Below are 274,291 nucleotides of genomic sequence, written 5' to 3'. Positions count from 1 at the left end.
GTTTTTCATGGCCCTCTCTCAGTTTATGGACTTTCTTAAACTTTTTTAGACTATTTTCGATCGTGTCTTTTTAAGGCCACCCTCAAAAAAAGCCAGGTTTCCTCTGATTGGTAAGCTTTGTTGAAGCCTATGCTTGCGAGCAGCTCCTTGTCCTCACGGATGGTGAAAATTGTGAACCGTTAAAAAGTAATATGACAGAAAATTCAACTCCTTAAATCTATCGGTATGCATTTTAGCCCAAATCTAACAACAAGACATCGCTTATGGCAAAGAATTATGCATTTTTCTAGATTAGAGAGTGATAGAAAAATAAATGATTTTTGTGACCCCCTATTAATTGGTGTACTTGTGGGGAATGCTGTAGCTGATTAAAAAGAAAAAGAAAAAAAGAAAAGCCAGACAAAAGATCTCCTATTTTCCTATCCCATACTGCACTCGACTTTCATCTGATTACCCAGCATGGTCTCATGATTTCTACAAGCCTCACGGTAAATCCAAAAGCTTTCCGGCAATCTTCTGCTAAGTAGGATTCACTTTGTGAGAGGTGTATTTTATTTTTTTTTTTACCTGGCATTCTGCTGTGGAAATGAATGTTCATTGAGCTGAAGAAACAGAAAGGCTGTAAGTCTGTTTTATCCCTGCAGTGCACTCCTCGGGTCCCCACAGCCTACTACCTGCTGCCTCCACAACACTGCTCGTGGATATCTACCCACATACATTAACTACTATTTTAGAAAAGACATGATACAGATTGTAGTGGTGCATATAGACGGTGGCAGGCAGTGCAGCGGCAGCTCTACTAAAGATGCCTCAGCGTTTTATGAAAGAGTTATTGATCAGACATGGAATACCTGCTGATGATTTAATAAACTACTGGTTAGAAGATGAGTACAAGGGAATGAATGTTGCCTGATAATGCACTCCAGATACACATTGCACACATACACACCATTTACCTTCTTAAATATCCATAGTGATATGGCAGTCTTGAGTGTTTGCAGATAAATGGCACCCTCCTTCTGTTTGTCTTCAAATAAAAGGATTCAGGATTAAACCAATGCTTCATTAGAGAACGGGAGTGAAAAGAAGAGTAATGGAATGTGCGATAATGTGATATAAAGTGCCAAAGGAAAAGAAAGTGGAAATGGGAATTGATTGGCGCTGTTGGTGCGTAAGGAGACACTTAACTTTGACAGGAGTGTATTTTTGTAGTTGTGTCGGTGCGGGCATGTACGACTGTTATCCTACAGTCAATGCAGTGTCTCTTACATCATCTTTTTTGTCTCTACATGAGCGATCGTTATTCATGCCTTTGTCGATGTTGAGGGATTTTTGACACTTCTGCTTTCACGCACACCTTTCCTAATTTTCTAGTTCTTCCTACACTGCAAACAGACGAAAAAGAATGGACACAAATATCGCTGCGGGAACCCTACTGTTAGTTTTGTCGTCTTGTGTTAGCAAAAGCTAGCGATGGCTCCTTGGGGGATCCTCTGTGACATTTGGAGAAAGCGAAAGAGCAAGTCTCCTTTCGATTGATCTGCTCTGCTGGGCCACTGCAAATAAACAGACATTTCTTCTTTTTAGGCCAAGACATTATACTAATATTGCTCCTCTGGAGTGAGTGCCTTTGGGAAAAGTATTGATGAAATAATTATAGAGATAATTGGATGTACACACAGCTACTGAAAAAAAAACACACATCACTGTTGCCACAGACAAAAAGGTGGCAGTGAGAGTCATAGCCCAAACTTTTTTGTTAACACCAGCATAGCCTTTGAAGGATTTGTAACATTTGTCTTTATGAAACATCCTCTGAGGATTAACATCCTGCTGTCAATCAAACCCTGTCCTCTACCCTCTTTTCCATTTTCTTTAATTTCTCTTCCTCAGAACCAAGAGCCCTTTAAAACTAAACCAAATGGACTTCAGCTCTCAGTTGCGATCAAGCCATCTAAATAATGCTAATCTGAAACAATTTAACAGGGTTAGCCTAGATGCTGCTGGCACTCCACTTAAAAACTGAGTCAAGTAACAATTCAAGAGACAGATGCCAGGGTACGCAAAAAAGCGTGACTTAGATGTTTTCATATTGCTTTCTTAAAGTACCTTATTACTACTATACTGGCATTTTTTCACGTCATGGATTACTGTGTCCAATAAATTCTGTTTAATAGAAAATGACCTAATTAAAGCCAAGGGTGAAATTACATAGTTACTGTATAATAATGAATGATTGTTTATTTAAAGCAATACAATGTAACTTCTCAAAAAGCCCATTATGGAGCTCCCCCTACAGGCTTGGAGGTAATGTACGGTTACACTGTCGTAAATACAACACCCTTTCGGTTTCACATTTCACGTTTGTTGACGAACTGGCGAGGAGTCAGAAGGTGCAAGCTATGTCGACCGAGAAGGTAAGAGTAATCAAATGTACCTGGGAGCGTGAGAGGGGTCTATTTGTTTTTGCGGTAGGTGTGCCAGAAAGCAAGTCGAAGTACTTCCTCTCAGATCCCGGGCCGCTCCAGCAAAGTTACATAGCGCAGTTTTTCCAACTCAGACCCCCGAAGGGCATAGGAGACAGGCCAATCGTAATATTAAAACTCATTCTAGCCGCACAATTTTTTTCAAGCTGTTATTTTAAGGTAGAAATGTTACATAGTATTACTTTAAGTGGAATAAATAAAAAGAACAAGAACAGCTATCATGGAATGTTAGTTAGAATCATTGTTTAAGGCTACTGCCGTGGGCAGGAATGATGTCCTGTGCTGGTTCTTGTTGCATTGAAGCTGAAGAGGCCTCTGACTGAAGACACTGTTAAATCTCTGCTTTGTAGAGGGTGTCCAATGTTAACTATGATGCTAAGCAGCTTGTGCAACATTCTTCTTTGCACAATCTTTGCAGAGATTGAGGAGGAGGCCCCATCAGAGAGATTGTGTGGATGCTAATGGGTAAGATAAAAAGGGATATAAAATAACAACTTTTTCCTTAATGATTGTCAAACACATCCCTCATTGTAGCGATACAGCCAGATGTAGGGATGCGGGAAATAGTGGATGACTTCAGAGTGTGTAGAAGGTGGAGAACTTCTTGTCTATAGGTTCTATCTTTATCAGAAAGTTGGTGTATTGATTACCTTTTTGTAGCAATGTAACTTCTAAAATCTTAGCCTGTTTGAAATAGACCCACACTATAGAATTAATACCAGTTTAAAGGTATGTCTATTTTTTTTTTTTTTGTTAAAGCTGCAGTCGGCAGGTTTTCAAAATTCCGAGTCTAAAGTCGGAAAGTTCGAACTGATACAACTTTCAGGTCCCTCCCCCAACCTCTAACAAGCTCTGAATCGCCCCCCAAACCCCTCCCCCTCTGTGGACGAGGTTGTGCACGTGAGTTCACACCAGTGTGAGCGCACACAAGCTGGGGCAGACTCACGCTCAGCAGCGTGTGCACAAGCTGTGATTGACAGGTAGGATTCCTCCACCCTAACTTGATTGGTTAAAAACAGCCGGGAGCGCTCGGTTTTTGCAAGCATGATTACAGGCTTCAGAGGGAGCTACAGATTTCGTTATTTTTCCTAAACAGCCTATTTAATATTCTACTTCCAGAATCCCATGACAGTTCAAGCTAATATGACTAAAAAAAAGTTGCCGACCGCAGCTTTAAGCTGTGGAAAGTTCTTCAGAGTAATCGGTGTTGTGTTTTATGTGCAGTAAACAGCATTCAGCACGTTCTCAGTTTGGAGAAGCAGGGAGAAATTCTGACAAAGAGCTAATCTCCACCATCCAAAACACCTCAAACCAAGTAGACAATAAGACCAAAATTCTTCTTCAAACTTGGGGCATGCAGAGTGAACACAAATGATCCGTTTCGACTTATACTCTACTCATTTATGGTAAATAACAACTATAGCCAGCACCTAGTTAGCTAAGAGAAGTGTGAAACGGTCAAAATGGCTTGACTATGACTAATTTGTCAGCACATGATAAAGCTGTCTAAAAATGACAATTCATTGTTTCACAGGGTTGATTTATGGGGCAACTTCCTGGCCCAGTCTCCAATGGTTTCCTGGCAATCAGTCCTTGCAAGAAACATTGAGCTACAGGGACTAGGGGGAGCATTTAATATCTTGGACAGAGCCTATAACCCCAGTTTCCACTCTGAGCTACCAACCACTGGCTCTTACTGATACACAGCGAACACTTCATTTTTTTACAGGCTTATGTATGTTATTTTCTTACCTTAAACTAGCCCCTTGCAGAGGGCTGAGGGGAAAATGGACTGACAATATTTCCTTCCGTCATGCAAGACGGAAGGATGTTTGGGCCACAGGAGAATTAGCACACATGCACACATACACACTTCCAAATAACAGCTTGATGTTACAGTTATCTTCGTCTATTGTAAGACATTAATGGCTATTAGCCAACCGCTGGTATTTACTCAGCACCCATTACAGCTGATTGTTAGCCTATGTGGCTAATTAGCATTCCCCAGCTGGCTCCCACAGGCTGTTATTAGGGCTCGCTTATCTACCCTCCACAATGCCAGCAAATGTATCTGTAATGGTCATCTAACCTAGCTGACTTCCATGTTTAGCTCCATGGATCTTAGCAGCATCCCTAATGATGTTTTGCACAAGGCTGGAGACTCTGCAATTTCATGGCTGTTTTTAATTAATCCTGATCTCAGGCCAAACATTTCACATGGAACAAAACAGTCTCTTTGTATTTGACACTGGCTTTAAATGTATCACGCGAAAGAGCCAAAACGAAAAGCATTTAATGCAGGTGTTCTACATGACCAAACCAGATCTGATGGTGGTCAGAGCTATTTTTAGCCACGAAAGCAGATGTCTCACATTGTGAAACAGATCAAACCCATGCAAATCCAACAGGTGGTAGACAATTTAGATAATAACACCCAAGCAGGAAATAGATGTGACAAAATGTGGTAAAAATCTAAATCAGTCTATGTATAAAAGACATGAAACGAGAATTTCAGAAGCCGCCAGAGGGACTTTGAAGCAAGATGCAGACTTCTGATATTAGCATATTAAAAATGTATCATAGACTTGGTGAATAAACGAGTCGTATGATCTGATGTCCTTTCATCTTGTATATTCAAAAGTACCATTTTGACTATTAAAATAAAATATAAAAATAGGGACTATTTGCAGAGAAATTATCCAGAGATCTGCTACACTATAACTTTCTTCCTCTTTGTCTCAGTACCCTTTTGCTGGCCTTTTTGTTCCTTTGTGAAAGAAACACTGTTTGTGACGTCTGCACCTTTGAGAGCATCGGCCACTTCACACAGTTCAGCCGAGGCGCCCTCGATAGCCGACTACACCTCATGGTTCCAATGCCTTTTTACTCATCAGCCTAACCTCCTCTCTGTCTGATATCTATAGTGTGTCAGACACCAGACATAAAAGTCCCTCTGCTCTCTTATATTGCACAACCTTATATTCTCAGGGCATGTGATGTAGAAATTGTCTGCAAATATCTACAGCTCACTGAATTTGATATGTTCAAATTGAGACGGCACCAAACAAAGTGCCAGGGTTGTCGTTTTTTTGAGTGACACCTGGTGTTTGCCCCACTCCACTCCATATGCCTAAGCCTCTTTCTGCCATCCTTAAACAAGGCTGTTTTGAGGTTCCCTGCTTGTTTGTTTGCTATTATTTGGATTTCCTCCATTGCCGTTTCTTTCCTTGGCTTTCTTGCTTCATCTTTCTTTCCATCTGCTTCTTTTTTCCTCATGTGCTTACTGGTGTTCCCTCATTATGGAGGCTTGGAGACGGCTACTTCCCACTGCATTTCTCTGAGGGCTGCACATGGATTAGATATGTGTGTGTGTGTGTGTATGTGACACTCTAATTGGGTGTGTTGCTGAGTAGGCAGAAAAAAGAGAAATCATATCTGACATTTTTCTCCCATAAGTACATGCACTTAAAAGAGATCTGTCCTTACTGAAGACTCTTTTACTGACTAGGAGAAATACAAAAACTTCAGTGGGGAGCATATAACCCATCTTATTTTAACCCGTATTATTAAATTCTACCCTTTGAAAGGCTTCCCAATTAAATTAAGAAAGAAAATGGCCAATCAAAGCTCTCAGTGCTGCTCACACGCCATTGGTCAAATGTCCAATTTTCAGACACATGATATTCCTGCTGCATCTCTGCATGAGTGTGTTTGTGTAATCATAGCCATATGTGAACGCATTCCTGTACTGTACATAACATCAACACACTCAAAGCTCATGATGCCCAAACAGAGCAATGCCGACTTCATTGCCATAGAAACCGGACCCTAGCCAGTAAGAATGAGCTGCCTTTTTTGGGAGTGTAAACATTTTTTGTTGTTGTCATGGAGAACATGAACAGTGTTTGCATGCCATGTATTGGTTCGGATTTTTATACAGCCTTTTGCTGTGTTTGCGTGTATAACCCTAGCTGTGTTGCCTGGGGGTGCGTGAGAGAGAGAGCGGGAGAGTGTCTGTGGGCTTCGTAATAGTAACGTGTTTCTTAGGTGGAGAAAAATCTAGCCGACGCCACATGTTTTGAGCCGTAGTGGTTGGGGTTTGGAGCACGTCAGATAATAGCTTTGTATTTGTGCGTAGGTCTGGGTGGAGAGGTTATTTAGGGTTTCTGTTCAATAACTGTTTGTGCTCACTTTGCTTTTGCTGCACGCTTGAACTTTACGACAAAGACATTACCGCTACAGTAGGGCAAATAAAGTCAAAAGGAACTCAGAAGCTAGAGGATTTAAATTTGCAGTTGTTGCATTTGCAAACCCTTCTTGGAGATTGCTTTCTTTTGTTCCTCCTTTTCTTTCTCTCCCTCTCTGATGTTGGCAGGGGCCAATAACAACACAGACCAGGGATTTTTATATAGCTACAGCAAAAGTTTTGAGTCATCCAACACCTAATATCCACAAGGCATTCTTTGAGGTTGGCAAAGCTTTTAGTCACTGAGGTTTATGGGCTCTTTCTCTCTCTCTCTCTCTCTCTCTCTCTCTCTCTCTCTCTCTCTCTCTCTCTCTCTCTCTCTCTCTCTCTCTCTCTCTCTCTCTCGCGCACACCCTTTGCCTACCACGTGCTCCCTTTCTGAGAAGCCACTGGAGCCTATAGCCATGGCTTATTTACTTTGTATAATGGGCTGCACAGTGCCAGAGGATTGGCTTGGCTAGAAGGAGAGACCAGAGGAGAAGAGAAAGTGGAATCAGGGGAAGCAAGGCAAAGCAGTTTTTCTCCATGAGGACTGCTGTTATGCTCCTACAGTTTCCCAGGTCTCTGTGTGCATGTGTTTGCATGAGGAGGGGGTCTCAAGCCGCAGCCAAGCGGAGATTGCGGGATAGTTTGAGTGCGCTGAGAACCAGACAGATCTCAGAGCACACCAGACATTACACCACCTTCACTGCCCCACTTATTATAAACTACTGGTTGAGCGTGAATATACTTTTGTTGTTCACATTGTCGTATTTTCACAAAATGAGGTTATGGGGAGACTAAACCTGGTCACCACAAGGCAAACTAGGTCTGTACAATAAAGGAGAATTCTGTCTTGGACAGAATTCTTTTAGTTTTATCTACAATAATCTGTGCAAGGAAAAAAAAACAATTTCACCAGATTACTTGAATTCTATGAGAAAAGTATATAGAATGCATTTATATAGAATGCGTCCCCACCAGAAACTGCAGCGGTTAGCTTAGATGCTGCTAGTTTGAGCAGCAAGGCTATCACTTCATTTCTCTCAGTCTGACAGAGGCTGACTTGGTATAAACCTCTGCTACTATTTCCATTGTATAGATAATTAAATCACCTCTCCATTACACTGTATTTCTTTTTTGCAACCAAATTGGCTTTTTAGTTTATTTTCATGTTTGCTTCCATTTAAAACCGTGCACATGTGTTTTTTTTTAAAAGGTGTATAGTTGTTATAGTTAAGGTTGGGGTAAGCCTCTATGGAATAAGTCACTTCAAAGTCTTCTTTAATGACAAAAACAAGGTACTGTGAGTGTGGAATTAGTACTCTGATTATTGTGGTGATTACTGTGTTGTATTGTAGCAGATGTTTTCTCTGAGTCTCATCCATATTGTGACTGATGACGTGGCAACTGCAGCTGTATGTCCCTAATTCCTTTAAGAATGTTGCACAGAGAACAGTAGCAAATTGATTAGGCTGTTTATTGACAATTAACTGGCAGTTTTGACAGTTGAATTAAGGTCGGGATTATAATGGATTGAATATCCTTGATTCCCCAAATGTCTTTATCAATACAACAAGCAGTAATGTGACCAATGTCGTCTGTAAGTGAGTGCTTGCTGAAAAATGTGAAAAAAATAATAAAAGTTTGAGGATTATCTAGTCGATGTAACATCACAATCAGGTTTGAGTAGAATTCCTTTTCTACCAACTTGAGATGAACTTTTTTGTGGTCCCCTTAAAATTCAAATTGAACAACTTGACAACTTTGATGATGATGACATCTATCTATAGGCATATGTGTGGCAGCAAACCTAAAACCCCCAGAACTACATTTAATATCTCTCTCAACATTTGCAATGTATTTCAGTACCAGTAATAAAATCAAACGTCTCTGGTATAACCCGCCAGTGGCTGCTGTCTGAGAAATGTCTCCTCATGATTCATCAGCCAATCAGCCACTACCTCACAGGCACATCTCTGCCAGTGAAGACAGGAAGATATGCTACTCTCTGTGATTGAGGACGGAACATTCAAATACGCTTTAATTTTTTTCCCTCTTCAAAACACGACAAGCGAAGAGAGGGAGAACAGGCTGTTCCTTCCTTCAAAAGTTTTCAAACAAGGAAAACAGTACAAACAGTGAACACTGTTTCTGGTTTTAAAGTCATGAAAATGACTTCAAGCTTGTCATAAAACCCCCTATTCTTTTAATAGATCAGAGTCACAGTCTTTGTCAAGTTTATTGCAACAAGTTGAGGAGACTAGCATCCAAAGTAAAACATACATCAAGATGGCATCGTTTGAAAGGCCAAATTTTGTAATGACACACTTGAAGTATTTGAGTTTGACAAAAAAATCTGTGCTCAAGGTCCATTGACTAGCCTTTTCAAGGGCTTTATGACATTTATGACAGCTGCTCTTGCGTGATGTTATTGAAATCAGTAACAAGTTGTTGTTTGGTCTAGGTGCGACATTGTAAACGTGATGTAAATTGGACCTTATAAGAACTTTATTGGTCCAGAGGATTACACTTCTTCTTTTCCTCATGTAGGGGAACATCAGGACTTTTCTGAGCTTCGTAAGACTCATATTTTGTGGTTGTAATTGTGTTTTCACATGTACACCAAGGAAATCATTCATAGTAATTGCAATGTAATGTAATGATTTCTCAGTAGATGTGGCGAAATATTTTTGACACAAGTATTCTTATACACAATTGCCTGCAAAATGATAAGAGCCTGCCGCCCAGATCACACTGCACCTGACCTGGAATATTCTCCCCGAGAGTGGTGGGCCCACATGGAGGTTGTTTCTGAACCTTTCTGAACCTTGTTTCTGGCTGAATCTTCTTCAATCTTCAGCTGAATCTGAATCTTCAGCCCCAGAAGGCTCTGTGCCCCGATTTCCCTTTTCCGGGCGAAATGACTGTTGTTGTCTGATGCTGTTCCATCGAGGTCTTTGATCTTAAAGTATGGTCAGTGTTGCAGTATAACTTATGGCGCTCTTCCACTAGCTCGCTTCGGCTCGGCTCGGCGCGCTATTGCGTGTTTCCACTCGCACGCAGTACCTGCAACCGGGTAGATTTTCCATATCACCTCAGCCCTGGTTCCAAGCGAGCCAAAGCGTTACTAAAACGTGACGTCAGCCGACTGCCTTCCACGGATTAGCCGATGAGTGTCGTCACTTTTCAATAGTGTTTTGTCTGGCGGCCAGGAGTCTTCTCTGGCTCTCTTCTCTTGCCTTCTGTGCGACAAAAAGCCACAGGGTGAGCAGCAACACGAGCGCCTCGATGTCCTCCATGCTATCCTCCCCGTATGTTGTTGTTGTTGTTCTGGTCGCGCAGCCGTGTTACGACGACCCCGCCCACGTCTAGGAGGCACGAAGTGATACTCAGTTGTAATGGAAACACAACCAAACCGAGCCGTGCCGAGCGAGTGGAAAAGCGCCATTAGTGAGTTGCACATTTAACCCATTGGCGCCTAAAACACCTGCAAAAAAGGCTGCTCAATGCCTAAGCCAGTTTTTAGAAAAGGTCCCCAATGCCTGAGGTTTTTTTTTAAACTAAAAACAATTAATTGAAAACACCTAAGAAAAATTAAAGAATTTTTCGCTGGCTGGATTGTATTACTTTTTTTTAATCAATGTTGGACATTTGGTTCATGTAGTTTTGCTTTATGATTCAGGATAAAACCCAATGCTGTTATTTATTATACTACTATTACTATACTATAACTAAATCATAATCATAATATCAGCAATAATAATGAATGATAAAAAAAAACCTGCAATATATCTTGCATTGTGCATTTATACTGTATACTTCAGTGACACGACTTCTAAAAGATCATAGTTGTCATACTGCAGTAATTCGCACTGGGCTCTCTTTTTTTTTGACATAAGGGCAACGCCACTCAAATAAGAATGAGAAGTCGTCAGAATGCAGCGCAAGAATAAATAATTACATCATGTCAAAACGATCTCGTGCCATCACTAGGGCGACATTTGTCTGATACAGCCACTTGCTCTGCCTCCAGTAATCCCGGCGAATTGATAGTTTGATTATTCCAAAAGTTAGGCAGAGACCGATGAAAGATTTCATCTCCTGCTTTGACACGGGGCTCCACTTCGAGTTGAATGGTGTGTGGCCGCGCGCCTGATCCGCATATAAATTTGTCTGTGTCACCAACATATCCCAAACTTCATCAGTGAAAATATGCGAGAACACAGGACTGCAAGTCTAAAGGACTTGCATCTTCAGATATTGGCACCTTCAGCCCCGGTGTTCGAGTAAACTTTTGTTGACGTCGGGTGCGAAATCCAGCGGACTGCCTCTCTTCCTCTAATAAATTCTGTTGATCATTCCCTTCCAACTCCACACTTCCATCGCTGTCACAGTATGTCTCGTTAACCGCAGCCATTGTAGCCGAGCTGTAAAATTAGCTACAAACGCACTATTGCAGAACAGGCTAGTCGAAAACACCTACCTCATGTGTATTTGAACCAATTATTGTGCATTACATGCTGCATGCGTCTTGAAAATAATGATAAATGAACAATGTTGCGCTACGCAACAACCGGCGTTAGGGACAATGTTGAGCTACGCAACAACCGGCGCGAGGGGCAATGTTGCGCTACGCAACATCCGGCGTCAATGGGTTAACTGAGTACTGTATGGGAGTACTGTGTGCAATTCTCACTTAGGAGCTTTCTGCGGTTTGGCTAAAGATTAACCTGTTACCTCTTCAATTTTGAATGTGCCGCAAATGACCCGAATACCTGTAACGAAAAACAAACCCTACAAACACAAAAGGACCTTTTCATGGTTGTTCTAGGAACCTTTTATTTGTTTGCAATTATCTCACATGCCTGAATAAAATGTATTTGAAATACCTATGTGAAATATAGATGCAGAAAAAACGTTTGAAAAGATTGGGCCCCCGCCCTCTGATTTTCCACAACACACAAAAACTCTCGATACTGCTTACTGTGCAGTGTTTGCAGAGTCTTACTTACAACTCTAAGGAATAAGATTTGGTGTCAGATTTATTGAAGTTTTACAGACTCTAAAAGACTGAACTTTGGAAAAATGCTTAGCACTGCATGTCATTTGTAGTTACTTATATAGGCTACTTTGAATGTAAAATTCTCACAAGTTTTATCAGCAGTTCAGGAAAATGAATGAAACAAATTGCTCTTGATCTCATTTGATGAGTCTAGAGTTACAAAATAAGGTCTACTTCTACATAACTGTCATGCCTGTGTATAAAAATGACCAAAAAATTTACTATATATGCGTGCCAGGCATGACGTACAATGAGACATTACTTCCTGTGCCACCCCAGTCAGAGTTATGGTCTCATTCAACCCTTTTAAAAAAGCTTGGCACTGTCACTGGTAATTGGACCTTTTGAATTGATTTGAGATGTTGAACATGCCGTTCCGAAAGTAAAAAAAAAACGTTTTTTTTAAAAGAACTCGCTGATTAAATTTGAAATGTAGGAAAAATAACAAAGTTGGCCCCAAGATGAATGAATAAGGCATAATCAATCATCCTTTAACCATGTTGGGTTTTTAGTCATGGAGTGTTCCCGTATAATTTTTTTAAGCTTTTCCTTGTGCGAAGTTTCAAAATGTTTTCCAACTGTTAGCACTGATTGCTAATTAGCTTTTCCCCATGCTTTAAATATTTGGACTGTATCTCCACACATCAACATCCTGTTTATTAGTGGTTATGTTTTTCTAATCTGTGTGCGTGTTTTAATGTGTGTTCATACAGATTACAGTAGCGTGCCTCCGCTACCTTCCCCACTATTTAGCCTGTGTTCCTTTCCGGGGACAGATTAGCTGAACCGATTAAGCTGACCTCTTTTTAATCATGCTGATTCTGGCGCTGCGCCTCATTTTTTCCCCTCACATCTCAATTTCCCTTAATTTGCCTGTTTTCGGTGGAGCTTTTAACTTCCACTCCTACAATTTTCTCAAAATTTATGTTCTCTCCTTTTCATGCTAGCTGACCTCTTGCTAACCCATCAAAGCTAATCTAGGTGTGTTTTGCTCTTTCTCTGCCTGACAGATTTCAGGGCCAATTGCTTAGCTCTGGCAATTGGATGGAGTTTTAAAAAAAAAAATGTAATGTACATGTTTGTGCATTCAGTGCCAGTTCTACTGAATGGAACGAGGGCTCTAAATAGCTCTGATTTTGAATGAAATTACAGCAATGGCAGCCTCATGAGCTTTTGTGGGAGATAGAGAGAACAAGGGAGTGATTGAGTCACTGTTTAATTAATGAGAAGCTACAAGGAATCGAAACACTGCCTGACCTCTGCCCTTGCTTAACATACTCTCTCTTTCATCCATCACTCACACTTTCCAGCAGCCGACCAGCTGTGACTTAAAATCTAATCGAATGTGTGAGTTTCAGCCTACAGCAAACCTCTCAGCTTTCCTGTGGCGATGTCCTGCTTTCTGCATTTATGTTTGAGTTTGTTAGTGTGAATGGTAAAAATCTCCTGGCTGAGGCGTAAGCCTTCACATGCTCCTCAGATCAAATATTCTTCCTTCATTTTCATTCCCTTCCCTCATTTTTTGCCTGTTTAATTTGCTTTCCTCTCACCTTTCTATTGCTGCTGTTTTCATTGCAAAACTTTTTTTTTTTTACTTGACTTCAAGAACTGGACATGAGATATAACGAGTCTGTACGTGTGCTGTACGTGTGCTCAAAAACCCCACACACACTTTGAAATAATCAGTTGGAGGTCATCCTCTCCTCACACACTAAAAATATTATTTTTCTGCATGTGCTTTCTGTTCCCCTGGGCTGACAGAGCTCTCATTCACACTCTGAGGGACAAATTATCTATGAAAGCACCTGTACACACCAACAAACACACACACACACCTGTACTTCTCTGTCAATTAGCATGACAGATTTGGTGCTGTATCCTTGCTGACAGACACACATTCTGCTAATTCAGAGTCCCAAGAGTATTTCCTGGCCGCAGGTGTTTCCATTTGTGTGTGTATGTGTTTCTAGGTGTGTCTTTGTCTGCTTGCAAGTTAAATACACATTTCTGTGTGGTTTTAGATGTATTGGAAGTCTTGACTTTAACACAGAAGAATGCATTTTGTTCTCTCATTAGATTGGTCTAAATTAAGTGTCCAGAATTGTATTGAATAAACTTAACACTTTCATCATCAACATAGAATTTTATTAAAATACATACAAGACTACAATGTGGTGGGTTTTAAAACATTCCCAAATGTATTAAATAACACCTTTTAAAATGAACATTTTTGAATTCTTACATTTTTGTTTTTGACAAATAGCTGAAATCCTGCTTCATAAAATAAATGGATGGATGACTTACAATTCTAAGAATACCATAGATGTAACAGTCCAAGTGCAGAGAAGAGAACATAGAGCCTCAGACAGCTGTTGGGAAAGATTAATCGGTTGACTAACATTTTGGTCCCCAAATAGACCTGCAGGCATCGGAGAGCCTTGAAGGAAAATTATTTTGTAAAAATGCAGCAATTTTCTTGACCAGTTCCAGCTTCTGATTTTAAAGTCTGATTGTAAGGAGTTTATTGATGATTTTGGTGAGTTTGGTGAGTACTCCAGGATACACTGCAATATATCTCACTTCATCTTACACGAAAGCTACCAGAGGTATCGCTGCTCATATTCATATGCACATAAACCCAATTCCACCACACGTCCAGGTCCTCACCAGCCTTGAATTTTTGGCCACTAGAACCTTTCAGAGGGAGATTGGAGACAGATCGGGTACCCGATCGGGTGTCCCAGTCCTCTGTGAATCGTGCGCTCCTCTTGGTCATCAAAGCTCTCATCAGTTTATCACCTATGGTACATCAAATTCCCATACACCGCTGTCTAACAAGTACAAATTAAGAGGGACTTTCATATCATGGCTGGACTGCCAAACTTAATCGCAGCAATAGACTGCACACATAAACGCATCAAAGCACCCGTGCAGTTGTGGAGCGCAATATTGGTGAGCTGAAGGCCAGGTGGATGGCTGTGTCTCGATACAGTGGGGGGCAAACCGCTCTATAGCACCTAGAAGGCATGCCGGATTATTCTGGTATGCTGCGTTTTGCACAATATTTCCATGAATGAGGGTCTCCCACTACCTGAACCACCCAGCAGACAACATTCCAGAAGAACCCCCCCAAAGTGCCATCATGATGATTACGAACTACAGGTGACACGAAATTAACAGAACTCGTAATTGCTTCCCATTTTGTCGTGTTAGCAGGTCCCATAATTCCACTGCTGACACTGCTAAAAATGACAGATTTTCCTTTTTGGTTTTCTGAAAGCAGAACTTCAATCTCAGAGCCCGTAAAGTTGTTCTTTTTGCACCTTAATGCCATTTTCATGACTCAACACTCAACACGTCCTGGCACAGGAGATAGGAAGCGTAGCCTTGTATGGTATTATTTTGGGCGTATGCAAATTTACTATCCTCATGCACGTGCACTTAAATATGTGGCATTCATCATGTTTACGCAGGTTGTTTACACACTTTTCCGCACATAATAGCGTTTGTTGAATCTGACGTGGCGTGTTCGTACGAGACCTTCATATTCTAAATTTCTCTCACTTTTTTTGTAAGAATACGAAAATGTTCTTGCATTAGCCCCAATGTCCCTAAAAAGAAGAAAAAAGACTCGGGAAGGGCGGCGCTCTCTCTTGACCAGTTGGAGGTGGACATGAACAAACAAACACTGGTTGCAGGAACGCAGAAAAAGAGAAACATAAATTGAATAATAACAAAATCAGCATATATATGTATACACATACATGGAGAGGAAAGAGAGCTAAATGAGAGCCTGGGCTGAAAGTAGGATAGCTATGAAATGCTTGAGGGTCACCAGAGAAATCCTTAAGCCTTATCTAAAAGGAAAGTTTTAAGCCTAATCTTAAAGGTATAGAGGGTCTCTGCTTCCTGAACCCAACTATCAAGAGAGTGGGCCTGATAACTTAAGGCTCTGCCTCCAATTCTACTTTTAGAAACTCTAGGAACCACAAGTAGACCTGCAGTCTGAAAAATAAGCCCTCTGTTGGGATAATATGGAACTAGGAAGTCTTTCAGATAGGATGGAGCTTGGTCATTAGGAGCTTTATATGTGAGGAGCAGAATTTTACAGTCTGTTCTGGATTTAACAACTCACTGGCTTTCACCTTGTATTCACTCACAGTGGTGAGCACAGTAACACAATCCCCCACCATCAGCTTCCAAGCGTGAACAGTAAAATAGTGTAATTATCACTGAGGATAGCCACTACAATGGGTAACAGAGGTTGTAACGTTCTAACACATGAGGCATGCAAGAGGTTATGCCTCCAGGAAGCTGCTGAATTTGAGAGCCTTAGACAAGTGCAAAGGAGCATTTGACTGAGCAAATAATGTACATCAGAAAACTCCACTGCAAAAATTTGCATATTCGAAGCTTGAGCAAGAGCTTGTTGTACCAGCCTGAGATGCACTGTTCTACAGTATAGTCCTCCCTTCTGCCATCCCACTGACTGGAGCGATATTTCCTAAAATTGCGTCATCAAGATAGGTCCTGCAGTAGTGTGAAATCTCTCCTCCACACCCTTTTTTTCTTCTCTTTCTTTCTTTTCTCTATTCACATGTTGGCCTGCTGGCATTTAAGAGGATAGCAGAGCAATATTTTCTGCTCCCAGCACGCTACATCAGAGCCTTATAACCTCCTACAGGTATAAGATCAACTCTGGTCATGCATGGCTTTTCTCGTCTGATTTACACCCACGACCTCAGGCCTGTTTGAAATCCATGTGGTGTGTGAGCGAAAGTCTGTAAATAAGCTAAGATGATGAAGCAGGAGTGCGGTCATAGGAGCTGGGAGAGGATAAAAACGGTGAGAAGTCATGTCCTGGACGGTTTCTGTGCTGGAGGAGGTTGCCAAATGAAAAACGTCAGACTCATCCCAGACTTTCAAAGTTGTGCTGTGTGGATGCGACTCAGCTTCATCACCTCAGCTACAGATAACACAGCAATAGAAATGTGACTTCACAATACTTCCCAATGAAAGCCTGCGTTGCTAAGCAACTCACAGTCCGCAGTGGCAAGATACAGGGGTGTTTCCTGGCTGATGAGGGAGATGTGTGTGTTTTATGTGTGCGTGTGTGGAGGAGCTGTTGCTGCATTGAGCTCATTAGGAAGTGATGCGTACATTACATATGTAAAACTCACGTGGAGCAGTTCCACGGCCACATGAGGACATCTTGGACGATAATGAAGAAACCAGATCGCAAAGTCGGCCCTTCGTTTCGCCACTCTCGCATAAAAATTGATCTCTCCATATAATTCCTCCTTAGAGACCCCATTGTGTCAGTGCAGAAATTGGTGTATTGTACTGTATGCATCCATATTCATGAGCAGGGGAGCCTGAAACAAAGTTGCAGTCTTTTTTAGAAGGATAGCATCTTAAGACTGGGGATGAATTTATCAATAATGTAAGCTGGTAAAAGTTTAATGGTATTTGCTGTCGCCTCTGTTCCCCCGTGGGAAATTGTCAGGCCAGTTATCCGACCCTCCCAAACAAACACACACTTGCACACAATAGTGGAGCGACTAAATTGTGGAGAACTGTTCAGCCTTATCTATCTTGCTTGCTCCTTTGTCTTGGCTCATCTTTCACTTTTTACATTTTTTTTCCAGCACCTTCTCCCCGCTTGTCATGTCCCATACTGTCCCAAATGATCCATCTTATTCCTCTCTTTCGATCTTACTCCTCCCTCTCCACCTCCTATGCTCCTTCCTTTTCTCATCCTCCCTACTCCTCTTGTTTTTCAGCCCCCGCCTTCTCATATGGTAGGCACTGATACAGCCGCGTAAAAATATGCCACTACTTTCCCCAACCTCCTAACTCCCTGGCTCCTGACTCAGGCTACTGATAAGCCGTGTCAGCAGGCGGTTGGGATATGCAGTGTTACACTAGCAGGATTTTCCACACAGCGAGTCGAGATGCAGCGGTCTTAGAGCAAAGAGTCGTGCCTCTCGGCATGCCGCAGCATCAACATATTTACAAGCTCAAATCCCATTTTGACTGATATAATTTTGATGAAACTCTATATTACATATTAACAACTGCAGCATGGCAAAAATTGTCCAGTATTTCTCTCTGGCCTTTCTACCTTCTGGGTTTTAGGGACTTTGTAACAGTTCAACATTCTGTAGAGTAAATTAGATTTAAGCAAACCTAATTTCTGTTTGAATTACATTCATTAATGTTGACAGAGCTCTGTCTCATCAGCTCCACAGTAATGCAGTTACTGCATTGAGTTTGTTCATCAACTTTCTCTATCTGCATTTTTTTTAGTTGGGCTTTATTCAAACAAGCATCTTAAAGATCATGAGTGGGTTTTTCCCATGCTGTGTATTATGTGGACTGTTTCCACCATAAAAAGTGCAGCTTTGTCTGTTTGTACAGTAACATCCCTAAAATCATCCAAAATCATGTTTCATCTGTCAAGTGACATGTCGTAGTGTTTCCAGAGGAGCCATCATTAGCCCTATTAGTGACTGAAGTAGACTAAAACATTGTGAAACAGATGACACACCACAGACTTTGAACACTTATGTTCAATTTCATGTTCCCATGTGAAGGTGTGTTTAACATTTTTAGATCATCCTTAATGAATAGCTTCTGACCAGTATCTGCTCATTTGTGGTGGGGCTGCTGACATACAGTTCCGTGCAAAAGTCTTGTGTCAATCCTTTCTTTATATTTTTTCAGGAAAAGAAGAAATAGACATGACAATTTATCGGAACATGCTAACATTCATGGCAACACGGTATATAAGGGAAAAAAAACAGTGTTTGTACAATTCTGTGACAACGAGCTTGCCAACCTGCTCCTTTTTATTTCAAAACAATCCCACAGTGCTTCAGTGATGTTAAATTCCAAGCTCTGGGGAGGATTCATCATCTATTTTATTGTGTATTATCAAGTCTAAATATGAGGTTTTACAAACTTTCACAAACTTTTATTGCCTAACACTTAATAAAGCCCTTTGGAGGAGGAAAAGCTGGCTTTGTAAGAGATTTGAATTTGATCACCTAGATGATCAAAGGAAAGAGCTTAACAGCAGGAAATATGAAGCAGAGGAGGAGAGGTAGTGCACTGTAAAAAGGACTTAACCAAGTCCTTATATAACCTAACCTTTACCAAGCATGATTATTAAGGAACAAATCAGTCGTAGGGAGAAGGAAATCAAAATGAAAAATGCTAAAAAAAAAGTAACGGAAGGTTGGTCTCTAATACAAGTCCTATGCTGAGGAGTATTATCCCGCTCCTCTCCCGCCTTATGCAGTCTGTGTGAGGATGAGACTATACTTGCTTTTTAACCTTGCACTCACATAGGCATCTGCCTCAGTTGTTGCCAACATTGTGTCATCCTCGCCTGTAAACTAAGTGTGTTACCACAGGGTTCCACTAGGGGGCACACCAGCAAACTCACACAGTACAGAACTTCTTGATTTGCATTTGAATTTAAGACAATAAAGGAGGTTTATATTTGATGGATGTTGAGATCTCTACAGAAAAAGTGACAGCTGTGTTGTTGCAAATGGTATTTGATATTGGGTCTGATTCCATTTCAGCTATAACGCCTTTACTGGTCACCTACATCTTGCTTCTTGCATATGTTCATTTATGAGAATCTCCTCAAATGACGTTCCAAATAAACTCTACATGAGGCAAGCCTCAAACATGCAAATGCGTCATGAAAGCACATATATCTCTGTTGAAAGGATGGTACATTAATGTTCACACGTTTGACTGGAAGCAGTGACACAACCAGAGAGCTGAGAACTATTTTCGTGATTAAAAGCCTTTTCTTCATGAGAGATCCGGCAAACAAAGACATATACATGTACACATGTAAATGCACGCTAATGCATGGACACATGTCCGCACATCCATGTTGCTGTAGATGACAGTGATGGATAGCGCATTCCAAAAGGCTGTAGCAGTCACCCTCGATATTTCATGAACATCCCTCCTCCTGCAGATATCTTGCCTTTTTAAAAAAATATATATTCTAGCATGTTCATCTCACTTCCTCTAAAAAAAGGGGTTTTATTTTTGTCAGTCTTCTCTAAGAGAATAGAAAAGTCAGAGCAGGCAGAAAAGGGAAAGGCACCAGAAAACGCAGTGATCAGAGAAGGGGGGGGGGCTTTGAAGGGTTTGGAAAAAGGAGGGATTGACGGGAGATGAGCCGCACAGGTGAAGCAGCAGCAGTTTCCTCTGACTGAGATAAACTTCACTTTTCACCCCGAGCTGCCTTCCTTCCTGTTTTGCTCACCCTCACATGTGGTGGTTTTTCTTTCCGGCTTTGTAAAGTTTGCTCCGAGGGAAACAAATCCTCCATTGCACTTTTGAGGAAACAAAGAAAAAGTAATGCGGTTGTCATGGGTGGAAAACAGATATGATTCAACTTTAGACAAAACAGACCACAAGAGTGAGAAGGAGAACTAAGAAAAGGGAGGGGTTTTTATTTTTCCCTACATTTCTGTTTAATTTAAGATTTAATTCTGTCTGAGATCTTCTATTTTCGGATATAACCTTTAAATTTCTGTTACTCTCAACTTCTGGTCGGATCCAAAGCTTTTGAGCAAATGCCCAGGTTGTTCTCCATCTGCATCATTGTCACCAGATGCCCAGAGACACAGCATGCATTTATATAAGCGATTTATATGAGTGGGTTGAAGCAAAAGAGAAAATATATTTCGATGTTGTTAATGAGCTGCAATGGATTGCAGTGGTGGATTGATAGGTTAACTAAAGTAAATTTCTCATTTGAGCATGGGAATGGTTTCTTTTAACAGCAACAAACCTCTAATCTTGTTAGGGAATTTTTGTGCCCTAAACCTGAAGTCTGTGATTTCAGAAGGGCTTTGAATTTACCAACAAAATAACATCTAATGTATTGCATTGTTCAAATAGGGGCTGCAAACCAGAAAATGCTGATATGAGTCTATCCACCAAAGACCAACCTTACAGCCAAATCCCCGCTTCAACAAGCGTGTCAATTACTGTCGAACATCTGCTACTGTATCTAAATCTGGTGGGTTGTTGTCATAATGAGCCTTTATATTGTGCATATATTACCAGTCTTGGCTCCATGCATAACTGCTTGAAAAAACAAAGCTGTTGAATTGAAAGAGGGGCAACTTTCAAAGTTCCTCTGGATTTGGGGTCCTGGGAAATTTGACTACTGTGCCTACTTACTGCTTTGCCGTTTGGTTATCACTGTACATGTAGGTCATGCATTCCTCTGGGACATAATTTGGCTGTATTTAGTGATAATACTGCTCATTTCATTTGACTCCAGGTCTTGACAACCCTCTTAGATCAGATTTTATCCTCTCATGGCCTCACTTACCTGTCACAACAACGTTTAACTTGTCATAGTTTGAATGGGAGAAACACACAAAAGTCCAGTCCACACTTTACTAGTTTTCAGGACTACCCTCTACCTTCTGCTGACTTCCTTTCATTCCTCACCCTTATTCAACCAAGATTCACCTGAAGACATGTAAAAGGTACATTTGTCTACATGTTCAAATCATAGAAGGGTCACAATCAGTTGTTAAGAATTCTTGCATGGCAAGTTTGTTGCATGGCTGTTGTTTTACACAGGTCGGCGTCAACATCAAACCTAACCATGACCATTACTTCTCTAACTGTGCATTTGAAACTTCTAAACAGAAAAGTAAGGAAGCAGGCGAGGTAGGGGACATAGAAATGTTGTGCCACAACATTGTGAGTCTGAAACACGGATATCTTTGACCAAAGTACTTCTCCTGCTCAGGAATGGCTTTGATTTCTTTTCCTGCCATCTAATCCCAACCAAAACCAAGCCATTGTCATGCTGAAACCGAAATAAATCCATTCTTTTATTAGCGATTCAGGATGGTCTGTGGTTCAAAGGTTTCCACTATCCCCTCTTTCACTTTATAAGGTGATTTTGGTGAAATCAACAGTTTAGAGCTTTAACATAATTTGAGGTGACATCATCACGTAACGAGACAAAAGCTGTACCTCGGTAGGGAGACACTAAAAATAGGGAAACACTATATCTCCCACATTTCAAAACACTGTTCCCTTTTCCCTCAACCAATCCCATTCTCTTTGGTTAACCCTGCTTCTCATTTCAACCTACTTGATCTGCTTCTGCTCTGCACCACTTGTCCCTGCTGTTCCAGTCCAGCCCTCCTTTTCTTTCACATCTTAACTGATAGCTGAATGTGACTGTAAGTTTTAATCAAGGCAATGCACCTCTGCACAACTCCTGTAAGAATTCTCAGTACTTTGATCAGAGCTGTGGAGTCGAAATTTCACCGGGTTGCATCAAACAGATGGTGTTAGTTGCATACATCCTTACAAAGTTAGCAATATTCAATAAGTTTTGAAAGGAACTGCGATGTGCAGTCATGAAAAAGAAAGTACATCCTCTTTCAATTGTAATGTTTTACATATCATTACAAAATAAAGAATCATCTTACCACAACATAAAATTAGGTAACTGCAACCTAAGAGTAACAACAACACGTGACATATTACATCCTGCCGTTGTTTAACAAAAATTACGCCAAAATCCAGAAGCAGCGTGTGAAAAATTAAACAAAGATATGCACGTTTTAGAACCTCTTAACTTGAGGTAATCATTTTCTCTCACATTGTTGTGGAGGAATGTTGGTCCACTCTTCTTTACAACATTGTTTCAGTTCATTGAGGTTTGTGGGAACTCTCTTTGTGTAGCTCTCTTAAGGTCACACCACAGCATTTCAATCAGGTTGGAGTCTTTGGACTCTGACTGGACCATTGCAACACCTCGATTCTTTCCTTTTTCAGACATTCTGTTGTAGATTTGCTGCTGTGTTTGGGATTGTTGTCCTGTTGATGACCCAGTTTCTGCCAAGCATTGGCTGTGAGAGATGGCCTCACATTTGACTCAAGAATACTTTGGTATACAGAGGAGCTCATGGTGGACTCAATGACTGCAAGGTGCCCAGGTCCTGCGGCTGCAAAACAAGCCCAAATCATCAGCCCTCCACCACCGTGCTCGACAGCTGGTATGATGTGCTGATATGCTGTGTTTGGTTTTCTCCACACCTGCTGCTGTGCATTATGACCAAACATCTCCACTTTGGTCTCATCTGACCAGAGGACACTGTTCCAGAAGTCTTGTGGTTTGTTCAGATGTAACTTTACAAACCTAAGCTGTGCTGCCATGTCCTTTTTTAGAGAAAAGAGTCTTTCTTCTGCAACCCTTCCAAACCAGCCATACTTTTTCGAATTGTACTCTTATGAACTTTGACATTTACCATGCTAACTAACAGTAGAGTCCGCCATGTCTTTTTTTTAGTCTGACCATGGGGTGAACTTGCTGGGACGTCCACATCTGGGAGTTCAACTGTCTTGATGTTTTAGAATTTCTCACTGTGTAATCAGTAGCGGCTCGTGGTCTGGAAAATAGGCGGGGCAGATGATCTGCTTTATCAAAATGCAAGCTTTTATGGAGCATACGCAATAGGCCAATTGTCTATGCAACCATACGCAGGGGGGGATGTGCGCACTCGCATAAAAGTCTGCCATACAACAAACACAAAAGAACCATGAAAATGAGCGAAGAGATGCGCCTTACTGGACTCGTGTTTTTTTGCCTTTTCCGAAAAATGCTTCATGTCACACACACCGACAGTGCTCCACATATCCCCTTGTCTCCCCGTGCCAGGCGATTGGAAGAGCAAGCATGGGAAACAGAACATTTTATTCCTATTGGAACAACCAGAGAGCCAGGGCTTTTTGTCATACCACACACAGGAAAACATCCGATTGAAAGACCTACCCTTATCCATTGTTTGCTGAACTATATTAATATCAGGCTTATGGGGGCCGAGGTTTTTAATAGCCAATTTTGTTCCCAAATCTAGTCTTTCAAATGAGTTCTCCAAGAGAAACTCAACGCTATTGACTACAGGTTCGATGCTAGCAGCCTTGGTTAAAACTTCACTGGCGGATTACTGCTTTCACTCACTGTAGCCTCAGACTGACTCGCTCCTGAGGTGCAGAGTAATATAGCAGTAGGCGGGACAGTGTGTAGCAAAGATTCTCGGATGAGATCCTTACAACGTTTTTAGCTAGTCTTGGGGAAACCTAAGCTAGCAGACTAGTAACCTACTGTAGCCTACATGTAGGAAGCTGTCAACACATTGTTTACTGTCTCAACATTGCTTTGCTCATCAAGCTAAGATATTTCATTAAATCACTCCCAGTTTCCCATTTTGCAAAGACTTCGTTCACAATCACTTAAACTTTGTAAGATAGCAAGTAAAATCTTTACCTACCACAAACGTGAATTAAACAGCCAATATCCTTCATCAAATCCGACATAGTTATCCGTTTTATCCAACAAGTTTGTAGGAGAATTTGGCGGCTCTGAAGTTCCCACTGGCTAGATGGGCGGAATAATATATTTCTTAAACCCTTTGAGTCCTTTCCATGTCCAGGGCAGATCATACACCTGCCCCAAAAGCATCTATACAGGCTCGCTAAATGTTACATGATATTATGCTACGTAGGGGCCTACAGTGATTCTGATTGGTAGAATGTGCTCGAGAGTTCTAACAAGGGGCGGCGGGGCCGGGCTTAGCTGAGAGCAGACCAGGCATCTGCCCTGGCCAGTGGCCATAGATCTAACGTTAAGCAGCCACACTGGAGGTAGGCTATATTTCAGCGAAAATAAAAACAGATTCCACTCGCAAAGTCCGTCAAAAGCCACAATATGGTGTAATACGATTCCCACTGTGATTGAAGTTGAAATAAATATTTTATTTTTTATTTTTTTTATTTTATTTATTTCGGAAAGGTTGGGGGTGTGGCAGGCGGGGCTCTGCCCATCCTGCCCAAATACAGCGGCCGCGGCTGTGTGTAATGATGGACCACAAATGCTTCACTAAGGTCATTGCTTATGCATAGAGGTTGTCACACTTACTGATGATCAATAAATCAAGTCATGATCAATCTATCAATTCATAATTTGGCCTAGTTTTTGTAAAACAAATAACACAATCTAATACGCTTCGTGGTTCATCTGAGGTTTTATTTGCCTAACTTTAAGATCTGATAAGATTATCGTTTTTTTTTATTTTTTATGTCCTGATAAGTAAAACCATAGAATTGGAAGGTGGTGTGTTCCCTCTGACTGTAGAACCATCAAACTTGTATTTGGAAATTTCTGGCTCAAGAGCATATTTCTTGTGTACGATTTTTGCCCTCTTATGGAGAGCTAGCCTGTCAAAGCAATGAACTTCCTCCTCAAGAACATCACATATGGTGTGCAAAATCAGCAGAAGCAAATGTGTTTGTTTCCAAGCACTGTGTTATTAAAAGCTACGGATTGAGCATTACAAGATGAAATGGGTAGCACTCGTTTTCCAATCTAGGCCCGTGAAACCACTGAAGAAGAAAAGTATGCAATGATCAATGATTTAAAATAAAAAAAAAGAAGAGCACCAGCCAAACCTCAAACCAAGAAGCGGATGCAGAAAATAGGATGGAAAATAAGACTAGTGTTTATATCATGAACTGATTTGATGAAGGTCCCCTTATTGGTGACCTGGGCACATCCATTTTTTTTGCGTTTTTTTAAGCCTGAAAAAACATATACAATTATCTCAATGCATTGCAATGATATTGTTATACTTAAAGGAAGTGTTCAATAACCATCCTTTACTATAATACTTTTAAGAGTGTCAGGTGATATAACGAGATAATTTGTTATCTGGCATGGAAGAAGTGATGCCTCGTACATCCACAACCGCTCTTAGAATAACTTTCCCATCACAAAATCTTCAGTGAGAGATACAGATTGCGAGCAAAATGTTCATAGAGCCAAGGCTGTGTGGTATGAGTGGAGACGGGCAGAACGGAGACGCATTCAGAATCATGCCCTGTGAGAGTTATAGTAAACACAGCGAATAATAACTATTCAGAGAGGCTCGCCCATATCGATCGCCCTCAGACTTTGTGTACCTCGTCTCCTTCTGCTGAGGATTCATTTCCCTTCCCTCATGAAAGAAATGAGAGCTGAAGAGAACTTGATGATAGGAGTTGAAAGTTTCTTTTTTTACACCAAACTTTTCTGTTACCTTATTTCTCCTCTTTTAGAGCTACGCACTCGCATACATTCACGCACTCTGGTGCTATTTTTTTTGCTGTTGTTTGTGTCCTTGTGTGAGATCATTAGTGGACAAATTCAGAGTGAATAAGCAGTGTGATACGAGGAGGTGGAGCAAAAAAATATGGTTTGCATACTGTTTTCCCCCTTCATTAACCAAGAAGAAAGGGACTCTAAATACATGCATGTCTTGTTTCTGTGACAGAGAAGAATGCGAGGAAGGGGAAAGGCTGAGGAGGACCCAAGAGAGCAGACAGCAGAATGCGTTTTGAGGTGTTGATGAGTTTGATCGCATTGCCTCTGTGATGAAAGCTTCTCTGTGTATTTGCGTGTGTGTGTGCGCCTGTGGTGTCGCACAGGCAAGCTTCTTGTTCTCAGATTTTGACAGAGCATATCCTAGTGCATCTTCTCTCTAATTGAACCCATCCCTCGGGGCGTCACCGCTTGTTTATATGCCAACACCGTGAAGGTGTGTGAGCATGTGTGTTCACTGTTCACAAAGAAGGCAGAACACATGCAAACACCCTGTACTTTTGTTTAATTATAGCCCACCAGCTGGAAAGGGAGAGGAAGAGAAGAAGGGCAGGAAAGGAAGACTTATTGATTGAATTAGTCAGATTATTTATTATTAATGTTTTGCTTTGTCTCCATCTCTACAATGTAGCCAAGCTTAGCTCCTATCTGCCTATTTCTAGATGCCTGTTAATAAATCCACTTTTATTGTTGGACCACCCAGTAAACAATATATTTTAGAAATTTCATCAGTGGACATGATCTCAAGGACACTCTTCAAACTACTTTTCATTTGTGTGTCCAAGGATCACAATAATTAAATCATTTGCCTTTAAAATAAGTTTCTTTGCCTTGACAGTTGCACAGCAATAAGACATTAAAGTATTACTTTGGAGATGTGGGTTAGGTTTAGTATCTGTTAAGTACCAACTTCACATTCGCTTGATAGATCTTGACTTCAGGTCACTAATGACATTAAACAACATTCTGTGACTTTGTAGGTGTATCCTGCTCGTTAGCATTAGCATTAGCCAATAAAGAAACAGAAATCAGTCACTGCGACTCGCTTGACTTCTAAAATAAAAATTTAAAAACAGAGCTTACTAAACATTTCATTCATGTATTTTAAAATCAATTATTGTTATCATTACTTTTGTGACTTAAGAGGTTAAGTTGCCTCCTGTAGCCTTTATTGAGTGACTCACTAATCACTAATGATTTTCAGCATCAGTATTTACAGTAGGCTATTTAGACAGCTCACTGTGAAGACCAGTCGTATCATGGCACGGCATACAAAGTGCTAAAACACTCATCCAGCAGTTTGATTGTAAAGAGAGTCTAGCTTTCAATTTCTCTTTCTTTCTCTTCATACCCTACTTCTGGTGTAAGTTTTTTGACAGCAGGTCTTGTTTTTTTTTACCTTGGGCCTACATAAGCACCTCTCAAACTGTAATCTCTTCATCCTTTCAGCACGTTTTTCCATCTTCTTTTGTGCAACTATAATGTTCAAGAGGAATTGTATTATCATGTGGATGATAGGTTTCTCTCTCGTATCTCTGTCTCACCTTAGAATGCCACAATTGAATATGGCTTACAAGGACGAATAAATAATTGGCCTGCTAGCATACTGTTCAATTTGAAAGACCCTCATACTGTGGCAGTTAGAGTCACTGATGAGATAATCTTCTCCATTACCGGAACCACAACAATATAGGATGCTGAGGCCAGGGTCGGGGAAAGCCTTCATGCAAATGACCATCAGGGATACACTGTGCAGTGAATCCCCACTGACCCACTTCTCTTTGCACAGAGAACCCTGGATGCAGCTCTGGGAAGTCTTGTCATGAGCATAGTCGTATACAAATTTCAGTTGTGCAAATGTCCCATCATTTCTCTTATTTTTGGTTTTGTTTCTGTAATAAACCAGTTCAGAAGCACTATTTTTGTATAGACACAGGATTGTTTTGGCTGGGGCCTGAGCTCTACTTAACTGCAAAGAATTGAACTGTTCTGCTGCTCTGGTTGAGGCTTATGATCAGTAGCTTACACAGACAACCCATGAAGCCCATTATTTTTAATGAGCCCCACCTCCCCGTCCTTCACTCCAAACATTTACCAGAGCGACCACTGTGTGTCAACAGCACTCTCACTCCCTAAAACTTTAAGCGGCGTCTTTCTTAAACTAGAGGCCCATGTGAGTTTTTGTTTCCTGTTTAATGATCCTTCTCTCTTCTTAATTGAGTCCCTTTGGACTCACGGAACTTTCTGTGCATCCTCCGGTGTGTGAAATAATCAAGCTCTACCCTGCAGATGCTGCCATCATTATCCAGCTGGTACTATAGAGGTTCCCTCTGGTCACAGACTCAAATATCTCTCCAGCCTACATCTAATATTCAATACTCATAATAAATGAAGCATTGCAGCTGCCATCAAGTACAATGCCTGGTTAAAGTATTCAACTCCTTTAACAATTTTCCTACTTTGTTGCCTTAGGGTTAGGGTTGACAAGAATTTAAATGGAATTTTGGAGTTTTGTATAAATTCCATTAACACAATATATCTACCATTTTAGGGGATTTCTTCTTTTGTCTTAGTTTCAAAATTTAAAATATTTTGCACCTTCAAAGTTTTTCATTTATAAAGCCCTTATTTGCACAGCGGCAAACCTCTCGGGATTGTACTTCCCTAAATTCAGATTATCTAACCTCTGAGATTTGAGCTCAATCCTCAAGACATAACTGTTGCAAATCTTTCAACTGATAGATTCCACTAGTGAACAGCAAACTTTAAAGGCCAACTTTCGCTGGAAACCACTTTTGTGTCACTCATTTTAAAATGTGGTAGGTCAAAAAAAGGCATATGAGTATGCGCCGCGCCAAAGTGTAATTCGATCTAATTGGGCTGCACTGGTCATTGAAGGGTCAACCCACTTAGAGACACAGACAAATTTTGAGAAGGCGAAACTTTGATTCGTCACTCGGTTGTAAGCCTCGGGCTAGCCCGCGGGCTGGGTGGGGTCTGGCCATTATTTTCTTAGAATCCAAGGGTTGCGGTTGGGTCGGGTCAGATCACAGACAGTTATCATAATCACACCGTTAAAATCACACCTACGCACATCCGAGACAGCAGAATGCCAATTGACAGCGTCTGCACTTGTGTGCTTGCTCTCTCTCCCCATGCGCACGGCACCAATGCTGAAGACCGCAGAATGCAAGCAAACAGCCATAATCGTCAGATGGATGTGCTGCGGTCAAGACTTTAGAGTAGCAACTGTATTGATCCAAGGGAAATTAAGGGTGAATGCACGCAGCTTTTGGCAGCCTATGACATTACGCACCCCCTTGCGCGGCCGCAGACAGTTCATTTGTGTTTAATAGGCCTACATAAATAAATACTTATTCATTTAATTTTTTTTTTTAAGCAGGTCGGGTGGGGTTGGGTTAAAAATCATTGTGTAATCTTTTGAGTCGGGCGGGCTGGGTTGGCTGCGTGATGGGTCGGGTTGGGGCGGGCCGTAAAAATCATCGGCCCGCGGAACACTAGTGGACACATATTTAGCTGAATGTTAACCCTATGAATTCGCAATATAATGCTAATTCAGCAATCTGACAGCAATCTGCCAGACTACAGTGACTAACAGCATAAAGATAGGATCATTGCTAATATCTTTGTCAACGTTAATTGCAATTTCATGCACGATAATGATGGAGAGTTTAGGGAGAGATCAATTAATTACCATTGGGATACGGTCATTGACAAACGAGGAGACATTTGTTGTTGTTGTTGCTCATCGTCTTCTTCGTCCTCGTCCGATTCAGGGTCGTAAATGTAGGGTTGTATCAACGAAGACATGATTTTATCCTCCAACTTTCACAAATTCACAGCAATGATTGCCAATCGTTGCAGTGCAGCAAGAAACTCCGGGCACAGTTCAAACAGCGCGCTGCGGGCTGGCAGTGGCACAGCTCAGCTGGGGTCTAGGGGGTGTGCCCCGTGCCGTTTTTCTTTTTAGAAACCAATCAGAGGTGCCTTATTGTCACGTCGCGGATATTCATGAGGAAAACCGGAAAAGCCAGTCGTTTGCCACACAGGCCAATTCTAGCTCACATAAATCAGCTTGAAACAAGGAGACGATATTTTTGACAGAAACGATGCACAATGCATTCAATCATGGTGGTGACCACAGTAATATGTATATTTGTAAATGAAATAACGATGCAAGTGGATCTTTAAGTCATACCACATATTCTCAATTGGATTCGGGTCTGGGCTTTTACGAGAACATTTTAATGTATCCCCTTAAACATCCCGAAGATGCCAGTTGTAGATGCCCAAATGTGTTTTCTTGTATTTTCCATTAAGCAATGTCTACTTTCGTCTTCTCCTCACTCTGGACAGACTCTCATGTCTCTGCAGTGGAGCTTTGGAGCTCCATCAGCGTTACTTTCTGTCTCTTTGTTACCAGTCTGATTAATGCTGTCCTTGCTTGATCTGCGAGTTTTGGTGATCTGCATTTTCTTAGCATTTCTTTAGAGGTGCCATGTTCTTCGAATTTTCCTTTCAACATTTTCAGTACTACACCGCAGCAATATCCTTGACCTTTTTGGAGACCTCCTTGGGCTTCATTGTGCCGCTCCTAGGTGATGTCCATTGGTTAGAGGTGTTCCAAATCCTGGAACCTCCAACAACTAGTGTGCATATATATTGTCCTTAGGAGTGTGGTTGTTTGTCTTGTTTGTCTCTGTGTAGCCCTGTGATGGACTGGCGGCCTGTCCAGGGTGTACCCCGCCTCTTGCCCGATAACCGCTGGAAAAGGCTCCAGCCCAACCGACGGATTTTGCGGGTATAGAAAATGGATGGATGGATGGATAATCGGTAGACTAGATCTGAATTAAGTTTTCATATAAAAAGAAAAAACATTTGTAATGTGCTGTGCACAGTTCACATCCAAAAAGCAATGTTTGTATACCTGCAGAGAGTCTTGAGATATACTGTGATGTGCTTCATGTACAGTTGAGTTGTGATTAATGTGAAACAAGTATAGTATGTAAACAGCAGTCTGCAACAACCACTCACCAGGGAGCACTTCAGGTTAAATCCTTTCATATGAGCCATCTGTTCATATGTAATGACGAGCTGCAAACCACAGCAAAGTGGAATGAGGTAACACTGATACTATGATAGCATTTCAAGTATCTGTCACCGTAAAGGTAGGGCCTGTCAGGACGGTTTACAATGGTTTCATTGGTGTGAATTTAAGTGTCAAAACTTACCAAAGTTGCACTAAATAACTCCAGCTTCCAGCTCATTTACTCTGTCACAGTTGATGAATCATCTGATCTGAGTGACTTCAGGCTCTCAGCTTTGTGTCAGTATTTTTAGAATAGATAAATACTCTTTCACATTTTACCTCGCTAATACTTTCCAGAGTGCCTCTTTGCACTCAAAATGACATCAGTTCTTGGTGTCATGTTTTCCAAAAGATGATTGATATATTATAGATTCGGCTTCATGTTGATGGGATTACATCACTTTGTCACATCCGATTTGTCAGCTGTTGCTTTCATGCTGTGAATCTACTATTCTGTCACATCCCAAAGTAGCTCAATTGGATTCCGATCAGGTGACAGGATGGTAGTGATTGAGCTTACCATTGGCAGATGGCAAACTACAGTCCATAAAGGGACACAAACTTTCAGCAACAATACTCAGACAGGCTGCAGTATTAACTGTTTGCGAAAAGTGCTTACAGATCTGACAGATAGTTTGCTGGAGAAGGTACTTGGGTCAAATGATACACAAACTGAACTTTTTAGCCATCGCGGGATGGGCTGAGTGGAATACAAACGCAACACCTCTCATCACCCGAGAACACATCCACATAGTGAAACATGCCAGTCCATGAATGTGTTATTTACATCAAATTCTGACCCGTTGTAGATTAATATTGTACATGAGGGATTGTAACAAGGTAATGATAAAAAACGAATTAGAAAATAGTGTTGCACACCTATTCCATATGCATTTCACTTGATTGACATTTCAGCCACCAGGGGTCCGTTTCACGTAGCAGGTTCAACCAACTCTGAGTCTATTCCTGATCTCTGAGTTAATCTACTCTGAGATAGAAAACCCTGGGTTTTCGGTTCCACAAACGCTGATTTGAGTGAGGTTAATCAACTCTGAGTAAGTTCACCTTGAGTTTAGCGCGTGCACCACAACTTTAAAAAGCCAGCATCAATGGAGCCCCGATTCGACGAGTCACCTTGGCAACGGGGAAGAGGAGGGGCTACGTTTTTCACCAACCTCGAATTGGAAATCTTAATGCGCTCATACGGCGAGTTTCAATACGTTTTTAGAAATAAGTGCAACACCGTTGCAGCAGCAAAAGTGTAAGTTTAAATGTAGTCCTTTGCAATCACAATAATATTACAGGGAAACTGCTTGAATGGTAGCCCATTCATTTATTTCATTTAGGTGCAATCCCGCAGGGGAGAAGCGCTCTTGGCAGCAGTTTAAGATGAAATATAAAAACATTGTTCAAACAGGAGAGCCCCCGGCATGGAGGTACCTCATTTTGATCACGTTTTACACTGTAAAATAAATATTAAGTGGCTATTTGACTGTGCAGTTATTTTATTCCCAACATAATGCTGTTTTCACACACATAAACTATGTCTTCTCATCTATACCATCCATTATCTATACACCGCTGAATCCGTCAGTCGGGTCGCGGGGGGGCTGGAGCCTATCCCAGCGGTCAATGGGCAAGAGGCGGGGTACACCCTGGACAGGCCGCCAGTCCATCACAGGGCCACATAGAGACAAACAACCATGCACACTCACAGTCACTCCGAAGGACAATTTAGAGTCATCATCTATATCATGTTCTGTTAAAAAATTAAGCCTATTTAAACTAACACAGACTTCTACTGAGCCAACAGAAAGAAGGCAGATGCCCGTAAAACGGGTGGTGGCCACCACCTCTAATGGGAGGCCAGTGGCTGAGGGAATCCCCAGAGGGAGTCCACCCCCACGACACGAGTGCCTTTATAAAATATAATAGGCCTATATATGTCTTTTTTAAGATTATAGATACAAATATTTATTTGTCTTTTATGTCTTTTTTTTCTTTTGTCCCAACACATTCTGATGGTGCCGCTCAAAAAGATAATTGTCTGTAAATGCAAAAATCTATGCGCGGTCTGATAACCATCTCCGACGAATATTTATTTCTCTTAGCAATAATGCTGCACCTTCATCCACGGGATCGTTGTCAAAAGGACATGTTCGTGAAAAAAGTCATCTCCTACTGTGCCTAATGGACTTCTAGAAGTAGAAGAACTCGCTCTGCTGACTGAATGAATGAGGAAATCAAATGGCGTGTGTGGCTGAAAGAGGGCGGAGACAGAAAGAAACTCAAGGTTTCTTGAATAAAACCTGGTCCTGACCAGGTTAGGTTCAGAGAGTCTGTTACTCCGGTAACTGACCGTGAGGTTAAGTTACCTCTCTTTATGAAACAGGCTAGAGTTACCCCTCTTTCTCTGGTTTGTGTTACCTCCCTTTGTGAAACGGAAAACTCAGGGTTTCCCTCATTTCAGGGTTAACCAACTCAGAGTTTTCACTAAACCTGCTACGTGAAACGGACCTCAGGCCTTCAAGATCAGCACTCAGGAACCTTCTCTCATGGTGACATGACAACACTCTGCCACTAGGGTGAAGCAAACAACTCATACAGTTATAAGAACGGTAGCCAATCAGATTACCTCAAAGTGACTGACAAAAAAAACACGCAACAGATCAAAATGTTCATTTTCACCTACGATGTTGTAGTCAAATTCCCTTGTACATTTAAAAAATATATGACTAAGAATAGGTTTCTAACAGACATGCAGAAAACCGCATGTCTAAATGAATGATAATAAACAACATTATCTGAAAAATCCAATTAACGGAGGTACAGGTGTTCTTGTAAAGTGCTCTCTGAGTGTATATATCTTTGAATACAATCATACTTCTATCATTAATCCCCTTTGACTAACACTCAAAGTCAGGCTGTATTGCTTGTATGCCCATATATTTGTCATCCTTGAGAGGATGATAATACATTTAGAAAAACTTGAATCTAACCCAATGCAGATTTGCATCATTGGTGAGTTGACTGGACCAGTGCGTAGAATGAAAGTTGAAAAAACAATTCTGTTTTTCCTGCTCTTGCTTTTTTCAGTGCTGACCTGGCTTCATTATGGGTCAGCAAGACGAATGAGCATGTGGCAGATAATGCGATAAAAGACGGACAGGTCGTTTGTCCTCGCAGCCTGCGCCTTGCACACTCACATTCACACTCACACTCACAATCTCTCATGCGTGGGGACAGTACTTTTCCATGAAGAAAACACATCGCACAGTCAAACAATCACAAGGATGACAAACCGTCTATTCTGTCTAACCTTGTTAACCAGGCTGACTGCAGGGTGCCGATTCTAGCTGCAGTAGGAATCTATAATGTATGGGAGTGAAGAGAGGGGAGTGTTCGTGCATGCAGTCCCCAGTATGTGTGCAGCATCAGCATCATACTGTATGTGTTTAGTCTCACCATCGATTGGTGTCACATTGGTCAGGCTGGTGCTTAGCCTAACCGCATCAGGATTGTCTACTTTGACCCAATAACCAATCAAATTCATGGGCTTTCAAGATGTCTTCACATTCACTAACTCCCCTCTTTGTCCTACTCCATTGTCTTCTGCTTTGCCTCACACAATCTTTTCATAGTGCATATTCAGCTCCCTCACCGGCAATCTGCTCATTTACCTGCATGCCTTGCTAACAGATCTTTGCTTAAAAGTGTGAAATGGGAGCGATGACAGCCACAGGTCGGCTTCCCTATTTCATGTTTACCTGCACGGCTCATTTTATTCTGGAATATAACTTTTGTGGATGTTGAATTGAACTCAAAGAGATAACCATGCATCATTTTGTCAGATGAGGTTGGGATAATGGGGTCATTAGAGGAAATGCACATTTCTATTTCTGATAGTTGTCACTGCTAGCTGTTACCATGTGCTGTATTCCTTAACTCCTATCCTGTACATGGTTCGAACGAGCATCCATGTTGGTGATCCTGCTGAACTGTGTGACGCTGGGCATGTATCATCCCTGTGAAGACATCAACTGTGACTCAGAGAGGTGCAAGATTCTACAAGTAAGTCTCCCATTTTGCTTTCTTTAAAACAAATTCCATTACATTCCACATGTGACATTGCAAATGCCTTTGAGAAGAACCTGTGTTCAAGTCTTGAGCCAACACTCATTGCTTCAAATTTAGCTTCCAAGCAGCCAGGCATTATCGAGGTCTTTCAGAGTTTTTCTTTGACCATTGGCTGCTTTTTCACTTTTTTTCAGTCCAGTCCTCCTATCTGAACATTTTCAGAGGACTGTGTTGTTTTGTTTAAGCCACTTAACACCAGTGTTGCCATAGTTACTTTGAAACAGTAATCCGACTACTGACTACTGATTACTTCTTTAAAAAGTAACTTAGTTAAGTTACTGACTACTTGCTTTCAAAAGTAACTAAGTTAGATTACTTTTAGTTACTTTCAGCCGAGGCTGATCCCCCTCCCCTATAACATGAAAATGACTACCAGTTCTGCCAATACTCACTTTATTGACATGTATTTTAACCGGAACATCAAAAATGACACTGGCATTTGCAAACTTTTTCTTGAAATAGGCTTACATGTTTTTTAAATAAAAAAAAATAAGACAGTCTTTCTTGACTTTACTTAAAATATAAAAAAACCTCTTACGTAAAAAAGTAATACATATTGAACATCCCTTGAACCTGTAGTTGTCTAACATTAGAGCAGCAAGAAGTGGTTTTATGAAACAAAAACAGTATAAAAAAATCAAAATACTCTTTCTTCACTTCATTTAACTGAAATACTTATTACAAATTAAATGCTTTTTTGACTTCATTAAATCTAACTTAAATACTTCTTATAAAAAATAAAGTAGCGTTTCTTGACTCAATTTAACATAAACACTTCTTTTAAAAAAAAAAATACAATAGACATTCTTGACTCCATGCATTTAACTCTGATTGCATCTATTTATGAATTACGGTAACACTTAAGTTATATTGAACATGTAGTTGTCCCGCATTAGAGCAGCAAGGAGTGGTTTTACAAAACAAATCAGAACAAAACCCGTATCTGTATTTATGACTTGGCTTTTAGTTGCATTTATGCGAGAAACTGTGGAGTAACCAGTGATTCAGTGACCATCAGTCATTCACTCGCAGCGATGCAGACAAACGGACGGTCGTAACCTGCTGATAATTATTGGCCCAAGCCAGTATGACAGTCAAGTTTTTGACCGAAAAATGTCACATTTATCCACTCGTTGACCAATAAAAGTTTAAACAAACCTGATTGATCGTCAGACCCGTCGCTTTGCAGAAATGTTTGTATGCTAGTCGCCTACAACTGCAGCTGTTACTGGATTACCCAAAGCTACACCTGACGAAGTATACATAGATAAACACCCGTACACTCATTCAGATATCATAGAAGATGTAATACAGTACAAAGACGTTAACAAGTCATCTTTGAGTCATCAATTAATTTGCGACCAGGTAAGATAAACAGCTAGCTAGCCCTCTCCATAGCACTGCCTGAAACGTATATGTTATAAAGTTAGCACGAATAGCTAAACCTATCAACTATCGTCTGTGACAGGCACTGATAAAAACTGTGGTTTAGATTGGTGTATTTATTTAAAATGATTAGGGAAAGTGAGTAAAATGTAACAAATGATATCGCTGGTGTTTAACATTTTAGTGGAACAGATAGGTTTTACTGGGTAGGTAGATGTAAAACAACGAGTGACTTCAGGCGAACCCCGCTCCCGTCGCGGACACTGATATAACTCATAAGAAAACGAAATTATCCCAAATTATTTCAATACAAATGTATGGTTGTAATAATCGTGAATATATGTTGACAAAAGCCAAATATATGTTCCCCTGAAATGCAGAAATAATAACGCACGATGTTTTAGATAAGTAACTTCAATCTGACTACTATTTTTGAAATAGTAGTTGCGTTAGACTACTCGTTACTGTAAAAAGTAGTCCGACTACAGTAACACGTTACTAATTAACGCGTTACCGGCATCACTGCTTAACACTGACTTGTAAATTATCTTAGCATAAAAAAGGCACCTAACTCAAGGGATGAATCAGTGTTAGAACTCATTTTAAACTATCTTTTGGCACTTTGTCATATGAAGCCTGTTGCAAAGTCTAGTCATTTGTCCCCATTTCGTTTGTTGCGTTTATGAAAATACTCAAGAAATCATAGTTTGACAGACACAAAAAAGTAATTTTGCACCAACAAGGTGACTCCCAAAGAGCTGTTAGCAGAAAACATGGCTCATCTCAGCATGGTGTGCTGTGTGTCCTAAAAGAAGAAGTGGCAGGTATAAAAGAAAAAACCAAAAAACTATCTGCGGCAGATGAACAGTATCTGAAAATGATGTCCTTAGGAAGTAGACCATACATCCAGCAAAGACCTGACACAGGAACCGATAGATGCATCTGGACCTTCTGCTCTTCACTGAAGCCTCATCAGAAATGGTCTCCATGGAAGGGTGGCTGTCAAGAAGCCATTCTTAAGGAAGGGAAATAGGAAGAAAAGGCTGCTGAGGTATGCCAAATAACACAAGAAGTGGACTGAAAATCAGTGGCAACAGGTCGTCTGGAGGAATGAATCCTCCCCAGAGCCCGGACCTCAACATTATTGAAGCAGTGTGGGATCATCCTGACAGAGAATAGAACAAAAGGCAGCCAACATCCAAAGAAGAGCTTTGGGATGTCCTTCAAGACGCCTGGAGAACTATTCCTGAAGACTCCTTAAAGAAATGACAGAAAGCTTGTCTAAGAGGGTTCAGGCTGTGCTGAAAAATACAGGTGCTCATACCAAATATGGACTTTCAAGACTATTAGAATTGTACAAACTCTGTTTTTACCTATATACCATTTTCTATACATCTATACATTTCAATAAATTGCTGCATCCATTTCCTGTTTTGCACACTAGTCTAAATAACGTCAGCCTTCCCACTCTGAACCTCTCAGCTGCTTGTTCAACCCTGTGATAGACACTCTTTATTTCTAATATAGCGGCGAAAATTACCTCTTTTCAAGGCTGACCCAACATTTTCTACAATGGTGTTCATTTACAGCTTTTGTGAGCTTTTTGCTGCCAGGCAAATGCTTTCATCCTTTGAGCCTCACACCACTAGTTTGTCAGGCAGGCTTTTACTCATAAATTGAGGTTATTCGTGTGATGGGCGTTATTTGATTAGGTACTTCGAGAAGTGTGTACAGTAAGACCAAACGCTGTACAGCTATTATCTTTGATTGATTAGCAATCTTTGTGAGCAATAAATTGACTTTGATATAAAGAATAACTGGAGTGCCACTTTAAAGTCCACAAATAACTCAAGAGGTGTTAGCTGCCTGGAGTTCATTGCTGTTCGCACTGGAAACTGTGATCTGTCCATTGATTGAAAACTAATTTGCTGGCAAAGGGAACAACATGATAGCATTATTCACCAACACTCATTTATCTTGCTTGATCTTTATTTGATCAGACTAGTGGTGAAAGGCCTTCCACTGGAATGAGCATGGAGGAGACAAATTGACACAAACTACAGAGACGACATTGCCACACTTCAGCTCTCAAATGCTGAACGACATCAGACGTGTGCTCTGCACACTCCCTCTTTGCTTTGCAGATCACCAGCCTGGACCGGCATTATAAACAAAAGCAAAACAGGTGACAGAGAGCAGGAACACTGAAACACTGAAGTCAGTTCTGAACATTTCAATCTACAAAGCATTTATCGGCATATCTCGCCTTTGCAGCTCCCTCGGTTTGCATTAGCTGAGATGAAAAACAAACAACAGTGCCGTGTGGAGGCGTTGGCCTTAATTCACGGACGTCCTTTAACCCAACAAATACTAATGGAAGAGGATTGCCGTTCTTGTTGTAAAACACACAGGAGAGAAAACACATATTTTCTGTGTGTGACTGGGGAATGAAGCAGCGAGGCGCAGTAGAGGAGATCTGTGCTATCTGACACAGTTCATCTTGTGCAGTGAGGGGATAATGTGCTTGCAAAGTGGTCTCAAATAGATTGTACTAAGTCGTCCTATTTTCTTGTCCACTGAGTCAGTGGAATCAGCAGTTTCGTTCCAAAGTGAGACATCTATCATTTTAAAAAGCAGTGGTCATATTCCTTATATACTTACTGGGATCAGAATAAATTTACAGACCTGTAAATTTATTCTAAAACCCAGTAAGTATATATCTTTAAAAGGTCTAATTTAGACCTTTTAAAGAAAATAATTATCTAAAGTTTCCTGGAAAATGGATGGCTACTTTTCCTATTCTTTTATACAATTATAAACTATCCTTTCAGAGGAAAATGAAGGGAACGGTGAAAAAAATAGAAGAGTAGGAATAAAGAGAAGAAATGGACGGTAAAAAAAAGATGAAAGGAAAGAAGGGAAAAAGGGTCAAATATGGAAATGAAGGGGAAACCAAGTGAAAAAAAACAAAATTATAGGAAAGAATTGGGGAAGGAAGTAAAGGAAACAGGAAAAGAGCGAAAGAGCAGAAAGAAGAAACGAAAAGAAATTACAAAAGATATGAGCAACAGAGGAAACATTAGTGGACGCCTCAAGGCAATGTAATGGAAAGGAGGGAAGGAAAGGCAAAATGAGGAAAGGAAAGACGATGGGATGGGAACAGATGGGAAAGGAACCTGAAAATGAAAATATAGGTGAGGGACGAGAAAAGCAAAAGGCAGGTAACAGGAAAAGGAAAGGAAAGCAATTATAAGAGAAAGAAAATAAATCAGTAAAACGACAGATAAAAAGGGAAAGTAGGGGAGAAAAAGAGGAGAATAGAGGACAGAACAGGAGAAAATAAAAAATAAAAATGACAAAGAAAAAGGAAGCTGATAAATGTGATAGAAAAGGGGAAAATGTGACAGGAGAATATTGAGAACGTTATGTGTCGAGATAAGAAAAAAAGAAACATGAGGAACACAGAGGTAGAGGTTTGGAGCACTGTTGCTAGGGAAGCCCGGGCCCATCAACTCCTTCTATCTTCCCTTTCTCGAGGATACGAGACGTGATTTAATTCAGTGGGTCTCCTCTGTGGAGCGCAGAGGAACGTGCAGCCTCGAGGTTAAATGCATTGTTATTAATTCCTTCCTCTTTCCATTTCAGTCTCCTTGTCATCTTAAGAGATCTTCAAGGCACGTGACCTTCAAGCTAATATGTTCAGCTTTGTTTTTGATCTGTCTCACTGTCCATATCTATCTCTTTTCCTCTGTGTCTTTTACCTCCACATTTTCACTGTTCACTGTAGTGCCTCCTCACTTGTCATTGTTAGTTTATTGAAGGCTTGAGCTGACTTTAAAACCACCTGGAGCTCAATATTGACAAGCATAAGCTTTTAATGTGTGGCTAAATGATATTGCTGACTCAAAGTTGTCCAACATAGTTTAAGAGTGGTTTTAGTGCTAGCATGTTCAGTAACTAGTAGGTTACTGGGGGCTTCTCAGCTGTAAATGGGTGTATTACTCAGTGCCTTGACAGTTAAAAAAATTGAATTGCATTAGTTTAGTGTTATTTGCGGCACAAATAAAAATACATTATTTTTCTAAGAATATGGTAGAGGTTGTATGTTAAGCAGGCACCATCTCCCCTTACATAGTGACAAAGTGAAATAATTCCTAATAAACATTTTCAGGTAAGCAAAATAAAAAAACTGAAATCTCCCATTTAGAAAAAATTAAAGATCTATAATCCAATGTCTCCTGCCCTTTGGCAACCATTGGAATTTTCTATTTGGTCACTCTACAGTCTTTGCACACATGGATTTGAGCACTTTATCCCATTCTTCCAGCAGATCCTCTTTAGCGCTGTCAGATTGGAGAGGAAACGTCTGTGCCACCTTCTCCAAGCTTCTCTACACATGTACTGCAAGACTTTAGCCTATGATTTGGCCAGGCCATTTATGGACAGTCAGAGACTTCTCATGAAGCCACCCTAGTGTTGTCCAGATGTAGGCTTCAGGACATTGCGGTAATGCTCCAGATTCTGGAGAACTCTGGTGTTCTTTCAGGACGTCACTGTGTCCGGCTGTATTCATATTTCCCTCAGTTCTAGTAAGACTCTGTGTATACTGCTTATAAACATCCACAATGATGCTGCCACCACCGGGCTTCACTGTGAGGATTGAATTCATCAGGTGACGAGAGTTCCTCCCAGCTTTTTTTTAACCCATTAGGTGTCTTTTATTGAAGCCCAATCCCAATTCCTCCCCTTAGCCCCACCACTTTGCCTTACCCATTCATTTTGCATGGGTAAGGTGCTCTCAGGGATAAAGGAATAGTTGTCCCCAAGCCCTTCAGTTGGAACGTTGGTCACCATTTGATATGTGGTTGGCCACTGTTATTTGATCCTAGAAAGAAAGGGGCCAGCTTATCTTTAAGAAATACATCCAAAATCCTCATTTTAGCACAAATTGATTACAAACAAGGTCTTAAATATGTATGAAGGGAAATTTAGAAGAATAGGATTCACCTGAAAGCAGTTGAGAGCCACCAAGAAAGGTCTCAGTGGTATTTTCACCATATTATTTTTGGCAAAGATTTATTGGAGATTTTATTGTAAATTATAATTTAATTACGTACCTGACTGATCCATTAATGTTTGTATACATTCATATTTTATGCAAACACTAATGCAACTCTGATCCACAGTGGTGGTGCCTGAGCTCACGGATCACTGGCTGTGCTTAACACAGCCATCTGGGCTAATGAGGGAGCTAAAGCCTGGCATTTCCACGAGCTCCCATCTCCAGACACAGCTAATGTCTACTGTAACGATCACAGATCTCTGGAGAATGGAGGATGGAGAAACATGACCGCTGCTCGTTATGTTGGTGCTGTTGAAAGATGCTTCGTTTACAGTTTGTTTTAATGAAGCTTCAAGATCACTTTAAATACACTTAATATCAGCTGCATTAAAGCATGGTTAGATGATATGATACTTTATTACACCTCTTCTTCCTTTCCAAAGAGGAACCGCTACTCAAGTCAAGTCAGCATTTATATATCCCGATATAGCAAAATACTTAATGAGCTGTACAATATGCAGTATATTGTATCCTCTTTCCTAAAACCCAAGTTAGTTTAATAAAAAGGGTCTGATGACCACAGCCCTGTCATGTGACCTTCCTCCAACACAACTGATTAAAAAAAATGGGTTAGCTTCTCAGCTCTACAAGCTCTTCCCAAGATTGAAGACCCATTCATCTGAATCGGGTCTGCTGAAGCAGGAAAACATGGAAAACTCGACCCTGCGTGTTTCCCATGTTTTAGGTTCCTTGAAGACCAGAGCTGGAAAACACTGGCCTAACCAAATCCATAGACTTCAACTGTGAACCTACCCTTAGTGTAGTGCCATTAACTGGTCAAAGTGTTAATGGAAATGCAAGTAAACAACTATCAATGAAATAATTGATTTGTTGACCGTTTACAGTCAAGCCAGCGGGATCTGTTTGCAGAGAAACTGTAACACATCCTCTGAATAATACAATTCCGTCAGACAACCGTGTACCTAGCAATTTTTTTTAGATGTGCAAACTTGTCTGCTGATGTGATTTGGTCTTTCTGCGAATGCTAAATTGTTGACATGAGCAGAGCATAGTCCTGCAAATGGGAATTATAATTACAACCACAGGTCCATGGTGTTTGCAGCTGCAGACTAAAGAATGACTCCACAGAATGTTTGAAATAAAAATAAGTAACAGAATATTCAACAATTTAAAATAATTTCATATATCTATAATGGAGGCCAATAATGTCTGAACCTGTTTTAGTTTACTTTGATGTAATTCCATAGAGATTTGATTTGAATGTTTATCTTGAGACAATAAGCTCGTTTTCTTGCGCAGCCTGTTCTCATTCCCACCCTGTTGCATACTGATTCTTGGTCAGGAGACTGTGTGTTAGTTTTTTAACAAAGAGAATACCCCCAATGAGTCATCTTTGGATGCTCAGGGTATCCCGCTGTGTGTGTAACCGTTGCAGGATGTATTGCCATAGAGATGTGGAAAATGCAAGGGAAGCTTTCCTCAGTAAGCATTTTACCGTGTATTTTAATTTTAATGCTGAACCAATATGTCTTCCTTACTTTAATACATACTTTTAATGCACAACAAACAGCAAGGGCTATCTCCTTAACCAATATTTTATTCACAATAGAACACAAAACACATAAAATGTGGAATGTGAAACATTCTATTTCATCAAATATATTAGCTCATCTTGAATTTGATTGCAGCAACAGATCTCAAAAGTTGGGACAAGGATAATGGGCTTGAAATGGAAATTATTTAGCAGCATTAAGAATCAAAACAGTCATTAGTCATTGTAAAAATAAAAAATCAAACTCTGACTGAACGTACTACAGAGTTTGAATCACTATGTTATGTCGAGGGTGAGCAGCATCGTCTATTATGTTGAGCAGTTTTTGCAACATTTTTCTATGCATGATCAGTTCCAGGCACTCCAGAGCAGTCCCCAGCACAGCCCCCGCCTTCTTTATCAGTTTGGTTGTTTTTTTGGGGGTCACTGGCTCTGTTAATGTTGCCCCAACAGATGGCTGCAAGTAAAGGCGGTAGCATGGTTGCCGCGTCTGTCACGGCGGTGGTGGACCGTGACGTCAAAATGACGTTTCAGGCCTGGCGCTTCCCTTGAAAAGACGGCGCAGCGCGTTGTCGTGCACCAGTCGATTTTTGTAACTTGGCGGCGCCGAGCACAACGAACCGGATGGACCGATGTGAGACCAGGCTCAGTGAAGATACGTGAAGGCAAAGAAGAGGGCAGAGACTCTGTTGATGCCGGGGGCTTCAAACCTTCACCTCTTTTAACTGAATTAAAAAATTAAAATGATCCGAAAACTGCAGCAGTATCATTAATTACAGTATTCTTGCTCTTGACAGCGGCATTGTTTTCTTCTCCACTTTCGTGGTTGTAGAGTAGAGGTAACCTTCACGTAGCAGCGCCACCTCTGTGACAGAGAAAATTGCAACTACTGGCGCGCAACGACTTGCGCCACTATATAGGGTCCTATGGCGGGCACGAACTTGTGACGTCATCAACACCGCTCGCGCGAGCAGACGCGGCAACCATGCTAGAGCCTTTAGACTGTCATCACCAGCACAGGCTTGTAGAATATATTGAACATTTTGCTTCAAACATTAAAGGATCTAAGCTTCCTCAAGAAGTAGAACCTGCTCCTTTTCTTCTTGTAAACAGCCTGAGGGATGCATTTCCAGTTTAGTCTGTTGCCCTGGTGAACAACCAGGTATCTTTAGACCTCCAGCATCTTTATCTCCTAGGATGGAAATTGTGATTGCCTCTGCATGGTCCACCTTAAATCCTCAATCTTCTCATTTCACTCACAAACAGTTCCCTTTTTGTCAAGTAGACAAATTCCCATTTGCATATTAAGGCGGAACTAAAAATAAATGGCTAGAGACATCTCTGTGTGGAGGGGACACAGCCAAAAATCAATGTTGGATGCTTGTGATCCAAGAGAGGAGGCTATACAGAGGTCATTGAATTCAAAATGAGCAAATATTGTCATGACATAGTAAAAGGTCTCAGCTCCATAATTTGATATGTTTTCTACACTCTGTTGCGAATAAAATCTTTGTTGATGAGATTTACAAATCATTGCATTCTTTTTTGTTACATTCTATACAGTGTCCCAACTGGAAATGGGGTTGTGAATGTCCCAATACTGGCATCTCTGCCATTTAAAGGAGCCAGAAATGGAACCATCAACACGACACTTGGCAGACAAGCTCCTCTATCAAAGCCTCTTTAACCTTTATGTATAATTCCGTTGCCAAACAGAAAATAGATCACTGCTTTGTTTTTTAGTGCCCCTCTAACAATTTATCCCTTTTGGAAGACAAACCTTGGGGGAAGTTTGTGATACAGGAGACGGCACATCCGAGAGTACTTCATCTCAAGGAAAAAGTAGATGATTTGTTCGATAAAGTAGTTTCAAAGCAGTGCCAAACTCCTTCTCTCTCAGTAGCAGCTTTCATGTTAAGGATTGTCTCCTTTTTTTTTCAAAGGAACATTTTCTTGTCTGTACAGTACAGCGCACTCTCCAACCCCCCCACCTACACCCAAGGCAGTTACAGTACTATATGATGTCTGTCTATGGGAAGCGAATAATTTTGTTGCCATTACAATTAAAACAGTGGATTTTGAGTCAGTGTGCCTCTGTTACATGGTACAAATGCAGGAGCTCGCAGGCCTTCGTAGAAAAATACACACACCAGCACCATCAGGGTGAGGAAAACGCCAGACTGTGTGCATCCATGTTTGGGCGCTCGGCTGATGTGAATGGTGGTGATTGTGCTCACAATATTATCTCCCTCCACCTGTGAGGAGAGAGTCTCAGCTGAATGGCAGATTGCAGTTAGCCTGCTCCATTGTCCTCGCCACATGAGGCATGAGCTGCCTTCACCAGTATGTATGGCTGTTCGCCTGCCTACCTGTCTGTCTGTCTGTGTGCATTTGCATGTGTGTGCGCATGTGATGAAAGCAACTGACCCCGATGATAATGGCATTCAGGACTTGTGACAGGCAAAATAAGCATACATAGTGGCTGAGATTTATTTTTGGGAAAGGGTGCAAGGAAATGTTTTGACAGAAGTGATGGCGTCTGTTTCAGCCAAAGAAAAAAACAACAGAGTATGCACACCTTGTAGACTGTCTGTTCACATTTGCTCTAATAACAGTCATCAGCAGAGGTAGAATTAATTTAGATTGCACTCAGGCTCCATCAGTTTGCTCTGAGAGATGTTTCAAAAGTTAGCTTCAAAGAAAAACTATCTTTTTTTTTAATGGTGATCAATCCAACTCTAAAGGCTAGGAAGAAATGGGGTTCAGGGAGGTAAAAGTGTTGGAATCCTTCTACCTTTGCTGTTGTTTTAGAGGTCTGGCCTGCAAGAAATCCTCCCCTAGGGAGCAAGTGATGAGCTCACATTGCTGGCAGCTGCGAGTGAAGCATAAATCTTAAATTTGTTGCAAGCTCTAGCCATGAAAGGCGAAGTTGAACAGACAAAGGAGACAATATCCAAACAAAAAACGTCAAGTTCTGCAGCAGATCCAAAGAAGAAGATGCACACTGCGTGACTGAACCCTGGGATCCAAAAACATAATGCCATGTTCAGGCTGACAAAAGCTGGAAAGTTGTAGGAATTCAAGCTAAACTTCTGGAGTGTCATCCACTGTCACAAGGAAATGGGATATTTTTAGCAATACCAGTTGATTGCTAATAAGTATTGCATATAATAAGTATTGCAATATAATTATAATAAGTAATTAAAGCCTTTTTGGAATAAATTCCAAACCCCAAATCTGATAATCTTAGGTGATTTTAACTTGACATTCTCTTCTTTAATGTAACTTTTGTGGCTCAATCTTTCATGCCCTCAGCCTTTGTTGTAGAGTACATTTTTTGACTCTGAACATAATCACAGAAATTAGCAACATGGAACAATCATTTTGCTAACTACATAAAAGGCGTCACCATTCTGAGGGCACTTGCAGTCTGATCATTTTTTCATGCTGCTTTAAGATTTGTGAGGGTAACTTCCTTGGAACTCAACAGCAGCAGAATTCCCTGCAGGCCATTGTAAGGACACTGGGAAGTATTTTCAATTTGACGCTTAGCCGTATTTATTCAAGTATGCAGACAACATCAACTCATAGTTTCTGTAACTTGTGATTAAGTTTAAGGCTCTCTGCCATTGTGTCCTAAATATTCATAAAAAAAATTTTCTTTGACGAGTTAGATTCATACTTATGCTAATTTCAAGTTTCATCTACTGTATGCTATGTAGAAGAAAAACATGGTAAAACAGTTAAAACCTTATGCTAACCTTATGCTAACGCTACCAAGCTAATACTGAAGGTTAATATTGCACAATGGATGCATCGGTTCTGTCTTGTTGACAGCTGAGGTTATTGAAATGGACACTTGGGCCTGCACCCATCCAAGTTTACAGGGATTTTTTTAATCGAACTTGCAGATTCTTTTTATTTCAAAGCTACTGTAACATAAACTGTACAATCATAACCCAACCGATAAGCCCTGAAATAAATTAGTGACTGAGTTTTATTTATATTCAAATATCTGATATCTTCTGGAACTCCTCCCAATGAGTAATGCAAGCATGTGTCTCATTCTACTCATCCGACGGGACCCAGGGTAACCTTTCCAACCAACTCTAGAGGAATGTCCCATATAATTTTGCAAATAATCTGCAATTTTCTTTTTTTCTCCCTTAGAATTCAGCCAAGCCTTTAAAGCCAAATACACGCGATGTCGTGACAGATCATAAAATGCCTATATCGGTCTAAAGACAAGTTTCTACAAATTTTACAATTAAGGCTTAAAAATTTTACAGTTAGCTACATTTTCCCCAATCGCTTCTCTACTATGACATGCTTCCCATCTTGTTACTGATGCCACTTCCTCTCCACTCCTCTCATGACATGATTATGTTAATGATTAATGTCAGTTGCCACCCTTGACCACCTGACACCACTCTTGACATTCTGACCTTCAAATGACAGATCACTACCATTTTGCACAATCTCTTCCACAGTCTTTTCGCTTTCTCATCTAACTTTTCTACTTTGGTCCAAAACTGTTGTGATTTTCAAAACTAGATGGTTATATTTAGAAAGCTATACATTGTCACAGACTATTCATCACATCACATGATACAACGCTACCCAACACAAAACAACAAAATCGTCATCTCTCATTTTTAAGCTTTCCTGATGTTTATGTACCTAAAATTCATGAAGCAAAGACCGAAAGCATATAAAAGTCCGGATCCCAGTCACAACTCTTGAGACAGTTTATTTGGGCTTTATCATGGTCTCCAATAAGCTTTTTACCTCTTCAATTTACAACATTAGGTACACATTTTTCTTGTGAACCTGCGGATCAGGATTGCAAAGACAAGTTACAGGTGGGATTTAACAATCCATGAACATGTCAAATAGAACTAAACTTAATTGAAAAACATTTGGAGCAAACCCTAAATGTCAGGGTACTGTACAATTTCACGTGCAGAATAAATTGTTATTGTTTCTCTAAGGTTGCCAGGACTAGCTAACATCTAAACCTCCAAAATTTCAAATTCAGAGCAAAAGGGGTGTTACTACTCATGTTTTTTTAATCAAATACAAACATTTTGACGCAGTTATATTGTCTATAAAGGGGGATAACAAAAAGCTTATCATGTCTATGGTTTGTCATAACATTGTGAATTAAAATCATACACAGAAATCTAACATATGTATACACTGCAAACCCATATTTCCAGTTGTCTCTGTGAACAACAGCAATCCTTTTGGATCGCTCCTCTTAACCTCTTAGAATATCACAGATCTTCTCGACATCTTTCTGAATCTGTTGGTGCAGGCAATTGCACAACAGCTGGAGTATTTTTGTGGTCAAACAGTCTGCAGCCATTGAATCATCTGTCATTTTGCCTCTCAGTGGCTAAAACTGGGCATAAACCGAGTACAGTCACATTTCAAATGACATCACGTGCATTCCCAAAAGAAAAACTATACTTGAAGGTAATTTTTGTACATTTTAGCTTTTAAGGAGTTTTGTCCAGCCTCCTAAAAGAAAATCAAAAGAAGTTAAAAAAAAAAAAAAAAAAGTCCATACTGAAACCACTGCACTGCATCAATGAAGTGTTCAGGTTAGTGGTCAAGGTGAGCAGCCGCACTTCCTGGTTAGCCGTTGTTGTTTTGCTCTTCATCTTGGGGGATAGTCGCAGTTCTGTTAATCTTTTACCTTCAGTGGTCTCTGCTCTGATGCAAAAACACATGCTGGCATGCCGATCATTTGCAGGAATGCTTCTGATCGCCATTGCTCGTCAGGAACTGCTGCACTGCGAGGTGTCACGTTGTATTTGATAACTGCTGCTGAGGGTTTGTGTGTAAAGCCGGATTTACAGTTGACGTGTCTGTCACGGCGGTGGCGGACCGTGACGTCAAAATGACGTTTCAGGCATGGCGCTTCCCTTGAAAAGACGGCGCAGCGCGTTGTTGTGCGCCAGTCGATTTTTGTAACTTGGCTGCGCCGAAAATGACAAACCGGATGGACCAATGTGAGACCAGGCTCAGTCAGGAGGTGCGTTTGTACAGGCAGCTGTACGAAACTGCAGTGAAACAGCACAGGGAGCACGTAAACTCCCAAAACTGGTGCACAGAGATTGGCAGAACTTTGGGGAAAGAGGGAGAGTTCTGTAAGAATGTGTGGAAGAAGCTACGAGAAAGATACATGAAGGCAAAGAAGAGGGCAGAGACTCTGTTGATGCCGGGGGCTTCAAACTTTCACCTCTATTAACTGAAATAAAAAATTAAAATTATCCGAATACTGCAGCAGTATCATTAATGACAGTATTCCTGCTCTTGACAGTGGCATTGTTTTCTTCTCCACTTTCGTCGTTGTAGAATAGCGGTAACCTTCACGTAGCAGCGCCACCTCTGTGACGGAGAAAATTGCAACTACTGGCGCGCATCGGCTTATATATTGCGGGCACGAAATCGTGACGTCATCAACACCGCTTGCGCTAGCAGACGCGGCAACCATGCTAGAGCCTTAACCGATGATGTGTCATTAGGGAGCGTTTTAAGTGCACTCAGCATTAGTGATTAAGTGCACTTAGAAACATAAAAGCTGTGGTGATGAGAAGGTGTGTGATGTTGACACTCGCTCCGATGACAGGACACACGGCAAACATTAACATGCTGTATGGGCCTGGCTAACGTGTGTTTACCCATGTTCTCTGGCAATGTGACTAGTAACGTGGGCGTTCTGCTGAGTTGGAATGTGTTATCAAGAAGGGAAAAAGAGACGATGTGTGATTGTTTAAAATCTCTCCATACATTGATGCTGGGTGTGAGTCCATAGAAGGCACATAAAAAATTATGCTTTCAGCACACACGCACATGCACACACCCAAATGGACTGGACGATTATCCACTCTCACTCTGCTGCGTGCACACAGCGAGATACGGATGGAGACATAATCACAGTAATAGGGGAGCGATAGGACTTCCCCCGTGAGAAAGCAGGAGGCAGTGCGAGAAAAAGAAGAGAGGGAGGCAAAGATGAGATGGATGGATGTCGGTGGAGACGGCAGCAGCAGCAGGAGGAGGGCATGCACTGCAGCAGGAATCTCATCCAGATTTAGTTTAGTGAGGGAAGACGAGAATAAAAGAGCGGATAAAAAAGACTCTAAGGCTAAAAGATTAGGTTTTACTGCAAGATTACTTGTACTAAGACGATGAAACAAAATTTAACAGTACAGTTTATCTTCAGTTTCTTTCTGTGAGCAGTGGAGTCCTGTTGTCAAGTGATACTGCTCATTAAATTCACAATAAAATACCATAAATGTACCATTCTTCTCTTGCCCGGCTGTCAAATAAAAAACAAAGCCTGCGTTATGGGATTCATTTAAAAAAAAAAAGCCGTGGCCAGGCTACAGACACCACTGTCACACTCACTGAACATAATGTCCACATTTGGATACGTTTTGTTCATTTATTTTTTACTTCATAGCGAAAATAATCCCATGCACATGGTTGGTTTTATGAAGCTTTTACCATGGTTGATATAAGCAGTCTGTGTCTGGTAAGTTTTTACAGAACCCGTCTGGTGCACAGGAAGCGAAAGCTTTTCCAAATCTGGCAGGAGCGACGTTGGCTTGTTTGGAACAAAAATAAGAGGAGTGTTACCTGCCACCTACACAGATTAAAACGAGACTGTACACCATAGCCAAAACTCTGTCACTGACAGACGATCTCTTGCAAATGCTCACCAAACTACAGCGATTAAGTCTGTAAGCAACAGCAACACATTGACAAGCTGATTGAAAAGCTTGCTTCTTTAAGCTATGAAATACCCATTTAATAGCTTCAGTTATCCAAAGAATCCAAAGAATATTGTTTAACCATTCATTACACTATCTGATTCATAGCTTTCTTTTGCTTCAGCAGTATTTTTGCAGATTCACCCGCAACTGTTTCAGAGGATTAGGGTTAATCATCACTACCCTTCCTATTGTCATTTGTAATTTCACACTTTGGTGACAGACACGCAAAGTTTAAAGTACAACTTGCAGGTTAACGATCCAAGTTACTTAATGTGTGGGGACATAAAGCAAGAGCAAGATTGTGGTAACAGATTTTGTACATTTAAAAAAAACAAAAAAAACAGCACAGAATGAGGGAGAGAGCGGTCAAGCAAGGATGAGTTTTAACAATAAGAAATACGTATCAACACGTTTTAATGCTGAATCGATACAAAATGCAAACTAACAAGCAGGCTAATAGGTGTTAGAGAGACCAGGATAGGACAAGGATTTGGAAAAGGTAGTTCATTTGTGGTGCGATAACCAGTGGAGAACTCATCTTGTGTGCTAGTGAGTTAGCAACATTAGCTAACAAGTGGTAAGTTTTTCATAATACTGCAGAGTTTGCCATAACATGTGGAAGACTTTTAGTTATATATTACAGACTTTATAATTAAGCGCAACTATGTTTTACAGTACAGAGTTCCCTTCCTTGTATCAAAGCACTCCATCAGTGTTTGTTCCTCATCCTTGTAAACTAGTGTTCGAGCAACCTGATGCAGATGGAGAATAACAATTTCAGCGGCTGCATGGAGTTACAATAACAGCTCTAAGTTATTACTGTCACATGAATCTGGCCTCTGCATCCAATCTGGAACTCCTTAAAATCCCTGGTTACATGATCCTTCTATCTAAAATCAGTGCCACACAGCTTCATCAGGGAAGTCTTGTCTTTTCACCTGCACAAACTGCATCCAGCCAGGAACATTAGCCTCTTTGAATAAAGAAAAAAAAACGTGGACCCCGTGTCCTTTTTGGAACCTGCACTAATGAGGTCAAGAAAAACCAACCGACTTTATCAGAACTACAAAAAAAAATCAGTTTTGCAAAGCTTGTCTGAACGGTGATTAAGCCTGATTGACTTTTTAATTTTGGTTTCTTACAATGCGTCTTTGTAAATATATCAAAGTTTTCACAAAACTCATTCTCTAAATCTACACTGCATTCTGAAGCTGTGGATGGTAAAAATTTGGGATTGTTGTGAGCAGTGAGCTGTTCAGAACAGGTCACTAGTGTCAGCTCCCTCAGAGACGAGCATGTGTGTTAGGCTCCTCTGATCTCCCACAGGGACAAACAACCAGCGAACCATTGAGACCAGACAAACAAAGAGTGACACAAAGTTTCATTTGAGTACATACTCAGCCCAAAGGGAAACCCTAAGTGGCTTCCACCTTAGCCTGTGATTGATGATGTTGCGTCCACACAGCTGCTGCTGTAAGTTGGGACATCGAAATGGATCTGTGTTCCGCTGGGTTGTGTGACATGTTTCACGCTCTGATGATGTCTGATACGACTTTCTGAGAATCAATATCCCGATCACAGAGCCCGTGTTACCATGTGCTGCTCCACCAGTGGGATCGCCTCAGGCCTGGTCCTGTTGACTTGGATGAATTCAAAGTCCCAGCTGTGTGCAGGGAAAGAGCGTGTCTGTGTGCTCATTTGGAGCAATTGCACAGAGAAAGGTTGAGCTGGTTGACATCAGCTCAATATCAGTTTAGAGCCTCTGAAGGCTTAGCCCCATATGTTACTGCATAAATGAGCTCTATACTGTATGCATAATTGTGTGTGTACTCTTGTCTTCATGCATGTGCATGTATGTGTTGGAGGTTTTGTGTGTTTGAAAGAATAAAGAAAATGTCCCCATCATCCGAAATGCCTTATGCCATTTTCTCATATCATAGGCTCTGCAGGCTTAAGATAATGCAAAATAGATGAGTAGCTACTGCTCAACAGAGGCAAGAGAATTAGGTCCTTCATGAAAGAAAATAGAAAATAGATTGAAAGATGGAAAATTAGAGGAGAAACACTGCAATCATTTAGGGCTCAGCATGGTGGAAGAGCTTCTCTATTTTACACAACACTCACTTTCTCTGCATCTTGAGTTGTAACATCTGTCAGTTGATGGACTTGGATATTTTTAACAGGCTTTTGCTGCTCTGGAATCCATCATGAATGCTACAGTTTGCAAAGCAGTTGTTGAGGAGCTGACAACTAACAAGAACAGTGTTTTTTGTTGTTTTTTTCCAACTCTTCTATGTGCAGACAAATCAGATGTGATATATACTTTGGTCCAGTTTTAAAATCTGTCTTTTGGGTATATCAACACATGGTAGAAATGTATCAATTGATTGGAATGATACGTTTTATAGGAGTCCTTAATGAAAATGAAAAAACTACTAAGCCAAATTTTAAGAATCTTGATGGAGAGATGGAACATGAGCAAAGGAAGAATCCAATACATTTTGGGTCAAGCACGGACTGGAGAGGGCGCGCACGTTTCACAGGCGCGCATGATCTGGAGACCTGGCGACGCGCACCTAAACATGACGTTCACATGCATATAGGGAAGTGGGTGGTGTTTTTTGAATTTGTTTGAAGCCCTGATGAAGGCCATTGCAGGCCGAAACATGTTGGCAATTTTATCTGTTCTACTATGAACTAGCTCAGTTTAATTAAAAGCTTTTTAACAAAGAAGAAGAGTGCCTTGGATATCTTCATACCTTTGTGACTAATAAGTCTAACCAAAGAGCACCTTTGCACAACTGAATTGAACGCCGAAGCCCTCTGACCTACCCTCTTTGTCTGAGACATTTTGGGTCAGATCAGGAAGAATTTCATTAGAATTGTCAAATCTTCCCTCATATATTCATCCTTGGACACAAACCTTTGGAAAGCAAGGTGAGACTGGGTCTCTACAGCGGTGCAGTGCATTTGTTTATCAGTGAAGAAACACACAACAATAAAGACAACTTTATTTACAGCAAAACATGGTGGAGGTTCTATCATGCTGTGGGGCTGCTTTGCTATCACTGGAACTCTAAGCTTTTAATTCATTAAAAGAGGTTTTGAGAAGTTTTAACAAGGTGTTTCATATCAACGCAAACGTAAAATCTATCTTGCCTGATAACTGATATGAAGGGGAATGTATCAGGTCTTTATGCAGGACTTTCAGTATGTTTACATACACTGTTTAGTTTAGCTACCATTAGTTTGACCTGGCTATTTAATTGGATCGCAGTTTTTGTCCCCGTAAACATGCACAAGAGGGGAATCAAGTTGTTGACATAAGTATGTTGGATTGCACCACCCATTCCGACATACAAACATCCCGCCATTCCAAAAAGCAAACGTCCCACCATTCCGACAAGGCTTTCCATATAAGGAATTATTCAGCACTTATTTAGCAACTTTTTGGATATGATAAATAAATGCACTTGTTTTCATGCTTTCTGCTCCGCTCTTCCAAATGGGATTGGTTATGTGACAATAAAGCTATTAAGAACCTTGTGACAAGCCACAAAATGCATGTTCTTTATGTAGGCTAAATTAAAAAACTGTTCTATATTATTGGGGAGTAAGATTAATCTACTCCCAGGTGTGACCAGTTAGGTCCTTAAGACCTCTCCCACTCTCTGCCTGTTATTCTTCAAAGCTTGTGATGTTTGCACTACCGGACACTTTGATGCGTGAAGGCTCGACCATGCATAGACATAATATACTTGTATACTATATACTGTATATATACACGTATATTCTGTCTATGAGCCAAGACACTTGGCAATTCACCACTGAGTGCTCTAAGTTTTTTATGCATCTTGATGTGAAGTCATCTTTAAACTATTAAAGCATAAGTTCCGTTTTTTTTCAACCTGGACCTTATTTCTAGCATTAGATAGATTAATTTATTCACCCATATCATTTTGGTGTATTGCCATAATGGGATTTAATGTTTACTTGCACTGTTATTTATCCTGACAGAATTTCCTCCATACGTACAGTAAAGCTTGTGCATCAGTATCACATATGTTAATATTAAAGTTTTCTCCGAGACACAATTGCACCAATAATCCAAATAATACTGTCATGTGGCATGTTTTGGCTGAACAGGTTCGCAGATAGAGAACTTGTTTCCAGCATTCCGACAAGTCAGAATCAATTTAGATCAAACACTGAACAGTATTTTTTATTTCTTTATGGAGTCTTACTTCACTGAACAATGTGCTCCTCTGTCTCCATGGAGTAAATAAGTTGTGTGTAAATCACTTGGAGGGATGTATGGTCAGTATTAGGGACTTAACATTAGGCTAATGCTCCCAACTGTCTGACAGGTTTTAGGCTCTGGTAACAGCATTACATCCCCATGAGTTGAGTCTTTTGGGTTTTTTAAGTGGGCCTTATGAATTATCTCCAAGGCTAGGACAAGTTGAGGATTTTGTTGTTGTAAACACGCTGTTGCAGGCGAACAATACTGTGTGAACCTCCACATTTAACTTAAAGTGAACTTTAGAGCAGTGAGAGGATGGCTTCTCCTTGAGCTAAAAGGATTTGATATATTTATACATCTGTGTTCATGTTAGCATGACTCATCTATCAGTGGGTGTCCTGTGCCTTAATCTCGTTCCAGAATTTTTATTTTATTTTGGTTTTTACTTTGAGCTTTATTCCTCCTCCCATCAATTCCCATTCCTCCACCTCTGCTTTTTTTCGTTCATTATTGATTTTCATATTTCAAGAATAAAGCTTTTACTCTTTTCATCCAGCTCCTGTTCTCAGGCTTGCCCTTGTTTTTGCTGGTAGTCTAGTCTGATAATGATTTAAGAGGGGCTGAGGCTCCACCAGACAGTCAAACAGACCGTAATGAGGGAAGGAATACTGATTAGTGCTATGAGGGGTTTGCCTCAGGTTATTACAATTTATACTCTAGACTGCAAGCCTTTTGTAGCTTGAGTGTCTGTTAAGATGGGAAGGCACAAAAAAAAACATCGATAGGCCTGAGACCACTTATGGGCACTGCGCATCTGGCTTTCTGAAGTCTCTTTTGTCTTCCCCCATTCGCAGGGAGCCTGACCTCATAACGACAGGACAAAGGGGAAAAAAAAGGATTCCTCTGCAGAAATTAATAGAATATCACATTGCTGTCAAAGGCTCTCAGTGGGATATTCATTATACATCAAATGCATGTCTGGTGTGGATGTTGGGCAGTGAAATAACAAGGGGCTGCTGTAAAGAAATGCAAATGAAATTCCTCAGCAAGTTTTCTAGCACCATCAACTGGTTAGAGCTCAGATTTGCAAACAGTGAATGTAAAAGTTAGCATTGTTTTTCTAAATTAGGATGCTGGGCGCTTCGGGTTGCCAACCCTTTTAACTCTCCTGTTGTCTTGCGGGTCAAAAGTGACCCACTACCATGTTTAGCTGTAGAAAAAATACCGTAAACTATCTTTTTCCAACTTGAAATTTTATGACTTTCCCTAAAGGGACCCCATCATAAGAAAAAGTCATACTTTAATTTTGTTTATGTTTACATGTGGGCTGTACACTAGGGTACAAAGATTGTCTTATGGGTCATTTTTGACCCGTGAATTATAAAAACATTTAACCAGAAAAAAGTTCACCCTTTTTTTCCATTTCATTATAATTGATTCAGAAGTAATTACTTCACATTTATATAATAGCAATAATAAACCTTTATTATGTAAAAGAAAACTGAGAAAACAAGAAAACTGTTGGTCCAACTGACAGTTAGTTTGTGGTAAAAAAAAAAAAAAGTGTAATCCTGAAAACTGGTGATTGTCTTTTTGTATTGTGTAACAATAGGGGGGGTAAGTTATGAAAGCCATGGAGCAGATCAAGGAAAACCCAATGACCTTAACCATTTACATAAGCATATACAGGTCTATGTGTTAAGTCACACTAAATACCAAACACAGATTTGAACAAATATGTTGGGAATACGTGTGAGACTTATTATTATAAAAATGATTTTAATTTACCCATGCATTCAAAAAAGCTTCTTGATACGAAATTTCAAAATTCAGTGACGACCAGCTTATTTTTTAGGAGTACAACCGAACATTTGTTCCACATGTCTATTCATTTATTTTTCATTGAAGGGAATACCGTCTCTACACGCCCCAGTCAAAAATGGGCTACAGAGCAAAAAAGGCAATAAATATATCAAGCATCTGTTTATCATCTGTACTGATTGTTGCAGTTTAAAAAAAACACAAGTTTAATTTAAGAAGATTTAAGAAGTTAACTGTTGTTTTATCTTGTCGGTTAAATTTATTTAAAATTATTTTTACATGTACAATATAGATAAATTATAGATAAAAGTAGCTGAAAAAAGGGATGAAGTTTGAGCTACTTTTATCTGGGTAGCTTAAACATATTATTGGTAGTTTTCCCCAACACTAATAAGATGAAGTTTACCTTAAGATAAAGTGCATTCTTAATTCATTCAATAAAGAGCACATCTTTTAGGTTTAGATTATGTGCCGATTTTGTATTTAAAGGGATTGTTAGCCATATTGGCTATATTGGTGTACATGTTTTATACATTTCCATAAATTATTATATATGAACCCTAAAATATATCTATTTTTCTCCAGTTAAGTGTCATAGGCATGTTAGCTTTGTGAACACTTTGCCATGCTAATGTTAGCATTTAACACTACTTTACTATTAGGGTTGTTTTACCTCAACTATGTATTGTAGACAAGAAAGGGATGTTGCCAAAATCGTATCAACCAATTAACGTAACCTTTGACACTTAACTGGACAAAAATAGATATAATTTAGGCTTAATATATAATTATGGAAATGTATAAAGCATGTACACCAATACAATGATCTGAAGGAGGGATCTTAGCTAATGACATCCTAATAACTTGTAGGAAAATAGTCGACTCCTTATTTCTTGAGAAGTTAATGCATTTTAAATGGAATCTAATAGAACGATAGATGCTTTGAAGCTAGTACCTAGTGGGCATCAGTGGTATTGTATTTGATAGCACTGATAACTGGCTTCATACCTGACACTGGGTTACTTCTTTTATAGTTGATAAGTTCGGCTGTATTTAGTTTAAATATTTAAAGTTTCTCCAGGAGAATCCTGTGTGTGGCTTTGTGTATGTATGTTTTATTTTTAACGTGTTTTATTACAGATTGTTAAAAACAGCCTTGCAGAGTAACACTCTGTTTTTTTTCTTCTTCTGTGTTTCTTTGCAGCGCTTCGATGACTTCATCTTTGCATTCTTTGCCATTGAGATGGTGATCAAAATGGTGGCCCTAGGGATTTTTGGCAAGAAGTGTTACCTTGGAGACACATGGAACCGCTTGGACTTCTTCATAGTATTGGCTGGGTGAGTTACACAGTAACAGACAGGAACACACAGGTGGCCAAGCATAACAGTGCATAAACAGACTGGAAGATTGCACTGGCTTCAGCTTGTAATCGATCTGCGCTGTACAGTAAATCTGGATTTTGGAAGGTAGTGGCAGGTTCACAAACAAGGACAGAAATTCCAAAGTGCAATGGATGTTTTCGAAACAAAAAGGCAGAAGATCAAACACGGGAAGGGAAGCATGAATACCTGCCTTCAATGTAACACCAGCCTTCTTCCCTGTGGATTGCCAGTGACTTTGGTTTTGATATTGGTAGCAAGCACCCTCTTAAATACTTAAAAGCTCAGAATCTGTCAAAACTGATGTAGAGTGAGATCAGATTCTCAGGAGAGGGCTCATACTTTTTTTTAAATCTAAAACTTACAGATCTCATCTTTTACCTTTTCAAAGATTTAATCTGTTTCCAGATTGAATAATAAGCAAGTATTTCAAGGATAGACTGTACATTCAGACAGAAAGTACATTGATTATACACATTCTTAGTGGTACACAAATACTTTGACACATAATACGCACGCACTTATTACAGATATATATATGAAAACACAGGACATATAAAGTCACAGACACACAACACTGTACTTACCCATGAAGTCATTTCATTAAACATGTCAGAGAACTTAGCCTGCTGGTTGCAGTCTGACATTTTCATCACACTACATCCCCCGCTGATTTTTAATACCATCCTTCTGCCACAGCTTCTGTTGTCCATCAGTGGGAACAGGACACATTTCCTTCTGTGCCCATTTGTGTGTACAAGTGTCCTTCATCAGCAGAGATGGGCAGACATTTCACATACTTTCTTCTTGGTTTGTCTGCTGTAACGGTTGCTGCAATTTCTGTTAAAATGTTTAATCTGTACATTTGTCCAAAAACATAGTCGTGTTCACAGTGAAGGCGCAGAAATTGCAAGATTGCTGCATTTTATATTGCCTGTTGTTGTGTATAAGGAAGTGTTCAGGTGACGCGATGTGAACCTGTATTTTTCTTATCTATTGATATCTCAGCCTAACTTTTTATTCCTTATCCAAACAGTATTTCCATTCATATTGAGCCCTTGAAACCTAAATGACTTCTCATTCCCCACTGCCGTCTTATCACTTACTAGCCCCTGCTTATCAATGGCCAGATGACCTGACTTTGGAAAGGATGAAACCTCTTCCAGCTTTCCAGTAGTTGTATTTTTTTTCCCTTTTCCTGCACTATGCGATAAATCATATGTAGTGCTCCACCACACCACCCTCTGAAAAACACAACGAAACATGCTCGTGTTGATTAGGGCTCGTGTCACCATGATTAAAGATCCCGCTCTTGACATGTACGGTGGCATCCAACTGTGATGTCTCGGTTTGAAATGGAGGCAGAAGTTGACAAAAAACACGACACAAAACCAATTTATGAAAATGGCTGGCATCGGTAGATTGTGTGTGTGTATCAGAGCGTGGACAATATGGAGGATAGCAGAACACAGGCGCAAGAAATTAAACCTGTTTCTATGTCTGTTTCTACTGGAGTCTGCATGTATGTTGGCTTACATCAGCAAGTGTAAGTGTTGATATGTTTTGGTGTTTTCATGGCTTGTACTATTTCTGGACAACCTGAAAATAATCTCATCTGTACGGAGAGCCTCCAGACATATGGAGACCGGGGTCGCCTAGGTAACGGCTGGCTGTCGAATATTTTATACATCCTGGCAACAGTTGTTAAGTCTGCAGAGGAAGGCTCTGATGAACTGTTTGTTTCTCTCTTAGAGGATAATTACAGCTAAGCTGCTTTTTCATCAGGTCTGAACTCTCTCCTCCTAATCACCTCTCTGTCAGGAGGGAACAATGGAGGGATGGCTGCACAGAGCAGGTGGAGTATCAAGAAGGAGAGAGATGCTAAGGGAAAAAGCAGAGTTTTCTGTATCTTGAAAAGAAGAGGGAGAACAGGGTGGCTTTAGGGGTCCTGCGTTACCACTTTGAAGTTGTTGAGAATCCTTACGTGATGTGAACAAAACAAAGTTTTTGAGACCATCCTTTCTATACAAGTTATTTTTGTGTGAGCCTTCACTTGGGAAGATGGACCTTAAAGAGAGAAATTAAATCATGTTGCCAAGGAGCAATAAAAACAACACAGGCTGAATCATGCTACCAAGGAACAAAATAAACAGAGGCCATGCTCACAATACCAGCCATGCTATTCTAATTCAGAGCAGATTAGATTTGACAGTTCACAATCATAACTAGTGTGTAACATCTGACTCTGATTTAAACGTGTCTCTCCACTGAAACAACGTACATGCACATTGGATATATTTTTGCTGTGTCATCTGGATCAACAACAGAAAAAGTCATACTTGTGAGCCTCTTAGTAAACTGAGTTACACGCACAATTCTGGAATGGAAGCTGTTGCAGTAAATTTGAAGTTTAACATTTGCCTGTAGAAGAAATTAAACATATGCTCAACTGTAAATTAAAAAGACAAGACAAGCTGGATTGCTAGCTTCTGCTGTTTTAGAGGCTATTGTTAGCAGCAGTGTAGAAGTGCTGCAGATTTGTAATGAAAATGCCCAACACGTGCATATGGGCAGAAAAAAAAATGTGTCCCCACTCATGCTGCAAACTCACATGTTGGGTATCCAATCTAACATCTATCCAGTCTGATAAAATCAGACAAAATGTCTGGTTTGAGTCACTTCAGCCCAGTACTGTCAACATAGTGACAGATTCATACACTGGACTGCATCGCTCACCCTCATGCATTATTTCCGCTCGATAATTGCACAATAAAACTTCTTTTACACTTCTTTTGAGGTAATACACCTTTAAGGTTTTAGATGTTATAATTTCAGGGAAGTTATTAACCAGTTTTGCAGTGGCTTTGCTAAATAAAAAGCCAGGGATGGGCTCAAATTTGATTCTCGACAACATCCAACCCCATTTGTTGTCTCAATGAATAATATAAACCAATCATAGCACTTTCAAATACAATCGGTGAGTTCTATTGAATCAATGTTTTAAGTCACGATATTAAGATTATGATTTGCTAACATTTTTTTACTTGCTTCCAGTGAACAGATATGTTTATGTTATGTCGAGTAAAAATGGACCGAGACATCTCGTCAAAACATGGTCCTGAAGGTTAGTATGCATACAAAAGACAGCCTCGTTGGTTGCGAGATTATTACAATACAGTGCATAACCAAACCAATTGACTCCCGTCAGAAATACAATTTTAGTGACCAAGTAGATATCTGATATGTGGACACATTATTATATATATATATAAAAATATTATGATATTTTCAAATATGAGTCTTAAGGGACAAAAAAATATTAGTTTACAAGTGATCCAACCCTGTTGTATGGGCAACTGTGAAATGTGTTTTTAGGGGCAGGGGTTATTTTGGCACCACTGGCCTAGATTTAAAAGTTTTGAGACATGAGAGTAGGCACAGACAAAGAGGGATGCCATGCAGGAAAGGGCTGCAGGTCTGGTTTCTGGGCTGGCTGGGAGGAGGACTTTAAGCCTCTGTCTGTAGGCCCACACAGGTGCCCAACAAGGTAGTTTTTTATGGCTAGAACTTACGAGTTACTTTGTTATACCTAAACATAGCTATGGAATTTTTAACCTTTAAAACTGAATGATCAGTGAATAAAGTGGGACATAAGGAGAAAGGCGAGATCCTTATATACATGCAAAAAACCTGATTATAACTGCACATAGACAAACTTAACAGGCTCACCTGTACATTAAAAGACCTGAAAATTTTTATTCATGCTTCTTTTTATCGATTAGGGCAGTGGCGCCCCAATCGATCACTTTGAGAGTTTAACTAGCAGAGTGCAGTGGCTGACTTTTGGCTGCAATTGCCCACAAAGAGAGACAAGGACCATGGTGGAGTAAGGAGGGAGGGGGTGGGGGGTAATTGTGACAAAGAAAGGAAGAGGAACAATGGAAGAGAAGAAGAGAATGTTGACTGCTTCAAAATTTAATATGATATGCTTGAGCAGAGCAGATGAAAATAATGTTATAGACTGTGTGGGTCAGTGTGGATAAATAAAATGATTGAGAAATTTGTTATTTAATAAGCCACAAAACTGCGATTCAATATTTTGTTTGGTACTGTTGTATTCCAAATGAAACTGATTCCATGAAAGCATTTTTCTTTATGACTTATCATATAAAAACCTTTAATCATCTGCTGCAGGACACTGCCGTAATTGTTGCCAATATACCATATGCAAGATCATAATGGTTGTAATGCATGTAATGACTGCCTTTATCCAGTAATCCATCATTTTTCACCACAGCACTACAGCAATGATTGCAACCACAAATACCTTCTGTTTTCTGTCAGCTCAGTGGTTCTCCTGTAATCTTAATCTTTTCCAGAGCAACGTCCTTGTGTTTCATAGTAGATTTCTGGATTTTTTTTCCCTGAGCACATTTGCTTGTGTCTGCCTACATTTTATAATTTGTTTGAGTTGTGAAATTGGACTTTTTTGTAAAAGAGGATGAAACAAAGGTATCATTACCATGCAAGTGCACTAAAAAACGTTGTGGTAAGCATTGCAGTGGCAAAGTGAAAAATATCTGGTTTACCTACTTAAATGTACTGTATTTCAACACCTAATCATATAACCTTAACCATGTGAGCTACGTTTAATCCTTTAACCAAGTACTTTTGAGTCATACAAATTCTTTTAATGCTTAAACTTTGCTATTTTCTGAAGCCTAAACATAGCCAAGTCCCTTACATTGCATTAGCTTCACTGGCTAGCATTAAGCTAGAGCTTTTAATATTTAATTAAGTTATAATTGAGCAAAAATAAATAAATAAATAAACAATGATGATGTTCATCTCAAACATGTCACATGCTCTATCCCCTGCCTGATGAGCAAGAAATATAGAATGCCATTTCCTGTCAGTACAAAGTAATTCCACTTCCATTGGTCACAGCTGCAGAAGAATAGCTACCAATATGCAACTTAGGAGCAGTTCCCTGTGCATCAGAAAAAGATGTTTAAGGTACCTTCTGTGTTTAAAGATTCTGCAAATGTGTTTGGTCTTTAGCAGGTATCAAACCAAAGTACTGAACTAATTTTAAATGGGATAGGAATCTGTGTGCAGTTTTCATGTTATAATTGTAATAACAATTGCAATAATTGTCCATGTGGGGAAACATTTCACTGGTCAACAAAAGCAGCCACCTCTGGAGCTGGGGCTTTCCAAGAACCATGCCAGTGTTACTGATGTGCTGAGATGTTTCACAATGCATGAAGATTTTGGGTCATTTTCATTTCATTTAATTTCATATTGTTCTGCTGACAGCAGAACATACAGGAACTGGGAGGTAAGACTGTAATCATTTGAATAAACCAAAGGACTCAACTATAGCAAACAGGAAATCAGAAAAGAACAACAATATTTTTAACACCATTTACATTGTCAGTCTAAAGTGATCTCTGAGTCACACTGAAGGAGTTGAGAAAGAAGCCTGAACCTTAATCCCAAGTGTCGTCTCCTTTTTGCTCGCCATGATTTATTGATGACACTTTGGATCAGCTCCAGTGTAGTGTGGGAGACGGTGGATGGAAGAAAGACTGCGAGGATGGGGGAGAAAAGATGAAGGAGACAGAGAAACGGAGATGTCTGAAAAGGAGAAAAGTGAGAGGCTGAAGGAGGGCCAGAAGTTGGCGTTGACAAAAAAAAACATCTGGGAAAAAAAGAAGAGACAGAAGGAAATACTTTAAGAGAGGAAGGTGGTGGTTAAACCTAATATATGTATATATTTTTACCTTAAAATATTTATTTTGAGTTAACCATTTTAGCTATGCTTGTTTGCTTTTCTGAGGAAAAGAGACAACAAAAACCCAGTTTATAAATCTCATGCTTCTGTGCTAAATGCAGAGCTGCTGGCTAAATAAAGTGTTACACTCTGCGACAGTGTTTTGATTACAATACAGTTCTTCACATTGGAGGTGGACCTGCTGAGCAGAGGCGGGCAGATTGACTGGCAGCTAGCCGCCGGCCTGAATATTAACCAGCAACTGTGACTATCTGAGTTACAGCACCCATTACTGCTGTACTACTACAAGTGTTGTTCCTGTTAAATGCTCAGAAATGCCTTTTATGGCATTGTGCGCAGCCAGCCAATTGCTTTTCCTGCATCGAATGTTTATGCATTTAAAATTTGTAACGTGGTTTGGTTAAAAATTATATTTGAAGAGTTATTGTGTTAAAACTTATAAGTAGCAAGTGTGTTACCTACAGCAGAAAGCAGTCATAGCGCTCTAAATTCACTCAAAGCAAAAGCATGTGTAGAAAAGAAAAGGTTAAAAAAGTAACAGGAACACATGACAAATATTAAAGAAAAATACTAAACAGTGACTTAAAACAGAATGAAGTCTGAAAATAAAACAAAGCTAGATCTGAAAATAATAGAACAAATGTAAGGTACCAGACAGGGAAATTAATTTCCTTGGGGAAAGTCCTGTGTTTAGGGGCATCTTTGCCAGCGGGTCTAGTAACAGCAAGAATGAGGAGCATTAAGCTAAGGTACAGAGTTGTAGATGAGTATGGCTAACAGTTCTATATGACTTTTGTAGGCAAGCTGTATAAAACAGTGTAAACAGCATATACATTATCAGGGGAGTACAGAAAGGAGCTTTCCAGATTTTTTTTACATGAATCAAACATTTAATTTCAAGTTGGACTAAAGTTAACACTGAAATGAGAAATTTATGTGATCACTAAAAAAGAGGAAGAATGCCCTACTTATGATGTTGACCTCACTAATTAGTGTGATGAATGTATGATGTTGACACAGTAAAATATATATATATATATTTTTATCAATCAAGTTCAAAGAATACAAACACACCTTGCAGTGTTCAGTAAGTGTGCCACATAGTGTTCCACTCCTTCCCTGGTGCAAATAAGAAGGAAATGAAGAAAAAAAATTGTGAATCAAATGTAGCAAAAACATCTCACAATCTTGTTGTTGGTGTTGACTTTACATTTAAAGTTACCCTGAGCAGGAACAGGAGGCAGCTGGGTGGCGGTTAGTTTATAGCTTAGCATAAATTCCATAAGCTGGAGGAAATCCCTACCTTGGGTCTGTACAGAAAAACAATACAAATCAAATTAGAACTGCACTGAGGTTACAACACAACTTGGCAACCACAGTGACACACCTGTACAGAGTTTAAACCAAGTCATTCATGTCTGCCAAGGGAGAATATAAATGTAGATGATACAAAAAATATATGTATTTGACTGTTTCCCCTAAAAAGTCACAAATCAACATTTATACGTATATTTTTTTGATATGGGGATAAATGGACAAACCCAGACATATAGACATTAAATAACAGGTTTTAACAGACAAAGCAGGCTACAGTAGCTTTCTCCCCGGTCCTAAGTCTATATGAGAAGCCATGGAAAATGTGTCCTGACAGGTGTAAAACTGGTATCACTCTTCTCATGTCACAAATAAGGTTATTTGAATGTTAAACGGTGCCTTCCATTCAAAACCAGTGACACAGACAAAGAAATTAATGTGGACAAGTGATGGAAGGACATAGACAAGGATACAGTGTCCACAAACAAGCTGTCCACTGTCAGGGGTCCAACAGTGAGACTTCTACTCTCCTTCCCTCTTCCCTCATCCCTCCTCTACCTCTCCTTAGTTTGCACTTGACAATACCAGTATTGTACTGCTGGCTTTTCTTGTCCTAAGAGTCCTTATCCACCTGGGGTTTTCCTCCATTAGCTTGATTATGTCCCTACTATGTTGGTTAAGTGGGTCAGCAGATCAGCCATAAATTGTGATTCAGAAGGCGTGAGGTATGATGCATTGGAATGAAAGAAGGGATGTTGGAAGAGAAAGATGAAACTGAAAAGGGATGAGCTGAAATGTATTGAAGCATCGCTGGGATTACTTTGCATGTCAGATGGAGCCTTCATTATCAACCAAAATATTGGTAAAGTAAAGAGTAAAGGTGTCCGCACTTTATTGATTCACCCCATCCTTCCATCCATTTTCTATACCTGCATAATCCTATTTAGGGTCACGGGGGGCTGGAGCCTATCCAAGCTGCCATTAAGCGAGAGGCAGGGTACACCCTGGACTGGTTGCTAGTCCATCGCATGGCTACACAGATACAAATGACAACCATGCACATTCGCTCTCACCCCTATGGTCAATCAGAATCACAAATAAACCCAACATGCATGCTTTTGGATGGTGGGGGGAAGTACCTGGAGATAACCCACATATGCATGGAAAGAACATGCAAACTCCACACGGAAAGGCACCATTTTAACTAGGAACCCTCTTACTGTGAGGGGACAGTGCTAACCACCACACAACCACGCAGCCCAATATTACTAGTTTTTGCAAATATCATGTCAAAATCTAGGCAGTTTGTAGCCATTCAAAAGGTTCTCTGCTAACTTGATGTGCATGGAATTTTAAATATATAATGCAAATTTTGTTGCACATGTATTGAATCCACACACTTAACACATTCAAGCTGAATTACAGATAAACTAGAACTTTCTTTATGTTTTTGGAAGTGTGTTTGTTAACCACATATATCATAGCATATGAAAAAAAAGCTGTTTTATTCTTATTAGGTCCTATAACAATGCCCTACCTTGTCAGGGAAGGTCAGAGTTGGTCAATTAGCTCTTAAAGTCTGTTCTGTCCTGTGAATAACTGCTGTACAATACGTGTTTTTGAACAGGTTACAGTCATTCAATATAAATTTCCAACCATTTTACATAATGCAAAACATAGTTATGGTACAATTTTCAAAGGTAGATGTAGGTGTGCAGCAGTTAGACCAGTGGAGACCAGACAGTTAAGTCGCTTTCTACATTTTTACTTTTTTATAAAACTGCTTCAATTTGCGCTGTGTACATAACTTAACCAACCTCTTACACAAGTTAGAGCGAGACTGCATTGAAAAGGGGGAAATCCCTTAGACCACAGGATGTAGTAGTGCTCATATCAATTACACCGCATCATAGGTGCACATACAGACACCACAATCAGAACCTATCCCCTGACACATATACACACTCATAGAGCTGTCCTTCACTCATAATTAATTTGCTGAGGGACATCCAGTGTTGCAGGTTGCTTGTCACTGGTGTGGAGGCTCATAGTAAGCAAACAATGTGTGACTAAAGGAAAATCAGAATAAAGGAGGCCTACAGATGACTGGTTAGTTCATAATATGTAAAAAATGACTGGAATTAAATGATGGAGGAACAGTATAATTCGATAATCTGATACCAAAGTAATTACCTCATGTTGTAATCAATGTGAGGTTAAACAGAGCAAACATTCTTCTGTGGCTCACTCAGTACATTGTGTACATTGTGACAACCTCAGCCTCAAAATTGAACTTTCCGAGTGCATGCATTTATGAATTTCCTAATATATCTAAGAAATTACTGCATTTAACCCAGGAAGTTAGGGCTTTGTACACAAGTGTTTATTAGGGTGGAATAGAATTTCAAACCTCACAATTGCTTTTTCTTATAAGTCGTCACCAACTTCTAAAGGTACAGTCTGACTCTTGAGCTGCTTAAAAGCCAAATGTTTTGAGCACATAAGACTAAATGCTTGTCCTAGATGTCAATTTTATGTTGTGAAAACTATAGTTAAAGTGTTTGTTGGTTTGGGATATAGTTTCGGATTAAGGCTACACCCAGTCTCCCCACAACCCTTAGACTACTTTTAAGATGAATTGAATAGTGTTAACTTTAAGGCAAAGGGTAAGATTCACAAACATTTTGGCTCTTCTAAGTTGACATCGCTAATGGGTTGGCAAACTGCTAAACGTCCATCAAACATGTTGAGCATTAGCATTCATTTTTACGTTGTTTTAGGCAACCTGCCAAATGTAAGTCTAATATTAATTTTTTTTTAGTTCTATTTCAATCTCCACCAACTCTTGAGGGACATATCCGTCTCCTCTGAAGCCAACTTCTCAACAGTTAGCTACTTGCTTACTTTGTTTTTGTAGTTGTTTGGCAGCTAGCGTACAGTTTCTCCCACATGAAAAGCTGCAGCTGGGAAAGTGATTGATGAAGTAAAGGCAAGGCAAGTTTATTTGTATAGAACAATTCAACAACAAGTGCTTTACAGATACATTAAAACAGTAGAAATAAAAAGCATGATTTAAATTTTAAACAAAAAAGAAAGAAATAAGAACTATAGATAAAATCAGTTGTAAAAATGTGATTAAGTATTGAAACTCAAGCTTCAGATTTTGAGCTTTATTCAAACGCAGCTGAAAATAGGTGTGTCTTCAACCTGGACTGTTTCAGCTGATCCCAGCTGAGGTTTTCTGGGAGTTTGTTCCAGACATGTGGAGCATAGAAGCTGAACGCAGCTTCTCCATGTCTGGTTCTGACTCTGGGAACTGATAAAAGACCGGATCCAGATGACCTGAGGGGTCTGGAAGGTTCATACTGGGTCAGGAGGTCACTGATGTATTTTGGTCCGAGACCATTCAGAGCTTTATAGACCACCATCAGAACTTTAAAGTCTATCCTCCGATGGACAGGCAGCCAGTGTAAAGACCTCAGAGCTGGACTAATGTGGTCCACTTTTTTGGCCTTAGTGAGGACTCGAGCAGCAGAGCTCTGAATAAGCTGCAGTTGTCTAACTGACTTTTTAGGTAGACCTGTAAAGATGCTGTTACAATAATCAAGCCTACTAAAGATGAATGCATGGACTAGTTTTTCCAGGTCCTTCTGAGACATCAGATCTTTTAACCTTGATATATTCTTAAGGTGATAGTTGGCTGACTTTGTTATTGCCTTAATGTGTTTTTCCAAATTTAGGTCTGAGTCCATCACTACAACCAGATTTCTGGCCTGGTTGGTAGTTTCTAGGTGTATTGATTGAAGCTCTGTGGTGACCTGTAATCGTTTCTCTTTGGCTCCAAAGACAATTACCTCAGTTTTGTTTTTGTTTAGCTGGAGAAGGTTGTGGCACATCCATCATTAATCTCCTCAATGCATTTACCAAGAGCCTGTACAGGGCCTCGGTCTCCTGGTGACATTGTAATGTATATCTGCATGTCATCTGCATAGCTACTGTAGTTTATTTTGTTGTTTTTTATAATCTGTGCCAGTGGGAGCATGTAGATGTTAAACAAAAGAAGTCCCAGGATTGAACCTTGGGGAACTCCACATTTGATTGTTGTCTACTCAGATGTAAAGTTACCTATTGACACAAAGTACTTCCTGTTCTCTAAGTATGTTTTGAACCAGTTTAGTACAGTTCCAGAGAGACCTGCCCAGTTCTCCAGTCGTTTCAGTAATATATTGTGGTCAACTGTATCAAATGCAGCACTGAGATCTAGTAAAACTAAGACTGACATTTTTCACCATCTGTATTCAGACATATGTCATTAAACACTTTGGTCAGAGCAGCCTCAGTGCTCTGGTGCTGTCTAAACCCTGACTGGAAGGTGTCATAGCAGGATGTCTAAACAGCAAGAGGAGGAGTTCAGCTGACGTAAGATATCCTCCAAAGATAAAGCCAAATATTGAGAGCCAAATGAAAACTGGAGTGAAATAAGCTAAACATTTTCAGAGAGAGAAAATTGAATTGTAGCCTGTTACTGAAGGTCTGGTAATAAAGCAACACTGATTAAATGGATGTTGGTAGGAAAAGAGCAATCACATCACAGTTGCATCTTGAATGTCAGCTCTTTCTGAAAGCTCCAATGTTTACAACAGGGTGCTAACAAGTAAAGAAGTAAATCATGCCTCATATCAGCCAGAATTACTTATTTCTTTCAATTCTGAAATTTAATAGGCTACAGTATTAAATGGAAGGAAACTGCTTACGTCTTAATCCTTAAGTTATTTAAACGCATTAGTTAAGTGTATTGGTATTTTATTGATCATTTATCACACCAGACACAAATCAAGCCAGAATCCTGATGAGACTTCATCAAAATTTGTCAATTCCATTTATTTTTTCTTCAATCCATCATGATTAGCATAAAAACAGAAACAGAAACCCAGCCACAGGAAATGATGAAACAGCATTCAGTGGTCAGGTTCCCTTTATTGCCGTCTCTTCAAGAATTTTACCCTGATTTGGCTATTTTGTCTACTTACATTCATCTACTGCTCCTTAATCATCTGTCAAAAATGGGACCGTAGGCTACTTAACATTATCACAGCGGCTGCACTGACAGAGATGGACAGAAGACGGGACAAACACTTAGATACAGGTAGAGAGGCAGACAGATAAAGGTTAGGTGAGGACAGGCTGGGTTAAACATTCCGCACATTCTCAAGCTGCCTCACGTGCTTTTCCTATTTTAGGCCTTTCTGGTTGGCATTATGTCCAGTATGCATTTGTGCAAGAGTGTGTGCCTAGTTCCAAGCTACAGTTGCCTTTGTTTTGTGCATAGCTGGAAAGCTGTATGTGTACCATCCTTCATGTCCTTGGCTCTATTGGGACAAACACAATACATTCTGTTGGATAAGAGAGGACACACTGATGAATTAGTTGTCCACATGCTCAGAGGTGTGTACATTTATACACAACCTATGTCTAGCACGATTTTATTGCATGAATTACAAAAATCTCATTACTTTCTTCCACGAGTTTGTCCTTGCGGGGATCTCCCCATATCAAGACGTAAACAAGTATCACATCAGAGTGTGGGTTAGAAAATGTAAAAGTGTTTTTCGCCCTCAACCCCCCTCCCCACCACACACACACACATAGCTCTGCTTTAGTTTGGGAACTCTCCTCACGCAAACTCCCTCCAAGGTTGGGCCTTCCCCATCGTCTCCTGCTTCTCATTTCTGCGTCCACCTCCCGCTGCCCTTTCCTGGATCAACATGATCAACACTGGCACGAACTCTGACGAAAACAGTGCACGACTTCCTGCTGTTTCCATCATTTGTTTGATACACTTCATTTCTCCTCAGCTGTTTCTTCATTCCAGATGAGGGGAGATGGGTCAGTTTTCACTGAGTGCACCAAACGTCATCTGGCTCCCATGAAGGGCTGCAAGTGTTTTTGCATAGAGTATTTTTCAACAGACATCATTCATCATATACTTTAAAGTTTATTTATTTAACTTTGTCTGATGAAGAATTACCTTTATATTTGTAATTTATTGCTCTGGGGATTTGTAGCTTGTCTGTGGCACTCAACATAAGTTTTCCCATTGGTATCATGATAATGCTGCTATAAATTACCTTGGCACTTCTGTCAAATTCTAATTACATTATTTTGCTATTTTGCTGTCACTTCACTGTTCAGGCTGACATTTTGTTCAAATTAGACAATTTTTGGTTTGGATCAGTTTGACCTACAGTAACTAAGGATAGTGACTATAATAATGAAGATACTAAAAGTAAAAAAAATGAGGATGCTATGAATCTTGATTAATTAGTTACCAAAAGGCAAGTCTGATGTCTGGCAGATGAAAATTTCCAACCATGGTTGCGCTACATTCCAGCTGTGGTGGAGTTTATCACGGCCACTCCAGACGAGCATGTCTGGCTGTGACCCGTGGTTGGATCATCCAATTTTGCTCTCATCCAATTCTGCTCAAAACTGCTATGGTTGATGAGGGCTAGGGGACAGAATTAGGGGTTTGTTGGCAAGGCTTCCAAAAGTAAAATGATAAACAACTTGGAGGTGGGTGGAGTTGAATGGTCTAGCTCCAACTTTTTGCAAGTTGCAGTGAGAAGAAACTCTACACGATGCTTATGATTACCCAAGTGGTCCCAGAGATTTTCACTTCTGCCGCATGCCCCCTCCCCTCTGTAAAAATTGTGTATTCCTCTCAAGGTGCTAACTGTCTCCATTGTATTGTGAACAGCCACTCCACCCCCACTGAGGTTGCTGGCTAAATTACAATAAGACTGAGTTATTAAATCCATGTATACATCTTAATCTGACAAGAAATTGGATCGGATCAGGTTACTCGCGATCTGATAAAGACCCCAAGATAACTCGGTTGAAGTCACACTAAACGTGCTTGTAAACGGTGAAGCATGTGGTGAATTGGACTTTGCGTTTTGCATACCGTAAGTCAAAGGAGACGATATTACTGTTGTTGTCGCCGCCGTCGGAGAGAAACAAACAACGCAATGGAGAATGCGCTGTTGTGCATCGCGTTTTTGCAATAACCATACTCATCACAAATGAAATGTAGAGGGACGTAGCTTCATCTTGCCCTTCGTTCGGCATCTTTCTGGAATGCCTGAGTTTGTTGTTGTTGTTGTTGTTGTTGTTGTTGGTGGTGAAGTAGCTCTATTAGCAATAGTTGAAGCGGGTACAGCGCCACCTATCGTAACGGAGTATGACATGCTTTGTGCCTATGATTCGATTAATTCACTGCCATATATCCAAGGATAATTACCCTTGCTCAAATAAGCAGCATAACCCAAATATAGCTATAATCGAATTAATCTCATCATGTAGATCCACTGACTGTGTGTGTGTTTCTATTCTTTACAAGCTGCCCCTGCAACATCATTCATTTTGCAGCCAAAGACAGAGAGGTAAAGAAATTGTCCATAGTTACAGTCCTTCCCAGGTCCGTAAATGGTTCTGTTAACCCAATTCTTTCATTGGAAGCCCAAGAACAAGCTGGAGAAATCTTAAGTTAAACAAAGTATTTATGCATGGTCACATGTGAAGTATGCCAGTGCTGGACTCAGAGTGACAGAGCTCCCGCAGGAAATCCGTCAGTCCGAGCCCCAATATCTGGAAACATTTCATATTTATGTTAACCTTTATTTCACAGAGGTTGTACTTACACTCGACAGAGTATAATTGGCCAGTTTTTTAGTGACATGAGCAGGCCAACCACCGTCCTTGTCATGTTCTTTGGATGTGATAAACAACGTGTGTGTGTGAGTGTAGTTTTAGGCTTGTGTCTAATGTACCAGACCTATCCGACATAATAAAGACACTTTATCTGACCCAGTTATTTTTTCCGAGGACATACATTGCATTGTATGAGCAGAGTGGAAAAGTACAAGCTGGGAACATAGGTTATTTAGTAAAATACAGAATATGGATACATAATGTCTAAGAACAAAGCCAATTATAACAGTTCCATCAATTTCAAAACAACATTCTCTGACAGCCTCTCTCCCGTCGGACAAGTGGGATCTTTTCCCAAGTAAGGGATGGCATTACACACGTATTTTGTGTCCAGATCTGCTGCAATCCAAAACTTGATTCCAAACTAGTTTACTGGTGCAAGAGCAATCGCATCCTAATCACTTGACGAATCTCTGACAATGTTTCCATTCTGAAATGCGAGGTCCATATCTCCACCATCAGATTCACAGTCCGACATGCTCTGTAGAATTGCTAAAGCCTCCTTAGCACTGATCCTTTTTGGTTGCCTTGGTTGTGACATTGTGAAGTCTGGGTCTGCGTGCCAGGCATTCCTTATTTATGGTTGTTTCTCGCCCACAACATTCACACGTTGTACGACACTCCCTTCTCCCTTCCTTCCTTCATCGAATCTATATTGTATGATACCAATTGCGTCTTACAAAAGATCATATCAGCTATAATCAAACTCACGTAGTTAACTTGAAAGAGGCTATTTCTCAGGTAACACAATTTGTCTTATGCCCTTGTCAAATGCCAGCACAGTTTTTGTTACAAATGTTATAGTGGAAAAATGGCAAATATTTTGGTTATGTGCCTTTGGCGCTTTTCCACTAGCTCATCACGGCTTGGCACGGCTCGGTTTGGTTGTGTTTCCATTACAACCGAGTATACTTCGTGCGTCCTCGATGTGGGCGGGGTCGTCGTAACACGGCTGCGCGACCAGAACAACAACAACAACAACAACATACGAGGAGGATAGCATGGAGAACATCGAGGCGCTCGTGTTGCTGCTCACCCTGTGGCTTTTTGTCGTACAGAAGGCAAGAGAAAAGAGCCAGAGAAGACTCCTGGCCGCCAGACAAAACAGTATTGAAAAGTGACGACACTCATCGGCCAATCAGTGGAAGGCAGTCGGCTGACGTCACGTTTTAGTAACGCTTCGGCCCGCTTGGAACCAGGGCTGAGGTGTTACGGAAAATCTACTTGGTTGCAGGTACTGCGTGATAGTGGAAACACGCAATAGCGCACCGAGCCGAAGCGAGCTAGTGGAAAAGCGCCATTTGGTATGTGCCTTTTATGGCCAGTGATTCTTACAGAAGGTCACATAAGAGTTGCGGTCCTGCAGAATATCCTGTGCAAAACCAGCCTCACCCAGGGACGGTACACTTGGCGCCACAACCAAGTTTTGAAGAGCCTTGCTTCCACACTGGAGGGAAAACGAGCCAGCATCAATTCCCTACCGCTGCCAACATCTAAAACCTTATGGGGAATTGCCTTTGTCCGTGAAGGGGCAACAGCTGCCAGAAGTAACTCTAAACTATCAGAGAGGAGCCAGCTGTGCCCAGCACAAGACTGGAAGATGCTGGCAGATGTTGGCAAACAGCTGGTTTTCCAACAGAGATCGCCACTACCACCTTGAGGCCTGATCTGGAGCTCTGGTCACCCTCCCTAAAGAAGGTATACATGGTCGAGCTCACTGTACCCTGGGAGGACTCCATAGAGGAGGCATACGAGCGGAAACACCTGCGGTATTCCGAGTTGGCCGCAGAAGCTCGACATCAAGGCTGGAAAACTGAAGTCCACCCAGTGGAGGTTGGGTACAGAGGCTTTGTGGGAAAATCTGCCACAAAACTTCTGAGGGACATGGGACTTAGGGGCCAGAGCCTGCGCACAGCCGTCAAAGACGCATCAGAGGCAGCCGAAAGGAGCAGCCAGCGGCTTTGGCTGAAGAGGAACAACCCCAGTTGGGCCCCCAAGTAGTGCAGCAGGAGGTATGCGGTCAGCCAGCCTAGGCCTGACTCAGGGAACTGGACGCCCCTGCCATGCATAGTCCCCTGAGATGTCTAATTGGGCTTGGGACGCAAGCTCAGGACTGATCACCCTGCAGCTGGCCACCTCTGGAGAGGGTGTATAGTGTTGAAGGCCGAAACACCCCATGACCCAGGGGTACACTATTGACGATGCGTACCCGCAAATTCCTTCTCCCTCAAGTTCACCCACCTCCACCAACAAAGCCTCCTCCTCAACTGCCTCGTACAAAGTATCATGTCTCCTTCAAGTCCACCATCCGCCATGCACCTATTGTCAACTTAGCGTATGTGTTCGCAAAAGAATATTTACACCTCATTCTGTGTATTTTGGAAATTGTGTACAGATTATCCTGTGTTTGGGGGTGGGGTGCTGCCAGGGACACAGCTCAATAATTAGGCTTCTTTACACAACAATGGGAGGCAGTTAGTGGTATGTTAGACTTATTCACACATTTGGGGGGGATTTCATTGCAGACTAAAGCCTTGTTTCCACTATGCAGTCCGGTACAGGTCGGTTTCAGAACGGTTCGCTTATTTCAGTGTTTCCACTACCACGAAAGTGTACCGGTCCCATGGAACCCGTTACCATTTTTGTAACCCTTCTGCTTGGGGTACCTAGCACACAGGACCGGTTCCAGGCTCTGCTCTCCGTTGTTGGTGAGGAGGCTGTGCAGCGGGAGCTCGATGGCGCTGTGCGAAACGAAAAAGTTTTCCAGCTGATTGCCTCAAAAATGGTAGAGAGGGGTTTCAACCGGACCGTGAGCCAGTGTCGCATTAAGCTGAAGAAGCTTGGCGGTGGTTCGAAATTATGGATGTTATTTGCTGTTATTTGCTATTTACGCTTCAGCACGCGCTCCGCCCACCCCTGAGGGTCCCCTTTGTACAGTGGGAATGCAAGCTGACCCCAAAGCGACCAAACCCGTACCGTACCGTTCTGAACCGACCTGACTGCAGAGTGGAAACGAGGCTTTAAAGTCTGCACTTGGAGCCTTCTAGTGTTACATTTGGCAAAACAATCTCACAATTTTGAAGATAGGATTGTGAAACTACAATATATCAGACATGTGGACATACATTTATATCCTACAATTTCCGGAGAGACTGGGCTGTTGTATAAAACCTAGATCCTATACTTCCCACACTGCAGATTAAAAGTTGCCAAGCACAAACTGTGATAATTTGAGAGTAATCCCCAGCCCCCCTCCCAACCCACTTGACAAAGCTCGCTTAAAGTTATAAGAAATTAAACCATATCTAATTCTCTCCGTGACTTCTAAATTGCCTTTGACATGTGATGTTGCTGGAGTGCTCCTTTAATGTAGTTTTTACCTCCAGTGTTACTCTATATGATTTCACCCATGACATTCATATTAGAGTATTTTGCTGAAGTACCCTTATGAAATTCAATTTTATCTTCCCAGAGTGTCTTTTTTTTTCACTTAGTGAAAGCTAGTGGCAGTTGATTCCTTTTAACCTGAATGTCCACAGTCGCCATTGCAGAACGTTACACAACAGCTGATGTAAGGTGCCTGTTTCCAGGGACTGGCTGATAACATTACGTCTCTGCTGGTGTTGGGAGGGCACCTTTTGTTTACTTTTTACCCATTTACCTTCTCTCTATGGCCTGTAAACCATCTGTCAGCTATTTCTCTGCTTCCACATACTTGTTTGTGAGTGTGTGTGTGTCTAAGAGAGAGTGCGTCTTCTTGTTTTAGCAGTGTTTCGTTGTAACGAGCCTGATGTCTCATACTGGGACACCGTAATGTGTTAAAAGAGAACACACAGTCATAGGTTCATTAAGGGAGTTTCTTGCACTCCAGGTGACACAAACACACTCACATCCACTCACACACACATATACTGTCCAACATGTGTTGTGAATTTGTCAGACAGACAGAGTTGGAGTCTGTGCGAGGAGGGAATTCCTTCATCTGCACGCTTCTTCTTGCTGCACATGTGCTCAGCAGCTGCGCCATACACAGATGCACACACACAAAAGTGGAGAGAACCAGTGTGAAAAGGATGACGATAAACACTGATCAAGAAACAAGTAAACGTTTTCTCAGGCATCCTACAATCTCACTGCCTCAGTTCCATCCTTCTGGCCTTAAAGAGCCTCTGAAATGTACGAGCCGTCGGAGAGCCTTCAGAGTGCGTTGGCCGTCTCAGGGTTACGAGGCGGCCTGATCTGATGCTGCTTTTTTATGCGCGGTGGACGCCGTTCAACGATGACCCATTCACCCGTTCTTGATGTCCCAAAGGGGAAGCGCATATGTTAGTCGCTCCTTTGAAGGTTGATTGTGCGAGGATGCACGCAAGTACATGCGTGTTTGTTGGGCACACAAACATTGCATGTATGCTGCGCTCCATGTGCAAGACTAAACAGACGCAGCACAATGTGTGTGTGAGTGTGTTTGTGGTGTTTTTCAAAGTTTCTGGTTTTGTAGTCCAATGAGCGCTGGAATGAAAGCAGATTATTTGGCAGAACACATGAATCACAGCCTTCTCTAAAGGCACAAATGTAAATGTGGTCAGGAATATCAGAAGATTAATTACCACTTGCCCATTGAGAGTGGGGGAGCTTGTAATACATGCAACATATAATTGACTGCATAATATTGCCCTTTCATTTTCTGTGTTTTTTTAATTTCCCAGATGATCAAGGACAGTCTGCTGTAAATGCTGCAGAAAGCATTTGGCTTGTAGCTGCTGTGTTTTAAACATATTCTTGTTCTTTTTATTCATGTGTTTCAGAATGTTGGAGTACTCGCTCAACCTGCAGAATGTCAGTTTTTCAGCGGTGAGGACGGTTCGCGTGCTGAGACCACTGAGGGCCATCAACCGAGTGCCAAGTGAGTGCAGACTTACTGTACTCTCACTTTTCTCTGACTCTGGACCTCTGGAACATTCAGTCCTCCAATAACAAAGCAATGTTGGCTTCAACTGCAGACAAATGTCGTTACAAGATAAGACACTGTATCAATTTTAGTCTGGCATTGTTTTTTTGGGCTATTGGGAGTCGAGATACTGTTTTGTTAAGAAATAGATGATAAGCGCAAGCTGATAACTATGTACTCCAGATAACCACTGCATTAGCTCAACAGCATTCAATATCTAAAATGTGTTCATCACAATACAGCACTTCTTCTTGAGCTTCACAGGCATGTACATCTAATGACTTGCAGTTAGCTCCAAAGTAGCTAATTAAGTCGATAGGCTCAAAGATGGAGGGTTTCTGGTACTTTTTTCAGCAATACTGATCAATAACTATAGAACACTCATTTTCCACAACACTTCAAAGATTGTCATACATAAGTAGCAGAATAATGGTCTTAGAGCCAACACAGGTGCGTCAAGCCACAATTATGCTCTCTATTGTCCATCTATCCATCTGTTTTCCATATCTGCTTATCCTGTTCAAGGTTCTTGGGGCTGGAGCCTATTTCAGTTGGGGAACAACCTAGACAGGTCGCTAATCGATCACAGGGCCAACAAATAGACAAACGAGAGAAACAACCATGCAACCATAACGTAAGCTAGTTTAATTGGCGATGTCAAATGAAGGTGTGTTTTTGGACTGAAAGCCAGAGTATCCAAAGTATCCCATGTATGCACAGGGAAAACATAAAAAACTTCCCAAAGAAAGACCCAAGCCAAGATTTAAACCAGGAACCTTCTTGCTGTAAGGCAATAGATCTAACCACCACATCACCATGTAGCACACATTCATCATTGTGCGAGTGAATTCCGACGTTGACACAGCGCCATACTAGCTCTTGAGATGTGCCACACTCTCTACAGTCTTAACCCTAACCCAAACAGGAGGTGCTGCTTCTGAGAAAAGGACACCACTACACACCCAGAGATAACTAGAAAAAGAGCTACAGGATGTACATAGTCTTTAACCTTCTCTGTTTGACTTTTAAGCATTTATCCAAAAATTACAGTAATTGTGCCCGCTAAGGTTTTGATGGTCTTACCGATGTCTGTAGGAACTGAACAATTTACAATTGCAGCTCTTTGTTTTTCAAGCATGCCACCTGGGCAGCGTGCAACAGGCAAAACACCAAAGTGCCCGTGTGGACAGGTGAATTAATGAGGCTGCATTCCAATTTAGGCACGTGTGCATGCTGGTAAGTTGTTGGACCTGCACAAAAGTAGAACTTTCTCTACGTGGAATGCAGCCCTCATTAATACTTGTCGAGTTATTTTAGGTAAAAACGTTTTTCATCAAAAGGTCTACCAAATCCAATGGGAATCCTTGCAAGCACATCAAATCTTCTCTGTCCACATTGTTTCCTATTTTGGAAGAAACCTGCTTCAGTTTATTTGCCATCCCACTCTTGTCAACATGTAGACAGGGGACACATCTGTTTTGTCACTCTGGTCATAGACATCATATACATCATACATCAAGTAATTTTCAGTCACACTCAGTGCACAGATGTCACAGGTATTAAAATTCAAAAAGCTTTCGGAAAACATTTACGGATTTTGAATAATAATATCTTGCTTCTCATGATTAATCTGGCTTGGTCGTTGAAAACATTACCCTTATTTTATATTGGATTTCCTGCTCCCTGTGATGGCATTTTCTATCACTGGTGATCGTACAGGTGGATTGAATATTAACCCAGCTGTGGAATGTAGGTCAGAAATGAGGCAATCCATACTTAGAATTCCTCCTCAACTGTGTCTCTTTGTTTGGTTTCCCCCAGCTCAGTCTGATTTATATGCAATTTTCCAATTCACCGGCTTTTATTAAAAGACTGAAGTTCATAGCAACACTCACATGTATGAACACACAAATCACTTGCATCCTCTGTTCTCCCTCCCTTTCTTTTCTAACGCACTCATATTTTTCCTCATATCAGTCTCCATTACAGTTCAATCAGCCCAGACTGAGTTTCCAGTGCACACTAATGTTTAAATAAATCAAACATTCCATACCAACCCAGTAGTCCACTCATTCGTTCCTTACCTTGATACCACCAGCTGCAATGCTTTCAGAATTTAAATACAGGTTCTTATTTTGTCTTTAGCTTAAATCCGAGTGATGAGCAACTGAGTTATGATCCTCCAGTTAAAGTGTGCTTCTGTATGTGCATACCTGCAGGTGTTTACACTGTGTAGACGCATGAATGGAACATAAAACCCCTACTTGTCTCCTCCATTCTGCTAGAGATTGTGTAATCACACCCTCTTGTCAGTCAAGGCCACTGTAGGGGTCCACAGTCACTCATTAGTCCAAACACACAAAAAAAAAACCTCAGAAAGCACACAGCCATGCACATTGACTGGCTCATTAGGTGCCAACCATCCCACGTCCCAATCGTAGGACTAATAGCAATATTAATGTGTGGATGCTTTGGTGTGGCTGTGGCTCTGTGGGGGAAATGTCAGTGGGTAGAGTGGTGGCTCCTGTGCCTTTGGTGTTTGCGATGTATGTTCTCTGTCTGAGCAGCCTCATCACATCCTGCAGCTTGCAGTGTTCATCATGGTTCTGGGTGGTAACTGATTTTTGACGATGCAGGTGCTTCATTTTCTGTTTCTGTGGTCTTGTTTTTTTCTTGTTCCTTTAAGCCAAGTTGGGGGGGTGCGTGGTAATGGTGGGTGGCTAAAATGGGAATAAAACTTAACATACTTCCACCTGAACACGTGCTTGTTAGTATTACGTAATTTATGTCATGTTTTTTATTCAGGCCTCATAATCACTGACTCATTCACAGCTGTGCACATAAACCCTCTCTGATTTGTTGCCGCTAATCATATTTGTTCAGGTTCACTGACTGAGGCTATTCACAATAATTTCACTGATTTGATTATGCCAACATTATTATATTATGCCACCACCACAAGCTCCTCTGTGTAAGCTCAGTTTTTGCTGATATTTCTTGATAGGACTGAAATACAAAAAAAGCGCAGAATCATTTGTTCCTCTAGATGTAACCAAGGAGCTGCTTGAATAAGTCAGTTCTTCGAGTTCTTCTGACTGAGGTAGTGTTGTGTTTAATTCTGCTGGAAAGTTCATAATCATTTTTATCAACTACCATGCTAGCCTGCTAATATATTAATATGTATTATATTACCATGATTATATTAATTTGAATATATCACTTCCTTCCAAAAGGAATATCCTTCTGAAATTTGCTGAGGATCACTCAGGCAAGACAGAAAGCTGGTAGAAAAAAATATTTACAGCTCGATGAGAACAAAATAGATACTTTGTTTTATTGAGAAAGTTAATATTTTGGGATAGAAAAATGCTCCATTCAGAGCCTTTTCCCAAATGTGAAACATAGGGGTGGTAGTATTATGGTTTGGGCTTCTTCTTTTTTTTTTTTGACATATGGATTTGGACATTTTCCATCAATTGATTCTGAATTCTTCCGGTCAATTCTGAATCTAATCGTAAGGATATTTCAAGTGAATTCTGTCAGTTTTTCAATTGGGTCATGCATCGAGAACCTTATGCAAAAGAATGGTTGAGTATTACAGAAAATCTTTAGTTGCAGTATTTGCTGCAATATTTGCTGCAAGTATTCACATACTTTTGCCACATACAGACATTATATCGACACAAACATTCACATCCTTTGGCAGTTTTACTATTTCGTTGCAATATAACCTGTAATTACAATAACTTACATTTTTTGCTTATTCTTGAAGCCAAAACCGCCCCCAAGCTTCTCAATGAGACTGAGGGTATTTAAATATTTCTCCTTAAACCTAATGGGTCATTATCATTCTGAGAGAAAAAACTGTAATAGAAGACTCCGGAAGAATTTGCTTGTATTTATCATCATCACAGCATGATGCTGCCACCACCGTCTTTCACTGTTCTTTGTGTTTGGGTGTGTGCCCATTTTGTGAGTTTCAGGTTCAGGTTCAAAGTTCAGGTTTGGTTTCAGTCCTTCTTGCCATGGGTTTTGGTGGTCTACCATTTCTTGGTATAGTTGTTGTGGTGCCATATCTACTTTTAAAATATTTTTCATGAACTTTGTCCCTGACCTGTTTGGAAAGGTTCTTTAGTGCTGCTTGCTCAGTGGAGTTGCAGACTGGAGCCTTTCACAACAGATGTGTATATACTAGTGGTGGGCATAGATTAATTTTTTTAATCTAGATTAATCTCACTGAAATCTTGAAATTAATCTAGATTAATCTAGATTAAAATGGCTCATTCAGAATATGCGGGCTACCCAAGTAATGACTAAAAATCAGTCTTTGAGATAGGGTTTCTTAATACAGGGGGTGCATTAAACCAGGGGCTCATTTCCTGTTTCCAAAACCCATCAATGATTGCTTGAGAAAGCTGTTCTACTTTGATATTTGGTGAAGAAAAAAAAACATGCTCAATAAAATGTACTTGTGTTAAACGGGTTATTCAGTTAAACATGGAAATTAGTACGGTAAGCCTACAAAGTTTACATCAGTAGCTTTTTGTTAATCAGTCCAAGCGCTACTTTTCCTTCTTCTACCAGTCACTAACCCAGCTTATTCACATGCATGGCTCCAGCAGTTTCTCTAGCTTCGCCAACTTCTCATATTCAGCACTTGTTGGGAGGGCCAGATGGTGCTGCTGTTGAGATAGCGTTGTGTGCAGTGCGTCTCTGTTGCGCCTCACGCGCTTGATCATCTCGAGGGTGGAATTCCACCGTGTTGGAACATCTTGCACGAGCGGCTCCTGAACTTGCCCAAGGGAGGTTTGCTGGACTTTCAGCTCGTCTGCGTTGGCCGGACTGTGTTTGAAATGTCCCACCATTTTACGACACTTGAACTATCCCCGACCTCCATAAACTGCCTAGCACAGGCTTCTGCAAAGTGGCGTTCTTCTGTTTTCATAACGGCAGACAAAGTACATCGGCCTACACCCGAGCTAAAATATCAAGGTAAAAGTCATCACAGTTTGCTTACCTATTTTGACCCAGTTCCCAACCCAATTTTGAGAATAGATTAACAGCGATATTTTTTATATCGCCCGATAAGACTCTCAAATTATCGCAGCACGTTAACGCCGATAACGGCCTACCACTAGTACATACTGAGATCATGTGGCATTTGCACTGCACACAACTTGACATGATGGAATTAATTATGTAAGCTATGGGATACCAGATCATATTTCAATGCATCAAAGCAAAGGGGCTGAATATATTTGAGCACAATACTTTTAAGTTTAGAATTTTTGAAACCGGTTTCCCGTTTCATTTCATTTCACCAATTTAGACAACATTGGTTTGGTCCAGCTTCAGTAGCTGAGGATCAGACCGCCAAGGTCTCCGCCTTCGGCTGCCACCCAGCTCACACTGCACCCGACCCCCATGGCCCCTCCCACAGGTGGTGAGCCCGTCAGAAGGGGACCCGTGTAATGTCTTCGGGCTGTGCCCGACCGAGCCCCACGGGCACAGACCCGGCCACCAGGCGCTCGCCGGCGGGCCCCACCCCTAGGCCTGGCTCCAGGGGGAGGCCCCGGTGACCCGCGTCCGGGCAAGGGTACACGGTGTTCAATATGGGTGGAAAGGGTGTAATTCCTTCTCCGGGTCGGGAATGAGATCCTTCCCCAAGTGGAGGAGTTCAAGTATCTCGGGGTATTGTTCAGGAGATTGACAGGCGGATCGGTGCGGGGTCTGCAGTGATGCGGGCTCTGCACCGGCCCGTCGTGGTGAAGAAGGAGCTGAGCCAGAAGGCGAAGCTCTCGATTTACCGGTCAATCTATGTTCCTACCCTCACCTATGGTCACGAGCTGTGGGTAGTGACCGAAATAACGAGATCGCGAATACAAGCGGCCGAAATGAGTTTCCTCCGTAGGGTGTCTGGGCTCTCCCTTAGAGATAGGGTGAGAAGCTCGGTCATCCGGGAGGGGCTCGGAGTAGAACCGCTGCTCCTCCGCATCGAGAGGAATCAGATGAGGTGGCTCGGGCATCTGGTTAGGATGCCTCCTGGACGTCTCCCTGGTGAGGTGTTCCGGGCCCGTCCCACTGGGAGGAGGCCCCGGGGAAGACCCAGGACACGTTGGAGAGACTATGTTTCTCGGCTGGCATGGGAACGCTTTGGGGTCCCCCCAGAATAGCTGGAGGAAGTGGCCGGGGACAGGGACGTCTGGGTTTCTCTGCTCAAGCTGCTGCCCCCGCGACCCGATCCCCGGACAAGCGGAAGATAATGGATGGTTTGGTCCATTACATAAAATCCCAAGATTTTGAATTACAGGTGATGCAACAGAACATCACCAAGGGGGTGAATACTTTCTCAAGACTCTTTATGTAACACAGGCTCACTGACCAAGAATTATTGTTTTTTTAAGTTCTTCTAAATTCCATAATCTCCATAATCTACTTCTGATACAGGGCTGCACCTCACAGCAAGAGGTTCGTTTCCCAGCTGGGGCCTTTTTGTGTGGAGTTGGCATGTTCTCCCTGTGTATGTGTTGCTTCTCCTTTTACTCCGGCTTCCCCCCATCGTTTAAAAACATACATGTTTGGTTTATTGGTGACTTTAAATTGTCCCTAGGAGTGAGTGTGAGCGTGCATGGTTGTTTGTCTCTGTGTGGCCCTGTGATGGACTGGCGACCTGTCCAGGGTGTACGCTGCCTCTCGCCCAATGGGATAGGCTCCCCCGTGAGCCTACATTTTTTTTAGGTTTAAGAGCTGCATATTTATCATATGAATGCTAATAGCTCATATTGATCAGACAGCATTCAATGCTCAGGTGTAAAGTAGCCGAATACTCTACAGGCTGAGTGCCAATTGGCATATTAACAATAATTCCTTTAATGCACTGAGCAGGCAAGCAACAGTGTGTGATACAGCTGCTGTCTCAAGGAAAACATCTTTGATACTGCGGTCCAACTAGAAAGCACAATTGCAGTAAACAGGCTGTCATGACTCATCATGATAAGTAGATCACCACTCCAGAGGGGATCTATTGTTTACTTGAGTGAATTGGGAACTGTCAGTTTAAAGCATCAGAAACCCAATGTGAGTAATCACCCCTGCTTTCGGGGAACAGGAGAAATAGATTATCATTCTTATCTTGGACATTTTGCTGATATCAATTGACATAGAAAAAGAACCAGGGCTGATATGTCCCTGCTAATGATTCAGAAAGTGTTTCAACTCTCAGATGATGGTTATTCTTTATTTGATGGGTCATGTTGTGTGTCTACATGTTAGCAGGTGTCATTACTGTAAGTTAATTTATTTGAATTTCTTGCAGCAATTTTATCACTATACTGGAGAAACCTTGACTTATTACAGTGGACAGTTCAAGATTGGTGGTTTAATCCTGAGCACCTCGATCTGCTTAGGGATTTGAAATACTCTGAACCCCTGGATGCTCCTTATGGCTGGTGACCATGGCAGCTGTTTGTGTGTTTCTGAATGAGAAACCCATTTGAAAGGGCTGTACTTAAACTAAAGAAGGTGAAGTGCGTGCCCCGTAAAAATTGTAATGTAAGCTATCTCAACCTGTATCAGCAGATATATAAACTGTTGGTGCTCACATCCATCGCCTTTGTTATCAGAGGCCCCACATACCTCTTTTCTAACCCCTTCTGACTCTATATTGTGTTAGAAGGCTGGAGCTCATGATCTCTCACACTATGGACAACCACAGTGTTTCTGGGCCTGTGTGCATGTCCTGCACTTGGCTGATGATTGATGCGGTAACATGGCAGTCCTGCCTTTGGAAGTGACAGATAAGTCGTCCACCAGCTGCCAACAAAACCAAAAATCCCACGCCGTGTCACCATCACATCACGACACGCAGTCTGCCACCTGACTGGCCATTACAACCAGCATGGGCCTGCAGGGACCTTGTACCAGGCCTGTCAATGGCCACGAAGGCCTACATGAAAACCTGTGACATGCTTCTGTGTGAGTCTTTATATTCAAAGGGAGCAGCTGTCAAGAATACAGTTTATTCTCCTGGGTGAAAGGGAGAATCATCCTCTGTGAGAGGAAATAATCATCCATTTGCCTTAGTGCTCATGTCACAGTTTGAGAATGTATTATGATAGAATGTACTAGAAGAACCAAAACAGATAGAATAGCTACCTTTGGGTTTTCTAATAGATGATAAAAACTGCACATAAACATTTATGATATATTGTCAGCAAAGAATCCCCTAAATTTATATATAGTAGCTGTGGAATAAAGGTTATAAGTAAAGAGCTGCTTTAATTGGTTTTAGTTTCACTCCGCAGGGCACTGAGACCTAGACTGCTAACTTTAGAATGCTGAAATGTCGTTTTCTGTCTTGCCTTTGTCAGAGTAAAGGTACCTTGTTATACACAGGGAAGCAATGTGTTATTTTTGATTATCCTCAGGCTTAATTTTTCACTTTTAATCCATTATCCAGCAGACAGTAGTTTTGAAATAGAGAAGGAGCTTAGGATGATCGTTGCTTAGGATGATAAACACTCTGAAGACCAAGAGCAACAGCTGGAACTGAAAAGGAATTCCTCTGGTTTTACATATAAAGGTCATAGTTGTAGACATGCGGGAATGCTAATTGCTAGAAAATGGTTGTAGCTGCAAAGGAGCTTCTTATTTTGTCAAAGATAATACGCTTCCAGCGAAAAAAAATGCTCCCTTACAAGAAGAGCGGTTACAAAAGTAGAGAAGAGCAGAGGGGATTATGGGAACATTAGGATGCAGAATTTTAGATTAATACACACACACACACACACACACACACACACACACACACTGGCATGCAAAAGTTTGGGCATCCCTGGTCAACATTTCTGCTGAATGAAAATAATATTCTTTGCGGCTGCTTGAACCTGAAAAGGTTGTTGATGTCTACACCTAAGGGTGTATGAGGGAGTGTGAAAACAACTAAATGTACTGAGGTGGTGTTCAAGTCACATCACCTAACATTTGCTGTGTTTTTTGTCTTTTATTGGCTTAGCTGATCACAGTGACAGAAATTCAATCCAAGTTTTTGCAGGATACTATATATAAGTACTATTAGGGCTGCAGCAGGACTGAGCCGATGCTCTATACCTTGTTTTAACCCAGGACCGCAGAAAGATGCTTTCCTGTCAACATTCTCTATCGGATCAGTTATACCGCTGTGGATAAGTTCCCTGTGTGTCGGAAATTGACGAAAGAGGGAACCCCATGCTTCCCCATGATTTTAAAATTGGGGCTCTTCACCAAGCTGGGAATGAGAATATCTTGTCACCCAAGTCTAGACGCTGGTGGCGGAGAAGTAAAGCCAGTGTTTGGTTGTCTCACTTTAATGTTGCTGTGATTGCTGTGACATTCATAATTCATAGTTAAAGTACACTGCATCAGGGTGACAGACAAAGGTGGTGGGGAGGAACAACAGACATTAAAACATTAAAATCCTTGCCACACTTGATGAGTCTTCAAGAAATATTTTGCTGGTGTGAGCAAGCAAGGTTAGGATGAGGTTATGTTGACTGATGGTCTGGAGGCAGCAGTCAACAGGTGATTATCACAAGACCCAAACACGCACACACTCCTCTGAGCTAACGAGACTGAGTCTGTAATGGCCCGAGCATACCCACTGATTGTTCAGCCACTGTGCCCTTTCACAGAGCCTTATCAAACGAGCACACACATACACGCAGCACTCACACCCACTCCACACTCTCTCATATGCTCACACACCTGCAGATTCTGCCCATGCATCAATAATACCTAGTGTTGGCTTAGTGTTTAAGCTGAGCCTGATTCATACATACTCTCTTGTGCTTCAATCCAGATAAGCCCTAAAGGCAACAGAAACACAACATCATCATCAAGCTCACAGCTCCCTACATGTGCATGCCCTCCTCCTCCTGTGGTGCATTGTTTGCTGAGCTGCAGTACTGTAATTAAAGAGCTCACAAGAACATCCCGCCTTGTATTTTTCTCTAAGCCTTTAGGAGGAGGCACAGGGTTTTATAGCAAGGCCTAAGTCACCCCTTGACTTCTGCTGTTTTATAGAGATATAAAGACAAGAGGGAGAGCCTGGAGGAGTCGGGGGACGGGTTTGATCCAGGGGCTCCTTGTTAAGTGGGGGGAGCTGAAGAAATAACACACTGATAAGGTTAGAAGTTGTTTGCCAGGAGATGAAAGCAAAGAATGTTTCAGAGCAATCCTCACTCTTTGCTGTCAATCTGTCTTGCTGCTAAAAACAAAAGCTGGTTATCTGTATCTTGGTATGACAAGAGCACATCGAGCAGCTGTCGGCATGCAGTCCATATTTTGTTGCTCGAATAAGGACGACAGTGTGTTTTACTTGAATTTTCTGTTAAGATTTCTTTTTGAGGTTTTGAGATGCTCTACTTTCTTAAGGCTTGAGCTTTCATTGGAATATTTTCAGATGAGGACAGGCAAGTAACTATTTCAAACCAGCTGTGATTTGTTGAAAGAATTTGAGTTCAGCCTATGGAAAGTGTGGCATTGAACACATAGGAATCTAAAGAGGTGGAAAAAAGTCTGTCAGAACCAGTTTTCTTTCAATCCAGCACCTCATTTGAGGTTCAGATTTCTGTCTAAAGAAAATTAAAACATCCGTAGTCACATCTTGCAACAAACAGTGTTAAACCTAACAGATTCCATGTACATCAACACACAGGCTATTTTCAATACCGTGTATGGTAAAACAGAGTTTTGAGTTGCGCTGCAGCTTCTCATCTCACATAGGCCTACAAGTGACCACAGATATGATGTCCTCAGGTGAATAAATCCTGTGTTCTTGAAGTGATTACACGTTCACATGTTTAAGTAAGGCAATTAAATCATTGTAAGTAAGGTACCAGACTGAATTCTTTACAACACCAACTGTTCAATGAGCTCATATAGATTTTTCTTTTGTTTGTTTTTGTAGCTGCTTCCATTAATACGTTATTTACAAGACAAAAAATATAATATAATATTGTTTTAGTCTACTTAACATGATGTACTGGCCATCATCTCTATCAGATCTTAATTTTCTCTCTGAAGGATCATTTTACATGTTATTATTTGGGAAATCACAGCAAAGTCAGTGTTTTTAACTCATATGGATGGTGATTTTGTCAGATGGAATCACGTTATAAAATCAGGATTTTAGCAATTCAGGGCAACAACTTGGAGACAGTCTTGTGTCCCAATTTCATTCTTACTCTGTTGTCTGACTAGAGAAACAACTATTATGGGAATATGCCGGTATGTGAGCGCAGAGAATAGGAGAGAAGCAAACTCATCTAATGGGCTAGAAAACAGCAAGCTTGGTTTTGGTTGCACTGCAGCGCAAAGGAAAGCATGAAAACTGTACAGTAACTGACACCCTGTTTTTCTTTGTTTCTGTTTTTTCTTCCAAATACATATTAAAGTTTTCACAGTTCTGTTCGTCCCATAGCACAACAGTTTCAACATAGTTGTAGTCTTTGGACACACAGTCAAAGCCAATTGGTGCGGTTAGCCACATCAGCTACAAAATTAGCTAATAGAGATTGCTGTTGTTGGGATATTGTTAAAAAAGAGACTGTGATGACATGAGAGGGATTGTTTAGATTCTCTGAACACTAATGAGATACTTCCACTGCTTTAACTACCCCCAGTTAACCACTACAGCCACTACACAACAATGACAAAAAGTGTAGTTTTACCTTGTAGAATATGACAATTTTTTGCTGCTTTTCCTTCTCCCACAGTAGCATGTCAGGTAACATGGCAAACTAGCAACATTTCACAGTAACATAAACAACTACAATGTTAACAAAGGGAAAGTTTTATCAGGAAATATCGTCCAAACAGGAACACAAAATTGCATGCTCAGAAATAAGGCAGGGATTATATGCGTCGTTTGGTCATTTAGCTGAAATCACACCGAGGGTTTGCTGATGGATTAGGTCAGAGGTGGCTGTAAATGTGTTCACAGAAAATGATCAGTCAGATTCATTGCTTAAAAATGACAGTGAAAGCAAAATTTGGTGGATGGCAAATAAAATCCCACACTTAACTAGATTTGTATTTACTGAATGTAGTTTTCTACACAATGGCCAATGCAAAAACAGATGCACCAACTATCCATCACTTGTCATTCCTTGCTTATGCAGATGCTCATTTCCATTTTGGTAATGTTTAGTCATCTCTGTCCAGAGCTGCTGAGGTGGAGCTAGTTACCATCCACTCTGAGCAAATAAGATGAGACGCAGGTGTACACTCGCCTGGGACTCAGAAAGCCTATTAGTTCACAGTACACAGATTACAAAGCTGGCTGAGTCGGAGCTAGCCCTGGACAGGAGAGCAGAGGAAGCAGACCTAATCTGCCTGATAACAGATGGCTCCCCAATCACACCCGGCAACCTCCCTGCCAGCCATGTTGGAATGGAGTGGTCGCCCACTGGGAGGTTGGAGAGGGCGCGCAGGCAAAGGAGGAGATGATTGTTATTGAATATGAAATGTCGATCACTTGGAATGAGCAGGCTATTCAGGTTGGGAAATGTTCAGAGGATGGATTCTCTTATCTGCTAGATGAACAGAGGCTCTTTGTATAAGATATTCCTGTCTGCCTGTGTAACTGAAAAAAAAAAGTTCACCTCATGTACGACATTCATCCAGATGATGAATTGTTTGATGCCTTCATTTATTTCACCCTCAAAATAACAATTAATCTTGAAAATCTCATTCTGCCATCACTAATATTTTCTGCTCCTATCCCTGTGGTCAAATGTCTTCCTAACTATCATCAGTCCTCTCTCCAAAAGGTAGAATCACTGAGTGTGATTATATATAAGAATAGAATAGAATAGAATAGAATAGAATAGAATAGAATAGAATAGCCACTTTATTGTCATTTAGAGCATACCCTGGTTAGTGCAAATTGGGAACGAAATTGTTACAATATAATAACTATAAATATACATGAGTATACCAGCTTTGGGGATCATTTTAATTTGTGTCAAGTTCTAGATATGAGATTTGCTTCAAGCTCAGAAATATTCCCTCTAAATGTCAGTACGCATGTAACTGGTTACTGAACAGGCTCTGATAAAGTTTTATCTGACATAGCCTACATGTAATCTTATGGTTGTCTAACTGTTGACTCATTCATATTAAGAATCTTGTATCCCGTATAATTGTTTCACAACAGTACGCTGCTTTCTTCTATTTTAACAAATTCATACATTTTTACCAGTGTCACCAATAGTTGCGCCGACTCTCTGTTCAGACAGGGTGGGCCCCTCTTCTCCTGTCCCCCCGCCTGTTTTGGCCACACTTCGGCGGTGGGCAGCCAGTCTCCGCTTCACATCCACCTTAATGTCGGACCACTTCTTCTTCACCTCTGCTTGTGTGCGCTTCTCAGACCCCACAGCATTGACACTCCCACCCATTCCTCTTACGTTTTCTGCTTATGCCGGAGGACGGCGTGCCAAAGAGCACATTTTTGCGCGCCTCCTCTTCAGTAGCACTTCCATCTCGCTTTCCGTGAAGTTCTTCTTTTTTCCCGTCTTACTCATTCTTTTTTTTCTGATTGTGCAGAGAGGGGACTCACAGATGCAAGGCTAATTTAAATATGATTTGCATATTTAAGTAGGGACGTGGGCAGGGAGGAGTCGGGTACTCCGACATGTGTGCTCAATTCCACGTTGATTGGGATGCACAAAGGAAATGTGCCTGGATTAATGCGTAGGCACAGACTCATACATCCGGATATTTTTGTGAGTAGGAGGGCATTTGAGTTTGAGCGTATGCCATGTGTCAGTAGGAAATCCATGCAAGTCTTTGTACATGAGGCCCCTGGTGCGCCGGACTCATTGCAGTTTTCTTTCTCAACAATAAGCTGTGCTGCAGCACGATGACATCATCCCAGTACACGTGTGTGTAGAAAGCCCCCCGATAGCCCCTAATAACAACAACACGGCTACTCTGAACTAACAGTGCAATAGTATGCGTTCATTCATTCATTTGTCTCAAAGTATTGGTGAATTAGACAGATAACGCCTTATTTAGAGGCTGTATTGTTAATGCCCTGTTTTCTCCCGTTGTATGTATATATATCTTGAATAATCTAAATATCGCCCGAAGGACGCCGACTTTCACCAAACTGTTTTCGGTGAGTAGATACGCCAGAAATAAGGTCCAGGTTTAAAAAAAACACAAACTTCTCCTTTAAGTCTCACCACTGACTAAATGGCGCCCCTACGCCACAGGAATTACTTTTTTGTTCCCTTGATGGGTACAACTATTGCAGTTTTGATAACTGTCTTGGGTTTTGATGGGTTGTACAGATGCCTATATTGTAACGTCAATTTTGGCATGGGCCATTATTTGCTATTTGGAGACAGGTGAGCATAAACCAAGCAGAAGGAGGAAGGAGTGGGATGGATTCAATAGCTAAGCTCTGCGCTTTTAACTAGTGATGTGTCGGTCGCGAACGATCCGGCTCTAAGAGCCGGCTCTTTGAAGTGAACGACAGGAATCGGCTCCACAATGGAGCCGTTTTGGGATCCTATTTGGGAGCCTTTTTTTTTTTTTTCAGTATCTCGCTGTCTCTCCGCCTCCCTGTCGTTGCGTTTGTGCTCTGCAAGTGCCACAGAGCCGACAGTTTTTTCCCCACGTCATTTTTTTTGTCCTTCGGTGCCTCGCTGTCTCTCCCCTCTCCCTCCCCCTCCCTCTCCTTGCGCGTTTTACTCTGCTTCTGCCAGTGCTAAAATGTCTCCACTGCCCTCGTGTCAAGCGTGTGCTCCACACATCTGACCAATCACACGCAGCTTTCAATTAATAAGGTGACGGGAAACACTGAAAAAAAGTTTGTCCACTTTTTTCCTTTCCTCTGCTGCCCTCGTGTCAAGCGTATTTGTATTTATAACAGTTTAATTCATTTTAAGTTATTTTTGTGGAAGTGGTGCTAATTTGTGATAATTTAATTAGTTATAATAAAACTTTTATATATAAAGCGTTATTATGCAGCATTTTTACTCATCATAAGTGCTTAACAATGTCAATGATGAAACAAAATGTTATGAAATTAGGTTTAAGCTATTAATTAATTAATAATGGAAAAAATATATATATACGGGGAGCCGTTTGGGAGCCGAAAGAGCCGGCTCTTCACAGTAAGAAGAGCCATTAGAGCCGCATCTCGAAAAAGAGCCGAAAATCCCATCACTACTTTTAACTATGGGCATTTGTGGGACATGAGATTGACACCCACATCTTACATAGCAATGCTTTACTAAAACACTTTCAGTATCACTTCCTAGTTAGGTTTACGTAATAACATTACTTGGCTAAGGTTAGAAAAAGATCATGGTTAGGATTAAAATGTTTAAAATTGTTTTTACTGACTAACAGTACAGAAAATATGTGTACCGAAGGGGGCATTCAACAGAATTTGAATGAAAATAAAATTTTAAAAAAGATTCATGAAGACATGTCACATCTGGGTGTAAAATTGTATGGTTCCAAATTAAAAAAAGAAAAAGATAATTTGCAAATATCATAGGAAAGGCTTTTGCTGCACTAAAAAAAACAGTGTGATTTGACAAATGATTGCTGTAAACATAAGTTTGATTCAAAACAGATAAATAAAACTGCTGTCGTTATAGGGCTTCTTCTATTTCATTCATTTCTGTTCATAAGATTTGCAGTCGTAGACCCACTTCTGATTGAATTCTTTAACTGTTATAATGAATCCTTCTTTCTTTTGGCACACATTTGACCCCACATTCACTTATAACCATACAGGAATAAAAAAAAAAAAAATGGTATTAAAGAGTGCATAACAAAGCCTGACTTGGGACATTCTTTCTGTATTCATTAACTGCAGCTTTATAATATTTCACATTATTAATATGTGGTTTCTGGTACAGTTCATTCATGTATCTACCGTACTGTCAGTCCCTAAAATTTACTTGTCTACTTATACAATAATTTAGTTTTGTTCTCTCTCAGATGAGGCTGAACTTTTCTTCTAGTTCTCTTTGGCAAATGGATGTAAAGTCAATTTAATGTTGTAAAAAGAAAAAGTAATAGTTCATAATGAAGGACTGTTGCATTTGTCATCATAACTGTGGTACTTCTCATGATTGCAGGCGTCAGAGGTGCACCTGCTTAAGTATTAAAATCTCATGGTGCAGATGTATCTCTGTTCGTATGAAGCCAGTCGCTGTGTGGACGTTAATCCCTGCTGCTGTCACTAACTCAGGAGCAGCTTAGCCGCATCTTCCCGGCTCAGCACATTATACTAAGAGGGCAATGGCGTGGAGGAGGCAGAGGGGTAGACTTGCAGCTGTAAGAGCGTAGCAGCCTCCACACCTCTGTGAAAGCAGCTGAGTGTATGGGAACACGCGCTTTGTGAGTACAGAGCAGTTATGTTAAATGCATGTCCAACCGAAGGGCAGCAAGTCACTACAAGCAGTGACTCATGCTTTCTTTATGTGACCCCCTACATTGGATTGCTTTTCTTGAATCATAGCAGGACATTTCTCTTGCTGCACAGCATTTAATAACTTTTTCACAGGGAGATGATGGGTGCTTCATCCAGACATTTTCTCTCACCTTGTTCTGTGATTGTATATGCTGTTAAACTGGTATTACAGCCAGCGCATAATGTGACAGCTATTACACAAACTGAAAGAACTCGAAAACAGTTATTTCACCACCGCCTTGGATGTCATTCAAGAGTTGATGTTTTCACTGCCGTCCCCTCTCTATCCAGCTGGGTTTTACATCTCTCAGGTCCTTTGAGAGGATGAATGCTGTGAAAGACACGATCCAAACACATACAGACGCTGCAGACGCTTCGGGCTCTCACTCATTCTCCTGTCCTTCAGCGGCTTCTCTCCTCCTTTCGTCTCCCCCTCTGACACCACATTTATTCTTCAGATCTGAAAAAGTCTGCAAAATCATCCATATTTTTCTTTCCATCTGCCAAAACAAACAAGTTCTCTCTCACAGTCTGCTCACACATCTAAAAAAAAGTAGGATAAAACTCTAGCAGAAACATAAGATCTCCTAATGCAGCTCACTGAGTGTACGTGAAAAGGGACGGAATGTGGCTGGAATTTGAACGTGTCTTGCAAATGAACTCGTATTATTCAAATCTACAGCTTCAAACCAAAGAAGATTTCAGTTAATGCCACTGAAATATAAAGTCTTTACTGTATATTCTATTCGGAATCAGCCATCTGTCCATTTTCTGCCACTTACCTGAGAGCGGGTTGTGGGGGCAGTGGTCTGAACAGAGAGCCACGGGCGTCCCTGTCCCCATTTCCTCCACCCCTTCTGGAGTGAGACCGAGGCATTCCCAAGCCATCTGAAAGATAAATCTTTCCAGCAAATCCCCGGTCTGCCTCGAAGCCTTCCTCCGGTCGAACGTGCCCGAGATACTTCACTATGAAGACACAGAAGACATCCTGACTGGGGTTAATTATTTGAGTACTATCAATTCAGTTTCTTATTTTTCTTACTGATTGAAATTCTGATCGATTCTTTATTTTGTATGCAACCTGGCAAATAAAAAAAGAAGTTGAATTTTTAGAAAGCACATAAATCTTCATGATAAATACATTAAAACGTAAAATATTAGTTTTTGTATTAATAGGAAACCTCCTCCCCTAAATCTTGAGCAATTTATGTCGCTATTTAAGATGAGGCACAATGCATTCCTGTGGGCAGGTCTAACTCGTTCACATACACAGTTCAACACTCCTAATTGGAATTGAGTTTCGATACCCAGTGCTTGGGCTGACCAAATGGGTGAATGGCCTCAACTGGGTCCTTCTGTTGTGAAGGAGCAGTGATTCTACTCTGAGCACCTCCAGGGTGACTGAGCTCCTCGCCCTAAGTGAGCCCAGACACGCCCTGGATGAAGCTCTTTTCCTGTTGCTTCTGTTTGCAATCTCATTTTCTCGGTCATTCTCCTCAGCTCATGATCATAAATGGGAGCTAAAGGCAGATCAACCAGTAGACTGACAGCTTTTCCTTTCAGCTCAGCTCTCTCTTCAATAGAACAGACCGGCACAGTGTCCACATCACTGCAAATTCTGTGACATCACAGTAGTTGGCATCTCCAGTCCCTTTGGTGTCGTTTTGCCGGGCATGCACCTCCAGGCTTTTGTGACCTGGTGCGTTTGAGTTGCTGTTTGAAACGCAAAGAGCTGCAGGGAAGAGTGTTTGAGCAGGTCAGTCTGGTGTCTGTATCAAAACCCAGAAGGGTACATCGATTATAAATGTTACAATAACATCAAAAATTGCTGTAAAGCGAATTGGAGAAGTTGAAACTTGACTTATGTATGCAGATTGTACCTGTGGAGAGCCATTTTCACAGCAGCAAATGCTACTGTTGAAGATTAAAATGAGACCAGCGTGCCTGAAGCTTTGGTGTAAACTCTGAGAAGAAGGCAAACACCACCATTGCTCAGCATTCTGGCTGTCGGCCCGGGAGACGAACTCTGCTGGTGCTCTGACAGTAACTGACCTGGCCTCTCGAATTACCCAGAAAACCCCTGATCAGAAAAATTATCCTGATTATTGATGCCATGCTACAGCAGTCAGGGACGGAGACAAGGGCAGACGGAGGCGCCGAGTTAGAAAGGGATACAGAGAGGGATACACACAGCAGCAAAAAAGACTGGACAGGTTTAGTCGAGATGGACAGACAGACAGCAGAATCTGAGCCGCGATAGCAGACTGTGTAGGCGGTAGGAAGTGTGTGTGTGTTGTCAGAAACTTCAGGGAACATTGTCCAGAGCAGACAGAATCAGAGATGTACTATATGAGTGTTGAAAAAGCAGATCCTTTACTGTGACTTTAATTCAGAGCAAACTGTAGATGTCCTGCTGACACTTGCATATGCTGCTAACAAATCTCTGAACTTCCGTTTGACTCAGGACTCCTGTGTCATCTCCAAATGTATTTTTAACCTTTACTCATGCAAGGAAGGCTGTTGCTAAGCACGATAACTCACTGCACTGACAGATTTCTAGTTTTTGCCCTTCAGAGCCTTGATCATAGCTTTATAGCGGAGCGCTGAGATTTAAAAAGTGGAAGACGATTTGTTAGTCCTGCTCTGGTGGCCACTGTTGATTTTTCATTTTTGGCTTTGTCACTTTACTTTTGATTCCGCAAAGAAATTTCATTTCACGCTACGGCAGTGTATTCACAACTACTTCTCACCACCATAAAGTATTTGTTAACACGTGCAACTAATACCTCTGATGGCCTAACTAATCACTAATCTTTCATTCTATTGGTTGCCAGTTTGACTTTTAGCATTATAAACCATTTTCTTATGCATTGTAACTAATGATTATAAATTGGCAAGCAATGGAGTTGCATAATGGGTAGAGTACTCACCAGGCTTGACGAGGATAAAGATTTTGCCGAATGCCATGGCAATTAGCTGGTGTTCCTGGGGTCCAATAAAAGAATATGTTTTTGATTCTACCAAAGAAGCGAGTGTGAAAAGTTGGAGAGAGCAACTCTGAATGAGTGTAGTACCTAAAGCCAGTAATGTGTCAAAGTCTATGGTGCCACCTAAATATGTTTATGTATTTAATTTAAGAGGCAGAACTTGACAGTGGAACTGCAGCGAGTAGGAATCGTCATGTCACTGTGAATTTCATGCTGCACACAGCAATGGCATACCAGCAGAGACAGGTGGAAAGTGATATTTCCCATGTCAAAACTCAGAATTCAGACCAGTCAAAACTCACGACTTGAAAAAATGCGTTGCAGTGTTGCTTGTGCTAAATGTTTGTTTTATACTCAGAAAGTAAGTTTCCCCCGATTCCACAAAATGTGTTTAAGTTAGTGTACTGTGTGCTACCTGGCTGTTTGACCTCAACCTTGTTTTTTCTCTCAGGTATGCGTATCCTGGTGACCTTGCTGCTGGACACCCTACCCATGCTGGGCAATGTGTTGTTGCTCTGCTTCTTCGTCTTCTTCATATTCGGCATTGTCGGAGTCCAGCTGTGGGCTGGCCTGCTCAGAAACCGCTGCTTCGTCAAAGACAACTTCTCCTTGTGAGTTCCTCTTTGTTTATTTGTTCCGATGTCTGTGTCATTTTGACATATGAAAAGTTAATTCACTCTGCTCATTCGATATCATCTAAACATTAAATGGATTTTATGAAAAAGCAAACTGTTCACACTGCAGTATTCCCATTGTGAGAGACGGAGGTGGAAGAAAGCATACATGACTGAAATACTGTAGTTTTATTCCACTTTTGAGTATCCTCAAATATAAGTACTTTTATATGAGTATTTTATCCTTCCACTTTACAGCCTCCATCTCAAACAGCTAATAATATACCAATGTATGTTTCCATGAACTTATAAAGAGTTATTTAAATCTACAGATGGCACAGGTCCTTTCCACAGTGTCTGACATGTTGCAGAGCCATGTTTCTACACTAGCCTGGAGAGGACAAACAATCGGTCTCATGCAAGAACATTTTCGTATTTTTATTCTAAATTTCTCTTACTTTTTTCGCACGAAGGTCTCGTACGAACACGACACGTCAGATTCAACAAACGCTCTTAACTTTTGAAAAAGTGTGTAAACGACCTGCGTAAATGATGAATGCCACCCGTGCGTATTTGAGTGCACGTGCACGAGGATAGTAGATTTGCATACTCCATGCCCAAAATAAAAACCAGATAAGGCTACGCTTCCTATCTCCTGTGGGGCTTTAGGGGCTCTGAGATTGAAGTTCTGCTTTCAGAGATCCAAAAAGGAAAATCTGTCATTTTTAGCAGTGTCAGCAGTGGAATTACAGGACCTGCTGAAGAGAAGAAATGGGAAACAATTACAAGTGCTGTTAATTCCATGTCACCTGTAGTTCGTAATGTCACCGAAATAAAGAAGAAATGGTTTGATATGAAAATGGCTTTTAAAAAAAAAAAACATCTCCCCATGTCCAGGCGCTCGATGACTGCAACTAAAGCCGTGCAATCAGTTGTTGCCTCATCATGATGGCACTTTGATGGGGTCCATGAGGGGGGTCTTCTAGCACCACACCTTCTGGTCTGCCTGGGCTGGTTCAGGTAGTAGGAGACACTCGTTCATGGCAATATTGTGCAAATCTGGCATGCCTTCTCTGGGCTACAGAGCAGTTTGCCCCCACTGTATTGAGACACACCCAACTGGCCACAGTTTTGATGACCAAGGGGAGCACACAACTCACAGAGGACTGGGACACCCCCAATTTGTCTCCAATCTCACTCTGAAAGGTTCCAGTGGCCAAAAATGGGTGGTGAGGACCTGGAGGTGTGGTGGAATTGGGTTTGATTGGCGTGTTTCTCTGGAGTTGTGGCTCTAGCAAGCTGCATATTTGCAGCAGCACAGTCCTTGGCAATCTGAATCGCGATGTCAGCCATTTGTCTGTCTACACGGTCTCGGAGCACACATGCGCTAAGGCATCCAAAGTAGCAAGTCATCCGCTGGTTACGCATCCCATTGACCTTGTTATATACAGATTCAAATTAACCTTCAATAGTGCATAATTTAAGTAAAAAAGAATAATGTCAGCATCATTATATGGTATAATGTATATATTTATTTATGTTTGCTTCAAAGTAATTAAATATACAATCCATTAGTCAAGCAAACTTGATTCGAATAACAGCGGACTATTTTACGAAACTCCTGCGACATGTCTGGATCACTCATAAATTCTGTTCATACCTGAAAGAAAACGAAAAATACAAAACGTTTGGTGAATGCGCAAATTCTCTTGAAGAAATACAATGTAACTTCTCAAAAAGCCCATTATGGAGCTCCCCCTACAGGCTGTTCCGAGAGCAACTCTAGTCCAGTCTCTTGCTTTGTCGGCCTCTCTCTTTCTCTTCCTTGCTTCATCAGTCAACGTCTTCTTCTGTTTATTCGGTGCCTCTGCCATGATGATCGTACTGACAATGTTGCGCTAGCTTAGCCTTATACCTGGGAGGGTGAGAAGGGTCTATTTGTTTTTGCGCTAGGTGTGCCAGAAAGCAAGTCGAAGTACTTCCGCTCAGCTCCCGGGCCGATCCAGCAAAGTTACATAGCGCATTTATTCCAACTCCGACCCCCGAAGGGCATAGGAGACAGCCCAATCGTAATATTAAAACTGATTCTAGCCACACAATTTTTTTCAAGCTGTTATTTTAAGGTAGAAATGTTACATAGTATTGCTTTAAATCACTCGTACGCACAACTTAAGAACAAATCTGTTCGTACGAATGGTTGTTGCATGAGGCCCAATGCACTTGTTGTAATTGTTACTGTCACTGTTTCTACTTGCCACCGTAGTTCCTTAAAACAATATACATCTATAGTTTGCCTAATTTATTTGGAGATGAAACAATGGCCACATGTGGTAAACGTACCGAAAGCTATTGATTGGAAAGCACACCCTGCTAGCATGTTATACCTAACAGACAACTTATGGTGCACCACCAAAACGTTTCAGTCAAACTTCTGGTATACTTTGTATTTTTTTTCTGGCAGTGCAAACACTGAAAAGAGAAAAAGATTTCTGTTAGTAGTTGCAGTATTTCCTACAGAATTAGATCATGTGGATCATTTCATGTGGCTGTCTGAGCAGGGCCACTGTAATTCAAATAATGCACTTTTCAGCTTTATCCGATGTTAAATTTATATTTCGACTCTCACTCAGATTCACTTTCTTGTCAGGTGCTGGGCTGCTCCTTGTTACAAAAAAAACATGGACTCTAGTACTCAGAGACTACTGTTTTTTGTAACATCTTATCAGGTCAAATTGTCTGCCTTTAATTTCGGAGCAATTTGGTCCCCTTGTCATTTGAGTATTATTTCAGCACAAGCTTTCTGCTTCTGCTTCCTTTTGCTGCTGAACATGGTTTCTTAGTGGTAAGAAGTGGTGGAAAAGTTAATGTTTGATTGCCATGAGTTTCAACAACTTCTACTTGTCTCTATGCTCAGTTTGCCACTTATTTCCTCAAATGCTACTGCCAGCACTGGCTACTCCTTCCTCTTCTTGTCTTTCTTTTGGCTTTCAGAGGATTCTAGCTGTTCAACAGTCCTGGATCTTTTTTGTCAGATTTTAATTTCATAACTATTGCACCAAATGTTTTCACTTGGTAAATTTGCTGGGCTGCCAGTTCAGCAAGTCATGCTGTTCTAATACATGAAGTGTGCACTTTAGCATCACCTTGCTGAAATGTGCACAACCTTCCTTGAAAAAGACGTCATCTGAGACATCAAGTGATCGCATTGGTTTCAGTATGTTCTTCCAGTAATTTCTTTTTAGTACCACTTACTTTTCTATCCTTTTTTTGCTCCGTCCCAACTTTTTTGAAATGTGATCAAATTCAAGATTGAGCCAAGATCTCTCAAGAAATATGAAAATTTCTCACTCTCAGCATTCCATTTAATTCTATCGTAATTAAAATTGTCCCAGCATTCCAACCTTTTTTGGAATTATTGTTGTATGTCTGAGCTGGACAGTAGATAGGCTTTTTTTTTTTTTTATTTCAAGCTTTTTTAGTTCTGTTTTCTGTTGTTAAACTTGCTATGTATTTATAACCATTTACACAACAAAGAGAACCTCTAAGGAGAGTACCTTCGTTCCGCCTTTAAAACTAGGTCATGCACCAAAGTCAATGAGGTTAGTGATACCAGTCTTATCACAGTGATGAATGAAGGAGCAAGACGGGCCCTGGAATAATGAGAAAGACCCTGTGTGGCCCATGGTCCTGTATATGGAACATGGGCACCCATGACTTATTCATGTTCCCTGTTTCATCCAGGGTTCATTACTCTCCATGGGATTTATGGCACCTCATAGCTGTAATTTAAGTTCATGCATTATGCCTTTGGTGAGCAGACAATTTTTGTCATCATCATCTCTTCTTTATCACATGCTTCTTGTACTTGGAAGTTTTGCATCTTTGTATGAGATGAATGTTTAAACCTGACTCTATACTTGTATAAAGTCATGAGCATATCTGTTTTAAAGTCGGCTCATGCTATTTCTCATACATATTCCAGTGTTTTAGTAACAGCTGCCAGATGGGTTGACAGTATCTTTTTATTACACTGATTAAGAGCATTTGAGATCATCCCGCAGGAATTGCATCCCGTGCGACATATTGGCCTATGATAAATGGTCAGTGTGACACACTGAGCTCATTAGACCTGTAACTGCTCTTACAGATCATCCCAAAGTGTATAACAGCTTTTAAGAAAACGAGTGAGAAGTATTTTTGAAGTGACTATGGATCAGTCTAGTCCCACAAAATATGTGGCACTACTTTGCAATTAATAACACCCGTCAGCTGAAAGCGTGTTGACAGATGAGCCAGATATAACCCAATCACCAGACACACAGCACTTCTTCCAGATGGAAGAGTGCTTTGCGGCAAATATGCCAAGAGGTGCTATTGCAGGCAAATATGTCTGTGCATACAGCTGGCACAGTACTCACAAGGGTCTCCCAAGCTATTTGCCCTAAGGTTTTGTCTTTTCTTTTTTTTTATAACCAGTCACAGCTGGCTTCACTGATTCACTGATTACGTCTGCTTATCTTTTTTAAGTGTTAATCATTGAAATCAGCTTCTGCAGAATGTGAATTAAATTAAACCTTTAGAACTTGAGGCTTTGAAGTTGGTCCACTTTAAATTCTGCCCAGAAAGGTAGCGTCATTGTGCAGTACAACAATGGATGGTCTTTTTAACTGCTCCAGTCGGGCAGCTAGTGCAGGCTGCAGTTAGATAACACTGGAAAAAGATGGTTCCCTGAAGAGATCCTCATAACTGGGATTTTATTTATTGGAAATAAAACAAGGGTCATATTTTTGCACAGAAATATTCTTGTGCCAAAATATTTTGCAGGTTTGCAACACGATGCTGCTGATATTTCCACAGCATTCTTTTTTCTAGTTGATCATCCTGTACTTTTGAAAAAGAATTCAGGCCCACAACACATTGCAATATAAGTTGGAATGGGCAATTAGTATGGTTTATTAGGAAAGTTATAAAGTTACAGCCACATGGACAGAAGATCTCCAGTTTATCAAAAGAAAAATCATTTTACTGTTTAAAAACATTCCTCCATGAAAGATTGGGATGGATTTGCATATTTTTTTTAATCTACATTTGTTCTATCCACAATAGATTCAAGAAATCTTGAAAAACTTAAATTTGTAAATTGAAAGGGTGCAAGCTTGAGTTGGACAACCATGATCCCTAAGACATCACCGCATCATTTGTCAATAGCTGATACCGCTACATGGGCAAGGCATCCCTCTGTGAAACCCTTTTCAAGCTTTGTGATTAAGTTACATTCACAAATGTTACTTAAAATGTTACTTCACTGCGCAAAAAAGAAGCCTTACGTTAACCTTGTCCAGAGGCAGCTTCGACTTCTCTGGGCTAGGATACATCTGGGATGGACCATCACACCGTGGAAACGTGTATTGTAGTCAGACCACTTCTAGATCTTTTCTGGAAGAAATAGACAGTGTGCTCTGGACCAAAGACTGTTCTGACTGTTACCAGCAACAAGTCCAAAAGCCAGGCTTTGTGATGGTATGTGGTTGTATCAGTGTCCTTGGTAAAGCTATTTTCCTACTTTTATGATGGCAGCAATAATGCAGAAAAACAAGCAACATATGCTGCATTCAATGCAATAGCTTTTCCAGGGACGTTCATTCACTTTTCGGGCTGAGGAAGATGGTATAGGTACTGGCCTGCAGTCCTGACCAGTCCCCAAAAGAGAATGTGTGAAGAATTTGAACTGAAAACAGCAACAGCAATGACCTCACATTGTTGGACACCTTAAGATGTGTTTGGAGGAATAATGAGACAAAATAACACCTGAAATGCTTTGTCGCTTGAAATGCTCAGGGCCAGGAAATCTTTTCAGTGTTGATGGAAGTGATGGCAACATTACAAAGCGTTGCTGTTCCAACTCCTTTATGGAATATGTTGCTAACTTGAAATACAAAATGAATGTACAAACTGAAGTTAATGTGACACTACGTTAACTACATTGGGTTCATACTGTCTGCAATTAAACAAAAGTCAAAGTAAATATAAGAATCACTGCCTTTTTTTTTTTTTTTGATTGATTGAAAATAAATCAGGTACTCCAAGAATTTTTCCTTGTATTGGGATTTATATTAACCAGTAACCACTCTAATATTTTCTCTTCTACCCCCCGAAGCCCTCTTTCTGTGGAGCTTGGCAAATACTACCACACTGAAAATGATGACGAGAACCCCTTCATCTGCTCTTTGCCAGAAGATAACGGCAGGAGGGACTGCAACTCGATTCCCAAGCTGTACGAGGAGGGGGGCCTGCAGTGCAACATGGACATTTACTCTTACAACACCACTAACAACACCACTTGTGTCAATTGGAACCAGTACTACAATAACTGCTCTGTTGGTCGTATCAACCCTTTTAAGGGAGCCATCAATTTTGACAACATCTGCTACGCCTGGATTGCCATCTTTCAGGTAGACAATGAAGGATAAACTCTTTTGAGAAAGCGGTCAATTTCTTAAGAAACTACAGTTAATATTTCCTGCGGGATTCACTGGTAGGTTTGACTGATGCACAATTCTGTACTACACAATGCATGGCGTGAGGAAAGAGAAAGCGACATAGAAAAGGAGTCTAATTGCCCTGGTGGCTGGTGCTTCAGAGAAATGGGGCTTACAGGATTAGCAGGTCACAGCCACACTGCCAGATTGCAGGCTCCACATCATTTGTTTGCCATCTTTAAATCATCTAAAAAGCCTTATGCTGGAGTGTAAATCCATCTCTGTCTGGCTCACAGGGCTAATTTTACAGGATAAAAGCCAGATTAGAGATGAGTTCTGCCATAAGTCTGGCTTCTGCTCCGGATAGCCTGTATGGGTGAGAGCAATACAATAATGCTGAGGATTAGTCTTCTGTTTAATGTTGGCTTTTGGAAAACTCTGGAGTGTCAAATATGGTCGCTTTTGGATTTATGTTTTTAATTCTACTCTTTCCATGCTTTATTTCTTTTTTCTAGTGTCTAATCGCTTCTTTTATGTATCTTTGTCTTTCTGTGCTTTACTGCCTGTTCTCCTTTTTAGGTGATCACTCTGGAGGGCTGGGTGGACATCATGTACTTTGTGATGGATGCTCACTCCTTTTATAACTTCATCTACTTCATCCTACTCATCATTGTAAGTGCCACTTCACTGTGACACCAGCTGTGGGTGGGTGTGTGTCTGCTGATAATTGAACAAGTGGGTCAACTCAGGGAAGAATAGGTGGGGATCTATGGAAAGTGTGTGGATAATGATGTCATCTGCCCCTCCTCCTTCTCAGATCGGCTCGTTCTTCATGATCAACTTGTGCCTGGTGGTCATTGCTACTCAGTTCTCAGAGACCAAGCAGAGAGAGAGCCAGTTGATGAAGGAACAACGGGTGCGCTTCAAGTCCAGCGCCAGCACTCTGGCCTCCCACTCTGAGCCGGGCTCCTGCTATGACGAGCTTCTCAAGTACCTGGTCCATGTCATCCGCAAGGGGGCCAAGCAAGTGGCTCATATCTGCAGGTTCTTGGCTCGTCGTGCAGGGCTCAAAATCGCCGCCTCACCACCAGCTAGTGACCCCCCACGCCAGAGCCAGAGGAGAAGGAGGAAGTCCTCCAGGCTGGGCTCGATGTCAGTTCATCACATGGCACACCATCATCAACACCACCACTACCACCATCACTACCATCTAGGAAATGGCAGTGTGAGGGATGGAGCAGGCATCAGGAGTCTGGAAGGGAGGAATGTTGAGGCTGGGGCTCATAGCAATAACGGAGGGACTCTCAGAGCAAGCACTGGTGGTGGGCATCCTGCCTTGGCGCTGCCATCATCTATGACAACGTCAACCTCTGAAACAAATCTCACCACTTTGTCCAACCCTGCTGCGGGAGCTGCCGATTCCTCTTTGGTTTACACAGTACCCAATGCAGAAGTTCTCCGCTGTTCTCCCATACTCACCAACCCGGGAACGACTCCAGTGCCCTTTCTAGCTCCTACGTCCAGGGCTATGAAGAGAAACTCTGTGCCCTTTGCTGCTCCAGGGCCGAAGAACTACCCAACTCTCCAGGCCCGGGCCTTAGAAGAGTCCAGGCGAGGGAGTGTTGCCACCAGCACCATAACAAATATCAGCTATAACCTCAATATCCCACCCATGCCTTTGGAGAGGCGGCCATTGAGCCTGGTGGACACACACAATCCAACAGGTACACCAACCCAATAGGGTTTAAAGGAAAAGTTTTTTTTTTTTTTTTAAACCTGAACCCTATTTCTCGCATAAAATAGGTTAATCTACTCACCGATAACAGTTTGGTGTACTTCGGGTGATATTTAGATCCGCATATATCCAAAGCCCCTGTTCACTCCCGTTATATGGATATATGCGGATCTAAATATCCTACAAAGGACGCCGACTTTCACCAAACTGTTATCAGCGAGTATATCAATGTATTTTATGCCAGAAATAATAAGAAAAAAAACTTCTCCTTTGAGTTGCAGATACTCTGTTAATAGTCATGAATACAATCAATTGGAAAGTGTTTAATCAGCTATATTACTTACATCCCTCTGTGTTAGCTGTGTGGGTACGGATTCAATTTACTTAAAAAGCTGGAAGACACAATGGGAAATTCCAATTTTCTCAAAAGCAGTGTTTAATATCTGTGTCCTTTTTGGCTCAGTGTGGTGTCAATTTGTTGAAAGTAAGCCTGAAACCACAACACTGTCCAGAGGATGATGTTTATGATGTTTTTAATGGGTCAGAGATTGCTAATTACAGTTTATAAATGTCGGTCCTTTAGTTCTGAGCTTGCAGCCAGCTTCAAGCGCCCATAGCCAAGTTCTAAAAGGGCTCAAGCAAAAGTCAGGCTAGATCAGCTCAGGTTGTACAGACGGTGAAGAAGTTGGTTGCCAGCCAGAAATGCTACTGCATAGACTGTTGTAGACAAAGCATGGAACCATCAAACACACTTTCCCTGAACACACACACGACTGTCAAAAAAGGTTGTTTTACACAACAGATCTTTCACACTGAATTTGACAATTTTTTTCAATGACTTTGTGTAATTTATCACAATCATGCAGATTTCTCTGCAGTAACCCTCTTTGTCTAAGGTTCTCCATCTGACCTTTCTCAACCGGCTGCAGCCCAGCTCTCCTGCCAGCTGTCGGCTCGTGATCTCAGCAGCACCAGCAGTGCCATGGACACAGCCGCTCTGACACTGGACCCTGAGAGCTGCCCCTACTGCGCCAAGGCCATGGCCTACGATTCCGAAGGTGGCACCGAGGGCAACGAGACAGCTGGTGACTCTGATAGCGACGGAGTGTACGAGTTCACCCAGGACCTCCGCCACAGGGACAGGAGAGACAGTCGGCAGCCCAGAAAGAAGAGCCGAAGGCTGGGCAAAACTGCAGCCAAAGTGGTCCACTTCTGGAGGCTGGTGTGCAAAACGTTCAAGAAGATTGTGGACAGCAAGTACTTTGGACAAGGAATTATGATTGCCATTCTGATTAACACTCTCAGCATGGGGATCGAGTATCATGAGCAGGTTAGTGCACATGCATGCCTCTGTATGCCTTATTAAGAAACCTGTGTATGTGTGGAGTTTTTTTTATTGGTTTTACCATTTCATTACATTTCATGGTGGTTCACTGAACTGTTAAATCAAGTACTTTCACAAACTTCTTAAAGGGATAACAGACTGATGGATCATAGACTGACAGATGAAATAAATGAGCAAGAAGATATTAGTTTAAGGTCTTTGTCTGCATGCTTCTCTGTGTGATTGTGCAAGCAACACTGCTCCCACTGGCCAAACTGGTATTCCTTATCTGTCTCTCTCTGGTCTAATTTTTTTCCATAAGCATAATTACCGCCATATGTCCGGAAAGACACGGCATGAATGGCAGAGGATAGAGAAAGAGTATTGATAGAAAGGCCCAGAAACATCTGACAGAGATTTTCTTGCTCTCTCTCAATTTTCAGCTTTTCATATTGTTTTTATTACTTTTTGATCCAGCTTACAGCTGATTTTATCATGCAATCTGTATCACAACATCTTATCTGGATAAGGAGAGTGAGGATCAGGAGATGGTGGGACTCTCATAACAGATAAGAGAAGAATGTGAATGCAGAGTTTTTGAACTTCTGAGCATAAAGTAATGATCATGATGAACGGTAACACATCTCGCCTTCTTCCTGTAGCTCTGACCATCAGTAAAGCCACAATGAAACTTTTCACCTACAAAAGGAAAATGTCATTTGTGTGTTAAGGTTTTATTAAGGATGATGTTGTTTTAGAATAAGGCAGATCTGAGGTAAGACAGAAATGTCTTCTGGTGGGCAGACATACTAATTTCAGTATTTGAACAAGTTGCACAAAGCCATGTTGTAATAGATACAATATTCATTTTAGCATTGTCTTACTGACATATCCAAGGCCTTCCCTGAAAAAGACGTTGTCTATATGGGAGCATTTGTTTCTCTACTCATGGTGCCTTTCCAGATGTACAAGTTGTCATGCACCCCCATTTATGAAATTAAATTAATAAATACCTAACATTACCACTGGAGCAGACAGTGTCCATGATTCAAAAAAAGAATAAAAAGTTTTGAATAATCGAACCCCAGAACAGTTTCCACTTTGCCTCAGACTATTTGGAATTAGCTTTTGCCCAGAGAAGAAGCTTTAACCTGCATTTGTGGATGGCACAGTGAACAGTGTTCACAGAAAGTGAATTCTGAAAGCGTTCCTGAGCCCATGCAGTGATTTCATTGACAGAACCATGCCTGTTTTTAATAACATGCCACTTGAGGACCAGAAGGTCACGAGCATCTAATTTTGCTTTTCTGTCCCTTTCGCACATATTTCTCCAGATTCAAATTTTTTTGATTTCTATGGAAAATTCAATGTCTTTGCAATCATATGCTAAGGGAACATTATTCTGAAAGTGCCCCAGCTTTTTGCAGATTGCTGAACCTCTGCCCATCTTTACTTCCGAGAGATTCTGCCTCTCTGAGGTGCTCTTTTTATACCCAGTCATGTTTCTGACCTGTTGCCAATCAACCACTTACATTCCCACCTTATTATTGCTCCGTCCTAACTATTTTGAGAATTCAAAATGAGTTGATATTGTTCACGAAACAGTAAAATGTCTGACTTTCATCTTTTGATATAGTTTCTATGTTTTATTGTGAGTGAAATATTGGTTAATTCATTTTGGAGATTTGCATGATTGCATTATTCCCCAAACTGTTTTGGAAATTTAGGTTGTATTTGGGGGATTTAAGATGTAAAGGCACTTATGTTTTTGATGATCTAATAATGTCAGATTAGTTTGCCCATAATGCCTCTTTGCTGTAGTTATTACACTATCGGTCAAATCATGCGTTGGGTCTATTTGCTGCACTGTTCATAACATCCCATTTAATTTGTGCAATATCAATTGTTGTGTGGTTGTCTTCTGTTCTCATGAGCACTTTTATGAAGGATATGAAACAGTTTGCCAAGTGCATATTTCATTGGTGAGGTACATATTATGTTCCAGGCTATTGTATTGGTTTGTGTTTGTATTTGGCAAATGTGATTTGGTGTAAAGTTACTCAACACAAGTAAAGTGAGTGACACAGAAATTGTTTGTGTACTTGCGTAGGTGTGTAGTAGGAGATTGAAGCCTGGCCAGGTTTTACACGAGGTTACTTTTGGTCCCTGACCCAGTGCCTATAAACATATCCAGATGCCAAACAGGCACGCTCTCTTGCACAAAAAGACAAATGAGCTTTTTATAGCTTTCATGTCGTCACCCTTCTTGCTTCTTTTTTCCCTGACTTTTCCTCTTTTTGATCTTGTTAATATGCGTTTTCATTTTATCCTATTTTTTTTCTCTCTGTTGATCTGCATCTTTAACATCTGCTTTTCCTCCACACATTCTGCTTTACCTTGCTTCTTATTTGGTCACTTCCAACCCTTTAACTTTGCTTTCTTGACTCAATCTTTGTCCCTTTCTTTCTTCTTCTCCTTATTTCCCTTCAACTTATCCTTTTCTTTCTTGAGTATTTGTTTGCGTAACATGGATCTCTCCCGTATCCTGACTCACCACGAAAAACTTTAATGAGGCACTTCATTGATTGCAAGCTTATCGACATCCAATAGAAACAAAGATCACTTAAGTCTCTGTTGCCTCTCTGTCCACATGGGTGAGACTGGGTTTAAGTTTCCTTAAATCCTTCAGCCAGTTTTTTTCCTCAAGTTTTGTACTCAATGAGTATTCCATGCCACTGCAAATAAGTTTTTTTTTTTTACCCACTGTGCTTAGTGCTTCACGTCTTCATCAATGATTTCTGCCATAAATTTGCAATCAAAATGATAGTTTTATGTGTGGATGAACAAAACTGATTATAGTATCAAAAACTACAGTATTTTTCGATTAGTTGCTAATAATTTTGCTATGAATTATTAAAATGCAGCAGGTGCTTTAAACACATGAGTGCATCATTACAGCCATTTTTGGAACTGAAGATAGACGAGAGCACTTTTCAAGGGCAACGAAAGAAATTAAGTGGAGGAAATACCTGTTGTGGAAGCAGTTTTGTAAGAAATTTGGGGGTGTACATTCGAGATGTGGAGGATCATACTTATTATCTACTGCTAGAACAGGCAATGGCATGTGACTCCAACTCATCAAAGAAGCAAAAACACAAAGAAAAATAATCTGATTCAAGGCAGAAAACAAGAATATGCACTATGGATTTTTACCAGATGGAATTTGCTGATATAGAGCAAAGTGTCTCAGAATGATGCCAACGTTGCTTGTTTTCTCCTCCACTGGTAATTAGCTTATCCAAATATAGATGCCGTTTGTTGCTAGATTGTGGGTGGGCGGTATTTGACATGGTGGCTTTCTACAACTTGGCCGCTCAATGTCAAAATTTGACAGTTAAAATTTCTTTAAGAAAATTACTCCAGATTATACATAAACTTCATGACTCTCCACCTAGTTTTGAAAGACTAGCAAAGATTACCAGCCTTCCTATATACTCATATGTATCTAATAACTATTATTTATGAACAGCATTTTGGGGCTGACTCTGGAGACTCGCAAGTGTGTTGGTACATTTCCATGTGGACCACAATGAAGACAATCACATCTCACGAGAGTTTGATGACTGGCTGTATTTATTGGAACCCCATGCCTAGAAATTAGGTGCAAAACCTGATTATGAGACTCTGTGATGGAGGCAGTGCTAGAAAGACGACATCCGGAAATATGATTTTCCTGCGCCCACTGCTTGGTTGCCAAAAGAGGAGGAACGAGTGCTCCAAAGTGTGGAACCTGTTCAGTTTCTTATCTACAAACTTCATTTTGAATAGACACATCATCTAACTGAAAAACATTCAATTGTAGCCAAGGTGGAGAGGTACCCAGATATTATGCCATTGTTATTAACTATTCAACGTTTTCATTACTCATCTCTCTTGTGCCTGTTGGATAATTGATATATCATAGATGTCATAATTACTATAGCCTTTCTGACAGGCAGAGATAAAAACCTCCCATTTTTCATCTGCTGAGTGCAAGTGAAAGTTTGTATTGAGGGAAAATTGTGCCATTTAAGAGACAGCGTTTCACCTGTGTTGAGTGTGGCAACTTATCCATCAAGTTGACCTGTTTTCAAGTCCCCCCTCCTGTTCTGTAAATGGATGGCACACACATAATTAATGGCCTGTTGTGTATCCTTCAACTGCAAATGAGGTTTTACAGTTTTTGCTGTTTCTTAAGGAGAATTTATGACGAGAGGAAAAACACCCTAATGAATAAATAATGGGCAGAGTGACATGGAGAACATGACTGTGGCCCACATGCAAAGTGACTCAAACTTGGATTCCAACTGTTGTCAAAGACAAAAAAAAGAAGGGAAATGCTGTATAATGTGCTTATAAATGAGAAATTGTAGTGACCAAATATGTTGTCACTTTGCAGTTTTTTGTATGCCCATGTTTGGAATTCACTTAATATTTCAGATTCAGATTTGTGGTCACATGCTGCAATGTAACCTGATCCGTACTTTAGACTGACTGTACCATGGGGAAAATTTAGAGTTGAAAATTTAAAGTTAAAACTTTAAGAATCAGTGCAAAGATTAACGGGTTAAAAAACAAACAACATGACAAGCTAAGAATGTAAGGTTCAATATGATCCATGAATAGACATCGGATGATTCCTGTATGTAAACATTGTATGAGTATTAAACACTACTGTGCAATTGAAATATAGCTATGGATACACAGATTTACAAATTTACAAATCAAAAGTGTCAAGGAAGAGATGGACAGGTAAGTGGGGTAAGTGACTGAGTCCACCTTTTACATCTCATTGTAGTTCGAGACTACTCTGAGCCGGATGACACGGTGGTCCAGTACCACCGTGTCATCCGCAAACCTAACAATGGTGTTGGAGTCATGAGTGTAGAGGGGATAGAGCAGAGGACACAGAGTTGCCGACTCTCACTATCTGTGATCTGCCAATGAGAAAGTCCGGGACTCATGAACACAAATGGTTGTGGTGTCCTATATCCTTCGACTTTGTGAACAGTCTATGGGCACTATTGTGTTTAATGCTGAACTGTAATCAACTAACAGCAATCTCACATAGTTGCTCTGTTTCTCGTCCACGTGGACAGAGATTGGTGTGCAGGATGTGGAGATGGTGTCCTCTGTCGATCTGATGGGGCAGTAGGCAAACTGGAGTGGGTCTGTGTTGCCAGGAATGGAGGAGGAGATGAAGCTCTTGAGCAGCTTCTCAAACAGCTTCATTACCACTGATGTTAATGCAACAGACCGGTACTCTTGAATTTTTGCTTTGAAACTCATTCATCACATTTTGGAGCTCAGACAGAGCTATACCTGTGTCTGGGTAGGCTGACTGTAGACCGCTGTGGCGATGATTGAGGTGAACTTATGAGTCAGGTGGAATAGGCGTCATTTTACGCTCACATATTCCAGATAAGGCAAGCAGAAGTTGAAGATAGTAGTAACACCTTTTGGCGTCTTTCTGACAGGGGCCAGCATCACATCCATTGTTGTCATCCGATACGTGTAGTATTTCAGTCAGCCACGATGAGTCAGTGAAATCTTGTTTCAAGTCGAGCTGTGTTTCACTGAAGTCAGACAGTGAACAATGTTTTGCCCTAACTTGTCCTCATTCAAACTATCCATCCATCTATCTATCCATTTTCTATACCCGCTTAGTCCAATTCAGGATCGCTGGGGGGCTGGAGGCTATCCCAGCTGTCATTGGACAAGAGGCAGGGTACACCCTGGATGGGTCGCCTTTCCCTCACAGGACTACTTAGATACAAACAAGGTATACAACCATGCACGCTCACACTCACTCCATAACAGATGGATGGATGGACCATAAACAGACCCTGCTCATTCACACAAGTGTTAGTCACAGAGAGACATGTTGTTACCCTGCAGTTTGTATGGAGCTGTAGCACCTTAACGCTATCCACCCATGACACGTACCAGAGCCCCCCCCCTGCTTCCTATCTCATAAATGCACACATACAAACAAAGCAGCCCTCGAATGATCTTTGACAGGGCAGCAGCCTAGCTCGGTTCAATCAACGTAAATGTGTGTGTGACACAGTGAGAGGAATAAAAAAGCGATTAAATGGAGTGTTGAATAAGAATAAGGGAAGTCTGAGGACTTTAAGGTGGAGGAATGGAGGCAGATGGGTTGCACTAGTAAGAAGAGGGTGTCTGCTGTATCTCCCTGAGCAGTTTAAGAGCATTACCATTTATGGTGGAGCTGATGGAATAGTTGTGGGCCTGCCAACTATGTGACACAGCCCATACTCTATTTACTTGGGGAGGTCAAACTCTCTCGCTTACTTTACATAAGAAACTTCCCCCAGTCTTTATGGCTGTCGCTCTCTTCCTCGAATCCCCCCTCTGCAGCTCTCCCGTTAGCTTCTGCACTCCCTCAATCAGCGGCAATGACGCCAAAAAAGCCAGAGGAGCGGTTAAGATGCATAAAGAAGGGAGAAATATTGAAGGGGGAAAAAAGTGGGCTAAAATGCATGATTCCTGTTTTGGAAACTGGTGTTGCTGTTATGGTGGAAGCTTTTTAGCACTGACATCAGTATCGATCCAACAGGAAGCTATTACAAGAGCACAAAGTGATATAAAGTCACTTTGAGGTCACTATGTCTACATTTCCCACTGGCAGCTTTTCAACTTTATTAACCTTGAAAGCAGTCCTCTTGAAAAAGACATTACAGACTGCAGAGTTGGTGTCTAAAAGTCTATGTGTGAAGCAATGGTGATGCATGTTGGTGTTTGGACAGTTTAGTATGCTCTACTTGGGGAATCAGGGAGGAATTCTGGTGGGAAGCTAAGCTAAAAAGTTACTCAGAACAGGTATACAACAGAGTTATGCAGCCTAAAGCAACGCAAACCTCAGAACGTTTATAGTACGTTATGTTTTGGGAATTTTACACTAACACTTTTTCAGACAGTTGTTTCCTTTGTCACCATTTTGTCAACAGGACAACATCCTTGTTGGTAAATGTAAAAACATGTATTGTGGCTGCCCAGTGTATCCTGCCACCGATCGCCTAAGATCTTCAGAAATTCTGCCAGACTTTTTGGATAGTATACTGCTCAGCATTACTTTTCGAAAAATCTAACAGACGATAAGTGTTTGTACTTTTCCAGTCGTTGGTATTTTGGGATAATACCGGCTGATTTTAGCTGATCATCGGTAGAGTACGTTGGGCAGCGACCATACATGTAATGACATTTAGCTTTTTTTTGGTATTGAAACAAGTGACAAAGTAAGTAACTGATTCAGGGTGAGTGTAGGCCTAGAATATACTATGTACTGCGTTTGCTGGAGCTGCTATGAAACCTTTGAGGTTTGAGTTGTTTCAAATGGTTTAAACAGCTCTTCCGTAGTATTTTGAGTTGCTGCTTGCTTAGTCCCACCGTCATAATTCTTCAAAACTGAGAGCATTCTGACTGCTGTCTGTCTGCTGCAGCTAAGACCCTTACAACAAAATATCCTTTAACAGTGTACTTCACACAACCTGCAAACTCCTAATCACTGACGGGCTCTGTGGTTCTTACTTGGTTCATTTGATTTCTTGAAGTTCTCTACAAATTTGAAAGCCATCCAACCACCAGCTATGCTCATTATTTTTTTAAATCTTTTTTTGGGCACTGCTCTTTTCCAAGCTGTTTCTACAGAGGATTTCCAAGATGGTTCTGTAAATCAAACCATCTGGTGAGTCAGATTAATAAGGTTTAATTGAGGGCGTGTCTTCTCATTACTTGTCCTGCTGTCTTTTTTTCCCCCCTTCGAAATAAAGGCCCACAGAGATTTAAATTAATCCAGTTCAGTTACTGTAAGTACTGTGTTTAACAATAGTTTAAAGTTATATTTCATTTCATTAGGTCAAGGGATTATTTTTATACATGTTAAAGGCCTAAGATGAGCTCATGCTGTGCTGTGCATACGGAAACATTTGCTTCTCCTCTGCCAAACCAAGACCATTTTGCTGAGCTTCTTACTTAAACCAGAGACAATATTTATTCAGCTTTTATTCAGACCTGCCGGGGGAATGCAAAGTTGGCATCTGAAAACACTGGCCTCCCTCCAAAGACTGGGCTAAGAAAAGTTTTTTTCTAATTTGTAGAATGGCAAGACGTAGATGGTGAAACAACTGCTCCTAATCCTGGTTTATAGAATGAACGACTTTTCCAGCTCTGAAGTCCATGAAATCAAAAAGGGAGAATCAATGATGTGATCAAATGATGGATTCAGTTATTTGCTGGCTCAGTGAGATGTCAAATAATATCCTGCCTGTACTTATAAAGTTCTCTTTTTATAGCTCCTGCACCAAATCTTCCATTTCATCCATTTCGTCCCTTTAAACTGTTTTTTTTTTTTTTATTCTTGAAGACAAATAGAAAATATCAAGATTTGACACAATCAACTGTTTGTGTAATTTTGAAAAATGCAAAAATAACCTTTGTTACAAATTGTGAATCAGGATATTGTTCTTTAATACACTTTACCTGGCCTATTTTGCTTATCAATTACCTGTAAATGTTTCCTCAAGTTTGACATCAGTGGTAAACAGGGTCTACACATGGTGAATGACTTTAGCTAAAGTATTGAGGTGATAACTGCTAAATGTGGTTTTAGTATGAAAGTGAAATGACTAATTTCACAAAAAAACATTAGCACTTCTATGCTGTTTGATGTTTGAAGTCACCGTAGTAGCCAGCTGAAGTTATCTAGTTAATTAGCCATATTATCTGCCTGTTATATAAAGTATTTATATCACCAATGCTAGAAATGCGAACTTTCGCAGCCTGTTGCAAACATTCATTTCCAGACAACATTACCTTGAATTTGGCAAAGAGTGGTGATTTATGCTGCCATAAATGTGAAATGTGGCTTGATGTATTGCCACTTTTTGTGTGCTTGTCTTCCGTGTCGGATTACCTTCCTCCTCCAATCCATAGAGCCTGTTTTTATGGTATCCGAAAAAATGAACTGCCAACTTGGTATTTTTTGACGGGGTAAAGTTTGGGTGTTCACCTCCCTCAGCTATCAAGGACAGTTAACTGACTGCTTGCACCACTGGGAGAAGCGAGGGGGAGTATTAGAGGGGTGTTCTTTTTTTTTTTTTTGTCATGATTTTGAAAATTGTGGTATTCCTTGACACCAGTAACAGGATCATGCCTAAATGTGCAATAGGCTACAGATGGTTAGACGATGAATGTGGCTGAAAACATTTTTTATGGTGAACATTTTAACTGTACAACCACTGTGCCACCACTGACATAAACTGGTAGGCTACCTGTATTTTCCCTGGCACACGTAGAGGTGTTTTCTACTTCTTTCAAGACATAATATCACTGATTAAAACATACATTTTTCTTATTATTATGAAAAACTGACCGCCATGATTGGGAACCTCATCATAGCCCGAGGTCTACATGGTCATATGCAAGCCACATCATAACGCTTTCTGTTGGTGCTAGTGGCAGCTTTTCCAAAGCTGTATCACCAACAGATTATCCACAAGGCCACCTTATGAAGGGAAAGGCTCACCGGTAAATCTGCATTAGCAGATGCAATGGAATGATCCAAACAGCCAAATCAAATTCCTCAGTTTCATTCAACCCAAGTTATTCTTCTTCGAGCAATATTAAAATGCATGAGAATAATTCAATCATTTCCACCACTGGACATCCTCCTCTTCATTTTTTTTTACTCATACCCAATTTAATGAGAGTGTACCATTCCCCCCCCCCCCCCCCCCCTTTCTGTTGCATGCCTTAGAAAATCATTTAATTAAACCAACACACACGCACAAACATGCACATACAGAGCAGAGACGACTCTGCTGGAGCGGAGCCTCCCATTTCCATTAGATCACATCAGATTAGGTGGCATTACATTAGTGCTAACCAGATTACACTGTTCCTCATCTCATAACACACTTTACCTCCTAATGCTCCTGCAGCCTCATTACCCAGGAAACGGCCATTGAAGGAAGCAATTACAAAAGCAAGAGCATCTTTCTCACTTACACACTCGTACATGCGGACGCATTAATCTCCCTCTAGGTAGTACCCACACCTCACTGGCCATTAGTCAATTAAGAAAAGTCTCCTGTTTAATAAGCCGGTGGTTGCAAACCTTTGGTTTGAATTTTTCTTCCTCCATGTCTCATACGTGTTCATGTGCGCGGTTCTATGTGTGAGAGAGGCTTTTATGGTCTCTTTCTCTTGCAGTAATCTTGCATGATGTCTGAGGAATGTCTAATATACAAGCTGGAACAATAGCAGAGCAGAAACAGTGGGGGAAAAATAATGACCTGAACCTCACTCTCAAGGCCAGATGTCTGCAGTCCAAATCTCACCTCATAAAATGTGTACTTCTTGTTCTGGCTTATCAAGCACATCTATTACCGTATACAGCTGTACTGTATATGTGTGTCTATGTGCACGCTTTTGAGTGTGAGTCTCTGCATTTTAGCAAGTGTGGTAGTGGAGCTCACTGTATAGGTCTATGCATATGTCCCGTGGTTGTATGAGTGCACGTGGTTATTTACGTGTACTTTTGGTGTGAGGACATTCAAAGACATCTAAGTGCCGCGTGTATTCATTTACCCTTTTAACTTTCCTTGAAAACCCAAAATGTCTACGCATATGAAGGATTTGCCGCCGGCTGCATCATCGCACTCATCAGTGGAGCCAGTAAATGAATGAGCATGATCAAACAAACAGGTTCGCCTGTGTCTGTGAACTCAGACACAGACAATGACAAAGAAGTGGGATGAAACAGAGAAAGGCTTGTTGTTCACTGGACGGAGCTGCAGACCAACAATGGTCTCCTCTTCTCTGTGCATTCTCTCTGTAGCATCGTTCGAGCAAAGCAGATGTGTTTGATGGTGCTGTTACTACACAAAAATGCATATTTCATCTCCTGCCTATTTTTCCTCTCTGCTGTCGCCCATCCAATGCATGCTCAGGATGGGGGATTGCATCAAAGTGAACATTCAGTGTGATTCATTAGTTTCCATAACTGGGCAACTTTTAAAGAAACTCTTAATGAGAATGCTAGTTTAGTGAATTGGACTAAATTGCGTTGAACTGGACTGTGTCTAATTTCACTGTACCGAACTTGTTTACTTTAGTTTTCTAAAGTGCCTATAGTGTTTATATGCTGCTATGGAGTGCAGGTCAGAAAATAAAACAATAAAACAGCAAATCACAACTTGTGTCAAGCACATGAGAATGGGTTCAAAACAGAGGGCATACTTTATCAGAAGCCAGTAAAATTCTGTTTTAACGTTTCATGCTCTGAGTTATGGCACAATGTTAAGCTTTAGTGTTGTTGAGCTTTTATCTTTGCCTTTTGGCCCAACACTAAATAAAGTTATTGTAAGAAAAATGACTTCATACCCAACATTGGCTTGTAAGTGTTTACTTGTACTGAAGTATTGAAGTTTAGCTGCTGATATAATTGTTTTTTGTTTCTTTTTCATTTGTTTTAGCCCATTAAAGACTTACCTAAAACCATGCTAAAAGGTTTTTTTTCTGGGGAATTCTTGTAACTGCCTGCTGGTGGTGAGTTTGATGAAAAGACTGATTCAAGTGTCAGATCTGTTCATTGAAAATGAAGCTAACAGGAACAGTCATTTAGCTTAGCTTAGCATAGATGCTGGAAACAAGGGGGGGAAAGCTACCATTGTTTAATATTTCACACTGACAAAATGATTAACATTTGTGCAATAGTTAATATGCCGGCTAAAAATGTAGTTATAGTTGTAGCTGTATGAAGATTTTAACGATCTTTAATGTCAACGATTCTAAATTCTTCAATGGCACCACCCCAGTAGCACTAGCAGTCTGTTGCTGTAGCTGTGTTTCTTTTTTTGTGTTTGCTTATGACTTTCTACTGAGCTTTATTCTGTGAAAACCATGACTAACTCCTTTTTTAACAGTCTGATGAGTAACTGGAGAGTTGTTTACATGTGGGAGCTGCTGAGCTTGATAAAGCTCAAGTTATACCAAAACACCCCAATTCTAGTAAAATTGAAGAGTAGACATCTTGGATGCAGGGCAGGAGCAATATGGAAAGCAACGAGAAATTTGGGGCACTGACGAGTACACAATGGGTATCTCAGAAATGTGGCATAATATGTCTCACCGAAACTTGGCTGTGAGTTTCTGTTCTGAGAGAGTTCACCCGTGATACTTTAGTAGTATATGACGTCATTAGCTCATTTGTTGCCAAGCTAATGAAATGTTATTGAATTCAACACTGCACAAACTAAATACAGAAAAATGGCACACACTATTTCATCATAACTGACCGTTGGTTGAGTGCTCGAGACAAAGTGGTGCCATAATGTATCACAAGGAGCTCTTATTCAACTGGTGATGCTAATCTCTGTATTCCTTTCTCTGTGTGTCCATGCAAGTGTTGAGTTATCCCTGCTTAAACAGTCATGGTGTGTAGTGATTAGTGACAGCCCACCAGGACAGGCCTAATGACACACACTGTGTTTACATTAGATTAAATTATGTCCTGGTTCAGACTAGGGATAATGTTTCTGCTGGAACGATGACTCTATTTATAGACAAACACTCACACAGAGTGATACTGAGACTGTAAAGATACACGTTTGCACACTTGTACAAGCAAGCACTTATACATCTATGATGAACAGCATATGAACCAAGATCAGGCCTTCAACACCTACCATCCTCTGTGTCATGTCAGTGTAATGTGTGTGTGTGTGTGTGTGTGTGTGTGTGTGTGTGTGTGTGTGTGTGTGTGTGTTGGGGGGGGGGGGGGGGGCACTGCTTTGGAGTTGTGTAAACTGTTTATTGTATGGAGATGAAAGGCCTTATGAAGCCTGTCTAGGGTGTTACACAGTCCACAGACACATAACAGCATTCCCGACAGCTCTTTTCTCCTCGCCGATAATTACGAATACTCGCTATAGAAGTCTGATTTACATGGGTTGTCGTATTTGGATGTTCTGTGCCTTTTATCTCCAGGCTCGTGTTCTTTCTCTAGTCTATCTGCTTGTTCTCATTGCCTGTTTTCCTCTCTACGCTTCAACGCTTCAATGCTTCAATGCGCGCACCAGCTGTTTGATCGAGTGGCAGTCCAACTCTCTGATGAGCTTCGAGCAGATGTAGCATGTCAGCACTGTGATCAGTGTGAGCCATAGTGTGAGATAAAGGTTGGATGTGTTTATCGTTTGGGAGAGAAAAAAAGCCATGATGAATTTATCATGTTTGAAGTGTATGCAGTCATTGACACATTTCCTTGTGCACATGTGACATAACATTTGTTGATGCTTTATCATATGAATGTGTTGTTGCTCCAAGCAATTTTCTGGTCATGTGATCAGTGCACGTTGTTAGTTTCTGCCGTAAGAATTCATCAATTATCTGCTCTTTTTGCCTCTGTCTCTGTTTCTTCAGCCTGAAGAGTTGACTAATGCTCTGGAGATCAGCAACATTGTGTTCACCAGCCTGTTCTCCCTGGAGATGCTGCTGAAGGTTCTGGTCTACGGGCCCTTTGGCTACATCAAGAACCCCTACAATATCTTTGATGGCATAATTGTGGTCATTAGGTAAGAACTCTCTAGCAATCAGAAAAAAACAAACAAACTCGAAAAAATGGTGGATCTGTCCTGTTGTGCTCTTGTTATCTGTATTTGAATTTGATGCCACATTCTAACACAAACCTAGAGGGCCGAATTCATATGTTTGGAGAAAGTATTGCACCCCTTCCGGAATTAATCTTTTGAAATGAAAATAAAAATAAAACAAATGCAAATCAAGAAGGCATATTTTAGAATATCACTTTTCTTAACTGAACCTTACTGCTAGGTTTAAGACCTTTAGCAGCATCAACTGAACTTCTGAAAGCTGGAAATTAGGCCTAATCCCAAATCCTTCCCCTTGGCAATACTACTCTATTGGTCATATAGACATTAGACCAGGGTGTTCGTAATGGGGGCAAAAAGACCACTACTCTATGATCATTAAAAGAGAAGAAAAAACCGTACCTTTGCAAAATGGAGGGCCAAGTTCAGAAGTAGACTTGGGCAATAGCTTCTGACGTGAAAGTGGTGAAGCGTTTGTGTGCATGAACTTTTGGCCCTGCTTATATTTTAATGGGGTTTGCATCTGTACCATGACAAGGTCATAAATAAACTTTAATAAATTTTGAGACATTCAGAGGTGTGCTTGCTATTATTTTTGAGCTCACCATCTCACTACATAGCTCATCTATACACAGTCCTTGGTTCACAGACCTGGATTTTGAATTTACTGCGTGGTTACATTATATTTAAAGATCTGACACAGTTTATGATACACTTCTACATAAGACAGACCTAGACATACAACCCCAATTCCAAAAATGGTGGGACATTGTGCTAAATGTAAATACGAACAGAGAACAGTGATTTGCAAATTTTATTCACAATATAATACTATATAGTATATATTATACTGCTAAACTATGGGGCTGTAATGAAACAAAGCATGATGAAGTCCACTTAAACCCAAAGCTGTAAAACACTGTACTGGAGATATTCCAGCACGAGTGGCTAATAGATCAGAGTTATGGTAATAAAAGCTTCTGCGAGCAACACTGCCATTTGTAGTCTGGCAGTGCAGTGTTGTAGAAAACTCAGTGATGACACGCCACCAGAAGAATTACTTCTAAATGTCCAGTAAATGCTTTACAGTTTATTTTTTCTAACTCTGGGAATTGGCAGGTAGGCTACATAATGAACAAATGTGGCCTGTTCGTTTACCACAACAGGCCAGGAAGTGCATGCTTTACAACAGTAGTCCCCAACCCCCAACCCCCCGGGCCCGGGACCGGTACCGGCCGGTGGGTCGTTTGGTACCAGGCCGCACAGCAAGAATAAATAACTTACATTATTTCCGTTCTATTTATTATCCGAGTCCGAACAATGTTTTATTTTGAAAAATTACCGAATTCTCTCCGTTACATCCGTCTAGGACTCACTATTGACACGTGTCAATATGCTTGTGTCGGTCACGTGATACATTATCGCTAATATTAAACCCGTAAACTAGCAAAATGAGTAAAAAACAGACGTCTTTGGAAAGTTAATTTGCAAAGGGGAAAAGGCCCAGTGAGGAGACAGAAGAAGCCTATGACCACTAAGAAAAATAAAGCTGCATTTAACAGACAATACCAGGAGACCTACTTAAAATATGGATTTATCGTGACAGGTGGTCCGTGAAAATATTGTCTGACATTAAACTTGTCCGTTGTGCAAAAATGGTTGGGGACCGCTGCTTTACAGGACAAAAATAGGAGGTGAAGGAAGTGTCTTCTACAAAATTATTTCTGTTAGTTTATAGTACATCTTGAATTTTGGTCTTTCTCCTGCTCTGTTTCTGTTTATGCCGTCAACCAAAAAGGCAAACGTGCTTTAACAACTGAACACTGAATTTGTAATCCCATCAAAGTTTTTAATGTATCCATTTTTACATACATCATTCTAATTCAGTGTTGGGTAAATGCAGTCAAGCAACTATGACCTCAACCCACAGGTTTCCATTTGAAATGAAAAAAAAATCCCACAGTGATCAATTGAAAGTAGACATTTTGAGTAAGTGATGGATTGTTGCAATACTTCCATTCACTGTTTGTAATCCACAGTAGATGTATATATATATAGAAAGATATATAAGAACTGCCAGTTACTGTCAGCAGTCTTTGAACTAGGTAGCTAGCTTGCTAATTAGCAAGCTAAGTCGGCTTACGTTCTTTGACAGTGTTTACACCACAAAATTATAACCGCACACTAACAAAGCCACAGTATATCTGACATTTTCTTTCAAAACATTTAGCGGTTTTATTTTCCAACAATTCAGCTAACTTTTGCTTTTAACTTGCATCAGGAAACACACCATCTGCATCTTTGGTGGGTTTTTTTGGAGACTTTTACTTAGTTCTTTTACTGCAAGGTTTCACTCAAAGGGCTCACATCGTGTTAATTGCGAGTACAACACTAAATCAAAGTGATTGATTACAATCTGGTGAGTTGAATGATTAGTCAAATCCAACTGAACCCAAACGACTTGGTGGGAGACCAAAGCGGAGCTAAGAGAGGGGCAAATACTTGACTTGCTTGACTTGTTGATTCACTTGACAATGAGAACCATCACCAGAAATGAATGCTGATGTTGCTCCATGTGTGGTAACTGTTCACTGAACCATTATCGTATTCAGAAAACCGTGAATCAGGCTTTGTTTGTGTCTTATCTTCACACAGCGTATGGGAGATCGTGGGTCATCAGGGCGGGGGCCTGTCGGTCCTGAGGACTTTCCGGCTGATGAGAGTCTTGAAGCTGGTCCGTTTCATGCCCGCCCTACAGAGACAGCTAGTGGTGCTGATGAAGACCATGGACAATGTGGCCACATTCTGCATGCTACTCATGCTCTTCATCTTCATCTTCAGGTAGGCGTGTGTGACACGTGTCTTACACATGTGTCAGTATCTACAGTGTCTGCACTATTTCTTGTTGCTAAAGGAGAAAAAACATCAAAGCAAGGAAACTAAAAGGAATTTGTCGACAGAACGAGATCAGTAGGTGCAAGGCTAAGTCCTTAACTCGTATATTTGATATTCTTTTTTTTTCCTTCCTTTTCAGGCTTTGTAATTGAGCAGTGTTTGAAGGTCTAAACACTTTTAGGACATAACAGTACAGATTGCCGTCTATTGCTTTGGTCTTTGAATTGTGTAAAACAGAAATCCAAAATACAATCAGATCCATAAATATTTTGGTCCTCAAATAATGCTCAAACAATGAGTCCTGATCTTAATATTATAGACAGACTGTTTATACAGCAGCTCAATATATAGGTGTAAACTGACAAGAAGAAGGAAAATCAGGGGTGTTATCATTTTAAACTTTTCAGTGTGTCTACACTGCAGTTTCTTTTATTCGGAGTAACAGTCATTGGAACTCAACTCAATGAATCATTGAACAGACCTCCGCTGTGTCACATTTGGAACTCTTCACTCAAATCAAGAGCTGTTTATCGAAGTATAAACAAAAACCTTGGAATGTTGTTGTGAATGTGTGCATGTGCGCTGTTGCATACGTACATCCGCATGAACACATATCCCAAAATGCTGCTAAAGAGCATATAACAAAATATTTGGACACAACTAAAATAACTGCACTGAGAATGCCATTTGTCTTGGATTTCAATTGCTTTATTAAGACAAGATTGAATGCCTTCTTACAAGTGGGGAGACAAAACTGCATCGACAAACCCCATCATCTGAAACGGTGGGAAGTATTAAAAAAATACATAAATAACTTTTGGCTAGCAGACATAAATAAAAAGGAAAATGATCAGTGTTTTCACTGACGACCTACATGCATTTAGAAATTATGAATAAATCAATCATTTTATGCCAGTAACAAATAAAAAAAAAAAAAAGCATTCTACAATCAGTAGATTCAATGGTGAGAGGTGAGAGTGTCAAGATTGGGTATAAAAGGAGCATCCACCAAAGGTTTATTTTTTTTTCAGGCAAGGATGAGTCTTGGCTAACCACTTTGTCCCAAATCACCAATAAGTTACAAAGAAAAATATATTTCTCCATGCAAGATTATAAAGAACTTTGGTCTTTCAACATCTATAGTGCAGAATATTGTCAAAAAGATTCAGAGGAAATCTCTTTATATTAAGGACAAGGCTGCTGTTGCAACCAGAAAAGGAAACCTGAAACTGTATTATAGAAGGAGGAAATCCAATATCAACGCTTTGTAGATATGCCACCAAGTTCTTCGGACATGAGCTCATGTCAGAAGGATAGAGAGGCAGTGGACATGTGTTGAGTGGTCAGTTGAATCCGTTTCAGTTGCATTTGGGAAAGAAAAGACTAGGTTTTGCGTGATGAGATAGACCATCCAGGCTCAGAGAAAGGGCAAAAGCCAGCATCCTTGATGGCATGGGGCTGTGTCAGTGTCTGTAACATGGACAACTTCCATATATGTGAAGGTAATATTAATGCAGAGGCATTTATTGAACAATGCCAGATCTTATTCTTCCAACAGCGTGTCTTCATAGACACAATGTGTGTGCTTGACTGGCCTGCCTGCAGTCCAGAGTTTCCTCTTTCTGATAATGTGTTTAGCATCATGAGGAGGAGAATCAGACGATGATCACGGACTATTAAGCAGTTCCGGAATTATTAGAAAATATACTTAAAAGTAAAGATTCATGAAACACAATGATAAACTACCTCTATCTATTGACAACTCTGAATAACATGTCTTTTGCACTTGCGTCTGTTAAGTAAAGGTTCGAACGACCTAACAATCGACAGATTTAAGTTTATGTTCAGTTTTAGAAAACTAACTGTCCTCCACAGATCCATTAACCCAGAAAGGTTTTAGATTCTTCCCTGTCTTGATAAAAGTCAATGTTTAGCTCCCCCTTTAATTTCCAAAGTACTGAAAATAAGTCAGATGCCAACGATATCACAAGATACATGAGGTGTCACTGACAGGGTTTGTGGCGCTGTCCATGGTCCTGAACTGAACTTGTGTGAAGCACTCCATAACTCCAGTCATGTTCTTGGCAACATTTCTAGTTTACTGCATTGTTACAGAGTGATGTCACCCAATAACTGACAGTGCTACATATATACTGCTTTTTGTGCAATTTTATGTGGTCACAAAATTAATGGTTAGGGAATCACAGTATATAACATTTCAGGTAATCTATTGACAAAAAGGCAATATTCGTACCAATGTTTTTATTTGTTTAAGCTTCAATGAATACTACAATGGATGTGTTTTCAGTACCCTTAAATGAGTAATTTATATCCAAGCACATTCCTCACACCTCTGTCATCTTGCAACAGCTTGTTACTATCATAGACTACAGATGGGGTAAACCCAGCACTGATTCTAGGGTTTTCCTTTTGCATTTTTGCTGTCAATATAGGTTAGGAGAAATGTGGGGTCTAACTTTGTTGCAATTCGCAATTTAAACTGCTGGGTGGCAGTATGTCCTGCACATTGGATCTTCAAGTCTTTTCATGATCTCCTGGGCTAAAATGACCACATATACCTTACAAGTAGCATGTACAATTTAATCAGTATTGTGCACTCAAAACAAGTCTTTTCAGCAAATAATAATTATTTATTTGTACTCTTGTTATGAGTCGGCCTGATGTAAATATTTATTCTGCCTTTTCCTGCCCCCCACCTCCCATCCCTGCATATACTTTTGTTAGTATCCTGGGAATGCATCTGTTTGGTTGTAAGTTTGGATCAGAGAGGGATGGGGACACCCTGCCTGACAGGAAGAACTTTGACTCTCTTCTGTGGGCCATAGTGACTGTATTCCAGGTAGGCATGAATTTTCTTTTCCTCTAGCCCCTGACCACGTTAGAAATGTGTATTTGACTCCTAGTGGTATTTTGAGTCAAAATTTGGCTGTATGTTATCAAGGTAAACACATTTATCTACAGTACTGAATGTCGCGCTTCCTTTGTAACCAAACTGGTCCTGTTGGACTACTCTAAAGGTACTCTCCTAACATCTTTCTACAGTCGTTAATGATGAAATATGTCCCCTCGAAAAGGCTGACAAAACAATTTCACTTTGGATAAATAAAATATATTATGTTGTGCTTCATTTTCTTACTCCCTCCATTTCTTCCATTATCTATCTCTCCCATTTTCCTCAGCTCATTTACTTTTCAATTCCAGGTATGTTACATAGGATAAGTAGGCTAACCTCTTACATCATATCTCTTGGATTCATGAATCAAAGTCCCCGTGAGGTCCAGCATACTTCAATTTTAATATAGTAACCATTTATAATTCAGTGAAACACCTTATCTGGTATTATGTAAGTGTCACTGTGTGTCTCTGTACAGAATAGTATGCATGTCTGTTCTCATGAAGAGTTAGTCTGCAGCTTCACTGGTTTAATCTTTATTCAGATGAAAAAAAAATAAACCAACTAAGAACTTCGGAAATATCACAAATCGTTGCTTAGCAGCTGTATCTCTAAATAGATGGTAGGCCATTTGTCGATTAAACACTTAAAAATTAAACACATAAAATATTACTGGAAGGTCTATTTCTATAGAGAACGTGCAAAGTTTTTTTTTTTTTCAGGAAACAACCACTTTCCCAAACGTTCTCACTCCAAGCTGAGCTCAAAAGTTGGCAGGCCTGCATAGCGTGCACATGTGATTTAAAAAAAAAAAAACACATGGATATTATCAATATATTTATATTTATGAATGTAGACGCTGTAAATGATTTTGATTTCCTGAAATGTGAGCAGCAACACATTTTTCTGGTGACTGGATTTTCTGGTCTAAAATAAGCAGCAAGCACCTAGCTAGCATGTTTGGCTTACCAGCATACTCAATGCAAAACAAAGAGCTACTTTCATGCCTAGCTAAAGTACACATTATTATCTGCTCAGTTAGTTAATGGTTGTTATTATCTGCTGCATTAGTTTTTTTAAACCAACAAAATCACTACATCCCCAGTAGGGATGGGAATTGTTAAGAATTGAGCAATTCCAGTTCCATTATCGATATCGCTTATCGATTTGGTTCCTCATTGGTTCTCTTATCGATTCTCATCAAGTTTTATATATAGTACAAATAGCTTTGGTTGCAGTAACACTTTAATTTCAAGAATGCACCAACATTTTATCTATTTTCGCCTCTGTCATTTTACTTTTCCCTGCCTCGAAGAAAAAGGTAGCTACAGGTATACGGGAGCCTGCCTCTGAGCCTGTCTCACTCTTGCAGTCCTCGTCAACTAAATGTTTATATCAGATGGAAATTATTCATACAGTATGTAGCTACCATTATTACAATCAACAGGACCTGGAAGTTTTACGTTGCAGGGCTCTCAAGTTTTGAAAGCAGTGTGTGAGTGAAGATTGTATGCTGTGTGGTCAAATGTTTCAGCATGTTGGAGGTATTTCCCCCCTTTGATGTGATCAAAGCTCTACATGTGTTGCAACTGTCCTTAGTATTGTCTTTTTTGGTGAAATATAACCAAAATATAACTATGACGCCATGTTGGAAACATTCTGAGCCAAATTACGAAGCGTGCAAATGACGTCATCGCACAAATGCGTCAGACTTTAGCAGAACCTATAAATGGGATCGTTGGGCAGACGGATTAATGATTCCACAGAATCTAACTACTCCTGTCCCTAATTCCCAGTGTAGTTTTACATCAACTGGAAATTATAGTCAGCTAAAATTGTTATATTTTGCATTGGATTGTGTGGATTGGATTACTGTACTGTTGGTCAGGAAGTTTGATTAATTAAACTACATACAAGCTTTGTGCGCTTCCCAATTAAGTCTTTCTCTTCATCTCTGTGCTTTTTCCCAGATCCTAACCCAGGAGGACTGGAACAAGGTGCTGTATAACGGCATGGCCTCCACAACTCCCGTAGCTGCTCTCTATTTCATTGCGCTTATGACCTTTGGCAATTATGTCCTCTTCAACTTGTTGGTGGCCATCTTGGTTGAGGGATTCCAAACAGAGGTATAACTGAAGGGGACCAAAGAAAATGTTTTAATTGCTTAGAAAAGAAATGGCAAAAAAGCTATTTAGGTGAGGACGTTTAGGTCAGCTTGACTTTAGTCTTTTTCTTCCAAGAGAAATGAGGTTTTAAGATCAGGTGCTTTTCTTTTTTCTTTTAGCACAAGATCACATTGCACTAATGGATTGTGCTTATACCCACACACGCATAACAAATTCATGAACACTGTAGATCTTTACTTTTTTTGCACTCTTTGCAGCAGGTTATGTGAGGACATGATATCACACTAGTTGGAGTCTTTAGTTTTTTTCTTCTTCTCTCCCCTTCATCTTGTTTACCATGTCAGTCCCTTCACCACTCACTCTTTACCACTACCTCAGCAGTCATCCTCATTATTGTTCTGCTTACTTGCCAATGCCATAAAGTACACCATGAGAAAACTATGTCCACTAGACTAGACTGTGCATCAGTCCACGTCCTCCAAATCCACTGCTTCATCAGTCTCATGCTCTTATACGTTATTTTCTTTGCCCCCAGTCTTTAGCCCCCTGTGTACACATTTTAAATGTCAGAAAAACAAATGTGATATGTTATCCACCACTGCACTCTCCGTGCGACTCTTCCAAGAGAACGGAAAGAGAAAAAGACCAAAAAAAAAAGACAGAAAGAGAGAATAAAGTAGATTAATGTTTGCTATTATTTAGAGACAGGCAGCTGGGGAAAACTTTTTTTCAGTGCTCAGCTCCAGGGCCACAGGAAGAATAGAAGCTGAAACTCATTGAGAGTCCTGCCTTCAGTTCTCAACTGGCACTTCATTTGATACGGACAGATTGATCGGGTGAAAAGAACGGAGAGTAAAATGAGACAGAGAAAGTAAATCACCAAAGTATCTAGTCTATCTCTGTCTACTCGTCTCCCCTTCATTTTCTTTCCCTTTAAGAGGTGACAGCACCGATGCTTTGATCTCTGACACTCTTTAGCTTCTTGGTTGAGAGGATAGAGAATAAATGAGGGGTGGACGAGAGAAAGGTTGACAGCCTCATAAAATATGGATTAATTTGAATGGGATTCTCCTGCTATTAAGCTTATCTGCTGTAGAAATATCATGAGCGTGACTATGGTGAATAGATTCGCGTAGAATTTACCCAAATTTAAGATGAAGGCTCTTTAAAGAAGCCAAGAGAGAAATTAATGCAGAAGTGTTAGCCTTTTATAGTTGAACAGAAATAATGGGGCTTTTAAGTGCCTGCTAAACTGACGCTGAAGTTGAGGTTGAATTGCAAATTCATGCAGAGGATCACACTCAGAGGGAAGATAGTCGAGCCTTTTTTCCAATTCAATTGTTAACGTAGCTTAGTTTCTATCATCTTTTTATACATTTATAATATTCAACTAAAAAAGGTGAATAAAAATGTTCAAAATAGATAAAACTCCACCTTATGGGTTAAAAAGTTTGTATGCTCGCTTGAGGTGGTTTTTAATCCTTTCAAAAGAGACTTTTTTGCTGTGAGCTTGATGTGTGTAGGCTAAGTTGCTAACAACCTTAGCTTAACAAATTCATATCATCATATTCCCACCCCACCTGATGGGCACAACACTACAGAGGTATTATAGTTTCTCTACAAATGTCCTAACAGAAAAAAAAAACATTAAGGAAGCTCAAGGTCAAACGCTAAACCCTTAAACAGGTAACAGTGTTCTCCCTCTCTGCCCCCCTGCATTATGACCGAGCTGTTGACTTAATTCTTCCTCTCCTTTCTTTCAATTTTACATCCTTTTCTGCAAACACTACGTTTATTTTTAGTTGGCCAAACTTTCCTTGCGTCAGGGTTGCTAGGTAACGAACACTTGAATGACGTGGGCCATGCCAGGAGAGATGTACGGCTGTGGTGTCAAGAGACACACACACACACAGAAAAGTGTGTTACTTTCAAAACCCATATTGCTGTGGAACAAAAGGCAAAGGGGAAATCATCTTTCCTTTTTTTTGTTTTTACCTGCTTTCATTTACTTGATTTAACTCCTTCCTCCATCCTGTGCACTCCCCCACACTGTCTTTGTTCTTGCACTCCTTTTATCTACCTTTTTCTTTCACCGTGCCTCTTTGTCAGGCTGTGACAGTGTGTTCCTGTGACAGAATCCAATATCCACTGCAAAGAGTGCAACCAGACCGACTTGTCTCTTTATGGAGACCTTTTAACAGAAGACAGACAAAAGTTGTTCTTCCTTTTTATTGCACCTCTCACTGTGACAGTAAACAAACATCTCACAGAAAAGCACGCCCATGCAGTGTGTGCGTCAGATTCAGAGGAATGCTTCCATACTGAGAACACTGCACCCTGAATGATGCCTCGCTGCACTGCACAGTCATTAGATTTATATATCAGGTTCATCGTCATGACTGCCCGTGAACAAATGAGACTCATAATCATAGATTGCATCAGTGGACCACCTGGTGGAAAAAAAAAACATGGCTGTTTCACCTGTACTCTATACTGTCTTGACCTCCCATGCTTTTTCAAGTTGCTGACCATGACAGCACACTCTGATCCAGGACAGTTGCTTCAATATGTTCTGTTGCACGGTGCAGTCCGAATGTTCCAACAGGCTGAATATTCCTTAACCTCTCTCTTTCTGCTCTTGTCGACTGCCGTGGTTCCACTTCTCACCTCTGTGCCTCTTTTCCTGTGTGCGCCTCCCTCCTCTGTCCGGCTGCACCACTCACTTCCGCTAACAGGAAGTGACCAAGCGGGAGGACTTGCATGCCCAGCCGAGCCTAATTCAGCTGCCTGTAGACTCAGGGGTATGTACAGCACTGCAGCTCTGCCTTCCCCCTCCATTTGATTGACTTACTGCCCTCCTCCACCCCTCCTCAGGCCTCCCTCTACTCCCCTTCTCCTCATCCCGCCCTCTTGAGGCTTTGCAGTGATGCCACAGACCTCTCTACAGCTTTAAGTTCTATTGCTTATTAATGATAGCAAGATTATTATAATTTTTTTTTACAGTTATGAGATATTTGTTGCTGCTAGTCTTATCCATGAGAGTATTAAAGTGGGAGCTTCTCCAAGGCTTGGATGGACGTCAGAGTCTCTGGGGTGAATTATGAGTACAAAAGATGAGCAACTGCATAGATGAGCAACGAAAAGGCTCTCTGCTATCAAGGCAAACAAACTGCCATTTGGTTTTACTTGCATAGACACTAATAGCACAAATAAGGGTCGACATTCTGAACTAAAGATCATTGATTATCTTTTGGTTTGGCATCACAATCTGCAAATGGAATCTGAATTTTCCCCACGGATTTAAATGACCTCATGTAATATCCATCTTATGGATAGTTGTGAACATGGCTGCCTGGATACAAATCCTGTAATAAAAAAAAACAAAAACAACAACGGCCCACTCGCAAATCTGTACATCATGTCTTTGCTTGATTTTACTTTGAAATGGAAAGTAGTGATTCGTATCTCCACATATATTTACATATTTAAATCACATATTTACATATGTAATTTCTTTATTCAGGGCCTCACATTTCTTTTGTACATGTGACAAAGTAGAGGCAAATGCCTCTTTTAGGGTGCCCAGTAATTGTCCAATAATAACTTCTTTTGACACCTATATTATGCTCAAGATAGACTATAAGAGACTTTCAAATTTACACCAAAACCAATCTGTTTTTATTATTGTTTTTTGAATTTGCCAAATGAATGAATTTAAACATAGCGTGATGAAGAGCTGAAATACAATTTTTTAAATAATCCTTATTTTATTGTTTCCCTAAAAAGGAAGAAAAATTTTTGCAAAAAACCCCCAATATTGGCTATTGTTTAATTGTTATTTGTAATATTTCTATCGGTCCACACAAAAGTCAGTGCGTCCCTAATTTGAAGCCATACAAATCTAAAATCAAAGGAAAAGACATATGTGTGTTCAGAAATCATCTCCACTTGCACTGCATTACTTTTCTAAGCTCTATGGAAGTGATTGAAGAGTTGCTCAGGAAGACCTACATATTTACTACGACACTCTTCTAGACTAAAACTAAAATTATTTTTTTATTAACATCTCTTAATTAGTTTAATAATTTGAGATCAGGTGGGCCGTTTAGCAGTTGAAGTTGTGTTGAAAAGCTATTTATGGTAACATGTGTTGCCGAAGCAAAGAGTTCCATGTGGCTGATGGAGGATGTGTCGCATCATCTGCAATTCCTCTAACCTGCTTCCTGCATGACACCCTTGCTGCTGAAGCTAACTGAAGCACTGAGCTGACCTGAGTTCAGTAGATGCAACAAAATGCTTTAACATTTGCTAGTGCCTCTTGCTCTGTCCTCTCTTGTAAGCAGACTCCACATCAAACCTCATGATAAATGTTCCCTGCAGCCTTTCTCCCCGTTGCTTTTCTTCGTTACAGCTTTTTGGTGAGGAGGCTGCACTGGCACTGCCAAAAAAAGAAAGAAACAAAAAAGAACCTCTGACTTTCAGGCTTTGTTTTATCTGGCTGGAGGATAAAGTGAAGAAGAGAGGGGTGGGATAAGAGCTGGCTTTTCAGGAGGCCACTATCGCTGCCAGATGAATCCAGACAGATATGTGGATGAAAGCTAATAAATCGGGCTAGTACACTCAAAGAAATGAGGATTTGAAAGACAAATAGTTATAAGTCTTGCACTGCTGAATACTACCCTAACTGAATCAGTACTTTTGTAATGCATCAAAGATCCAGATTGTTTTGAGCTTGTTTATATCCATTTGGAATGAGCCAGAGCAAGACATGGAGATTCTGAGTGGAGTCTGCTTGGCATGTCAAAGCATCAAACCTGTTATTAGAGGCTCAGGCTTCTGTTGCCTCATGGAACTGTCTATACACTGCATACTTTGTTTACATTGTACAAAGTCATTATTCATGTAGGGAAATGAACCACATTTTATCATCTTCTGGTGTTTAGTTTGCACATCTGTATGAAAATAAGTCAAATTTAGCTCTTGATTTCTTTATCTACTATATATGGTGATGTTGAAATTTGTATAAATCTTTTTTAGCTAATTTCTTTTTTAGCCCTGACTGAATCGTCTTATTAACTATTACTGGTCATTCAATACTTCAGTGTGATTGATATGTAGCTTTGAGTTAATATCACATGTTCAATATGTCCCTTAACATTTCTAATCCTAGCTACACTTAGTTATATCTATGCAAAGTTTATCCAGTTTTGCAGATTTGTTCCAGATTTAGCTACTTTCAGGCGCCCTCAGCGACTATGTTTCAAGATAGCAACTAGCAACAAATCTACTGACTTTTAGGACTTTAACTTATGGTTGTTTTGTTTTGTCGTTTTGTCTTGACAATGCTATATTGGTCATTTTTTGCAGTATAAATATACAGTGCATGTGAGTACAGAGACTAGACAACGAGAAAACGGATAGAGGGCTATAGCCAAGCAGAATGTGAATGTGACGTCATGAATAGATAGCATTTATAAGGCAACATGATAAAGCAACATTTGGTAACTTTTGAAGTGGACTTAAGTGACTTTAGATGAGAAATAGTTGTCAACATTGAGTTGGTTATTTCAAAGGTATTTTCCTTATTTCCAGGATTCAGTAGGCCTACTGGGTAAGCTAAAGTTGGTACGTCACAATTCGAAAGCATATTATTCAGTGTTTGCTAAACAAATCTAAAACATTCAGGAAAGAGTGAGTTTAGACATAAGGAGTTGGTATTAGTAAATTGAAAGCTCTGAAAGACAAACCATTAATGTTTTTAACCAGCAGCAGTTAGCTACAAACTAATAAGCTAACAGAGGACATAAAACATGCTAACTACTCTTACCATTCTAATATATCTACAAATCTCCATTTCTGTGTTTCATAGTGTTTGTTATTAAAGGGATGGTTCGCCTCTTTTGACATGAAGCTGTATGACACCCCATACTAGCAATATCGTTCATGAACATTGACTTACCTGGAGAACGATTTTGTGATGCAAATGTATTACTCTTTTGAATGCATATTGTTTTGAGAAGCAAAACGCTTTATTTTTTAAACCCCAGCCAACTAGCCGGACTACTTTCGTCAACGCCAAAGCGAGGCTGGAACTCGGCTCACAGTACGCAGCGGGGGGTAAGTCAAGGCTCATAAACGATATTGCTAGTATGGGATGTCATACAGCTTCATGTCAAAAGAGGCGAACTATCCCTTTAAGGCCTCAGTGTTAGTTTGGAGCTAAGTCTTATGTGCGGCTGTGATTAGGTACATTTTGGTGGACACACACACACACACACACACACACACACACACAGACAATTACTTAGCTTCCTGCTATCAACATCCACCATCCAACTCCCATTTTAAACCTTTTTGAGGAAATGTAATTGAGATACCCCTGTGTGCTGTTGGTGTCAATTATTGTCTGGCTATCTGTGACAGGCCTGATCTATCCCATCTCCTGCTCCCATGTCCATGCCCAAATTGGGGTGGCTGAGTGTAAACAAGCTATCCAAACACAATGGCTATTTTGGGATTAGGGATTTCCCTCGAGCCCCCCTTGCTTTAAAATGAATAAATCCACCTTTGCTATGTCCTGTGAAGTCTTGTTGTACGATGCTTGTTGAGAATTCCCCATCGTGCTTTGTATCAATATTAAGAATAATAGCCAAAAAAATTAAAATTATAAATTAAAATTATTGTAGAAATGATAAAGATCTGAAATGTCTCCTCTTCTTCAAACTGTTATTTTGAACTAGTTTCACATATTTTGTAGCTCAATCTTTTCTTAGGAGATTTAATGCCTGACAGCTAAATTATGATTCCTGTCCTCTGAGGAGGTTTTACATATGAGAGAGGGAACAGAAAAAGAGGAAAGAAAGACCATGAGAAGATGATACACAAAGACAGGATAAAGTAGGGGAAAAAATAAATGGGAGCTTTAAAAGCAACAGAGAGAAAATGGAGGAAATTTTGCAGTTCAAAATCAGCTTTAGGTTGGAATAAATCCATGTTTTATTATTATTGACCCTAGCTTCTCAGCCACCAGTTTATTAAAGGGTTCTGAATTGCAACGTGCACCTCCAACAATCAGAAAAAATCAGAGCTTTGTAGATCTTAGTCAGCTTGGCCTTTGGACGCGATGGGCCTGAATAATCACGCTTATTATTTGATATAATAACATGACACAAAGTGATAGTTTTAGTTTCTCTGCAGTGGTACAGTAGTTCTCTGACCATACCAGAAAGGTGTGATAGTGAAGTTTTCAGATGATATATTTTACCATATGAAAAACAAAACCCTGTGTAAGATGTGTTCCGAGAGAGAACAAAGCAAACATTCCATCAGAACTCACCAGGAGCTCCACTTTTTTCTATCTATGTTCCTGCACCGTCGCTCCTATTTCCTTTTGTCTTTGTGCGTTGATGAAATAGATCAAAAGGATGAAAGCCAGAGGAGCAGTAAAAAATTGACATTAAAACTGAGGATTGCCCCAGAAAGCATCTTCTTGACCTCACTTTGAGCTGCACTGGGAAAATGCGTGTGTTTCTATTATTCTCACTGACTTGCATACAAACCCTTGTGTTTCTTCTTCATATATTGGCATTGATCTCAGAGATGTAAACTGGCAAATATGTCAATCTTTGGAAAGCTGAATGGATGAGCCCAGTGTTTGCTTTGGTTAAAATAGATCTAAACTGTAGTGAGTGTTTGGTCACCTCTATATATGTTGGTGGCAGACTGTCCTCCTTCCAAAACGACCCAATGGGTACTTTGTTGATGCAGGCAACAATAAACTGATTGAGTTTGAATAATATGCGACCTTGTGGTTGTGAAAGCAACTGTATGTGAAGCAGCAAAAATACATCCCATCAGTGTGATAGTACAAAATGTATTGCAGACCCCTTATACACCAAACCTACATCACGAACCAGTGGCGATGCCAAGACTCCTCACGTTACCAGCATCTAGGGAAAATAAATCACATGAACTCACCGCAGTGATGACCTACAGCTGCCAACTACAATGTAAAATCCGTGCCAGTGCAAGAGGACAGAACTTTGCCATGCAGAATGGAGCAGAGGTCCGTTTCACAAAGCAGGTTTAGTGAAAACTCTGAGTTTATTAACCCTGAAATGAGGGAAACTCTGAGTTTTCCGTTTCACAAAGTCAGGTAACTCAAACCAGAGAAAGAGGGGTAACTCTAGCCTGTTTCACAAAGAGAGGTAACCGTAGTAACAGACTCTGAACCTAACCTGTTCGGGACCAGGTTTTACTCAAGAAACCTGGAGTTTCTCTCTGTCTCCGCCCTCTTTCAGCCACACACGCCATTTGTTTTCCTCATTCATTCAGTCAGCAGAGCGAGTTCTTCTACTTCTAGAAGTCCATTAGGCACAGCAGGAGGCGACTTTTTTCACGAACATGGCATGTCCTTTTGACAACGATCCCGTAGATGAAGGTGCAGCATTATTGCACAGAGAATTAAATATTTGTCGGGAGATGGTTATCAGACCGCGCATAGATGTTTTAGCATTTCCAGACAATTGTATTTTTGTGCGGCACCATCAGAATTTTGTTGGGACAAAAGAAAAAAAGACATAAAAGACAAATACATATTTGTATGAATGAAAGATGAAAGATATATAGGTCTATTATATCTTATTAAGACACTTGTGTCTTAGGGGTGGACTCCCTCCAGGGATTCCCTCAGCCACTGCCCTTACAATATTCTGGCTTAGGGCCAGCTCCTCTGACTCTGTTAGAGGTGGCGGTGCTGGCCACCACCCGTTTTACGGGCATCTGCCTTCTTTCTGTTGGCTGAGTAGAAGTCTGTGTTAGTTTAAATAGGCTTAATTATTTAACAGAACATGATATAGATGAGAAGACATTTATGTGTGTGAAAACAGCATTATTCAATTCAATTCAATTCAATTAAAAATGTATTTATATAGCACAACCTCAGCTGACCAAAGTGCTTCACAATAGCAACTGCATCAAATATTAAGAGAGTCATCAATTAAAATAATTATGTTGGGAATAAAAAAAACTGCACAGTGAAATAGCCACTTAATATTTACTTTACAGTGTAAAACATGATCAAAATGAGGTACCTCCATGCCGAGGTCTCACCTGTTTGAACAATGTTTTTATATTTCATCTTAAACTGCTGCCAAGTGCGCTTCTCCCCCGCGAGATTGCACCTAAATGAAATAAATGTATGGGCTACCATTCAAGCCGTTTTCCCCTGTAATATTATTGTGATTGCAAAGGACTACATTCAAACTTACGCTTTTGAAATAAAAAAAAGCAAAAAGATCCGAGAGAGAAACTGAAATTCTGTGATGCCCAAGACATTCCCGACAGCCGATTGTCGGCCAGGTGTATAAAGTCCCTTGATCCTGACAATGATGCTTTTGAACCCTAACCAAGCAGTCTCAATTTCTAACTCTAAGCAAGTATTTGGACTGCCTAAACCCAACCAGGAAGACCCGGTATGAGGAAGTGTAGTTTTGTTTTGTTGATGTTTCACCTAGGCAACCAGCATCCATTAAGGTGACATTGACTGTGTAAAAAGAATGTATATTAGTCCAAGTCATGATCATTTTCTAACTCTAACCAAGAAATGTTATATACTAAACCTAACCAGGAAGAAACAAAAGTGTTTAAGTTAAGTGTTGTCATGTCATGGACGGAACGCAACCGAGAAGTGAAAAAACAAAAGTCATCGTATCTGGGTGTCAAACTTGTATCCCATGGTTAAAAAAGTTCCTCATGCAATTATACTCAACCCCCAAAATTCTTCCTCCTTAAGATGACTTTATGTTGTGTCGACAGAAATATTACAGTATTTCCCTCCTGCTGCCTGTAATTTCGAAGACGCCCCATGGGTCAAATTGAAGGGCATGAACAAACTACACATTTGGATTGTAGAACTTGTTGGTTGGTGGTTGTGTGAATTGTTACAGGCACGTTGAATGCTAAAAGTAAAAGGCTTCTTAAATGGACCATTCAACAGCACCATATTTTTTAATAACATGAACAAACACAGCCATTAACGCTCCTACTACTACTCAGATAAGCTCTAAACTAATGCTGCTGTGACGACAGTACATATCCAGGTGCATCATGTGTCCTGCTGGGGGCTTAGGTTTTTAAATAGTCATGAAGCACTCTGAAATATGTTAATGAGGACTCCAAGCAGCCCTTGAGTTGATTGACCCACTAAGTTCATTAGAATCCATTCTCTTTACATAATTTACCTGTGCCTCACAGGCCAAGGTATATCATTCTGGTACAAAATAAAGTGGCTTTAACTGCTGCAAAAAAATGCAAATTGTTGTCTCAAATATAGAATACCCAGAGGGCCTGCAGTAAACAAATAAAGTATTCAATATATCCATACCCACTTTGTCTTTCTCTAATACTCATGGGGAGTATCAAGTAATTTGTAGGTTCAGAAGGAGGAGCTTGGTGATTTGGTCCTTAGGCTTTTCTGAACACAGTTTATTCTCTTTGCTGCCACAGCGGTCTGACTCACTGGGTCGGCATTCTATTAATCCAGCATCCACCTGGCACCCTCCCACATATTAATGGAGTCTGCAGGCGCTGGTGTGGCAGAGCAAAAACAAGCGGGATCTCTGAGATTCACTTTAATGGGTTTGTGAGAGGAAAGCAGCATGAAGCAGAAGGCTAAAGGAGAGGAACGAGAAGATTTTGAAAAGTCTGTAAAAGAGAGTAAAGATGAATATAAAGACATGCAAATGTGCAAAAAGCTTTTTTTTTTTTAACATTACATCACAGTTCAGAGATTTTATAGAAAACGACACAAGGTAGAAGCTGTTCTATGACTAATTTATAGGTTGGGATATGCTTAAGTGGAGTACATCAAGCATGCTTTGTGTCTTTTAGTGTAGACCTAGAGATCATTCTGAAGCTCTTCATGTAGCCGTTAACAGGTCATGACAAGTAAAAAGCATTTTGGGAATTGTCAGTCAGTCAGTGTTCATGTGGTTTCTCTGTACACCTACTTGCATGGCAACACTTAACATGCATCCGACCTTTCTCGTCCACTTTCTTTACCCTTCAAGCACTGAACTATGGGATCAAGGAGACAGCACCTTCACATCTTAGCTTACACTGAGAGGCTGCTTCTAGCAACTGATCCGGCTGGATCTGTGAGATACAGAGCATAGAAAGAACTGAGTGAGGATCTGTGTTATATAGTTAAAAGTCAGATATTGCAACCGGCTCTCATTCCCAGGGCTACCTCCAGTCCATCCATGAATAAAGTATTTTTCTATTTCTATTCTATCCTAGTCCCTGGTATCTCTGTCACAAGACGTCATTTAGCATCAGCTTCCGACTCACCAATCTTGGCAAAATTATCTTCCAACAGCAAACGCTCCAAACGTCATGCGTTTCAGGATGGGTGGAGGAAAGTCAAAGTCACCTAAAAACATGATACATGAGTTTGAGACCAACTTGAGATTATGGAACTCCATTTTAACATTTAAAAATTAAAATTATGTCCATGACAAATTCTTCATAGGAAAATTCACGTTCCGAATAGCCACAACTACATTAAGAAGATTTAGAATGAGCATTTTGGATGTCTCCGCTAATACTAATAAATATAATAAAAATCCAATACGTTGCATGCAGTTGTTAGCATTCAAAAGTTTAACTTCAGATATGCAAAGAGATCCAAAAATATTTCAGATATTACCAGTACACAGTAGTTTAAAATGTCTAAAACAGATCCTGACCGTAAAAATGGCCATATGGATATCATCATATCCATATTAAGACTTGTAGAATTGTAAATTCAGACAGCCGTAATGTATTTTTGGATATACAAAATGACACTGTTGATATCTTGAATGGTTTTACTTGTTGTACATCTAAAAAGAAAAGTAGAAATAGTAACGACTGGATACTATATATTTGAAATATTAGTCTCTCCTAATAAGAACTGTATCTGCGGATATCTGGGATTTAAGGTAAATGCCTGACTGGAAATAATTTGTCCTTTGTAGATTGACTTTTAAGTTTGAAAATGATCATTGTTGTGGAGATAGAAGGAATGTTATAGATAATATCTAAAATATTCTGTTAGACAAGAAGAGCTGAAAATATCTGTAACGTTTGTCCAGTCTTGCATTTAAATGTTAAAATTGCCACATGAATATGTACATAATTACAAAATAATACATAATTATTTTTAAATATCTGTCTATCTAGCTAATATATAAGAAAGACTGTAAGTGTGAATACTTACAGAGCCCCCCTGGAAATGTGTTAAAGTTCAATCGTTATAGTGTAGCCATGAGTTACTATGACGTGGAAGTGAGAGAACAACAATTTTTAATATGAGACCACACAAAGTGAAGAACAACTTGCCCAAAGTCAGCATTTAGTTTGTGTTTCACTGCATTTTCATCCAAATTAAATGTCTTTTACTCACCACTATAATATGCTTATCTACAAGAGATTGCAGGATATGATCATTTATCCCAAGACTGAAATAAAATGAGATGAAATCCAGTTTATCTCAGATACAGATTCAGAATCTTGTGGACACAAATGATCAAGATATGGCTCCAGTTTAGCCATCACATTCTCATGTAATAGTCAAAGTAATTACTTAATGACATCCTCCACACCCCTTAATGACTCATGGCCACAAAAACAATATATACTCACACTAATAATAGAATCTCATCAGTATCTCCCGTGGGGCTCCACACAGTTCTGACAAGCTATATAATTTAGACAAGGAGAACTGCTGTTATAGTTCTTTGTTTTAATGTTAAATGGGCTTGTTGTGAATAACAAGATAACTCATAAACCTGCTGAGAGAGGTAGGGAAGAGGAAATTCTCAGGACCTGTAATCAAAACACCGGGACCAGTTTTCACTTTATTGTTTTTTGTTGTGTTTGCCTTGCTTTCCTTCACTTTGACTTTGCTTGTTTATGTTTAGGAATCACAACTACTTAGTTCATTTTAGGCGACAAAATTCCCAGGTTAGGTTTAGGAACTAAAACTACTTCTCTGAGGCTGGATGGAGGTCATGGTTGAATTAAAAAAAAAGAAATTCAGCTTCATAACCACTTTCCCGCTACTCTGTGTTTAAAGCCTCGTTTCCACTATGCAGTACGGCACGGGTCGGGTCGGGTTGCTTTGGGGTCAGCTTGCGTTCCCACTGTACAAAGGGGACCCTCAGGGGTGGGCGGAGTGCGTGCCGAAGCGTAAATAGCAAGTAACAGCAAATAACATCCATAGTTTCAAACCACCTCCAAGCTTCTTCAGCTTAATGCGACACTGGCTCGCGGTCCGGTTGAAACCACTCTCTGCCATTTTTGCGGCAATCAGCTGGAAAACTTTTTCGTTTCGCACAGCGCCATCGAGCTCCCGCTGCACAGCCTCCTCACCAACAACGGAGAGCAGAGCCTGGAACCAGTCCTGTGTGCGAGATACCCCAAGCAGGAGGATTACAAAAATGGTAACGGGTTCCATGGGACCGGTACGCTTTCGTGGTAAAGGAAACACTGAAATAAGCAAACCGTTCTGAACCGACCCGTACCGGACTGCATAGTGGAAACGAGGCTTAAGACTCAAGGCTACATTCTGTGTTGATGGGGTGCACTGGCCCCCTTACAAAATGATGATATGTGACGCCTCTGGGGTGAGATCAGACTTGATGTTTTCACAGGGGTTCCTCTGTAACGCTTTATGTGCTCTTATGTGTCAAGGGTGATTCTTCTAAAGCAGGTTCGGAGATTGACTCTGTCGCACCTAGTATGGAGGATGTAAACGGCAGCAAGAAGGATTTATCGCCCTCTGCAGGTGAGGCATGTGCAGTAACAAGTACTGATACTACAAACCGAATACAAAGGATTTGTTTTGACCCCCTGTGATTTTCATTCTAACAAACACTCAGCAAACTGGTTTAATGCATGTTTGGAAACTTTCCCTTAGGGATTTAAATCGCACCCTGTGTTTCTTTAAAAATGTATGTATAGTTTGTGATACAAGCACTCATTTTCCACCTGTTCTGCAGTGTGCCTGCGGTCTCCCACTGCGGTCTCAGCCTTTTCCGCTCTTTCTTAGTTTCTGACCACACTCAGTTTCTGGCTGTCTCCCTGCACAGCATCAAACCAGTTCAGCAGCCTCATCCATAATTCCTTGCGCGGCAATTCCAATCCCCTCCCATTACTGTCGGCGCAGACTGAAAAAGCCGTGAAAAGAAGTGCGTCTCCCAGATGCACTTTATCACTTCCACTTCAACCCCTTTAGTTGTTGTATATAAAACATATTTAAAACATAAAACAGCTAAAAGTGGCTGGTGTACATCTTCCAGGCGGAGGAATTAATATTATTAAACTTGCATTCCCCTCCTTATGTCATGTATTTGTGTTACATACTATTCTCTCCCACACATCTCATAAGATGAATGCTCTGCTGAAATATTCATGATGCTCATAACCATGCAAGGCATCCATTTTTGAAATGCTGCATTACGCAGGATGTAGTTCCATGGCACTCCGCCTCGTATGCCACCTCTTTCTGCTGTTTAGAATGATTATTCTGTTGTTATGGAACATGTGAAAATAATAGATGCTCTTTCAGTTTTAAGGTTTTACATATCAGGATACAATTAAAAAAAAAAAAAAAACATTAGGTCCTTATCAGATATCAAGTTAGGTCAGTACAACCTGAGATGAACAACAACGTATGATACAACTGTTTCATGATTTGTTTAACAAAACTTGAGCCGAAATGCACAAGCACAAGGAAATAGTCTACCCTCATTGCTGTCTTAGGAATTAAGAGAGTAAGTAGCAGCCGGTTGCTGCTAATCAAATACACCTGCTTGCTTAACTGAGCATCATAAAAGTTTTGTCACTTTGCTAGTCTGGAGCTTTCAGGTGTGTGTTAACACAATGCCAAGGAGGAAAGACATCAGCAATGGTTTTAAACAAGCAATTTTTGCTGCCCATCAATCTGATAAGGGAGGAGGGTCTACTTTCACATGACCATATCCCTACTTTTAAGTTCACAGATGACATGTATAACATGATCTTCATCTTATTATTTGTCATCTTCATTAGAGATTCTGGTTTTGGGCATTTTTGTAAACGCATAGGATCGTTCCATTCATCTGATTTGTATCTGCTGTTAATGTAAACACAAATTTTGCATCAGCTCAACAACAACAGTCAGATTAGGACTGAAGAGCTGGTAAAACCAGAATTTTTATTCTGAACGTCCTGATACAAAAAACCTAAAAATCTAAGAAGGGTGTACTTCACAAGAATGTGTATATCCCCTTATTCATATGTCTTTATTTTACTAGTGCCTGTAAATGGTCATGTGGAGATGAAGAACAGCCTGACTCCACCACTTATTACCCACACTGCTGCCACCCCCATGCCTGTGCCCAAGTTGCCCGTTGGAGGTGACCCAATCCTGGGTTACGAGTCCCGGCGAGGCAGCAACGTCTCCATAGACCCAGCCGGCTATGACAAATCACCAGTTAGTATATTCATTATTCTTCTCATTTGCAACCAAACCTGTGCCAGGACCGTGCCAGGATGTCACAGAGCTAGCATTACAGTTTAGTGTGTTCCTGCCAGGAATTTGCTCCACTTCCACCTGGCTTTCCCAGGAGTCTCTGCATGAATTGATTGTGTGTGTCCCGCTGCTGTGTTTTGATCGCTGTGATTAATGAACAACGACAGTCTGACGCTCTACTTGAAACTGCAACTGCCACTTTTAATTTGATAAGCAGATGATCAAGATGAAAACTTGAAAGCAGAAATCTTTACATCTGCTCCCGTCTGTCAGTCAGCGTGAATCTCACCTCAGCTCACCTCATAAAAAGAAAACCCAAAGTCAAATAGGTGCAGCTTGTCTAATGTGCAACACAACCATATGAAAAACCAAAGTTTCTTACTGTCAACTTCTTGGCACCTACCTGCTACAGACCGGTGCCCGCAGCACGTCCCCCCACGCTCTGTGGAGCTCTGGCAGCGGCCGCACCAGCCGCAGATCCAGCTGGAACAGCCCAGGTCGTGCCCCGTCGTACAAGCGCCAGAAGCGCCAGTCCGGGGAGCGACGGTCGCTCTTGTCCGGGGAGGCCGACTCCAGCTCAGACGACGGGGAAGGCGGAGGAGAGGGTGGGGGTGGGCTGATGGAGGAAGACAACGCATCCTTGGCCAGGACGGACTCCATGTCCCAGTCGCAGAGAAGGCCCCAGCACAGAAGGACGGAGTCGGTGGAGAATCGGAGCTCCATCGATTTGCCCCCTGACGCACTGCTGCAGGTAGACCCCCCGCACCAGCTCCGAGTTTGGACTTCCGATTCATTTCTGAGGGCTTGGGAGCAGTCACTTGGCATTAATGACATTTAGTTGAGTTTATGGGTTTCATTTTTTAATGCTGTAGTGTTACAGAAGCTCCTAACAGACCACACAACTTTTCAATCATATCAAACACAGAACTGAAGAATAGAACATTATAACTCTTAATTTAGAATATTTAAAACATTTAAACAATTTAATTTAGTTTGGATAGCCTTGTAACTCTATTGTGAGGCCACATATTTCCTTCCCTCTTTTTATCTTTTTGCTGTTCAGGTGCCCTACCTGTACCGCTCAGCCAGCATGCACAGCTCCAGACCCCCTTCCCTGGGCCACTTACGCCCCCCAGAACACAGTGACTGCAATGGGAAGGGATCCCCATCAGTCCTCAGCCCCACAAATGTCTCTTTGGAGGAAAACACTGAAGATGACAATGCAGAGGAAGAGGCCAACCTGGTCAGTCTGAATGCACATGTACCTCAATCTTCATGAACAAATACTGCCCGATAGCACAAGGAAGACATCAGAATCACAAAATTCTGTTTAAGTGTTTTTGTATGATACCTAAACAAATGTCTTATCTTTTATTAGGCTACATAATACATCCTTGTATTCTGTTTCTTTTTATAGCACTGTGCAGAAGTCTTTAGCCACTCCTCAGTTATTTATATGCTGCCAGGAAAATGGAAAATAGCTGCAGCGAGTTATTGAAACGAGTTCAAACATAAATGGAGATACAGAATATGAGGCAAAAACGGAGTATGTAAGTCGTGTTGATGTGAGTAACGCGTGTTCTGTTCACCTCTTACTCTGCAGGGTCGTTTGGCCAGGATGTCACACTGGCTGGAGAAAAAACAGCCAGAGTGGTGTCGACAGAGAGACACCTGGTCACTCTACCTTTTTCCTCCGGAGTCCAGGTATGATTCACAAATATGATCATCTCCGTCCTCAGGTTTCTGTTCTGTAACGTGGATGTTTTTACATACTCATGTCAAGCATTCAGAGGCACTATGACGCTTTGTAAACAGTTTCCTCAACTGTTCGGAAAAACACTGAGGTCTTCACTGGGGATTTGACTGACATCCCATAATGCCAACAGTAAAGACAAAGCATTTTTCACTGCAACGTGAGCACAGCATTTTGTTTCCCTCCTTTCCTATATTCCCTCCCACATTATCACTTCAGAAGTCTCTTTTATCTGCAACATTTCTGCTACATCAGGGGTGAGTGAGCTGCAGAGGAGGGAGAAAGGGAGTTTCTCCCACTGAGTGCTGCCTGTTATCTCAGCCATGTGCAGAATCCATCACTTCGCTCCTTCTCTCTTCACTTCTTCTCCTTTTCTGGGCTTTTGATCTGTATGTCTCTGCTGTCTGTTTGGAGAATGTGACAGTGAAGGCAACGCTAAGCAAAATGCAGGCCTCCGACCTTCCAACACGGCATGTTAATTGAACAACCCAGTCGATGGAAGGTTATTGTTAGCTCGCACCACAACTCTGAAGATGTTTGAGGTTTGTGAGTCCATCAAGTTCCTGTGAGAAGTGAGTGTCTTACCTGCAGTAGACCACGGTCAGACCACTCTCAGTTTGTAGATTCAGAAACAAATCCTGACTGGTGACAAGCTAACACTTATAAGAAAGGGGCCATAAGAAGAGCAAATTATTCTGCTTCAGGAAACCTTCTGGTTCTCTAAACTGAGAGCGTTCTGACTGCTGACTACTGCAGGTAAGACACTTACTTCTCACAATTACTTCACACGAGCTAATTTTCAAGAAAAAAAAAGAGGAAGAAAAGGAAAAAGGTCTGGTAAGCTCATCTTTAAGAATAGAAGTGCATACTAACTGTATTTTGCTTTTAATAGTTTGTACCAGTTTTTGCCTGTCCGCTTTTTGCTGTACTGAGGACTGCCAACAAGACCTCTGATTGTCAAGCCGCCAGATCTCAGAAGTTTAATTATTTCAAGAGTGTTGCGTTTGTCTCCACGCCGCCGGTGCCTTACTCAAAGTGGTGATCCAAGTCCCTTAATGATCCAGCACAAGTCCATCTGCCTGCTTAATTAGGAGTCACTTTTCTTCTGTATATCAAACTTTTAGATAAATGTATCTCCGGATATATTTCCTGATTCCTTACACTTCCGAATATTTCAGGTAGATGACAGTCCTGGGATGTGGTTTAGCTGGAGGATAATGGGTCCTTGCTCATTGTTAATGTAGTTTTTGTTAAGCTTTTTACTTTTATTCGTAACAGCTCTTCTCTGTCTGTTTTTTTCTAAACGTTTGAATGTCCAGCTGTCAGATATCAAATGTTCAGCCATTTGAGTTTAACCTGTTGGGGTTTTTTTCACTTTAAGTTTCAGTGAAATCCCCCCATTAGCTGAGGTTTTAAAGTTGCCTAATACAACATCAATTCCAAAAAATATGTGAAGACAAAATGCAATGATTTGCAAACATCAAAGACCAATATTTTACTGACAACAGCACATAGAAAACATGTTAAAGTCAGACATTTTACTATTCTATGAAAAAATATGATTTTATCCTGATTTTGAGGGCAGCAACATGTCCAAAGAAACTGGGAAGGGGCCAAATAAAGGTTGGAAAAATAAGTGGTACTAAAAAGAAACAGCTGGAGGAACATGTTTCAACGGATTGGGTCAATCGGCAATAGGGCAGTAACATGACTGGGTATAGAAAGAGCACCTCAGAGAGGTAGAGTCTCAGAAGATTAGCAGAGGTTCAGAAATACAAAAAACCGTATAAAAAAATTGTGGGGCCACTTAGCTCCCATCCAGATAGCGTCTTTTTCAGTGAAGGCCTTACTTATTTCAGCAAGACGATGTTAAACCACATACTGTATTTATTGTAGCATGGCTTCATAGCAGAAGAGTCATGGTCCTGGACCTCCCTGCATTACAACACTTTTGGCAGCTTAAAACATTTGTTGATTCATGAAATGCAAAATATAACAAAGAAGAGCCAGGACTGTTGAGCTGCTTGAATCCTATTTGAGACAAGAATTGGAAGGCGTTTGTTTGTCAAAGGTCCGGCAGCTGGTCTCCTCAGTTCCCAGATGTTGGAGACTTCAGTTAAAAGAAGAGGGGATGCTACACAGTGGCCCTGTTTAGACACATTGCTGCTATCAAAGTCAAGATGACTTATTATTTCTCATGAGGTAGTAAAATGTCTCACTTTCAACATTTAATATTTTTCTATCCTCTGTTTTAGATTAAATATTAGTTTATTAGATTTGAAAATCATTGCCTTCTGTTTTTATTGACTTTTTATACAGCGTCCTGACCTTTTTTTTACTGGGGTTCAAACACAAATGCATAAAAGTCAAAGTTGAAGACAAATCAATGCCTTCCTGGGAAATATCCATCAAATTCTAATTTCAGGTCAGATTAAGATGTCAGATGACATGTCAGTAGGAAGAGTTATTTCTATTTGTAGTTCTAAAAGGTTCCCGCCTCTGTCAGTTGTATTATATCATTTGGAAAAGGTTAATAAGAAAAACTTCCTGTGGTCTCTTAATTGTCAGTCTTAGGAAAAGTGAAGGAGCTTGTCTCAAACCAGATTTCCAGCTGGCTTTCAGTCGCAGCGGGCCACAAATTTTGTCCATTGCTGAGAGTGACCGATTGCTCAGGCTCTGCATGGCGCCCACTCAGGCCTTGAACCATTCCGGACACTCACCTGTGCTCACAATGACATCAAGAGACAGCGGCGCAGCGGCAGGCTGGAGTCCAGCGGCTCTCACACAGACCCGACTTCACCTCAACCTGCCTTTTGTGCTCGCTGTAGTTACTGCTGCTACTGATGATTACTGCGGGGGAGGTTTTTAATGAGTGGGGGAGTGGGCAGGCTATGATGCAATTCCATCACCACAATCAGTCACAGCTGATATTGGCTTTGTAAAAACACTGGTCTGCAAACACAGGGCTAGAGATGCTCAGGTCTCACTTTTTTATTTGCCAAAAAGAAAAGAATAAAGCATTCGGCAAGATTCGGGTAGATCTCAGGAGATTTTTTTTTTTTTTTTGTGGGAGGTGGGTGAAAAAAACAAGAAGGGTCCTTGAAAGCATGAACTGAAAAAGTGTAAAAATGTGTAAGAAAGGAAAATATTTCAAGCTTTACTTGGGAGAACAGTTTTTAGGTGCACGTTGTGACATTTGAAAAGCATGAAACCATAACCGTAGTCAATATTTAAGTCAATTATGTCAGCTGTCATTAAGAAGCAGTTGAAGTTTTGTTGCTAGAAAACTCCAAAGGTCAGTAAATACCACTCAAGGGGAAAGCTTCAAACACTTGTCAAAATCTTTTGTCATAAGTGTCCCGACATTGAGATGGAGGTGAGTTTTTTAAACTAAGTTCTGACAGGAAGTGTTACCGTTGCTTGAGCTAGCAGTAACAGTGTTGTGTGTGCTTGTGAGTGCTGTTTGCTCTCCAACCCTCAGATCAGGAGCAGGAACCAATGTGTCCTCCCTCCTTTTTCTTTAGCATCGAGACTCTGGCATACATATGTGAAAGAGGAATTATCTCACTGAGCTTCTATGATATATAAATAGGCACTGTCTGTATTGCCAAATAAAGCCAAAAAAATCCAGATCTGAGCTTCACAATATTGTCTGCTGCACACTTATACCCACATGAACCTTTCAAGATGACTTTGATTCACAGTTTAATCCTTTCCAACACCATATATAACAAGCACTCCCTCCTTCTTCCTTTCTGTTGTCACGTGCTGAAAGCCTGGGAACCTTTTCATGTCGGGTAATGACAGTCGGGCATAATTAATGACACCTAAATCTACAGACGTTCATTACAGAGTTGCCGTATGTGAGACGAGCCCTCATTTTTTGATTGAGCTCATTCATTACTCATAAAGTGTGTTTCAGTAAATGTCCTTGTGCAACATGTGATGTTATTTCCTGTTATGTTGTGGCTTGGTATGTCACTTTATGCCTCTTCTCCACTAAAATATGCACCAAAACTTTGATTAGCATGTTAGATACTGTACGTACTAGTAAATACTGTATATAGTGTACAATGCTGATAGTGGTGAAGGTGCCACAGAGAATGCCAGATGCTTAAGTTAAAATTGGCTTTAGTTCTACCAAAAAATGCAGTAGATTGAATTTATAGTAATTTAACATGTGATGCAATGCTTTTAAGGAGCATTGCTATGCATTATTTTTTGCATTCTTTGATTCTAAGATCACTGCTGACGTTTTTCCTCCTTGGCATTGTATTAGCACACACCTGAATGCTCCAGCAAAGTGGCAAAACTTCTGCTTTAATAGAGGTGCTCACACTTGACAATGATCAATTATTCAAGTGAATTTGATTAGTAGCACCCTGCTACTTACACGCTTAATTCCTTTAGACGCAGTAAAAATGTAGTTAGTTTTTCACTGACTGCTTTTGCATTTTGGCTTAGTTTGGAATTTTTTTTAACACATTGGGCCTCTTGCAACAACCGTTCGTACGCACAGATTTAAACCGTGCGTACGAGTGATTTAAGAGAATTTGCGCACTCACCAATCTTTTCGTATTAATACGTTTTCTTTCAGGTACGAACAGAATTTACGAGTGATCCAGACCTGTCGTAGGAGTTTCGTAAAATGGTCCGCTGTTATTCGAATCAAGCTTGCTTGACTAATAGATTGTATATTTAATTACTTTGAATCAAACATAAATAGATATACCCCATAATGATGCTGATATTATTCTGTTTGACTTAAATTATGCACTAATTGAAGGTTAATTGGACTCTGTATATAACAAGGTTCATGGGAAGCGTAACCAGCGGCTGGCTTTCTACTTTTGGATGCCTTATCGCATGTGTGCTCCGAGACCGTGTAGACAGACAAATGGCTGACATCGCGATTTAGATTCCCAAGGACTGTGCTGCTGCAAATATGCAGCTTGCTAGAGCCACAACTCCAGAGAGAAACAAACCCAATTCCACCACACGTCCAGGTCCTCACCACCCTTGGATTTTTGGCCACGGGAACCTTTCAGAAGGAGATTGGAGACAGATCGGGTGTGTCCCAGTCCTCTGTGAGTCGTGCCCTCCCCTTGGTCATCAAAGCTCTCATCAGTTTATCACCCATGGTACATCAAATTCCCATACACCGCTGTCCAACAAGTACAAATTAAGAGGGACTTTCATGCCGTGGCTGGACTGCCAAACATAATCGGAGCAATAGACTGCACACATAATACGCATCAAAGCACCCGTGCTGTCGTGCAGCGCACTGAGCTGAAGGCCAGGTGGGTGTGTCTCGATACAGAAACTGCTGTAGCCCAGAGAAGGCATGCCAGATTTGCACAATATTGCCATGAACCAGCCCAGGCAGACCAGAAGGTGTGGTGCCAGGAGACCCCCCTCATGGACCACCCCATCAAAGTGCCATCATGATGAGGCAACAACTCAAAAGCACGGCTTTAGTTGCAGTCATCGAGCGCCTGGCCATGGCGAGACCTTTTTTTTTAAGCCATTTTCATATTAAACCATTTCTTTTTTTTTTTTTCGGTGACATTACGAACCACAGGTGACACTGAATTAACAGCACTTGTAATTGCTTCTCATTTCTTCAGCAGGTCCCGTAATTCCACTGCTGACACTACTAAAAATGACAGATTTTCCTTTTTGGATCTCTGAAAGCAGAACTTCAATCTCAGAGCCCGTAAAGTTGTTATTTTTGCACCTTGATGCCATTCTCATGACACAACACTTCCTGGCACAGGAGAGAGGAACCTTAGCCTTATTTGGTATTATTTTAGGCGTGGAGTATACAAATTTACTATCCTCGTGCACGTGCACTTAAATACGCACGGGTGGCATTCATCATTTATTTTTCTCGAAGTTAAGAGCGTTTGTTGAATCTGACGTGGCGTGTTCGTACGAGAACTTCTTACGAAAAAAGTAAGAGAAATTTAGAATAAAAATACGAAAATGTTCTTGCATGAGGCCCATTGTCTGTGTGTTTAGTTTTTGTAAAATGAATAATGGCATAGTGTAATGTATCATCTGTTGTTGTTAAACAGAGATTGTAATTGCCTAATTTTAAGACCTGGTTAGGGACCAGATAATCAAATTATAGTTTTTTTGTGGGTTTATTTAAGTTATTTATTTTTTTCACCAATTTCTAAAAACACTATATGGGATTTGTGATTGTGTTCACATATAATATGTTTCCTCCACCACAAATCGATAACTACAGAGTGTTGCAGTGATAATTATTCTTTGTCGATCTCATTGTCTTGGCTCCAAACTGTTCTCAATGCTGTCACTGTTCAGTGCTCAGCCTCTTCATTCACTTCCCATGCAGTCTGCTCCTCTCCAGGTTTAGAGGAGGTAGAAAGAAAGTCAGGAAGGAAAAATTTCTTGTGTGCTTTAAACACAATAGAAATCTGACTGGCATTAATGGCATTAACTGTTTTTCTTGCCTCCTACCTACCAGATCATTCACCTTTTCATTCACTTGCTCGTTTTAATACACTCCCTTTCCTCCCTTTCCTTTGTTTGTCAGGTTTCGGATCGTGTGCAATAAGATCATCCACCACAAGATGTTCGACCATATCGTGCTGATCATCATCTTCCTTAACTGCATCACCATTGCCATGGAGAGGCCTCACATCGATCCTACCAGTGCTGTGAGTGTTGCAACACGCTGTGCATTTTTTGCCGAGTAGGGTCCCATAAAACCTTTCGGACTCGAGTTTTTGGACCCCACGAACAGTGAAAAACAAAACCACACACACTTGCATTAAACAGAATTTCTTTTGTAGAGAAATGGAGCGGAACACTGCATAAGCAGGGAACCACTCCTGTTTTACTGTGAGCCAGCAGCTTTGGGTGATGTGTGCTATACCCCTGTATGCACTGCACTGCATCATCAACACCATAGCCTCCTTAGCTAATGCGGCATCCCTTCCAACAGAGGAGGGCTGGCTGGGTGCCTTGCAGCAACGCAAACACACATACGCACATATTGCTCAGTGTCCTTTCCTGATACAAGCCACAGCAGCAGAACAGCCACTGGACTTTGCTGCTTTATGCGTAAACACAGAAATGATCACTTTTTGATTACTTTTTTACGGAGCGAGGTGTTCCATGGACGAGCCTAATTGCAGTTCAGTCTCACTGGTATTGCTTGTTTTTGTGACTAAAACACGGAGGAAACAGCGCTGCTGTAATTGATTAAATTATCTGTGCGCTGGCGTATGTGGCTAATGTCCAGGAGAGGAAATGTTTAACAATTGGAGGCCACCCATTCTAATCAGGCCACACTGATTACACACACACACACACAGACTCCCATATAGATAGATAGATTTGATTCTTCCCCTCTCTCTGTTGCATCTATACACAGGTATTAATACACAAATTCTATCAGAGCAACCACACTAAGATTACGGTATTTTCTATATTTTGTCAGCCTCCTGCTGTCAGGTCCATTCTGCAACCTTAGATTACAATTGAAATGAGATGGAAATGTATGACGCAGCAAACGGCCTGAAACAAGAGAATGAACTGTCATTACAGTTCTGGGCTGTGATGCTCCAGATCTCATTTTCCTGGGTGGTCTTTGCATTTTGCTTTTTGTTTGTCCGTGCAGTTTGTTTTGTATTAATGACGACGATTGTAAATCGATTTCCACTTGCTGATTCTGGTCAGGCCCGTGTACAACAACCAAACATGCATAATTTATCACACCACTGCAACTCTTTTGAACCACCTCCTTTACAACACTCTCTGCGCCAGCTTGTATACCCTGAATAGAAATGTAGTCATTGTCACGGAGATTAAGTGTCTTAGAAACAGCATTTTAGTGTGGATTGCAGGCTAAATAATTAGTTTATTGGCCTGGAAGTTATGTCACCCACTTTGCATTTGGCATGCAGTCCATTGCTGTTTTTGTTTAGCACTGGAGGTTGCCTGGATACTGTCATCCTGCAGCTGAGTGGGAATGATTGAGGATGATTATACAGTCTATTATGATTTATTATTTCTAATTGAGCCACGGGACAATACATCACTGTCTACAGCCCTAAATTGAATTATATCGTCATCAAGAGTATATCAATCTGAGTTTTCATCGTCCTCGTCATCTGCTCCAGACGGCATTAAGATAGAAGAATAGATGGCGCTGCACACAGGACTTTGATGAGAGCTTTCCAAAATGTGTGGGCCAACTCTCTTTTCTGTTGCTCAGAAATACCGCCATTTTCAACTGAGGATTTTGAGTTCATTCACAGTCAAGATGGATGGTGACATCCAGGGCTGCCAGTGTAAATGACATACTGGAAGAACTTACTGTTGTTTTCACCGGGTTGTGACTAAGCAAAAGTGCCTCTCGGTTTAAGTCATGGTTTGCCTCTGCCTTCATAATCCTGTATTATTTAAATCAGGCCAAGCTTGAAACAAACCCTTCAGGCTTATGGCTTGTATCTCCCTTGAGTTGTGGCCAGGCAAACTAGATGCCATGCATTGAGCTGGGAAAAACAACACCACCACTCAAGAAGAGGAATATGGAGACAACATGGAGGTGTTTTATGATTGCTGTCACTGTCTGTTAGACACTGTTTCTTTCAGCCTTCAACTAAAAATATACACAAGCTGTGAAGGAAGCAAGCAGTGCACCCAAAGAGAGAAATTAGCCCAGTTAAAAGCCATCATAGTGTCTGGTTAGAAGAGAAACCATTTAAGCAAATTTTTCCTTTGATCAACATTGTTTATTCATTCTGCTGTATATTATGAATTTCGCTTCATACTGTCATAGAGGGACTGGGGGGCCCTGTCCCAGCTGATATTGGGAGAAAGACAGAGTACACCCTGTACTCACTGTTACCAACTTCGCAACTTTGTCAATAGATTAGCGACTTAAAGTAGGTAAGTTATGTATCAACAAATGTAAACTCATTGTTTCAACCTTTTGTTTTTAGAGCCGTATTGAATGTTTTGATAACATTCACAATAATTATAGCTTATTGCGTTTTGATGGGGCCATAGAGATACCTATAGAGAAAGACTAGTTTTCACATGCTTCCCTGCAGCTCTTTATTTTTCTTCAGAAATTAGGAGATACGAGTCGCCAAATCACCAAAGGACCCGGCACGCTGGGGGTTGTGACTGGGTCAACAAGAGCTAGCATAAAAATCTGCATCAAATGCACCATTTTTCAGGGACAATTTTAATCACAACATTGTCAACAGAAATGTAACAAATGTGCAAGAGAGCAGCTTTATTAGAGGTTTTAATATATATTTAGATATTGCATATGTGAGCATAGAGAGCAGAAAAGAAGCGGACAGATAAAAAGGTTGATGTTAGGTACAACACAGATACAACATATTGGTGTTCAATTCAATTCAAATTCAATTCAAAAATACTTTATTTATCCCAGAGGGAAATTAAATGTTGATGTAGCTCAATTAAATCAAGGAGTTATTATAGATGCTGATGGCTGTGGGCAGGAAAGATTTCCTGTAGCGGTCCGTTTTGCATCCAAACTGAAGAAGCCTTTGACTGAAGAGACTCTGTTTTCTGATAACAGTCTCATGGAGAGGATGTTCAGGGTTGTCCATAATTCTCTTGATTTTATGCAAAATCCTTCTTTGGATTATTGTCTCCAGAGGTTCCACAGTCGTCCCCAGAACAGAACCAGCCTTCCTTATCAGGTTGTTAAGTCTTTTTAGGTCCCTGGTTCTGATGCTGCTGCCCCAACAGATGACGCAAGAGGAAATGACGCTCTCAACAACAGACTTGTAGAATATCTGCAACATCTTGTTGCAAACCTTGAAGGACCTTAGCTTCCTCAAGAAGTACAGTCTGCTCTGTCCTTTCTTGTAGATGGTTTCACTGTTGTGTCTCCAGTCCAGTCTGTTGTCCACATGAACACCAAGGTATTTATATTCCTCAACCACCTCCAGTTCTTCTCCCATGATGGAAACAGGGTTTGATCTGACCCTGTTTCTCCTGAAATCTACAATCATCTCCTTTGTTTTGTTAACATTCAAGATGAGATGATTGTTCCCACACCATGCCACAAAGCGGTCCACCAGCTCTCTGTACTCAGCTTCTTGTCCATCTCTGATACACCCGACAACTGCAGAGTCATCTGAATATTTCTGTAGATGACAGGAGTCTGACTTGTACTGGAAGTCTGAAGTGTACAGAGTGAAAAGGAATGGTGAGAGTACAGTCCCCTGTGGTGCTCCTGTGCTACTGATCACCTGGTTAGACACACAATTCTTCAGTCTGACAAACTGTGGTCTGTTTGTCAGGTAGTCATTAATCCAGGTGATTGTTGAGGCCTCCACCTGAGTCTTCTGGAGTTTCAGACTAAGCAGATCAGGCTGGATTGTGTTAAATGCACTGGAGAAATGTTATGTTCAAAATAGTTATGGCATGCGAATGAGATAATCTAGAAACATTTAGCAACTTTTCTGCTATGTGGGAAATATTTGGGAACAATATCAGTATAAGTTGACAGACAATCATGCATGCTCAATTTGACTGCCTATTTAGTATTAGTTATGATATGATAAGAGTTTAAATAGCGTATTTTCCCAAGGAGTGACACCTAGCGAGCTATATTTGTTTAGCCTTAGCTTTGTTTTCATTGCTTCAACTGTAAATATTAAAATAAATCTAGCATAATGATGTTCTCAGCTTTTGTTGGCGGCTAGTTTTAGTGTTTCAGCTCGTAAACTGTATTTAACATTCCACTCAATTACTGCGACAGTAACAACCAGAAAAATCACGGCATTTCCGCTTTTTCTTTTTCTTTTTTCTAGTATGTTACTTAACCAAAAAAAACTTGAATCTCACATAGTGCCTAATATTACCAGGTCACTAACATGGGAGAGTGAGAAAGATAACTCATATCAGTCTAGTGTTGACAGTATATATAAACTAATTAAAGCAGACTTTTGTTCTGACCACTAAAGCCTAAAAATTGACATCTGTTAGTTTATAATGAATGAAAGTATGAACCCTCGACCGCAGAGGCAGACAGGAATGGTTGCTGTCAAGACTGAAATTTATGGACCCTCTCTACAGCAGCATTTCCAGTGATGTCATTCCTGACATTCCCAGAGACTTCACAAAAATCGCTACTGGCCTGCCATCTTCTGTTGTGTGCGTGCATGTGATTTTTGTCTTCCTCCAATCACGTGTGAGTGTAGTCGGAGGCCGTGGGAAAAGCAGCCACCTACACCCACACACACATACATAGTCAGTCAGTGGCAGGACAGGGTCGTGTCTCTTCAGACAGAGGGGGGATAGGGAAAATAAGCAGTCGTTGAGGGGATCTTATTCTTGCAAGCCTGCTTATTTTCTCTCATCACTCTTTGTTTACCTCAATAAATATACTCCCATCTTCTCTTGCAACCACAAGCACCAGTGGGGCATGCTGCCTCAAGCAACAGGGAAGCATGAGAGAGCAGTAATTCGACTATATTGATGGACTCAGATGGAGCTCAGACTGCTCGACAGCTCAAACTTGTTGGTAGTTTTTTAGAATGACTGTATCGGATGCAAAATAAAGTATCAATAGCACATGTCTGTTAAATTGGAGAAATGTTCCTTTAAAGGACAAGACCGTTTTTTTGACATTGGGCCCTTGATATCACATTATAGCATGATGTTCTACTCACCCCTGCTTGTTGTTGGTCATTTGGAGCTGTTCCGAAGATATTCGCGTGGCGTCTGGCTGCTCTCTTGATATATTCGGCCATGAAACGGTTTCCTATGGGCAACGTTATACAGGCACAAACTATGCTGTTTATAATTTATTAATTACTCTACACTAGCACTGATAACGTGGAGGTGCGTCGCTTACTTAAAAAAATCCGGGTTACTGTAATTTTGAATTTTAGCCGAATGAATAAATAGGCAGCAGGTCTGTGGGCTGTCTGTGGTAGTAGCACGATGATGACGTCAGTAACACCCACTTTACAACAAAAATTCAAAATTACAGTAACCCGGATTTTTTTAAGTAAGCGACGCACCTCCACGTTATCAGTGCTAGTGTACAGTAATTAATAAATTATAAACAGCGTAGTTTGTGCCTGTATAACGTTGCCCATAGAAACCGTTTCATGGCCGAATATCTCAAAAGAGCAGCCAGACGCCTCTCGAATATCTTCGGAACAGCTCCAAATTACCAACAACAAGCAGGGGTGAGTAGAACATCATGTTATAATGTGAAATCAAGGGCCCAATGTCAAAAAAACGGTCTTGTCCTTTAAGTCTTATTTGCCTCCTTTTTAGCAACCTAAACTGCAGCCCCAACATCATCATGTCACAAAACAAAAATGTTATTTATCATTTTTACATTTTTGTAGTTACAAGTTGAAACACAAAAAACATTAGCACTTTGGGTTACAGCTTCAACTACTCAGAAGAATAAATTATACCCCTGCTCGTATAGTATATACAAAATATAATCCTGTGATGTAGAATTCTTATGTGTATCAGCTAGTTATTCTGCAAGGTAGGACGTGGGCCAGAATTAGTAAGGTCATTGGTATGATAATCGTTTTCATGCAAACCCTTGATGACATCTAAATGTGAATGTTAAAGCTGCCGTCGGCAGGTTTTCAAAATTCCGAGTCTAAAGTCGGAAAATTCAAACTGATACAACTTTCAGGTCCCTCCCCCAACCTCTAACAAGCTCCGAATCGCCCCCCAAACCCCTCCCCCTCGAGGTTGACAAGGTTGTGCACGTGAGTTCACACCAGTGTGAGCGCACACAAGCTGGGGCTGACTCACGCTCAGAAGCGTGTGCACAAGCTGTGATTGACAGGTAGGATTCCTCTCACCCTAGCTTGATTAGTTAAAAACAGCCGGGAGCGCTCGGTTTTTGCAAGCATGATTACAGGGTTCAGAGGGAGCTACAGATTTCGTTATTTTTCCTAAACAGCCTATTTAATATTCTACTTCCAGAATCCCATGACAGTTCAAGCTAATATGACTAAAAAAAAACCGACCGCAGCTTTAAAAGTAAAGTTTTTATTAAGATTCAATGAAAGAAAGAATATTCAGCCTAAATACTTAATCAGATTGATTGATTAAGCAAGTTGAACCTACATACTACATACTTGTCACACACTTACCATACCACATACTTGAACCTACTAACACCTTATTTTATCTATTACCACTAACACCATATTTTATTTTATTTATTTTACCGTAAAAAACTGCATCTTACATCCTTCCCTTTTTTACATTGCTTATATATTTTTTTTTTTATATTTTTTATATTCGCACTCTCTTTGCACTGTTTTTGGTGGCTTTAAATTTCGTTGTACCATGTATAATGACAATAAAGGCATTCTGATTCTGATTCTGAAGTTGACACAATTTCCTGAGGTCTTTGTGAAATGTCTGTGACATGCATTGGCCAAAGAACTACAGGAATTTGTGTTCTAAAACACCCTCTTGAACCATGAATTTGCACCTCTGTTCACAGCATCTGGTTTAGGTGTTAAGTGAGCCACTTGACTCCACTTCATCAAGGGGTGTACTTTATTTGACATCCATTTCACAACTTTGAGCTACCATGCAAACCTCAATTAAGACACAAGTTACACTAATATTTTTCAAGAACGTTATTATTGCCATAGAAACCATACAATACCTAGCATAAGAGCTCACTTTAGCACACACAGTAAACCAATATCAATCTAGCACACACCAAACTGATAGGGTAATACTGGACCTACATTCTTATTTTGAAATACGGAAATTTACACAATCGAGTAGTGTAGCGAGTCATGCGGGAACCTCACCCAGTACATTGTATTTTGATTTAAACAAAAAGATTTAAGATTTTTTTTATTTAAAAAAAATAATAAATCAAACTGCAGTGAAGAGGGATCAATGAAGTGACCAAGCAAACAGCCGGTGGTTAACAGACAAGTCAAAATCAAGTCATAATACCTTAATTTTTTCTCTTATAAGGGCTATGTTTCCACAACTTTTTGTAATAGCATAAATTCTGTTTCTCTGCTGTTTGTGCATTAAATGACAAATGGTTTAAAAAAAGGGCCAATAAGTAGTAATATTTCCTTGTTGGGATATAAAACATTAAACTAAGTACTAGTAATGCATTATTAGCTTATTTCTCTCTTAAATAGACTTTAAAGAACTATAAAACTGCAGCTGAGATTTTGCTGTTGATAGCGAAGCAAAAGGCAAGTGCAAACAAGTTTTGACTCCTCACTTTTGAGGCAGAGTGAATGCAGCATGATTTGAATATGTCAGTCCTACGTGGCCCCCAACGCGGTTATATTATTAGAGTTTTAGAGTTGGTAGTCACTTCGGACTCCTGAGTTTATATAGTCAAGCTCAGAAAGTCATTTTATTTTCAAATCGTTTAAATATTTCATGCAGTGCTAATAAAGAGTACATTTCACAAGTGCCTGCCAGGCATCATTATAGAGTGTAATAGTGTTTTACAAAGATGTTTTCCAGATAAAATGAGGGGGAAAAAAAGGTCCCTCATACATTATTTAGATATACACTGCAACAATTTTCAGGCAAACCACAAGCTCAGTAGAAAAATATGCCTATACAGAAAATGTGAATTTTAAAATCATGAGAATGACCTCAACTAAACCAGGTCTGTATCTCCTATTTGTTCTGCAGGAGCGGATCTTCCTGAAGCTGTCCAACTACATCTTCACTGTGATCTTTGTGACTGAGATGACTGTAAAGGTGAGGTACTTTCCCATTCAGTAGTATTAGTTTCTTTGAGATGGCAGGCCGCATTGTCCACTTCCTAAAGCCCATTTGTCATTTTCACTATTATGTGATACTACAAAATTTAAAAGGGATCCTTTGTTCTGTGTTGTTCCATCCGTGACTTCTGTTCTTACTCCCTAAATTCAGCTCTTATCCCACAGAATATTTGGCAGGTTTGGATTCTTTGGTTCTGTAATAAAACACTGGCTGTCTAACACTGAGACCTATCATTTGTCTCAAGTTTTGAGAGGAACATGATGTGATTCATCTGTGTTTGCTTGAAATGCAAAAATTTGCAACAAACAGTTGTTCTGGATTAAAGCTGTACAGAAAATATTTTCTGAAAGTGCGTACAGCAAAATAAAAAGGAAAATTGAAAGAAAGGACGTGAGAATGAGAGGCTTGACAGTGAAACACACACTCACACACAATGAGGACGTCTCCGGTATTCAAATGGTTCAGCTTTGAAAGAGGGTCCACGCAGGCGTGGGCAGGAGCGAGCAGAGGGGAGGAAAGTTCACGAGTCAATCATTCAAAGCCTCTGCTCTGCCTCTATTTTTGGCCCCAATTGCTCACAGATTTTGGCTTGAAGTTAAATTTACATTGATTTACAGCCATTTTCTGGAGACTTACTCTTACTTAACCCGAACCCTAAAACACATCATAACCTTAAAAAATGAACAATTCACAGAATGTGTCCTCCTTAATCCATCCTAATGTGACAACTCAAACAGAGTGAGGTGGTCAGAACATGAGTCCCACTCATGCACACCTTTTTCAATTTGAGGTCTAGTCATATTTTTTTTTGTGTAAATACACTGCAGTATTGATCGATTTAAACCAACTAACATGTTGCCAAACTAAAGGAGTGATTTTGGAAACTACTTATTTCAGTATCCATTGATTAATGTGATAGGACAAGGGTTGAAGAACTTTTAAGACATTTTACCTTAATACATGTCCCAGTAATCAATGTTTTACTGAGGTACACATCTATGGTTGAAAGTAATTGAGTAAATAAATTCTGTTTGATAGCTCGACTTAATGGAAGCACTCCAGGTGAGTTACTCATTTCATTGTTAAAGATTAAACTAGGCTTCTACATTCTTGTTTCTTACAACAACTTAGTGTGTTTTACAGGCTTCCATTCCACAATTTCAGATGTCTTAGGTGTTACTAGGTCCATGAAAGAGCTGTATCTTTTTTTTTCTCTTTTTGGACCTAGTAACAACCCAGAGATGTTTTTGTTTTAGTATCGATTGATACAATTTAATATGAAGCCAATTTTGTCCTTTTTTATTCCACAAAAATGGCAAGAATTAGGCCAGTATTTTCCAATGCTTGTCCTTGCGCCCCCCATGCCCTGCATGTTTCACAGGTTTCTCTTCTTTAACACATCTGATTCAAAGTAATGGAACTGCAACAGGCTTCTACAGAGCTTGCCGAAGAGCTACTGAGCTGCCAATTTATCTGAATCAGGTGTATTGGAGCAGGGAAACATGTAAAACATCCGGGGCAGGGGGGCCCAAGGACCCAGGATTGGGAAACATTTGAGGTCATTGTTGAAAAATAATTTTTTCATGATACATAACAGAGCTTTACATTTTCTTCTATTTGAACACTTAAGATGCATTCTGGCCTCCCGTAAAGGACTTCCTAAACAACCCTGATATTTTGAAAAGGTTCCTGCAGTCAAAATGCTCTTTAGAAGGATCAGCCCTTAAGTGAAATCATTGAGTTTCATGTCCACTTATTGAGAGAATAAGAAATTACAACCTGATCTCTCGCCAGAATTTAAAAGCTACTTTGGCACACAGCTCAGGACCTTGCTGTTTCACAGTGCAGGTTAAATATTGTCTAACTAAGAAATTCAGCTCGTCTCACTTTCTATGATAACGTCAAGGTTTGATGTTTTGTCATGTCCGCCACGTCCATGCTCAATAACTCACTACATGAAAAGGTAGACATTCAACACTGCTAATCTGGCCACAAATGCTCGTGAGGAGGTAGGAGGTGGTGCAGTTGGTGCAGGACCAAAATTAACTCTGTTGAGCACTGGGCAGAGGCTTAAACTTGCAGGCTATATCCCTGCTGAAACCAATAACTAATTGGACCAATGTTAAGGTGACACTGATAACATAGCATGCAATTGAGGCAAATGAAAAAACAAATAGTCTTTTGACCCTGAAGATAATTTGTTCACTTAATGTAGCTACTTATTGGATTAGCTATTGTCACAGCTCTGCATTAGCATGGCAAGGCTAACAATTAGAATCTTTAAACTGATGACCCACTGGATTAGGTATTCCCTTGACTGGCCAGAAGCATTTCTTCACTGGCAACCATCCTGATGTCCTACTAATTTGTCAACTGCCTCGATTACTAGCTTGCTGAAGCTAATAGGATGAGCTGCTATGTTTGCTTCTTCTTTTCTACTGAGCAGCATTCTGTGGTAAGATACAGCCACCTTCTGTAGATCAGGGTTTACAGCACTCTACCATAAGCCAGAAATTGCAGAATACATATTTTATCTCAGTGGGTCTTGCTGGTAACATAAACAAAGAGTGCATTATTGCAGCCTATTGATGCTAAGTAGCCTAAGGTATTTCACATGAATTTCACATCACATCCTGCTGTGGCATCAATATGATTTCAATTTTAGAATCAATACCTGTGGTTGGCTGTAGATCTTTTAAATACATTCTTAGGGTTGAAAAAATTATATGCAGTCAGGTGTTACGCATTTCACTGTTCTTTTTTTGGGTTCCCACCACATGAGTTGGACACTTCCCCACACTTAAAAGCACCCCATCTCATGATTTCTAACCACATATTGTGACACCACTATGATATGTGGTCAAAAATACCTGTTAGATGTTTTATTTCCTTTTTCAGGAAGACTGGGCTGTAAATTCAACCAGTTAAATTTTGAAAAGGTTCATCTCTTTACTGAAAAACATTCTAGGGCACGAGCTCATGAAGCCAGTTAACATATTGCCAAAGGTATCAAGACAAACAGTGGCTACTTGAAATCATCTTTTAATTGAAACAAAGGCTAGTTTGCCTGTGACTTTGTACTGCTTTTGATGTTTTTTGTTCAGTTTTATTCAGTGGAAAACAGTGGAAAAAATATGGTGTGTCCAAATGCATTTTTTATTTATCTCCTTCCCACCCATGCATAAACAGTAGCCTATGCACTGATTAGCAATGACCAAAATAAGTCCTCCTCTGTTTATCACCCAGCCTGGCTCATCACTTGCTATAGTTGTGCAAATGCGTGAGGCAAAAATAGTTTTGTTTACCTTATTCAATAAGTTTGAGCTTGAAAAAAGAAAAGGAAACCAATCAAAGTCAGCCCATCTCATTATTTTCTGGAAAGCAAATGGCTTTTCAGTCGGGAAGAATAAATGAGGAGTGGAACCTATGGAATTAGATATGAGGTTTGCAGCTTGCCTTTCTAATCTTCACTGCCAAGAAAACAATTTATACAAGGTCAATAAGCTGGGCATATGAGGCATTAAGCTTAGCCTTATAAATAAATGCAAAAATGACCTTATGATAAACAAATCTGCCGCCGTGCAGGCAAAAACACTTATCCATCGAATATTTTCAACCACTTTCAGCCACAGAAATCAAGTTTTCACGGAAACTCCCTTTAGACAACATTCAACTCATACTCTGCTATATATAAATGTACCGTGGCTCTATGTCCGCCTTTCTGTTCAGATTGTGGCCCTGGGCTGGTTGTTTGGACACAAAGCCTACCTGAGAAGCAGCTGGAACATTCTGGATGGGATGTTGGTGATGATTTCTGTCATTGACAACCTGGTGTCTCTGATCTTGGGAAAGAAGACCCTGGGCATGCTCAGAGTGCTGAGGCTGCTGAGGACCCTGAGGCCCCTCCGGTAAGTGGCTCTCTCAGAGACACCAACATTAAAGTACAGTATGATAATACAGACAAAAAAAACACGCTCAGAGGTTCTCATTAGGCCTGCTGTTGTAGGCACTTGTAAAAGGCTTGGAAAACAAAATGTTTTTAAGATTTAAGATGAGTTTCTCCCAGTCCTCTGCCTACTCGTACAAATGATGTAATCTGGATGTTTGTTTTCATAAGAGAATGAGAACGACTCCCTTGAAATGTGCCACATTTTAGAATTTGTGTGTATTTTTGTGAGCGTGTGTTTGTGTAAGCATATGTTTTGGCGTTCTTACACAAGTTCATATTTGCACAGTAATGTTTATTTGAGCGGAAGTGAGGCGGAAATCTCCAATTTGGAGACTGTTTTTATACACTCATTTCCAAATGCTTATGTGTGCTTGGTTATTTCAGCCTGGATCTTTACATGTGTGCGCAGTCCTTTAGTTTTAGCCTCAATGTGTGTATGCTTGTGTGCACATGGAGCTTTTTGGATGTGGCTTCATGCTTGAGTTGACTTACATCTAGCATGCTGAGTGTCTCTTCTTGTAGAGAAGAGCTCTCCAAGTTTGCCCTCTCTTGAACATTTATTACAGTTCTCAGGATGAGCAAAAAAATCAAATATTCATTTTCACCCCACCAAATTTACCCACGAAACACCAGTGATCCTTCCTCTTGACATTTTGCCTTTTCAACTTTCACCTTTGGCATGAAAAGAAAATTCTTTTGTGGAGACTGCTTTTGCTCTTCCTGCCTTCGAGGTTTTACTTTCTTCTTGGAGTTCAAACTTGGACGTTTGTGTGTGTGTGTGTCAACGAGGTGTGTGTTTGCACTGTCTGCGTTTTTTTTCTTCCATCCTTCCCTCGTGCTAAAGACCAAAAAAGAATGTTGAGGTGTAGAGTTCTCATCATGTCCCCAGTTTATAAGTACTTAATCAGGTGTATGACTGTTACCACTGATAAAACAAACATAAACAAAACAAAATAATCTAATTGTAATAAAGAAGAGTTCTAAATCAAAATCAAATCAAATTAAATTTATTTGTAAAGCACATTCAATGTACAAACAATTCAAAGTGCTTTACATAAAATAAAAGCATTGCAGTAGGGAGTGGAAGAAGCATGAAACATACATAAAAGAATATAAAGAGAAACAAATAAAATAATTTAAATGAATTTAAAATCTTCTCGTTTTAGAAGATTTGAAACTTCTGCCCAAAATGGTCCCCTTTTTGTGTGGAGCAAGGCATTTTCCATGAGTGTTGCTATTTGTTCAAGTATCAGAGCACACTAACTCTACAATGTACAGTGCTGCATGACCCATCCATCATTTCTGCATATCCTGCCAGGAAAACAGGAAGTAGATGCAGCAAAAATTGAACTTTTTAGGTTAGATCCAAAAAGTGACGCACGTTACACATCTTTACACAGTCAGCTAACTGATAGAATTTAGTCTGGCTTCCGTTGTAATGCTTGACTGAAAACAATTAGCATGCTGAACTTTGCAAGGTGAAATATTAATGTGGCATTAATGAATGAATGTGCTGCCAGGCAAGAGGCTTTCTAATGCAGTCTGATGACGCTGTAACAAACCGAATACTTGAAAAGATGCATCGGGTTCTAACTGCTGCCGACTTTTGATCTGTCTGTCAGACCCCCTGCCTCATTTAATCCCTTGATGGCAGCGAGGCGGATGCTGTATTAATGTCAAGTTGACACGGTTTTACAGTCAGATTATGGAACAAACAGCAATCGCAGGAAGAAATTGGACAAATTCTAAGTATAGAGCACAAAAGAGCAATGATTTCTCAAGAGAGCGATGTCTTCAGTTTGAGAAGGATGCAAAATGGCTGAGAGAAAAATAAGATTTGGGCTGGGAGTGAGGAGGGAGAAGCGAAGAAATATAGAAAGAAAGAGCTGAGCTAGCCAGCCTGACTCCTCTGCTGAGGCTGCAGACAAGTTACAAGGCAGCAATTCTGGAAAAATGTCTTATGTAGTTATTAACTATTGATACAAAAGGAGTGCTATATTTAAGGCGATAACATATAAGTACACACAAGTCTCTGACTGTGCTGCAGTGGGTATATCGTATGGCTTGATTTACTGCAGGTACTTAAAATCCTGTTAGAGATGATTGTATTTGCTCAGTAGTGGAGTGGAATTACTGCTTGCTGAGTGACCGCTCAGTGGATGACAACATTTGCGGAGTTGTCTGAAAAACGAATAGTGAGTCATTTATGAAAGGTTAGGCCTGTGCAACAAAACCCATGGGGATATTTTTTCACTTGACCAGCAGGAATTGGAGCTTTCTCGGAAGTAATGCAAAACTGTCCACAGTTAAGTCTATCCTCATTTTGTATCCAAATATACGTGACATAAAATGTAAAAGTTGGCTGTGATTTTTGTGGGAAGAACTAAAAGCAGACAGAGCTGTGAGACCGGCAGATGGCTGCAGAGAAATTAGCACAGATGGTCTTTGCAAAGTCACGCTTAAAGTTCACCCGTCAGGTTAACGATCCCAGTGACTTAAAGTCCAGGAACACGTGGTAAGAACAATGTTTTTGAAAAGATTTTTGTATGCGCACTACAATACGATTAAGACCTGTGTTAATATCAGAGTTTTATGTACTAAAACAGAAATAAGAAATATGCATTTGCCTAATTTCTTGCACTGACAAGATAGAAAATTGTACCTGTTATATATGACAGATCTTGTTTATCAGTAAGAAATTAGATTGTGGTGTCAACAGAACGTGTTGAGAGCCGAACCTGTGCGCTGCTGAGTTAGCTAAGTTAGCCTTAAGCTGAGTTATCCATTAGCTAATGTTGTGTTAAAGTTTTCACTGTGCTATAAAGTTTGCAAACGCATGTCAGAGTATAACAAAACAGAAATGGTATTAAACAGGACCTACTAAATTGAGACTGACCTTCTCACATGTCTATGTAGATTATGTTCGTGCAGGCAAACGCAGCCTGTATTTACGTATATATGACCTCTAGTGGCCATGAGAGCAACTGCATGTTGGGGGTGAAAAATTTGCCATGACAGTATTGTTTTTTTAAAATTATTTTAAACCGTCCCAAATATTTTTTATACTGTAATGATGATATTATTTCCTAAAGCCAACCGGGACACAATGAAGTTTCATCATAAGATTTTTGTGTTTAGATGTAACCAAGGCAACCTGTAAAAGGGGTTTTCTATGGTTGTGCCTTTGACGTTAAAGTTGAAGATTTAAAAATCATCAAAAGGAATGCAGACTGATAAACTATCAAAGTGATATTAGAACATGTCATTAAGTTTTATCTATAATTGTCAATATTTCATTCACGAGTTAAAATTGTAAACTATAAAGTCAAAAGCTGTTTTTTTTTCTCCAAATTATTCAAAATATTACCAGGCAGACAGCTTTGTCATCCATAAAGCCTCAGGATTAATTTTAGTATCAGCTTGTTGTCATCACAGTTCCTTTGTGGCAGACTTACACTCATAGGGTGTTTAAATTAGATATGAGCTGTCTGTGTTTTTCCCTCTGGCAGCCATTGCTGCTGTCGCTGATGTGGGAATAAGTATCAATCAACATTTATGTGCTCTTTGGATGAATTCGTGGCAGCCTGTGATTTATGACAGCTTGTTGCTCAGGCAACTGAGGTTTAAACAGTGGAGGATGTCTACTGTAGTTTATTTGGAACTAGCAGGTGAGTCTTTTCTGTGTGCAAGTGTTTGTATCCACGAGTTTGTTACTGTTTGCTTCTCATTAGCAATATTAATGGTGTCATCACTTTACACAGGGAAGCATTTGTGCTTTGTTTAACAGAGCATGCACACGAGAGCGCCTCTGCAGTCATACGTGAAGCACACAACCAGAGCTGAAGGCTGGCCTCAGGGATGGCCCCGCAAGTTAGCACCTTGTGTCACCAGATGGCACTTTTATGTCACCCAGTGTCACCTACACCTCATCCACAATTCAGCTGCAACCTAGAAACCCCACTCTATCCCTTTCCCACCTTGGTGTGTCCATTAATTCCACCCGACACACACTCAGACCTCACTGCAGGCGGTCTGATGCAAACAGCTCTGTGGTAGTTGTGAGGTCAGGCTTGGTCATTAGGTGTGTTTACTGATAAATCCCTGCAGTGCTCGACCTCTGTCGGATCAGCCACGGAGCTAATCCGTCACTTGATGATGATGTTATTATCATGAGACTTTTTACTGGATAGCCAAAGCGCTTGCTCTCTTGTGTATGTGAATGTTTGTTCACCCTCATCCTTCACAAAGCTGACGGCTCTAGTGGCGCCGCCGCAAAGTAATCTCACACCAGAATGTAAAATACCGAAGGTGGTACATAGTGCACAACATGTCAGTTATACAATAAAGGCTCAACAATTGTTATACATGTATACCAATGTCTGCCTTTCAAGGTTGTATCATCACTACTTCTATCAATACGTTAAACTTTCACACATGCTCCAAAATAAAAAAATTACAATATTTTCAAGGCCCAAAAACGTTGTTTTCTTTGTTTTCCATCGCTTAAAATCGCAAATGTGATAATGCAGAACTGTTACATGTTCAAACACAATTATAAGGTGGGAGGTTAGAGGGAGGAGACGGTGATTTTGCACCACAAACTGCCACACCCACACTGCCCAATTTGAGTCCCAATAATGCCCACCTACTTCTCACTTTCCCACTTTCCTGTTCGTCGCGGTTGGGGAGGGTCATCGATAAGAAAATACATGATGAGGGTCACATATTAATAAGAATACATTTAGAGAAAAACAAAAGCAAAAAAGGCTTAAAAAAGAATAAACACATGCTACCAGGTTTGCATTGCCTGCAGGCTCCTTCAGGCAAAACAACGGAAAGGCGAAACTTTACAATGTGATGTGGAAGTCTTACTTTGATTTTGATGGTAGAATTGAAAAAGCCATACTTCTACCAGTTTGACATGAATCTTTGCTTGAGGGCCAACATACCGATGTATTTACATCTTTAACATTGAAATTCGATTCGTATTAGTTCAGCTTTCTGCACCTAGTTTGACAGTAAAATGCGAAAGATGGCGAAAGGCTTTACAAGAGGTAAGCTACAAGACATTTATCTTGCATGGTGGTGAAAGAAACTGAGTTCAGATAAACAGAATCAGAAAAAAAAGGAACTGCCTCATCCCCCCACCCATGCTCCTGCCCTCCTACTCCCTCTCTTCCTGATATCTACATCTCAGCGCCATTTCACCACATTCCGTGTTTGCTCTTTTCAAACACTCCTGGCTCTTATTGCCCTACTTGTTGTTCCCTTTCCTTAATGTGACTGATGTGCTGGTGGTGGTGGGAGGGGTGGTGGTGCATGTGTGCAGGTGCTGAGCATCGCAGCACCCTCCTTCCCGCTACTTTGTGTAGCTCGCGAAACAAGGACATGCTGTGAAACGCCATGAAATTACGCAGAGAGGTAGATTAGAAGAAGTGAGTGCTAACTTCTTCTCCCTCTGGCTCCTACCATCCATCTTGTGCTCATCCTCCTTTTTGTGTCATACACAAACAGACATTCTGGAGAGGATCCCATCACAGTGTGTGTCCTTCATGTACCACATCATCAGAGACTATTGATTGAGAATAAGAGGTTAATCTTTCCTTCGTTTCGCCTCCTTAATTCTTGTCAGAGTGGAGCTGGAAAATAGGACATGATGTGAAGAGGCAGAAAGGTTGGCCTGAGGTTTTCACATGCAAAACATCAATGTGGAGCAATCTTAAGTGTAAAGTACTGTGCAAAATTCCTGAACCACCCCTACCTCTTTATATTTGCTTCCAAACAGCCAGACTTTCTTGTAATCTTTTAGAGTGGTCTTGAGCAGGAGTTCTCCAGGTTTTTAAAAGGTCTATATCGAGTTTTTCTTTGGACATTGGCTGCTTTTTAACTCAGTCCATTCCATATACCTGACCTTTTTCAGAGGGATGTGTGCTTCTGTTTGTTAAGCCACTTAAATGCTGACCTATGAATTATTCAAGCATAAAAAGGGACCAACCTCAAGGGACGAATCAGTGTTCAGTCTACACATAACAGACAGCTTAGCTAAGAATATATTGAATAGTATCTTCAGGCACTCGGTTATGAGCAACCTGTTGCAAAGAGGAGATTTGTTACCAATTCTTTAGTTGCATGTGTGAAAAAATGCCCAAGATAACACAGGCTGACACAGACATAAAAGAGTATATTTGCACTAACAAGTTGATTCCCAAAAAGCTATTCGCCTAAAATTTAGGATTGGGAGAGCCTCAGTAAACTGGGAGAATACTGTGGCTGCTAGATGCATGGCTTCTCATTTCATCTCAGCTATATTCATTAAACAGCTCTAAACTGCAACTTGTCATAGAATATTGTTTTTTTTTCTTAAGTTTACTATCTGGACTATATGTTCTTTGGATCACCGTGTATACTACACATCAATATTTACACATTTAAGCAAAATGGCACTATCAAGAACTAATTAATGTTCCTTTAATTCACTTCACATATATAAACATATCAATTCTGCCTTACAGTTTGATGATTAAACTTTTGTCTCAGTTTTGCCACTTACATACATTTGTAATAAAATAAACAAAACAAAAACAAAGTTAATAGTATATTTTATGTCCTCTGCATACAGTACTGTATAGTGTGCACTTTATAGCACTTAAAGCATTTATGGCACTTAATAGATTCTGCTAATTCATTGGCTTCTGAAGAAGCTGCGCTATTCTACATTTTCTATTCTGCACAACCCATATTTGCTTCTTTGTGTCACTTTCAAGTGACAAGTTGAAATTAATGTGAATGGAAATACCAGGTCATGAGCATTTGGCTGGAAAAGACTATTTCAGCATATCTTTTTCTGTGCACCCTCATTGGTTTGAATCTATACTTTACTACTGTACATGCCTAAAAATGGTGGGTGAATTCCTTTTACCAAATCGACAAAAATAACTTAACTGGACTTTGTTTCCTGTCTTTGCAAAGGAATTCAATGCAAATATGTCTATAACATAACTCCCTGTGAATGTTCAGATGTTTGTGAACATATTTGTTTTGTCTCCCAGAGGGAGATGGATGCAGATGCAGCTCTTGAACACTTGTGCCCTCTGTAGGCAAGAGGATGAAACCAGCCTCAAACCAACATGATTTTTAAAAAGAATGCAGGGAGAGTCAGTGAAGACCACATGGATGAGGTGTACCTATCACCCCAGTGTTCTGTGAACAGGAATATTGATCAGTGTGGCCCTGGCTTCTTATCATCTCATCTCTTATCTGAATGTGTCATTGAGTCTTCCTCCACTCAGTCATCTGCATGGGGAAAAACGTCTATACAATTGACAAAGGCAAAGCTGCTGGTCACCCAATAACCCTTTAACTGTGCAGCATTGTTTTACTTCATTAAGACCTTTGCGTTTTTCATGTTATCTATCACATCACATTGACTGTGTTCTTTGTAAAGCATGCACATAAAGAGGTTGGAGTTTAAATGTGGACATCTGTGGGGTTTTTTGTGTTTGAAAGCCTGTGCAGATGAGTGTGCCCTCATTAGGTTTTATGCGGCACCTCTGCTTTGAGTTTCACCAGATGAGAAAAAGCTCAGCTGCAGTGCAGTGCAAGGTGCCCTGTTGGCACTTATTAAACATTCTCACCAGTCCATTGGCTTGATTGGATGTGTTTCCTGAACTGCAACAGTGAGAGGGAGCAAGAGTGGGATGTTGAAGATGGGAAGGAGGAATTAAGACGTAAGAAAAAGGTGCCCGTGGGCCAACAAGTGTTTGGCCTTGAAAAGCTGACGAGAGATGTCACTTTTTCCTAAAAATTAAGTTGGAGCAAATTTGCACAAACATTTTTCTTCACGTGTATTTGAAAGTGACATCTTGCTATCTTGACAAATATTGCATTTTTATGAGCTTAAGAAGAGGCACCTGTTGTGGCAGTGGTGCTTCCTTGACTTAGTGGCAAGCTAGCAGTCCACACATTTGTTTTTAATGTAGCGCAAAATGGCAGCTTTGAACAAAGTCGACAAACCACCCAATCTTTGTCTGTAACATCCGGAATACTTCTAAACACTGCTTTATCAGATTGATTTGTATAATAAGTGCCCTCTTAGGACAGCTTCGCTCGCTAGTTTCCTTCTTTTCGCAAATTAGCAAACATTAGCTTATTTTAGGTTACCAGGGTATGCATTAGGATGTTAGAGTGCCCTCTGCTGAATTATGGGGCAAACTACTTCTAAAAGCCTTATGCATCCATTTATACAGCTTATTGTCTGTTTGAATTTTAAAACTTTGGGGAAAATTGACAATCTTAAGAAAGACCATACTGAAGACAGAAAACTGAGTAAAAATATGTGTGTGCCTAATGTTAGGGCCTGTTGGAGTGTGTGGGATGTGACGAGGTCATGGTTTCCAACGCTGCAGGCATACCCTCTCCATCTGGTCTCAGCTGTATAGACGTGACCTAATTGTATCCTGGGCAAACATATAAACACACACATTAATACACTTTTATATGCCATATTCCAGCGTGATCAGCAGAGCCCCAGGGCTGAAGCTGGTGGTGGAGACACTGATGTCGTCACTGAAGCCCATCGGGAACATCGTGGTCATCTGCTGTGCCTTCTTCATTATCTTTGGCATCCTGGGAGTACAGGTGAGAGGAAGAGGAGAGAATAAGGAAGCAGCAAGGTTTGGAAGAGGAGGATGCAGGCCGGGATAATGACATACTTCTTCAAATCATGTCACAATTCTTTACTCTCTCCTGTTACACTTTGGGCGGAGACGGGCTGCATCATGGAAGCTTATAACTCATACCCCAAGACACTTATATGCTCTCATCTGGCCTCAAAGGAGATTTCAAGGCTTATAGCCCAAGGAACAATCTGTACCAATGAGCTCTGCAACCTTGGTTCAGTTCTGGCTCCTGTTGATCTGTCATCAGCTTGTTAATGTCCCTAAACCTTCTGACCAAGTCAAGCCATGAAGGGTTAATGCTGTGCTGATACCATGAAGTGGTGATTGGAGCATCCACTCATTTAAGAGGCCAGTTGAAATGTTCAAAATGTTGCCAGTCCAAGTATTGTTATTGTTATTTCCCGACCACTGAATTTCATGGTGTACCTTCTACAGAGTTATGTTCCTAACTATTACTTTTGGCAGACCATAGGCCTCCAAAAAACCCAAATGCTAACTCAAGGTATTCCTCATCACTTAAAGCTTTCATTGCAGGAGAGAAATCCCATATTTGTCCTCCTAATTTAGCTCAACATAAAATTCAAACTGATTTCAAATGACAGAAATACAAGTAGCATGATTTACCTGTTTAGTTTTGAGGCATGTTTGTGTTTTTCTCCTCAGCTTTTCAAGGGAAAGTTCTTCGTTTGTCAAGGAGAAGATGTAAGGAACATCACCAATAAGTCGGAATGTCGGCAAGCCAACTATAATTGGGTCAGGCATAAATACAACTTTGACAACCTGGGACAGGTAGGACCTCAGATTCCTGGTAGTTGAACATATAGTCATGTGAAAGAGAAAATAAAAACGTCTTTCAGTTTTCAGGTTTTACGTATCAAGAAATGATCTGGTCATTCCCAGGTTTCCAAATGAAGTGAAAAAAATGAACAACAACATATAACATATTACACTGTGTTATCACTTATCAAATAAAAACCAAGCCAACCTGCAGAAGTAGTGTGTGAAAAACTTGTTACGCCCCATTATTCATAAGTTTGTAGAACCACCTATGACAGCAATATCTTGAAGTAATCATTTTTTATATCATGTTAAAGTCACACCATAGCATTTCAATCAGGTTCAGGTCTGGACTTTGACTGAGTCATTGCAACACCTGGATTTTTTTCCTTTTCAGACATTCTGTTATAGATTTGCTGCTATGTTTGGGATCATTGTCCTGCTACATGGCCCGATTTCAACCATGCTTTAGGGTGGCTGCATAAAAGCCCAAATCATCAGGCCTCCACCTCCGTGCTTGACAGCTGGCATGAGGTGTTTGTGCTGATATGCTGTGTTTGGTTTTATCCAAACGTGCTGCTGTGCATTATGACCAAACATCGCTTTGGTCTCATCTGTCCAAAGGATATTGTTCCAGAAGTCTTGTGGTTTGCTCAAATGTAATTTCTTATACCTAAGTCATGTCATCATGTTCTTTTTAGAGAGAAGAGGTTTTCTCATGCAACCCTTCAACACACCTGAATATATTCCAGATCACCAAACTGACAAAACTCCTGCTTTTTTTTAGTGTTCCTTATTCTTGCTGATGATCAGTTAATCAAATGAATCAAGATTAGCAGCACTGACTAGAACTGACCCTGTTCATTGCTAAAGAAGCAGTAAGTGGGGATTCAGTTTTCCACACACTTCTTCTGTGTTTTGTTGAGTTGTTTCTTATCTGAGGTTCTATTTACCTTATTTGAAGACCTGGTTAGGACCAGATAATTTTTTTCTATTAGGTGCTGATATGCAAACCTCAGAACTAGAAGGTGTATTTCAATTTTCACATGACTTTATGTGCATCTGGTTCTCTTCTCTTCTAGGCCTTGATGTCTCTCTTTGTACTGGCCTCAAAAGATGGATGGGTGGACATTATGTATGATGGACTTGATGCCGTAGGAGTTGACCAACAAGTAAATATATATTTGATTTTACACATACAATCACATACGGTAAATTGGTCCAGTACACTTGTCATGGCAAGTCATGTGGCTATAGTTTAAAAAAAGATAATCTATCCACAAAGAAGGATTTACTTTTCAAAAAGTTAAACATAACACACTGTTATATAAGGCTTCTGGATAACAACTAACTCCTTACTCGTTTGTATTTTTTTTAGCCGAGAATGAACCACAACCCATGGATGCTGCTCTACTTCATCTCCTTCCTTTTGATCGTTGCCTTCTTTGTGCTCAACATGTTCGTGGGCGTGGTGGTGGAAAACTTCCACAAATGTCGACGCCACCAGGAAGCCGAGGAGGCCAAACGCAGGGAGGAGAAGAGACTGAAACGCATGGAGAAAAAGAGACGGAGTAAGGAGAAGGAGCTGGCTGGTCGGTAGTCTTTCCACATCTTTCTGAGTCCTGCTTGATTTGAGCTTGAGCCTTTTCTTTCCTTTTGCTTTTTTAATTTGGTTTGGCCGAACCTGGAAGAGCGCAATTAGTGAGCTAGTACCGACTATAGTTGCTACTCTGCGGTAGAACCTTCCCTTTCCCTCAATCGCCTTCTTCCCCTTTTACTCATCAGCCCTCGGGCTAATAACGTTGTCTGGTGGTCACTTGCTCTGCTCTGTAGACTATGCTACAAACTGTGGGGCTTTTCCTTAACCCCGGCATCGGTTTCATCAAGCTGGATGTTGAGATAAGCTTCCAAAATTGAGTTTACAGAGTTAGGACAGCTGACCACTGGAGTTACCCCTTCCCTTTCCCTCCTCCCCTACCTTGCCTGGTCTACCGTAGACGCCGCGCTTGGGATGGCCCCTTGGAGCATGCCCAGTGGGTGCTGACGTACAGGGCTTGCATGGTAGTGGATACACAGAGCTAGAGGGAGGGGGAGTTGTTCATCATTTAAACGCGGTGATCGAAAAGAAGACCCCCCTCCCTTCCTCTCTTCTGCATGTGGTTTAGTACAGCCGCAGGGGCAGGGATAGGCCAAAATCTGGACGGAGGAGTTGTCCCATAGCTAAGATCTGAGATCACTGCAGTTGAGATTTGTTGGGGTTAGAGCTAATGGCCTGCCTGTCCCCGTCCCCTGCGGCTGTATAGGAGTTGGTGACAAACTGCTTGTTTTGATTTTTACTCTTTCCACTGCCTCCTACAACCCAAAACATCAGTGCTAGCATTTGCTAGCATTAGCCTTCTTTTGAATTTGGTGCCTGTAGTTACAGTATTTTACTCCCTTGTTGTAAAGGCACCTTGTTTTTTTATGTTTTGCAAAAGGAGCAGTGGACACTAATGGTTTCTAAAAGTTGAAAGGAAAAAGTCTCTTGATTTTGACTCTACATTCAATAACCGCAATGTTTCAATGTGGAGCTCTTGAGAAATACAGATGGATATTGATCTTCCTTTTACAGGAGGCGTCTGCCAGCATCCGGCCAGCTGAGCAACTCCCCTTGAACATATCACGCACATTCAACGTGTACACACTTTGTGGCAAGAGGCCCTTTACCTATTTTTCTTATACATTTTTCTAAGAAGTTTATTTTCCTATTTAGCATTTTGCTTCACAGATTTTTTGTTGAAAGTTTGTCTTCTTTTTCTTTGGCTTGGCTTTTACATTTTTTTGCCAGGATACTTTTTTTTAATTTTTTTTCCCACACATGGTGTTTCATTAGAAAGAAAGGGAGCACATATTGGGTTATGAGTGACGACAACAACAACAAAAAGGCAAGGTTGTTCATGGAAGTAAATGGCTTACTGGTGTGACGAGATAGTGCAGCGTGTAAGGTGGCTGTAAACGTCTCTGTTTTGACAGTTTTGTTTGGGAATCAGTAACCTCCTAAAGCATTAATCCACAGAACTGGACTCAGAATCACTGGAAAGACAATACATACGAACATAAACCAGCTTAATCTTTCATCGCTTCCTTCTGGCCTTACTCCATCCCTCTTTCCCTGTTTCTCTCTCTTCAAATCTCTCTTGTTTCTAAGTCTCAGCCATCCTTCCTTCCTTGCTTTCTCCTGCTTCTGACTAACACAGTCTCGTTCCTCTAGATTTAATGGTTCCGGGGGTGAGTTGGGCCCTTTCTGACGGCACATTGAAAGGTACAGAGTTTCCAGCATGTTCTGTGTGTCCCTTTAAACCCCCCACCGCCACCGACCACGACCACCCACCATGGTGGCTAGGGTTCTTAGTTCTATGATCACGGGAGGTAGGGCCCCATCCCGCGTCCCCGCCCTCCTGCCTCTCTCCCATCAGCCTTCAGTCCGCTGGACATACTGTTACCTGTTTTCTCTGTCGTGGCTTTGTCTTTCACAGCTATTTCACATCGTCTGCGATCCATCCACTGTCCACAGCACCTGCATTGCTGCACATCCACCACAAGGGAAGAAGAATTTGGTTTAGTTCATTTGGCAATAAAACTGAAATGGACCTGTTGCGAAACAGGAAGAGTTTCCGGAGGGGAATAAAACTGCTTGTATTATGTTGAGTTTAAGTATTCCAAGGCTTCTTTTTTTTTCTTTTTTTTTTTACACCAGCACTATAGTCTAGGTGTAATTCTTATTGTAGACACTGAGAGAATTATACCCGTTTGTTGACTTCTGGGCTTTTATTCCTATGCTAAGGCTTTGATAGCAATTTCTGCAATCTGGTTACATGGTAGCATGTAGTATGGTTGCTCCAAGCCAGTACAATGCGCTTAATGTCCAAACTTCAACAGTTGTTGAGAATATATGGGATTTTTTTTGTCTCATCGCTATTATGGAACCCAGGTTTGACATTCCCAGCTGTCACCACATCACAAAAACCATAGGACCAAAACTATATGAGTTCAGGAAGAAGAACATTAGCAGCCTGTTGTATGACCTTTCAAATCTCAGCTTCACTGATGATATTTGCACAACCAGTACAAGCCCAGTTTCTCCTACTAGTTTAACTGTTTCGTGAAATGATGAGCACTTTGCTTCACAGAGTTGTTCAAGATGTGAAGCTGTTTTTGTGGGTCAAAAAAACAACATGTGTGTTTAAAGAAATGCTTCATACGTGGCATTCCAAGAAGTTATAATATACATCTATTTATGTAGCACTTTAAAAAAAAAAGTGAAACCCAAAGCCCTTCACAAAGTAAGTATTAGAAATAAATAGGGCTGGGCGAGTTAACTCTTTATTATCGCGTTAACTCGTTAATTATTTAAACATTTTATGGCGCATTAACGCAGGTTTTATTATTTATTTTATTATTGTAAAAGTCTGTTGCTCACAGGCTTTTATTTTGTAAAAGTCTGTTGCTGTCTGTTGCGGAACCGGAAAAGAAAGTAATTGGCGGATCCACCAAACATGGAGAAGGGTACGGAACCTTTTCTCGGCCATTTTCATTTTAAAGTTCTTCCAGACGGCGGAGTCGACAGAACCAAAGTCATCTGTAAACACTGCCAAGTTGAATTGTCTTCTCAGCAAAGTAGTTCCAGTCTAAAATATCACTTAAAGGCAAAACACACAACTGATAGCAGCAAGTCATTCAACCAAACAGACAGTGGAGCGAGGCTTCTACATAACAACTACATAAAAATACTGATGTTAAAAGTGTTTTTGCACAACAAATGTTATGGCACTTTCATTCATATGGCAGTATATTTAAAATAAAACTAAATGCTAAAAGCTATACACTACTTTTGAATTCATTTTTGGATTTTGCGTACAAATGCGATTAATTGTGATTAATCAGGGAAATCATGTGATCAATTAGATTAAAAATTTGAATCGTTGCCCAGCCCTAGAAATAAAACATGAAAGTCAAATAAAAGACACTACAAAAGAAAGTAAAAAGAAATAAAAAATTCAAACAATAAAGAAACAATTTGGAAATGGCAGTAATATAATTCAAAATCAATAAAAAGAAAATCTAAATAAAAATGTAAGGTACATTAAATCCGGTAGCGGAACAGATCAATTAATTAGATTAATTAATTTTTTCAAAGAGGTGTGTTTAGAGAAGAAATTAGCATTAGATTAAACAGGAGAAGATTTTTACCACCAAGTCAAAAGCAATGTGTACATGCACAGCCATATTCTGACTATTTACCTTAATCTGCTGTCACTCAAATAAAACTGCACCACGAATTAAATTAAAACAGTTTTTTTGCCAAGGCCTTCACTGCCAAAATAAGTAACTACAGTATAATCTTATGAATTTAAAATGCACCAAACCCTGTTAGAATATTAATTAGTTTTCCAGCTGCTATGACCACAGCTCAGGCTCTTCTTAGGGTTTTTTTTTTTTTTTTTTTCAACTTACCATCTTAAATAGTAGATGTGGAGTACAATAGTACTTGCAAAGTGCATATCGATCTAATGGCAGATTTCCTCTCACACACTGTGTACAGTCATACCTGTTCTTGCTAAATAACAACTTGTTATTAGGTAAGACCACGGCTTATTTGTTCACTGTGGTCAGATAGTGTTGGGCTTGTAGATTATCTTAGGGCTGTCTCAGCACTCTGAATAGTTCTCTGCCATACGTTGCCCAATTGTCACAACTAGTTTCCATGGCAATCTGCATAAGATATTGTTGTGATTAATGGGAGCTGCTGACAATACTTCCACTAACTCAGTATTGAGAAATAGCTTGTGTGAGTGTGCCCATGGTTGTGTGTCTGTGAGTGTTAAAACAGCCACATATTCCTGGTAGGTGGACTTGACTATGTATGTTCAAATTCCTGTGTTCACGTCTGTATTTATGTGCATATATGAGGGTGTCAGAGAGCAGATGGCTGCAGAGCAGGTTGTAAAATATGCAGGAGCAGCCATCTCATCCTCATATCCTCTCTTCTTCTCAGTCTGAATAACTGTTTCAGAGGGGGCTGGGATACGCACAGCCCTGGGTTGATCCAATGCGGCATTTGCCTCAGGGCACGGCTGCTTACAGAAAAAAATACATAAAACAGTGTTTTGCATTTTTGTTTGGGTGGTCAGAGCTCACAGAATAGGATTTATTTGTGTGCGTGGGTGTGCTATGCACACTGTGCTGGCGTCTGGGCTCTTATCTTTAGCTTGCACTGCGCTGGAGAAGTCTTTGGTGGAACAGAGACAGAGGAGAAGAAGACAGGAGAGGAGATGATGGAGGGGGTACCTAAAGATTTTGACTCAAGATGGAGGGAGGAAGAGAAGAGATACAATATGTGGAGGTAGAGGTGGCAGGATTACACAAATGCAAAGGAGCAAATGCACTAAGTCAAATTTACTGTACTTGCAAAGATTCAGGTACAGATGTGCATAGATTAGAAATACATGTCAACAGAGAATTTGAACTGAAGTTTGAAAAGTATATAATTAAATGATATACTTAAGAATATTAAACTATAGAATTTCCCTTTGGGATGAATTAAGTATTTTATCATTTAATTTCAATTTAAAAGTGGGAAGAAGTGATTGTTCACTAATTCCATCACTACTGCAACACAGTTTATTCTTGGCTATATAGAGCACTTACTCGGGGAGAGGGGAAAAAGAGATGCAGCAGTGCTTAATAATTATGCGCCAGATATTTACAGTTACGTGCTGCATAAACAAATGCTGACAGAATATGTGAACGCCAAATCTGAGGTTATGGAGAGCACAAGCTTGCTGATTTTGGTTGAATACACTTTTTACGTCTCTGTCTACAACACTGGCAGAAATATTTGTCACAAATCTGTGTGCACCCTTTTTTTTATTGTTAATGCAGTTAATACAGCTACACATGCATCCACTGTAAAAATCCTCAATATTAGAAATAAAGAATAAATATTACCCATGAAAAGTTGTTTGTAAAAACTCTTATTTTTAAGAGTCATAGTGGCACCGTCGTTTTAGCTCACGTGAAAATATTTAAAAAGCAGGCCACATTACCACGTATCACTAACATGCTAACAGTTAAGATCATACAAGTTAAGTTTCAAATTAGCTTCTGTCACACATTTTGCAAATAACTTTCTGCAGTTCAGACAGAGGCAAAGAATAGCCACTTCACATTTGAGACCTCTGACAAGTTATTTTACAAAGGGATTCTCAGCAAGTAGGAGAATCACAATAACAAGCTACAAATATTAGCATTAGCACACTCCATTGACTCCGTAGTTGCTAGCTTCAGATCACAGTGCATGAAATAGTCTGTTTCAACCAATTTTGTGTACACCACTTTTAATGTGCCACGTGAAAAAAGTGTAGCCTACTTTACAATAAATGAAAAGTTACAGATGAAGTTTCAAACAGCACCTTAAAATGGCTGACTCACTACATTGAGAGATATAGTGAGCAAATCGACAGTTTGAACACAGCCTTCATTTATCATGTTAGCATGCTAACATTTATTAATGTACTAAACAGAAAGTTTAAACAGGATATATATAAATATATATGAGAAAGTGTGGCTGAAAGAAAATTGGTTGAAATTCTTAAAGCTGAAGTGAAGACGATTTAAAGACATTGTGCAGATTCTGTGCGTAGGTGTTGCTTAACAAGCTAGCCAAAAATTGAAGAAACCCAGCACTGTTCTCATTAATGAGGCTTAGCTACAGACATTGAGTCATGGTCTATAATAAAACATAACAAAACAGAAGTGAACTCGAGGTAGTCACTTCACAAAATTATTTTCATGTTGTTTTACTTTCCACATTTGTTCCACTGTATATTTTTAGGCAAGTAGTATGCTTTGTCCTCCATAATATTTAAAAGTTTGAGCTTTACTAGCTACTTTATTTGTAGCCATATTGTTAGAATGAAAAATAAATCAACCACTGATTATACATTCTCAATTAAAATGGCCAGCTCCAATAGACATCAAAATTAGCCCCAGATACTACATTAAAGTGATATATATAAGTTAATAAATCAACAATTAGAATTCAATACTATATTGTAGATGAGTCAGATTCTACCTCTTGTGTCTATTTTAGGTATTTTTTACTTTTGATCACTGAATACTACAAGCATGCTGAGAGACCTCCAGAGAAATACTTTCATTCTGTCAGTTTCATTATTGTTGTTGGCCAGATTAATATATATAAACTGATCTTGCGGCCTGTCTCTCTCACCAGCACCTTTTTGGCCTTCTCTTTATTTCTTTCTGAAACAAACTTGCTTGTGATGGGCTTGTGTCTTTCACAAGATTTAGTAACACAAGTAAAGTATTGCTTGGGTTCGGAAAGTTTTCATGTATTTCCTAATTCTTAAGAGTTGCTGCATCAGACCAAGATTGTGATTTGCTGTTTGGCCTACAGGTGTTCTAGAGGATGATCAGCGTTATCCATCCTGGACAAAATATTTAATGCTCTCCTGTCAACCACAACCTCAAAGCTGTCAGGTTTGCAGACATCTAGATAGCTTTTCTTCCTGATCCGTTAGCTGAGCCTGTTGCTTCTACCTCAGCAGACCACAGCAAAGTGCTAAGCACTTGCTACAATGGACTTGTAAGATTTTTCCAACGTTCTGCTGCACATGTTAAAGGATCTTCGCTTGCTCAGGAAATAGAACCGTTTTTATGTCAAAAGAGGTGGAATGTTTGACGGCATTGGTCACACATTTTTTAAATATTACATTTCTTTACATGATGACTGACGTAGAGGCAAAACTGAATGTCTGTAACAAATTTCAAGGTAGTCCATCCCCTGGGTTACAGACTAGGCCTCTAGCATGGATAATGAAAACTATTTCCCCACTTTGAGAGGAAAAATATCCAAATGCAGCAAGTTTATATGTGAACTGAAGCCCATTCAACACCTGGAATTTTCCAATACAGAATTCATACATAGGACTGGACTTGGATTTTATCTGACCTACTGCACTGAATCCCGCGCACTCACTGAAGAGGAGAAATAATGTAGAGGTTGAAGCAAGCGACAGTAATCGTATACCACACCCATCTAGAAAATTGACACCCCACAAAGACATAGACATGCTTGAACTCCGACACACATTGAGCTACAAACATGCGCGCACTCAGACACGGTCACAAACAAACGTGTGTGAGACGACCTCTCAGAGCCATTAAGTTGACTTATTGAGTCATTCCTTCTATAGTCAGAGTCAGCTGGTTGTGACAGACACACCAGGAGAAGCTACGCTACACTGCACATAACGAACGCAGGAAACTGTAAATATGCTATGTCTTCATATTACTCCCTCCAAGTTCAACTCTCACTGAGCTCTCAAAGACATGGCATCCAGGGTATTTTGGCAAACAGCAGCTTGTATCGGGGTAATGATGCTCTTAGTGTCTCTGTGAGACGACTGTGTCACACACAGCCGCGATGCTCTCTCTGTCACACAGATTCTGTCTGTGGGATCATATGTCCATGTACTGTATGTGCTTTGTGTGCCTAGTAAAAGTTTTAATTTGTAATTGTCAATTTGCATGTATATGTGTGTGTGTGCCTTGGCAGTACTTTTCTTAGAAATCAGCCTGATAGAGATGCTGCTCCGCTGTGGTAACAGATGGCTCTGGAGTTCCCAAACGGGTTTGAGCTGATCAACACTGTATCCCAAGCCACTTTGGGTGGGTCAGTCCACACAGAATTCACTCCATCATAACACACTGTCATCACATCTTACACCAAACAGTCTCCTCATGAAGGAATTCAAGTGTAGCAGAATAAGAAAAAAAAAATCATCTAGTTTTTAGAGAAAAGTTCTCGAAAGAGAGTCCATTGGGGCCACACCAGCGATAGTGTTGCATTTGAAGCCACTTCCTTGTTGGCTTGACATCTAAAGCCCAGAGGCATATTTTATTTACAGTCGATGAAGCTGCTACAATATTAAGCCTGAGTACATATATTTTGAGCTTCATTCCACGTCTGTGTATTAGAAATGTGTATTAGAGCTGATTGGCAGTGATTCCAAGCAAAGCAGTCAGACTATATTTTCTGCATCGTTTCGTTCTATAGTGCAAGTTACATCCCACCTGCTGTTGTTCCTACAGGTTCCTAGGTGCATTTGTGTCTCAATAGGACCAAAGTTTTGGTAACACAAAAACATTTTACCAATGGAAAAGCTTAATATATGACCCACAATTAATGTAGACACATGTAGATTATAATATCTACTTATTAGCTCACTTAACTCTACAAATAAAATCATACAAAGCACATCCAACTCTATTTTTATCCTTTGTTGGGATGGGACCAATTTTTTAGCCCGTGAGTTCCATGTCCAAGATTATCCCACTTTTTTTTCCAATGTGGAGGGAAGTGGTTGAATTAAACAACAGTTCAGTTCTTATGCTACTGTCTTAAAGATTTTGTGACTGGTAGTTGGCATTTCACAGTTTAACTCAGGGCCACTGTTTCACTGCTGTCTACATGGTGAGCTGGTTTCTGCAGCTTTGTTTATTGCTGTCTCATTGTCAGTGGAAGTGAGGACTACCTTCTCAGTAAACAACCATGAAGGTCTCGAACTGCGCTTGAGTCAGTGAGCTGTTAATTGAAAAGCTGTAACCTATCCTTTAGCATTTAAGTATCTATTAAAATTTTAAAGTGTTTGGTCCAGACTTTATCTTTCTGAATAACCGATAGACAGCAGTTCTTCTTTGAATCTACAATGTTAACATTAGAGGCCTCTGAACATTTCATATAGAATCCATCTCGGCTGCTTGTGTATCTGTGTGTGTTTTCTATTATATTTCAATAGTTTATATTCACATATATTGTTTTAATCGGTATCCCACCTGACTTCTAAGCTGTCAGATTCATCGTGACTGATTTTTTTTCAGGGTCATCATCTTACTCAGTTTACTCAATCTGCTGCTAAATTTTCCAATTCAAATGGCATTTGAAGAACTTTGTGTGACTGATGATTTGACATTTTGCCTGGCAACACAACGTGACACCCCATAGTAATTACCAGACTCATCATCATCTCTTTCTTTACCTTCAGGGGCCGTTTCTGTGCTCATTTGTCCCCTCAGAAAAACTCTTAGTTTCACACATTAACATTTTAACTCCTGATGTTTTCAGGACTGACCGCACATTTGTCCCATCGGTTTTCTCCTTTTAAAACTCTTTTAGCAGCTATGTTGTGAATGGGAATTAATAAGAACTTCTGAAGCCGGACTGTGCAGTTTCAAGCAATTTTGACAGATTGGAAGGTGGTAATTTGACGATATTGCTTCAAATGGTAACGATTGATTTATTGCAATTCTTTACAGCCCAACTGTAAAGTGGCCAACTGAGAATCTTCCTGCTATCTCCATCAACACAATGTTCAAAATACTTAAACTCCCTCTATTTAGGAGACAAGAAGTCTACACTTTTCATGCCGTTAGCTTGAAAAGTGCCATCGTGTTAATGTAGTAGAGCTTTGTTAATTCTTAAAGAGTTCCACTCCTTTCTTTTGTAGCCCCAAAGGGCTCTTACACACCAAACCAACATCAAGAACCAGCAGTGATAAAAGGGGCCCCTCTGCATCTTTGTTGCAATGCTCGTTCTTTTGGTTGTGGAAGAAGAAAGGATGAGGCAGAGACAAAAAAATCATCAGCAACCTTTTGAGGTCCACTAATATACTGTATTAGTCTAATAATAATTAATATATACTAATATATCTGTGCACCCTGAGCCTAAGAGTCATTTAATGTCATATAAACCTCTCTATCTCAGGTTGGCACTTTTAGAAAAAAACAACAACAGATCGAACAGGCTGATAAACTTCTCTTCTATATATACACGCTAATGGTTTCATCATTTGCGAAAAAAAACAAAACGCAAGCTTTACAGCTCTAAAGATAATTGAGCCAGCAGCTGATGTGGACAGTATAATTTTTGTCGTCCTAATTTACATTCATAAATCCTTACAAATAGGTGGATAAACAAAGTCATAAACTATATTTTTGCAATAATCTGTCTTGTCAGTACATGGCCGGCAAACAACAAAAAGACAAGGACAAAAGGATTGTCCCATAACATGGTGGATCCCCCAGTACCAAAAACACACAGTCTTAAAAAAACATAAGCGTGGATTTATGCAAAGTAGCTTGACATACCATGAATAGCTTATCTTCATCAATTAGCTTGGTACACACACACAGAGGAAGACGCACAATCCCTAGCTGGATCTGGGTCAGAGCTAACAGAGATGAATCTGACTCAAGTTTCTCATTGCCTCTCTTTCTTTGTTCGAGTCCTCTGTTACGGGAGTGTAATTAATAGCAAAAGTTTTTCTGGGAGAGGGTGAACAAAAGACGAGGATGAGTGGGAGCGAGTATGGAGGCAAAAACACCTCAGGGTGGAATATAGAATACAGAGGTAAGGTGGGAGAGACAGTGACATGTCTCGGCAAGAAGCCACTGAGATCAGCAGCTCGGCTCTGTAAAAGTTTGATGGTGTAGGTAGCACTGCTTAGAGAAACATTCAGTTTGATGAATCTTTCATAACTTTTTTTGGGGGGTGGGGGTTGGCAGCAACTGGATGTTTTGTTACTATAACTGCTTGGGGCAGTGCTGGTGGATGCAGGTCAAGTTCAACTGATATTACATAGGCCTCTGCTGTAATGGTCATGCTTGATGTTGCTTGATTCATCATTTTTAAGTATTCTGGTTAGCCGAATGCAGCTGAAGAATGAATTTCACTTGCAGGTTGAGCTATCGATTTTTAATTAGCAATAAAGAATGATGGATTGTTGATTTGGCTGGAAAGGCAAGTCAAAACTGACACTGAAACATGAAGCTCATTCATTTCCAAAGAAAGCAATGTTTTAAAGGGATTTTTTTGTCTTAAATACTGCGACAGAATTTATTGTAATTACTTAGCCCAACTGAGAACCTGTTACAAGTAATGTCTGGGAGGAAAAGAAAATGCCCCAACAACGCTCGCTATGAATGTTTCATATTGGAACCTTTCCCTATGAATATTTCAGATACAGAAATGTCAAGAAGAGAGCAGCCATATGAGACGCAGACTGCCTCGTACTGTTGGGCTGGTCGGCTGCACTGAATGCTCTGATGAAAGAGACATGGCATGGGCTGTGAATCTTATTTTATCTTTTTCTATTTCAACTTGCTGGTGGAGTTGTTAACGAAGAGGCCTGAAATCCAAATCTTTGTCTTTGCCTCAATGTGCGTGCAGTGTATCAGAGAACATTACAAATGGCAGAATCAATGATATGATCTGGATGCTGCTAGAGGTGGGGGCATATACAACAATTATTTGACCCACAGTTCTTATGGCTTTTTTATGACTACTGCTTTTATGACTTCAATTGATCGGATCAGTCCCAGTTTGTGAGTGTGTGTGGTGTGTGTGTGTAGTTGTGTCATGATGGGGATCTAAAACCAAGAGGAAACCAACTTGATGGGGACTTCTTACAAAGTGATTTTTCACAGTTATGACTTATGACACAGTCTTTTTTATCTCTCCTTGTTTCTCAACAACTTCCCCAGAGTTTGTCTAGGGGATTAAAGGTGTGCGCACCTTTCATGTATGGTACTCTCCTTTATTTGAGGTGTATGGTATGGTTTTTTGTTTGTTTCGTTTTGTCTTGTGTGTGCTATATTTGGTGCGTAGATATCTCGGGGGCTCCAGAGAGCATCTTTGTGGTTGCATAGACATATGTTTTGTCCCTTGTTTATGTATGTTGTGTTTTGAACCTAACAGAGTATGTCCAACAGTCTTTCTCTCGGGCTGAGGTTAAGGTTAGGCTTATAGCTTGGGGAGGGGGGGTCGAAATATACCGGTTTTGAGTTAGACGCAAAGGATAGGGTTTGGATTAGCGGTTAGGATAAGGGACATGTAAATGAGGTATACTGGGGAAAAATGTCAGTATCCAGGCAGTTTAAATTATTTTCCATGGTCAGAAATGTACCGTGACGTGAACGCATGTTCAGTTTAGATAGAAAACATCTGATTCTTGTTATTTTACTGATCCTTTACTACGACAGAGACTCCCAGCTTCATCCAGAGCAGTTTGTTTCCAACTATGAACATGGATTTCACTCTGTAGTAGATATGGTCGGGAAGTCCTCAGTTGTACTTAGGATGGAGGTTAGGGTTAGGATTAGAGGTGGGATGGAATTCAGGGAAGTTTTAAGGGTAAGGGTTCCTATTTTTTTTGGGGGGGGGGGGTAAGAGTAATACACAAGATATTTTGATATTATGTCAGAAGATATATTTAAAATTCTGGCAGCTGGGATAGACTAAATTGCATAAAGCGGGTATAAAAAATGGATGTATGGATGATTGAAACAGATTTTAACATGTGCGGTGTCACGCTACCTTATGATGCGGTCCCAGTTTTACTGCTTGACTAGCGGCATTGCAGTGAAACAACTCCAAGAATTAATTACAGCTACTTTGCGGTATATGTGGTTTATAGCTGTACCGTTAATGGTTTTAACTAAAAATGTTAGATGAGGTGTAAAGCAGGCAAAAGTAAAATGTTAATTCCAAGCACAATTAAAAATCCATGAATCGAGGACGACTAAGTCATCGGCAGTTCTTCTTGTTGTATTTAGTTTGACGTAAACTGTGGAAATTGATTCAGCTAAAGGAAGGAAGGTTGAAACACTGTCATTATTATTAAAAAGCTTTCCATTGGTCTGTATCGCTGTTATCTCTGTTACTCCGCCCTCCACTCACTCTGTCCAATCGCTTGCCTTCACCCATTTCAATTAGACCATCCAGCTCAAGTATGACTCAGAAAGGTGTGTCAGTCTACCATGTGTGAACCAGCACAGTGTGTGTTTTGTGTGTTAAAGAGTGCTGATAAGAGTGGGTGTTTTCATGCCCTGTCATTTTGAATGATGTCATGTTTTCCTGTTCCTTTACCTCTTTTCTCCTGGTCTCCTCAATTTGCTCTGCTGTTCCCTTTAGCTGTTACCCACTTTGATTAAAATCCCATTTTTGTCCTTGTTTTTTTACCCCCTCCCCTTATCTGTGTCAATTTCTCTCAATTTGATATCCAAACAAGACAGCAGAGCATTCAGGATTTCCAGCTTAATCATTCTTTAATTGTTTCACAGTAACTATTTATGTTTACAGTTGTTGCTATCTCTTCTTTTTTTCCGTTTGTTTGTTTACGACTCAGTGTTTGCTGGATTTCAAAATTGGACATACATTCCTTGACAATGAAGGTTGACATAATTGATCATTTTACTGGCAGACACTGAGTGTTAAGGTTTATTACTGAGCCATTCATCTCGAAGGACAGGAGCATAAAAGCAGCTGCCGCATCCAACCAAAGTAATGCCTCACAAATGTGAAAATATGATTGTTTCCTACTGTCTACTTCCATCTGGACACATTAGCTTTAAAATGCACTGTTGCTGCTTTTATGTTCCATGCCCTTGTCTTCCTTTCACAGCCATTTTGTTTGTCATCCAAGATCCAAATTTGAAGTCCCTGTCTGTCTGCACACATCATCCATTCCCTCCATTCTTATCAATTCACATTTTCCAATCAGCATTAAACGTCTGATGGGACTACCACACCCACAGAGGCCTTCAGACATGTTCAGAGGAGATCCAGTAAAGCAGCAGTCATTGCGCCAATGAATCACAGCAGCATCTTGTATTGTTTTGCGATTCATTGTCAGGCCTCCTTTTCACCGGATTAGCCAGCAGAACATCCTTTCCACTTCACAGCCTACTCCAAGCACCCTCACACGATCACCACATTCTGGACAGCTAAATGTCCTCTGTGTTCCAGACCCATATTCTACATATCAAATCCAAACCAACTTGCCCTCACCCACTGTGCTGTGCTGTGGAGTGGTGTGCTTACTCATCGGTCCCACAACCAAGGACCCTTACTGTGTCTGTATTTCCCCCCAAAAAAAAAGACTGCCTCGGAAATGTATGCATTGTATTTTTGAGCTTGGCCACGTCCAAAAGCAACCTCCGGGCCAAATCCTCAATTCTGAAAACCATCTCCAACAGAGATGGTGGTAAGAATAAGAATAGGTGGTCTTATCGTGAAGGTGAGTGAATTAGAGGGCAAAATGAGGAATAATGGTTACTGGAGTTGTTTTTGGACAGGGAATGTTCTTCTGTTTTTCTCTAACTGTTTCTACTTCTTACTTTGCAGACCATTTGACAGAATTCAATAGGGTTTTTAGATCTCCTTAGAATCAGTGAGGTAATTCGATAAACTCAAAGCCAAATGTCCACAAGATGTGGCAGTCATATATTCTCATTGAACTTTGCCACAGTCATAGCGTAGTTGCAGTGTCTAGCTTCATTTTTAACATAGTTACGACTCATTTTAACATCATTATTGGTTTGTACAGGCATCAGTACACACTAACAGCTCATTTAGCCAAAGTAATAGATGCAGGGTGAGGGTGCTTTAATTACTGGATGACCCCCAGCCTAAATAGACTTGTCTATGTTCCAAAAATTAAAAGACCTCTGTCCTCATTAAGGTTTTGTTTTTTTTCTGAACCAAAAATAAGTCCATTTCAGATAGATTACCATGCACGGTTTGTGCTGGGAGATGTGTGAAGTTAAAAAGGTAACTTTGACTTACCAACTGTCACCGTTCTGAGCCAGCAAACTCATGAGACCGACAAGCGTATTCCCAGATTATACAGTATCCCTGACATTCCTAGGTTATGAAAGTAACTCCTGAGGAAGAATTGTCTCCACTTTCCTCTTGTGGATGTCCATCACAAAATTTGTTGTCGTTCCAAGAAGAACCAGGCAACCCAAACTAACAACCAACAACAAAAATGGTCTCCACACAGCTATACTCTCATAGCTATATTTTTCTGTGGAAAAATATGAAGAGGCAGAAGACTGAAGATTTAATCTGAAGAAAAACTGTGGCACACACTCCAAGATGCTTGGAACAGCCACCTGCTGCCAAAACATGTACTGTATGCCAATAGAAACTGGTTTTACCAGAAGAAGTTGTGAAACCAGATAGTGATTTGATTTATTTACTAGCAGTTTACTGCTTTGTGTTTGTAGATAGCTGATACATTTATTCAGTCATCATAATGTATTTTTTAATAGATGAGCATTACTTTAGTGCTGAGAACATCAGCAAAGTGTTGCAACCTTCACATGAATGTCACACTTGGGATGTAACAGAATTTAAGGCAAAAATAAACCTGTGATGAGCAGGAACAGGGAGATAGGAGCTGGGAAAATGGCTCAACAATGACAAGATAAAGTGTAAACACTGAAAAGTCTGTTTTGTTGAGACCCAACATGGACAGCCTAGTTTGTTTAGGGGGTCACCAAAGAGTAGGATTTTATTCTGTTTGGTTTTAAAAAAAAAAGTTTGCTTTTAAACATAATGAGATCTAAGACCCCTTGAGATAATTGTCCAAAATGGTTTGTTAAATGTGCTCTGAAGTGATGTCAAATGTGTGGATGGAAATGCAGAAAACTAACGTGACCTTCACTGAGAAATTGGCCACAACCCCTCTGCATTTTCACTCATCCATGTTCTTTTTCATAAGGATATCAAAGCTTTTAAAGGAGGCAACGCCAGTCACATCAGTGAAGGACATGAGAGAAAAGGGGAGACAGAAGGAGCCAAAGTGGGAGCAGGAGCTCCTTGCTACTCCATGAGTTACTTCGCCATCATACTGAAAAAAAGGATTTCAAGCCAGCCTGATTTAAAGCAGGTGCAACATGAATTCCATTCCTCATTAAGAGGAGCTTTCTTTTTTCCTCTGTGGAGAAGGAAAATGTGAGTGCAGCAGAGTTGGGGAGCTTCCTAAACTTTCACCTTTTCCTTCCTCATTTCAATCGTTTTCGGCTCCTCTGGAGAGACTAATTGAGCTTCAGCCAAAAGGTTTCTGTCTCACTCTTTTTTTTTTTTTTAATCCATTCCTTCTCCCTTATCTCCCTGTCTTTTGTTCAGTCTTGCCCTCTTAGCCCCATCCATGATTTCAGGATAATACTTACCGACTTCCTTAAACTGCTTTTTTCAGGGATGTAAACCAAGCTAGCAAACCAGCATTAGCCCTGCCATAATGAATCATTTTCCTGACCCAGGAATTGAATATTTTTTTTTACCGTATTGGTATGCAAATGGAACAGTTGGAGGCAGAAACACAACTGCATGTTTTGTAGCGTTTTTAAATGAATGAGGGATTGTAGAGCGGGGAGTTACTATGTGTTTCTGTCTGCCCTAGCTCGCCATGCACCTGTAGACAGTAAGTAGAGCAGAGTAAAAATAATGTTCGCTCATCTAAAGATGATAAAGGATCTCGTAAATAGGAAGTCCCAGTGCAGGAACCAAGCTGTTGCATCCCACAACAGCTACTCCAGCCTGCCCCGATTCAAAAGCTCAGACTTGGTTTATGCAACAGGTATGTTTTGTATTCTCATTTATAGAAGGAAAAAAAAAAAAAAAAAGCACCTGACAAGCTGAGAATCTGTTGATGCTGAGATCAGATCAAGTTCTGAGGTGGGGAAAAAAAAGCAAGTGACAGACGATGTCAGCCTACTTTAGTGCATTTATTTGAAAAGCCAGATAAGCGCACCGGAGGCCATATTGTTTTCACTTTCTGGCACGCACATCTCCACAGGTGTTCAGCCACAGTGAAAGTCCACCACTGGCTACCCGGTGGATCCGCCCGTATGGCCAGCTTTCAGATGTATATCCCCCGTTGTCAGTATCAATAATTACCAGCAGGCACAAAATTAGCTGTCAGGAAAGATGACCCTGAAAGCAAATCTAGAATAATTAATTTGAAGGCACTCAGTGGAGCTCAGACCCCTGCCTGTTCAACTACTCTCCATTATTTACCACAGCAGAAAGAACAAAGACGTTTTCGTTTCAGAACCAACGCCTTTTATACAGTGTTTTACAAATACTGTTTTCTGATATACTCAAACTTAGTTAGTTTTATCTCTACAACTGTGAGGCTAAACTGAGCTCTATGAATATGAGGCTCTGGGGATAATTCTTCAATACAGTTATTTAACTTTTCCCTTTCACTAAAATTAGTCAAACAATTTTTCCTACATCAAGATAAAATAAATCTGTTAGGTAGTGAATAACTGCCATTCAGTACATTTACATGCACAGCAAAGTTAAGCAAAGGCCATTTAATTGGACGACTCTCCTTGTCACGGTATATGTGACAAAGGACCGAGTTTGGCCTGCTACGGTAAGTGGTGCCACCACTTATCGTAGCAGGCCAAACACTCCCTTTCAGCTCCTTAGTATTGGGCTTTTCTGGTTAGTGTATTCCATCACAGACCGAAGCAACAGACAAAAACAATTTGCTGATGGCTAATTGGTACCAAATCAAGCGGTAAATTGACAGCTTTAAAGCTTTGTATGTTTCATACATACTGTGCGCTTTAATTTCTTAAAAAACAGGATGCATGCTATGCCTTATAGTTACTGGCATCTTGTTCTTCTGTGCACAATTTCAGTCAGACTAATATATTTGTAAATAATTTTAAAGTCTAGTTTTATTCGGAGAGCAACAATATATTTCTGTTATTTCTGAATGTCTGGCTAACGTTGTGATGGATTCTGATGTTTGACCTCCTTTAAGGATTTTTAACAGCAGGTCTACCCAACTGTTGCTGAAAGTGAACACACAATATCGAGAATCTTCTCTGCCCTACTTGAAAAGGAATTTAGCACCTGCTGGTATTTATCATAAAAGATACATTTCTATCTTCACAAAGACAGATATATATTCAACAGCACAGATGGATGGGTATATTTGTTCTATTAGGGATCTCTGCTTACAAAGCCCTCCCGTCTGGCTCTCTGATCTATGAGTGGAGTTCTGTGGACTGGATGGGGAACCCACTAAGTATACACCAAGAAACACACACACTTGTGGGAATTGTATCAGCCCCACGCAGCTGCAGCCACAGCAGCACACCTGTGCTAATTGGGCAGATAGGAAGCGCTCACAACTCCCAAAGGACTTTTGCCTGTAGAGCCGGAGTGTGTGTTCGTTATTGCCTTCTCTGATCTCCCCTACGGCGTGACCTCTCCTTCACTGATGATGCGCTGCGGTGATAGATGGCACAAGCTTCCTCTCTCTTCCTCATCCTAACTCCCAGTCCATTCATCCATCCTCTTTGGACGGAAGGAATAGGTGAGGGACAGAGTGATGGATGAGTATGGAAGACTACTTTTCTACTGTATTATGTTCTCCTGTGAGGAGTGGAGTGAAAGAGAAAAAGGAAAGGCAGAGTCAGGTGATGACGTCCCATTGTCCACCACTGTTTACCTCTCATCACACCCAGGGGAGGGTTAATATAAATTACTGTTGATCAGAGAGGAGGAGGTTTGAGTTAATTAATCATGGCTGCTGACTGGAGAGGTGCTTGGCTGAAGTCTCCCTCTCTCTTCGTCCATTATCTGATCTGCCTTCCCCTTTTGAACTCTTTTCACACCTCCTTACATACTTTCATATTGTTGATACTGGTCAGCCATTGTGAGTCACATAAAGTACATTAAAGTCATGCTCCGCTAACCCCTTCTTTTCAAGAGGCTCACTGGGCTCCAGTCCTCAACACTGCAGGTCTGTTGTACCGTTTCCCTGTTTATTACCCTCTATTTCACTTTTTGACCATCACCCCACCCCCTCCTTCCTCCTCTTCCTGCTTCCCCCCACCCCCCACCCCCAACCCCCCCACTATTTCCCACTTATAACAGAAGCTCAGAGTAAGCCCTACTACTCAGATTACTCCCCCACCCGCCTGCTCATCCACAAGATGTGCGTCAGCCAGTACCTGGACCTGTTCATCACCATCGTAATAGGGCTCAACGTCATCACCATGTCCATGGAGCACTACGAGCAGCCAGAGGTCAGATTTGAATTCAAACCTTGAATTCTTCCTTGACATTACTTTAAAATTTGATTCAATAGGAACATTAGTTGAATCTCTTCATATTCTCAGGAGAGTCTCAGTATCACGAATTCTTTAAACCAGTGCGGGGAAAGAAGGAAAAGAAAAGAAAAGAACTGTAAGTGCCTGGCAAGAAAAGCAACTGACAACTACAAAATTGAGGTCAAAACAATAAATTAAATGTTATTGCACTATCAATAAAAAGAAAAAAACATATTAAAAAGGTTTTAAAAAGTTCTTCAGTTCTGGTAGAACTTATCCCGGGATACTTCAGATCTCATCCATTAAGTTTGCTCAAAAGGTAATTATATGTATCTGAAGCACCGCTGAGGTCTGGTATGTATTTATAGCCCTTGTTTTATTTGCATCAGGCAGCTGTGCCAGCTGGGATTTGTTGTCCACTAATTTTTTTTAAGTATTTCATTGTTTTATGTGTCATAATGTTGGCCATTGTTATTATCAGAATCCCGAAGTTGAGTTTGGCAAGGACGGCTGAAGAATGTAGTGAAATAAGCTGAAAAACTGGCAGTTTTCATGGAGAGTAAGAGCTGAAGGGCGGAGAAGGAGGCAATAAGATATGGTAGATGGAAATGGAGAATGTGGAGACACTTGGATTTGGATAGTAAAGAAAGGATATAAGGTTGTAAGTAATTAGTTAAATGGTCAGATCAGGTGGTAGAGCCTTTTGCCATCAGAGAATCTGTGACGAATATTTTTGCAAAGAGGACACGAATTAAGCAACTGCAAAAGCGGTGCAAAAGAATATTTTTGGAGGGGTTGAGAGGAATTTAATTGGGCATAAATTGGTGTAATACAAGATTGTATGGTATATAGAAATGTCTTAAGGTGGAATAGAATCTTATTCGGAAAACTTTGAGGTGTTTTGTCGAGTTGCGCAGGATGTTAGGTACTTCCCTGAGTCAAGGCAGTTTCAAAGATGCCACTTCACAAAATCTTGCCGAAGGACTGTTCCAATGTTAACAATCATTTGAGGGACTTTTTAACTTACTATTTAGTGACATTTCAAAGAAGCTTCTGTGACCACACATTAGACGGGGCAGATGGACGGTAGACGACGGTTAGCTTTTTTTCCCCCACTATATTTACTGTCACTGAAGTACCATCAAAGGTCAGCAAAGAATAAATTGCCACAATAAAGGACTGTTAAAGCCAGCTAACAGCTGTTTACCAGTCATGTCAGATTGTAGGTGTAGTTAACAATGGAGCTGCTGTTATTAAATCTACGTTATGTGTTGTCCAAATATAAGGAAAGGAAGGAGTCATTCCTGGCCTACGATGGATGTGACTTGAAAGGTTCCATCCTACCAAGAAAGCATACTTTGAGAAGCAAAGGTCTTGAACAACAGTCTTGAGAAAGATAAATGATACAGAAATGATAGAAAAGAATATTTTCAGGTAGAATGGAATGTCTTTGGGTTAAACAGAAATGTTTTACAACACTCAACATAGGACAAAGTGTCCTTGGAAAGTATAGGTTGAAAGGATTATTGGGTAGAATAAAAAGATAGTGGAGGAAAAAGTTGTTGCACAAACGGTGCGTAACAGTTGGTTAATGATTTACCACCAGTGAGAGTTTAGTCTAATCCCTGCTGACCAGCAGTTCTCCCTACGTCTCTCTGCAAAAGGTCAGTTTTTACATGCAGATGGGCTCTGTGAATTCTCCCACAGGCAAAAATGGACACTTTGTTTCTAATGGCCTTTTCATTGCGAATGAGGGAGGGAGGAGTGGAGGAGGATGTGAATGATCTATAAATGAAATGGCTAATTCTGGAAAAAAAGAACAGAGTTGACGATATGGAGTCTTTGGTTTTTCATTCAAAACTGTAAAAGTGCTAATTTACTCAAAAGGTACAGTAGTCGTATAAGAAAGAAAAAGACACCCTCTGTCCATTCTGAGGTTTAACATATCAAGACAAGATAAAAGATCACTGGGTCCTCACCACCCCTTAAAATAGGTAAAAAATAGGTCAATACAATCTTAGATGAAAAGCTATATATGACGTATTACACTGCGTCAGTTATTTGATTCACAAAAACTAAGCCAAAATGCAAAAGCAGTCTGTGAAAAACTAAGTACATTCTTACTGCCTCTAAAGGAACTAAGAGTGTAAGTAGCAGCCAGGTGCTGCCAATCAAATATCACTCGATCAATTGATCATCATCAAGTGTGAACACCTCTATAAAAGCAGAAGTTTTGTCACGTTGCTGGCCGAAGCATTCAGATGTGTGTTAATGCAATGCCAAAGAGGAAAGACATCAGCAGTTATCTTAGAGAAGCAATTATTGCTGCCCATCAATCTGGGGAAGATTATTCAGTGGAAGTGAAAAACATTCAAGACAATGTTCCAGCAAGTTCACCCCAAGATTAGACTGCAATGCTCAGAGAAACTGCAAAAAAACCTCAAGAGCTACATCTCAGACTCTACAGGCCTTAGTTAGCATGTTAAATTTTAAAGTTCATGACAGTTCAATTCGAAAAAGACTGAATAAGTATGGCTTGTTTGGAAGGGTTGCAGGAGAAAACCTCTTCTCTCTAAAAGATAGATTATGTTTGATCATAATGCACAGCAGCACTTCTGGTGAAAACCAAACACAGCATATCAGCACAAACACCTCATACCAGCTGTCAAGCACGGTGATGGAGGGCTGATGATTTGGGCTTGTTTTGCAGCCACGGGACCTGTACACCTTGCAGTCATTAAGTATAGGGATGTCCCGATCATTTTTTTTGCCCCCGAGTCCAAGTCATTTGATTTTGAGTATCGACCGATACCGTGTCCCGATCCGATAGTATACACTATACTTCTACAAAAAAAAATGAAGAACTGCGAAGAAACAGATCCAGGATGTCCCTGATTTTTTATTTTATTCACTTATTTTATCATTTAACACTTATAAACAGAGCACTTCTGTGAGGTAGCTTGAACAAAAAAGTAATCAAGTAATAAACTAATTATTCACATTGTAGATTAGTGCAACAATGTCTAATATAAAAACGAGCAGGAGCTCAACTTGAAACACCTGGCAGGCATGTAAATAAATAAGCAAATTAAAGTGCCACAGTGTTATAAAGTAAGGCCAGTAATGTGCTTTTCCGAACTGCACTCCTAATTCTTAAGGCGCTAGCATGGTTGCCGCGTCTGTCACGGCGGTGGCGGACCGTGACGTCAAAAAGACGTTTCAGGCATGGCGCTTGCCTTGAAAAGACGGCGCTGCGCGTTGTCGTGCACCAGTCGATTTTTGTAACTTGGCTGCGCCGAGAACAATGAACCGGATGGACCAATGTGAGACCAGGCTCAGTCAGGAGGTGCGTTTGTACAGGCACCTGTACAAAACTGCAGTGAAACAGCACATGGAGCACATAAACTCCCAAAACTGGTGCACAGAGATTGGTAGAACTTTGGGGAAAGAGGGAGAGTTCTGTAAGAATGTGTGGAAGCAGCTACGGGACAGATACGTGAAGCCAAAGAAGAGGGCAGAGACTCTGTTGATGCCGGGGGCTTCAAACCTTCACCTCCATTAACTGAATTAAAAAATTAAAATTATCCAGATACTGCAGCAGTATCATTAATGACAGTATTCCTGCTCTTGACAGCGGCATTGTTTTCTTCTCCACTTTCGTGGTTGTAGAGTAGCGGTAACCTTCACGTAGCAGCGCCACCTCTGTGACGGAGAAAATTGCAACTACTGGCGCATCGACTTGCGCTGCTTGCGCCACTATACATGGCGGGCACGAAATCGTGACGTCATCAACACCGCTCGCGCTAGCAGACGGGGCAACCATGCTAGAGCCTTTACTCTCCTCCTCTGGCTTCACAGAAGAAAATGTACGTTTTTCTTGATGAAAACCAACATCTCTACCTTGTCAAGTTTGAGCCTGTTCCTGTTCTTATCAAGGATGTTAGCGATGTCCTTGCCACCTTTTGAAATCCCAAGTTTGCATATCTCACAGTTTGAAATCGTAACGTTTTTGTCATCCACTTTAAAATACCTCCACACCGCAGACATTGGCGCCCCCAGCTTCAAGCAGCTGCCGTGTTCTGCTTTGCTTTGCGGCACGCAGCAAAGTGACGTCATGCCGCATGAGTTGTTTCTGTGTGTAGTTTAGACCATAGACATAAAAATTCGGGGAGTTATGATTACTGTAGTTGGGAATATACACCTTCCTCAGTCGAAATAAATGCAATGTGGAGGCATTGGAGACCCATCCAAGATGGCGGCCTCGCTGATACGTCAGCTCCAATAGGCAGCGTCAGTCTATGAGGCGTCTACGTATATTATGTCTATGGTTGAGACGGTCTGACGGTACCACCACATAACAGTAAATACTAAGCTGTTATTTTTTCCCATTTGTTTTGAAATATTCTAGTTCTGATAAAAAAAATATTGAGAATAAATACACCTATATAGATAGGCTATATATCCGATCCCTGATCGGGATGAAACATCTGATACCGATCGAGTCAGAAACCACGTGATCGGCCCCGATTTTTCCGATCACGTGATCGGATCGGGACATCCCTAATTAAGTACACCATGAACTCCTCTGCATACCAAAGTATTCTAGAGTCAGATGTGAGGCCATCTGTCTGATAGCTAAAGTTTGGCTGACACTGGGTCATCAACGGGACAATGATCCCAAACACAGCAGCACATCTGCAACAGAATGTCTCAAAAAGGAAAGAATCAAGGTGTTGCAATGGTCCAGTCAAAGTCCAGACCTCAACCTGATTGAAATGATGTGGTGAGAAAGCTATGCATAAAGGTATTCACCAAAAAACTCAATCAACTGAAGCAACCTTGTAAAGAAGAGCGGAAAAAATGAAAAATTATAAATTCAAGTTATTTATCCTGAAGTGATTTTACAAGCTACTGCATTGTGTGGTGAACTTAGTTTTCCTCATGCTGCTTCTGCATTTTTGTTTACTGAATAAGAAGAAATTGTAAAATGTAATGTGTTGTTGTTCATCTGAGGATGTGTTTATCGAATTTAAAGTCTCAGTTAGGACCAGGTGATTTTTTTTTATTATTTTTTATAATGCCCTGTTAAGAAAGCTTAGAATCCAAACATGATGTACCTGCTTTTTCACATGACTGTATATCCACCATACGTAGCAATTAAGTGTAACTGAGTCAAGCTGAATTGGCTCTCCTATAAAAATATGATAGCACTGGGATGAGATCATTTCACTGGTCTGTAGTGCAGAGGCAGCTTGTTTTCATGATAGTCATGCTTTGCTTTGGCAGAGTAATGCTGGGTTTACTGACTTGTTAAGATGGATACCTCTGCATATTCAGATGACTCTTTAAAACTCTGTCATTTCTCTCTCAGGAGTTGGCTGATGCACTGAAGATCTGTAACTACATCTTCACTCTCATTTTTGTCCTGGAGTCTGTCTTCAAGCTGGTGGCCTTTGGCTTCCATCGTTTCTTTAAGGACAAGTCAGTATTGAAATCACCGCTTATGTCTCTGACAGAAATCAAGCACAGATCCCACACAAATACTCACCTCCCAGTTTATGGTTTTGACATGTGATTGGATGTGGTCATTTAACAAATTGGTTGCTGACGGTGCTGCTCTTTAACCCCTGACTCGTGGAAAATGTGAGGCAGCGTTCAGCAAGCCTAACCGAGGTTTTTTTTTTCTAAGCTGTTCCAGTGAATGTTTCTCGGTGAGGCCTGTATGAATACAAAGGGCCTCATTAAACACCCATAAAACACAACTGGCTTAGATGATTTCATAGCTTTGAAATCCCTGGCTTACCTCTGAAAACCACACAGTAATGCGCCGACACAATCCCAACAGCAAAAATGTATTCTAGCACACATCACATTAGCCTAAATATGTACCCTAACACATCCCTCATACACACACAAACACACACACCTCTGGAGACATGTATTTGGACCTGAGCTAACCACCCAGGATTTCACAATGCCCACAGTCCACAGTGGACCATTATCCTGTTTGAGTTTGGCAGCACTCTTGTTTGATATCAGCTCACAACACTCTCATATACTCCTGCACAGGTCGGTACGAGCAGACAAGCACCACATTAAGCGAACCCCCCCAGAGTAGTTTGAAAAGACCAAATTTTACTAAGTTTTTCACATGATTATTCAGGTTACATTAAGGGGTTAAATCTGGTCTGGGATAGAAATCTAGAGCAGAAACGATGGAAATGGACAACCCCGGTTACTTTGACCACCCACCACCATCTTCACTGTTTCCACATTCGTTTTCTTTCAAACATTCTGTTCGGTCTAAATTTATTGCACCGCAAGTGGAAAATTCAGTGTGGTCTCAACTTATCGATCTCAATTCTGTTTACATCATCCACTAATGAAAGTTGCCTGCTGACTGCACATCTGAAAGTACAGTATGTGCTACAGTGAAGTAATGCCAATAGTCCTTTTTTAATTTGCCACTTAAAATTGATTTGCACACTCCCACGCACTGCCATGCACCCCATCTCGAAAGGCATTACTTTAGGTGATTAAGTTTACAATGTTCGAAAGTTCGAAGCCAAAACCTGTTGATTTGGTCAGATATCTGACTCAATTCTGACTCAAGTCATCTAACTTTCAGTTCACAGATCTGTGTTCAGGGAAATGACTCAGAAATGGGTGATTTTTTTTTTTTTTTTTTTTTCCTGACCCTTTCATGCTGCAAATCATATTTATCAAAGGTTTCGGTGACAAGAAGTGATCTAAGCTGGTGTTAGGGACTGATGAGTGTGCGTGTATATGTGTGTAGGTGGAACCAGCTGGATCTGGCCATTGTGCTGCTGTCCATCATGGGCATCACTCTGGAGGAGATTCAGGGCAATGCTTCACTGCCTATCAATGCTTCACTGCCTATCAACCCCACCATTATCCGCATCATGAGAGTGCTGAGGATTGCAAGAGGTAAGATCTCCTCACACCTCCCGTCACTGAGCCATTCATCACATCCTTCCCTGACATGTACGCGCTGCGGCCTCATTCATGGAGCTTTGCTTTTAAGAAGCTAATGTAAAGCAACCCCATCTCTGGGACTGCCCTCTCTGTCGTTTCTGCATGGCGGACCCCAGCAGGGTTCGGGCAGAGTGTGAGCCGACCAGATGGCGCAGAGAAACAGTCAGCTGACAAACAAAGCGCTGAGAAGGAATTATGCTGCAAAAAGCTGGAACTGGTTAGGGAGGGAGAGAAAGGGTGTAGGAGAGGAGAAATGAAAGGAGGAGGTGGGGATGATGAATAACTTCAGATCTGGAAATCGATTACCGCAAGACTGAAAAGAGTCATAAAGAGGAACAACCGATGTCAGGTTGAGATGAGGGAAATGACGAAGAGATGAATGGGGAGAAAAAAGGTATGTGGGTGGGTGATAAAGACAGAAGGAGCAGATGATGTGTTTGGAGAGAGAACAAACAGTGGAAAGGGGAAGAGGTTCAGTGTTAGGAAAATGGAAGTAAAGAGAAGGCATGGATTTGGCAGGAATGAGGAAGAGCTATTTGAGAGCCATAGGGATAACATGTTAAGGTTAAGGTAAGGGTAGTATGGTTAAGAGTAGGGAGGAGGAAGTGGGGAGAAGGGAGGAGAAAGGCCCAATCCAAATTCCTCCTGTTGGCCCTGCACCTTATTTCCTTCATAAACATCTATTTTGAAGGAAATAAAGTGCCCTTTTTCTTTGGGGGATCAAGGTGTAATGGTAACCTTCAACTGAGGTGTTGGGTACGGTGGCCCTGAAGTGCAAATCACAACGGCAAAAGAGAAACGACAACGGCAAATCAAAAAATGCAACGGCAAAAGAGAAATCACGACATTAACCAAACCGGAAAAGGTAGGTACCCTCGGGCAACATGAATCGTCGCTGATTGGACTGGTGGGGGCTTTGAACAGTAAGGACTAAGGTTTATATGTTTTCAAAATATGAGCGCTGCTAGTGACAACGTATGCGCTGCTATTAAAGAATATTTTGATGCGAATATCCCGTCTTACATGCTGCTTTATGTCTCGATGTTTACAAAAAGGTCTCAAAAGATATTGACAAGATGTTATTAAACTTTACATGGAGGAACAAAAAACACTATACTGTATTAAAAACTCAGTAATAATGAACTCATATGATAATGGTGGCCTTAACTCTTTAGACTTTTACACTTTAAATAATACTTTCAAAATAAATTGGCTTAAACAATTTATAAATAACTCATCTTCAATTTGGAACTTAATACCAAATGAGGAGGCCTACATTTCTTTTTACTTTGTAATTATAATGTTGAAAAAAATCCCCTCATAACTAGTTTTTGATTATTCATACAACGTCTAAATGTCCAAATGTCTCAGTATTTGTTTGACATTGTGATTTTGACTGGTCCAGTTTTTCTAATTGCACCGACTCATATTCAGACTGAATGTAAAATAGTTTGAGACAGATTTTAAAATCCCATTTTAATGTTCAACGTCCTCTGCAGTGGTCCGTGGGTTCTGTGGAGGTCTCTTGATTTACTGTTCAAATAAACTAAATTGAATTAAATTAAATTAATTATTATTATTATTAAGTATTTTTTCCCACTGTGAAATGTCGGGATATCTTCTGTGAAGGTGTTTGTAGAGCACACTTACTGTTATCATGCTTCCACATTCACTTTTCATTTGGGGTTGAATGATCTTGACTAGCTGGCTTTGGTTGACGAGATACGTCATGAGATACATACGCATATACGCATCTCATCTGAAAGCTTATTGTTCAACATGAGGAAATCTGTGGCCGTGTGAGTAGAGCATGATTAGACTGTAGATGAGGAAGAAATGTTTTCTTTTCAATTTCACAGAAGATTCGATGACACGAGTCGCTGCTCAGTTAATAATAACTAGAATAAAAAAAATCTTGATATTGGTTTGAAACTGTCTCATTCTTATGTCTCAACAGTACTGAAGCTCCTGAAGATGGCGGTGGGGATGCGAGCTTTGCTGGACACCGTTATGCAAGCCCTGCCTCAGGTACACAATCAGCTCTGCTAGATATCCTCCACTAAAGCCACCCAACTCTCCGTCTTCCCTTGTCTATGTTTCTTTCTGTGGATTTCACACCCCAGTGCCTCTCACGGAAGTTCTCCCTATAATTGCACCTCAGAAGCTTTTTAGTTTGGTACATACTTTTGTATTTCAGGGCATCATCTTTTCCCATGAGCCTTTTCCCAAATCCGTTGCACCCTCATTTGCATTATCAGTCCCCTGCAGAGATTGAAAGGGAAATGCAGCTTCAATTTTAGTTTTGAGCAGTTGTGGGTGGATTTGTGGGGTAAAGGTATGAGCAAATTAGAGCAACTTCTGCAGTGTTTGAATTCTGTAAAAAAATAAACACACACACACATATACACACACTGTTCTGCTCTCAGCAGTCTTTGGTAACACCTCTGTCGCTCTCATTCAGAAGGAGACAGCGTTTGAGTGTTGTTTCAGGCTGAACTCTCCTGAAGTTTGTCAGAAATGTTTAGAATTTAAAAACCTGGTTACAGGAGGGGACGTGGGTGTGAGCATGTTGCTACACGCTAATTTACAGTGACAAGAACTCCTGGAGCTTTTCATTACCTGAGACAGCTGTATCAAAGCTGTTATTCCCAATTATCTCTGTCACTTTTATCTATAATCAGCAGCTCCTCATCCAGTGTGTAATGGACTTTACATTCAAATGGACACGGTGTCACCATTTCTTTCCACAGTGTAAAAGTGAAGCCCAAAGAACTTGAAAATCTAAACCTAGCCCCGATGCCATCTTGCACCGGTGAAGTCATTTGTGACTACAGTCTGCTGAGAAGTTCTAGTGTCTTGGAGACTTGACTAAGCCTAAGTTGCACTTTGTTAACTTTCATGAGAACTTACAAGATGTTTTCTTGTCATTTTCCAGATAAAAATGACCAGTGAAGTTACCCGAAATGGTTGCACATTCAAATATGAACATGATCTCACAGAATCACATTCACACACCGACTCCAAATCTTTTTGTCTGTCGTTAAAGGCAACGTATCCGGTCCCTTTTTCACAAGTTGACACACTTTGCTGAGGTCGTAATGAAACGTATGTGACATGCTTTGGTTAGAGCACGACAGAGAGATCACATCTCCTTAAAAAACTATGATGCTACTGCTGTTTTTTTTCATCCTCAGTTGAGATCTGTCGCTTCCAGCTACAGTGTAACCGAAGACTGGAACGCAAAGCCCACTCAATAACTCCTGAGCAATGGTATTAGTGTTTAAAAGGGAATTAGCAAAGAGCACCAAGAGCTTCCACTCTAAGTTTGTGTTTCTAATGTAGGAGGGTGGTGCATTCAGTTCTCTCTTTCATCGAGCCCTTTGGAAAGGCCGAGTTTGAATGTTGTGTTTATAAACAGTTACAACTGTTCCGCTGGAACGACTTCATGAGCTCATTTATCAAACATGAGAGACTGAAAGGCAGAAATAAAATGCTGGGGATACTGTGATAATCTCATCTTCTCAATCTCAATCTTCAGGACCTCTTTTAAGAACCTTGTCCTGGTTCTGCAGTCCAAATGAAATGACTAATCCCTCTCTTTGCCTGTTGTCTCTCTGCAGGTGGGCAATTTGGGTCTACTCTTCATGCTCCTCTTTTTCATCTTTGCCGCGTTGGGAGTGGAGCTCTTTGGTGGCTTGGGTAAGGACACTATTCTAGAGTCTTTTGTTGAAATACCAGATTGATCTCTCTAATTGTATCTCACAGCTTGCAAAGTAATAAGATGGCATCCTTTCATTGCAAAGCCCTGGGAAAAGCCTCAAATATCGTTCGATCTTTATGTCTTTAATTTTTCAAAATGCTCTGTGTTGCTCTCTCTTCATCGCTTCCCTCTTCGACCTTGTCTCCCCAGTTTGCGATGAGACCCATCCATGTGAGGGTCTGGGCCGCTACGCTACATTCAGAAACTTTGGGATGGCATTTCTGCTGCTCTTCAGAGTTTCCACCGGAGACAACTGGAATGGGATTATGAAGGTGAAACGCACACATGACCATATCAAATATTCGTTCTTACGCACTCAGTTCCAGTAGGTTAGGCAGGTAAACACACATTCAGCAGCTGTGCAACACACCTGTGGTAGTGGAGATGGGCTGTTTTTCTGTTTGTTGTCTATCTAAGCTTTTTGTCAAAACATTTACACTTGGACTGCAGATGTGCAAAGTCAAAGTCAGCCTGCTATGTTCATCCCCAATAAAATAAATAAATCTTGTGACACTGTAAATGTAAAAAAACCTGAATCTGGTTATCTGAATACCTCACAAACCGATATTTCATTTGAAACAGAACATAGAATACATATCAAATGTTTAAACTGAGGCCTTTTATTATTTTGGGAAAAATGTTAGCGCATGTTGAATTTGATGGCGGCAACACATCTGAAAAAAGTTAAGAAAGAGGAATGTTTAACACTGTGTAGCATTTCCTCTTCTTTTAACAACAGTATGTAAACATCTGGGAACTGAGATGACCAGTTTCTGGACCTTTAGAAGAGAATGTTGAATCTTCTTTGATATATTTATATAATTTATATTGTAAGCCAAATGTTTTCAACTAGTGAAAAGTCTGGACTATTACAAAGTCACATTGTTGTAATAGATTAAGGAACAGTTTGGCATTGTCTTGCTGAATTATGAAAGGCCTTCCCTGAAAAGGGAACTGATGGGCGCATTTTTAGCTGTAAATCCTGTGTACCTTTCAGTATTGTTGGGTTTTGACAAGAGAAGTGTTTCTGTAATGTAATCAAGCATGGGTTTTTCTTTGACTGATACAGCTTTAAGCTTCATTTGTGGATGGTATGGTGAGCTGTGTTCACAGACAATGATTTCTGGCAGTTTTCCTGAGCCCAAGCAGTGATTTCCACAGAATCACAAGTTTTGAAGATCACGGGTATCCAATATTGATTTTATTGATTGATCTTAATATTGCACAAAGTTGTCTGCAGATTCTCTGAATCTCTTGATGATATTATGTACTGTATGGAATGTTCAAAGTCTTTGAGTGACTCTGCCTCTCTGAGGTGCTCTTTTTATATCCAGTCATATTTCTGACCGGTTGCCAATTAATTATTTTAGTTTCAACATGTTCTTCCCGCTGTTTCTGTTTTAGGACCCCTTACATTTCCAGCCTTTAGCCCCCCAGACTTTTTTGAGACATGTTGCTTCCATCAAATTCAAGCTGATATTTTTCGTGTAATTCATTTTTTTTTTGTCTGACTTTTAACATTTGATATGTTTTCTGTGTTCTTTTGTGAGTCATTCCAATTAGTTTTTATTCACATTTTACATTATGTCCAAACTCTTTTGGAATTGGGGTTGTAGAGTGGCAGGATCTAAGTGTAAGGGGGTTGAATTTCCTACCAGAGATCTAACTTTACCTTCCACCTCTCCATTTTATGTGCTTGGTTTAAAAATGGTTAATGCTACAGGAGATAAAGGAATCACTGAAGCTTCTTTTAAAATTAGAAAATTAAACCAGTACTTATGATGGATGCCTCTGCCAGTTCATTACACTGAATTAAGACCCATTCAAATGAAAAAAAACACACCTCAGTTCTACAGCTTGCTGACATGTTCATGTTATGTTTCCATGGTTTTTCAGGACACGCTGAGGGACTGCGCCCAAGACACCGGCACCTGCTACAACACTGTGGTTTCTCCCCTCTACTTTGTCTCCTTTGTTTTGACCGCTCAGTTTGTCCTGGTCAATGTGGTCATCGCGGTCCTGATGAAACACCTGGAGGAGAGCAACAAGGAAGCCAAGGAGGAGGCGGAGCTGGAGGCAGAGCTGGAACTGGAGCGCCAGATAGAAGGGGGGGATATGGAAGCAAGGTCACCCCAGCTCCACCCTCTGGCACTGGGAATGGACAGGTCGAATTCTGGGGGTTCCCCCTGGAGATCCACTGGAGGTGGGGACATGGAGCAGGAAAGGGAAGGTCCTATGGACTCACCCATTGCTGATATAACCAGAGACTCTGTAAATATCAGAGCAGAACCCCCCTCACACCCGGAGCCACAGTTGGAGGTAAATACTCTTTTGGGTTTGTGTGTTCATTGTACATGGCGTGTGTGCGTTTAGGTTTTGGGGCTGGCATACCATGGTTGTACTGTGATTGTCATGTGTATTGTCGTGTGCTGTATTCATTCCATTCTAATGTGTTTTAACACTATATTTGACACAAAATATTGGGAATGCATGGAGAGAATTTCATTATATCTGGGACAGGCCACAGCCATGCACCTAAAGACAGAACTCTTTATGTCCGTGCTTGACAACAGAAACTAAGCTGGATTTGACATCACATGTACACAACCTTATTACTACTTTTAGATTGTTAGGTTGCTCTGTAGTCTTGGTTTATGTATTATGTTTACTTTCACATTATTACACACAAAAGTAGCAGTAATAAAGTGTCAGTCAGATTATTCTTCTCAGTGGTCAAAGCAGCATCCTGTGTGACATGACAGATGCTCTGAGGTCACTTCCTGCTGGTGGCCAGGCTGTAATGCCGGTCAGATGACCCCTACGTCTCTGGTCATTAGTTCTGACTCTGATCCAAACCATTAGTGCCAGGGAACACTGAACATGCCACACAGTATGTGAAATGATAGATTTTCTGCTCCTCCCTGTCTCACTATTAACAATTATAGACAATGTGTAGATAATAGGAATACGAAGACCTTTATTCGTCCCACAGTGGGGAAATTTAAAAAAAGATAATTTAAGCTGGACATGTTTATTTTAGGCTGTATGCACCAAACAGCCTGGCACTATCAGAAAATAATTGTAGATGCATTTATGTGACATGTATCCAGTATCATGGTTATGACAAAGGAAGTATTCCCTCTTTTAGCTCGTTGGGGTTTTTCCATGTATCAGGACATTAGAAAAAAATCCTCTTTAAATGAGGTAAACACAACCTCAGATGAACAACACATGATATATTGCTCTGTGTCATTATTCATTTAACAAAAACCAAATTGCAGAAGCAGTGTGTAAAAACTAAGCACTTCCCATTATTGAATATACCTTAAAATAAAATGACTTGAAGTAATAGTTTTCTCTATAACATTATCAGTCTCTCACATCATTGTGGAGGACTTTGGCCCGGTTCTGTTGTAGATTTGTTGCTGTGTTTGGGATCACTGTCCGGACCCAGTTTCAATTTAGCTTTAACTGTCAGACAGATAGTGTAAAGGAAGTCATGGTGGACTCAAGGTGTCCAAGTTATGTGTGGCTACAAAACGAGCCCAAATCATCAGCCCTCCACCACTGTACTTGATAGTTGGTATGAGGTGTTTTTGCTAATATGCTGCGTTGGGCTGTGCATTATGACCAAATATCGTCTGTCCATAAAACATTGTTCCAGAAGTCTTGTGGTTTGTTCAGATGCAACTTTGCAAACCAAAATTGTGCTGCCATGTTTTTTTAGTTAAAAAAAGGCTTTCTCCTGCATCAAGCCATACTTATTTTTCTAACCTTTTTTTTTACTGTCATGAACTTTAACATTTAACATGCTAACCAAGGCCTGTCTGAGATGTATCTCCTGGTTTTTACAGTTTACAGTTTCTCTGAGCATTGTCTGGCCTTGGGGTGAACTTGCTGGGACATCCAAGATTGGCACTTTTGGAACATTTTTCACTGTGGAATGATGGACTCCAAATAGTGTGGAAATTACTTTATAACCCTTCCCAGATTGATGGGCAGCAACAATTGCTTCTCTAAGATCATTGCTGATTTCTTTCCTCCTTGGCATTGTGTTAACACACACCCAAATGCTCCAGACCAGCAAACTTTTATAGAGGTGCTCACACTTGATGATGATCAATTGATCAAGTGAATTTAATGAGCAGCACCAGGCTTATATGTACCCTTTTAATTCCATTGTTAGCAGTCAGGGTGTAATTAATTGTTCACACGCCGCTCCTGCATTTTGGCTAAGTTTTATTAACAGTGATACCATAATTCATATGTTGTACATTAAACTTTGGAACCGAAAGAGGATGTACTTTGGATGTAAAGAGGACTATACCTCTAAGTCAAAATACTTTTGGACTATATTTTTTGTAAAATGTATTTCTCCACTGCAAACGTACAACACACAACACGGTTTTCTGATTACCGATATTTTCTATTGACATCGTAGACACCTGTCTGAAAGTGTCTGGTGTGGCTGACTACTTTAAAATGGAACTGTATACATTTTCATTTCTGGCTTATTATGGCTCAAACCGGGATGGTTTACAGTTTGTGCACGTTGGCCACTTAGTGTTTGTAAGTGCGTGTGTGTGTGTGTGTGTGTGTGTGTGTGTGCGCGTGTGGTCCCCACAGGCCACATGCCAGTCATTGACAGGTCACAGTGCCATGGGAAAGCTGAACCACAAGGTCTTGTTTTTCAGTTAAGCAGCTATTTCCAGACAGCAGGGAACTTTTGGGGATAGGAAACAGAGGTCTTGCTATCCTTATGTTCCCCTTCTAAGAAGTCATCCATCTTCCTCTGGTGTTTTACCAAAACATGAGTGGTTAGGCCACAATCTCCTCTTCATCCCTCTCAAAGATCAGCTCTATTGCTGTACTGTAGTGCCCCCCTGTGGGTGTGAATGGTAGCATATGTGAGTTTCAGTGGATTTGGATTAGGAGGGGGCTGTATGTACCCGTCTAAATACTAACAAGAGCTAAATTTGGTGTCTAATCTAGTTCTCCTATCTGGATGTGTTTCTTTTGTCATTTGTGTTTGTATGTCTGTATCTACCTGTCTTTTCTCCTCCTTTCTTTCTCTGTGGCCCCTTCTTCATTCCACATTTATTCATGTATCTGTGTGTGGATTTCTGTACTTTCTTTCATCCTTTCATTGTTTTCTTTTCAACAATTTCTTCTCTCCGATTTTTTTTCTTCTGCTTCCTTCTCCGCTCCTCTCTCTTTTCTCTCTGCATTATCCAAGTATGTCCAGCGGAGAGCGCTGTTTGACTCGGTCTCCCTGGTCATCCAGGGTTCAATGGAGGGGGAGTTGAGTTTGATGGACAACCTGTCTGGCTCCATCTGCCACTACTACGCCCTGCCCTCCAAGCCCAACACGCCCAGCACCGACAAAAAGGTCAATAATCACCAGAACACAGCTAACGATTCACTTCCCTCATTTAAATCATCCTGTGGTATTTATTATTCAACATGTAGGGCTGCATAAAATGATAAGCGAAATATATCAATACACTTTTTTTTATCTTTTTATTCTTTCCTTGGTGCCAGTCGATATTTTAGTCAATCGTATCATATGTGTCAAAGTTAAAATAACTACAAAAATAAATCAGAAAAATGATTCACCTCAAATGTGTTTTAGCTGAGGGAGACATCTCAGAGGCATTGATGGGTAAACCAGTCCACATGGTTAAATACCTTGTTTGAAATACTGTACTATAATTTTAAAATGTAACTTGCATGTCAGTAGGCCTACCCAGTGTAGAGAAATGCAGCCCAACTCAATGAACTAGGTTTAAAGGTTGGTGTATATATATCTTCTGCAATAGCATGCAGAGATGTTTTAGTATCAGAGTTTTTTTACACCTTAAAAAATGTCATAGTGGCATAGATGAGCAGGCAAGTTAGAATGAGTTTAACTATAAGATATATAGATCCACACAGGAGTTTTAATGTAAAGCGATCGAAAATATAAATTAACAGCACACGACAGACGGTGGCCTTATTAGTATGAGCTCGATATGCATCACAGAGACCAGGAAATAGTGAGGATCAGAAGAAGTAACGGTCTTCAAAGAAAAGACGTAAACTGTGCTGTGATGATAAGAAGGGCAGGACTACGCTGGTGTACTGCTGAGTTAGCAATGTTAGCTAACTACTGCTAGCATTTTCACATTACTGTAAAGTAGGGCTGGGCGATAAAACGACAACGATAGCTTATTCCTCGATGGAGATATGAAACATGGCCATATACTTTTCGATAGATTACATTCGTCCATCTTTTAACAGACAATAAGAATAGCCAATGACAACGAGAGTTGCGCTGCGCTGAACCAATCACGTGGCTTGAATGGAGCCATGCCAGTAGCTAGTCGTGGCGTGTTTGTTTGTGCTGCTGCAGCCATATAAAAAAAAGAAAACGAGTGCTACCTCGGAAGAAACGACAAAAGACGTAAGGGATGACATTGTTGATAAGAAGAGCCTGAATAGTTCGGTGGTGTGGAGTTTTTTGGGTTTTTTTTAAGTCCGACCCGAAACGTAGTGTGCACTGCAAATTATTTTGAGCACATGTTCAGACAAAGACAGGGAATACCACTAATCTTTTTCATCACCTGAAGCAGCGCCAAATGTTTCTGCACGGAGAATGCAAACTTTTACAAATACAGTAAGGAACAAATGTGAATCTTCCCCGAATAACAACGCCTTTGCACTAGCAACAGAAGACCATAGAGTCTGCTTTATCCAGTGCCATGCCATATGACAAAAAATCTAAGAGACTCTTAGATAAGGGGTTCAAGTGGATGCTAAAAGTTATGGATCCGATATATATCGATATCGACTGATATGAAAAAAAAAATAATTCTGATGTGACTTTTTCCCCATATCACCCAGCCCTACTGTTAAGTTTGCCATCACTTGTCAGAGTATAACAAAATTAGAGGTGTTTGTGTACTTCTTGAGCATTAAACAGGACAAAAACTGAATCTAATATCCAGGGAAAGCCTCAAAGGCTATTAGTAATACTACACACTGTACAACAAACATAAGCCACATTCAATTATATCAGACATTATAGTGGGAGAAAGAGGGTAAACAATTAAAAGAAATTAAAGAATAACTATCAAAATTATAAAAAAGAAGACTTGGTGTCTTGTCTGACTGCCGACAACCCGCCTACTCCAGCTGGCCTTCTGACCACTACCACCTACTCCCATGAGATTTGCATCTGGTTCTGCAAGATCCCTGTCTTAATGCTGCATTCTTTTGTCTGAGAAACCCACTATTATTTAAAACAACAAAATGCAGAAAGAACAGAACTATCAACATTTACAAAATCAAGTCTACAGACACATTAACATGGTACCAGCATGAAGCCCGCAGTTAGAAAACAGCACAAGCATTGTTTGCCTAATAAATCAAATATAAGTAACTATCATCCATCAGGTCGGGTAGGCAACAGTTTCAGGTGAGAAACCTAGATATCCCTCTTCCCAGCAACACTCTCTTGATACTCCTTGGGGGTTTCCAAGGCCAGAAGGCATACTGTATATAATGCCTCCAGCGAGTTCTGGGTCCTCCCCGGGGCCTCTTTCCAATTTTATGTGCCCGAAAAGCCTTGAGGTTTTAGGCAACCAGGAGGCATACTAACCAGATGTCCAAACCACCTCAGCTTACTCCTTTTGATGCGGAGGAGCGACGCCTCTACTCTGAGTTCCCTACTAGATGGCCAAGCTCTTCACCCTATTTCTAAGACTGAGCCTAGCCAACCTCTGAAGGAAACACATTTCAGCTGTTTGTGTCTGGGACCTTATTCTTTCTGTCACTGCTCAGATCTCGTTACCATAGGTGAGGGTTGAAACAAAGATGGACATGTAAATTGAAGACTTTGCCATTTTACCATTGCAAACTGAAGGAGTGCTCCTCATTTCCCGTTTCCTCGCTTCAGCGTCAAGCCAGATTTTAATGTTGATTTTAATGTTGATTGTTGTTGACGTTGCTCATGTTGGGGGTGGTGGGGGGGTAGTATGTGTGCAGTGTGGTTGTCGGTGTGATGTTGTGTGTGAGTTTATGAATTGAATTGATTTTATTACTGATTTTATTATGTAAAGCACTTTGTGTTGCTTTTTTCTTTAGTATGAAAGGTGCTATATAAATAAAGTTTGATTTGATTTGATTTTGATTACTGCTGATGAAGCCCCAGTCCATCTGTCAATCTCTTGCTTCAACTTGCCAATCTTGCTCATCTTGTGAACAAGATTTTGAGATACTTAAACTCCTCTGCCTGCTCTCAGGATCATGGGGATACTCAAACCCCTCCACCATATTAAGGTAGCATTTCTACAGAGGGGACATAGAAAGAATAGAATAGAAAAATACTTTATTCAAAGTAACATTCAAGTAACAGCAAACAATAAACAGAGGGGTAAAAGTACAAGGTAAATAAACCAGCACTAAAACAATATCTAACAATATGCTAACTTACTTTCATGAACTCATATCAAATTTAGAAAAAAATAACCCACTAAATTTTGTTCAACCCTGTCTTTCTGACAGCCTCACCTAGCTTAAAGGCTACTTTGTGAATAAATGTGCAACTGAGGGTAAGCATAGTTGCTGCAGTTTCCAATTAACTTGTTATGTCCTGTTCAAAAGAGATAAGCCGCATTCGCACTGTAGGAACCTTTGGCAGTTCCTATAACCTTTTAAGGAACGGGGCCGTTTTTTCCTGCATTCGCACATACAGGAACTCGGGACCATCTCCCTCAGTGCCTATAACCATTTTAGCTCCTTCTCCGAGGCTGGGTCTTTTCTGGGTTCAATAGGAACACATCTGACGGAGGTGTTTGGTGGTCGGTAGTTACGCCCCTTGTCATGTTGTCATGGCTGAAATGTTTACTCATACGACACGGACACAACCTGCGCATGTTTAATAAGTTAAACTCACACGTTGTCTCCTTTGTCTGCGGCGCTCTGCTCTCCTTTCTTCATGAAACGAAGAAGTATGGCCTGCGCTTGATCTTTACTCTCTCTGTGTGCTCTTCCAGCCTCGATGTTAGACACCCGATGTGATCGTCCATTATTAATATCACCATCATGCAGACCATGAACACGGTGGCCTCCCCGCTCTCCATATTAGCTTCTTGGTGGTGTTTTTTTCTTCTCTCCTTACTTTTACCGGGTTTTGTTTTGTTTTGTTTTGTTGTTGAATGTGGCGCTAAAGTAACACGTCGCTGACGCATACGGTTGCGTCGCATCAGTCCCGTTCTTAGAACGGCGTTCTTAGAACTGCTATAGTTGGCTATAGATGCCAACACTGAAATGCTCAAACTCAACACCTCAAAATAGCATCCAATGGTTGTAAGAAAACCAATAAATATTGTCAATGTGGCTACAACCATCATTTCTATTTATGGAAACAAACCACTGGAAACAAACAAGAAAATTGCTTGGTTACATATATTTTTTAAATAAGGCAGACTAAGCTAGTTTACTAAGATCTAGATCAAATTTCTTAAATCTTAATCTAAAATAACAGTAAGATTGTTGTGTGGACAAGGATGAACTGTCTGTAGAACTTATTTTTCTGTGGTAAAAGCATCCAATGCAATCTTTATCTCACAGCCCTACAGCCATCATTTAAATTTTTGTACAAACATTCCTCAGAACGGAATATTTCTGTCTTTCTTACCTGTTGTCCACCAAAATGCTGTTTGTCATATCCAGCCTCAGCTATGCTCTCATTCACTCATCCATTCATCACTGGCAGGTCTTTCGTCTGGTCCGACAGCTTCAGTGATATGTGTCCCCTGCTCACCTTGCTGTCAGTGTTTGTGTGTCTATTTGTAGGTGTGACGTGTTCGTTTGGGTGATTTCACACTTTTCCAGTCAGTCACAGCAAAGTGATAATCCCCCTAAGGCAATTCTGAGGCCAGCAAAACACAGTTTGGCACAGAAGGCTGCAGAGAAATGGCTTGATCAATGGGCTATGGATCACTGAGGCACTGAATAATGCATCTGGGTGCCTCCTTTTCTCGTTTAAAGACACAAATTGCACAGTTACATTAGCATTGCAAAAAAAACATCCTCTAAAAGCTTTAAATTGGTTCGAGATGTCAGTATTAGATGCTACAGGCCAACTTTCTTTTTCTGATACGTTAGCAGAAATGTTTTCCATTGAGTTTCAACCCTTGTTCCATTGATTCTCCATTTGCCCCTCAGAAAGCATTTTCCCTGGTAAACTTGTAGATGTAGATATAAAAAGCAGCTTCTCTAAAAGAAGCCAGAAATGCTCAAGACATAAACACTCTATGATTGAAGCCAAACTGCAGAGAATTTGGTAAAGTCATTCAGAAATATATAGCATTCTTCTGAATTTAGACATGCAGGTATTTAAACGTGTACAATTAAATCCCTATACATTCCAGTGTGCTTTGAACTGTGAATCTGAGAGTGTGATTGTTTCTTTTGCATTATTTCCAGTTGTTAGCTCTTCGTTCAGATTCATCTCACTACAATTTGTCCTCTTTGTGTCTGTTACAATATGGCTGCGAGTAACCCAAATTTACAGTTAGAGCGACGGTGATAAGATGTCTGAAGCTGAGATGAAAACATCATTACGCATGTGCCTGCAACCCTATCCTGACTCTTTTTCTTCTTCTTGTTCTACTCTAGCGCAGACTCCCCGTTGAAATACGTTGTTTAAAACTTAATTTTCCTGTTAGCTGCAGGGTTTTATGTGTGTGTCCTTCTTTTTGTGTTTCACACAAAGTGTGCGTTTGTTCTCTCTGTTCACCAGCAGTTGTCTCTTCCTGCCCAGATTCCTCTAGCGGAGATGGAAGCTCTGTCTCTGGCCTCTGAGAAATCGTGGTCCCTAGCTCTGACAGACGACTCAGCCCCCGACGATTTTAACCCCCTCTTTCTAAGCAGTCTGGAATGCAATGTACTGACAGTTCCTCTCTTCTCCGTCGCTCTTCCCTCTCCTCTGCTCTGTGGTAGCTTGTACTGTCTCCTTTTCAAGGAACTTTCAAAGCCATTTGTCCTCTCCCACTATTTTCACTCTGGGGTTTAACAGGTTTGGGTGGCAGGGGACAAACAACTGGGTGATACTTTAGCTAAATGGTTAATTCTAATACTGCTGGGATAGGCAGTAGACCCGACCGTGTGTTAAGCGGATATAGAAAATGGATGGATGGATCAGCTCAGAATCCAACTAAATTATGACCTTTGAAATTTCCTCCTTAAACGAGCTTATATTTCGACATGTACAGAGAGAAAAAATGTCCATTACAACTTTGCTTTATACAAAACTAATATGTGTAATAAGGTTCAGCTGCAACACGCTGCGGGAACAAACAAGATTCTTGTCATTTATTTATAATAAAGTATTTAAATTCCCAGCAACAACAATTAAACAAAACAAAAATAAATGACGAAATTAAGAAAACACACGGGTGAATTCCACTGAATGATGCTGTCCTGACAAAAACAGAAAAAAGTTCAGATAATCCAGTCAAATATTTAGGCCTAAAACATCACACTTTGCTGAAAACTGACAGACTGTTGTTGCATTATCTGAAATTAGACAGCAGTTGTGCCTTATCTTCAACGTTTTCCATGTCATAACCACTTTGTATGCAAGCATGTCCAATATTGCAATCTCAAAACGGAGCTCATGCCTTTAGCTTTTGATTGAAACCTGTCAAGAGCCAATAGCACTTGTCCATGTCTCGTCTTCAGGCTACAGTAGCCAATGAGAGTATGTTTTTAAAGGAAGTGTGAGCATGTTTTCTTCTAGACAGAGCCAGTTGCCAACAGTCCTAGGGATGACTGGATGCATCAACTAGCCATTAAAATTCCTATTATAAGTAGATATGATCATTTTACCATCTGTGTGCCTTTACATCACAAGCGTTGAAACCATGAGGAAAGAAACGTTGCTGCTGCCAGTTGTTTATGTGTGCGTCACTGTTGTTGAGTGTGTTTTTGGGTAAAATTAAACATTCAAATTCAGGCTCAGTCATTAAAGTGAAAATGAGTTGAATGTCATCTGGTGTGGGATGTAATTAACCTCCAATTTGGTTCATTAATCACATGGGTCCCCCAGAGAGGGCCTAAGAGAGAGTCTAATCTTGGCTTGCACTGCAGTGGGATCAATATATATTTGATCAGAAACATTGCGGCCAACACAATGCTGTCAGTGAGACCGTTTGGACAAGTACAAAGTGAGAGGGGAGTGAAGAGGTAGAGGAGCGCAAGTGGCCTTGAAAGACCTTGACGAATCTAACCATGTGCCCACTAGATTTCTCCTTCTCATTCCACATTCCAGCCTGGTGTTGTTTTTACTTTCCAGTCCAGTGCAGTAGAGTAGTGCACCTCCTCACTTGCCAGTTTGCAGTTTTCTCTCTGCCCTCTCTGCCTTTATCTTCTCTGCCACTCAATCGTTTCCTTCTCTGTTCTTTCCTCTCTTTAATGTTTTCAGTTTTCTGTCTTTTGACTCTCTGCTTTAGATGTGAGTCCCCGTCTCTTCTCTCCATCCTTTCCCTGTCTGTCTCTCTGTGTTTGTACTGTCTTTTGTCCTCTGTTGCAGTAGTCTTTGCTCCACTCGGAGCTGTCCTGTGTTTGTTGCAGGGGTTGTTAAGTGTGTTGGAGTTCCAGTAGCTCTGTGGTGGATGTTAAACTGGTTCTGCAATGGGTTCAGGCTGCAGCACACTGTCCAAGCTGACACACAGTCACGGAACAGGAATGTGTAAAGTTACATGGCTCGGGGGTAAAAGCAGACAAAAGATGCCAAGTGTCTTGCACTTTAAACAGAATTGGAGACGTTCCTGTGATCTGTGGCAGCTCTGTGCCAGTCAGCTCCAATGTGCAAAGATCCTGTCTGTTCTCTATGTATGCTGACGATCACTGCCTCTTTGTTCCCATGGTGTTTTAGAGAGCAGCTGTGAATGTCTTAGAAAGTGTGTTTGAGTTAAAGAGAAGCCACAGCCGCAACTCGGCCCAGAGGAACCCTGACTCTCTGTTCTGTTTGTCCAGCCGGATCAGCTCAGTTCGGGGGAGCCACTGAAGGAGAACTTGCTGAGTGTCAGAAAGCCCGCGGTCGGACGCGCCCACTCACTGCCCAACGACAGCTACATGTTCTTCCCCATGCAGCCTTTTGGTCCTGCCACTCCAGTTCCAGCACAGCTAGCACAGTCACAGGGGCCCCAGCACACACTGGGCACCCACAGGCCTCAATCAGGTAATGCAGGATATCTGTTTATATGTCAAAGAATGTCTCAAGAAATTGCTAAATGGTGGCTTTCTCATTCGACTGACATCAGCTCAGGAAGCTGCAGGTTGTTTCCTCTGAGGTAAACACGTGTACAGTAAATTGCTTTGCTTTGTTTTTTTGGTTACCTGTCGCATCTCTACTCCACGTACAGGCTCCAGTGGCTCGGTGCGCTCGCAGCCTGAGGAGTTTTCCCAGCAGCTGACTGTTCCCACAGACTTCTTCAGACCCATCAGCCCCCACAGCCACTCAGACTCCGAGAGTATACCACGACAGCCCCCTCCCAGACGCACACACACATTCAGCCGCACGCTCCGCAGACAGGTGACAACATAACATTGTTTTCACTCTTTTCAAGTATTTCAATACTGTGTTCCAGTCTTGATCCACCCCTCTTCATATTTTGCTTCCAAGGAGCCACTTTCTTGCAATATTTCAAAGTAGTAGTTCTCCAGAATTTGTTTTTTCTTTGGACATTTGATGCTTTTTCACTATTTTCAGTCCAGTCCTTCTGTTTCAGAGGAATGGTTTTTTTTGTTTGTCAAAGAACCAAATTGTGCCTTTAGGCACCTTGTTACTTGCTGCCTGTCACAAAGACACATCGTTTGTTGCCATTTCTTTAGTTGCATCTATGAAAACTGTCAAAGACAACACAGTTTGACAGACAGAAAATAGTATTCCTCCAACGAAAAGGTGATTCCCAAAGAGCTATTAGCTGAAACCTTGGCATATCTCAGCATGGTGTGCAGTGTGTGAAATCTGAGAAAGTGTCAAGAAGGTGGCAGGCCTAAAAAGTATCTACAGTAGGTGAACAGTGTCTGAATGTGATGAGAAAGATGAAAGAAGAAAGAGGATAGATAGCAAAGACCTGACACAGGACCTGAGAGATGCATTTGATCTTTTGGCCCAAGCCTCATCAGAAATGGTCTCCATGGAAGGGTGGCTGTCAAGAAGCCATTCTTAAGGAAGGGAAACAGGGAGAAAAGGCTGAGCTATGCCAAATGACACAAGAAGTCACTGAAAATCAGTGGCAACAGGTCTTATGGAGGGATGAATCCTTCCCAGAGCCAAAACCTCAACATCGTTGAAACAGCGTGGGATCATCCTGACAGAGAACGGAACAGAAGGCTGCCAACATCCAAAGAAGAGCTTTGGGATGTCCTTCAAGAAGCCTGGAGAACTATTCCTGGAGACAGAGGTGTCAAAAGTAATCACATTCATTACCCAGGTAGAAGAATAGATACTAGAGTTTAAAAAGACTTCTGTAGAAGTTGAACTATCAACAAAGAAAAAAAAACATCAAATGTTATAGGCCCCCTCACCACAGAGGCCTATAGCGCACTACATGATCTCCCCTCCAACAACATCATTTTTCTAAAGGCCATAATGACTATGATGTTATATTAAAATGTTAATGTTGAAAAATTTGGGATGCACGAGGCTACCTGTTTCAGCCTCATCTATGCCCAATGAAAATGTATGCATTTTAGTATAATGCAAATACATTAAAGAACCATATATGTTTGCTACTGAGCATTAACGTGTTTCATGGAGCGGAAGATTGGGACATATCTGAAACGGAGCAGGTGAGCCTGGCAGGGGGACGAAGCAGGAGTGATGGCAGCGGAGCGCAACACTGAAGCTTCGATACGTGCTTCAGACCGTGAAATACAGCTCCATAGAACCACTGCTTCGAAGCTTGCTTGCGTGTGACGTGATTTGTAACGTGCAGGGGCGATGGATCGTGTACAGACCAATAGTGTGTCGGAATGGCATATGTTTATACTTCTCATCCGATCGCAATCAAATTCAATCGATGTTTTTTCGAACGATGAAAAAACCCAGGCCGAAATGAAATACGAGTAATGAGGCTGTTTTGAAAATGTAAGGAGTAGAAAGTACAGATAATTGCATGAAAATGTAAGGAGTATAAGTAAAAAGTCGGCTGAAGAATAATTACTCCAGTAAAGTATAGATACCCCAAAAATTCTACTTAAGTAAGGTAACAAAGTATTTGTACTTCCTTACTTGACACCTCTGCCTGGAGACTATTTAAAGAAATGACAGAAAGCTTGGCTGTGTTGAAGGATAAAGGTGATCGTACCAAATATTGACTTATAAGCTTATGAGAGCAGTATAAACTTAATTTTTGCCTCATATACTATATTTCTATATATTCCCATTTATGTTTCCACATATTTCAATAAATTGCTGCAACTATTTTCTATTTTCCAGGCAGTATATGAAAAAAAAAAGGGTGCTTCGAGACTTTTGCACAGTGCTGTATATAATCACATTGTTACTTCTGTGGTTCTTAAAAGTTTGTCCTTAAAGCAGATGAGCACAAGCCTTCCTTCAGAGTGGCCGTAAATCTCCACTGTAGAGGCTCTGCATGTCCTTAACAATTTCATTTTCTCCCCCCCCCACCCACCCACCCCCTTTCCCGCTCTTCCTGGTTTTCCTGTTAATTTGCAACTTCTCTGCCGGCTCATTCTTCCACGCCGTATCTGTTTATTCTTGATCTCAGCTCAGTTGGGCCCAAAAGCCGCCTGACCCTGAGCTTCTGCTCAAACACAGATACTCCTGTTTCTGAAAGAGCAGCAAAGCAAGCAGATTTTAGCTACAACTGGGCCTTTCAGAAACAATGAACTCACGTTCATCGACAGAGACACTTACAGACCAATAGACCCATACACACACACATGCAGCTTCCCCTCTTTTGACCCTCATTCACCCAGATGTTTATTTTTACATCTAACCATCAACCAACAGAGCATCCACAACTGTCTAACAGGCAGTTTTTCCAGTCAGAAACATAACTTTAAAGGGAGTTTATTCATTATTCTCTATTGTCTTACACACGAGTGGAGCTAAACTACGTATCAATGTATTACTTCATGTTCAGAGGAGTGATAGGTTGTATTCTCGCCAGATGCAGGAGAAATGTGGCAAAAAATCCACCCACAATGCAGTGCGCCAAATGCATCACCAACTATACAACTCAGGGGATTCCTAATAAACAGCAAGTGCTGTCCGTATGCATTTGACCCTTTTGTACTCACAGTATCACGATGATAGAACACCAGAAGATTTTGTAACTCCCAGCTTAGTCCTTGAAGAGTGCATAGTTGTTAACCAGGGCGAGTGCAGTACTTGTTGTACTTGAGCCCATTTTGTTTAAAAAAAAAAGAGTGATCATTGTTAGTGTTGTTCCAGGGTGTACTTCTGTGATTTGATGTTGGGTGTTGCATTGCTGTGTCTGGCTCTCAAGCTAGATTGCAATGTCTTTCTTTGACCACTAGGCGTCTCTGTGGTCACACCATTCAGGGCTCATGCAGGGAAACCCATGACTCCAAGCAATTCTCAAAGCACTGGGCCCTAAAACACATGCATATGCTTTCACTTCCTTGTCGCCACAGATTTAAGACCCTCTTTGACTAATCTTTGCTGGCCTGACAGCTGTGAGGGATGAGGAAAAGTTCACAGAGAGATTCCGGCAATTATTTTTCTTTCTAACTCTTCCTTCCCTTCAGTAGTTGCGTCTGTTTACCCTCTGTCCGTTGGCCTCACACCCTGTGCACAGTTCTGTGTAAGAGTTAAGGACGAAGGCAACACTGATCAGGATTTGTATGGAAATTATACCAAGACAACCCTACTCTGCTGGCTGTTTGCAGGGTTTGTGTCAGTGGACAGAGGTTAGATACATGAAGTCTGGCTCAAAGCTCAAAGTGTCTGGCAGCAGTCTAAACAGTGGGTCCTGATGTCCTATTTGAATAAAACACACACACACACACACACACACACACACACACAGATATTCGTCTTCCTACTAAGAAATATTACTAAAGAACGGATATGGTTTCTTGGCTAAATCTTCTCGTGTAAATTGTTAATTGAATTACAGCAAATTTGCCTCAAGTCTAGATTTATTTCAGATAAACAGGAAAAAGTCTCCGTTCACTGCTGATCGTATTTCTAATCCTTGGGAAAAAAAAGCTCCACTGAGAGAATGTGGATGACGACTAAGAGATGGAAGTTTGAGCTGTTAGATTACAGTCTTCAAGTACCGAGGAACCAGACTTTCCTGTAAATTTTTAAAGTGGTCTTGATCAATAGTTCTCCAGGCGTTCAAAGTTTTTCTTTGACATCGGCTGCATTTTCACTCATTTTCAGTCCAATCCTTGTACCTGATCGTCTTCGGAGCAATTAGGTTTTTTTTGTTTCTTAAGCCACTTAACGCTGACCTATAAAGCAATCAAGCATGCACGAGGTTCCTAACTCAGAGATGAACCAGTGTTTTTTTTCAACGCATAACAGACAACTTAGCAAAGAACCAATTTCAAATAGTATCTTTATGCCCTTTTTTACTAACAGCCTGTGACAAAGACACATAATTTGTTTCCCATTTATTTAGCTTCATCTCCAAAAAATGTCACAGATAACACAGTTTGACAGACAGAAAATAGCATTTTTGCAGCAACAAGGTGATTCCCAAAGAGCTATTAGCTGAAAACTTGGCATATCTCAGCATGGTGTGCAGTGAGTCCCTAAAACAATAAAGGAAACTAAACAAGTGGGGGACAAAAGAAGGTGGCAGGCATAAAAAAAAAAAACTATCTGCAGCAGATGAACAGTATCTGAAAGTGACGTCCTAAAGAAATAGGAAATCCAACAAAGACCTGACACAGGACCTGAGAAATGCATCCGGACCTTCGGTTGATCCTCGGAGTATTCCTCCACCGAAAAGGTGATTCCCAAAGAGCTATTAGTTGAAACCTTGGCATATCTCAGCATGGTGTGCAGTGTGTGAAATTTGAGAAAGTGTCAAGAAGGTGGCAGGCCTAAAACGTATCTACAGTAGGTGAACAGTGTCTGAAAGTGATGTCCTTAAGAAAGAGGATAGATAGCAAAGACCTGACACAGGACCTGAGAGATGCATTTGATCTGTTGGCCCAAGCCTCATCAGAAATGGTCTCCATGGAAGGGTGGCTGTCAAGAAGCCATTCTTAAGGAAGGGAAACAGGGAGAAAAGGCTGAGCTATGCCAAATGACACAAGAAGTGAACTGAAAATCAGTGGCAACAGGTCTTATGGAGGGATGAATCCTCCCCAGAGCCAAAACCTCAACATTGTTGAAGCAGTGTGGGATCATCTTGACAGAGACCGAAACAGAAGGCCGCCAACATCTAAAGAAGAGCTTTGGGATGTCCTTCAAGAAGCCTGGAGAACTATTCCTGAAGACTACTTAAAGAAATGACAGTAAGCTCGTCTAAGAGCGTTCAGGCTGTGTTGAAGGATAAAGGAGCTCAGACCAAATATTGACTTTAAAGCTCATGAGAATTGAATGAACTCTGCCTTGCACAAGTTGCAATAAGTCACTGCACCTTTTTCCTATTTTCCTGGGAATGTTTAAATGAAATGAGGGGTGGCTTAAGACTTTTGCACAGTACTTCAACATGGAAAAAAAAAGAAAAGAAAAAAACCTCCAGAGGATTCAAGATCTTATGAAATATTCTGAGACAAGTTATGAATAACTAAGCATGTTGTACTCCAGAAAAACATTTACCACCAAACAAAGCATGTTATTCCAAAGTTTTGCTTGTAGATACACATCTTAAACTCATAATTGAGGAGTGCACAGAGAAACTCTGCACACACATTGTTCAGCGCAGTTTCACACTCAAACATCCGAGCTAAGAGCACGCAGAAAGCATCCAGTCATGTCAGGCGTTGTTTACCCAACGTAGTTCTGTCAAATGTTGAGCTGCAATACTGACATTGAGCAATGCAGTTCACAGCCTCTGCATTTCTGGGTTATAATTCATGGCAGAATGTTGCAATTCATCCTCTCCACAGTAAAAAAAAGTACAGAGAGGACTGTGAGAACAAACGGGCCAGACTGCGAGCTTTGACCCAAACTGCTGCTTTTTATCCTCATCACCTCACACTAACAAGTCTCCCCCTCTCATCCTCTCTGATCCTAAATCTCGGCCTCCCTGCTTCCCCCTTCTCCTTCTCCTCATTCCATTTTTACCTCCATCTCCTCGCCGCTCCCTCTAATTATTTTACTCCCCCTCCCCTCCATGACCCATTTTCCAGGTCGCCGTCTCCGCAGATTCTCAGGAGGCGCTTTGTTCAGACGGAGGGGAGAGCAGTGAAGGACTTGTGAATGTGGCCTCTTTGGGCCTACCTCCATCCCCCTGCTCCTCCTCCTCCTCCTCCTCCTCCTCCTCTTCCTCCTTCTCCCATCATCATCAGCGTCAGCAGCAGCCTGCTCTCTGCCTGGTCCCTGCCACACCGGGCGCCTCCCCGAAACACTCGCGCCCCGGCAGCGTGCACACCCAGCACCACGACCAGCACTGTCTCGCCTCCTACTCCTCGTCATCCTGCCCCTTGCCTCCTCCGCCCTTACCGGCCAGGAAGCAGCAGCAGGAGAAGGAGGCTTCAGAGGATCAGGAAGTGTCCCTCATCACCCGCACAGTGTTGGCCGGCAGCGACGACATCGCGGCGGAGGGTGGCAGCAATAGCAGTAATGAGGGTCACGGTACCTACGCAGGCTGCCAGGATAGCGAGAGTACATGTTTGAGGCAGCTGAAGAGGTTCCACAGCGTTGACACGCAGGGCCGTAGCACCCTCCTGCCCCGCCCCGGCCCTTACTCCTGGCTGGACGACCCGCGGCGCCACTCTGTAGAGGTATGCTCGGCGGCGGATTCCAGCCCACAGCGCAGCACCGCCTCCACATCTTCCGGCTTCGTGTCTCAGGCCGACAGCCTGCAGATCCCCACCCAGACCTCACTGCCCTCTCCCCGCCGCAAGAAGAAAATGAGCCCGCCCTGCATATCTGTGGACCCCCCTGACGGACCCCAGTGTGGCCTATACCCGGGCCTTGGTGGGCTGGGGGAGTTGGGGATGCCCCCTCCTCTCCCCAGCAGGGACACTTGCCTGAGGAGGAGAGCGCCCTCTAGCGATTCCAAAGACTCATTTGACCTGGGAGTCGGAGAGGGCTCCGGACAAGACGGAGGCTTACCCAACCCCAGTACCAACCCCAAGCTATTGACTCTTCCCAGCTTCTCTTTTGAGAAGACAAGCTCTGAGCACTGAACACTGATACTTCAGTCCCATAGACACACACACACACACACACACACACACACACAGCCAGACGAACCCTCCACACACACAAACACACGATGCACTCTGTGTATCTGTGATGGTGATAGTTCTAGTAATAATGCTGTAGAAAGTAATAATGGTAAAAACTACAACAAACAGTGAAAAACATCCTTGGTTTCATGAGGAGTGCGGTACTGTAGTAGCGTGACCATCCCTTGTCTTTGTATTGTTACTGCCAAAAACAACCAGAGAAGAAGTGAACACCTGAAACATCAAACAAGACTGTTTCTCTTCTGCAACACCTGCATGCCGCTGGCTGCAGCTTGACCCCAAACCTCTGGAGCAACAAGAACAAGAGCACCTGGGATTTGGCGCCCTCTGTGGTCGCTGTCAGAACTGCCTGGTGTTGCACAGGGTGGACCTGGACAGTGGAGGTACAAAGCAATATGAACGTTTTAGAGACACTATTTTCTTAAATTATTGGGCCATAGTGTTTGTACAGGATGTTGTTTTTAATTTCATTCAGCTGTTATTTTCACATCTTTTTTGTTTGCGAGGTGTTTTTCTTTTTTGGGTCAACAATGGTTTGTCTTTTTTTCACTGTAGGATATTTCTAGCTTTCTTGGTTTACTGAGGAAAGTAAACGTTTTTCAAAGTGCTGAAAACCATGTATTTGTAGGAATAATATATAAATATATATGAAAAAATATATATATAAAAACAACTCATTAAACTGAGCTTGGATTTTTAAGCACACATATCAGACCGTGGTGGGTTTTGATTGTTCGAGGAAAAAGGAGGTTACGCTTCAAGGTTTTATATTGATTGCTTGAGTCTCTGCTGTATTCCACACGTCCCAAATCTATCTTTACAGGATGTGAAGACTGAATTGCTGAAGAGCAATTTGAACAGAGCAACCATTTCAGATTGATTATATACTGACTTTTTATTTAACTTCTTTCTGCTGAGCTGAACAAGGACCCAACAGCAGAATTAGTCCTCGTGTCATTGGCGTAGAAAGGTCTGCCCGCTGCAGGAATATGACTAATCAGGTCTTGTTGAAGCTTTTGGTTTGCATTTTGAAACTGTGAAAAAGAAAAACTGAATGGAAAACACTTCCAAAAAGAGGTGGTTTTTGATTGTTTCAAAGAAAACACAATTTCTTTTTTTTTGGGGGGGGGGTGACACAACAAGGATTAAAATGACATGACTCAGCTGCTGTTTCCTGTCTGAACCGGCTAACAATAAACTCATGTGGGCATCTCCCCATATATTATATAAAATCCCAGATATTCCAAGAGATGAAGAGAAAGTAAAGAATAAGAGAAAAAAGAAAGAAGAGAAAGTAATTCACAAGGAAGAGCTCACTCCATTTTCTGCTTTTGGATGTCCAACGTAGTTGTTTGTTTTCTTCCTCATCAAGGTTTGTTTCCTTTAAGGTGAACTACTTTCTTTACTGAATTACAACCATGACCAACATAGCCTATCCCTCCATCCTCTGGTGACACTCAAACCAGTTAATGGAAACTTGTCTGATGTCTTTTATCAGTCCCACTTCAAATTATTTCTCTGCGCTGGCTCCAATCAGCATTGATGGGGACACAATATCTGGGTGCACATATCAATTTTTACCAAGGATGCTGCGCTGTCCACTTTCACAGAGACATATGTTTACCAACCATATCATCTCACATGGTGGCTTTAGGACTGGTAAAGTTCTTAGTCACTCTACATGGAGCTGGTATCCATGGTCTGCTAATAACTAGGGCTGGGCAAGTTAACTCGTTATTATCGCGTTAACTCGTTAATTATTTAACGTAGATAAATATTTTATCGCGCATTATCGCAGGTTTTATTTATTTATAAATTTTTTCTATTAAAAAAAAAAAGAAAATTATTATATTATGGGGCTATATTATGGGGCTTTTGTGCCTTTAATGGATAGGAAAGTTCAGAGAGACAGGAAGCAGGGGGAACAACACGCAGCACAGGGCCGTCCAATGCGGGACTTGAACCGGGGCCAGCTGCAGCGAGGACTATAGCCTCTTGTACATGGGGCCTGCTCAACCCACTATGCCACAGACCTCTCCTATTTTATTGTTTTTTTTTATTATTGTAAAAGTCTGTTGCTCACAGGCTTTTATTTTGTAAAAGTCTGTTGCTGTCTGCTGCGGAACCGGAAAAGAAAGTAATCGGCGGATCCACCAAACATGGAGAAGGGTACGGAACTTTTACTCGGCCATTTTCATTTTAAAGTTCTTCCAGACGACGGAGTCGACAGAACCAAAGTCATCTGTAAACACTGCCAAGTTGAATTGTCTTCTCACCGTAGTAGTTCCAGTCTAAAATATCACTTAAAGGCAAAACACACAACTGATAGCAGCAAGTCATTCAAGGAAACAGACAGTGGAGCGAGGCTGCTACATAAAAATGCTGATGTTAAAAGTGTGTTTGCACATCAAATGTTATGGTACTTTCATTCATATGGCAGTACATTTAAAATAAAACGAAATGCTCAAGGCTATACACTACTTTTAAATTAATTTTTGGATTTTGCGTACAAATGCGATTAATCGTGATTAATCAGGGAAATCATGTGATTAATTCGATTTTAAACGTTGCCCAGCCCTACTAATAATAATAAACAAGGTTGAATATCTCAGAACTCCAACTCTGCCTGCAGGATACAGTGTAATGCCAACCCTTCATGTTGTCATAGTTACAAAACTGTCCCCAGGGAGGTGGCTGTAGTTACTTGCCAGGTTCTGATACATTGTAGCCCACAGAGCACTGAGGGTGAACAATAGTAATCAGCTAGTTTTAGTGGGTATACCCACATAAAAAAAAAAACTTTTTAAACACACTTTTATACCAAAAAATGGTATGAAACAGTCATATTCTCACGTAAATGGCTGCTGCTTCTTACTCAAAGAGAGTAAGAAGTGAAAATCCTGCAGAAGAGGCAGCAGCACATCCAGCTGACCACACAGCAGGGAGCTGCTACTTGGCCATTTTTGTCAGACATCACTTATTAAATCAACGAGTGCTGATTCATATGCAATCTTAATGGGCTGCATCACAGTCACCAGTTCATGGGGAATCTTGCTCATTTTCTGATACAAGAGACAAAAAAAATGTCACAGTGGCTTCATGTGGAATTTGGCTGTTTAAATACAGTATTTGTGGGCAGTGTGAGTAGAAGAGAGGCAAACGGATGTGATAAAGGTCTGACAATAAGCAGAGCACAAATTCTTGATATTATGCTAACACTAAAAATGTGTATGAAATACTGATAAATATATCATGTACAACTATTAGGCCTGAAAAAAGAGCTGCCCAGCCATTCTCTCAGGTCACACAAACACACGGAACAAATTACAAAGCAACACAGACTCAATGAGATCAAAGCTCTGTCTATGCCTCTGCATTAATGAGATACAATGCAGCTGCTGTGTTTTTAGGCTCAGAAGTTTCATCGCCACCAACGTGCTCTTCTTCAAAGCTGTAAGTACACGTTTAGGACATAGCAAAGCTGCTCTGTGTGTGCTGCCTTTTCTCCTGGTACTGGACCAGGTGAAAGTTTCTTGTCTTCTGCAGGCGACTGGGTGTAAGTCCACTTATATATATATATAATCCTGTTAAAAAGAAAGTACATGTTCTTTTCAAGGTTTTGCATAATAGAAAAAAATATTGTGGTCCTTACAAGGTCCTACAATTTGGTAGATACAACTTCAGCTAAACAACACATGAAATATTACACCATGTCATTGTATATTTAACTGAAACTAAGCTGAAATGCAGACAATGGGTAAACAAGTGATTCCTCCCTTACTGCTTCCATTGGAATAAAGAGGATGAGTAGCAGCCAGGTGTTACTAGTTGCTAGCACCTCTATAAAAGCAGAAGTTTTGTCAGTTTGCTTGTCTGGAGCATTCAGGTGTGTTAACACGATGCCAAGGAAGAAAGACATCAGCAATTATCTCAGAGAAGCAATTGTCCAATATGCTCAGGTGAGGAAGATTATTCACAAGTGGAAGACAGTCGCCAATCTTCCCAGGAATGGACGTCCCAGCAATTCCACCCCAAGGTCCGACTGTGCAAAGAACCCAGAAGCTGCATCTCATACTCATCTCAATGAGGAAACACTACAGAGCGTTGACTGGTCAGAAAGAAACACGCGACACACTTCTTTGTTCCGTTAAGCTGTTTGGAAGTTCGTCCGAAAATTTTACCAATCCCAAATTTGTGCAACGGATGGCATACATGTCCAATCTTGTCTAATAACAACAAGGATGGTTTGTCTCTGACGACAGAAGTTGAGCTCCATAATGATTGCTCTCAAAAGATATTCAAACCCTTCTAAACGTAAGTAAACTAAACCAAACTTACTCAGTGCTATAAGCACTCTCAACTCCTCAATTCTAAATTACTTTTGAAATAGGCGTCTGTTAAACCAGTATAAAGTAATAATCACACAAACACAGCAAAGTTGGGTCTCCTTTGAGTTGTCATAGTTTCATTCACGCTGATGAACGGCTGTTCCTGCCTACAGGGAGGGGATACTGTCCGTCATGGAAAACGAAGCAGGGAAGAGCCATACCGAGTTGAACCGTACTGTATGCCATAAGAGATCTATTCATAAACAAATACCTGTAATCCTCAATGAACTGAAGTAAGGTTGGAAAGAATAGTGGACCAAACTTCCTCCACAGCAATATGAGTGAATATGATGTCATACAGAGATAACTTCAAGGTATTGCTCCTAATAAGCCTTTATTGGACCAATGATAACACAAACTTTCACTTTAATGCCGAAAGGACTTAAGGCATGTAGACAGTGTGCAAATGTGCTAAAAAATTCATACATACATACATGTATATACATATATGCACTGGCTCTGATGCTGCTGCCCCTAGTTGGGCGGAGGCTAACCTGTGCCGTTTGCTCTCCCAAGGGAACTGTTGCACAAATCACTGAAAACTTTAATGATCACTAAAGTAACAGAAAGGTTTCGGGATACACAGTGCATCATAGCTTGCTACACATGGAGCTGCAGGTAAATCAGAGTGCCCATGTTGACTCTTGTTCACTGCTGAAAGCACTGATGATGGGCATCCGTGCGTCAGTAAAAATCAATGTGGACACAGGGAGCCACCAAAGTGATGACAAGACGGGGGTTATGTGTTCACGCCATTTCGATTTAGGGAAAGACATGTACTTTTAGTTTGTGGCCTATTATATTTTACTGAGGTGTATTTGAGGCCTGACAGTCATTTTTGCAGGATAGAATACAACAATTTTGCCCTCAGAAGTCAAATTGATAATATGATTTTAATCAAGTAAATTCTGCTACTGCCATATTAAATAAAACGTTAAGACTCTAAATGATCATAAATAGCCTTTCCATCAATCATTCATCGGTTATAATGATACGTTTTTTAAACTACTCGGTAGGCAATAGAGTAACAGTAATGGTCAAAGCAGACCCTACTCAAAATAAACCATCTCAATATTCAGCTAAATATTAGGTGTGCAGCCGCCTTCCTCTTGTCCTACATTTGACCACTCAATAATTTTGCATATCAATTAAAGTATATTAACTAGCAGAAGGCCAGTGACCCAGCGCATCTTGCTTCTCCCTGTATATGCTTGGGTTCTCTCCGGGTACTCCGGCTTCAATTCAATTCAATTCAATTCAATTCATTTTTATTTATATAGTGCCAAATACAACAAATGTCATCTCAAGGCACTTAGATAATATCGTCCAATTCAAGCCAATTGGAGTTCAATTCATTGTAATCATAATTCATTTCATCCAGCAGTGAACATGCAGCTCAGCTCAAGGCCAAAACAAAAGTTCAACTTATGTGACAGATTTTCTCCTCTGGCTTTACGCTGTGCAAAGTCTGACTATACAGATTCTTTTTTGTCCCGGTACACCATACCTTTCAGATTTGTGGTGCTGCCTGCTGTAGGAGTGTTGCCACGTCGTTCTACATGGACTCCTTCACTCCTTCAGTCTCTAACTACAACCCAGCCAGCATGTCCATGTGTGGCCCATAAGGTTTAAATTTAGGCTGCAGATAAGGGTCCCAAGTTGGTTTGTCAGCCGTTTCCACGGTGGCCTCACCTGTGTTTGCGCATATGGGTTTCAAAGGTTAGGGGTTAGGGTTACCCTAACCCTTAAATTACAGGCAATACAGATAAACACATCACACAAAGTAAAAGAATGTTCACATTCAAATTAGCTAAATGCAAAGTCCAACTAAAGCCACACAGCAACTTGAAACCCAAATGGGCAAACACAGGTGAGGCCACCGTGGAAACTGCAGACAAACCCTCTTGGGACCCTTATCTGCAGCCCAAATTTAAACCTTATGGGCCCCCAATGGACATGCTGGTTCTGAAAGTAGTTGCATTAGCTATACATAAAAATAAAAAATAAAAATAAAATATATATATATATATATATATATATATATATATATATATATATATATATATATATGTATGTATATATATATATATATATATAGCACAACTCACGACACATTCATGGTTAACAAGAACATCGTTCAATGTAGCGAGAAAGAGCTGCGCTCACTTCATGCGCTTTAGTTAAAAAACAGCCTTGTTTATTTGTTGTTTATTTTAACGCATTCATGCAGTTCTTGCGGTCATGACTGATCGTTTATGTATCGTGTACATTAATTTGATTCGGTTAAATTTGATTTGCAGCATACTGCAGGATTTAACTCACTAACATAACATACATGATTTTTTAATCAAAATAATTTTAAAAATGTACTGTTTTGGCTGCTAAGAACAAGAATGTAGCCCGAATGTAACAAACACATGTACATAGACATGTAAACTGTTGGCACTGTCAGACTCAGCAGCCCCATAATAAATTTGTTTAGCAAGGCTAACTGTTATAACGCTCATGTTGCCAGTTCGGATACAGCAATCTGTGTCAAATTGTTGGAGAGCAAAAACAGCCAACCTTCACTCAAAGTTTTCCAACAGGCTGCAAAATCCAACGTTTCCTCGACAGGTAGTGGTTGATCAATCAATATCATGAAATGTAGCAACCACTCTGTAACACTTTTAACATCAGAGTGTGTCTGCTGAGCCGAGTTTTCTCTTCAGCTGTTGAAAACACAACACAACTTCCACCGCTTGGAATATTAGCATTACAAACGTGACACATTCTCTCTATACTGCTGAGTTTGTCCTGCTCACTCTGTAGCAAGCAGGTTGTTTCTGGTTTCGGGTTCAACAGCTGGTAACAGCAGGCAGAACGCCTTCGCCTTTATGCCCAAGCTCTGAGAAATCCAAGTATGACTGGAGACCAATAAATATAGCCAACATTTTGACTGCAAGCTTAAACTTCCGTTATAATGTAAGCATTTAATAACCAGTGACAGTATCAGACTATGGAGTTTGACTCCATTTGTGGGTTGGGAAGGGGATTGGTCAGCCCAATATGTGATCCGTGAATAAATTCCGACACCAATACTGAATGGGATCAGTCCCAACTTTTCTCAGAAACTGTAAAAAGTACACGTCTTTGCAACTAATGGATAATCAACATGGAAACTGGTGTTGAAAGGATTAACTTCTGTTTATGAGCAACCAAAAATCAAAGATAACCTGTGATGACACTTCTCCCATGTACTGTAATTCCACTGTGCTTTAAAATGCATGAAAACTTTGATGGATTCTTGAACAATTTCTAGTTTTCTTTGCATTTGAATGCGCTGCAGTGAACTCTCAGATTCAAGCTGATGATGGAGGCTGACAAGCTTGTGGAATAAGCTGAAGATTTGCAATCTCACTGCCCAAGTTGGATTTAGTCTCATTTCAAAAGTTCCGTTTGTTGTTCTGCAATCCAGTTATCTGTACATGATCCTAGTGGATATCAGAGCAGGTGAATGTGTTTAAAAGCTGCTCAGGCTTTCTCTGAATAAACCTTTTAAATTATCACACAAGCCGACATAACACCCACGTCAAAGATTTAAATATGCCCTTACTCCCACATATTCCACTCTTTTCTTCTCCTATCGCACCCTTCATCGTGCTTTCGCTCACCCGTCTACGTTCTTTCATGTTCTCGTTTTCAACATTTTTCATGGCTGACAGCAGTGTGTATGAGCGGGGTGGGAATATTCCAAACCTTATCAGGTTTGTTTTTGAATGCTGCGGGTCGGTATTATTGGAGTTTCCTTCTCCATATCTGATGTCTCACTTCTGTCTATCCTTTAGTTATTCAAGCTCCCCCTCTGCACCCTGGGACACAGACAGAATAACACTCCGTCGGGCTCACTAATCCAACCTGTCATGGCGGTGTGCCTCCACACAACAATCTCTCCCGGTCAGGAGAGCTGCAAATTGGTCATGCAGTGGGATGACACATAGAAAAACAAAACACTTAAGGGTATCAACAGGCAGCCTTGTTTACCGGCGTTAGTGTTTTGGAGGAGGTCTTCTGGGAGAGCAGCTACAAGTGGTAGAGCAGAGTCATGAGATCAGAGGTGCTGCTAAAAATGGCTACTCCTCACCACACAAGACTGATGGCAAGCTCTGCTCGTGGTGAAGATCGCCTTCACTTACGTTATTCAGAATGTTTAAAAAAAATCTATTATGTTGTCATTAGCAAATGTTCTTTGGTTTCCCATCATATCCCTCTTAGAGCGGTGTGAAACGGTTGCAGACTGGCAGCTGAAGGCGTGGTCAGATTTCTTTTGTAACATTTGAGGCAAGCTATTAGTTTGGATTAAACATGGAGCTGAAACTAGTTGAATTAACATCGTGCAATGAAACTGTTGGCAGAAGCACGGGTGATGACAACCCCTGAAACGTTAGGTAATGTTTGAGTAATGAAGGCTATTAGGGAGCAGTGCGGTAAGCACTAATGGCTGTTGAATCGCCGTAGCAAGCATTTTGAAGATGTGTTTCGTGATGATGTCGGAAAATAAAGTTGGGATACAAATAATGGGTTACATGAAGCTTGGTGATGTTTTTCTTCTGTGGGAGATAATCCCTCTCTCTGGTGTCTACTTTGAGTTTTATATCACTGCAGATCTTTTACATGCACCAAAAAAGCTTTCAAGCTTGCAAATAGAAAGGAAAAAACTTGAGAGGCATCAATGAAGCTCTTGTAAAATAGCTCTTGGTCACTGGGAGCGGCAGTTAGCGCTTTCTTAAAGTGCCTTTATGAGTTCTTTACTGGAAGAGTCATGGTGTCGCATACTTGATGGTGATCATTTAGTCTAGAAGATACAAATACACAGTTATGTCACACTTTTGCATATATAGTCATTATGGCTGTCACTTTTTTAGTTAAAATATTTAGTTCAAATTACTTAAAACACTTTTTTTATGTATTCAAATATTCTTTTCTCCAAATACACATCATGTTCTGAACTGAAAGAAACTATAGCAACAGCTAAAACTGCTTCAAGCCAGACGTAAAGTTCGACATGCCTTTCCTTTATCTTCTCTTCTCTTGGGCTCTCTTTCTTTTTCCTCTCTCTCCTCTCTCGGTCTGCGTGGGTGTTAGTTAGTCTGTGTGTTTTTTCAGAGGTCGTAACTCTGCCTAGTGATGCCTCCTACCTCGTGGAAACTGTGGAGAGAGAAGATGTGAGAATTGGAACATCTGTGGGGAAATTGCCTGACTAAATATACCAACCTTCTGGATGAATCTGCCTAGCCTGACTACGTCATACTCACGATTCTAGTCAGAATGTGAGTCTGATACCGCTCAATAGAGTTTTGAGTATGGGGCGTGTTTCAACCGAACCAGCAGAAAAAATGCCTCTTCGCTCAATTGGATAGACCTACAACCAATCAGAGCAACGTTGTATGTCACGTAGATTAAGCAATACACACTTGTTGTAGGAAGGACGGCAAAAACAAGCCATTCACAATTCCAACCTTTATTGCCTCTTGACTGTTGTGAATACATTAAAGATCTTTTTTAAAATATTTGGCTCTGCATCTTGAAATTGTGTCCATGTCCTGGTATGTGACAAGTGTATAGTTATGACTCGCTTGGTGCTTGTGCTGCCTCACTTAAATGGCAATTTAACAGTTGAGTCCACATTTTTGTTGTCGTTGTCATGATTCTGGCCCGTCTGCCTGCTGTCTCTCTTCCCTGCTCACCATGTCTGCAATCAAGTTCATCTGCTTCACCTGTCCCCTGCTACTCCACACTCAATCAGCGTCATGCCACTCACCTGTTCATTAGCAGTTTTATTCAGCTCTCTGGCAGCCAGATTTTTGAAAAACCTTCGAGTGAATAGATATCCAGCGTGCCTTCTCTGACTGATCTTGTTCTTGACCACGTTCTGCCCTACGAATTTGCCTGCTCTGCCTCGCCCATGTTGGATATCTCTGTTCTGGACACAGACTTTGTTTTTGCCTCTCGACCTCCGTCTCCTGCCTACTCCCATGAAAGGATCGTTTGCCGCTGCCTCCCTGGTTCTGTCCCTGTTTCTGCCTCCTGGATTCCGAGCTCTGTTCTGCCCCTCCATTGAATCTCAAGGAGAAACTAGACCTCACCTTTTGGTCCTCGCCAAACCAATCCCAGAAGGAACGGAACCTCAGCCCACAGTTCCACACGAGCTCCGAAAAGGTTGGTGGCAGTTTTTCAGAATTTTCGATCCTCTTTCTGAACCAATATAAGCCACTAACCTGTTTCTCCATCCTCAGTGGTTCCTGTCCTTGCTGCTGGAGATTCCTGTCCAGAACTCTGTTTTTATAATAAACTGATTAACACTTCGATTGTTGTCTGGCAGAAATTCTGGGTCCTCTCGATCATTACAGTTGACAAAGAATCTTATTTTGTTTATTAATGTACCATTGTTTGTGTTAAATCCAAACCCTGCTTCACACCAATCTAAGGTTTGCTTTGCAAACGAGTTTTCCTTTATTTTCCTAGCAAAAATTATCTTGCTAGGTCAACTAAACTGGCACTGCCTCTGCTGGATCACAAGGTAAACTACTTCTAATGGTCTGATGCAACTAGATACAGACAATGATCTGACGCACTTGGAGTGTTATTTATTTATTTTTTAAATTAACATACTGACTGGTTTGAATATCAGTGATAGCCGTTATTCACTATTCAACAATCATCTCCTACATATATTATATTTAGATTTATTTGTCGATCAGGACTTGAAGTTCAAAATTGAGACCAAATTTAATGTTGGGTCATAGTATTGTAACTTTCAAAGGTACAAAGGAAAATGTACCTTTGAAATTTACGTGGATGTAAATAATTAGCAACATTCCCACTGCAGGCAGTGGGAACGAAGGAGTTCAAACAAAAGCATTTCAGAGGAAAAACTTAATGAAGCTCTAGAAAATAGACTTAAAGGAGGCAAAGTCAGCCTGGTTGTCAGGCTTAGATGATGCTTGTGTCATTTGTGGTGTCTGTATTTCAAAGTAAGGCTGCACCACATCGCAAAATTAACTACCCTGGAGTTAGAGTGCCAGCATACACGAGAGATGCAAAACAGTTATTTTTTTTCAAGGGTTTTAGCTCCCCAGTCCCAGTTGCAAGCCTAACAGGGTAGTACAAGACGCTGGAATGACCTGGAATTATATCGTTTACTCTCTAGGCCTTTAAATAAATGTACTGAGCTGGTACAGTATATATGTGCAATGTTATATTACATATAGCCTTCTGTGTCAATGTTTACTTCCATATTTATAGTTCCATTTTTAGAACTGTCTATATTTTTTTTCTAATATATTTATAACTGATTTTACTACTCAACACTTTATTTATTTATTCTATTCACGACACTTTACTTTATTCATTGTTTTTTGTCTGTTTTTCTTGAGTGCCAACAAAATTTTGTTGTAGGAATACAAATAAAAAAAAAAACCTATATGGGAGCTTGTATGTATATGTGTTACAGAAGGGTCTCTTGTGAGAGAGAAGTAAATTCAAATGAACAATCAAACTTGTTTCTTTATTAAAATATAAAATTTATATTTAAATTAATTTATACTTTTATCAATATGCCATAGCCTACCATATGTCTTTGTTAAAGAGCATAATACAAAGTCTTTCAGCATGAAAGCACATGTTTTTAATGTGTCACAGCGTCCTGTATCATAACTAAATCTCTGTCGTTTGTAACAAAGCAAAGTTAAAATCCGGTAAATATTCGGGGAGTTATGATTATTGTAATTGGGGATATACACCTTCCTCAGTCGACATAAATGCAATGTGGGGGCATTGGTGACCCATCCAAGATGGCAGCCATGCTGATACGTCAGCTCCAATAAGCAGCGTCAGTCTATGAGGCGTCTACATATATTATGTCTATGGTCACAGCAGCCACAGAGCCCATGCGTCTTTTGCACGCTGGCATCATATGCAACATTAATAATTGCAATTACAGACATGACAGCTCACCTGTGTCGGATGTTCCGGTGCTGCAAATAAAACCAATTTCATATATTAGGCTACCCAAAATGTTTTTTTTATTTCTTTATTAGTAGTTTATTAGTTTTAAATCAATAAGTTTGCAGTGTTTGTCTATGCTTGTCACTCCTTTTTGTGTAATAAACTATTTGAATATCATTAATTAGCTTTTGGAGTGCGTTTTGAAAATTATCATGGACTCATGACATTGTCTGGATCTGACACCTACATGACAGCTGTTACACGCACACACCAGATTTATAGTGAAATAGAAACAACAACACAGCCCTTATGAATGGATCCTGAGTGACATCATCTTTTATTCTTATTTTTAAAATCCAAAATAAGCCCACATCCACCTGATCCTCCCCTCTGACTGTAGATTTGACCCTAAAATCATCATTCAGTATCAGTTTAATATCATTCAAACATCACAAGCTTTGAAGAATAACAGGCAGAGAGAGGGGGGGAGGCTTTAATTATGATTTTAAAGACTGTATCACATCTGTACACATGTCTTAAAACATGTAAAATGCATGAACAGAAAGAAGGGACTGTTAGGCTACCTGTTGAGAAACGCACATTTCCTTATATGGAAAGCCTTGTCGGAATGGTGGGACGTTTGCGTGTCGGAATGGCGGGATTTCAGAATGGCGGTTAACCGCCCATCTACTTGCTGTTGGGACAAAGAGGAACACCATCCACGAGTTCTTCATTGTTCTGGACAAGCGGGTCATACCATGCAAGTCAACCAGCTCCCTTGGAGCATTTGATGAACTTTTTAAAGCTCACTTTGTATTTGGAACTGTTTATAATTAAATGCTCCACAACATGTCTGTTTTCATACAAACAACCGTCTACAACATAGATGTTGGCAAAGTTCAGGAGACTCCACGTGTTTCAGAGATACGGGCTAGGCTACTTAACTAAGCAGTGAATGATGATCTCAAGATGATCTTGCACCTTAATGTATTTCACTTCTGAACGTTATGATTGTAAAATGTGTTAACTCCAAAAGATTGGTGATTGCAGTTGATGATTGAATGTTTTAGTTCAAAGGACAAATATCTGTTATCTGAACGAACACAAAAAGATGCTTACTTTGTTAAAAATGGCACTGTTGTCAAGTTCTTTTTCAAAGTAATAAAGTTGTAATCAAGCTAAAATGCTGAGAAGCCTAAGTGCATTTTATTTTTGTCTTAAACTTAAAATTGATTAGAGGAGGAAGATAATGTTTTTTATTTTTTGTCCTACATATATTTTTGCAAATTTTTGGCTGTATATTGGTTAAAAAATATTAACAATAGGTTTATAATAAACCATATATAATTGAGTAAATTTTTTGACACTGGATTAGTTATAAATTAACATTGTTTAGAATTAAATTTAATTAACAGTGAGTGTTACATAGGTTTTACACTTAAGAATAAAAAATGTAGGAGATGATTTAGAATAACACTTAAAAAGTAGCAGTGTCATATTTAAATAACATTGTGAATGTTGTTTATCTCACAGAGTAAAAGTATATTAACAATTGTGAGTGTTAAATTAATTTTACTCTATAGCTCAATTTAACTCTAATCAGTGTAAAATCAACTCATTGCCCATTTTACTGTGTAGGATGTAAGTTGAGCCTGTGTTTTATACAGTAGGCTACAGCCTTGGCACAGGCAATCATTATACTGGTAATGTGAAGCTGCGCTGTCTCATATGTACCATAACCTTCCTCTAAGTTATGTTCTCATTTGTATGGGTGCTCCCACAGCAGACTTTATCATGAACAGCAGCTTGATGGTCTGTTTTAATTTCTTTCCGGAATCTGATGTGCAGAGAATTTAGCTTTCACTGATTACTGTTGAAGTTTCATTCTCTTAACAGTTGAAGTTGCTGTACGTTAAAGTAGTATTGTGAGCTTGAGCCAGATGTCGCTGGGCCTGTGCTGACTAATATGCTTGTAATGATGAGCAGCAGCTTGTTGAAGAAGAGGCATTGGCTGTATTGTCATCTTAAATTTTGTGATGCATTATGAGCAGCAGGGTCCGCTTTGAAATTTTGTGAGTGACCTGGTGCTGACCCACTATGCCGCTGTGAGGAGAACCTCTTCCTGTATGCATTTAACAGGGGATATTACTGCTGTAATCCTGTTACATTTTAGTATGAGGATACAGTTTCTCAATGTTCTGGAAAAAAAACAGCACATGATGAGCAGTTTCTATAGATTTTTACAATATTTTCTGCAATCTATGAGAAGATGATCAAAGCTGCTTTGAACTTAAAAAGAAAATCTGGCTCTGAGGATGCCAGTACTTTGGTAAAAACTCCCACATAAAACTTTCTTGGATTTAACATGGATGTTTATTAGCATCCAGTCAGTGTCACTACTTTTTCCATTAACTTTCAAGCTGGTTATACCAGCTCCTTTAAACTATATAAACCCATAAAAAGGCCGCTGTTGGACTCTTATCTGAAGTTGAATGGTTTTTTTTATAATTGATGTCAAACTCTAAGGCGTCGGGCCAGGCATAAAGTGCACATGTAAGCCTGAATCAAACCTCAATGCTCTGTGGGGAAGGCTCTGAACCAGTCACTCTGATTCAAAATTGTATGCCACAGTCCAACTTTAAAAGTAAATGTCCCACAAAGGAGATTTTTGGGCAGTCATAATAACATAGCATCAGTGCCTTCAGATGGATGTCAGGGGTTGGTGACAAGTTGCTGTATCAAGCTGAAAATAACTGCAGCACAAGCCAGCAGTCAACATCAGTCCCGTGGCGATGCTGTTATGCATAGCTTTGGCGATAACACAATCTGTAATAAACCCTATGAGAGTGTCTGTTATTTACTGGATAGAAGTGGCTCAGATCTTGTGATGAAAAGCACAGCTGCGAACACAGCCCTGAGGCCGGAGTCTGGCCCTCAGTAGACATTAACAACCAAGAACAATCCAACAAGTGACTTAATCAATCATTTCAATTGGCGAACAAAGGGAATGAAATAATTAGGATGTTGATAAATGTGGTTTCCTTTATGTTGCTGCGAAAAATAACCCAAGTTCTGCTTGACACAAGCAAATTTTTGTAATTTAAAAAAAGTTTAAGCATCCTCTAAAACAGATGTCATTCGAAGGTTAGAATTCAAAGCCTAAATTATAACTGAACCAGCATCAGTAACAACCACTCAGTAACCACACAAAGCAAAACATTGCTTTGAAACATTGCCTTTGAGCATTGCTTAATCAAGAATTTTTGCTTCTAATCAACAGTTCGGGGCCTCCTTTGTTTCATATTTTTTTTGTTTTACAACTCAGCAAATGTCTTCAATATGTGACTGCAGGTAGTGTGTGACTGTAGTGTTGACTGCAGGCGGGTCGGTTTAGTATGCACACTCAATGTCGTCGTAAGACATTATAGTTAATCATCCTTTTGAAATAACTAGACTGTGTCTCAGTAGCTGCATATGTTGCTACAAAACCAGCATGTATCATTCAGCATTAATGCTGCAGTCTGCAGGATTTGTTGTTGTCATACGTAAAGTCCTACTTTTTGGCATTTTAAGAGTTTACATGATCTATCAGAACGCTTGAAGTTGAAAACGGTGACCTCCGTAGTCGCAAAATGCAAGAAATGCTTATTTTTTAACCGAAAAATAAAAAGTTATTCAACTTCCTGTCCCGCCCCATCAAAACACATGAGAACTCGTGCACGTAGACGTGCACGCCAGATGCGCTTACACGACTCCTCATTCATCAACTCACCTGTCATTTGCGATCATGGAAGACACAGTAAGTAGACAAGCCCGTAATGAAGTTCAATAGTCTAGATAAATAAGCGTGGGGACGAGCCTACCTTGTATCGCGCGTGTACAATCGGTGATTGACAGGCAGCAGAGCCCAGCTCGTAAACCTGATTGGTTACCTTTTACCGGTCCGGTCTGCAATTTTGTAAACAAACCTGCTGGCTTTGGAGGGACCTAGCGGGACATATGGGGGACCTAGAGAACTCTTTTTTTTTTGTATTGGGGTATTTAATGTACTACTTTCAGAATCCCCGGACAGTTCCAGGCATTATGCCTGAAAAAGAGTTGCAGACTGCAGCTTTAATGGTGCAACTCACACCTGCAATAGGCAGTGATGTTCAACATATCATCACAAATGCTGACTTATGAACCGTATGTTGATAAAAGCCAGATTGATGCCCAAACGATATGAGTACAGGTGTAAGTAATGGGGGGCCATATGGGTCCCTGCAATAAAATGCAAAAAAAAAAATGATATCCCTCCTAAATGTCACAATTATTCGGTCCACCTGACAAACTCTTATGCTACATGGAATGGACCTAAAAAATAGGATGTCTCCAGGTTTGCTTTGTTGCTTACTTATATTTACTACTTATGGGTAGTTGATGATTTGCCTGCAGTAGACTGCAATCACCAGAAGAGCAAACTTGTGAATTTTTTTACTAATCACATAATACTAACTTTGAGACAGCAGAAATGGGGAAAAACTCTGCAGAAGCACAGGCATTCACCTTCTTGTCAACCTTTTCAAAAGTATTACCCAGCAGGAAGTGCGACAATTCTTGTTTGTATCAGCTGATCAGTGGCAGCATGCCTCGCACCAACATGCATGCAATGACATGGACTAATGCAGAAGTTCTTCCATTGAGAAAATAGTGACAAAGTAGAAACTGTCTGATGCAAACACGATGCAGTTGTAATACTCAGTGTACAGTGTTCACTCAAAAACCAAGCATTTTTAGGTTCTAGCTGTAGGAAATGTGTTCTTCTGTAGCTCCATTTGGAATGGCTCTTAGCTTAGCTCGTCTGTTTTCCATCATTCTGACTGCTGTCTACTGAAGGTAAGACACTGACTGCTCATAAGTAGCTCACACAACACTTTTGGGAAAGTACGAATATTAGGTTTGATTAAACTTAGTTGAGTGCCAGAATCCTGTGCCATTTTCTTTTATTGGTTCCAATTTGAATTGGAAATTTAGAATTGCCCATGGACAGTGAATACAGCACATGTTGCAGCCGCAGCAAGTTTTTTTTTTAAATTCTAATCTGTCAGAGGCTGCTTTGCAGAAGTTAATGTACAACAGAGAATGTATCAGACATGTTACCTTACACCATTTAGTAGGATGAAAAATATTTATGATTCTAACTAGACACCATTTTGTTGGCTTCGTTACTCATGGTAGATTCGGAGTGGCTTGTCTCCCACTCCTGTTTATCTGTGGAATAGAAGTTTCAAGTGTTTGGTGTTTTTTATAAATGCCGGATATTTGTTTATGACACAGAATACGTGGTTAGAATAAAATGTCAGCTTCTCATAACTATTCTTGTCACCCTCAATTTCTAAATAATATTTCTGCCAATAGACATGACATCCATAATTTTCAAAAACAGTTTCAAATTTAAATTCCTCAGACCATCGTACGGCTTTTCGCATTCTTTCTGCCCAACTTAAATGAGTTTTGGTACAGAGAATATGGCAGAATTTCTGGAGATTTAACATGCATTTGTGGATGTCACCAACTGACAAGCCCATGTCGTGATTTCCACTTATGTTACTAAAAATATGAATGTAGGGCTGTCTTAGAGCCGGAGAATGGCTGTTAAATCATTATTGTTTTTTTGGTGATGTCAACTTTTAATATTCAGTATCATAGCTGATTAACTCCCCAAAGTCTTCACAATTTTACATTAAAATGTTACTCTATAGATTACTGAATTATTTCCACAAACACTCTTGTGATAAGCCCAACTAAATGTTTACTTTAATAGGCTTATTGAGATGATCTTTTTCATCTCAATCACACTACTGACCTGGTTCCACACAAATCCTAATTAGCTGAGAGCACATATTTTTCAATTTTAGCCTTTGTCTCAAGTTTTTAGAAACATGCTGGCATCTAATTATATACAATGTGTATACTTACATTGCATCCAAACTTTGGGGAAAAGAGTTGCATGATGCACTGAGAGGAGACTTTCTGTACAAATGACATCACCGACACAAGTAACTGACAAACAAAAAAGGTCAATTAATTATATTTGTGCAGAGGCATCCACTAAGGGAGCAACAAACTGACAGCTGCTCTCTGACAAGGTGCACTAAAATAATTATGACAAAGTGAACGTATGATGCTGAATATGTATGATGCTCCTGTCATTAAAATTCCATCCCAGAAACACTGTGTGCTGTGGGTCGTGTTGTTGACTCTCCTCCAGATCCGTCTGTTGTTCCTACAGTGGTCGTTGCATGGCAACCCATTTTGAATCGTCACAGATGAGTAAACTAAAGTTTACCTTTTTTAGAAAAAAGAAAAGAAAAGACTGAATGAGTGACATGAATGGAGTCAGTTTGTAACTGACTGATATCATCATGTCTTCATCTTTATGAGCCTGCAGTTCGGCTCACTGTGTTCTGTGTTCACTACTCCAGGGAACACAGTGTTTTTTGTGTGTGCTAATGATGAAAATGTGAAAATGCTACTAAGTGGTTATAAAAAGAAAAAACAACCAAAACAGAAAAACACAGAGCTGGATAACCATTCTGAGTAACGCCATCTATTAGCTACAATTAAAGACTTGGGTAACTGGGGAGAGGCAAGGTACACACTGGACACATCAGCGATCAGTCTGAGAGCAAACACACCAACAGAGGACCACACACACTGGCACACACTCAGCCAATTTAGTGCCATTAGTTAACCTAACAAGGATGTTTTCAGAGGAAGCAAAAATGGCTGCAGAAAGCTCATATGAGCAGAGGGAAAACGTCCAAACATAGTGCAACCTGATAGCATGCCCCCCCCAAAAAAAAATCTATTTATCTGTCACTTTTTATACATATTGAAAAAATAAAAGAAAGTGTACTGCTAAGTCGTCTCTTTTTGTGTTTTTTCCAGTTGTTTTGAATTTAAAACTACTGCATCTGCTTCGAAAAGGAGCTCCTACAGTGGCCTACAGTGGCTCCTAAAGTGCAAATCACAACGGCAAAAGAGAAAACACAACAGCAAATCAATAAAATCACATCGCAATTTAGATTGCCAAGGACAGTTAAGAATAGTTTTCAGTGAACAGGAATGCTCTTCTCGAACAGATGACAGTTTCTAAAGAGTAGAGTACAAGAACCACCAAACTGATGTCAGCCCCTTCATTGCTACAGGAATTCCTTGTGTTAGCTCATTTGTCTTGGATTATATGCATATGGTCTGCTTGGGAGTAGTTAGATGCCTCTTAGTTTACTTAACACGTGGCCCAAAAAGCTGTCGTTTATCTGTGAGGCAAAAGGATGCAATTTCTCAAAAATTAATTGCACTCAGAGGGAAGATGCCGAGTGAATTTGCTCAGCAGCCGCGGGCTTTACATGAACTAGATAGGTGGAAAGCAAGCCAGTTTTTGCTATACAAAGGACCTGTGATATTAAGAACTGTTGTCCCCTGAAAGATAAATTTCTTGACATTTCTTGTCCTTGACAGTGGCCATGTCGATAATGCTGGAGTCAGAAGATAGGATTCACAATGCCTATCTCCAATATGCTCATGAGCTAATCAAACACTTTGTCACGTACTCTGGTGACCTGTATGGCAAGACCTTTCCTGTATACAAAGTACATGGACTACCTCATCTCCATGAAGATGCCATCACTTCAACTGTTCCTTGAATGACATTTCCTGTTTTCCCTTTAAAAACTATCTGCAACAAATTAAGAAACACGTGAGGAGTGGGAGAAGTCCTCTGGAACAAGTCACCAGGCGTTTGTCAGAAATTGAACATTCAGAAGTGAATGTATGCAAAATGCACACGGATGTGTTTGCTTCTGTTTAAGAAAGGAACCGTTGTTTTCTCCTGAGAGACAACAGATTTGCTTTCATTCGACAGAAAAATGCAGATGGTACCTTTGCTTGTGAAATCCTGCACCAGCGTCATACTTCACCATTATTGCACCAACCATGGACGTCTGAATATAGTGTGCATAGCAAAGGGTCAGGTCAGGATGAAAAGTGGACTACTGCGTGAAAGGAATCTGTTCAGGAAGGTGGCCTGCCTCCTGCAAGAAACTGGTGGTTCTGTTCTCATACCCCTTCGGCATCGTCTGGAACACAAATATTAAAGGTTTCTTGTTTTCTTGTTCTTTTAGCTAGATCCCAGCATGGGTCATCACAGCCGATCACCCGTTTCCTTCTGTTTGTTTTCTGCATATGTCTAACATGCATATGCTGTCCTTTCCAGGTCATGTACACAAGGGCTGTTTGGAAGGAGGGTGAATAAGAGGAGGAGGGTGTTGTTCCTGGAAATTGGATTGACACAAACAAAATAACTATTAGATGGCCACAAAATATGAGCATCACAAAAATAAAAAGGGCTCTAAGGGAAGAAATCAACCCCCAGGATGACTGGATGACTTTCCCATTAATTTAAATAAAATTTACTTCAGGCAAGTTTTTTGATGAATAGAAATATGTATATATTTATATATTTAAATATATCTCCAAGTAAAAATATTGTTGAAAGGTTTTTTGATTAAAATATTGAATTGTAGCTAACCATCGTGAATGCGAGAATTACAACCTGACCAGTCAGGCGGGGGAGTATGATGATGATAATGAGGTACCAATTCAATTGGAAAGGAAAAGCACAAAAAAATGTATGCCAGAGGGTTTTGTACAAAAAAAGACACGACAGAAGGTTTCTCATTCTGAAGTAACAAGATGCGTACAAATTTTGCAGTCACAATGATTTGAAAGTTACACATTGGGCCTCAAATTTTAGACATAAATGTTTATATTTTTTGCAGAATTGACAGATTCAGATGAGGAGAGCGTTAGGGGTAATGGGTTTTCTATAATGACTTTATAATTCTATGGATATGTTTGTGTGTTTTTTACTTTATTGCCTCTGTATAGGTGTCAAGCTGCCCAACTACTTATCTGCACCAAATAAGCTGCCATCCATTCAGGACACCATGACTCTTAATGCTCGTGGGTACCGTTGACTACTTATGAAGCATGATAATATCTCAAGTATACACAATATGATAGTTACAAGCTGTTTCTTGTGTTTCAGCCTCTGGAGATGAAGCCTTGTCTTCCCAAGCGGAGCATGCTGACAGGGCAGCAGAATGTCCACCTCTTGTGAGTATTTACTTGCTCCCTTCACCTACCATCCCATTGAACAAAGCTAACGCCAATTAAAACTGTGAGTTCCCCACTGCTTGTGAATTACATTATAGTTATAGGCTGTTTCATGTGCTCCAGACTCTGGCAATCTGATGGACGAGTCTGGGTTTGGCGGTTGCCAGGAGAACGGTACTTGACTGACTGCATTGTGCCAAGTGTAAAGTTTGGTGTAGGGGGGATTGTGGTGTGGGGTTGTTTTTCAGGAGCTGGGCTTGGCCCCTTAATTACAGTGAAAGAAACTCTGAATGCTTCAGCATACTAAGAGATTTTGGACAATTTTTGTCCGAACAGTTTTTGTGGGAACGGTTTGGGGATGGCCCCTTTCTGTTCCAACATGATTGCGCACCAGTGCACAAAGCAGGGTCCATAAAGACATGGATGGGCGAGTTTGGTGTGAAAAAACTTGACTGGCATGCACAGATTAGATTAAGACTAGGATTTCACTTAAATTCATATGCGTGTAAAGGCAGATGAGTGAATAATTTTGGCAATATAGCGTGTCTCTGCCAACACAATCAATCAAACAATCAAAAAATGCCAAGCTGTAGTGTTGGGAAGTGAACAGAAAGCCAAAGTGATTAAAAAGTACCTCAGGCCACAAAGTTTCCTGCTTACTTATTATTAGTTTGTATTTACTAAATTAGGGGATGGTGAAATGAAAACCTGGCCATGACTGGGGACTTGCTGGCGCTTTCCGTCCATGTGTGAAAAATTAACATTTCATGAATAATGAGTAAACATGTCAAATTTGAACAATGCGCTAATTTTATTACTTAGCGCAGTATAATGAGTAACATCACCCCATTTCCATCCCTAGTTTAATTAAAAGATCTAAAGATAAGTGAAGTCCTTAACATTGTGGAATTTCAATTATCATTAGTGAGGAGCACCATTGATTAAACGGAAGTTCCAATAAAGCAGTCTGAGCACAGAAATAAAATCCTAATAATCATAATCTATGCTCTCTGTTAAAATAAAGGATGTTTTTCCTGTAAGGGGGTGAGATCAGTGTGTGGGCATGTGAAGAAAGAATCATTAAGCTGGAGCTCAGATGGAGTGGAAGCTGTACATGCTTTGGGCTCGCTCAATTATTAAACCCATCTGAAGGCAACCAGGAGGGACTAAATCAAATAGCTGGCAGTTGTTCACTGGATGAACACGCACTCAGAGTCAGATGTAAGGAGCGCCGCAACATGAAGCTTCTGTCCGCATGACAGGAATATGCATTATTTATATTTCCATTTAGGGCGTGAGGTGTTTCTGTGCTGGCAGGAGGTTTATCTTGGACTCGAGTCCTTGTCTTCAGTTGCACAAGAATGGGAAGAGATCCCCTAATGTTCTGTTCGTTGTGTGGAATTGTGAGGAAAGATTTAAATCAGTAGGAGGGAAGGCTTCCGAAATGATTTCACAGGTACTGATGATGTTAAATATCATTTGTCAAGGAGCAATTGGCCAATTATGGTATGCAGTACACTCTCAGTATGCTCTCGGTTAACCAAGAAAATAAACCAGCACTGCTTCTTGATTTCCAACTGTGTTGTTGTGTGATGAGTGCTGCAGCTTTTATCATTTTGTCAAGGGAAAAAGTAAGAACAACTTATCCTTCACATGCTCAGTGCTCCTTTCCTGTTTTAACCACGTCCTTATCTGACAAGATATTACAGTATATTTCATGAATGACTCCTACCCGGGATCTTCGTATTGTTTGTGTGTGTGTGTGTGTGTGTGTGTGTGTGTATTTGTTTTTGTACATTCATAAGGTCCGAAAACAAGGAGCACACTATGCTCGTGGGGTCTATGTGTTTGTCGGGATTAAATGTTGGACCCCACACATTTAAAGGCGGGGTAGGGGATCTTTTTCTGGAACATTTTTTTACATATTGCTTGAAATACTCTTCACACCCTCATTGCAACCAATTAATTAAAAGTTTTGACACAAATATGAAAAGTTTTAGTGGCCTCTAGAACGTACAATCTAGGAAAAACAGGATATTGATGCCGTCTATCAAACTGCAATCTGCTCCCCCCCCCTGCGCGTAGCCTGCTCCGTGAACGAATTACACGTCCAGAAGCTTGGCAGGAAGCTAAACTAGAGCCAGCATGGCTAGCACCTAGCATTATTAAATGTATAGTTAGCATAAACTAAATACTAAATACGGCAACGATCGATGCTTGCTGTCAGAACAGCGCTCGTGCACCTTCGTGCTCGTGCGCGTTCATGTACTCTAGAGGCGTGCCTTCGGGAAGAAAGTGAAGAAAAGGGTTGGGACTTTTTACCTGTGTATTTTCAAAATGCAGCTTCGCTGGACTCAAAATCCAGGATCTCCTACCCTACCTTTAAAGGGATCTTTGACGGTCAAAACTTGGTTTTATGATTATGGATAGAATTAGGTTTTGGTGAGGTTTAGGGTATTTATGTATTTGTAATCTCTTGAGTATAAAAAAACTTTAGAATTAATAATATTTAGATATTCTAATAATTATATTAAACTGAAATCGATTTATATCAAAACAATGTGGCTTCGGCACATGTTCTTAAAATTACCACAACGTTATTTCTATCAAGAACCTATGGGTTGAATAATGCTATGATTCATTGATATTTTAGAAAGGAAACTGAACAAAATTCCAAAATACATATTATTAGCTGGCTGCATTATTGCTTTTAAAATAATACATTTTTGTGAGTTGCATTAAATGTTTCTGATAGTTGTTACACCATTGTCATCACCAGTATCATTTGTGATACCTTGGGGCATTTTTTTTTCAAAGAACTACAGTATGTAAAAAATTGGGAATAATCAGACAGGGAGACTGAAAAAAATGCCACAAGTAATAAAATTCAATAGGTTACAGTCATAATACAGCCCGCTGGGCTCCATATGCATTTAGGGGTGAGGCACTGTGGGTCGAACCACCCAACATGCTATACTAGCAGTTATATTTCTGCTCTTGTCCAGGCTGGCAGGCCTTGCCTAGCAAGCAACAGTAGACGCCACTGGAATCTTTTTGGGGTACTTCCTTGGAGTGAGTTTCAAGCTGTTTCAGAATGGTTTTCTGTGTTTTTACATGTTTTGGGCCAAAAATCTCTCCTTTTCTATCCCGTCCTTGGCCCCTATGCAGGCTACACATACTGTATGTTGACATTTTATGACTTCTAAGCACAATTTGTGCCTATTCTGCCCTTAAAGGGACACTATGTAATTTCTTCCCCCATCTAGTGGTGCAATTTTATTTTGCAAAGTTGAATGAATTTGCTCTCTAGCGCCTCACGTTTTCAAATGTGCGTTGCAACTTCTTGAACTACGGCAAGCGGAATGTGTCAAGATTCAAGAAGCTATAGCTTCAGACTCAAGGTCCATACAAACAAAAAGAAATCAAGACACACAGTACAAAGGATTATATAACACACATACAACAACACTATGAATACAGATGACAGATAACATGTCAGATAACATAACATCTCCTTTGGTGTGCAAGCAATGCAATTAGTCATTTTCCGGGAGTTACCGGAAGTGACGTCGACGCAGCGTTAGCATTAGCCTGCGTTAGCAATAGGAGCATTAGCAGCGGTAAATAAACTCCCGGTAAACTTACAAACTTTCTAATGCCTCGTTTTGTGAGTTAAGAGCCTATGTGTACTACGGCAGAAGTTTGGTAACAATCAATGCATTATTAGTGGGTTTATTTACGAGATAAAATCTATTTAGCATTTTTTTTTTTTTTAAACTTTATTAGTAAATCAACAAAATAACAGTTTACAAATGTGAGCATAACGCCAAAAAGAAGATATCCAGGGGGAGCATAGGAATAATAATAAAAAGAAGAAGATGATGCACTTACAAAAAGAAAGCTAATGAACACAAAGACATATGTGCCAAGGAATAAAATCTATTTAGCATTAGCGGCTGTAATAAGCCATTTGGCGGAAATGACGTCACAATGACGTCATTTCTGCTTGTAGGCCTGGTGGAGAAATCGCGATTCGAAGTGCTTTATGTCCCTCTCGGGACTTCGTCATTTTTCATAGACCGGAAGGACATGGCAGCCTCCATAGAGCTTACCTGCTCTATGTAGATACAGACTAGTTATTCTTCACTCAGGAGGATAAGTGAGATTTTTGACAGAGATCATTTTACACCAATGAGGACTAACTTATGAATGAATATGTTGATTTGAGCTAATAAATGACTTAATTTATTACATAGTGTCCCTTTAAGGAATTTGAGTTTGAATTTATTGTTTTAGCACATCTCGTGGCTGGTGGTACATGCCAATTACTCATAAGAATTTATTCCACTATGTAAGGCTGTTAAAATTCCATGACCCATTCGAACGCTGAGTTTTAAAAAACATTTTATTAATTACTGTCTCAATTGCAACGGCGTGTCACATTATAAGCCAGTTGGAAAGTCTAAAACAAGAGGTGGAGGTAATCAAGCACCTGTTGCTCTCATTGAAAAATAGTAGTTCTTCAGCTGCTGTCCTACCCAAAGGAATTCAGTTGCCACTGTGCAACTTGCAAAATCTTGATGTGGTTCTGCATAAGCTGAAGGAGGAGCCTTGCTATAAGGACTTGGTACACTTGATTTTCCCAAAATACTATATTCTCCTATCACAAGTTTATCACATTTTTCTATTTTGTGAACACACCCTCTAGTTCATTTCAGGTGAAGTATCTATCTCCTATTGAAGGTTCCAGTTCTTCTTCCAACACAAGACGAATTCTTTCTCGTATGATGGGTAACTCATTAGCTCAACAACTCTGCTGGCAGGGCTCTGGAGAGAAGTTTGCTTTTGGGGAGACGCTGTCCTGCAGAGCTATCATAGGTACATCTTGTATTGTACCAATCAATCACAATTTGGTTTCTGTCTTATTTATGTTATCTGTACTGAACTACAGTTTGTCAACTGACAGCATGTATAAGATCTTTGTAACGCCCATATTTTGAACCATTCCTTTATCTTTCTTGCTTAGATGCTGTGACGAAAAGCTCTCAGGCTACAGCAGCAGAGGTCGAGATGGCCATAAAAACATGGCTGCGCAATGCCCGAGACCGAGATGGGGGAAGGAGCAAAAGGGTAAAAAAATAAAACGGAGCAATGGACTTTCCATGGGGGATGTAGGAAGGTGACTATATTGCTATTGTATATTTGTTGTTCATAATTAACGTGAAACCCTTTTATGAACTGTATTGTCTTTTTTTTTTCTTTTTTGTTGACGTTATAACAAACAAAGTCAAACATTGAGTCACTGGAAAGAAAAAGTTTGGTCTTGCTATGCTCATCTGGCCTAATAGGAATGGGGACAATGAATAGATTTATTTGCACATTCTCAAAAAATCACATTCATCACTTTGTAAAATGCCAGTCTCAAGGCAAGACTGACAAGACTTACCATGGAAGTCCCTTTGACTGAGTATCTTTGTTGTAGTACACTGCCAACAAGAATCTAAACTGTGCCACATCACAGCCTTCTAATGTGGGGTCTAGATATGACCCCCTGTGGGCAGCCCACAAAAGTGTTTTTTTTCACAGTGACAAAATGAGGGTCCCACCCCATTTTCCCCCGTGGAACCCGGTGCAACACCCCCATACTCAACCCAATCTGCCCCACGTTGGTCCCACAATGGGCCCCAAATGGGTCCATTCTGTTTAGTTTGGGCAGCCCACTTTCAACCCACACTTTGGGCTTGCCCGTTGAGGCCCTGATGGTAGCGGGGCCCTCAGTGGGCTGCCCACTGGATTTTCTGCCCGCTGTGGGCCTGTGTGGGCATATTGTGGGCATATTTGCTGGGTAGCAACACTCCTCTGTTGGCCTCTTTAGATGTATTGCTATATTTGTGCTCACCGGACAGCAGGTAGTTTTTTAACCAAAAAAAAAGTTATGATCTGCTCTGAAAGAACATTGTCTCAGGCAAGGCTTAAAGGGATAGTTCGCCTCTTTTGACATGAAGATGTATGACATCCCATATTAGCAATATCATTTATGAACATTGACGTACCCCCTGCTGCATCCTGTGAGCAGAGTTCCAGCCTCGTTTTGGCGTTGACGAAGGTAGTCCGGGTAGTTGGCTAGGATCCCGAAAATAAAGCGTTTTGCTTCTCAAAACAATATGCGTTCAAAAGAGTAATACATTTGCCACACAAGTGCTAAGCGATTGTGAGGTCTGACTTTTTTCTGGCTAACGATTTTGTGATGCAAATGTATTACTCTTTTTGAACGCATATTGTTTTGAGAAGCAAAACGTTTTATTTTCGGGACCCTAGTCAACTAGCCAGACTATCCTCGTCAACGCCAAAACGAGGATGGAACTCGGCTCACAGGACGCAGCAGGGGGTAAGTCAATGTTCATTAATGATATTGCTAATATGGGATGTCATAGAGCTTCATGTCAAAAGAGGCGAACTATCCCTTTAACAAACAATGACAAAAACAAGATCACAATTTAACGATTTCTAAAACAGAATAATAGTAGTCAGTGCAATACTACGGCAGTGTGAAAAATAAGGAACGGGAAAGGCGATTATTGTGTAAACTGGCTTTTTAAACTGGTACTTTTAGTGTAGGACAGGTACGTGCAGTGACTGTGCATCTTTCCTCTGTATTTTAAGTGTTTAGCTAGATTTTCTTCAACGGTGAGAAAGGAAAGATAAAAAAAATTGTTCATTCAACTTAGATTTAATGTCAGAATATTTGACAATTCAAATACCACCGTTTAGTTAGCATCATCTCAATATGCTGTGAAAGCACCTGTTTTGACACAGGAGAACTGAGTAAGTTAAGTGAGGGCAGGGACCCTATACACTGTAATATAACTGTTATATGCTGTTATATTATATTATATATTGACACATGTCAACAAAACAGTGTGTGAAGATGAATATGCCGCTAATTAGGTCCCTCTACAACTCTCTGTGATTGGAAATTCTGAAGAGGTCATTTTGTGGCTGCAGTGTTGTGAAGTGGATGAGTTTAATTTCCGCTCCTTTGAAGCTCTGTAATGTTTAACCTGAGTCCCACTCAGAAAGCTGGACCTGAATAACTTACCTTTCTACGTTTATGCCATTCATGCCGTGAGCGTTGGAAATCTGCAATTGTGCCACTTAAGCTATCCATCAGCTTCCGTCATTATTTCTTTCAGAACATTCAATGACAGGCCCCTGCTAATATTCACTGAAACAGCATGTGTTCACTCACACAAAGGCAGTGAGATTTCTCTTACCACAGCTCAGACTTGCGTTTTATACGGTTTTCTTTAGGAATACTTTGCATTGAGCTTCACCACTAAAGGCAGACTGGTGGTGTATGCAACTGCAATAGCAAAAATGACTTTGACAGTCCAAGCAGATAAGACACACATGTGTATCTCCTATATAATTAGGCTTATATTAGACCCATATTAGATTTTGAAAAGACGTCTTGGATGAATGATAAAATCAATCCAATAATGCAGTAATTACATGTAATGTAAATGTTATTTCAGCTTCTGTTGAACCAGGGTTGTCCTTCAGAGGACCGGAAGGCATTGGATGTCATGATAAAAATAGAAGCATATCACACTTGAAATTGAGGTCAAAGGCGCTGCAGAGCAGCAGGCAGACAGGTTCTCTTAAAATTAAAAAGTTGTAAGTCGCTTTGTATAAAAGTGTCTGCTAAATGACTAAACGCACGTACGTGTCAGGTGACATGTACCAAACCCACCTCTGTAATCACCATAATGATGTCTGTGGTGCTTTTGCCACCAGCACAGTTCCCACTCACAGCACTCGACTGTAATCTACTATTATTCTCTCAACACACTGAATATAACAGGGTTTTTATAGTGTGTACTTTGGATGTCACATCTTCAATAGAATCTGTTTTATTGCACATTTGGAACACTTGCAATAATAAGAAGTCATGGATAATTCAGCTCTGTGGATGTAAAACTAGCTGAACGAGAGATTTTCTAAAGTTTCTGCTCCGTATAAATATTGAAAGAGAAGAAGGTTTTCTTGTGTCATAATATTCAGACTTCAGGTTATGTGTTCTCCAAATTAGGTCATTTCACACAAGCAGTAAACTGTAGTCTTTGGTGGAATTGCTAACATTGTTGGGTTTAGGGTGAGCACAAAAACTCCCTTCCATTATAGATCAGAGTGTTCATGTTTTCATGCTGTATAGAATTTACAGCACTGTGCAAAAGTCTTGAGCCACCCTTAATTTCTTTATATTTAACTGACTTTATTGTCATCTTTTTAAGTGTTCTTGAGAGATAATTCTTGAGGTTTTTTGGAAGGTCTTTGAGAGTTTTTCTTCTGACATTGGCTACTCCAGTCCTTGTATCTTCAGGGCTATGTGTTCTTGCTTGTTGAGCCACTTAACACTGACCTATTAATCATTCAAGCATAAAAAAATCACCTAACTCAAGAGATGAACCACTGTTGTTTCTTCAGATACCAGATAACTTAAAAATGGACCACATTTAAATTGCATCTTTTGTCACTTTGCAAAGTCTTGTCATTACAGTTTTACGGACATAAAAGTATTTGTTTTGGTTGGCTGTAAACTTATCATATCCCAGCATGGTGTTCAGTGTGTCAAAATAACACAAAATAAGTGGCAGGCCTCAAATAACCATCTACAGCAAATGAACGGGATCTGAAAGTGATGTCCTTAAGAAATAGGAAAAAATCCAGCAAAGACCTGACAGGACCCGGGAGATGCATCTGGACCTTCAGTTGATGGTCTCCATGGGAAGGTGGCTGTCAAGAAGCCATTCTATTTTTTTTTTTTGTACCTTGTCCTTTCCACCATCATGGCAAACAGAGTCGTAATGGTAATTCTGTGTTGTCCCAAACACATTTGCTTTGCCAAGGGAGCCTTTACGAATATAAAGCGCCTCTTATGTCCAAGTACTGCTTATTTATTTATTTATTTTTGTTCAAATACTTTATATATATTAATGCCTGACGGAGGGACAAGGAAGGGCAAAGAAACAGAAAGGGAAATGAGACAGAAATACAGAGAAACAATATGAGAAGATGATGAGAAAAAAACAGACAAAACCAGACAACTAGCTGCTAGTTGAAGAAATAAAAAAAAATTTAAAAAAGAAACAACACCAGCAGCAAGTGCATGGAACATAACTGTGAATACTGATGGTTTGAAACCACAGGCAAATGTGTGATAAAATTATGACTGAGTCAATGAATGTGTGTGTGTACATGAACATGCCAAATATATACAGGTGTTACATGAATTGTGCTCAGTCATGGGTGAAGAGAGCCACCGCCACCCATTAAACACCCATTCAAACATTGACTTGTGAGGATGTGTCACGGCAGGAAGATTTAATGACTCACATGTGACCCCACCAGTCAGAACTGGAGGAAACTTTTTGATTAAAGTCGCACAAGCTCCATTACCTTCGCTTCAGAACATAGACATACCAGGAAGTGGACGACAGAGAAACTTCAGACATATTGCTGTGCACTAATTGGAACCATCATACTGTCATCATTTACATGTGATTACACAGAGTTCAGCAGAATCAACTCTTGTCGCTGTCAGAGTGCTGCTATTTCCAGCTCGGAACAAGAAGGCCAGGCTTCGAGGATAAGGCAGTGTGTCACAGACTGTAGTTTCACAGTATCTGCGTGTTGTGTGCATGGGTGAGTGTATGTGTGTGTGTCAGTGCAAATATATATGTAGTGCTGGGGAGGCAACTTGCATCGCCTCTTAGCAGAAAAAAGGGGTTCACAACGGCAACAAGAAACAACAAAATACATTTTGATAAATTGGAAATATTAAATCTACATGGACACCAATAAGACACAACATTAAAAGCACTGACCTGATGAGGTACCTTGATAAATGCAAACCCAGCACAGCTATTCTTGTTCTTTATTAACAGTTCCACATGTTCTAATTTTACTACAGACCAACCACACACTAAAAAAAAAAAAAAAAAGTTATTGTGTCTTTTCCTGTATTGGGCTACTCACTCTTCCCTCTTCTGCTGCTCCCTGTTGACAGTTTCCATTCCTGAAATGTAAATCGGCGCCTCCCCCTCTAAGACCTCTCACTGAAAATCATGTTATGCTCCCTTCAGCTGAAGAGGAGAGTCTGTCTCAGGTGGAGGACTGTAAGTATCTCTGATTCTTGATTGCGAGTAACGTGAAAAAGGACTGTGAGATTGACCCCCTGATGGCTGCATCTGCTGCGCTGAAGCAAGACTTAGTACTGAGGAGGGAACTGAACCATAAGGCATGGCTATTAGTCTACCAGTCACTGATCAGACTCTAAATCTTCCAGTCTTCTAATCGTAAGGTTGCTGTATCAGTCTTCAGCTTCTCATTTTGAGTGTCCTTGGTCAAAATACATTCACAAGCCCCCAAAGGGATCCATACTTGTAAGTTCCTTTGGATAAAAACATTTGCTAAATAAATGTGTTTAAATACAAATCAGTTATGTCTGGGCTTACTTAATAAAAAAATACTTAAAAATAAGTTTGGAAATGTAGGTAAAGAAGACAGGCCGCTCCTTCACATTGAAAGAAGTCAGTTGGGATGGTTGGACATGATAAGGATGCCACCTGAATGCCTCCCTTTGGCATCTTACTGGGGTCCACTCAGGAATTACTGAAGGGATTATATCTATATATTATTTTCAGTTCTCCATGTTTCTGCTCGCTATTTTTGTGCTGTGACCCTGAAATGGAACAAGAGGTTTGGAGAATGGATGGACAGGTGGTTGATGGCCGCAGACCCATGTGTGGATACCTCACAGGCTGCACAAATCTGCCAATGCCAATTTTATGAGAGTGGGGGAGTATTTAGACTTCAGATACTTAAAGTGGAGAGAAACTATACATTATACTGAAACTATAAATTGATTTATCTGTATTCTTGGGTAAAGAGATAGAGCGGTCTTCATCATTTAGAAGGTCGGGCATCAGTCTCTTACTTTCCTGGTAGACATGTCACAGTGGCCTTGGCTTGGGCAAGAGGGCAGACCCCACATTACCCTGTGATACATTGATATGTGTATGTGTAGGAACCAAAATGCACATTTGAGTTTTTTCTAACATCTCCCTTTTTTGTGTTGTGCAAGCCCATTCCTGTCTCCCTCTTGTGGCCAAAGGGGCCATCCACCTTTCCTATATCTACAGGTGATGTTACCTGAGAAGGCGTGGCCGGAGCAGGAAGTGATGGTCTTTGACCTAACTACCAAGCAAAACCCAAGCAAAAGAATCCTTAGTTTATCTTATTAATCCTGCTTCATATGGACATTATACATCTTCTAAGTTTTGTATCATCTTTTATTTTCATTAAACCCCTCAATATTTTCGGACAACCTTTTCTTCTGGATATTATTTTCAACTTGGATGTTTGAGTCAGCCTCTCTAGCTCGGCCACCAGTGGCTATCAATAGGAAACAATAGGACAAAGGAATAGCCACTACAGTATGTGTATTCCAGGTATATGTTGTTTTTTTTTAAATTTCTGCATAAATATGCGTTTCAGTTGGTTCAATTTGTCTTATGGTATGAAGTGCTGTATATAAAGGGTAAAAAGTGTAAAGTTGACATCATGTTGCCTACAATTATGGGTAATTGAGTTTGTTTATACACAGGGATCTCCAAAGCACTGAGGTTGCCTGTTGTTTGCAGGGACCCTGGATACCAACAAGCAACAAATCCATCTTCATGTGCTCTCTGTGGTCTGGCTGCAAATGCCTGACCTTTGTACCACCTTTTACACAACACCTTCATCCACTGTTTGTGTCTCTGTTTCTCATCCACTGACCTCTCCCTTCCCTTTTACCAGCTCCTTTCCTCATTGCTGTTTCTCAAGTCACCTTTGGCCTTCTTTGGACATTCACAACTCCCCTGGCAAGGATATGATGGAGGAGAAAGTACAGCAGCACAATGCAGCAGCTGGAAATGTTTTCCTAAACCGTGAATAAGACAAAAACAGGAGGGTGTTACTAGGACAGTGTGAGAGGGTAGAAGCCAATAAAGGCAGGAGACCTTTTGGATTATACATTACAGTACAGTATATTGCACCAGGAAGCGTTGTGATGCGAGTCCTTGAGGATGGATAACATCATGAGAGATCTTGTCCAAGCTTTTAATTTAATCTGGATGACTGAATCATCATCAGTTTTACATCCTGCTTAATGATAAAGAGGAACTGTGGTGGCATGTTTCTTTGACTTATTAGAGGAGAATATACAGATACTTTATGGAGCAAAAGGGAGAATCACTGGCAGAACTTGTGTTTATGGTAGATATTACAGAGCACTTGAGTAATCTGAAAGAAAAAAGGCATGGCAACAAGAGAGTTGTCACACAGCATGATGAGAGATGCGCTTTCCAACAGAAAATGGCTTTGTGGGAGATGCAGCCGTTAAATGGTGACCCTGCTCATTTACGTTTTCCTGTCTTTGAACTCGGTAAAGAATTCACTGCTTTTTGCTTCCCACTTATTGTCAAGGTATCTGATCAGCCCGTAGATATCCAGTTGGAGATAACTGACTCGGAATATGATTCTGTGGTTTAGGCTACAGGAATGCTGCTGTTTTGCCTTATCTCATTCATTCATTTATTTATTCATTCAATAACTGGGCTTTGCACTTTTGTTTTTTTTCTTTTAGCCTTTCGACTTACTTATTTTGTTCTGCTTTTTGCATTTTGTCAAAGTGCAAGGCTCCCTGGGCGCACAGCTGACCCGTTTGTGGTCGGAGCACTGTTATCGCGACGGGTGACAGGCGTGAGCGTGCTCGCATTCTGGTTTTATTCATGGTTCATTATGCCATGGTTTCTATGGGTTTTATTGGTCTGGCCCACTTGAGATCAAATGGAGTTATATGTGGTTATTTGAAATGTTTCATGTCTCAGGAATGATCAAGGTTTAGTGAAAAGGAGATTCACAAGATTAGTACCAAGAAACACCTGAGGACAGATTTTTCAGTGAAGAAAGATGAAAAGAGTAAGTAGATGGATGAAGCCTCACTGGATCTGTAATGCACACAAGATGCCCCTTCAGTTAGGCAGCAGAGTGGAGCAAAGGCACTGAGCTGCTGTCTTTTGGGATGAGCTGAACGGACATTTTAATATTGCAAATGGATACCAACACCTTACTGAACATGTATCTTATGCACACAACATAATCTGAGACGTCATGGTACTTGGGTTACATTTACTGACTGTCAAAAAGAACAATTTAACATCCGTCTAAAGATGGAACAGAAGGTACATTCCTTCTATAAAGACTTTATGATTGTGCTGATGATTTCCAACCGCGAAAAGTGCTCGGCTCATTCTGAGGTACTATGAATTGCAACGATCTGGCCTTTAAATTAATGAAGCCATGAAAGTCCTTTCACACTTCAACTTCAACTTTATTTATATAGCACCTTTTAATCCAAAGTGCTTTACAAGGTGAAAACTAAATCAAGACATACTAAAAAGAAAATTTAACAAAACTCAATATCATCCATGACAGGAATTAAAATGGCAATTAAAGCAAGAGGTAAGAAATAGGCTCTTTAACAGAGGTAAGTTTTGAGCTCCAGTTTGAAAGCAGAGAGGGTGTCTGTGTTCCGCACTCAAGCGGGTGGTTGGTTCCACAGACGGGGGAGCCTGGAAACAAAAAGCTCTTTCTCCCAGTAGTCCTAATAATTCTGGGAACAACAAGTAGACCAGAATGCTTTGAGTGGAGTGATCTTGTGGGGCGATAGGAAATAATAAGATCTTTGAGATAATTAGGATCTAGGCCATTAAGGGCTTTGTATGTTGTGAAAAGGATTTCTATGTATATCCTATACTTTACAGGGAGCCAGTGTAAAGACGCCAAGACAGGAGAGATGTGATCTCTCTTACCGGTCAGTCCTCTGTGCCACAGCGTTTTGGATCAACTGAAGCATCTTAAAGGAATTTCTTGGACAGCCGGCTAAAATGGCATTACAGTAGTCAAGCGTAGAAATAATGAATGCATGGACCAATTTTTCAGCTTTGGTTTGGGACAACATACTCCTTATTTTTGTATTGTTACGCAGATGAAAGAGGGCAGCCCTGGTGAGCTTTTTGATATGAGTATTATAGGACAAATCTTGGTTAAGAATTACTCAGAGGTTCCTCTAAGGTTTTAAAGACAAAAAACAATTTCTATTTTTTTTCTCTGAATTTAAAAGCGGGACATTGCTGCTCATCCAGGTTTTTATGTCTAAGGACAAGCCTGCAGTTTCAATAACTGGTTGACATAACCAGGTTTCATTGATAGATACAACTGGGTGTCATCTCCATAGCAATTAACATTTATACTGTTTCCTGATGATATTGCCCAAAGGTAACATGTATACAGAGAACAGAATTAGTCCAAGTCCAGAACCTTGTGGAACACCATAACAGACTGGTATGAGGAGAGGACACAACATTTACATGAACAAAATGGATTATATTAGGAATAGAAAATCTTTATTGTCATTGCACATTGTCATACTTACTACAATTGTACAACGAAATTGGAATACTGTTTATGAAATAAGGCTTCCAAAGGCAAACAATCACAGTAATGAAAGTGTATATGAAAAACATTATATGAAATTAAATGTAGAATATTTACACCATATGTACAAATGAAAAATATTCAAATGACCTAAACCAGTCCAAAGCAGTCTGTGATCCAAATAAAATGTTCAAGTCAATGTAATAAAATGCTATGGGTATCAAAAGTTGCAATGAGATAAAGCTGGTCCCACAAAGAGACAAAACCATTAACAGAGGCCATGAGAATGGCATTTTTTACTCATTATAAGATATTTTCCTAACAGAGCACTTTGCTCCCAAACTGCAGGTTTACTTGAGGTTCCCAGAGTTTCTAAAAGTAGAATGGGAGGCAGAGCCTTCAGTTATCAGGCCCCTCTCTTGTGGAATAAGCTACCAATAAATGTCCGGGAAGCAGACACCCTTACCACTTTTAAGACCAGGCTTAAAACTTTCCTTTTTGATAAAGCTTATTGTTAGGGATGGCTCAGGTGATCCTGAAACATCCCAAAGTTAACCCTCCTGTTGTCTTCGGGTCAAAATGTCAAATGCCAAAATCACTGTGTTAAACCCCCCCCAAAAAAACCACTAAATGCTATTTTTTTAACTTGAAATTTTATGACTTTTCCTAGATTGGCCCCAACAGTAGAAATAGTGAAATGTTGCTTTTATTCACATTTCCATGTAAGCTGTACAAAAAAATGTACAAAGGTGGTCTTCGGGTCAAAATGACCCGTGAGGCAAATAGAGTTGAAATCAAGGTCACAGAGTTATTTACAAACCACAGAATGTTACAATGTTTTAGTTGTGTCTCAGATCAATCAGCAGCAGAAGTAAACAAGGCAAATCTCAGACTACAGAAGACCACCTGTTTATTTCCAGAGGTTATAAAGATGTTGCAGATAACAGGACCCCGAATTCTGTCTCTGCTGAAACCATGAGTGTGCGTTATAACATTGAAGAGGCTGTAGAGCTGATTTTCTCAGATGTCCAGCAAGACAACTCTGATTCAGAAGAGGAAATGGAGGATGTATCCGAAGAAGAAGATGGGGAGGAATACAACCCAGAGCATGATGAATCATCTTCAGAAGAATAAGAAAACCCTGAAGCTGAAAGAGACTTTCCTTTCATGGTCTTCAGCAGCATATGACCAACACGGCAGGCATGCAGAACAAAACGTCATAAAGATGACCCCAGGACCCAAAAGGTATGCTGTTTCTCATGCCCATGACATTGTCTTTACATTCTACCTGTTTATCACACCAGCATTAGAAAAAATAATCCTGGAGATGACAAATCTGGACGGTTTGGCCCAGCAAGCCAGAAAAATATGGCATCAAGTCATGGGTGGCTTGCGATGCCAAATCAAGCTATGCTTGAAAAATGCAAGTCTATACTGGGAAGCCGACCAGTGGATGCCCAGAGAAGAACCAGGGGATGCAAGTTGTGCTTGATGTGTGAGAGGGACTGAGGGGTCACAATGTGACTTGTGACAATTTCTTCACCTCTTATGACCTCGGACAGCAGCTCCTGAAGAGGAAGATCACCATGGTTGGTACAGTTCGAAAGAACAAGCCTGAGCTCCGACCTGCACTGCTTGCGTCAAAGGAGAGAGAGGTCTTCTCCTCAAAGTTTGCCTTCATGCCCATCACCACTCTAGTGTCCTACCTCCCAAAGAAAAACAAGAATGTAGTTCTTCTGAGCACACTGCACACAGAGGGTGACATTAGCAATCGTGAGGACAGGAAGCCAATCATCATACTAGACTACAACCGCAACAAAGGAGGTGTGGGCAACCTAGACAAGGTGATTGGAACATACAGCTGCAGAAGAATGACTGCCCGCTGGCCCCTGGTCATCTTCCACAACATCATTGATGTTTCCTCCTACAATGCCTTTGTGATTTGGAGAGAGATCAACCCAACCTGGATGTCTCTATTCAGAGTGCAGGAGCTCCTGATCAACCTGAGGATCCAGCTACCACAGCCACTTCCCCACCTGGCGCAAGTAAGAGGAAGTCAGTTCTGCCCTCAAAAGAGGGACTGTAAAACACATACTGTGTGCTGCAGGTGAAAGAAATATATCTGCAAAGGCTGTGCACTTGCATACTGCCCTACATGTGCTAATTAGTTGAATGGGTTATGTCATTTTTCATATTTTTGTATTGGACATTGTCTTAAATTGTTCACTGGAGAAAAAAAAAAACTCAGGTATTAACACATTTTGTGGTGAATGACAATATGCAAGATGAAATTTGGTGTTTAAAATTCAATTAAGCTGCTTATATTGGGGGTTTAGTGAAGGCGGGTCATTTTGATCCGGAGGACACGGGGTGTATACAGAAAATGAGGACAACAGGAGTGTTAAGCTGCTATAGGCCTAGACTGCTGGGGGAGCTCATCTATCACACCTTTCCTCACTTTAATTTCTTTTTCCCCTTTTTAATTTCTCAAATGATATTATGTACATGTGACATTAACGTCATTAACTCGTGTTTCCCTGTACCAACAGATATCCTTTGAATGGTGTTACAGTGTTTTTTTCCCCTCTTTTCTGTCTTCTCAAACCCCAGCTGGTCGAGGCGGATGGCCACCCTTCCTGAGTCTGGTTCTGCCAGAGGTTTCTTCCTGTTAAAAGGGAGTCGTTCCTTTCCATAGTCGCCTCAGGCATGCTCAGGACGGGAGATTGGACTGAAGACAAGTTTTGGCGCAATCTGTTGGTTTCCTTAGCTAGGAAAGTGTTTTTGAATTGGCTCTATATGAATGAATTGGATTATTTAATAAATAATTATGATTACAATAAAATTGAATTCCAATTGACTTGAATTGGACTTTATTATTTAAAGGTGGGGTCTGTGATGTTTTCTGGAGCATTTTTTATCATATTGTCTGAAAACCTCCTCACGGCCCCATTGCATCCACTAAAATAGAATGTTTGGAAAAAAACTAAATCTTTTAGTCCATTGTAGTCCATGAGATCTTGGAAAAACAGTTCCTGTGAGCTATATTTTTGAAAATACACAACCTTGCCTCTCCCTTCAGCCCACCCCTCGAAACCACGCCTTCAAAACACATGAACGAGTCACGAGTCTGTGAACGCGCAGGGGGGAGGGGTGAGGGGGGCTGACGGTTGATTGGCATGTCAGAATCCAATAGAATTAACTCTCATCATTATTTCTATAGGTCAGACATTTCCTCTTGCTACACCCTCTACAATGGGGTTGTGAGGAGGTTTTCAGACAATATGAAAAAAAATGCTCCAGAACACATCTCATACCCCACCTTTAAGTGCCTTGAGATGACATTTGTTGTATTTGGCGCTATATAAATAAAAATGAATTGAATTGAATTGAAAAGTTGCCTGTGTGGGACATTATCTCACTACATATACACTTGCTTTTGAAAGGCCCCAGTCGATAATCGAAAGGCACCACCAAGCCAACAAAACCACAAAGAGCTCTCAAAACAGGTCAGTTACAAAGTTGTGGAGAAGTAAATATCTGGTTGGCTTGTAAAAACAAATCTGACACTTTGTAAATTTCATGGTGCACCATGATCATCATAAATCATCACACAATACGGAGAATATGGCACCACAACAAACAAACTAACTAAAGAAGGCTGTCCACCAAAACTAACAGACTGGGCCAGGAGGGCATTAATCAGAGCGGCAACAAAGAGACCAAAAGGTGTGGTCAGAAAAAGGACATTCCTTACAGACAAGTTCGCTATAAGGTATTGCCGAGCATGGAAGAAGGAAAGCACTGGAGAAACTGGGCAGCATTTCGGTTGATGGATAGTGCAAAGTGCAGCAAAAATCCTTCATAAAAACCTGTTTAAAGGTGATAGAGAATGGTTGAATGGGGCATTAATCCTTGTTCTGTGATGTGATATGTAGCCCAAAAAAAATTGGTTGGGTCTGTAATGGCTCAGAACCTCCCTAAAAGGCTCTCTGAAACAGCTATGTTACTATGCTGGGTTTAGAATGCGTCTTTTTCCCTTATTGGTGTCGTTTCAGAGCTTATTTGGCAACCTCATTATGAAATGCAGGTAGGTGTTGGCGCTATTCAAGTCTCGAATTCTGTTTGCTATGGTTGAAAAACTCATAAATCCTCCTAAACAGTCAAACCCAGACCTCCTCTCCACTGAGAAATGCAATGAATTTGCCAACTTTTTTAGCCAAAAAATCAAAACAATTAGACAAAACATTAACACAACACAGACAAACAAGAAAACTAATCTGTGTCTAAAACCTAGAAATAATTCTGACGTTATGTCACAATTTAATATTGTTAATTTAAAAATCCTAGAGGAAACAGTTCGGCAGCTGAAATCAACAACTTGTTCTCTGGACATAATACCATCCGACTTTTTAAAAACTGTTTCTACCTCAGTAGAAAGTGATCTCCTACAAATAGTTAACAGCTCACTGTCATCAGGCATTTTTCCCAAGTCACTAAAGACAGCTGCCATTAAGCCACTCCTAAAGAAGAGAACCCTAGACGCCTCTATGATGAACAACTACAGACCTGTCTCTAATCTCTCTTTTATATCCAAGATTATTGAGAAAGTTGTATTTAACCAGCTCAACGACTTTCTGAAGGAAAGTGGAAGTCTTGATAAGTTTCAATCAGGCTTCAGACGTCATCACAGCACTGAAACAGCTCCGGTCAAAGTGTTAAACGACATCAGGTTGAATACTGATTCTGGTAATGTTTCAGTCCTGGTTCTGTTGGACCTCAGCGCTGCGTTTGATACTGTAGATCACAGAATCCTGTTGCACAGGCTGGAAAACTGGGTTGGACTTTCTGGAGCGGTCCTTAACTGGTTCAGGTCCTACTTAGAAGGCCGGAGTTATTTTGTTACAATTGGCAGCTATGAATCTGAGCGAGTGGCCATGACTTGTGGAGTCCCCCAGGGGTCAATTCTTGGACCTCTTCTGTTTAACTTGTATATGCTCCCTTTGGGTCAGATATTGCAGAATTTTAACATCAATTATCACAGTTATGCAGACGATACACAACTTTATGTGTCTCTGTCACCGGACGACTGCAGCCCAGCAGACGTACTGTGTCAATGTCTGGAGGAAGTAAACATCTGGATGAGAGAGAATTTTCTACAATTAAATGAAGACAAAACTGAGATCATTCTGTTGGTAGCAAAGAGAAGAGGGTCAGCGTTGGTAAATATCTTGAGACTCGGGACCTTATAATCACTGACCAAGTTCGTAACCTCGGAGTGTTGATAGACTCAGATCTGACTTTCAGCAGCCACATCAAAGCTGTCACCAAGGCAGCTTTTTACCACGTCAGAAACATCAACAGAATTAAAGGTTTCCTCTCCCAAAAAGAACAGGAGAAACTGTGGAATCCATGCATTCATCTCCAGTAGACTCGATTACTGTAACGCTCTTTTAACTGGACTTCCCAAAAAGAGCATTAAACATCTGCAGCTCATCCAGAACGCTGCTGCTAGAGTTTTAACCCGAACTAAGAGATCTGAACACATCACATCAGTTTTAAAATCTTTACACTGGCTTCCAGTCAGTCACAGAATAGATTTTAAAAGCCTGCTGATGGTTTACAAATCCCAGAACGGTTTAGGCCCAAAATACATCTGTGATATGTTCAGAGAATATAAACCCAGCAGAGCTCTTAGATCCAAGGACTCAGGTCAGCTGGTCCAGTCCAGAGTCCAGACTAAACATGGAGAAGCAGCATTTGGCTGTTATGCTGCAAACAAGGGGAACAAACTGCCAGTGGAGATTAAACTCTCACCAAATGTAGACATTTTTAAATCCAGGTTAAAGACATTTCTTTTCTCATGTGTCTATGCATGAAATATCTTTTAACTTATCTAGACTGTTGCCTGATTTTAAATTCATTTAAATGATTTTATTTGTTTCTCTTTATATTATTTTATGTATTTTTAATGCTTCTTGCACTTCCTGCTGCAATGCTTTTATTTTATGTAAAGCACTTTGAACTGTTTGTACATGAAATGTGCTATACAAATAAATTCGATTTGATTTGATTTATTCGGTTGCCGTTGCTTGATTGGCTGCCCTTGCTCTCACTGAAAACAGAGCTATAGAGTAATACACCGACTGAAAAGAAAGCTCATCAGAATCAGAATTCGTTTTATTGCCATTGTTAGTGAACAGTGTTCACTAACTAGGAATTTGCTGCGGCGTAAGGTGCAAACATGTAACATAGGATATAATAATAAAAAATAAAGAATAAAAATATATGAATATAAAATGTACAAGGTGTGTACAACAATACACAGTATCCAATATACAGAGCAACAACAGTGCAGCTTCATTAGTGCAATTTTAATGATGGTAAAGTGACTGGGGCAGGTTATGAGGTGATTATGAAGTGTTCATAAGTCCAACTGCAAGGGGGAAAAACTGTTTTTGTGACGGGAGGTTCTGGTCCGAATGGACCGAAGCCTCCTGCCCGAGTGGAGTGGTGCAAATAGTCCATGTGCAGCGTGAGAAGGGTCAGCTGTGATCCGACCTGCTCACCCCATAGTCCTGGAGACGTGCAGGTCATGGATAGATGGGAGGCTGCAGCCGATCAGCTTCTCAGCGGAGCGCACAGCTTGCTGCAGTCTGTGTCTGTCCCTGTCGGAACTGACCCTCTGAGCAACTGACCGACTGAAGCCTGCTCGGAATCGTGCAAGCTTTGTGAAACTGTACTCCGTGAAATGCGCAGCGCAAAGGAAAAGTCGGCGGTTGTATGTACTGGGGATGCTGTTAAAAATAAATAAAAGCCATTGATCGCGAACATTGCTTTCCGGGGGAAGAATATGTAACGATCGTAGTCCACTTTCACAGCCTTGGAAGGCACACCAGTTCCTGTTTCTCGCCGAAGGGGCGTGTCTGAAACGGGGTGGCTGTGGATTTGGGTGTGGGGGCGATTGCTGAAAAAGTGACGTCACTTTTTCACCAAAAAGGATTGTGGGATGTTCTGGGGGATATTAAAAAAAGGGGAGTACTTGAAACAGAGGTTCTGACACTTGCTGGCACTTCGTGTGTACTCCCCACAGCGGGGAGACTCAGAACTAACACCAAAAACGTGAAAAAGACGATTTTGATTCTCTATTCCCTTCAAGTCTTCCAGAGATTTAAGACTGTTGCGGAGGTTCACCTTCCAGCAGGACAGTGACCCTAACCATCCTGCCACAACAACATACTCATGGTTTAAGGGGAAATGTTTAAATGCGTTGGAATGGCCTCGTCAAAGCCCAGACATTAATCCAAATGAGACTCTGTGGCATGTCTTAAAGCAATACTATGTAACATTTCTACCTTAAAGCGACACTATGCAACTTTCTCATGGTCATAAAATTGCTTGGCAATCATCAGATTGCTTGGCTGACCCGTTCTGATGAAAACGGTGACATTTCCATCTCCATCTGGTGGCCCTAGCCCGAAACAGCGCTTGCAACTTTGCCTGTGGCGCCGCGTGCTTTGTTTACCTCTGGAAGTCTCGCGACACACGAGAGCCGAGAACTACTGCTTCACGGCAGGTCTAAAGGGCTCTGAGCCGAGCCAGGGAGCCTGATAAGACACACCTCTCTCCATTAGCTGTCGACGGCTAAATTGAATGCGGTTAGCTTCTAGAGTAGTAATATATAATATGGCTAGACTGTCGCCTTATTTTCTACGGAGCTCCCCCTACAGCTTTGGGGTGTGTATTGCATGGTAAACAAACCCCGTATTACTGAAAGTTGCATAGTGCCGCTTTAAAATAACAGCTTGAAAAAATTTGTGCGGCTAGAATGAGTTTTAATATTACGATTGGCCTGTCTCCTTTGCCCTTCGGGGGTCTGAGTTGGAAAAACTGCGCTATGTAACTTTGCTGGAGCAGCCCGGTAGCGGCCCGGGAGCTGAGCGGAAGTACTTCGACTTGCTTTCTGGCACACCTACCGCAAAAACAAATAGACCCCTCTCACGCTCCCAGTATTTGATTACTCTTACCTTCTCGGTCGACATAGCTTGCACCTTCTGACTCCTCGCCGGTTCGTCAACAAACGTGAAAAGTGAAAGGGTGTTGTATTTACGACAGTGTGACCGTACATTACCTCCAAGCCTGTAGGGGGAGCTCCAGAGTGGGCTTTTTGAGAAGTTACATTGTATCGCTTTAAAGGCACTGTAAGAGAAGAACTAAAAACAACGCACATAGTTTACATGTGGTCTCAAGGAGGGTACCATAGAACAAAGACAGTGCAACAAGTGACCCTACCACAAAGTGAGAGAGGGTAAGCTCTTAAATTTCAGTTTAATCTTCTGTGGCTACATCCAAGTTTTGACATCAGCCAGGAAATTTATTAAGGAATTTACAGGCTTAGTGTCAGGTTTAAGCAATAAGTACATCTGAGAACCATCAGGGGAAATAGAAACAGAGTTAATATGTGGGATCATGAGTTACATCACCAGCCAGAAGGGATGACTGAAAGGAGTTTTCTCTAATATGGATCTAAATGGATATATTACGTAGATGGGACTTAAACTAATTAAGAACAATATACTGATAATGATGTTGATATTGATGGGCTGTTCAGTGGAGGATTTAATAATGTTATGGTCTAAAGCATCAAATGAAAACGTGACATCATGTCGTACAAGGACCTCAGGACAAATAGCATCAGCAATGAGTAAAAGATTATTGATAACTTCCAAAAGGGCAGATTTAGTGCTGTAATTGTAAACCAGATAGAAAAACCTCAAAGAAACTGTTTTAACTCGGAAAAGGTTGCGGCTGTTGGCAGACGATTTCCATTTCCTCCTCGAGAAAAAGGGCAAGTTCGTGACTGGGTTAAAAATTTGATTTAACTGAAGGGTCTGAGTCGGTCATCTTTATAATTTTGTTGGATGTCGAAGATACCCCGAAGCCACACCAGTCAACACATAACTATATCTAATTATTCAAATGAATGGCCTTATTACACCGAAAACCTCTCTGAAGACTCTGAGGCCATGCTTGCAAACTGTCAGCATGTTAGTTTCAACTGATGCACAAATTAAATAAAGGAGGGACAGGCTCAACTGATCCAGCTCAAATGAGGATTTGAGCAAAATAATGCTCAGTACTGATCATCAAGGGGCCGAAAAGTCTCACATACAAATATAGTCTCACTCAAAAAAACACACACACACACACACACACACACACACACACACACACACACACACACACACACACACACACACACACACATTAGTCTTCCCCAAAGGCCTGGACCATAGAAATAACCTTGTCACTTTGTTGAAGTTATTCCACTAATAATACTGAAGATAATGATGAATTAACTGCCTCTAAGCTTCTCTATCATTAACCTTTTATCGGCTCATCTCCTCCCTTGACGTTCCACTTCACAGCTGTTCCGCACACTTGGACGTTGTCTCTCTTAACACATTTTCAAGGACTTTCTCCCATGTTTTCATTTTCCTGAATTTAAACAAAGACAAACGTGGCAGAATCGTGGGCAGAGGACGGTGAGCTGAGCAATATGTACACGGTTACTGCGTCAGAGAGGACAAATAAAGGCTTTCATTAGGTCAAGTTGCTTTAACCCTGCCTGAACCCCTGCTGCTGCGAGTGAATGTTAAGCAGCTGAGCTTAAAATTTACTTCATATGCTCAAATACTGAGCCGCTAAAGCTCCACTTTTACCATTTTAGGAATTTGAATTTGAGATGAAAACACGATGAGACAAAAGCAGATTTGCACGCAAACACCGTATTTTTCCTCAAATAAAAAGCTTGTGCTCCCTTAAGGCTGAGGCCTTTATTTATTCAACTGCTCAGAGCGCCGGGCCTTTATTAGGGACAGACTTTTATTTCTTATACAATTGCTACTTAGCACGACTTGTTCTATTTTTCTTACAGCGGCTTATATTAAGGCCTCAAAAACAAAATCACGAACAGTGCACATAAACATTTCTGCCTCTAATACACACAGATACCTGTGTGTTTATCTGCGAGTCAGCTGGAAGTCTGTTCATTCCCATGAGAATCCACCTAATCTCTGACAGATGTGAAACTTTGCCGTCTTTTTTTTCCTCTGAAGAATTTGCTACAAATCAGTAAAAAAAGTTGAGAAAGAGTGCATTGCACAGAAAGACAACGCTGTCTAACAGGAAGTTGGATAAACAAAGTGAAAAGGCTAACAGGGAACTAGCCCGACAAGCTATTGCTACACACCTAAATCTCCCTATCAAATGAAAATCCATTCACACCATTTGCAGTGGCATATGGACTGATCCAAAGTGGTTGATGTAGTAGAACTGATACAGCATATTTACATTATATTGCAGCAGAATAATAAATCCAATTATACCCACAGCTTTGAAGCACTGATCCAAGACCAAAGAAGATATATGATCTCAGGTATCATTTTACAGTCCCTCAAGAATAAAAAACGTATTTCCTTTAGAATGTTTTGAAGCATCAAATCACTTTACAGCTCATAAATCTAATGTTTATTCAGTTTTCATGTTGTTTCTAGGACAAAAATTCCCCCATCTTTGCTTAGAAGTGCAGAATTAGAATTATTGATGTATATGTGAGAAGTCCTAAGATTGGGATTTCAGTTGAAGCCACAGCATCTCATTAGGGTTCAGATACAAATCTGTAACGTTATTCTTTAAACCATGTCATTTTATTCTTCTTAAGCTTCTTAAGAGGGGCACTTAATTCTTTGTTTCAAGCCATTTTCTTGGTTAACTCGTTAGTACTCAAGCATCAACTCAAAAACTGATGACTCCACTCTGAATTTTGTATCTGAGACCAAATTTAGTTTATCTCAATAGTGACAAGTAGCCCTCTGACACAACAAAGCATCACCACCATGCTTACAGTGTATTTAATGTTCTTTTTGTAGAATTGTGTGTGCTTTTACTCCAGGACTGCTGGTGTTCAAAACAATACAGGGTTTGGCTCATCTGTTGATAGAACATGTTTCTACAAAGTTTGGGCTCCTGAC

General features: G+C 40.6%; 1 protein-coding gene across 12 annotated transcripts; it reads left to right on the top strand.

Moving 5' to 3' along the window:
• The first annotated feature begins 35,059 nt into the window (after positions 1–35,059).
• cacna1g (calcium channel, voltage-dependent, T type, alpha 1G subunit) lies at positions 35,060–227,857 on the top strand. Of its 12 annotated transcripts, none has more exons than XM_075457852.1 (38): positions 35,060–35,166; positions 58,309–58,442; positions 78,171–78,268; positions 98,226–98,385; positions 104,546–104,840; positions 105,447–105,539; positions 105,685–106,591; positions 107,532–107,932; positions 121,409–121,560; positions 124,252–124,437; positions 127,237–127,351; positions 129,376–129,531; positions 132,267–132,332; positions 143,266–143,359; positions 144,870–145,048; positions 145,500–145,838; positions 146,151–146,330; positions 146,691–146,791; positions 153,403–153,526; positions 161,532–161,600; positions 165,354–165,532; positions 174,084–174,210; positions 174,915–175,040; positions 176,111–176,200; positions 176,407–176,599; positions 178,279–178,329; positions 195,835–195,983; positions 201,379–201,488; positions 202,804–202,955; positions 204,961–205,031; positions 206,624–206,702; positions 206,914–207,035; positions 208,660–209,082; positions 212,000–212,152; positions 217,571–217,693; positions 219,787–219,991; positions 220,176–220,345; positions 226,120–227,857. In XM_075457852.1, exons 1-38 carry the CDS (start codon positions 35,074–35,076, stop codon positions 227,119–227,121), a joined length of 7,467 nt encoding a protein of 2,488 aa, XP_075313967.1. In that variant the 5' UTR covers positions 35,060–35,073; the 3' UTR covers positions 227,122–227,857. The 12 variants fall into 12 exon arrangements, with proteins under 12 accessions (XP_075313967.1, XP_075313970.1, XP_075313966.1 ...); XM_075457855.1 differs by having other exon boundaries at positions 195,832–195,983; positions 212,048–212,152; XM_075457851.1 differs by having other exon boundaries at positions 195,832–195,983.
• The last annotated feature ends 46,434 nt before the right edge of the window (positions 227,858–274,291 follow it).

This window comes from Odontesthes bonariensis, chromosome 23 (genome assembly GCF_027942865.1).
Source record: "Odontesthes bonariensis isolate fOdoBon6 chromosome 23, fOdoBon6.hap1, whole genome shotgun sequence".
Taxonomy (NCBI): Eukaryota; Metazoa; Chordata; class Actinopteri; order Atheriniformes; family Atherinopsidae; genus Odontesthes; species Odontesthes bonariensis.
The sequence above is the reverse complement of the archived record's forward strand: the minus strand, read 5'-3'. Positions and strand labels throughout refer to the sequence as shown.

Coding starts and splice junctions, on each gene's coding strand:
- cacna1g (XM_075457851.1), top strand. CDS start 35,074: ATGTTGGTGATCCTGCTGAACTGTGTGACGCTGGGCATGTATCATCCC. Junction 58,443..78,170: donor TTCTTCATAGTATTGGCTGG/GTGAGTTACACA, acceptor CATGTGTTTCAG/AATGTTGGAGTACTCGCTCA. Junction 195,984..201,378: donor AGCACTACGAGCAGCCAGAG/GTCAGATTTGAA, acceptor TTTCTCTCTCAG/GAGTTGGCTGATGCACTGAA.